This window comes from Schistocerca gregaria, unplaced genomic scaffold, assembly GCF_023897955.1.
Source record: "Schistocerca gregaria isolate iqSchGreg1 unplaced genomic scaffold, iqSchGreg1.2 ptg000418l, whole genome shotgun sequence".
NCBI lineage: Eukaryota > Metazoa > Arthropoda > Insecta > Orthoptera > Acrididae > Schistocerca > Schistocerca gregaria.
The window spans coordinates 1227671-1516028 of record NW_026061850.1 but is presented as its reverse complement, the minus strand read 5'-3'; positions in this window follow the sequence as shown (position 1 = coordinate 1516028).

The following is a 288358-nucleotide window of genomic DNA, read 5'->3' as shown; positions in this document are numbered from 1 at the left end:
CATATGAACACTTTTCACATTCTCCCGTTCAACGCAGCTGCTAGTCCTACTCTGGTGCAAAATCTTAAGGTCCTAGCTCATGTCCAAGGCAGTAAAGAAGGGTAAAAAGTCAATAATCGATAAATAAATCTTGGATTTTACTGCTTGTAACTGGCTGTTACATCAAGTTAGAAGCTTCTTCTGTGTTCTACTATGGTGCGGTTAGTTTCTCCGCATACCGCAGCACGCGACTTAGCTTTGCAGACGATAAATGTAACCGTCTCAGAGAGAAGAGCGGCCAATGTAATGATCCGGCTTTAAGTCGATACGATAATAAATGAAGAAAACGGACGGATTTCTCAGGTTTTTACTACATATGAACACTTTTCACATTCTCCCGTTCAACGCAGCTGCTAGTCCTCCTCTGGTGCAAAATCTTAAGGTCCTAGCTCATTTCCAAGGCACTAAAGAAGGGTAAAAAGTCAATAATCGATAAATAAATCTTGGATTTTACTGCTTCTAACTGGCTGTTACATCAAGTTAGAAGCTTCTTCTGTGTTCTACTATGGTGCGTTTAGTTTCTCCGCATACCGCAGCACGCGACATAGCTTTGCAGACGATAAATGTAACCGTCTCAGAGAGAAGAGCGGCCAATGTAACGATCTGGCTTTAAGTCGATTCGATAATAAATGAAGAAAACGGACGGATTTCTCAGGTTTTTACTACATATGAACACTTTTCACATTCTCCCGTTCAACGCAGCTGCTAGTCCTCCTCTGGTGCAAAATCTTAAGGTCCTAGCTCATGTCCAAGGCACCAAATAAGGGTAAAAAGTCAATAATCGATAACTAAATCTTGGATTGTCCTGCTTCTAACTGGCTATTACATCAAGTTAGAAGCTTCTTCTGTGTTCTACTATGGTGCGGTTAGTTTCTCCGCATACCGCAGCACGCGACATAGCTTTGCAGACGATAAATGTATCCGTCTCAGAGAGAAGAGCGGCCAATGTAACGATCTGGCTTTAAGTCGATTCGATAATAAATGAAGAAAACGGACGGATTTCTCAGGTTTTTACTACATATGAACACTTTTCACATTCTCCCGTTCAACGCAGCTGCTAGTCCTCCTCTGGTGCAAAATCTTAAGGTCCTAGCTCATGTCCAAGGCACCAAATAAGGGTAAAAAGTCAATAATCGATAACTAAATCTTGGATTGTACTGCATCTAACTGGTTATAACATCAACTTAGAAGCACCTTCAGTGTTCTACTATTTTGCTTTTAGTGTCTCTGCATACCGCAGCACGCGACATAGCTTTGCAGACGATAAATGTAACCGTTTCAGAGAGAAGAGCGGCCAATATAACGATATGGCTTTAAGTCGATTCGATAATAAATGAAGAAAACGGACGGATTTCTCAGGTTTTTACTACATATGAACACTTTTCACATTCTCCCGTTCAACGCAGTTGCTAGTCCTCCTCTGGTGCAAAATCTTAAGGTCCTAGCTCATGTCCAAGGCACCAAATAAGGGTAAAAAGTCAATAATCGATAAATAAATCCTGGATTGTACTGCTTCTAACTGGCTATTACATCAAGTTAGAAGCTTCTTCTGTGTTCTACTATGGTGCGGTTAGTTTCTCCGCATACCGCAGCACGCGACATAGCTTTGCAGACTATAAATGTAACCGTCTCAGAGAGAAGAGCTGCCAATGTAACGATCTGGCTTTAAGTCGATTCGATAATAAATGAAGAAAATGAACGGATTTCTCAGGTTTTTACTACATATGAACACTTTTCACATTCTCCCGTTCAACGCAGCTGGTAGTCCTCCTCTGGTGCAAAATCTTGGGGTCCTAGCTCATGTCCAAGGCACCAAATAAGGGTAAAAAGTCAATAATTGATAACTAAATCTTGGATTGTACTGCTTCTAACTGGCTAATACATCAAGTTAGAAGCTTCTTCTGTGTTCTACTATGGTGCGGTTAGTTTCTCCGCATACCGCAGCACGCGACTTAGCTTTGCAGACGATAAATGTAACAGTATCAGAGAGAAGAGCGGCCAATGTAACGATCTGGCTTTAAGTCGATTCGATAATAAATGAAGAAAACGGACGGATTTCTCAGGTTTTTACTACATATGAACACTTTTCACATTCTCCCGTTCAACGCAGCTGCTAGTCCTACTCTGGTGCAAAATCTTAAGGTCCTAGCTCATGTCCAAGGCAGTAAAGAAGGGTAAAAAGTCAAAAATCGATAAATAAATCTTGGATTTTACTGCTTGTAACTGGCTGTTACATCAAGTTAGAAGCTTCTTCTGTGTTCTACTATGGTGCGTTTAGTTTCTGCGCATACCGCAGCACGCGACATAGCTTTGCAGACGATAAATGTAACCGTCTCAGAGAGAAGAGCGGCCAATGTAACGATCTGGCTTTAAGTCGATTCGATAATAAATGAAGAAAATGAACGGATTTCTCAGGTTTTTACTACATATGAACACTTTTCACATTCTCCCGTTCAACGCAGCTGCTAGTCCTCCTCTGGTGCAAAATCTTGGGGTCCTAGCTCATGTCCAAGGCACCAAATAAGGGTAAAAAGTCAATAATCGATAACTAAATCTTGGATTGTACTGCTTCTAACTGGCTAATACATCAAGTTAGAAGCTTCTTCTGTGTTCTACTATGGTGCGGTTAGTTTCTCCGCATACCGCAGCGCGCGACATAGCTTTGCAGACGATAAATGTAACCGTCTCAGAGAGAAGAGCGGCCAATGTAACGATCTGGCTTTAAGTCGATTCGATAATAAATGAAGAAAACGGACGGATTTCTCAGTTTTTTACTACATATGAACACTTTTCACATTCTTCCGTTCAACGCAGCTGCTAGTCCTCCTCTGGTGCAAAATCTTAAGGTCCTAGCTCATGTCCAAGGCACTAAAGAAGGGTAAAAAGTCAATAATCGATATATAAATCTTGGATTGTACTGCTTCTAACTGGCTATTACATCAAGTTAGAAGCTTCTTCTGTGTTCTACTATTGTGCGGTTAGTTTCTCCGCATACCGCAGCACGCGACATAGCTTTGCAGACTATAAATGTAACCGTCTCTGAGAGAAGAGCGGCCAATGTAACGATCTGGCTTTAAGTCGATTCGATAATAAATGAAGAAAACGGACGGATTTTTCAGGTTTTTACTACATATGAACACTTTGCACATTCTCCCGTTCAACGCAGCTGCTAGTCCTCCTTTGGTGCAAAATCTTAAGGTCCTAGCTCATGTCCAAGGCACAAAATAAGGGTAAAAAGTCAATAATCGATAACTAAATCTTGGATTGTACTGCTTCTAACTGGTTATAACATCAACTTAGAAGCATCTTCAGTGTTCTACTATATTGCTTTTAGTGTCTCTGCATACCGCAGCACGCGACATAGCTTTGCAGACGATAAATGAAACCGTTTCAGAGAGAAGAGCGGCCAATATAACGATATGGCTTTAAGTCGATTCGATAATAAATGAAGAAAACGGACGGATTTCACAGGTTTTTACTACATATGAACACTTTTCACATTCTCCCGTTCAACGCAGCTGCTAGTCCTCCTCTGGTGCAAAATCTTAAGGTCCTAGCTCATGTCCAAGGCACCAAATAAGGGTAAAAAGTCAATAATCGATAAATAAATCCTGGATTGTACTGCTTCTAACTGGCTATTACATCAAGTTAGAAGCTTCTTCTGTGTTCTACTATGGTGCTGTTAGTTTCTCCGCATACCGCAGCACGCGACTTAGCTTTGCAGACGATAAATGTAACCGTCTCAGAGAGAAGAGCGGCCAATGTAACGATCTGGCTTTAAGTCGATTCGATAATAAATGAAGAAAACGGACGGATTTCTCAGGTTTTTACTACATATGAACACTTTTCACATTCTCCCGTTCAACGCAGTTGCTAGTCCTCCTCTGGTGCAAAATCTTAAGGTCCTAGCTCATGTCCAAGGCACCAAATAAGGGTAAAAAGTCAATAATCGATAAATAAATCCTGGATTGTACTGCTTCTAACTGGCTATTACATCAAGTTAGAAGCTTCTTCTGTGTTCTACTATGGTGCGGTTAGTTTCTCCGCATACCGCAGCACGCGACTTAGCTTTGCAGACGATAAATGTAACCGTCTCAGAGAGAAGAGCGGCCAATGTAACGATCTGGCTTTAAGTCGATACGATAATAAATGAAGAAAACGGACGGATTTCTCAGGTTTTTACTACATATGAACACTTTTCACATTCTCCCGTTCAACGCAGCTGCTAGTCCTCCTCTGGTGCAAAATCTTAAGGTCCTAGCTCATGTCCAAGGCACCAAATAAGGGTAAAAAGTCAATAATCGATAACTAAATCTTGGATTGTACTGCTTCTAACTGGATATTACATAAAGTTAGAAGCTTCTTCTGTGTTCTACTATGGTGCGGTTAGTTTCTCCGCATACCGCAGCACGCGACATAGCTTTGCAGACTATAAATGTAACCGTCTCAGAGAGAAGAGCTGCCAATGTAACGATCTGGCTTTAAGTCGATTCGATAATAAATGAAGAAAACGGACGGATTTCTCAGGTTTTTACTACATATGAACACTTTTCACATTCTCCCGTTCAACGCAGCTGCTAGTCCTACTCTGGTGCAAAATCTTAAGGTCCTAGCTCATGTCCAAGGCAGTAAAGAAGGGTAAAAAGTCAATAATCGATAAATAAATCTTGGATTTTACTGCTTGTAACTGGCTGTTACATCAAGTTAGAAGCTTCTTCTGTGTTCTACTATGGTGCGTTTGGTTTCTGCGCATACCGCAGCACGCGACATAGCTTTGCAGACGATAAATGTAACCGTCTCAGAGAGAAGAGCGGCCAATGTAACGATCTGGCTTTAAGTCGATTCGATAATAAATGAAGAAAATGAACGGATTTCTCAGGTTTTTACTACATATGAACACTTTTCACATTCTCCCGTTCAACGCAGCTGCTAGTCCTCCTCTGGTGCAAAATCTTGGGGTCCTAGCTCATGTCCAAGGCACCAAATAAGGGTAAAAAGTCAATAATCGATAACTAAATCTTGGATTGTACTGCTTCTAACTGGCTAATACATCAAGTTAGAAGCTTCTTCTGTGTTCTACTATGGTGCGGTTAGTTTCTCCGCATACCGCAGCTCGCGACTTAGCTTTGCAGACGATAAATGTAACAGTATCAGAGAGAAGAGCGGCCAATGTAACGATCTGGCTTTAAGTCGATTCGATAATAAATGAAGAAAACGGACGGATTTCTCAGGTTTTTACTACATATGAACACTTTTCACATTCTCCCGTTCAACGCAGCTGCTAGTCCTACTCTGGTGCAAAATCTTAAGGTCCTAGCTCATGTCCAAGGCAGTAAAGAAGGGTAAAAAGTCAATAATCGATAAATAAATCTTGGATTTTACTGCTTGTAACTGGCTGTTACATCAAGTTAGAAGCTTCTTCTGTGTTCTACTATGGTGCGGTTAGTTTCTCCGCATACCGCAGCACGCGACATAGCTTTGCAGACGATAAATGTAACCGTCTCAGAGAGAAGAGCGGCCAATGTAATGATCCGGCTTTAAGTCGATACGATAATAAATGAAGAAAACGGACGGATTTCTCAGGTTTTTACTACATATGAACACTTTTCACATTCTCCCGTTCAACGCAGCTGCTAGTCCTCCTCTGGTGCAAAATCTTAAGGTCCTAGCTCATTTCCAAGGCACTAAAGAAGGGTAAAAAGTCAATAATCGATAAATAAATCTTGGATTTTACTGCTTCTAACTGGCTGTTACATCAAGTTAGAAGCTTCTTCTGTGTTCTACTATGGTGCGTTTAGTTTCTCCGCATACCGCAGCACGCGACATAGCTTTGCAGACGATAAATGTAACCGTCTCAGAGAGAAGAGCGGCCAATGTAACGATCTGGCTTTAAGTCGATTCGATAATAAATGAAGAAAACGGACGGATTTCTCAGGTTTTTACTACATATGAACACTTTTCACATTCTCCCGTTCAACGCAGCTGCTAGTCGTCCTCTGGTGCAAAATCTTAAGGTCCTAGCTCATGTCCAAGGCACCAAATAAGGGTAAAAAGTCAATAATCGATAACTAAATCTTGGATTGTCCTGCTTCTAACTGGCTATTACATCAAGTTAGAAGCTTCTTCTGTGTTCTACTATGGTGCGGTTAGTTTCTCCGCATACCGCAGCACGCGACATAGCTTTGCAGACGATAAATGTATCCGTCTCAGAGAGAAGAGCGGCCAATGTAACGATCTGGCTTTAAGTCGATTCGATAATAAATGAAGAAAACGGACGGATTTCTCAGGTTTTTACTACATATGAACACTTTTCACATTCTCCCGTTCAACGCAGCTGCTAGTCCTCCTCTGGTGCAAAATCTTAAGGTCCTACCTCATGTCCAAGGCACTAAAGAAAGGTAAAAAGTCAATAATCGATAAATAAATCTTGGATTGTACTGCTTCTAACTGGCTATTACAACAAGTTAGAAGCTTCTTCTGTGTTCTACTATTGTGCGGTTAGTTTCTCCGCTTACCGCAGCACGCGACATAGCTTTGCAGACTATAAATGTAACCGTCTCAGGGAGAAGAGCGGCCAATGTAACTATCTGGCTTTAAGTCGATTCGATAATAAATGAAGAAAACGGACGGATTTCTCAGGTTTTTACTACATATGAACACTTTTCACATTCTCCCGTTCAACGCAGCTGCTAGTCCTCCTTTGGTGCAAAATTTTAAGGTCCTAGCTCATGTCCAAGGCACCAAATAAGGGTAAAAAGTCAATAATCGATAACTAAATCTTGGATTGTACTGCATCTAACTGGTTATAACATCAACTTAGAAGCACCTTCAGTGTTCTACTATTTTGCTTTTAGTGTCTCTGCATACCGCAGCACGCGACATAGCTTTGCAGACGATAAATGTAACCGTTTCAGAGAGAAGAGCGGCCAATATAACGATATGGCTTTAAGTCGATTCGATAATAAATGAAGAAAACGGACGGATTTCTCAGGTTTTTACTACATATGAACACTTTTCACATTCTCCCGTTCAACGCAGTTGCTAGTCCTCCTCTGGTGCAAAATCTTAAGGTCCTAGCTCATGTCCAAGGCACCAAATAAGGGTAAAAAGTCAATAATCGATAAATAAATCCTGGATTGTACTGCTTCTAACTGGCTATTACATCAAGTTAGAAGCTTCTTCTGTGTTCTACTATGGTGCGGTTAGTTTCTCCGCATACCGCAGCACGCGACTTAGCTTTGCAGACGATAAATGTAACCGTCTCAGAGAGAAGAGCGGCCAATGTAACGATCTGGCTTTAAGTCGATACGATAATAAATGAAGAAAACGGACGGATTTCTCAGGTTTTTACTACATATGAACACTTTTCACATTCTCCCGTTCAACGCAGCTGCTAGTCCTCCTCTGGTGCAAAATCTTAAGGTCCTAGCTCATGTCCAAGGCACCAAATAAGGGTAAAAAGTCAATAATCGATAACTAAATCTTGGATTGTACTGCTTCTAACTGGATATTACATAAAGTTAGAAGCTTCTTCTGTGTTCTACTATGGTGCGGTTAGTTTCTCCGCATACCGCAGCACGCGACATAGCTTTGCAGACTATAAATGTAACCGTCTCAGAGAGAAGAGCTGCCAATGTAACGATCTGGCTTTAAGTCGATTCGATAATAAATGAAGAAAATGGACGGATTTCTCAGGTTTTTACTACATATGAACACTTTTCACATTCTCCCGTTCAACGCAGCTGGTAGTCCTCCTCTGGTGCAAAATCTTGGGGTCCTAGCTCATGTCCAAGGCACCAAATAAGGGTAAAAAGTCAATAATCGATAACTAAATCTTGGATTGTACTGCTTCTAACTGGCTAATACATCAAGTTAGAAGCTTCTTCTGTGTTCTACTATGGTGCGGTTAGTTTCTCCGCATACCGCAGCACGCGACTTAGCTTTGCAGACGATAAATGTAACAGTATCAGAGAGAAGAGCGGCCAATGTAACGATCTGGCTTTAAGTCGATTCGATAATAAATGAAGAAAACGGACGGATTTCTCAGGTTTTTACTACATATGAACACTTTTCACATTCTCCCGTTCAACGCAGCTGCTAGTCCTACTCTGGTGCAAAATCTTAAGGTCCTAGCTCATGTCCAAGGCAGTAAAGAAGGGTAAAAAGTCAAAAATCGATAAATAAATCTTGGATTTTACTGCTTGTAACTGGCTGTTACATCAAGTTAGAAGCTTCTTCTGTGTTCTACTATGGTGCGTTTAGTTTCTGCGCATACCGCAGCACGCGACATAGCTTTGCAGACGATAAATGTAACCGTCTCAGAGAGAAGAGCGGCCAATGTAACGATCTGGCTTTAAGTCGATTCGATAATAAATGAAGAAAATGAACGGATTTCTCAGGTTTTTACTACATATGAACACTTTTCACATTCTCCCGTTCAACGCAGCTGCTAGTCCTCCTCTGGTGCAAAATCTTGGGGTCCTAGCTCATGTCCAAGGCACCAAATAAGGGTAAAAAGTCAATAATCGATAACTAAATCTTGGATTGTACTGCTTCTAACTGGCTAATACATCAAGTTAGAAGCTTCTTCTGTGTTCTACTATGGTGCGGTTAGTTTCTCCGCATACCGCAGCACGCGACTTAGCTTTGCAGACGATAAATGTAACAGTATCAGAGAGAAGAGCGGCCAATGTAACGATCTGGCTTTAAGTCGATTCGATAATAAATGAAGAAAACGGACGGATTTCTCAGGTTTTTACTACATATGAACACTTTTCACATTCTCCCGTTCAACGCAGCTGCTAGTCCTACTCTGGTGCAAAATCTTAAGGTCCTAGCTCATGTCCAAGGCAGTAAAGAAGGGAAAAAGTCAATAATCGATAAATAAATCTTGGATTTTACTGCTTGTAACTGGCTGTTACATCAAGTTAGAAGCTTCTTCTGTGTTCTACTATGGTGCGGTTGGTTTCTCCGCATACCGCAGCACGCGACTTAGCTTTGCAGACGATAAATGTAACCGTCTCAGAGAGAAGAGCGGCCAATGTAACGATCTGGCTTTAAGTCGATACGATAATAAATGAAGAAAACGGACGGATTTCTCAGGTTTTTACTACATATGAACACTTTTCACATTCTCCCGTTCAACGCAGCTGCTAGTCCTCCTCTGGTGCAAAATCTTAAGGTCCTAGCTCATTTTCAAGGCACTAAAGAAGGGTAAAAAGTCAATAATCGATAAATAAATCTTGGATTTTACTGCTTCTAACTGGCTGTTACATCAAGTTAGAAGCTTCTTCTGTGTTCTACTATGGTGCGTTTAGTTTCTCCGCATACCGCAGCACGCGACATAGCTTTGCAGACGATAAATGTAACCGTCTCAGAGAGAAGAGCGGCCAATGTAACGATCTGGCTTTAAGTCGATTCGATAATAAATGAAGAAAACGGACGGATTTCTCAGGTTTTTACTACATATGAACACTTTTCACATTCTCCCGTTCAACGCAGCTGCTAGTCCTCCTCTGGTGCAAAATCTTAAGGTCCTAGCTCATGTCCAAGGCACCAAATAAGGGTAAAAAGTCAATAATCGATAACTAAATCTTGGATTGTACTGCTTCTAACTGGCTATTACATCAAGTTAGAAGCTTCTTCTGTGTTCTACTATGGTGCGGTTAGTTTCTCCGCATACCGCAGCACGCGACATAGCTTTGCAGACGATAAATGTATCCGTCTCAGAGAGAAGAGCGGCCAATGTAACGATCTGGCTTTAAGTCGATTCGATAATAAATGAAGAAAACGGACGGATTTCTCAGGTTTTTACTACATATGAACACTTTTCACATTCCCCCCGTTTAACGCAGCTGCTAGTCCTCCTCTGGTGCAAAATCTTAAGGTCCTACCTCATGTCCAAGGCACTAAAGAAAGGTAAAAAGTCAATAATCGATAAATAAATCTTGGATTGTACTGCTTCTAACTGGCTATTACATCAAGTTAGAAGCTTCTTCTGTGTTCTACTATTGTGCGGTTAGTTTCTCCGCTTACCGCAGCACGCAACATAGCTTTGCAGACTATAAATGTAACCGTCTCAGGGAGAAGAGCGGCCAATGTAAGTATCTGGCTTTAAGTCGATTCGATAATAAATGAAGAAAACGGACGGATTTCTCAGGTTTTTACTACATATGAACACTTTTCACATTCTCCCGTTCAACGCAGCTGCTAGTCCTCCTTTGGTGCAAAATTTTAAGGTCCTAGCTCATGTCCAAGGCACCAAATAAGGGTAAAAAGTCAATAATCGATAACTAAATCTTGGATTGTACTGCATCTAACTGGTTATAACATCAACTTAGAAGCACCTTCAGTGTTCTACTATTTTGCTTTTAGTGTCTCTGCATACCGCAGCACGCGACATAGCTTTGCAGACGATAAATGTAACCGTTTCAGAGAGAAGAGCGGCCAATATAACGATATGGCTTTAAGTCGATTCGATAATAACTGAAGAAAACAGACGGATTTCTCAGGTTTTTACTACATATGAACACTTTTCACATTCTCCCGTTCAACGCAGCTGCTAGTCCTCCTCTGGTGCAAAATCTTGGGGTCCTAGCTCATGTCCAAGGCACCAAATAAGGGTAAAAAGTCAATAATCGATAACTAAATTTTGGATTGTACTGCTTCTAACTGGCTAATACATCAAGTTAGAAGCTTCTTCTGTGTTCTACTATGGTGCGGTTAGTTTCTCCGCATACCGCAGCACGCGACATAGCTTTGCAGACGATAAATGTAACAGTATCAGAGAGAAGAGCGGCCAATGTAACGATCTGGCTTTAAGTCGATTCGATAATAAATGAAGAAAACGGACGGATTTCTCAGGTTTTTACTACATATGAACACTTTTCACATTCTCCCGTTCAACGCAGCTGCTAGTCCTCCTCTGGTGCAAAATCTTAAGGTCCTAGCTCATGTCCAAGGCAGTAAAGAAGGGTAAAAAGTCAATAATCGATAAATAAATCTTGGATTTTACTGCTTGTAACTGGCTGTTACATCAAGTTAGAAGCTTCTGCTGTGTTCTACTATGGTGCGTTTAGTTTTTGCGCATACCGCAGCACGCGACATAGCTTTGCAGACGATAAATGTAACCGTCTCAGAGAGAAGAGCGGCCAATGTAACGATCTGGCTTTAAGTCGATTCGATAATAAATGAAGAAAACGGACGGATGTCTCAGGTTTTTGCTACATATGAACACTTTTCACATTCTCCCGTTCAACGCAGCTGCTAGTCCTCCTCTGGTGCAAAATCTTAAGGTCCTAGCTCATGTCCAAGGCACTAAAGAAGGGTAAAAAGTCAATAATCGATAAATAAATCTTGGATTGTACTGCTTCTAACTGGCTATTACATCAAGTTAGAAGCTTCTTCTGTGTTCTACTATGGTGCGGTTAGTTTCTCCGCATACCGCAGCACGCGACATAGCTTTGCAGACGATAAATGTAACCGTCTCAGAGAGAAGAGCGGCCAATGTAACGATCTGGCTTTAAGTCGATTCGATAATAAATGAAGAAAACGGACGGATTTCTCAGTTTTTTACTACATATGAACACTTTTCACATTCTTCCGTTCAACGCAGCTGCTAGTCCTCCTCTGGTGCAAAATCTTAAGGTCCTACCTCATGTCCAAGGCACTAAAGAAGGGTAAAAAGTCAATAATCGATAAATAAATCTTGGATTGTACTGCTTCTAACTGGCTATTACATCAAGTTAGAAGCTTCTTCTGTGTTCTACTATTGTGCGGTTAGTTTCTCCGCATACCGCAGCACGCGACATAGCTTTGCAGACTATAAATGTAACCGTCTCAGAGAGAAGAGCGGCCAATGTAACGATCTGGCTTTAAGTCGATTCGATAATAAATGAAGAAAACGGACGGATTTCTCAGGTTTTTACTACATATGAACACTTTGCACATTCTCCCGTTCAACGCAGCTGCTAGTCCTCCTTTGGTGCAAAATCTTAAGGTCCTACCTCATGTCCAAGGCACTAAAGGAGGGTAAAAAGTCAATAATCGATAACTAAATCTTGGATTGTACTGCTTCTAACTGGTTATAACATCAACTTAGAAGCATCTTCAGTGTTCTACTATTTTGCTTTTAGTGTCTCTGCATACCGCAGCACGCGACATAGCTTTGCAGACGATAAATGAAACCGTTTCAGAGAGAAGAGCGGCCAATATAACGATATGGCTTTAAGTCGATTCGATAATAAATGAAGAAAACGGACGGATTTCACAGGTTTTTACTACATATGAACACTTTTCACATTCTCCCGTTCAACGCAGCTGCTAGTCCTCCTCTGGTGCAAAATCTTAAGGTCCTAGCTCATGTCCAAGGCACCAAATAAGGGTAAAAAGTCAATAATCGATAAATAAATCCTGGATTGTACTGCTTCTAACTGGCTATTACATCAAGTTAGAAGCTTCTTCTGTGTTCTACTATGGTGCGGTTAGTTTCTCCGCATACCGCAGCACGCGACTTAGCTTTGCAGACGATAAATGTAACCGTCTCAGAGAGAAGAGCGGCCAATGTAACGATCTGGCTTTAAGTCGATTCGATAATAAATGAAGAAAACGGACGGATTTCTCAGGTTTTTACTACATATGAACACTTTTCACATTCTCCCGTTCAACGCAGTTGCTAGTCCTCCTCTGGTGCAAAATCTTAAGGTCCTAGCTCATGTCCAAGGCACCAAATAAGGGTAAAAAGTCAATAATCGATAAATAAATCCTGGATTGTACTGCTTCTAACTGGCTATTACATCAAGTTAGAAGCTTCTTCTGTGTTCTACTATGGTGCGGTTAGTTTCTCCGCATACCGCAGCACGCGACTTAGCTTTGCAGACGATAAATGTAACAGTATCAGAGAGAAGAGCGGCCAATGTAACGATCTGGCTTTAAGTCGATTCGATAATAAATGAAGAAAACGGACGGATTTCTCAGGTTTTTACTACATATGAACACTTTTCACATTCTCCCGTTCAACGCAGCTGCTAGTCCTCCTCTGGTGCAAAATCTTAAGGTCCTAGCTCATGTCCAAGGCAGTAAAGAAGGGTAAAAAGTCAATAATCGATAAATAAATCTTGGATTTTACTGCTTGTAACTGGCTGTTACATCAAGTTAGAAGCTTCTTCTGTGTTCTACTATGGTGCGTTTAGTTTCGGCGCATACCGCAGCACGCGACATAGCTTTGCAGACGATAAATGTAACCGTCTCAGAGAGAAGAGCGGCCAATGTAACGATCTGGCTTTAAGTCGATTCGATAATAAATGAAGAAAATGGACGGATTTCTCAGGTTTTTACTACATATGAACACTTTTCACATTCTCCCGTTCAACGCAGCTGCTAGTCCTCCTCTGTTGCAAAATCTTGGGGTCCTAGCTCATGTCCAAGGCACCAAATAAGGGTAAAAAGTCAATAATCGATAACTAAATCTTGGATTGTACTGCTTCTAACTGGCTAATACATCAAGTTAGAAGCTTCTTCTGTGTTCTACTATGATGCGGTTAGTTTCTGCGCATACCGCAGCACGCGACATAGCTTTGCAGACGATAAATGTAACCGTCTCAGAGAGAAGAGCGGCCAATGTAACGATCTGGCTTTAAGTCGATTCGATAATAAATGAAGAAAACGGACGGATTTCTCAGGTTTTTGCTACATATGAACACTTTTCACATTCTCCCGTTCAACGCAGCTGCTAGTCCTCCTCTGGTGCAAAATCTTAAGGTCCTAGCTCATGTCCAAGGCACTAAAGAAGGGTAAAAAGTCAATAATCGATAAATAAATCTTGGATTGTACTGCTTCTAACTGGCTATTACATCAAGTTAGAAGCTTCTTCTGTGTTCTACTATGGTGCGGTTAGTTTCTCCGCATACCGCAGCACGCGACATAGCTTTGCAGACGATAAATGTAACCGTCTCAGAGAGAAGAGCGGCCAATGTAACGATCTGGCATTAAGTCGATTCGATAATAAATGAAGAAAACGGACGGATTTCTCAGTTTTTTACTACATATGAACACTTTTCACATTCTTCCGTTCAACGCAGCTGCTAGTCCTCCTCTGGTGCAAAATCTTAAGGTCCTACCTCATGTCCAAGGCACTAAAGAAGGGTAAAAAGTCAATAATCGATAAATAAATCTTGGATTGTACTGCTTCTAACTGGCTATTACATCAAGTTGGAAGCTTCTTCTGTGTTCTACTATTGTGCGGTTAGTTTCTCCGCATACCGCAGCACGCGACATAGCTTTGCATACTATAAATGTAACCGTCTCAGAGAGAAGAGCGGCCAATGTAACGATCTGGCTTTAAGTCGATTCGATAATAAATGAAGAAAACGGACGGATTTCTCAGGTTTTTACTACATATGAACACTTTTCACATTCTCCCGTTCAACGCAGCTGCTAGTCCTCCTCTGGTGCAAAATCTTAAGGTCCTAGCTCATGTCCAAGACACCAAATAAGGGTAAAAAGTCAATAATCGATAACTAAATCTTGGATTGTACTGGTTCTAACTGGCTATTACATCAAGTTAGAAGCTTCTTCTGTGTTCTACTATGGTGCTTTACTTTCTCCGCATACCGCAGCACGCGACATAGCTTTGCAGACGATAAATGTAACCGTCTCAGAGAGAAGAGCGGCCAATGTAACGATCTGGCTTTAAGTCGATTCGATAATAAATGACGAAAACAAACGGATTTCTCAGGTTTTTACTACATATGAACACTTTTCACATTCTCCCGTTCAACGCAGCTGCTAGTCCTCCTCTGGTGCCAAATCTTAAGGTCCTAGCTCATGTCCAAAGCACCAAATAAGGGTAAAAAGTCAATAATCGATAACTAAATCTTGGATTGTACTGCTTCTAACTGGCTATAACATCAACTTAGAAGCATCTTCTGTGTTCTACTATTTTGCTTTTACTGTCTCTGTATACCGCAGCACGCGACATAGCTTTGGAGGCGGTAAAAGTAACCGTTTCAGGGAGAACAGCGGCCAATGTAACGATCTGGCTTTAAGTCGATTCGATAATAAATGAAGAAAACGGACAGATATCTCAGTTTTTTACTACATATGAACACTTTTCACATTCTCCCGTTCAACGCAGCTGCTAGTCCTCCTCCGGTGCAAAACCTTAAGGTCCTAGCTCATGTCCAAGGCACCAAATAAGGGTACAAAGTCAATAATCGATAATTAAATCTTTGATTGTACTGCTTCTAACTGGCTATTACATCAAGTTAGAAGCATCTTCTGTGTTCTACTACTTTGGTTTTAGTGTCTCTGCATACCGCAGCACGCGACATAGATTTGCAGACGATAAATGTAATCGTTTCAGAGAGAAGAGCGGCCAATGTAACGATCTGGCTTTAAGTCGATTCGATAATAAATGAAGAAAACGGACGGATTTCTCAGGTTTTTACTACATATGAACACTTTTCACATTCTCCCGTTCAACGCAGCTGCTAGTCCTACTCTGGTGCAAAATCTTAAGGTCCTAGCTCATGTCCAAGGCAGTAAAGAAGGGTAAAAAGTCAATAATCGATAAATAAATCTTGGATTTTACTGCTTGTAACTGGCTGTTACATCAAGTTAGAAGCTTCTTCTGTGTTCTACTATGGTGCGTTTAGTTTCTGCGCATACCGCAGCACGCGACATAGCTTTGCAGACGATAAATGTAACCGTCTCAGAGAGAAGAGCGGCCAATGTAACGATCTGGATTTAAGTCGATTCGATAATAAATGAAGAAAACGGACGGATTTCTCAGGTTTTTACTACATATGAACACTTTTCACATTCTCCCGTTCAACGCAGCTGCTAGTCCTCCTCTGGTGCAAAATCTTAAGGTCCTAGCTCATGTCCAAAGCACCAAATAAGGGTAAAAAGTCAATAATCGATAACTAAATCTTGGATTGTACTGCTTCTAACTGGATATTACATAAAGTTAGAAGCTTCTTCTGTGTTCTACTATGGTGCGGTTAGTTTCTCCGCATACCGCAGCACGCGACATAGCTTTGCAGACTATAAATGTAACCGTCTCAGAGAGAAGAGCGGCCAATGTAACGATCTGGCTTTAAGTCGATTCGATAATAAATGAAGAAAATGGACGGATTTCTCAGGTTTTTACTACATATGAACACTTTTCACATTCTCCCGTTCAACGCAGCTGCTAGTCCTCCTCAGGTGCAAAATCTTGGGGTCCTAGCTCATGTCCAAGGCACCAAATAAGGGTAAAAAGTCAATAATCGATAACTAAATCTTGGATTGTACTGCTTCTAACTGGCTAATACATCAAGTTAGAAGCTTCTTCTGTGTTCTACTATGGTGCGGTTAGTTTCTCCGCATACCGCAGCACGCGACTTAGCTTTGCAGACGATAAATGTAACAGTATCAGAGAGAAGAGCGGCCAATGTAACGATCTGGCTTTAAGTCGATTCGATAATAAATGAAGAAAACGGACGGATTTCTCAGGTTTTTACTACATATGAACACTTTTCACATTCTCCCGTTCAACGCAGCTGCTAGTCCTCCTCTGGTGCAAAATCTTAAGGTCCTAGCTCATGTCCAAGGCAGTAAAGAAGGGTAAAAAGTCAATAATCGATAAATAAATCTTGGATTTTACTGCTTGTAACTGGCTGTTACATCAAGTTAGAAGCTTCTTCTGTGTTCTACTATGGTGCGTTTAGTTTCGGCGCATACCGCAGCACGCGACATAGCTTTGCAGACGATAAATGTAACCGTCTCAGAGAGAAGAGCGGCCAATGTAACGATCTGGCTTTAAGTCGATTCGATAATAAATGAAGAAAATGGACGGATTTCTCAGGTTTTTACTACATATGAACACTTTTCACATTCTCCCGTTCAACGCAGCTGCTAGTCCTCCTCTGGTGCAAAATCTTGGGGTCCTAGCTCATGTCCAAGGCACCAAATAAGGGTAAAAAGTCAATAATCGATAACTAAATCTTGGATTGTACTGGTTCTAACTGGCTATTACATCAAGTTAGAAGCTTCTTCTGTGTTCTACTATGGTGCTTTACTTTCTCCGCATACCGCAGCACGCGACATAGCTTTGCAGACGATAAATGTAACCGTCTCAGAGAGAAGAGCGGCCAATGTAACGATCTGGCTTTAAGTCGATTCGATAATAAATGAAGAAAACAAACGGATTTCTCAGGTTTTTACTACATATGAACACTTTTCACATTCTCCCGTTCAACGCAGCTGCTAGTCCTCCTCTGGTGCAAAATCTTAAGGTCCTAGCTCATGTCCAAAGCACCAAATAAGGGTAAAAAGTCAATAATCGATAACTAAATCTTGGATTGTACTGCTTCTAACTGGCTATAACATCAACTTAGAAGCATCTTCTGTGTTCTACTATTTTGCTTTTACTGTCTCTGTATACCGCAGCACGCGACATAGCTTTGGAGGCGGTAAAAGTAACCGTTTCAGGGAGAACAGCGGCCAATGTAACGATCTGGCTTTAAGTCGATTCGATAATAAATGAAGAAAACGGACAGATATCTCAGTTTTTTACTACTTATGAACACTTTTCACATTCTCCCGTTCAACGCAGCTGCTAGTCCTCCTCTGGTGCAAAATCTTAAGGTCCTAGCTCATGTCCAAAGCACCAAATAAGGGTAAAAAGTCAATAATCGATAACTAAATCTTGGATTGTACTGCTTCTAACTGGCTATAACATCAACTTAGAAGCATCTTCTGTGTTCTACTATTTTGCTTTTACTGTCTCTGTATACCGCAGCACGCGACATAGCTTTGGAGGCGGTAAAAGTAACCGTTTCAGGGAGAACAGCGGCCAATGTAACGATCTGGCTTTAAGTCGATTCGATAATAAATGAAGAAAACGGACGGATTTCTCAGGTTTTTGCTACATTTGAACACTTTTCACATTCTCCCGTTCAACGCAGCTGCTAGTCCTCCTCTGGTGCAAAATCTTAAGGTCCTAGCTCATGTCCAAGGCACTAAAGAAGGGTAAAAAGTCAATAATCGATAAATAAATCTGGGATTGTACTGCTTCTAACTGGCTATTACATCAAGTTAGAAGCTTCTTCTGTGTTCTACTATGGTGCGGTTAGTTTCTCCGCATACCGCAGCACGCGACATAGCTTTGCAGACGATAAATGTAACCGTCTCAGAGAGAAGAGCGGCCAATGTAACGATCTGGCTTTAAGTCGATTCGATAATAAATGAAGAAAACGGACGGATTTCTCAGTTTTTTACTACATATGAACACTTTTCACATTCTTCCGTTCAACGCAGCTGCTAGTCCTCCTCTGGTGCAAAATCTTAAGGTCCTACCTCATGTCCAAGGCACTAAAGAAGGGTAAAAAGTCAATAATCGATAAATAAATCTTGGATTGTACTGCTTCTAACTGGCTATTACATCAAGTTAGAAGCTTCTTCTGTGTTCTACTATTGTGCGGTTAGTTTCTCCGCATACCGCAGCACGCGACATAGCTTTGCAGACTATAAATGTAACCGTCTCAGAGAGAAGAGCGGCCAATGTAACGATCTGGCTTTAAGTCGATTCGATAATAAATGAAGAAAACGGACGGATTTCTCAGGTTTTTACTACATATGAACACTTTTCACATTCTCCCGTTCAACGCAGCTGCTAGTCCTCCTCTGGTGCAAAATCTTAAGGTCCTAGCTCATGTCCAAGGCACCAAATAAGGGTAAAAAGTCAATAATCGATAACTAAATCTTGGATTGTACTGGTTCTAACTGGCTATTACATCAAGTTAGAAGCTTCTTCTGTGTTCTACTATGGTGCTTTACTTTCTCCGCATACCGCAGCACGCGACATAGCTTTGCAGACGATAAATGTAACCGTCTCAGAGAGAAGAGCGGCCAATGTAACGATCTGGCTTTAAGTCGATTCGATAATAAATGAAGAAAACAAACGGATTTCTCAGGTTTTTACTACATATGAACACTTTTCACATTCTCCCGTTCAACGCAGCTGCTAGTCCTCCTCTGGTGCAAAATCTTAAGGTCCTAGCTCATGTCCAAAGCACCAAATAAGGGTAAAAAGTCAATAATCGATAACTAAATCTTGGATTGTACTGCTTCTAACTGGCTATAACATCAACTTAGAAGCATCTTCTGTGTTCTACTATTTTGCTTTTACTGTCTCTGTATACCGCAGCACGCGACATAGCTTTGGAGGCGGTAAAAGTAACCGTTTCAGGGAGAACAGCGGCCAATGTAACGATCTGGCTTTAAGTCGATTCGATAATAAATGAAGAAAACGGACAGATATCTCAGTTTTTTACTACTTATGAACACTTTTCACATTCTCCCGTTCAACGCAGCTGCTAGTCCTCCTCCGGTGCAAAACCTTAAGGTCCTAGCTCATGTCCAAGGCACCAAATAAGGGTAAAAAGTCAATAATCGATAACTTAAATCTTGGATTGTACTGGTTCTAACTGGCTATTACATCAACTTAGAAGCATCTTCTGTGTTCTACTACTTTGGTTTTAGTGTCTCTGCATACCGCAGCACGCGACATAGATTTGCAGACGATAAATGTAACCGTTTCAGAGAGAAGAGTGGCCAATGTAACGATATGGCTTTAAGTCGATTCGATAATAAATGAAGAAAACGGACGGATTTCTCAGGTTTTTACTACATATGAACACTTTTCACATTCTCCCGTTCAACGCAGCTGCTAGTCCTCCTCTGGTGCAAAATCTTAAGGTCCTAGCTCATGTCCAAGGCACTAAAGAAGTGTAAAAAGTCAATAATCGGTAAATAAATCTTGGATTGTACTGCTTCTAACTGGCTATAACATCAACTTAGAAGCTTCTTCTGTGTTCTACTATGGTGCGGTTAGTTTCTCCGCATACCGCAGCACGCGACATAGCTTTGCAGATGATAAATGTAACCGTCTCAGAGAGAAGAGCGGCCAATGTAACGATCTGGCTTTAAGTCGATTCGATAATAAATGAAGAAAACGGACGGATTTCTCATGTTTTTACTACATATGAACACTTTTCACATTATCCCGTTCAACGCAGCTGCTAGTCCTCCTCTGGTGCAAAATCTTAAGGTCCTAGCTCATGTCCAAGGCACTAAAGAAGGGTAAAAAGTCAAAAATCGATATATAAATCTTGAATTGTACTGCTTCTAACTGGCTATTACATCAAGTTAGAAGCTTCTTCTGTGTTCTACTATGGTGCTTTACTTTCTCCGCATACCGCAGCACGCGACATAGCTTTGCAGACGATAAATGTAACCGTCTCAGAGAGAAGAGCGGCCAATGTAACGATCTGGCTTTAAGTCGATTCGATAATAAATGACGAAAACAAACGGATTTCTCAGGTTTTTACTACATATGAACACTTTTCACATTCTCCCGTTCAACGCAGCTGCTAGTCCTCCTCTGGTGCAAAATCTTAAGGTCCTAGCTCATGTCCAAAGCACCAAATAAGGATAAAAAGTCAATAATCGATAACTAAATCTTGGATTGTACTGCTTCTAACTGGCTATAACATCAACTTAGAAGCATCTTCTGTGTTCTACTATTTTGCTTTTACTGTCTCTGTATACCGCAGCACGCGACATAGCTTTGGAGGCGGTAAAAGTAACCGTTTCAGGGAGAACAGCGGCCAATGTAACGATCTGGCTTTAAGTCGATTCGATAATAAATGAAGAAAACGGACAGATATCTCAGTTTTTTACTACATATGAACACTTTTCACATTCTCCCGTTCAACGCAGCTGCTAGTCCTCCTCCGGTGCAAAACCTTAAGGTCCTAGCTCATGTCCAAGGCACCAAATAAGGGTACAAAGTCAATAATCGATAATTAAATCTTTGATTGTACTGCTTCTAACTGGCTATTACATCAAGTTAGAAGCATCTTCTGTGTTCTACTACTTTGGTTTTAGTGTCTCTGCATACCGCAGCACGCGACATAGATTTGCAGACGATAAATGTAATCGTTTCAGAGAGAAGAGCGGCCAATGTAACGATCTGGCTTTAAGTCGATTCGATAATAAATGAAGAAAACGGACGGATTTCTCAGGTTTTTACTACATATGAACACTTTTCACATTCTCCCGTTCAACGCAGCTGCTAGTCCTACTCTGGTGCAAAATCTTAAGGTCCTAGCTCATGTCCAAGGCAGTAAAGAAGGGTAAAAAGTCAATAATCGATAAATAAATCTTGGATTTTACTGCTTGTAACTGGCTGTTACATCAAGTTAGAAGCTTCTTCTGTGTTCTACTATGGTGCGTTTAGTTTCTGCGCATACCGCAGCACGCGACATAGCTTTGCAGACGATAAATGTAACCGTCTCAGAGAGAAGAGCGGCCAATGTAACGATTTGGATTTAAGTCGATTCGATAATAAATGAAGAAAACGGACGGATTTCTCAGGTTTTTACTACATATGAACACTTTTCACATTCTCCCGTTCAACGCAGCTGCTAGTCCTCCTCTGGTGCAAAATCTTAAGGTCCTAGCTCATGTCCAAAGCACCAAATAAGGGTAAAAAGTCAATAATCGATAACTAAATCTTGGATTGTACTGCTTCTAACTGGATATTACATAAAGTTAGAAGCTTCTTCTGTGTTCTACTATGGTGCGGTTAGTTTCTCCGCATACCGCAGCACGCGACATAGCTTTGCAGACTATAAATGTAACCGTCTCAGAGAGAAGAGCGGCCAATGTAACGATCTGGCTTTAAGTCGATTCGATAATAAATGAAGAAAATGGACGGATTTCTCAGGTTTTTACTACATATGAACACTTTTCACATTCTCCCGTTCAACGCAGCTGCTAGTCCTCCTCAGGTGCAAAATCTTGGGGTCCTAGCTCATGTCCAAGGCACCAAATAAGGGTAAAAAGTCAATAATCGATAACTAAATCTTGGATTGTACTGCTTCTAACTGGCTAATACATCAAGTTAGAAGCTTCTTCTGTGTTCTACTATGGTGCGGTTAGTTTCTCCGCATACCGCAGCACGCGACTTAGCTTTGCAGACGATAAATGTAACAGTATCAGAGAGAAGAGCGGCCAATGTAACGATCTGGCTTTAAGTCGATTCGATAATAAATGAAGAAAACGGACGGATTTCTCAGGTTTTTACTACATATGAACACTTTTCACATTCTCCCGTTCAACGCAGCTGCTAGTCCTCCTCTGGTGCAAAATCTTAAGGTCCTAGCTCATGTCCAAGGCAGTAAAGAAGGGTAAAAAGTCAATAATCGATAAATAAATCTTGGATTTTACTGCTTGTAACTGGCTGTTACATCAAGTTAGAAGCTTCTTCTGTGTTCTACTATGGTGCGTTTAGTTTCGGCGCATACCGCAGCACGCGACATAGCTTTGCAGACGATAAATGTAACCGTCTCAGAGAGAAGAGCGGCCAATGTAACGATCTGGCTTTAAGTCGATTCGATAATAAATGAAGAAAATGGACGGATTTCTCAGGTTTTTACTACATATGAACACTTTTCACATTCTCCCGTTCAACGCAGCTGCTAGTCCTCCTCTGGTGCAAAATCTTGGGGTCCTAGCTCATGTCCAAGGCACCAAATAAGGGTAAAAAGTCAATAATCGATAACTAAATCTTGGATTGTACTGGTTCTAACTGGCTATTACATCAAGTTAGAAGCTTCTTCTGTGTTCTACTATGGTGCTTTACTTTCTCCGCATACCGCAGCACGCGACATAGCTTTGCAGACGATAAATGTAACCGTCTCAGAGAGAAGAGCGGCCAATGTAACGATCTGGCTTTAAGTCGATTCGATAATAAATGAAGAAAACAAACGGATTTCTCAGGTTTTTACTACATATGAACACTTTTCACATTCTCCCGTTCAACGCAGCTGCTAGTCCTCCTCTGGTGCAAAATCTTAAGGTCCTAGCTCATGTCCAAAGCACCAAATAAGGGTAAAAAGTCAATAATCGATAACTAAATCTTGGATTGTACTGCTTCTAACTGGCTATAACATCAACTTAGAAGCATCTTCTGTGTTCTACTATTTTGCTTTTACTGTCTCTGTATACCGCAGCACGCGACATAGCTTTGGAGGCAGTAAAAGTAACCGTTTCAGGGAGAACAGCGGCCAATGTAACGATCTGGCTTTAAGTCGATTCGATAATAAATGAAGAAAACGGACAGATATCTCAGTTTTTTACTACTTATGAACACTTTTCACATTCTCCCGTTCAACGCAGCTGCTAGTCCTCCTCTGGTGCAAAATCTTACGGTCCTAGCTCATGTCCAAAGCACCAAATAAGGGTAAAAAGTCAATAATCGATAACTAAATCTTGGATTGTACTGCTTCTAACTGGCTATAACATCAACTTAGAAGCATCTTCTGTGTTCTACTATTTTGCTTTTACTGTCTCTGTATACCGCAGCACGCGACATAGCTTTGGAGGCGGTAAAAGTAACCGTTTCAGGGAGAACAGCGGCCAATGTAACGATCTGGCTTTAAGTCGATTCGATAATAAATGAAGAAAACGGACGGATTTCTCAGGTTTTTGCTACATTTGAACACTTTTCACATTCTCCCGTTCAACGCAGCTGCTAGTCCTCCTCTGGTGCAAAATCTTAAGGTCCTACCTCATGTCCAAGGCACTAAAGAAGGGTAAAAAGTCAATAATCGATAAATAAATCTTGGATTGTACTGCTTCTAACTGGCTATTACATCAAGTTAGAAGCTTCTTCTGTGTTCTACTATTGTGCGGTTAGTTTCTCCGCATACCGCAGCACGCGACATAGCTTTGCAGACTATAAATGTAACCGTCTCAGAGAGAAGAGCGGCCAATGTAACGATCTGGCTTTAAGTCGATTCGATAATAAATGAAGAAAACGGACGGATTTCTCAGGTTTTTACTACATATGAACACTTTTCACATTCTCCCGTTCAACGCAGCTGCTAGTCCTCCTCTGGTGCAAAATCTTAAGGTCCTAGCTCATGTCCAAGGCACCAAATAAGGGTAAAAAGTCAATAATCGATAACTAAATCTTGGATTGTACTGGTTCTAACTGGCTATTACATCAAGTTAGAAGCTTCTTCTGTGTTCTACTATGGTGCTTTACTTTCTCCGCATACCGCAGCACGCGACATAGCTTTGCAGACGATAAATGTAACCGTCTCAGAGAGAAGAGCGGCCAATGTAACGATCTGGCTTTAAGTCGATTCGATAATAAATGAAGAAAACAAACGGATTTCTCAGGTTTTTACTACATATGAACACTTTTCACATTCTCCCGTTCAACGCAGCTGCTAGTCCTTCTCTGGTGCAAAATCTTAAGGTCCTAGCTCATGTCCAAAGCACCAAATAAGGGTAAAAAGTCAATAATCGATAACTAAATCTTGGATTGTACTGCTTCTAACTGGCTATAACATCAACTTAGAAGCATCTTCTGTGTTCTACTATTTTGCTTTTACTGTCTCTGTATACCGCAGCACGCGACATAGCTTTGGAGGCGGTAAAAGTAACCGTTTCAGGGAGAACAGCGGCCAATGTAACGATCTGGCTTTAAGTCGATTCGATAATAAATGAAGAAAACGGACAGATATCTCAGTTTTTTACTACTTATGAACACTTTTCACATTCTCCCGTTCAACGCAGCTGCTAGTCCTCCTCCGGTGCAAAACCTTAAGGTCCTAGCTCATGTCCAAGGCACCAAATAAGGGTAAAAAGTCAATAATCGATAACTTAAATCTTGGATTGTACTGGTTCTAACTGGCTATTACATCAACTTAGAAGCATCTTCTGTGTTCTACTACTTTGGTTTTAGTGTCTCTGCATACCGCAGCACGCGACATAGATTTGCAGACGATAAATGTAACCGTTTCAGAGAGAAGAGTGGCCAATGTAACGATATGGCTTTAAGTCGATTCGATAATAAATGAAGAAAACGGACGGATTTCTCAGGTTTTTACTACATATGAACACTTTTCACATTCTCCCGTTCAACGCAGCTGCTAGTCCTCCTCTGGTGCAAAATCTTAAGGTCCTAGCTCATGTCCAAGGCACTAAAGAAGTGTAAAAAGTCAATAATCGGTAAATAAATCTTGGATTGTACTGCTTCTAACTGGCTATAACATCAACTTAGAAGCTTCTTCTGTGTTCTACTATGGTGCGGTTAGTTTCTCCGCATACCGCAGCACGCGACATAGCTTTGCAGATGATAAATGTAACCGTCTCAGAGAGAAGAGCGGCCAATGTAACGATCTGGCTTTAAGTCGATTCGATAATAAATGAAGAAAACGGACGGATTTCTCATGTTTTTACTACATATGAACACTTTTCACATTATCCCGTTCAACGCAGCTGCTAGTCCTCCTCTGGTGCAAAATCTTAAGGTCCTAGCTCATGTCCAAGGCACTAAAGAAGGGTAAAAAGTCAAAAATCGATATATAAATCTTGAATTGTACTGCTTCTAACTGGCTATTACATCAAGTTAGAAGCTTCTTCTGTGTTCTACTATGGTGCGGTTACTTTCTCCGCATACCGCAGCACGCGACATAGCTTTGCAGACGATAAATGTAACCGTCTCAGAGAGAAGAGCGGCCAATGTAACGATCTGGCTTTAAGTCGATTCGATAATAAATGAAGAAAACGGACGGATTTCTCAGGTTTTTAGTACATATGAACACTTTTCACATTCTCCCGTTCAACGCAGCTGCTAGTCCTCCTCTGGTGCAAGATCTTAAGGTCCTAGCTCATGTCCAAGGCACTAAAGAAGGGTAAAATGTCAATAATCGATAAATACATCATGGATTGTACTGCTTCTAACTGGCTATTACATCAAGTTAGAAGCTTCTTCTGTGTTCTACTATGGTGCGGTTAGTTTCTCCGCATACCGCAGCACGCGACATAGCTTTGCAGACGATAAATGTAACCGTATCAGAGAGAAGAGCGGCCAATGTAACGATCTGGCTTTAAGTCGATTCGATAATAAATGAAGAAAACGGACGGATTTCTCAGGTTTTTACTACATATGAACACTTTTCACAATCTCCCGTTCAACGCAGCTGCTAGTCCTACTCTGGTGAAAAATCTCAAGGTCCTAGCTCATGTCCAAGGCACTAAAGAAGGGTAAAAAGTCAATAATCGATAAATATATCTTGGATTGTACTGCTTCTAACTGGCTATAACATCAACTTAGAAGCATCTTCTGTGTTCTACTATTTTGCTTTTAGTGTCTCTGCATACCGCAGCACGCGACATAGCTTTGGAGGCGGTAAATGTAACCGTTTCAGAGAGAAGAGCGGCCAATGTAACGATCTGGCTTTAAGTCGATTCGATAATAAATGAAGAAAACGGACAGATATCTCAGTTTTTTACTACATATGAACACTTTTCACATTCTCCCGTTCAACGCAGCTGCTAGTCCTCCTCTGGTGCAAAATCTTAAGGTCCTAGCTCATGTCCAAGGCACCAAATAAGGGTAAAAAGTCAATAATCGATAATTAAATCTTGGATTGTACTGCTTCTAACTGGCTATTACATCAAGTTAGAAGCTTCTTCTGTGTTCTACTATGGTGCGGTTAGTTTCTCCGCATACCGCAGCATGCGACATAGCTTTGCAGACGATAAATGTAACCGTATCAGAGAGAAGAGCGGCCAATGTAACGATCTGGCTTTAAGTCGATTCGATAATAACTGAAGAAAACGGACGGATTTCTCAGGTTTTTACTACATATGAACACTTTTCACATCCTCCCGTTCAACGCAGCTGCTAGTCCTCCTCTGGTGCAAAATCTTAAGGTCCTAGCTCATGTCCAAGGCACTAAAGAAGGGTAAAAAGTCAATAATCGATAAATAAATCTTGGATTTTACTGCTTCTAACTGGCTGTTACATCAAGTTAGAAGCTTCTTCTGTGTTCTACTATGGTGCGTTTAGTTTCTCCGCATACCGCAGCACGCGACATAGCTTTGCAGACGATAAATGTAACCGTCTCAGAGAGAAGAGAGGCCAATGTAACGATCTGGCTTTAAGTCGATTCGATAATAAATGAAGAAAACGGACGGATTTCTCAGGTTTTTACTACATATGAACACTTTTCACATTCTCCCGTTCAACGCAGCTGCTAGTCCTCCTCTGGTGCAAAATCTTAAGGTCCTAGCTCATGTCCAAGGCACTAAAGAAGGGTAAAAAGTCAATAATCGATAAATAAATCTTGGATTGTACTGCTTCTAACTGGCTATTACATCAAGTTAGAAGCTTCTTCTGTGTTCTACTATGGTGCGGTTAGTTTCTCCGCATACCGCAGCACGCGACATAGCTTTGCAGACGATAAATGTAACCGTCTCAGAGCGAAGAGCGGCCAATGTAACGATCTGGCTTTAAGTCGATTCGATAATAAATGAAGAAAACGGACGGATTTCTCAGGTTTTTACTACATATGAACACTTTTCACATTCTCCCGTTCAACGCAGCTGCTAGTCCTCCTCTGGTGCAAAATCTTAAGGTCCTAGCTCATGTCCAAGGCACCAAATAAGGGTAAAAAGTCAATAATCAATAACTAAATCTTGGACTGTACGGCTTCTAACTGGCTATTACATCAAGTTAGAAGCTTCTTCTGTGTTCTACTATGGTGCGGTTAGTTTCTCCGCATACCGCAGCACGCGCCATAGCTTTGCAGACGATAAATGTAACCGTCTCAGAGAGAAGAGCGGCCAATGTAACGATGTGGCTTTAAGTCGATTCGATAATAAATGAAGAAAACGGACGGATTTCTCAGGTTTTTGCTACTTATGAACACTTTTCACATTCTCCCGTTCAACGCAGCTGCTAGTCCTCCTCTGGTGCAAAATCTTAAGGTCCCAGCTCATGTCCAAGGCACCAAATAAGGGTAAAAAGTCAATAATCGATAACTAAATCTTGGATTTTACTGCTTCTAACTGGCTATTACATCAAGTTAGAAGCTTCTTCTGTGTTCTACTATGGTGCGGTTAGTTTCTCCGCATACCGCAGCACGCGACATAGCTTTGCAGACGATAAATGTAACCGTCTCAGAGAGAAGAGCGGCCAGTGTAACGATCTGGCTTTAAGTCGATTCGATAATAAATGAAGAAAACGGACGGATTTCTCAGGTTTTTACTACATATGAACACTTTTCACATTCTCCCGTTCAACGCAGCTGCTAGTCCTCCTCTGGTGCAAAATCTTAAGGTCCTAGCTCATGTCCAAGGCACTAAAGAAGGGTAAAAAGTCAATAATCGATAAATAAACCCTGGATTGTACTACTTCTAACTGGCTATTACATCAAGTTAGAAGCTTCTTCTGTGTTCTACTATGGTGCGGTTAGTCTCTCCGCATACCGCAGCACGCGACATAGCTTTGCAGACGATAAATGTAACCGTCTCAGAGAGAAGAGCGGCCAATGTAACGATCTGACTTTAAGTCGTTTCGATAATAAATGAAGAAAACGGACGGATTTCTCAGGTTTTTACTACATATGAACACTTTTCACATTCTCCCGTTCAACGCAGCTGCTAGTCCTCCTCTGGTGCAAAAGCTTAAGGTCCTAGCTCATGTCCAAGGCACCAAATAAGGGTAAAAAGTCAATAATCGATAACTAAATCTTGGATTGTACTGGTTCTAACTGGCTATTACATCAAGTTAGAAGCTTCTTCTGCGTTCTACTATGGTGCGGTTACTTTCTCCGCATACCGCAGCACGCGACATAGCTTTGCAGACGATAAATGTAACCGTCTCAGAGAGATGAGCGGCCAATGTAACGATCTGGCTTTAAGTCGATTCGATAATAAATGAAGAAAACAAACGGATTTCTCAGGTTTTTACTACATATGAACACTTTTCACATTCTCCCGTTCAACGCAGCTGCTAGTCCTCCTCTGGTGCAAAATCTTAAGGTCCTAGCTCATGTCCAAAGCACCAAATAAGGGTAAAAAGTCAATAATCGATAACTAAATCTTGGATTGTACTGCTTCTAACTGGCTATAACATCAAGTTAGAAGCATCTTCTGTGATCTACTATTTTGCTTTTACTGTCTCTGTATACCGCAGCACGCGACATAGCTTTGGAGGCGGTAAAAGTAACCGTTTCAGGGAGAACAGCGGCCAATGTAACGATCTGGCTTTAAGTCGATTCGATAATAAATGAAGAAAACGGACAGATATCTCAGTTTTTTACTACATATGAACACTTTTCACACTCTCCCGTTCAACGCAGCTGCTAGTCCTCCTCCGGTGCAAAACCTTAAGGTCCTAGCTCATGTCCAAGGCACCAAATAAGGGTACAAAGTCAATAATCGATAATTAAATCTTTGATTGTACTGCTTCTAACTGGCTATTACATCAAGTTAGAAGCTTCTTCTGTGTTCTACTGTGGTGCGGTTAGTTTCTCCGCATACCGCAGCACGCGCCATAGCTTTGCAGACGATAAATGTAACCGTCTCAGAGAGAAGAGCGGCCAATGTAACGATCTGGCTTTATGTCGATTCGATAATAAATGAAGAAAACGGACGGATTTCTCAGGTTTTTACTACATATGAACACTTTTCACATTCTCCCGTTCAACGCAGCTGCTAGTCCTCCTCTGGTGCAAAATCTTAAGGTCCTAGCTCATGTCCAAGGCACCAAATAAGGGTAAAAAGTCAATAATCGATAACTTAAATCTTGGATTGTACTGGTTCTAACTGGCTATTACATCAACTTAGAAGCATCTTCTGTGTTCTACTACTTTGGTTTTAGTGTCTCTGCATACCGCAGCACGCGACATAGATTTGCAGACGATAAATGTAATCGTTTCAGAGAGAAGAGCGGCCAATGTAACGATCTGGCTTTAAGTCGATTCGATAATAAATGAAGAAAACGGACGGATTTCTCAGGTTTTTACTACATATGAACACTTTTCACATTCTCCCGTTCAACGCAGCTGCTAGTCCTACTCTGGTGCAAAATCTTAAGGTCCTAGCTCATGTCCAAGGCAGTAAAGAAGGGTAAAAAGTCAATAATCGATAAATAAATCTTGGATTTTACTGCTTGTAACTGGCTGTTACATCAAGTTAGAAGCTTCTTCTGTGTTCTACTATGGTGCGTTTAGTTTCTGCGCATACCGCAGCACGCGACATAGCTTTGCAGACGATAAATGTAACCGTCTCAGAGAGAAGAGCGGCCAATGTAACGATCTGGCTTTAAGTCGATTCGATAATAAATGAAGAAAATGGACGGATTTCTCAGGTTTTTACTACATATGAACACTTTTCACATTCTCCCGTTCAACGCAGCTGCTAGTCCTCCTCTGGTGCAAAATCTTGGGGTCCTAGCTCATGTCCAAGGCACCAAATAAGGGTAAAAAGTCAATAATCGATAACTAAATCTTGGATTGTACTGCTTCTAACTGGCTAATACATCAAGTTAGAAGCATCTTCTGTGTTCTACTATGGTGCGGTTAGTTTCTCCGCATACCGCAGCACGCGACTTAGCTTTGCAGACGATAAATGTAACAGTATCAGAGAGAAGAGCGGCCAATGTAACGATCTGGCTTTAAGTCGATTCGATAATAAATGAAGAAAACGGACGGATTTCTCAGGTTTTTACTACATATGAACACTTTTCACATTCTCCCGTTCAACGCAGCTGCTAGTCCTACTCTGGTGCAAAATCTTAAGGTCCTAGCTCATGTCCAAGGCAGTAAAGAAGGGTAAAAAGTCAATAATCGATAAATAAATCTTGGATTTTACTGCTTGTAACTGGCTGTTACATCAAGTTAGAAGCTTCTTCTGTATTCTACTATGGTGCGTTTAGTTTCTGCGCATACCGCAGCACGCGACATAGCTTTGCAGACGATAAATGTAACCGTCTCAGAGAGAAGAGCTGCCAATGTAACGATCTGGCTTTAAGTCGATTCGATAATAAATGAAGAAAACGGACGGATTTCTCAGGTTTTTGCTACATATGAACACTTTTCACATTCTCCCGTTCAACGCAGCTGCTAGTCCTCCTCTGGTGCAAAATCTTAAGGTCCTAGCTCATGTCCAAGGCACTAAAGAAGGGTAAAAAGTCAATAATCGATAAATAAATCTGGGATTGTACTGCTTCTAACTGGCTATTACATCAAGTTAGAAGCTTCTTCTGTGTTCTACTATGGTGCGGTTAGTTTCTCCGCATACCGCAGCACGCGACATAGCTTTGCAGACGATAAATGTAACCGTCTCAGAGAGAAGAGCGGCCAATGTAACGATCTGGCTTTAAGTCGATTCGATAATAAATGAAGAAAACGGACGGATTTCTCAGTTTTTTACTACATATGAACACTTTTCACATTCTTCCGTTCAACGCAGCTGCTAGTCCTCCTCTGGTGCAAAATCTTAAGGTCCTACCTCATGTCCAAGGCACTAAAGAAGGGTAAAAAGTCAATAATCGATAAATAAATCTTGGATTGTACTGCTTCTAACTGGCTATTACATCAAGTTAGAAGCTTCTTCTGTGTTCTACTATTGTGCGGTTAGTTTCTCCGCATACCGCAGCACGCGACATAGCTTTGCAGACTATAAATGTAACCGTCTCAGAGAGAAGAGCGGCCAATGTAACGATCTGGCTTTAAGTCGATTCGATAATAAATGAAGAAAACGGACGGATTTCTCAGGTTTTTACTACATATGAACACTTTTCACATTCTCCCGTTCAACGCAGCTGCTAGTCCTACTCTGGTGCAAAATCTTAAGGTCCTAGCTCATGTCCAAGGCAGTAAAGAAGGGTAAAAAGTCAATAATCGATAAATAAATCTTGGATTTTACTGCTTGTAACTGGCTGTTACATCAAGTTAGAAGCTTCTTCTGTGTTCTACTATGGTGCGTTTAGTTTCTGCGCATACCGCAGCACGCGACATAGCTTTGCAGACGATAAATGTAACCGTCTCAGAGAGAAGAGCGGCCAATGTAACGATCTGGCTTTAAGTCGATTCGATAATAAATGAAGAAAATGGACGGATTTCTCAGGTTTTTACTACATATGAACACTTTTCACATTCTCCCGTTCAACGCAGCTGCTAGTCCTCCTCTGGTGCAAAATCTTGGGGTCCTAGCTCATGTCCAAGGCACCAAATAAGGGTAAAAAGTCAATAATCGATAACTAAATCTTGGATTGTACTGCTTCTAACTGGCTAATACATCAAGTTAGAAGCTTCTTCTGTGTTCTACTATGGTGCGGTTAGTTTCTCCGCATACCGCAGCACGCGACTTAGCTTTGCAGACGATAAATGTAACAGTATCAGAGAGAAGAGCGGCCAATGTAACGATCTGGCTTTAAGTCGATTCGATAATAAATGAAGAAAACGGACGGATTTCTCAGGTTTTTACTACATATGAACACTTTTCACATTCTCCCGTTCAACGCAGCTGCTAGTCCTACTCTGGTGCAAAATCTTAAGGTCCTAGCTCATGTCCAAGGCAGTAAAGAAGGGTAAAAAGTCAATAATCGATAAATAAATCTTGGATTTTACTGCTTGTAACTGGCTGTTACATCAAGTTAGAAGCTTCTTCTGTATTCTACTATGGTGCGTTTAGTTTCTGCGCATACCGCAGCACGCGACATAGCTTTGCAGACGATAAATGTAACCGTCTCAGAGAGAAGAGCTGCCAATGTAACGATCAGGCTTTAAGTCGATTCGATAATAAATGAAGAAAACGGACGGATTTCTCAGGTTTTTGCTACATATGAACACTTTTCACATTCTCCCGTTCAACGCAGCTGCTAGTCCTCCTCTGGTGCAAAATCTTAAGGTCCTAGCTCATGTCCAAGGCACTAAAGAAGGGTAAAAAGTCAATAATCGATAAATAAATCTGGGATTGTACTGCTTCTAACTGGCTATTACATCAAGTTAGAAGCTTCTTCTGTGTTCTACTATGGTGCGGTTAGTTTCTCCGCATACCGCAGCACGCGACATAGCTTTGCAGACGATAAATGTAACCGTCTCAGAGAGAAGAGCGGCCAATGTAACGATCTGGCTTTAAGTCGATTCGATAATAAATGAAGAAAACGGACGGATTTCTCAGTTTTTTACTACATATGAACACTTTTCACATTCTCCCGTTCAACGCAGCTGCTAGTCCTCCTCTGGTGCAAAATCTTAAGGTCCTACCTCATGTCCAAGGCACTAAAGAAGGGTAAAAAGTCAATAATCGATAAATAAATCTTGGATTGTACTGCTTCTAACTGGCTATTACATCAAGTTAGAAGCTTCTTCTGTGTTCTACTATTGTGCGGTTAGTTTCTCCGCATACCGCAGCACGCGACATAGCTTTGCAGACTATAAATGTAACCGTCTCAGAGAGAAGAGCGGCCAATGTAACGATCTGGCTTTAAGTCGATTCGATAATAAATGAAGAAAACGGACGGATTTCTCAGGTTTTTACTACATATGAACACTTTTCACATTCTCCCGTTCAACGCAGCTGCTAGTCCTCCTCTGGTGCAAAATCTTAAGGTCCTAGCTCATGTCCAAGGCACCAAATAAGGGTAAAAAGTCAATAATCGATAACTAAATCTTGGATTGTACTGGTTCTAACTGGCTATTACATCAAGTTAGAAGCTTCTTCTGTGTTCTACTATGGTGCTTTACTTTCTCCGCATACCGCAGCACGCGACATAGCTTTGCAGACGATAAATGTAACCGTCTCAGAGAGAAGAGCGGCCAATGTAACGATCTGGCTTTAAGTCGATTCGATAATAAATGAAGAAAACGGACGGATTTCTCAGGTTTTTACTACATATGAACACTTTTCACATTCTCCCGTTCAACGCAGCTGCTAGTCCTACTCTGGTGCAAAATCTTAAGGTCCTAGCTCATGTCCAAGGCAGTAAAGAAGGGTAAAAAGTCAATAATCGATAAATAAATCTTGGATTTTACTGCTTGTAACTGGCTGTTACATCAAGTTAGAAGCTTCTTCTGTGTTCTACTATGGTGCGTTTAGTTTCTGCGCATACCGCAGCACGCGACATAGCTTTGCAGACGATAAATGTAACCGTCTCAGAGAGAAGAGCTGCCAATGTAACGATCTGGCTTTAAGTCGATTCGATAATAAATGAAGAAAACGGACGGATTTCTCAGGTTTTTGCTACATATGAACACTTTTCACATTCTCCCGTTCAACGCAGCTGCTAGTCCTCCTCTGGTGCAAAATCTTAAGGTCCTAGCTCATGTCCAAGGCACTAAAGAAGGGTAAAAAGTCAATAATCGATAAATAAATCTGGGATTGTACTGCTTCTAACTGGCTATTACATCAAGTTAGAAGCTTCTTCTGTGTTCTACTATGGTGCGGTTAGTTTCTCCGCATACCGCAGCACGCGACATAGCTTTGCAGACGATAAATGTAACCGTCTCAGAGAGAAGAGCGGCCAATGTAACGATCTGGCTTTAAGTCGATTCGATAATAAATGAAGAAAACGGACGGATTTCTCAGTTTTTTACTACATGTGAACACTTTTCACATTCTTCCGTTCAACGCAGCTGCTAGTCCTCCTCTGGTGCAAAATCTTAAGGTCCTACCTCATGTCCAAGGCACTAAAGAAGGGTAAAAAGTCAATAATCGATAAATAAATCTTGGATTGTACTGCTTCTAACTGGCTATTACATCAAGTTAGAAGCTTCTTCTGTGTTCTACTATTGTACGGTTAGTTTCTCCGCATACCGCAGCACGCGACATAGCTTTGCAGACTATAAATGTAACCGTCTCAGAGAGAAGAGCGGCCAATGTAACGATCTGGCTTTAAGTCGATTCGATAATAAATGAAGAAAACGGACGGATTTCTCAGGTTTTTACTACATATGAACACTTTTCACATTCTCCCGTTCAACGCAGCTGCTAGTCCTCCTCTGGTGCAAAATCTTAAGGTCCTAGCTCATGTCCAAGGCACCAAATAAGGGTAAAAAGTCAATAATCGATAACTAAATCTTGGATTGTACTGGTTCTAACTGGCTATTACATCAAGTTAGAAGCTTCTTCTGTGTTCTACTATGGTGCTTTACTTTCTCCGCATACCGCAGCACGCGACATAGCTTTGCAGACGATAAATGTAACCGTCTCAGAGAGAAGAGCGGCCAATGTAACGATCTGGCTTTAAGTCGATTCGATAATAAATGAAGAAAACAAACGGATTTCTCAGGTTTTTACTACATATGAACACTTTTCACATTCTCCCGTTCAACGCAGCTGCTAGTCCTCCTCTGGTGCAAAATCTTAAGGTCCTAGCTCATGTCCAAAGCACCAAATAAGGGTAAAAAGTCAATAATCGATAACGAAATCTTGGATTGTACTGCTTCTAACTGGCTATAACATCAACTTAGAAGCATCTTCTGTGTTCTACTATTTTGCTTTTACTGTCTCTGTATACCGCAGCACGCGACATAGCTTTGGAGGCGGTAAAAGTAACCGTTTCAGGGAGAACAGCGGCCTATGTAACGATCTGGCTTTAAGTCGATTCGATAATAAATGAAGAAAACGGACAGATATCTCAGTTTTTTACTACTTATGAACACTTTTCACATTCTCCCGTTCAACGCAGCTGCTAGTCCTCCTCCGGTGCAAAACCTTAAGGTCCTAGCTCATGTCCAAGGCACCAAATAAGGGTAAAAAGTCAATAATCGATAACTTAAATCTTGGATTGTACTGGTTCTAACTGGCTATTACATCAACTTAGAAGCATCTTCTGTGTTCTACTACTTTGGTTTTAGTGTCTCTGCATACCGCAGCACGCGACATAGATTTGCAGACGATAAATGTAACCGTTTCAGAGAGAAGAGCGGCCAATGTAACGATATGGCTTTAAGTCGATTCGATAATAAATGAAGAAAACGGACGGATTTCTCAGGTTTTTACTACATATGAACACTTTTCACATTCTCCCGTTCAGCGCAGCTGCTAGTCCTCCTCTGGTGCAAAATCTTAAGGTCGTAGCTCATGTCCAAGGCACTAAAGAAGTGTAAAAAGTCAATAATCGGTAAATAAATCTTCGATTGTACTGCTTCTAACTGGCTATAACATCAACTTAGAAGCTTCTTCTGTGTTCTACTATGGTGCGGTTAGTTTCTCCGCATACCGCAGCACGCGACATAGCTTTGCAGACGATAAATGTAACCGTCTCAGAGAGAAGAGCGGCCAATGTAACGATCTGGCTTTAAGTCGATTCGATAATAAATGAAGAAAACGGACGGATTTCTCAGGTTTTTAGTACATATGAACACTTTTCACATTCTCCCGTTCAACGCAGCTGCTAGTCCTCCTCTGGTGCAAGATCTTAAGGTCCTAGCTCATGTCCAAGGCACTAAAGAAGGGTAAAATGTCAATAATCGATAAATACATCATGGATTGTACTGCTTCTAACTGGCTATTACATCAAGATAGAAGCTTCTTTTGTGTTCTACTATGGTGCGGTTAGTTTCTCCGCATACCGCAGCACGCGACTTAGCTTTGCAGACGATAAATGTAACCGTCTCAGAGAGAAGAGCGGCCAATGTAACGATCTGGCTTTAAGTCGATTCGATAATAAATGAAGAAAACGGACGGATTTCTCAGGTTTTTGCTACATATGAACACTTTTCACATTCTCCCGTTCAACGCAGCTGCTAGTCCTCCTCTGGTGCAAAATCTTAAGGTCCTAGCTCATGTCCAAGGCACTAAAGAAGGGTAAAAAGTCAATAATCGATAAATAAATCTGGGATTGTACTGCTTCTAACTGGCTATTACATCAAGTTAGAAGCTTCTTCTGTGTTCTACTATGGTGCGGTTAGTTTCTCCGCATACCGCAGCACGCGACATAGCTTTGCAGACGATAAATGTACCCGTCTCAGAGAGAAGAGCGGCCAATGTAACGATCTGGCTTTAAGTCGATTCGATAATAAATGAAGAAAACGGACGGATTTCTCAGGTTTTTACTACATATGAACACTTTTCACATTCTCCCGTTCAACGCAGCTGCTAGTCCTACTCTGGTGCAAAATCTTAAGGTCCTAGCTCATGTCCAAGGCAGTAAAGAAGGGTAAAAAGTCAATAATCGATAAATAAATCTTGGATTTTACTGCTTGTAACTGGCTGTTACATCAAGTTAGAAGCTTCTTCTGTGTTCTACTATGGTGCGTTTAGTTTCTGCGCATACCGCAGCACGCGACATAGCTTTGCAGACGATAAATGTAACCGTCTCAGAGAGAAGAGCGGCCAATGTAACGATCTGGCTTTAAGTCGATTCGATAATAAATGAAGAAAACAAACGGATTGCTCAGGTTTTTACTACATATGAACACTTTTCACATTCTCCCGTTCAACGCAGCTGCTAGTCCTCCTCTGGTGCAAAATCTTAAGGTCCTAGCTCATGTCCAAAGCACCAAATAAGGGTAAAAAGTCAATAATCGATAACTAAATCTTGGATTGTACTGCTTCTAACTGGCTATAACATCAACTTAGAAGCATCTTCTGTGTTCTACTATTTTGCTTTTACTGTCTCTGTATACCGCAGCACGCGACATAGCTTTGGAGGCGGTAAAAGTAACCGTTTCAGGGAGAACAGCGGCCAATGTAACGATCTGGCTTTAAGTCGATTCGATAATAAATGAAGAAAACGGACAGATATCTCAGTTTTTTACTACTTATGAACACTTTTCACATTCTCCCGTTCAACGCAGCTGCTAGTCCTCCTCCGGTGCAAAACCTTAAGGTCCTAGCTCATGTCCAAGGCACCAAATAAGGGTAAAAAGTCAATAATCGATAACTTAAATCTTGGATTGTACTGGTTCTAACTGGCTATTACATCAACTTAGAAGCATCTTCTGTGTTCTACTACTTTGGTTTTAGTGTCTCTGCATACCGCAGCACGCGACATAGATTTGCAGACGATAAATGTAACCGTTTCAGAGAGAAGAGCGGCCAATGTAACGATATGGCTTTAAGTCGATTCGATAATAAATGAAGAAAACGGACGGATTTCTCAGGTTTTTACTACATATGAACACTTTTCACATTCTCCCGTTCAACGCAGCTGCTAGTCCTCCTCTGGTGCAAAATCTTAAGGTCCTAGCTCATGTCCAAGGCACTAAAGAAGTGTAAAAAGTCAATAATCGGTAAATAAATCTTCGATTGTACTGCTTCTAACTGGCTATAACATCAACTTAGAAGCTTCTTCTGTGTTCTACTATGGTGCGGTTAGTTTCTCCGCATACCGCAGCACGCGACATAGCTTTGCAGATGATAAATGTAACCGTCTCAGAGAGAAGAGCGGCCAATGTAACGATCTGGCTTTAAGTCGATTCGATAATAAATGAAGAAAACGGACGGATTTCTCATGTTTTTACTACATATGAACACTTTTCACATTATCCCGTTCAACGCAGCTGCTAGTCCTCCTCTGGTGCAAAATCTTAAGGTCCTAGCTCATGTCCAAGGCACTAAAGAAGGGTAAAAAGTCAATAATCGATATATAAATCTTGAATTGTACTGCTTCTAACTGGCTATTACATCAAGTTAGAAGCTTCTTCTGTGTTCTGCTATGGTGCGGTTACTTTCTCCGCATACCGCAGCACGCGACATAGCTTTGCAGACGATAAATGTAACCGTTTCAGAGAGAAGAGCGGCCAATGTAACGATCTGGCTTTAAGTCGATTCGATAATAAATGAAGAAAACGGACGGATTTCTCAGGTTTTTAGTACATATGAACACTTTTCACATTCTCCCGTTCAACGCAGCTGCTAGTCCTCCTCTGGTGCAAGATCTTAAGGTCCTAGCTCATGTCCAAGGCACTAAAGAAGGGTAAAATGTCAATAATCGATAAATACATCATGGATTGTACTGCTTCTAACTGGCTATTACATCAAGTTAGAAGCTTCTTCTGTGTTCTACTATGGTGCGGTTAGTTTCTCCGCATACCGCAGCACGCGACTTAGCTTTGCAGACGATAAATGTAACCGTCTCAGAGAGAAGAGCGGCCAATGTAACGATCTGGCTTTAAGTCGATTCGATAATAAATGAAGAAAACGGACGGATTTCTCAGGTTTTTGCTACATATGAACACTTTTCACATTCTCCCGTTCAACGCAGCTGCTAGTCCTCCTCTGGTGCAAAATCTTAAGGTCCTAGCTCATGTCCAAGGCACTAAAGAAGGGTAAAAAGTCAATAATCGATAAATAAATCTGGGATTGTACTGCTTCTAACTGGCTATTACATCAAGTTAGAAGCTTCTTCTGTGTTCTACTATGGTGCGGTTAGTTTCTCCGCATACCGCAGCACGCGACATAGCTTTGCAGACGATAAATGTAACCGTCTCAGAGAGAAGAGCGGCCAATGTAACGATCTGGCTTTAAGTCGATTCGATAATAAATGAAGAAAACGGACGGATTTCTCAGTTTTTTACTACATATGAACACTTTTCACATTCTTCCGTTCAACGCAGCTGCTAGTCCTCCTCTGGTGCAAAATCTTAAGGTCCTACCTCATGTCCAAGGCACTAAAGAAGGGTAAAAAGTCAATAATCGATAAATAAATCTTGGATTGTACTGCTTCTAACTGGCTATTACATCAAGTTAGAAGCTTCTTCTGTGTTCTACTATTGTGCGGTTAGTTTCTCCGCATACCGCAGCACGCGACATAGCTTTGCAGACTATAAATGTAACTGTCTCAGAGAGAAGAGCGGCCAATGTAACGATCTGGCTTTAAGTCGATTCGATAATAAATGAAGAAAACGGACGGATTTCTCAGGTTTTTACTACATATGAACACTTTTCACATTCTCCCGTTCAACGCAGCTGCTAGTCCTCCTCTGGTGCAAAATCTTAAGGTCCTAGCTCATGTCCAAGGCACCAAATAAGGGTAAAAAGTCAATAATCGATAACTAAATCTTGGATTGTACTGGTTCTAACTGGCTATTACATCAAGTTAGAAGCTTCTTCTGTGTTCTACTATGGTGCTTTACTTTCTCCGCATACCGCAGCACGCGACATAGCTTTGCAGACGATAAATGTAACCGTCTCAGAGAGAAGAGCGGCCAATGTAACGATCTGGCTTTAAGTCGATTCGATAATAAATGAAGAAAACAAACGGATTTCTCAGGTTTTTACTACATATGAACACTTTTCACATTCTCCCATTCAACGCAGCTGCTAGTCCTCCTCTGGTGCAAAATCTTAAGGTCCTAGCTCATGTCCAAAGCACCAAATAAGGGTAAAAAGTCAATAATCGATAACTAAATCTTGGATTGTACTGCTTCTAACTGGCTATAACATCAACTTAGAAGCATCTTCTGTGTTCTACTATTTTGCTTTTACTGTCTCTGTATACCGCAGCACGCGACATAGCTTTGGAGGCGGTAAAAGTAACCGTTTCAGGGAGAACAGCGGCCAATGTAACGATATGGCTTTAAGTCGATTCGATAATAAATGAAGAAAACGGACAGATATCTCAGTTTTTTACTACTTATGAACACTTTTCACATTCTCCCGTTCAACGCAGCTGCTAGTCCTCCTCCGGTGCAAAACCTTAAGGTCCTAGCTCATGTCCAAGGCACCAAATAAGGGTAAAAAGTCAATAATCGATAACTTAATTCTTGGATTGTACTGGTTCTAACTGGCTATTACATCAACTTAGAAGCATCTTCTGTGTTCTACTACTTTGGTTTTAGTGTCTCTGCATACCGCAGCACGCGACATAGATTTGCAGACGATAAATGTAACCGTCTCAGAGAGAAGAGCGGCCAATGTAACGATCTGGCTTTAAGTCGATTCGATAATAAATGAAGAAAACGGACGGATTTCTCAGGTTTTTACTACATATGAACACTTTTCACATTCTCCCGTTCAACGCAGCTGCTAGTCCTCCTCTGGTGCAAGATCTTAAGGTCCTAGCTCATGTCCAAGGCACTAAAGAAGGGTAAAATGTCAATAATCGATAAATACATCATGGATTGTACTGCTTCTAACTGGCTATTACATCAAGTTAGAAGCTTCTTCTGTGTTCTACTATGGTGCGGTTAGTTTCTCCGCATACCGCAGCACGCGACATAGCTTTGCAGACGATAAATGTAACCGTATCAGAGAGAAGAGCGGCCAATGTAACGATCTGGCTTTAAGTCGATTCGATAATAAATGAAGAAAACGGACGGATTTCTCAGGTTTTTACTACATATGAACACTTTTCACATTCTCCCGTTCAACGCAGCTGCTAGTCCTACTCTGGTGCAAAATCTCAAGGTCCTAGCTCATGTCCAAGGCACTAAAGAAGGGTAAAAAGTCAATAATCGATAAATATATCTTGGATTGTACTGCTTCTAACTGGCTATAACATCAACTTAGAAGCATCTTCTGTGTTCTACTATTTTGCTTTTAGTGTCTCTGCATACCGCAGCACGCGACATAGCTTTGGAGGCGGTAAATGTAACCGTTTCAGAGAGAAGAGCGGCCAATGTAACGATCTGGCTTTAAGTCGATTCGATAATAAATGAAGAAAACGGACAGATATCTCAGTTTTTTACTACATATGAACACTTTTCACATTCTCCCGTTCAACGCAGCTGCTAGTCCTCCTCTGGTGCAAAATCTTAAGGTCCTAGCTCATGTCCAAGGCACCAAATAAGGGTAAAAAGTGAATAATCGATAATTAAATCTTGGATTGTACTGCTTCTAACTGGCTATTACATCAAGTTAGAAGCTTCTTCTGTGTTCTACTATGGTGCGGTTAGTTTCTCCGCATACCGCAGCACGCGACATAGCTTTGCAGACGATAAATGTAACCGTATCAGAGAGAAGAGCGGCCAATGTAACGATCTGGCTTTAAGTCGATTCGATAATAACTGAAGAAAACGGACGGATTTCTCAGGTTTTTACTACATATGAACACTTTTCACATTCTCCCGTTCAACGCAGCTGCTAGTCCTCCTCTGGTGCAAAATCTTAAGGTCCTAGCTCACGTCCAAGGCACTAAAGAAGGGTAAAAAGTCAATAATCGATAAATAAATCTTAAATTTTACTGCTTCTAACTGGCTGTTACATCAAGTTAGAAGCTTCTTCTGTGTTCTACTATGGTGCGTTTAGTTTCTCCGCATACCGCAGCACGCGACATAGCTTTGCAGACGATAAATGTAACCGTCTCAGAGAGAAGAGAGGCCAATGTAACGATCTGGCTTTAAGTCGATTCGATAGTAAATGAAGAAAACGGACGGATTTCTCAGGTTTTTACTACATATGAACACTTTTCACATTCTCCCGTTCAACGCAGCTGCTAGTCCTCCTGTGGTGCAAAATCTTAAGGTCCTAGCTCATGTCCAAGGCACTAAAGAAGGGTAAAAAGTCAATAATCGATAAATAAATCTTGGATTGTACTGCTTCTAACTGGCTATTACATCAAGTTAGAAGCTTCTTCTGTGTTCTACTATGGTGCGCTTACTTTCTCCGCATACCGCAGCACGCGACATAGCTTTGCAGACGATAAATGTAACCGTCTCAGAGCGAAGAGCGGCCAATGTAACGATCTGGCTTTAAGTCGATTCGATAATAAATGAAGAAAACGGACGGATTTCTCAGGTTTTTACTACATATGAACACTTTTCACATTCTCCCGTTCAACGCAGCTGCTAGTCCTCCTCTGGTGCAAAATCTTAAGGTCCTAGCTCATGTCCAAGGCACCAAATAAGGGTAAAAAGTCAATAATCAATAACTAAATCTTGGACTGTACGGCTTCTAACTGGCTATTACATCAAGTTAGAAGCTTCTTCTGTGTTCTACTATGGTGCGGTTAGTTTCTCCGCATACCGCAGCACGCGCCATAGCTTTGCAGACGATAAATGTAACCGTCTCAGAGAGAAGAGCGGCCAATGTAACGATGTGGCTTTAAGTCGATTCGATAATAAATGAAGAAAACGGACGGATTTCTCAGGTTTTTGCTACTTATGAACACTTTTCACATTCTCCCGTTCAACGCAGCTGCTAGTCCTCCTCTGGTGCAAAATCTTAAGGTCCCAGCTCATGTCCAAGGCACCAAATAAGGGTAAAAAGTCAATAATCGATAACTAAATCTTGGATTTTACTGCTTCTAACTGGCTATTACATCAGGTTAGAAGCTTCTTCTGTGTTCTACTATGGTGCGGTTAGTTTCTCCGCATACCGCAGCACGCGACATAGCTTTGCAGACGATAAATGTAACCGTCTCAGAGAGAAGAGCGGCCAGTGTAACGATCTGGCTTGAAGTCGATTCGATAATAAATGAAGAAAACGGACGGATTTCTCAGGTTTTTACTACATATGAACACTTTTCACATTCTCCCGTTCAACGCAGCTGCTAGTCCTCCTCTGGTGCAAAATCTTAAGGTCCTAGCTCATGTCCAAGGCACTAAAGAATGGTAAAAAGTCAATAATCGATAAATAAATCCTGGATTGTACTGCTTCTAACTGGCTATAACATCAACTTAGAAGCTTCTTCTGTGTTCTACTATGGTGCGGTTACTTTCTCCGCATACCGCAGCAGGCGACATAGCTTTGCAGACGATAAATGTAACCGTCTCAGAGAGAAGAGCGGCCAATGTAACGATCTGGCTTTAAGTCGATTCGATAATAAATGAAGAAAACGGACGGATTTCTCAGGTTTTTAGTACATATGAACACTTTTCACATTCTCCCGTTCAACGCAGCTGCTAGTCCTCCTCTGGTGCAAGATCTTAAGGTCCTAGCTCATGTCCAAGGCACTAAAGAAGGGTAAAATGTCAATAATCGATAAATACATCATGGATTGTACTGCTTCTAACTGGCTATTACATCAAGTTAGAAGCTTCTTCTGTGTTCTACTATGGTGCGGTTAGTTTCTCCGCATACCGCAGCACGCGACATAGCTTTGCCGACGATAAATGTAACAGTATCAGAGAGAAGAGCGGCCAATGTAACGATCTGGCTTTAAGTCGATTCGATAATAAATGAAGAAAACGGACGGATTTCTCAGGTTTTTACTACATATGAACACTTTTCACATTCTCCCGTTCAACGCAGCTGCTAGTCCTACTCTGGTGCAAAATCTCAAGGTCCTAGCTCATGTCCAAGGCACTAAAGAAGGGTAAATAGTCAATAATCGATAAATATATCTTGGATTGTACTGCTTCTAACTGGCTATAACATCAACTTAGAAGCATCTTCTGTGTTCTACTATTTTGCTTTTAGTGTCTCTGCATACCGCAGCACGCGACATAGCTTTGGAGGCGGTAAATGTAACCGTTTCAGAGAGAAGAGCGGCCAATGTAACGATCTGGCTTTAAGTCGATTCGATAATAAATGAAGAAAACGGACAGATATCTCAGTTTTTTACTACATATGAACACTTTTCACATTCTCCCGTTCAACGCAGCTGCTAGTCCTCCTCTGGTGCAAAATCTTAAGGTCCTAGCTCATGTCCAAGGCACCAAATAAGGGTAAAAAGTGAATAATCGATAATTAAATCTTGGATTGTACTGCTTCTAACTGGCTATTACATCAAGTTAGAAGCTTCTTCTGTGTTCTACTATGGTGCGGTCAGTTTCTCCGCATACCGCAGCACGCGACATAGCTTTGCAGACGATAAATGTAACCGTATCAGAGAGAAGAGCGGCCAATGTAACGATCTGGCTTTAAGTCGATTCGATAATAACTGAAGAAAACGGACGGATTTCTCAGGTTTTTACTACATATGAACACTTTTCACATTCTCCCGTTCAACGCAGCTGCTAGTCCTCCTCTGGTGCAAAATCTTAAGGTCCTAGCTCATGTCCAAGGCACTAAAGAAGGGTAAAAAGTCAATAATCGATAAATAAATCTTGGATTTTACTGCTTCTAACTGGCTGTTACATCAAGTTAGAAGCTTCTTCTGTGTTCTACTATGGTGCGTTTAGTTTCTCCGCATACCGCAGCACGCGACATAGCTTTGCAGACGATAAATGTAACCGTCTCAGAGAGAAGAGAGGCCAATGTAACGATCTGGCTTTAAGTCGATTCGATAATAAATGAAGAAAACGGACGGATTTCTCAGGTTTTTACTACATATGAACACTTTTCACATTCTCCCGTTCAACGCAGCTGCTAGTCCTCCTGTGGTGCAAAATCTTAAGGTCCTAGCTCATGTCCAAGGCACTAAAGAAGGGTAAAAAGTCAATAATCAATAACTAAATCTTGGACTGTACGGCTTCTAACTGGCTATTACATCAAGTTAGAAGCTTCTTCTGTGTTCTACTATGGTGCGGTTAGTTTCTCCGCATACCGCAGCACGCGACATAGCTTTGCAGACGATAAATGTAACCGTCTCAGAGAGAAGAGCGGCCAATGTAACGATGTGGCTTTAAGTCGATTCGATAATAAATGAAGAAAACGGACGGATTTCTCAGGTTTTTGCTACTTATGAACACTTTTCACATTCTCCCGTTCAACGCAGCTGCTAGTCCTCCTCTGGTGCAAAATCTTAAGGTCCCAGCTCATGTCCAAGGCACCAAATAAGGGTAAAAAGTCAATAATCGATAACTAAATCTTGGATTTTACTGCTTCTAACTGGCTATTACATCAGGTTAGAAGCTTCTTCTGTGTTCTACTATGGTGCGGTTAGTTTCTCCGCATACCGCAGCACGCGACATAGCTTTGCAGACGATAAATGTAACCGTCTCAGAGAGAAGAGCGGCCAGTGTAACGATCTGGCTTTAAGTCGATTCGATAATAAATGAAGAAAACGGACGGATTTCTCAGGTTTTTACTACATATGAACACTTTTCACATTCTCCCGTTCAACGCAGCTGCTAGTCCTCCTCTGGTGCAAAATCTTAAGGTCCTAGCTCATGTCCAAGGCACTAAAGAATGGTAAAAAGTCAATAATCGATAAATAAATCCTGGATTGTACTGCTTCTAACTGGCTATTACATCAAGTTAGAAGCTTCTTCTGTGTTCTACTATGGTGCGGTTAGTTTCTCCGCATACCGCAGCACGCGACATAGCTTTGCAGACGATAAATGTAACCGTCTCAGAGAGAAGAGCGGCCAGTGTAACGATCTGGCTTTAAGTCGATTCGATAATAAATGAAGAAAACGGACGGATTTCTCAGGTTTTTACTACATATGAACACTTTTCACATTCTCCCGTTCAACGCAGCTGCTAGTCCTCCTCTGGTGCAAAATCTTAAGGTCCTAGCTCATGTCCAAGGCACTAAAGAAGGGTAAAAAGTCAATAATCGATAAATAAATCCTGGATTGTACTGCTTCTAACTGGCTATTACATCAAGTTAGAAGCTTCTTCTGTGTTCTACTATGGTGCGGTTAGTCTCTCCGCATACCGCAGCACGCGACATAGCTTTGCAGACGATAAATGTAACCGTCTCAGAGAGAAGAGCGGCCAATGTAACGATCTGACTTTAAGTCGTTTCGATAATAAATGAAGAAAACGGACGGATTTCTCAGGTTTTTACTACATATGAACACTTTTCACATTCTCCCGTTCAACGCAGCTGCTAGTCCTCCTCTGGTGCAAAAGCTTAAGGTCCTAGCTCATGTCCAAGGCACTAAAGAAGGGTAAAAAGTCAATAATCGATAAATAAATCCTGGATTGTACTGCTTCTAACTATCTATTACATCAAGATAGAAGCTTCTTCTGTGTTCTACTATGGTGCGGTTAGTTTCTCCGCATACCGCAGCACGCGACATAGCTTTGCAGACGATAAATGTAACCGTCTCAGAGAGAAGAGCGGCCAATGTAACGATCTGGCTTTAAGTCGATTCGATAATAAATGAAGAAAACGGACGGATTTCTCAGGTTTTTACTACATATGAACACTTTTCACATTCTCCCGTTCAACGCAGCTGCTAGTCCTCCTCTGGTGCAAAATCTTAAGGTCCTAGCTCATGCCCAAGGAACTAAAGAAGGGTAAAAAGTCAATAATCGATAAATAAATCCTGGTTTGTACTGCTTCTAACTGGCTATTACATCAAGTTAGAAGTTTCTTCTGTGTTCTACTATGGTGCGGTTAGTTTCTCCGCATACCGCAGCACGCGACTTAGCTTTGCAGACGATAAATGTAACCGTCTCAGAGAGAAGAGCGGCCAATGTAACGATCTGGCTTTAAGTCGATTCGATAATAAATGAAGAAAACGGACGGATTTCTCAGGTTTTTACTACATATGAACACTTTTCACATTCTCCCGTTCAACGCAGCTGCTAGTCCTCCTCTGGTGCAAAATCGTAAGGTCCTACCTCATGTCCAAGGCACCAAATAAGGGTAAAAATTCAATAATCGATAACTAAATCTTGGATTGTACTGGTTCTAACTGGCTATTACATCAACTTAGAAGCATCTTCTGTGTTCTACTACTTTGGTTTTAGTGTCTCTGCATACCGCAGCACGCGACATAGCTTTGCAGACGATAAATGTAACCGTCTCAGAGAGAAGAGCGGCCAATGTAACGATCTGGCTTTAAGTCGATTCGATAATAAATGAAGAAAACGGACGGATTTCTCAGGTTTTTACTGCATATGAACACTTTTCACATTCTCCCGTTCAACGCAGATGCTAGTCCTCCTCTGGTGCAAAATCTTAAGGTCCTACCTCATGTCCAAGGCACTAAAGAAGGGTAAAAAGTCAATAATCGGTAAATAAATCCTGGATTGTACTGCTTCTAACTGGCTATTACATCAAGTTAGAAGCTTCTTCTGTGTTCTACTATGGTGCGGTTAGTTTCTCCGCATACCGCAGCACGCGACATAGCTTTGCAGACTATAAATGTAACCGTCTCAGACAGAAGAGCGGCCAATGTAACGATCTTGCTTTAAGTCGATTCGATAATAAATGAAGAAAACGGACGGATTTCTCAGGTTTTTACTACATATGAACACTTTTCACATTCTCCCGTTCAACGCAGCTGCTAGTCCTCCTCTGGTGCAAAATCTTAAGGTCCTAGCTCATGTCCAAGGCACCAAATAAGGGTAAAAAGTCAATAAACGATAACTAAATCTTGGATTGTACTGCATCTAACTGGCTATAACATCAACTTAGAAGCATCTGCTGTGTTCTACTATTTTGCTTTTAGTGTCTCTGCATACCGCAGCAAGCGACATGGCTTTGCAGACGATAAATGTAACCGTTTCAGAGAGAAGAGCGGCCAATATAACGATATGGCTTTAAGTCGATTCGATAATAACTGAAGAAAACGGACGGATTTCTCAGGTTTTTACTACATATGAACACTTTTCACATTCTCCCGTTCAACGCAGCTGCTAGTCCTCCTCTGGTGCCAAATCTTAAGGTCCTAGCTCATGTCCAAGGCACTAAAGAAGGGTAAAAAGTCAATAATCGATAAATAAATCATGGATTGTACTGCTTCTAACTTTCTATTACATCAAGTTAGAAGCTTCTTCTGTGTTCTACTATAGTGCGGTTAGTTTCTCCGCATACCGCAGCACGCGACATAGCTTTGCAGACGATAAATGTAACTGTCTCAGAGAGAAAAGCGGCCAATGTAACGATCTGGCTTTAAGTCGATTCGATAATAAATGAAGAAAACGGACGGATTTCTCAGGTTTTTACTACATATGAACACTTTTCACATTCTCCCGTTCAACGCAGCTGCTAGTCCTCCTCTGGTGCTAAATCTTAAGGTCCTAGCTCATGTCCAAGGCACCAAATAAGGGTAAAAAGTCAATAATCGATAACTAAATCTTGGATTGTACTGCTTCTAACTGGCTATAACATCAACTTAGAAGCATCTTCTGTGTTCTACTATTTTGCTTTTAGTGTCTCTGCATACCGCAGCACGCGACATAGCTTTGCAGACGATAAATGTAACCGTTTCAGAGAGAAGAGCGGCCAATGTAACGATCTGGCTTTAAGTCGATTCGATAATAACTGAAGAAAACGGACGGATTTCTCAGGTTTTTACCACATATGAACACTTTTCACATTCTCCCGTTCAACGCAGCTGCTAGTCCTCCTCTGGTGCAAAATCTTAAGGTCCTAGCTCATGTCCAAGGCACCAAATAAGGGTAAAAAGTTAATAATCGATAACAAAATCTTGGATTGTACTGCTTCTAACTGGCTATTACATCAAGTTAGAAGCTTCTTCTGTGTTCTACTATGGTGCGGTTAGTTTCTCCGCATACCGCAGCACGCGACATAGCTTTGCAGACGATAAATGTAACCGTCTCAGAGAGAAGAGCGGCCAATGTAACGATCTGGCTTTAAGTCGATTCGATAATAAATGAAGAAAACGGACGGATTTCTCAGGTTTTTACTACATATGAACACTTTTCACATTCTCCCGTTCAACGCAGCTGCTAGTCCTCCTCTGGTGCAAAATCTTAAGGTCCTAGCTCATGTCCAAGGCACTAATGAAGGGTAAAAAGTCAATAATCGATAAATAAATCTTGGATTTTACTGCTTCTAACTGGCTATTACATCAAGTTAGAAGCTTCTTCTGTGTTCTACTATGGTGCGTTTAGTTTCTCCGCATACCGCAGCACGCGACATAGCTTTTCAGACGATAAATGTAACCGTCTCAGAGAGAGGAGCGGCCAATGTAACGATCTGGCTTTAAGTCGATTCGATAATAAATGAAGAAAACGGACGGATTTCTCAGGTTTTTACTACATATGAACACTTTTCACATTCTCCCGTTCAACCCAGCTGCTAGTCCTCCTCTGGTGCAAAATCTTAAGGTCCCAGCTCATGTCCAAGGCACTAAAGAAGGGTAAAACGTCAATAATCGATAAATAAATCTTGGATTGTACTGCTTCTAACTGGCTATTACATCAAGTTAGAAGCTTCTTCTGTGTTCTACTATGGTGCGGTTAGTTTCTCCGCATACCGCAGCACGCGACATAGCTTTGCAGACTATAAATGTAACCGTCTCAGACAGAAGAGCGGCCAATGTAACGATCTTGCTTTAAGTCGATTCGATAATAAATGAAGAAAACGGACGGATTTCTCAGGTTTTTACTACATATGAACACTTTTCACATTCTCCCGTTCAACGCAGCTGCTAGTCCTCCTCTGGTGCTAAATCTTAAGGTCCTAGCTCATGTCCAAGGCACCAAATAAGGGTAAAAAGTCAATAATCGATAACTAAATCTTGGATTGTACTGCTTCTAACTGGCTATAACATCAACTTAGAAGCATCTTCTGTGTTCTACTATTTTGCTTTTAGTGTCTCTGCATACCGCAGCACGCGACATAGCTTTGCAGACGATAAATGTAACCGTTTCAGAGAGAAGAGCGGCCAATGTAACGATCTGGCTTTAAGTCGATTCGATAATAACTGAAGAAAACGGACGGATTTCTCAGGTTTTTACCACATATGAACACTTTTCACATTCTCCCGTTCAACGCAGCTGCTAGTCCTCCTCTGGTGCAAAATCTTAAGGTCCTAGCTCATGTCCAAGGCACCAAATAAGGGTAAAAAGTTAATAATCGATAACAAAATCTTGGATTGTACTGCTTCTAACTGGCTATTACATCAAGTTAGAAGCTTCTTCTGTGTTCTACTATGGTGCGGTTAGTTTCTCCGCATACCGCAGCACGCGACATAGCTTTGCAGACGATAAATGTAACCGTCTCAGAGAGAAGAGCGGCCAATGTAACGATCTGGCTTTAAGTCGATTCGATAATAAATGAAGAAAACGGACGGATTTCTCAGGTTTTTACTACATATGAACACTTTTCACATTCTCCCGTTCAACGCAGCTGCTAGTCCTCCTCTGGTGCAAAATCTTAAGGTCCTAGCTCATGTCCAAGGCACTAATGAAGGGTAAAAAGTCAATAATCGATAAATAAATCTTGGATTTTACTGCTTCTAACTGGCTATTACATCAAGTTAGAAGCTTCTTCTGTGTTCTACTATGGTGCGTTTAGTTTCTCCGCATACCGCAGCACGCGACATAGCTTTTCAGACGATAAATGTAACCGTCTCAGAGAGAGGAGCGGCCAATGTAACGATCTGGCTTTAAGTCGATTCGATAATAAATGAAGAAAACGGACGGATTTCTCAGGTTTTTACTACATATGAACACTTTTCACATTCTCCCGTTCAACCCAGCTGCTAGTCCTCCTCTGGTGCAAAATCTTAAGGTCCCAGCTCATGTCCAAGGCACTAAAGAAGGGTAAAACGTCAATAATCGATAAATAAATCTTGGATTGTACTGCTTCTAACTGGCTATTACATCAAGTTAGAAGCTTCTTCTGTGTTCTACTATGGTGCGGTTAGTTTCTCCGCATACCGCAGCACGCGACATAGCTTTGCAGACGATAAATGTAACCGTCTCAGAGGGAAGAGCGGCCAATGTAACGATCTGGCTTTAAGTCGATTCGATAATAAATGAAGAAAACGGACGGATTTCTCAGGTTTTTACTACATATGAACACTTTTCACATTCTCCCGTTCAACGCAGCTGCTAGTCCTCCTCTGGTGCAAAATCTTAAGGTCCTAGCTCATGTCCAAGGCACTAAAGAAAGGTAAAAAGTCAATAATCGATAAATAAATCTTGGATTGTACTTCTTCTAACTGGCTATAACATCAAGTAAGAAGCATCTTCTGTGTTCTACTATTTTGCTTTTAGTGTCTCTGCATACCGCAGCACGCGACATAGCTTTGCAGACGATAAATGTAACCGTTTCAGAGAGAAGAGCGGCCAATGTAACGATGTGGCTTTAAGTCGATTCGATAGTAAATGAAGAAAACGGACGGATTTCTCAGGTTTTTACTACATATGAACACTTTTCACATTCTCCCGTTCAACGCAGCTGCTAGTCCTCCTCTGTTGCAAAATCTTAAGGTCCTAGCTCATGTCCAAGGCACTAAAGAAGGGTAAAAAGTCAATAATCGATAAATAAATCCTGGATTGTACTGCTTCTAACTGGCTATTACATCAAGTTAGAAGCTTCTTCTGTGTTCTACTATGGTGCGGTTAGTTTCTCCGCATACCGCAGCACGCGACTTAGCTTTGCAGACAATAAATGTAACCGTCTCAGAGAGAAGAGCGGCCAATGTAACGATCTGGCTTTAAGTCGATTCGATAATAAATGAAGAAAACGGACGTATTTCTCAGGTTTTTACTACATATGAACACTTTTCACATTCTCCCGTTCAACGCAGCTGCTAGTCCTCCTCTGGTGCAAAATCTTAAGGTCCTAGCTCATGTCCAAGGCACCAAATAAGGGTAAAAAGTCAATAAACGATAACTAAATCTTGGATTGTACTGCATCTAACTGGCTATAACATTAACTTAGAAGCATCTTCTGTGTTCTACTATTTTGCTTTTAGTGTCTCTGCATACCGCAGCACGCGACATAGCTTTGCAGACGATAAATGTAACCGTTTCAGAGAGAAGAGCGGCCAATATAACGATATGGCTTTAAGTCGATTCGATAATAACTGAAGAAAACGGACGGATTTCTCAGGTTTTTACTACATATGAACACTTTTCACATTCTCCCGTTCAACGCAGCTGCTAGTCCTCCTCTGGTGCAAAATCTTAAGGTCCTAGCTCATGTCCAAGGCACTAAAGAAGGGTAAAAAGTCAATAATCGATAAATAAATCATGGATTGTACTGCTTCTAACTTTCTATTACATCAAGTTAGAAGCTTCTTCTGTGTTCTACTATAGTGCGGTTAGTTTCTCCGCATACCGCAGCACGCGACATAGCTTTGCAGACGATAAATGTAACTGTCTCAGAGAGAAAAGCGGCCAATGTAACGATCTGGCTTTAAGTCGATTCGATAATAAATGAAGAAAACGGACGGATTTCTCAGGTTTTTACTACATATGAACACTTTTCACATTCTCCCGTTCAACGCAGCTGCTAGTCCTCCTCTGGTGCAAAATCTTAAGGTCCTAGCTCATGTCCAAGGCACCAAATAAGGGTAAAAAGTCAATAATCGATAACTAAATCTTGGATTGTACTGCTTCTAACTGGCTATAACATCAACTTAGAAGCATCTTCTGTGTTTTACTATTTTGCTTTTAGTGTCTCTGCATACCGCAGCACGCGACATAGCTTTGCAGACGATAAATGTAACCGTTTCAGAGAGAAGAGCGGCCAATGTAACGATCTGGCTTTAAGTCGATTCGATAATAACTGAAGAAAACGGACGGATTTCTCAGGTTTTTACCACATATGAACACTTTTCACATTCTCCCGTTCAACGCAGCTGCTAGTCCTCCTCTGGTGCAAAATCTTAAGGTCCTAGCTCATGTCCAAGGCACCAAATAAGGGTAAAAAGTTAATAATCGATAACAAAATCTTGGATTGTACTGCTTCTAACTGGCTATTACATCAAGTTAGAAGCTTCTTCTGTGTTCTACTATGGTGCGGTTAGTTTCTCCGCATACCGCAGCACGCGACATAGCTTTGCAGACGATAAATGTAACCGTCTCAGAGAGAAGAGCGGCCATTGTAACGATCTGGCTTTAAGTCGATTCGATAATAAATGAAGAAAACGGACGGATTTCTCAGATTTTTACTACATATGAACACTTTTCACATTCTCCCGTTCAACGCAGCTGCTAGTCCTCCTCTGGTGCAAAATCTTAAGGTCCTAGCTCATGTCCAAGGCACTAATGAAGGGTAAAAAGTCAATAATCGATAAATAAATCTTGGATTTTACTGCTTCTAACTGGCTATTACATCAAGTTAGAAGCTTCTTCTGTGTTCTACTATGGTGCGTTTAGTTTCTCCGCATACCGCAGCTCGCGACATAGCTTTTCAGACGATAAATGTAACCGTCTCAGAGAGAGGAGCGGCCAATGTAACGATCTGGCTTGAAGTCGATTCGATAATAAATGAAGAAAACGGACGGATTTCTCAGGTTTTTACTACATATGAACACTTTTCACATTCTCCCGTTCAACGCAGCTGCTAGTCCTCCTCTGGTGCAAAATCTTAAGGTCCCAGCTCATGTCCAAGGCACTAAAGAAGGGTAAAACGTCAAAAATCGATAAATAAATCTTGGATTGTACTGCTTCTAACTGGCTATTACATCAAGTTAGAAGCTTCTTCTGTGTTCTACTATGGTGCGGTTAGTTTCTCCGCATACCGCAGCACGCGACATAGCTTTGCAGACGATAAATGTAACCGTCTCAGAGAGAAGAGCGGCCAATGTAACGATCTGGCTTTAAGTCGATTCGATAGTAAATGAAGAAAACGGAAGGATTTCTCAGGTTTTTACTACATATGAACACTTTTCACATTCTCCCGTTCAACGCAGCTGCTAGTCCTCCTCCGGTGAAAATTTTTAGGTCCTAGCTCATGTCCAAGGCACCAAATAAGGGTAAAAAGTCAATAATCGATAACTAAATCTTGGATTGTACTGCTTCTAACTGGCTATTACATCAAGTTAGAAGCTTCTTCTGTGTTCTACTATGGTGCTGTTAGTTTCTCCGCATACCGCAGCACGCGACATAGCTTTGCAGACGATAAATGTAACCGTCTCAGAGAGAAGAGCGGCCAATGTAACGATCTGGCTTTAAGTCGATTCGATAATAAATGAAGAAAACGGACGGATTTCTCAGGTTTTTACTACATATGAACACTTTTCACATTCTCCCGTTCAACGCAGCTCCTAGTCCTCCTCTGGTGCAAAATCTTAAGGTCCTAGCTCATGTCCAAGGCACTAATGAAGGGTAAAAAGTCAATAATCGATAAATAAATCACGGATTGTACTGCTTCTAAATGGCTATTACATCAAGTTAGAAGCTTCTTCTGTGTTCTACTATGGTGCTGTTAGTTTCTCCGCATACCGCAGCACGCGACATAGCTTTGCAGACTATAAATGTAACCGTCTCAGAGAGAAGAGCGGCCAATGTAACGATCTGGCTTTATGTCGATTCGCTAATAAATGAAGAAAACGGACGGATTTCTCAGGTTTTTACTACATATGAACACTTTTCACATTCTCCCGTTCAACGCAGCTGCTAGTCCTCCTCTGGTGCAAAATCTTAAGGTCCTAGCTCATGTCCAAGGCACCAAATAAGGGTAAAAAGTCAATAATCGATAAGTAAAACCTGGATTGTACTGCTTCTGACTGGCAATAACATCAACTTAGAAGCATCTTCTGTGTTCTACTATTTTGCTTTTAGTGTCTCTGCATACCGCAGCACGCGACATAGCTTTGCAGACGATAAATGTAACCGTTTCAGAGAGAAGAGCGGCCAATGTAACGATATGGCTTTAAGTCGATTCGATAATAACTGAAGAAAACGGACGGATTTCTCAGGTTTTTACCACATATGAACACTTTTCACATTCTCCCGTTCAACGCAGCTGCTAGTCCTCCTCTGGTGCAAAATCTTAAGGTCCTAGCTCATGTCCAAGGCACCAAATAAGGGTAAAAAGTTAATAATCGATAACAAAATCTTGGATTGTACTGCTTCTAACTGGCTATTACATCAAGTTAGAAGCTTCTTCTGTGTTCTACTATGGTGCGGTTAGTTTCTCCGCATACCGCAGCACGCGACATAGCTTTGCAGACGATAAATGTAACCGTCTCAGAGAGAAGAGCGGCCATTGTAACGATCTGGCTTTAAGTCGATTCGATAATAAATGAAGAAAACGGACGGATTTCTCAGATTTTTACTACATATGAACACTTTTCACATTCTCCCGTTCAACGCAGCTGCTAGTCCTCCTCTGGTGCAAAATCTTAAGGTCCTAGCTCATGTCCAAGGCACTAATGAAGGGTAAAAAGTCAATAATCGATAAATAAATCTTGGATTTTACTGCTTCTAACTGGCTATTACATCAAGTTAGAAGCTTCTTCTGTGTTCTACTATGGTGCGTTTAGTTTCTCCGCATACCGCAGCTCGCGACATAGCTTTTCAGACGATAAATGTAACCGTCTCAGAGAGAGGAGCGGCCAATGTAACGATCTGGCTTTAAGTCGATTCGATAATAAATGAAGAAAACGGACGGATTTCTCAGGTTTTTACTACATATGAACACTTTTCACATTCTCCCGTTCAACGCAGCTGCTAGTCCTCCTCTGGTGCAAAATCTTAAGGTCCCAGCTCATGTCCAAGGCACTAAAGAAGGGTAAAACGTCAAAAATCGATAAATAAATCTTGGATTGTACTGCTTCTAACTGGCTATTACATCAAGTTAGAAGCTTCTTCTGTGTTCTACTATGGTGCGGTTAGTTTCTCCGCATACCGCAGCACGCGACATAGCTTTGCAGACGATAAATGTAACCGTCTCAGAGAGAAGAGCGGCCAATGTAACGATCTGGCTTTAAGTCGATTCGATAGTAAATGAAGAAAACGGAAGGATTTCTCAGGTTTTTACTACATATGAACACTTTTCACATTCTCCCGTTCAACGCAGCTGCTAGTCCTCCTCTGGTGAAAATTTTTAGGTCCTAGCTCATGTCCAAGGCACCAAATAAGGGTAAAAAGTCAATAATCGATAACTAAATCTTGGATTGTACTGCTTCTAACTGGCTATTACATCAAGTTAGAAGCTTCTTCTGTGTTCTACTATGGTGCTGTTAGTTTCTCCGCATACCGCAGCACGCGACATAGCTTTGCAGACGATAAATGTAACCGTCTCAGAGAGAAGAGCGGCCATTGTAACGATCTGGCTTTAAGTCGATTCGATAATAAATGAAGAAAACGGACGGATTTCTCAGGTTTTTACTACATATGAACACTTTTCACATTCTCCCGTTCAACGCAGCTGCTAGTCCTCCTCTGGTGCAAAATCTTAAGGTCCCAGCTCATGTCCAAGGCACTAAAGAAGGGTAAAACGTCAAAAATCGATAAATAAATCTTGGATTGTACTGCTTCTAACTGGCTATTACATCAAGTTAGAAGCTTCTTCTGTGTTCTACTATGGTGCGGTTAGTTTCTCCGCATACCGCAGCACGCGACATAGCTTTGCAGACGATAAATGTAACCGTCTCAGAGAGAAGAGCGGCCAATGTAACGATCTGGCTTTAAGTCGATTCGATAGTAAATGAAGAAAACGGAAGGATTTCTCAGGTTTTTACTACATATGAACACTTTTCACATTCTCCCGTTCAACGCAGCTGCTAGTCCTCCTCTGGTGAAAATTTTTAGGTCCTAGCTCATGTCCAAGGCACCAAATAAGGGTAAAAAGTCAATAATCGATAACTAAATCTTGGATTGTACTGCTTCTAACTGGCTATTACATCAAGTTAGAAGCTTCTTCTGTGTTCTACTATGGTGCTGTTAGTTTCTCCGCATACCGCAGCACGCGACATAGCTTTGCAGACGATAAATGTAACCGTCTCAGAGAGAAGAGCGGCCAATGTAACGATCTGGCTTTAAGTCGATTCGATAATAAATGAAGAAAACGGACGGATTTCTCAGGTTTTTACTACATATGAACACTTTTCACATTCTCCCGTTCAACGCAGCTCCTAGTCCTCCTCTGGTGCAAAATCTTAAGGTCCTAGCTCATGTCCAAGGCACTAATGAAGGGTAAAAAGTCAATAATCGATAAATAAATCACGGATTGTACTGCTTCTAAATGGCTATTACATCAAGTTAGAAGCTTCTTCTGTGTTCTACTATGGTGCTGTTAGTTTCTCCGCATACCGCAGCACGCGACATAGCTTTGCAGACTATAAATGTAACCGTCTCAGAGAGAAGAGCGGCCAATGTAACGATCTGGCTTTATGTCGATTCGCTAATAAATGAAGAAAACGGACGGATTTCTCAGGTTTTTACTACATATGAACACTTTTCACATTCTCCCGTTCAACGCAGCTGCTAGTCCTCCTCTGGTGCAAAATCTTAAGGTCCTAGCTCATGTCCAAGGCACCAAATAAGGGTAAAAAGTCAATAATCGATAAGTAAAACCTGGATTGTACTGCTTCTGACTGGCAATAACATCAACTTAGAAGCATCTTCTGTGTTCTACTATTTTGCTTTTAGTGTCTCTGCATACCGCAGCACGCGACATAGCTTTGCAGACGATAAATGTAACCGTTTCAGAGAGAAGAGCGGCCAATGTAACGATATGGCTTTAAGTCGATTCGATAATAACTGAAGAAAACGGACGGATTTCTCAGGTTTTTACCACATATGAACACTTTTCACATTCTCCCGTTCAACGCAGCTGCTAGTCCTCCTCTGGTGCAAAATCTTAAGGTCCTAGCTCATGTCCAAGGCACCAAATAAGGGTAAAAAGTTAATAATCGATAACAAAATCTTGGATTGTACTGCTTCTAACTGGCTATTACATCAAGTTAGAAGCTTCTTCTGTGTTCTACTATGGTGCGGTTAGTTTCTCCGCATACCGCAGCACGCGACATAGCTTTGCAGACGATAAATGTAACCGTCTCAGAGAGAAGAGCGGCCATTGTAACGATCTGGCTTTAAGTCGATTCGATAATAAATGAAGAAAACGGACGGATTTCTCAGGTTTTTACTACATATGAACACTTTTCACATTCTCCCGTTCAACGCAGCTGCTAGTCCTCCTCTGGTGAAAATTTTTAGGTCCTAGCTCATGTCCAAGGCACCAAATAAGGGTAAAAAGTCAATAATCGATAACTAAATCTTGGATTGTACTGCTTCTAACTGGCTATTACATCAAGTTAGAAGCTTCTTCTGTGTTCTACTATGGTGCTGTTAGTTTCTCCGCATACCGCAGCACGCGACATAGCTTTGCAGACGATAAATGTAACCGTCTCAGAGAGAAGAGCGGCCAATGTAACGATCTGGCTTTAAGTCGATTCGATAATAAATGAAGAAAACGGACGGATTTCTCAGGTTTTTACTACATATGAACACTTTTCACATTCTCCCGTTCAACGCAGCTCCTAGTCCTCCTCTGGTGCAAAATCTTAAGGTCCTAGCTCATGTCCAAGGCACTAATGAAGGGTAAAAAGTCAATAATCGATAAATAAATCACGGATTGTACTGCTTCTAAATGGCTATTACATCAAGTTAGAAGCTTCTTCTGTGTTCTACTATGGTGCTGTTAGTTTCTCCGCATACCGCAGCACGCGACATAGCTTTGCAGACTATAAATGTAACCGTCTCAGAGAGAAGAGCGGCCAATGTAACGATCTGGCTTTAAGCCGATTCGCTAATAAATGAAGAAAACGGACGGATTTCTCAGGTTTTTACTACATATGAACACTTTTCACATTCTCCCGTTCAACGCAGCTGCTAGTCCTCCTCTGGTGCAAAATCTTAAGGTCCTAGCTCATGTCCAAGGCACCAAATAAGGGTAAAAAGTCAATAATCGATAAGTAAAACCTGGATTGTACTGCTTCTGACTGGCAATAACATCAACTTAGAAGCATCTTCTGTGTTCTACTATTTTGCTTTTAGTGTCTCTGCATACCGCAGCACGCGACATAGCTTTGCAGACGATAAATGTAACCGTTTCAGAGAGAAGAGCGGCCAATGTAACGATATGGCTTTAAGTCGATTCGATAATAACTGAAGAAAACGGACGGATTTCTCAGGTTTTTACTACATATGAACACTTTTCGCATTCTCCCGTTCAACGCAGCTGCTAGTCCTCCTCTGGTGCAAAATCTTAAGGTCCTACCTGGTGTCCAAGGCACTAAAGAAAGGTAAAAAGTCAATAATCGATAAATAAATCTTGGATTGTACTTCTTCTAACTGGCTATAACATCAAGTAAGAAGCATCTTCTGTGTTCTACTATTTTGCTTTTAGTGTCTCTGCATACCGCAGCACGCGACATAGCTTTGCAGACGATAAATGTAACCGTCTCAGAGAGAAGAGCGGCCAATGTAACGATGTGGCTTTAAGTCGATTCGATAATAAATGAAGAAAACGGACGGATTTCTCAGGTTTTTACTACATATGAACACTTTTCACATTCTCCCGTTCAACGCAGCTGCTAGTCCTCCTCTGTTGCAAAATCTTAAGGTCCTAGCTCATGTCCAAGGCACTAAAGAAGGGTAAAAAGTCAATAATCGATAAATAAATCCTGGATTGTACTGCTTCTAACTGGCTATTACATCAAGTTAGAAGCTTCTTCTGTGTTCTACTATGGTGCGGTTAGTTTCTCCGCATACCGCAGCACGCGACTTAGCTTTGCAGACAATAAATGTAACCGTCTCAGAGAGAAGAGCGGCCAATGTAACGATCTGGCTTTAAGTCGATTCGATAATAAATGAAGAAAACGGACGGATTTCTCAGGTTTTTACTACATATGAACACTTTTCACATTCTCCCGTTCAACGCAGCTGCTAGTCCTCCTCTGGTGCAAAATCTTAAGGTCCTAGCTCATGTCCAAGGCACCAAATAAGGGTAAATAGTCAATAATCGATAAATAAATCTTGGATTGTACTGCTTCTAACTGGCTATTACATCAAGTTAGAAGCTTCTTCTGTGTTCTACTATGGTGCGGTTAGTTTCTCCGCATACCGCAGCACGCGACATAGCTTTGCAGACGATAAATGTACCCGTCTCAGAGAGAAGAGCGGCCAATGTAACGATCTGGCTTTAAGTCGATTCGATAGTAAATGAAGAAAACGGACGGATTTCTCAGTTTTTTACTACATATGAACACTTTTCACATTCTCCCGTTCAACGCAGCTGCTAGTCCTCCTCTGGTGCAAAATCTTAAGGTCCTAGCTCATGTCCAAGGCACTAAAGAAGGGTAAAAAGTCAATAATCGATAAATAAATCATGGATTGTACTGCTTCTAACTGTCTATTACATCAAGTTAGAAGCTTCTTCTGTGTTCTACTATGGTGCGGTTAGTTTCTCCGCATACCGCAGCACGCGACTTAGCTTTGCAGACGATAAATGTAACCGTCTCAGAGAGAAGAGCGGCCAATGTAACGATCTGGCTTTAAGTCGATTCGATAATAAATGAAGAAAACGGACGGATTTCTCAGTTTTTTACTACATATGAACACTTTTCACATTCTCCCGTTCAACGCAGCTGCTAGTCCTCCTCTGGTGCAAAATCTTAAGGTCCTAGCTCATGTCCAAGGCACCAAATAAGGGTAAAAAGTCAATAATCGATAACTAAATCTTGGATTGTACTGCTTCTAACTGGCTATTACATCAAGTTAGAAGCTTCTTCTGTGTTCTACTATTTTGCTTTTAGTGTCTCTGCATACCGCAGCACGCGACATAGCTTTGGAGGCGGTAAATGTAACCGTTTCAGAGAGAAGAGCGGCCAATGTAACGATCTGGCTTTAAGTCGATTCGATAATAAATGAAGAAAACGGACAGATTTCTCAGTTTTTTACTACATATGAACACTTTTCACATTCTCCCGTTCAACGCAGCTGCTAGTCCTCCTCTGGTGCAAAATCTTAAGGTCCTAGCTCATGTCCAAGGCACTAAAGAAGTGTAAAAAGTCAATAATCGGTAAATAAATCTTGGATTGTACTGCTTCTAACTGGCTATAACATCAACTTAGAAGCATCTTCTGTGTTCTACTATTTTGCTTTTAGTGTCTCTGCATACCGCAGCACGCGACATAGCTTTGCAGACGATAAATGTAACCGTTTCAGAGAGAAGAGCGGCCAATGTAACGATATGGCTTTAAGTCGATTCGATAATAAATGCAGAAAACGGACGGATATCTCAGGTTTTTACTACATATGACCATTTTTCACATTCTCCCGTTCAACGCAGCTGCTAGTCCTCCTCTGGTGCAAAATCTTAAGGTCCTAGCTCATGTCCAAGGCACTAAAGAAGGGTAAAAAGTCAATAATCGATAGCTAAATCTTGGATTGTACTGCTTCTAACTGGCTATTACATCAAGTTAGAAGCTTCTTCTGTGTTCTGCTATGGTGCGGTTAGTTTCTCCGCATACCGCAGCACGCGACATAGCTTTGCAGACGATAAATGTAACCGTCTCAGAGAGAAGAGCGGCCAATGTAACGATTTGGCTTTAAGTCGATTCGATAATAAATGAAGAAAACGGACGGATTTCTCAGGTTTTTACTACATATGAACACTTTTCACATTCTCCCGTTCAACGCAGCTGCTAGTCCTGCTCTGCTGCAAAATCTTAAGGTCCTAGCTCATTTCCAAGGCACCAAATAAGGGTAAAAAGTCAATAATCGATAACTAAGTCTTGGATTGTACTGCTTCTAACTGGCTATTACATCAACTTAGAAGCATCTTCTGTGTTCTACTATTTTGCTTTTAGTGTCTCCGCATACCGCAGCACGCGACATAGCTTTGCAGACGATAAATGTAACCGTTTCAGAGAGAAGAGCGGCCAATGTAACGATCTGGCTTTAAGTCGATTCGATAATAAATGAAGAAAACGGACAGATTTCTCAGTTTTTTACTACATATGAACACTTTTCACATTCTCCCGTTCAACGCAGCTGCTAGTCCTCCTCTGGTGCAAAATCTTAAGGTCCTAGCTCATGTCCAAGGCACTAGAGAAGTGTAAAAAGTCAATAATCGGTAAATAAATCTTGGATTGTACTGCTTCTAACTGGCTATAACATCAACTTAGAAGCATCTTCTGTGTTCTACTATTTTGCTTTTAGTGTCTCTGCATACCGCAGCACGCGACATAGCTTTGCAGACGATAAATGTAACCGTTTCAGAGAGAAGAGCGGCCAATGTAACGATATGGCTTTAAGTCGATTCGATAATAAATGCAGAAAACGGACGGATATCTCAGGTTTTTACTACATATGACCATTTTTCACATTCTCCCGTTCAACGCAGCTGCTAGTCCTCCTCTGGTGCAAAATCTTAAGGTCCTAGCTCATGTCCAAGGCACTAAAGAAGGGTAAAAATTCAATAATCGATAGCTAAATCTTGGATTGTACTGCTTCTAACTGGCTATTACATCAAGTTAGAAGCTTCTTCTGTGTTCTGCTATGGTGCGGTTAGTTTCTCCGCATACCGCAGCACGCGACATAGCTTTGCAGACGATAAATGTAACCGTCTCAGAGAGAAGAGCGGCCAATGTAACGATCTGGCTTTAAGTCGATTCGATAATAAATGAAGAAAACGGACGGATTTCTCAGGTTTTTACTACATATGAACACTTTTCACATTCTCCCGTTCAACGCAGCTGCTAGTCCTGCTCTGCTGCAAAATCTTAAGGTCCTAGCTCATTTCCAAGGCACCAAATAAGGGTAAAAAGTCAATAATCGATAACTAAATCTTGGATTGTACTGCTTCTAACTGGCTATTACATCAACTTAGAAGCATCTTCTGTGTTCTACTATTTTGCTTTTAGTGTCTCCGCATACCGCAGCACGCGACTTAGCTTTGCAGACGATAAATGTAGCCGTCTCAGAGAGAAGAGCGGCCAATGTAACGATCTGGCTTTAAGTCGATTCGATAATAAATGAAGAAAACGGACGGATTTCTCAGGTTTTTACTACATATGAACACTTTTCACATTCTCCCGTTCAACGCAGCTGCTAGTCCTCCTCTGGTGCAAAATCTTAAGGTCCCAGCTCATGTCCAAGGCACCAAATAAGGGTAAAAAGTCAATAATCGATAACTAAATCTTGGATTGTACTGCTTCTAACTGGCTATTACATCAAGTTAGAAGCTTCTTCTGTGTTCTACTATGGTGCGGTTAGTTTCTCCGCATACCGCAGCATGCGAAATAGCTTTGCAGACGATAAATGTAACCGTCTCAGAGAGAAGAGCGGCCGATGTAACGATCTGGCTTTAAGTCGATTCGATAATAAATGAAGAAAACGGACGGATTTCTCAGGTTTTTACTACATATGAACACTTTTCACATTCTCCCGTTCAACGCAGCTGCTAGTCCTCCTTACATGCAAAATCTTAAGGTCCTAGTTCATGTCCAAGGCACTAAACAAGGGTAAAAAGTCAATAATCGATAAATAAATCTTGGATTGTACTGCTTCTAACTGGTTATTACATCAAGTTAGAAGCTTCTTCTGTGTTCTACTATGGTGCGGTTAGTTTCCCCACATACCGCAGCACGCGACATAGCTTTGCAGACGATAAATGTAATCGTCTCAGAGAGAAGAGCGGCCAATGTAACGATCTGGCTTTAAGTCGATTCGATAATAAATGAAGAAAACGGACGGATTTCTCAGGTTTTTACTACATATGAACACTTTTCACATTCTCCCGTTCAACGCAGCTGCTAGTCCTCCTCTGGTGCAAAATCGTAAGGTCCTAGCTCATGTCCAAGGCACTATAGAAGGGTAAAAAGTCAATAATCGATAAATAAATCTTGGATTGTACTGCTTCTAACTGGCTATTACATCAAGTTAGAAGCTTCTTCTGTGTTCTACTATGGTGCGGTTAGTTTCAACCGCATACCGCAGCACGCGACATATCTTTGCAGACGATAAATGTAACCGTTTCAGAGAGAAGAGCGGCCAATGTAACGATATGGCCTTAAGTCGATTCGATATTAAATGAAGAAAACGGACGGATTTCTCAGGTTTTTACTACATATGAACACTTTCCACATTCTCCCGTTCAACGCAGCTGCTAGTCCTCCTCTGGTGCAAAATCTTAAGGTCCTAGCTCATGCCCAAGGCACTAAAGAAGGGTAAAAAGTCAATAATCGATAATTAAATCTTGGATTGTACTGCTTCTAACTGGCTATTTCATCAAGTTAGAAGCTTCTTCTGTGTTCTACTATGGTGCGGTTAGTTTCTCTGCATACCGCAGCACGCGAGATAGCTTTGCAGACGATAAATGTAACCGTCTCAGAGAGTAGAGCGGCCTATGTAACGATCTGGCTTTAAGTCGATTCGATAATAAATGAAGAAAACGGACGGATTTCTCAGTTTTTTACTACATATGAACACTTTTCACATTCTCCCGTTCAACGCAGCTGCTAGTCCTCCTCTGGTGCAAAATCTTAAGGTCCTAGCTCATGTCCAAGGCACTAAAGATGGGTAAAAAGTCAATAATCGATAAATAAATCTTGGATTGTACTGCTTCTAACTGGCTATTACATCAAGTTAGAAGCTTCTTCTGTGTTCTACTATGGTGCGGTTAGTTTCTCCGCATACCGCAGCACGCGACATAGCTTTGCAGACGATAAATGTAACCGTCTCAGAGAGAAGAACGGCCAATGTAACGATCTGGCTTTAAGTCGATTCAATAATAAATGAAGAAAACGGACGGATTTCTCAGGTTTTTACTACATATGAAGACTTTTCACATTCTCCCGTTCAACGCAGCTGCTAGTCCTCCTCTGGTGCAAAATCTTAAGGTCCTAGCTCATGTCCAAGGCACTAAAGAAGGGTAAAAAGTCAATAATCGATAACTAAATCGTGGATTGTACTGCTTCTAACTGGCTATTACATAAAGTTAGAAGCTTCTTCTGTGTTCTACTATGGTGCGGTTAGTTTCTCCGCATACCGCTGCACGCGACATAGCTTTGCAGACTATAAATGTAACCGTTTCAGAGAGAAGAGCGGCCAATGTAACGATCTGGCTTTAAGACGATTCGATAATAAATGAAGAAAATGGACGGATTTCTCAGGTTTTTACTACATATGAACACTTTTCACATTCTCCCGTTCAACGCAGCTGCTAGTCCTCCTCTGGTGCAAAATCGTAAGGTCCTAGCTCATGTCCAAGGCACTAAAGAAGGGTAAAAAGTCAATAATCGATAAATAAATCTTGGATTGTACAGCTTCTAACTGGCTATTACATCAAGTTAGAAGCTTCTTCTGTGTTCTACTATGGTGCGGTTAGTTTCTCCGCATACCGCAGCACGCGACATAGCTTTGCAGACGATAAATGAAACCGTTTCAGAGAGAAGAGCGGCCAATGTAACGATATGGCTTTAAGTCGATTCGATAATAAATGAAGAAAACGGTCGGATTTCTCAGTTTTTTACTACATATGAACACTTTTCACATTCTCCCGTTCAACGCAGCTGCTAGTCCTCCTCTGGTGCAAAATCTTAAGGTCCTAGCTCATGTCCAAGGCGCTAAAGAAGGGTAAAAAGTCAATAATCGATAAATTAATCTTGGATTGTACTGCTTCTAACTGGCTATTACATCAAGTTAGAAGCTTCTTCTGTGTTCTACTATGGTGCGGTAAGTTTGTCCGCATACCGCAGCACGCGACATAGCTTTGCAGACGATAAATGTAACCGTCTCAGAGAGAAGAACGGCCAATGTAACCATCTGGCTCTATGTCGATTCGATAATAAATGAAGAAAACGGACGGATTTCTCAGGTTTTTACTACGTATGAACACTTTTCACATTCTCCCGTTCAACGCAGCTGCTAGTCCTCCTCTGGTGCAAAATCTTAAGGTCCTAGCTCATGTCCAAGGCACTAAAGAAGGGTAAAAAGTCAATAATCGATAAATAAATCTTGGATTGTACTGCTTCTAACTGGCTATTACATCAAGTTAGAAGCTTCTTCTGTGTTCTACTATGGTGCGGTTAGTTTCTCCGCATACCGCAGCACGCGACATAGCTTTGCAGACGATAAATGTAACCGTTTCAGAGAGAAGAGCGGCCAATGTAACGATCTGGCTTTAAGTCGATTCTTTAATAATTGAAGAAAACGGACGGATTTGTCAGGTTTTTGCTGCATATGAACACTTTTCACATTCTCCCGTTCAACGCAGCTGCTAGTCCTCCACTGGTGCAAAATCTTAAGGTCCTAGCTCATGTCCAAGGCACTAAAGAAGGGTAAAAAGTCAATAATCGATAAATAAATCTTGGATTGTACTGCTTCTAACTGGCTATTACATCAAGTTAGAAGCTTCTTCTGTGTTCTACTATGGTGCGGTTAGTTTCTCCGCATACCGCAGCACGCGACATAGCTTTGCAGACGATAAATGTAAACGTTTCAGAGAGAAGAGCAGCTATGTAACGATATGGCTTTAAGTCGATTCGATAATAAATGAAGAAAACGGACGGATTTCTCAGTTTTTTACTACATATGAACACTTTTCACATTCTCCCGTTCAACGCAGCTGCTAGTCCTCCTCTGGTGCAAAATCTTAAGGTCCTAGCTCATGTCCAAGGCACTAAAGAAGGGTAAAAAGTCAATAATCGATAAATAAATCTTGGATTCTACTGCTTCTAACTGGCTATAACATCAACTTAGAAGCATCTTCTGTGTTCTACTATTTTGCTTTTAGTGTCCCTGCATACCGCAGCACGCGACATAGCTTTGCAGACGATAAATGTAACCGTTCCAGAGAGAAGAGCGGCCAATGTAACGATATGGCTTTAAGTCGATTCGATAATAAATGAAGAAAACGGACGGATTTCTCAGTTTTTTACTACATATGAACACTTTTCACATTCTCCCGTTCAACGCAGCTACTAGTCCTCCTCTGGTACAAAATCTTAAGGTCCTAGTTCATGTCCAAGGCACTAAAGAAGGGAAAATAGTCAATAATCGATAAATAAATCTTGGATTGTACTGCTTCTAACTGGCTATAACATCAACTTAGAAGCATCTTCTGTGTTCTACTATTTTGCTTTTAGTGTCTCTGCATACCGCAGCACGCGACATAGCTTTGCAGACGATAAATGTAACCGTTTCAGAGAGAAGAGCGGCCAATGTAACGATATGGCTTTAAGTCGATTCGATAATAAATGAAGAAAACGGAGGGATTTCTCAGTTTTTTACTACATACGAACACTTTTCACATTCTCCCGTTCAACGCAGCTGCTAGTCCTCCTCTGGTGCAAAATCGTAAGGTCCTAGCCCATGTCCAAGGCACTAAAGAAGGGTAAAAAGTCAATAATCGATAAATAAATCTTGGATTGTACTGCTTCTAACTGGCTATTACATCAAGTTAGAAGCTTCTTCTGTGTTCTACTATGGTGCGGTTAGTTTCTCCGCATACCGCAGCACATGACATAGCTTTGCAGACGATAAATGTAACCGTTTCAGAGAGAAGAGCGGCCAATGAAACGATATGGCTTTAAGTCGATTCGATAATAAATGAAGAAAACGGACGGATTTCTCAGGTGTTTACTACATATGAACACTTTTCACATTCTCCCGTTCAACGCAGCTGCTAGTCCTCCTCTGGTGCAAAATCTTAAGGTTCTAGCTCATGTCCAAGGCACTAAAGAAGGGTAAAAAGTCAATAACCGATAAATAAATCTTGGATTGTACTGCTTCTAACTGGCTATTACATCAAGTTAGAAGCTTCTTCTGTGTTCTACTATGGTGCGGTTAGTTTCTCCGCATACCGCAGCACGTGACATAGCTTTGCAGACGATAAATGTAACCGTTTCAGAGAGAAGAGCGGCCAATGTAACGATCTGGCTTTAAGTCGATTCGATAATAAATGAAGAAAACGGACGGATTTCTCAGGTTTTTACTACATATGAACACTTTTCACATTCTCCCGTTCAACGCAGCTGCTAGTCCTCCTCTGGTGCAAAGTGTTAAGGTCCTACCTCATGTCCTAGGCACTAAAGAAAGGTAAAAAGTCAGTAATCGATAAATAAATCATGGATTGTACTGCTTCTAACTGGCTATTACATCAAGTTAGAAGCTTCTTCTGTGTTCTACTATGGTGCGGTTAGTTTCTCCGCATACCGCAGCACGCGACATAGCTTTGCAGACTATAAATGTAACCGTTTCAGAGAGAAGAGCGGCCAATGTAACGATCTGGCTTTAAGTCGATTCGATAATAAATGAAGAAAATGGACGGATTTCTCAGGTTTTTACTACATATGAACACTTTTCACATTCTCCCGTTCAACGCAGCTGCTAGTCCTCCTCTGGTGCAAAATCGTAAGGTCCTAGCTCATGTCCAAGGCACTAAAGAAGGGTAAAAAGTCAATAATCGATAAATAAATCTTGGATTGTACAGCTTCTAACTGGCTATTACATCAAGTTAGAAGCTTCTTCTGTGTTCTACTATTTTGCGGTTAGTTTCTCCGCATACCGCAGCACGCGACATAGCTTTGCAGACGATAAATGAAACCGTTTCAGAGAGAAGAGCGGCCAATGTAACGATATGGCTTTAAGTCGATTCGATAATAAATGAAGAAAACGGTCGGATTTCTCAGTTTTTTACTACATATGAACACTTTTCACATTCTCCCGTTCAACGCAGCTGCTAGTCCTCCTCTGGTGCAAAATCTTAAGGTCCTAGCTCATGTCCAAAGCACTAAAGAAGGGTAAAAAGTCAAAAATCGATAAATTAATCTTGGATTGTACTGCTTCTAACTGGCTATTACATCAAGTTAGAAGCTTCTTCTGTGTTCTACTATGGTGCGGTAAGTTTGTCCGCATACCGCAGCACGCGACATAGCTTTGCAGACGATAAATGTAACCGTCTCAGAGAGAAGAACGGCCAATGTAACCATCTGGCTCTATGTCGATTCGATAATAAATGAAGAAAACGGACGGATTTCTCAGGTTTTTACTACGTATGAACACTTTTCACATTCTCCCGTTCAACGCAGCTGCTAGTCCTCCTCTGGTGCAAAATCTTAAGGTCCTAGCTCATGTCCAAGGCACTAAAGAAGGGTAAAAAGTCAATAATCGATAAATAAATCTTGGATTGTACTGCTTCTAACTGGCTATTACATCAAGTTAGAAGCTTCTTCTGTGTTCTACTATGGTGCGGTTAGTTTCTCCGCATACCGCAGCACGCGACATAGCTTTGCAGACGATAAATGTAACCGTTTCAGAGAGAAGAGCGGCCAATGTAACGATCTGGCTTTAAGTCGATTCTTTAATAAATGAAGAAAACGGACGGATTTCTCAGGTTTTTGCTACATATGAACACTTTTCACATTCTCCCGTTCAACGCAGCTGCTAGTCCTCCTCTGGTGCAAAATCTTAAGGTCCTAGCTCATGTCCAAGGCACTAAACAAGGGTAAAAAGTCAATAATCGATAAATAAATCTTGGATTGTACTGCTTCTAACTGGCTATTACATCAAGTTAGAAGCTTCTTCTGTGTTCTACTATGGTGCGGTTAGTTTCTCCGCATACCGCAGCACGCGACATAGCTTTGCAGACGATAAATGTAAACGTTTCAGAGAGAAGAGCAGCTATGTAACGATATGGCTTTAAGTCGATTCGATAATAAATGAAGAAAACGGACGGATTTCTCAGTTTTTTACTACATATGAACACTTTTCACATTCTCCCGTTCAACGCAGCTGCTAGTCCTCCTCTGGTGCAAAATCTTAAGGTCCTAGCTCATGTCCAAGGCACTAAAGATGGGTAAAAAGTCAATAATCGATAAATAAATCTTGGATTGTACTGCTTCTAACTGGCTATTACATCAAGTTAGAAGCTTCTTCTGTGTTCTACTATGGTGCGGTTAGTTTCTCCGCATACCGCAGCACGCGACATAGCTTTGCAGACGATAAATGTAACCGTCTCAGAGAGAAGAACGGCCAATGTAACGATCTGGCTTTAAGTCGATTCAATAATAAATGAAGAAAACGGACGGATTTCTCAGGTTTTTACTACATATGAAGACTTTTCACATTCTCCCGTTCAACGCAGCTGCTAGTCCTCCTCTGGTGCAAAATCTTAAGGTCCTAGCTCATGTCCAAGGCACTAAAGAAGGGTAAAAAGTCAATAATCGATAACTAAATCGTGGATTGTACTGCTTCTAACTGGCTATTACATAAAGTTAGAAGCTTCTTCTGTGTTCTACTATGGTGCGGTTAGTTTCTCCGCATACCGCTGCACGCGACATAGCTTTGCAGACTATAAATGTAACCGTTTCAGAGAGAAGAGCGGCCAATGTAACGATCTGGCTTTAAGACGATTCGATAATAAATGAAGAAAATGGACGGATTTCTCAGGTTTTTACTACATATGAACACTTTTCACATTCTCCCGTTCAACGCAGCTGCTAGTCCTCCTCTGGTGCAAAATCGTAAGGTCCTAGCTCATGTCCAAGGCACTAAAGAAGGGTAAAAAGTCAATAATCGATAAATAAATCTTGGATTGTACAGCTTCTAACTGGCTATTACATCAAGTTAGAAGCTTCTTCTGTGTTCTACTATGGTGCGGTTAGTTTCTCCGCATACCGCAGCACGCGACATAGCTTTGCAGACGATAAATGAAACCGTTTCAGAGAGAAGAGCGGCCAATGTAACGATATGGCTTTAAGTCGATTCGATAATAAATGAAGAAAACGGTCGGATTTCTCAGTTTTTTACTACATATGAACACTTTTCACATTCTACCGTTCAACGCAGCTGCTAGTCCTCCTCTGGTGCAAAATCTTAAGGTCCTAGCTCATGTCCAAGGCGCTAAAGAAGGGTAAAAAGTCAATAATCGATAAATTAATCTTGGATTGTACTGCTTCTAACTGGCTATTACATCAAGTTAGAAGCTTCTTCTGTGTTCTACTATGGTGCGGTAAGTTTGTCCGCATACCGCAGCACGCGACATAGCTTTGCAGACGATAAATGTAACCGTCTCAGAGAGAAGAACGGCCAATGTAACCATCTGGCTCTATGTCGATTCGATAATAAATGAAGAAAACGGACGGATTTCTCAGGTTTTTACTACGTATGAACACTTTTCACATTCTCCCGTTCAACGCAGCTGCTAGTCCTCCTCTGGTGCAAAATCTTAAGGTCCTAGCTCATGTCCAAGGCACTAAAGAAGGGTAAAAAGTCAATAATCGATAAATAAATCTTGGATTGTACTGCTTCTAACTGGCTATTACATCAAGTTAGAAGCTTCTTCTGTGTTCTACTATGGTGCGGTTAGTTTCTCCGCATACCGCAGCACGCGACATAGCTTTGCAGACGATAAATGTAACCGTTTCAGAGAGAAGAGCGGCCAATGTAACGATCTGGCTTTAAGTCGATTCTTTAATAAATGAAGAAAACGGACGGATTTGTCAGGTTTTTGCTACATATGAACACTTTTCACATTCTCCCGTTCAACGCAGCTGCTAGTCCTCCACTGGTGCAAAATCTTAAGGTCCTAGCTCATGTCCAAGGCACTAAAGAAGGGTAAAAAGTCAATAATCGATAAATAAATCTTGGATTGTACTGCTTCTAACTGGCTATTACATCAAGTTAGAAGCTTCTTCTGTGTTCTACTATGGTGCGGTTAGTTTCTCCGCATACCGCAGCACGCGACATAGCTTTGCAGACGATAAATGTAAACGTTTCAGAGAGAAGAGCAGCTATGTAACGATATGGCTTTAAGTCGATTCGATAATAAATGAAGAAAACGGACGGATTTCTCAGTTTTTTACTACATATGAACACTTTTCACATTCTCCCGTTCAACGCAGCTGCTAGTCCTCCTCTGGTGCAAAATCTTAAGGTCCTAGCTCATGTCCAAGGCACTAAAGAAGGGTAAAAAGTCAATAATCGATAAATAAATCTTGGATTCTACTGCTTCTAACTGGCTATAACATCAACTTAGAAGCATCTTCTGTGTTCTACTATTTTGCTTTTAGTGTCCCTGCATACCGCAGCACGCGACATAGCTTTGCAGACGATAAATGTAACCGTTCCAGAGAGAAGAGCGGCCAATGTAACGATATGGCTTTAAGTCGATTCGATAATAAATGAAGAAAACGGACGGATTTCTCAGTTTTTTACTACATATGAACACTTTTCACATTCTCCCGTTCAACGCAGCTACTAGTCCTCCTCTGGTACAAAATCTTAAGGTCCTAGTTCATGTCCAAGGCACTAAAGAAGGGAAAATAGTCAATAATCGATAAATAAATCTTGGATTGTACTGCTTCTAACTGGCTATAACATCAACTTAGAAGCATCTTCTGTGTTCTACTATTTTGCTTTTAGTGTCTCTGCATACCGCAGCACGCGACATAGCTTTGCAGACGATAAATGTAACCGTTTCAGAGAGAAGAGCGGCCAATGTAACGATATGGCTTTAAGTCGATTCGATAATAAATGAAGAAAACGGAGGGATTTCTCAGTTTTTTACTACATACGAACACTTTTCACATTCTCCCGTTCAACGCAGCTGCTAGTCCTCCTCTGGTGCAAAATCGTAAGGTCCTAGCCCATGTCCAAGGCACTAAAGAAGGGTAAAAAGTCAATAATCGATAAATAAATCTTGGATTGTACTGCTTCTAACTGGCTATTACATCAAGTTAGAAGCTTCTTCTGTGTTCTACTATGGTGCGGTTAGTTTCTCCGCATACCGCAGCACATGACATAGCTTTGCAGACGATAAATGTAACCGTTTCAGAGAGAAGAGCGGCCAATGAAACGATATGGCTTTAAGTCGATTCGATAATAAATGAAGAAAACGGACGGATTTCTCAGGTGTTTACTACATATGAACACTTTTCACATTCTCCCGTTCAACGCAGCTGCTAGTCCTCCTCTGGTGCAAAATCTTAAGGTTCTAGCTCATGTCCAAGGCACTAAAGAAGGGTAAAAAGTCAATAACCGATAAATAAATCTTGGATTGTACTGCTTCTAACTGGCTATTACATCAAGTTAGAAGCTTCTTCTGTGTTCTACTATGGTGCGGTTAGTTTCTCCGCATACCGCAGCACGTGACATAGCTTTGCAGACGATAAATGTAACCGTTTCAGAGAGAAGAGCGGCCAATGTAACGATCTGGCTTTAAGTCGATTCGATAATAAATGAAGAAAACGGACGGATTTCTCAGGTTTTTACTACATATGAACACTTTTCACATTCTCCCGTTCAACGCAGCTGCTAGTCCTCCTCTGGTGCAAAGTGTTAAGGTCCTACCTCATGTCCTAGGCACTAAAGAAAGGTAAAAAGTCAGTAATCGATAAATAAATCATGGATTGTACTGCTTCTAACTGGCTATTACATCAAGTTAGAAGCTTCTTCTGTGTTCTACTATGGTGCGGTTAGTTTCTCCGCATACCGCAGCACGCGACATAGCTTTGCAGACTATAAATGTAACCGTTTCAGAGAGAAGAGCGGCCAATGTAACGATCTGGCTTTAAGTCGATTCGATAATAAATGAAGAAAATGGACGGATTTCTCAGGTTTTTACTACATATGAACACTTTTCACATTCTCCCGTTCAACGCAGCTGCTAGTCCTCCTCTGGTGCAAAATCGTAAGGTCCTAGCTCATGTCCAAGGCACTAAAGAAGGGTAAAAAGTCAATAATCGATAAATAAATCTTGGATTGTACAGCTTCTAACTGGCTATTACATCAAGTTAGAAGCTTCTTCTGTGTTCTACTATGGTGCGGTTAGTTTCTCCGCATACCGCAGCACGCGACATAGCTTTGCAGACGATAAATGAAACCGTTTCAGAGAGAAGAGCGGCCAATGTAACGATATGGCTTTAAGTCGATTCGATAATAAATGAAGAAAACGGTCGGATTTCTCAGTTTTTTACTACATATGAACACTTTTCACATTCTCCCGTTCAACGCAGCTGCTAGTCCTCCTCTGGTGCAAAATCTTAAGGTCCTAGCTCATGTCCAAGGCACTAAAGAAGGGTAAAAAGTCAAAAATCGATAAATTAATCTTGGATTGTACTGCTTCTAACTGGCTATTACATCAAGTTAGAAGCTTCTTCTGTGTTCTACTATGGTGCGGTAAGTTTGTCCGCATACCGCAGCACGCGACATAGCTTTGCAGACGATAAATGTAACCGTCTCAGAGAGAAGAACGGCCAATGTAACCATCTGGCTCTATGTCGATTCGATAATAAATGAAGAAAACGGACGGATTTCTCAGGTTTTTACTACGTATGAACACTTTTCACATTCTCCCGTTCAACGCAGCTGCTAGTCCTCCTCTGGTGCAAAATCTTAAGGTCCTAGCTCATGTCCAAGGCACTAAAGAAGGGTAAAAAGTCAATAATCGATAAATAAATCTTGGATTGTACTGCTTCTAACTGGCTATTACATCAAGTTAGAAGCTTCTTCTGTGTTCTACTATGGTGCGGTTAGTTTCTCCGCATACCGCAGCACGCGACATAGCTTTGCAGACGATAAATGTAACCGTTTCAGAGAGAAGAGCGGCCAATGTAACGATCTGGCTTTAAGTCGATTCTTTAATAAATGAAGAAAACGGACGGATTTCTCAGGTTTTTGCTACATATGAACACTTTTCACATTCTCCCGTTCAACGCAGCTGCTAGTCCTCCTCTGGTGCAAAATCTTAAGGTCCTAGCTCATGTCCAAGGCACTAAACAAGGGTAAAAAGTCAATAATCGATAAATAAATCTTGGATTGTACTGCTTCTAACTGGCTATTACATCAAGTTAGAAGCTTCTTCTGTGTTCTACTATGGTGCGGTTAGTTTCTCCGCATACCGCAGCACGCGACATAGCTTTGCAGACGATAAATGTAAACGTTTCAGAGAGAAGAGCAGCTATGTAACGATATGGCTTTAAGTCGATTCGATAATAAATGAAGAAAACGGACGGATTTCTCAGTTTTTTACTACATATAAACACTTTTCACATTCTCCCGTTCAACGCAGCTGCTAGTCCTCCTCTGGTGCAAAATCTTAAGGTCCTAGCTCATGTCCAAGGCACTAAAGAAGGGTAAAAAGTCAATAATCGATAAATAAATCTTGGATTCTACTGCTTCTAACTGGCTATAACATCAACTTAGAAGCATCTTCTGTGTTCTACTATTTTGCTTTTAGTGTCCCTGCATACCGCAGCACGCGACATAGCTTTGCAGACGATAAATGTAACCGTTCCAGAGAGAAGAGCGGCCAATGTAACGATATGGCTTTAAGTCGATTCGATAATAAATGAAGAAAACGGACGGATTTCTCAGTTTTTTACTACATATGAACACTTTTCACATTCTCCCGTTCAACGCAGCTACTAGTCCTCCTCTGGTACAAAATCTTAAGGTCCTAGTTCATGTCCAAGGCACTAATGAAGGGAAAATAGTCAATAATCGATAAATAAATCTTGGATTGTACTGCTTCTAACTGGCTATTACATCAAGATAGAAGCTTCTTCTGTGTTCTACTATGGTGCGGTAAGTTTGTCCGCATACCGCAGCACGCGACATAGCTTTGCAGACGATAAATGTAACCGTCTCAGAGAGAAGAACGGCCAATGTAACCATCTGGCTCTATGTCGATTCGATAATAAATGAAGAAAACGGACGGATTTCTCAGGTTTTTACTACGTATGAACACTTTTCACATTCTCCCGTTCAACGCAGCTGCTAGTCCTCCTCTGGTGCAAAATCTTAAGGTCCTAGCTCATGTCCAAGGCACTAAAGAAGGGTAAAAAGTCAATAATCGATAAATAAATCTTGGATTGTACTGCTTCTAACTGGCTATTACATCAAGTTAGAAGCTTCTTCTGTGTTCTACTATGGTGCGGTTAGTTTCTCCGCATACCGCAGCACGCGACATAGCTTTGCAGACGATAAATGTAACCGTTTCAGAGAGAAGAGCGGCCAATGTAACGATCTGGCTTTAAGTCGATTCTTTAATAAATGAAGAAAACGGACGGATTTCTCAGGTTTTTGCTACATATGACCACTTTTCACATTCTCCCGTTCAACGCAGCTGCTAGTCCTCCTCTGGTGCAAAATCTTAAGGTCCTAGCTCATGTCCAAGGCACTAAAGAAGGGTAAAGAGTCAATAATCGATAAATAAATCTTGGATTGTACTGCTTCTAACTGGCTATTACATCAAGTTAGAAGCTTCTTCTGTGTTCTACTATGGTGCGGTTAGTTTCTCCGCATACCGCAGCACGCGACATAGCTTTGCAGACGATAAATGTAAACGTTTCAGAGAGAAGAGCAGCTATGTAACGATATGGCTTTAAGTCGATTCGATAATAAATGAAGAAAACGGACGGATTTCTCAGTTTTTTACTACATATGAACACTTTTCACATTCTCCCGTTCAACGCAGCTGCTAGTCCTCCTCTGGTGCAAAATCTTAAGGTCCTAGCTCATGTCCAAGGCACTAAAGAAGGGTAAAAAGTCAATAATCGATAAATAAATCTTGGATTCTACTGCTTCTAACTGGCTATAACATCAACTTAGAAGCATCTTCTGTGTTCTACTATTTTGCTTTTAGTGTCCCTGCATACCGCAGCACGCGACATAGCTTTGCAGACGATAAATGTAACCGTTCCAGAGAGAAGAGCGGCCAATGTAACGATATGGCTTTAAGTCGATTCGATAATAAATGAAGAAAACGGACGGATTTCTCAGTTTTTTACTACATATGAACACTTTTCACATTCTCCCGTTCAACGCAGCTACTAGTCCTCCTCTGGTACAAAATCTTAAGGTCCTAGTTCATGTCCAAGGCACTAAAGAAGGGAAAATAGTCAATAATCGATAAATAAATCTTGGATTGTACTGCTTCTAACTGGCTATAACATCAACTTAGAAGCATCTTCTGTGTTCTACTATTTTGCTTTTAGTGTCTCTGCATACCGCAGCACGCGACATAGCTTTGCAGACGATAAATGTAACCGTTTCAGAGAGAAGAGCGGCCAATGTAACGATCTGGCTTTAAGTCGATTCGATAATAAATGAAGAAAACGGACGGATTTCTCAGGTGTTTACTACATATGAACACTTTTCACATTCTCCCGTTCAACGCAGCTGCTAGTCCTCCTCTGGTGCAAAATCTTAAGGTTCTAGCTCATGTCCAAGGCACTAAAGAAGGGTAAAAAGTCAATAACCGATAAATAAATCTTGGATTGTACTGCTTCTAACTGGCTATTACATCAAGTTAGAAGCTTCTTCTGTGTTCTACTATGGTGCGGTTAGTTTCTCCGCATACCGCAGCACGCGACATAGCTTTGCAGACGATAAATGTAACCGTTTCAGAGAGAAGAGCGGCCAATGTAACGATCTGGCTTTAAGTCGATTCGATAATAAATGATGAAAACGGACGGATTTCTCAGGTTTTTACTACATATGAACACTTTTCACATTCTCCCGTTCAACGCAGCTGCTAGTCCTCCTCTGGTGCAAAGTGTTAAGGTCCTACCTCATGTCCTAGGCACTAAAGAAAGGTAAAAATTCAGTAATCGATAAATAAATCTTGGATTGTACTGCTTCTAACTGGCTATTACATCAAGTTAGAAGCTTCTTCTGTGTTCTACTATGGTGCGGTTAGTTTCTCCGCATACCGCAGCACGCGACATAGCTTTGCAGACTATAAATGTAACCGTTTCAGAGAGAAGAGCGGCCAATGTAACGATCTGGCTTTAAGTCGATTCGATAATAAATGAAGAAAATGGACGGATTTCTCAGGTTTTTACTACATATGAACACTTTTCACATTCTCCCGTTCAACGCAGCTGCTAGTCCTCCTCTGGTGCAAAATCGTAAGGTCCTAGCTCATGTCCAAGGCACTAAAGAAGGGTAAAAAGTCAATAATCGATAAATAAATCTTGGATTGTACTGCTTCTAACTGGCTATTACATCAAGTTAGAAGCTTCTTCTGTGTTCTACTATGGTGCGGTAAGTTTGTCCGCATACCGCAGCACGCGACATAGCTTTGCAGACGATAAATGTAACCGTCTCAGAGAGAAGAACGGCCAATGTAACCATCTGGCTCTATGTCGATTCGATAATAAATGAAGAAAACGGACGGATTTCTCAGGTTTTTACTACGTATGAACACTTTTCACATTCTCCCGTTCAACGCAGCTGCTAGTCCTCCTCTGGTGCAAAATCTTAAGGTCCTAGCTCATGTCCAAGGCACTAAAGAAGGGTAAAAAGTCAATAATCGATAAATAAATCTTGGATTGTACTGCTTCTAACTGGCTATTACATCAAGTTAGAAGCTTCTTCTGTGTTCTACTATGGTGCGGTTAGTTTCTCCGCATACCGCAGCACGCGACATAGCTTTGCAGACGATAAATGCAACCGTTTCAGAGAGAAGGGCGGCCAATGTAACGATCTGGCTTTAAGTCGATTCTTTAATAAATGAAGAAAACGGACGGATTTCTCAGGTTTTTGCTACATATGAACACTTTTCACATTCTCCCGTTCAACGCAGCTGCTAGTCCTCCTCTGGTGCAAAATCTTAAGGTCCTAGCTCATGTCCAAGGCACTAAACAAGGGTAAAAAGTCAATAATCGATAAATAAATCTTGGATTGTACTGCTTCTAACTGGCTATTACATCAAGCTAGAAGCTTCTTCTGTGTTCTACTATGGTGCGGTTAGTTTCTCCGCATACCGCAGCACGCGACATAGCTTTGCAGACGATAAATGTAAACGTTTCAGAGAGAAGAGCAGCTATGTAACGATAGGGCTTTAAGTCGATTCGATAATAAATGAAGAAAACGGACGGATTTCTCAGTTTTTTACTACATATGAACACTTTTCACATTCTCCCGTTCAACGCAGCTGCTAGTCCTCCTCTGGTGCAAAATCTTAAGGTCCTAGCTCATGTCCAAGGCACTAAAGAAGGGTAAAAAGTCAATAATCGATAAATAAATCTTGGATTCTACTGCTTCTAACTGGCTATAACATCAACTTAGAAGCATCTTCTGTGTTCTACTATTTTGCTTTTAGTGTCCCTGCATACCGCAGCACGCGACATAGCTTTGCAGACGATAAATGTAACCGTTCCAGAGAGAAGAGCGGCCAATATAACGATATGGCTTTAAGTCGATTCGATAATAAATGAAGAAAACGGACGGATTTCTCAGTTTTTTACTACATATGAACACTTTTCACATTCTCCCGTTCAACGCAGCTACTAGTCCTCCTCTGGTACAAAATCTTAAGGTCCTAGTTCATGTCCAAGGCACTAAAGAAGGGAAAATAGTCAATAATCGATAAATAAATCTTGGATTGTACTGCTTCTAACTGGCTATTACATCAAGATAGAAGCTTCTTCTGTGTTCTACTATGGTGCGGTAAGTTTGTCCGCATACCACAGCACGCGACATAGCTTTGCAGACGATAAATGTAACCGTCTCAGAGAGAAGAACGGCCAATGTAACCATCTGGCTCTATGTCGATTCGATAATAAATGAAGAAAACGGACGGATTTCTCAGGTTTTTACTACGTATGAACACTTTTCACATTCTCCCGTTCAACGCAGCTGCTAGTCCTCCTCTGGTGCAAAATCTTAAGGTCCTAGCTCATGTCCAAGGCACTAAAGAAGGGTAAAAAGTCAATAATCGATAAATAAATCTTGGATTGTACTGCTTCTAACTGGCTATTACATCAAGTTAGAAGCTTCTTCTGTGTTCTACTATGGTGCGGTTAGTTTCTCCGCATTCCGCAGCACGCGACATAGCTTTGCAGACGATAAATGTAACCGTTTCAGAGAGAAGAGCGGCCAATGTAACGATCTGGCTTTAAGTCGATTCTTTAATAAATGAAGAAAACGGACGGATTTCTCAGGTTTTTGCTACATATGAACACTTTTCACATTCTCCCGTTCAACGCAGCTGCTAGTCCTCCTCTGGTGCAAAATCTTAAGGTCCTAGCTCATGTCCAAGGCACTAAAGAAGGGTAAAAAGTCAATAATCGATAAATAAATCTTGGATTGTACTGCTTCTAACTGGCTATTACATCAAGTTAGACGCTTCTTCTGTGTTCTACTATGGTGCGGTTAGTTTCTCCGCATACCGCAGCACGCGACATAGCTTTGCAGACGATAAATGTAAACGTTTCAGAGAGAAGAGCAGCTATGTAACGATATGGCTTTAAGTCGATTCGATAAAAAATGAAGAAAACGGACGGATTTCTCAGTTTTTTACTACATATGAACACTTTTCACATTCTCCCGTTCAATGCAGCTGCTAGTCCTCCTCTGGTGCAAAATCTTAAGGTCCTAGCTCATGTCCAAGGCACTAAAGAAGGGTAAAAAGTCAATAATCGATAAATAAATCTTGGATTCTACTGCTTCTAACTGGCTATAACATCAACTTAGAAGCATCTTCTGTGTTCTACTATTTTGCTTTTAGTGTCCCTGCATACCGCAGCACGCGACATAGCTTTGCAGACGATAAATGTAACCGTTCCAGAGAGAAGAGCGGCCAATGTAACGATATGGCTTTAAGTCGATTCGATAATAAATGAAGAAAACGGACGGATTTCTCAGTTTTTTACTACATATGAACACTTTTCACATTCTCCCGTTCAACGCAGCTACTAGTCCTCCTCTGGTACAAAATCGTAAGGTCCTAGTTCATGTCCAAGGCACTAAAGAAGGGAAAATAGTCAATAATCGATAAATAAATCTTGGATTGTACTGCTTCTAACTGGCTATAACATCAACTTAGAAGCATCTTCTGTGTTCTACTATTTTGCTTTTAGTGTCTCTGCATACCGCAGCACGCGACATAGCTTTGCAGACGATAAATGTAACCGTTTCAGAGAGAAGAGCGGCCAATGTAACGATATGGCTTTAAGTCGATTCGATAATAAATGAAGAAAACGGACGGATTTCTCAGTTTTTTACTACATACGAACACTTTTCACATTCTCCCGTTCAACGCAGCTGCTAGTCCTCCTCTGGTGCAAAATCGTAAGGTCCTAGCCCATGTCCAAGGCACTAAAGAAGGGTAAAGAGTCAATAATCGATAAATAAATCTTGGATTGTACTGCTTCTAACTGGCTATTACATCAAGTTAGAAGCTTCTTCTGTGTTCTACTATGGTGCGGTTAGTTTCTCCGCATACCGCAGCACGTGACATAGCTTTGCAGACGATAAATGTAACCGTTTCAGAGAGAAGAGCGGCCAATGAAACGATATGGCTTTAAGTCGATTCGATAATAAATGAAGAAAACGGACGGATTTCTCAGGTGTTTACTACATATGAACACTTTTCACATTCTCCCGTTCAACGCAGCTGCTAGTCCTCCTCTGGTGCAAAATCTTAAGGTTCTAGCTCATGTCCAAGGCACTAAAGAAGGGTAAAAAGTCAATAACCGATAAATAAATCTTGGATTGTACTGCTTCTAACTGGCTATTACATCAAGTTAGAAGCTTCTTCTGTGTTCTACTATGGTGCGGTTAGTTTCTCCGCATACCGCAGCACGCGACATAGCTTTGCAGACGATAAATGTAACCGTTTCAGAGAGAAGAGCGGCCAATGTAACGATCTGGCTTTAAGTCGATTCGATAATAAATGAAGAAAACGGACGGATTTCTCAGGTTTTTACTACATATGAACACTTTTCACATTCTCCCGTTCAACGCAGCTGCTAGTCCTCCTCTGGTGCAAAGTGTTAAGGTCCTACCTCATGTCCTAGGCACTAAAGAAAGGTAAAAAGTCAGTAATCGATAAATAAATCTTGGATTGTACTGCTTCTAACTGGCTATTACATCAAGTTAGAAGCTTCTTCTGTGTTCTACTATGGTGCGGTTAGTTTCTCCGCATACCGCAGCACGCGACATAGCTTTGTAGACGATAAATGTAACCGTCTCAGAGAGAAGAACGGCCAATGTAACGATCTGGCTTTAAGTCGATTCGATAATAAATGAAGAAAACGGACGGATTTCTCAGGTTTTTACTACATATGAACACTTTTCACATTCTCCCGTTCAACGCAGCTGCTAGTCCTCCTCTGGTGCAAAATCTTAAGGTCCTAGCTCATGTCCAAGGCACTAAAGAAGGGTAAAAAGTCAATAATCGATAAATAAATCTTGGATTGTACTGCTTCTAACTGGCTATTACATCAAGTTAGAAGCTTCTTCTGTGTTCTACTATGGTGCGGTTAGTTTCTCCGCATACCGCAGCACGCGACATAGCTTTGCAGACGATAAATGTAACCGTTTCAGAGAGAAGAGCGGCCAATGTAACGATCTGGCTTTAAGTCGATTCGATAAAAAATGAAGAAAACGGACGGATTTCTCAGTTTTTTAGTACATATGAACACTTTTCACATTCTCCCGTTCAACGCAGCTGCTAGTCCTGCTCTGCTGCAAAATCTTAAGGTCCTAGCTCATTTCCAAGGCACCAAATAAGGGTAAAAAGTCAATAATCGATAACTAAATCTTGGATTGTACTGCTTCTAACTGGCTATTACATCAACTTAGAAGCATCTTCTGTGTTCTACTATTTTGCTTTTAGTGTCTCCGCATACCGCAGCACGCGACTTAGCTTTGCAGACGATAAATGTAGCCGTCTCAGAGAGAAGAGCGGCCAATGTAACGATCTGGCTTTAAGTCGATTCGATAATAAATGAAGAAAACGGACGGATTTCTCAGGTTTTTACTACATATGAACACTTTTCACATTCTCCCGTTCAACGCAGCTGCTAGTCCTCCTCTGGTGCAAAATCTTAAGGTCCTAGCTCATGTCCAAGGCACCAAATAAGGGTAAAAAGTCAATAATCGATAACTAAATCTTGGATTGTACTGCTTCTAACTGGCTATTACATCAAGTTAGAAGCTTCTTCTGTGTTCTACTATGGTGCGGTTAGTTTCTCCGCATACCGCAGCATGCGAAATAGCTTTGCAGACGATAAATGTAACCGTCTCAGAGAGAAGAGCGGCCGATGTAACGATCTGGCTTTAAGTCGATTCGATAATAAATGAAGAAAACGGACGGATTTCTCAGGTTTTTACTACATATGAACACTTTTCACATTCTCCCGTTCAACGCAGCTGCTAGTCCTCCTCTGGTGCAAAATCTTAAGGTCCTAGCTCATGTCCAAGGCACTAAAGAAGGGTAAAAAGTCAATAATCGATAAATAAATCTTGGATTGTACTGCTTCTAACTGGCTATTACATCATGTTAGAAGCTTCTTCTGTGTTCTACTATGGTGCGGTTAGTTTCAACCGCATACCGCAGCACGCGACATAGCTTTGCAGACGATAAATGTAACCGTTTCAGAGAGAAGAGCGGCCAATGTAACGATATGGCTTTAAGTCGATTCGATAATAAATGAAGAAAACGGACGGATTTCTCAGGTTTTTACTACATATGAACACTTTCCACATTCTCCCGTTCAACGCAGCTGCTAGTCCTCCTTTGGTGCAAAATCTTAAGGTCCTAGCTCATGTCCAAGGCACTAAAGAAGGGTAAAAAGTCAATAATCGATAACTAAATCTTGGATTGTACTGCTTCTAACTGGCTATTTCATCAAGTTAGAAGCTTCTTCTGTGTTCTACTATGGTGCGGTTAGTTTCTCTGCATACTGCAGCACGCGACATAGCTTTGCAGACGATAAATGTAACCGTCTCAGAGAGAAGAGCGGCCTATGTAACGATCTGGCTTTAAGTCGATTCGATAATAAATGAAGAAAACGGACGGATTTCTCAGTTTTTTACTACATATGAACACTTTTCACATTCTCCCGTTCAACGCAGCTGCTAGTCCTCCTCTGGTGCAAAATCTTAAGGTCCTAGCTCATGTCCAAGGCACTAAAGAAGGGTAAAAAGTCAATAATCGATAAATAAATCTTGGATTGTACTGCTTCTAACTGGCTATTACATCAAGTTAGAAGCTTCTTCTGTGTTCTACTATGGTGCGGTTAGTTTCTCCGCATACCGCAGCACGCGACATAGCTTTGCAGACGATAAATGTAACCGTCTCAGAGAGAAGAACGGCCAATGTAACGATCTGGCTTTAAGTCGATTCAATAATAAATGAAGAAAACGGACGGATTTCTCAGGTTTTTACTACATATGAAGACTTTTCACATTCTCCCGTTCAACGCAGCTGCTAGTCCTCCTCTGGTGCAAAATCTTAAGGTCCTAGCTCATGTCCAAGGCACTAAAGAAGGGTAAAAAGTCAATAATCGATAAATAAATCTTGGATTGTACTGCTTCTAACTGGCTATAACATCAACTTAGAAGCATCTTCTGTGTTCTACTATTTTGCTTTTAGTGACTCTGCATACCGCAGCACGCGACATAGCTTTGCAGACGATAAATGTAACCGTTTCAGAGAGAAGAGCGGCCAATGTAACGATCTGGCTTTAAGTCGATTCGATAATAAATGAAGAAAATGGACGGATTTCTCAGGTTTTTACTACATATGAACACTTTTCACATTCTCCCGTTCAACGCAGCTGCTAGTCCTCCTCTGGTGCAAAATCGTAAGGTCCTATCTCATGTCCAAGGCACTAAAGAAGGGTAAAAAGTCAATAATCGATAAATTAATCTTGGATTGTACTGCTTCTAACAGGCTATTACATCAAGTTAGAAGCTTCTTCTGTGTTCTACTATGGTGCGGTAAGTTTGTCCGCATACCGCAGCATGCGAAATAGCTTTGCAGACGATAAATGTAACCGTCTCAGAGAGAAGAGCGGCCGATGTAACGATCTGGCTTTAAGTCGATTCGATAATAAATGAAGAAAACGGACGGATTTCTCAGGTTTTTACTACATATGAACACTTTTCACATTCTCCCGTTCAACGCAGCTGCTAGTCCTCCTCTGGTGCAAAATCTTAAGGTCCTAGCTCATGTCCAAGGCACCAAAGAAGGGTAAAAAGTCAATAATCGATAAATAAATCTTGGATTGTACTGCTTCTAACTGGCTATTACATCATGTTAGAAGCTTCTTCTGTGTTCTACTATGGTGCGGTTAGTTTCAACCGCATACCGCAGCACGCGACATAGCTTTGCAGACGATAAATGTAACCGTTTCAGAGAGAAGAGCGGCCAATGTAACGATATGGCTTTAAGTCGATTCGATAATAAATGAAGAAAACGGACGGATTTCTCAGGTTTTTACTACATATGAACACTTTCCACATTCTCCCGTTCAACGCAGCTGCTAGTCCTCCTCTGGTGCAAAATCTTAAGGTCCTAGCTCATGTCCAAGGCACTAAAGAAGGGTAAAAAGTCAATAATCGATAACTAAATCTTGGATTGTACTGCTTCTAACTGGCTATTTCATCAAGTTAGAAGCTTCTTCTGTGTTCTACTATGGTGCGGTTAGTTTCTCTGCATACCGCAGCACGCGACATAGCTTTGCAGACGATAAATGTAACCGTCTCAGAGAGAAGAGCGGCCTATGTAACGATCTGGCTTTAAGTCGATTCGATAATAAATGAAGAAAACGGACGGATTTCTCAGTTTTTTACTACATATGAACACTTTTCACATTCTCCCGTTCAACGCAGCTGCTAGTCCTCCTCTGGTGCAAAATCTTAAGGTCCTAGCTCATGTCCAAGGCACTAAAGAAGGGTAAAAAGTCAATAATCGATAAATAAATCTTGGATTGTACTGCTTCTAACTGGCTATTACATCAAGTTAGAAGCTTCTTCTGTGTTCTACTATGGTGCGGTTAGTTTCTCCGCATACCGCAGCACGCGACATAGCTTTGCAGACGATAAATGTAACCGTCTCAGAGAGAAGAACGGCCAATGTAACGATCTGGCTTTAAGTCGATTCAATAATAAATGAAGAAAACGGACGGATTTCTCAGGTTTTTACTACATATGAAGACTTTTCACATTCTCCCGTTCAACGCAGCTGCTAGTCCTCCTCTGGTGCAAAATCTTAAGGTCCTAGCTCATGTCCAAGGCACTAAAGAAGGGTAAAAAGTCAATAATCGATAAATAAATCTTGGATTGTACTGCTTCTAACTGGCTATAACATCAACTTAGAAGCATCTTCTGTGTTCTACTATTTTGCTTTTAGTGACTCTGCATACCGCAGCACGCGACATAGCTTTGCAGACGATAAATGTAACCGTTTCAGAGAGAAGAGCGGCCAATGTAACGATCTGGCTTTAAGTCGATTCGATAATAAATGAAGAAAATGGACGGATTTCTCAGGTTTTTACTACATATGAACACTTTTCACATTCTCCCGTTCAACGCAGCTGCTAGTCCTCCTCTGGTGCAAAATCGTAAGGTCCTATCTCATGTCCAAGGCACTAAAGAAGGGTAAAAAGTCAATAATCGATAAATTAATCTTGGATTGTACTGCTTCTAACAGGCTATTACATCAAGTTAGAAGCTTCTTCTGTGTTCTACTATGGTGCGGTAAGTTTGTCCGCATACCGCAGCACGCGACATAGCTTTGCAGACGATAAATGTAACCGTCTCAGAGAGAAGAACGGCCAATGTAACCATCTGGCTCTATGTCGATTCGATAATAAATGAAGAAAACGGACGGATTTCTCAGGTTTTTACCACGTATGAACACTTTTCACATTCTCCCGTTCAACGCAGCTGCTAGTCCTCCTCTGGTGCAAAATCTTAAGGTCCTAGCTCATGTCCAAGGCACTAAAGAAGGGTAAAAAGTCAATAATCGATAAATAAATCTTGGATTGTACTGCTTCTAACTGGCTATTACATCAAGTTAGAAGCTTCTTCTGTGTTCTACTATGGTGCGCTTAGTTTCTCCGCATACCGCAGCACGCGACATAGCTTTGCAGACGATAAATGTAACCGTTTCAGAGAGAAGAGCGGCCAATGTAACAATCTGGCTTTAAGTCGATTCTTTAATAAATGAAGAAAACGGACGGATTTCTCAGGTTTTTGCTACATATGAACACTTTTCACATTCTCCCGTTCAACGCAGCTGCTAGTCCTCCTCTGGTGCAAAATCTTAAGGTCCTACCTCATGTCCAAGGCACTAAAGAAGGGTAAAAAGTCAATAATCGATAAATAAATCTTGGATTGTACTGCTTCTAACTGGCTATTACATCAAGTTAGAAGCTTCTTCTGTGTTCTACTATGGTGCGGTTAGTTTCTCCGCATACCGCAGCACGCGACATAGCTTTGCAGACGATAAATGTAAACGTTTCAGAGAGAAGAGCGGCCAATGTAACGATATGGCTTTAAGTCGATTCGATAATAAATGAAGAAAACGGACGGATTTCTCAGTTTTTTACTACATATGAACACTTTTCACATTCTCCCGTTCAACGCAGCTGCTAGTCCTCCTCTGGTGCAAAATCTTAAGGTCCTAGCTCATGTCCAAGGCACTAAAGAAGGGTAAAAAGTCAATAATCGATAAATAAATCTTGGATTCTACTGCTTCTAACTGGCTATAACATCAACTTAGAAGCATCTTCTGTGTTCTACTATTTTGCTTTTAGTGTCCCTGCATACCGCAGCACGCGACATAGCTTTGCAGACGATAAATGTAACCGTTCCAGAGAGAAGAGCGGCCAATGTAACGATATGGCTTTAAGTCGATTCGATAATAAATGAAGAAAACGGACGGATTTCTCAGTTTTTTACTACATATGAACACTTTTCACATTCTCCCGTTCAACGCAGCTACTAGTCCTCCTCTGGTACAAAATCTTAAGGTCCTAGTTCATGTCCAAGGCACTAAAGAAGGGAAAATAGTCAATAATCGATAAATAAATCTTGGATTGTACTGCTTCTAACTGGCTATAACATCAACTTAGAAGCATCTTCTGTGTTCTACTATTTTGCTTTTAGTGTCTCTGCATACCGCAGCACGCGACATAGCTTTGCAGACGATAAATGTAACCGTTTCAGAGAGAAGAGCGGCCAATGTAACGATATGGCTTTAAGTCGATTCGATAATAAATGAAGAAAACGGACGGATTTCTCAGTTTTTTACTACATACGAACACTTTTCACATTCTCCCGTTCAACGCAGCTGCTAGTCCTCCTCTGGTGCAAAATCGTAAGGTCCTAGCCCATGTCCAAGGCACTAAAGAAGGGTAAAAAGTCAATAATCGATAAATAAATCTTGGATTGTACTGCTTCTAACTGGCTATTACATAAAGTTAGAAGCTTCTTCTGTGTTCTACTATGGTGCGGTTAGTTTCTCCGCATACCGCAGCACGTGACATAGCTTTGCAGACGATAAATGTAACCGTTTCAGAGAGAAGAGCGGCCAATGAAACGATATGGCTTTAAGTCGATTCGATAATAAATGAAGAAAACGGACGGATTTCTCAGGTGTTTACTACATATGAACACTTTTCACATTCTCCCGTTCAACGCAGCTGCTAGTCCTCCTCTGGTGCTAAATCTTAAGGTCCTAGCTCATGTCCAAGGCACCAAATAAGGGTAAAAAGTCAATAATCGATAACTAAATCTTGGATTGTACTGCTTCTAACTGGCTATAACATCAACTTAGAAGCATCTTCTGTGTTCTACTATTTTGCTTTTAGTGTCTCTGCATACCGCAGCACGCGACATAGCTTTGCAGACGATAAATGTAACCGTTTCAGAGAGAAGAGCGGCCAATGTAACGATCTGGCTTTAAGTCGATTCGATAATAAATGAAGAAAACGGACGGATTTCTCAGGTTTTTACTACATATGAACACTTTTCACATTCTCCCGTTCAACGCAGCTGCTAGTCCTCCTCTGGTGCAAAGTGTTAAGGTCCTACCTCATGTCCTAGGCACTAAAGAAAGGTAAAAAGTCAGTAATCGATAAATAAATCTTGGATTGTACTGCTTCTAACTGGCTATTAAATCAAGTTAGAAGCTTCTTCTGTGTTCTACTATGGTGCGGTTAGTTTCTCCGCATACCGCAGCACGCGACATAGCTTTGTAGACGATAAATGTAACCGTCTCAGAGAGAAGAACGGCCAATGTAACGATCTGGCTTTAAGTCGATTCGATAATAAATGAATAAAACGGACGGATTTCTCAGGTTTTTACTACATATGAACACTTTTCACATTCTCCCGTTCAACGCAGCTGATAGTCCTCCTCTGGTGCAAAATCTTAAGGTCCTAGCTCATGTCCAAGGCACTAAAGAAGGGTAAAAAGTCAATAATCGATAAATTAATCTTGGATTGTACTGCTTCTAACTGGCTATTACATCAAGTTAGAAGCTTCTTCTGTGTTCTACTATGGTGCGGTTAGTTTCTCCGCGTACCGCAGCACGCGACATAGCTTTGCAGACGATAAATGTAACCGTTTCAGAGAGAAGAGCGGCCTATGTAACGATCTGGCTTTAAGTCGATTCGATAATAAATGAAGAAAACGGACGGATTTCTCAGTTTTTTATTACATATGAACACTTTTCACATTCTCCAGTTCAACGCAGCTGCTAGTCCTCCTCTGGTGCAAAATCTTAAGGTCCTAGCTCATGTCCAAGGCACTAAGGAAGGGTAAAAAGTCAATAATCGATAAATAAATCTTGGATTGTACAGCTTCTAACTGGCTATTACATCAAGTTAGAAGCTTCTTCTGTGTTCTACTATGGTGCGGTTAGTTTCTCCGCATACCGCAGCACGCGACATAGCTTTGCAGACGATAAATGAAACCGTTTCAGAGAGAAGAGCGGCAAATGTAACGATATGGCTTTAAGTCGATTCGATAATAAATGAAGAAAACGGACGGATTTCTAAGGTTTTTACTACATATGAACACTTTTCACATTCTCCCGTTCAACGCAGCTGCTAGTCCTCCTCTGGTGCAAAATCTTAAGGTCCTAGCTCATGTCCAAGGCACTAAAGAAGGGTAAAAAGTCAATAATCGACAAACAAATCTTGGATTGTACTGCTTCTAACTGGCTATTACATCAAGTTAGAAGCTTCTTCTGTGTTCTACTATGGTGCGGTTAGTTTCTCCGCATACCGCAGCACGCGACATAGCTTTGCAGACGATAAATGTAACCGTTTCAGAGAGAAGAACGGCCAATGTAACCATCTGGCTTTAAGAAGATTCGATAATAAATGAAGAAAACGAACGGATTTCTCAGGTTTTTACTACATATGAAGACTTTTCACATTCTCCCGTTCAACGCAGCTGCTAGTCCTCCTCTGGTGCAAAATCTTAAGGTCCTACCTCATGTCAACGCACTAAAGAAGGGTAAAAAGTCAATAATCGATAAATTTATCTTGGATTGTACTGCTTCTAACTGGCTATTACATCAAGTTAGAAGCTTCTTCTGTGTTCTACTATGGGGCGGTTAGTTTCCTCGCATACCGCAGGATGCGACATAGCTTTGCAGACGATAAATGTAACCGTTTCAGAGAGAAGAGCGGCCAATGTAACGATATGGCTTTAAGTCGATTCGATAATAAATGAAGAAAACGGACGGATTTCTCAGTTTTTTACTACATACGAACACTTTTCACATTCTCCCGTTCAACGCAGCTGCTAGTCCTCCTCTGGTGCAAAATCGTAAGGTCCTAGCCCATGTCGAAGGCACTAAAGAAGGGTAAAAAGTCAATAATCGATAAATAAATCTTGGATTGTACTGCTTCTAACTGGCTATTACATCAAGTTAGAAGCTTCTTCTGTGTTCTACTATGGTGCGGTTAGTTTCTCCGCATACCGCAGCACGTGACATAGCTTTGCAGACGATAAATGTAACCGTTTCAGAGAGAAGAGCGGCCAATGAAACGATATGGCTTTAAGTCGATTCGATAATAAATGAAGAAAACGGACGGATTTCTCAGGTGTTTACTACATATGAACACTTTTCACATTCTCCCGTTCAACGCAGCTGCTAGTCCTCCTCTTGTGCAAAATCTTAAGGTTCTAGCTCATGTCCAAGGCACTAAAGAAGGGTAAAAAGTCAAAAACCGATATATAAATCTTGGATTGTACTGCTTCTAACTGGCTATTACATCAAGTTAGAAGCTTCTTCTGTGTTCTACTATGGTGCGGTTAGTTTCTCCGCATACCGCAGCACGCGACATAGCTTTGCAGACGATAAATGTAACCGTTTCAGAGAGAAGAGCGGCCTATGTAACGATCTGGCTTTAAGTCGATTCGATAATAAATGAAGAAAACGGACGGATTTCTCAGGTTTTTACTACATATGAACACTTTTCACATTCTCCCGTTCAACGCAGCTGCTAGTCCTCCTCTGGTGCAAAGTGTTAAGGTCCTACCTCATGTCCTAGGCACTAAAGAAAGGTAAAAAGTCAGTAATCGATAAATAAATCTTGGATTGTACTGCTTCTAACTGGCTATTACATCAAGTTAGAAGCTTCTTCTGTGTTCTACTATGGTGCGGTTAGTTTCTCCGCATACCGCAGCACGCGACATAGCTTTGTAGACGATAAATGTAACCGTCTCAGAGAGAAGAACGGCCAATGTAACGATCTGGCTTTAAGTCGATTCGATAATAAATGAAGAAAACGGACGGATTTCTCAGGTTTTTACTACATATGAACACTTTTCACATTCTCCCGTTCAACGCAGCTGATAGTCCTCCTCTGGTGCAAAATCTTAAGGTCCTAGCTCATGTCCAAGGCACTAAAGAAGGGTAAAAAGTCAATAATCGATAAATTAATCTTGGATTGTACTGCTTCTAACTGGCTATTACATCAAGTTAGAAGCTTCTTCTGTGTTCTACTATGGTGCGGTTAGTTTCTCCGCATACCGCAGCACGCGACATAGCTTTGCAGACGATAAATGTAACCGTTTCAGAGAGAAGAGCGGCCAATGTAACGATCTGGCTTTAAGTCGATTCGATAATAAATGAAGAAAACGGACGGATTTCTCAGTTTTTTAGTACATATGAACACTTTTCACATTCTCCAGTTCAACGCAGCTGCTAGTCCTCCTCTGGTGCAAAATCTTAAGGTCCTAGCTCATGTCCAAGGCACTAAGGAAGGGTAAAAAGTCAATAATCGATAAATAAATCTTGGATTGTACAGCTTCTAACTGGCTATTACATCAAGTTAGAAGCTTCTTCTGTGTTCTACTATGGTGCGGTTAGTTTCTCCGCATACCGCAGCACGCGACATAGCTTTGCAGACGATAAATGAAACCGTTTCAGAGAGAAGAGCGGCAAATGTAACGATATGGCTTTAAGTCGATTCGATAATAAATGAAGAAAACGGACGGATTTCTAAGGTTTTTACTACATATGAACACTTTTCACATTCTCCCGTTCAACGCAGCTGCTAGTCCTCCTCTGGTGCAAAATCTTAAGGTCCTAGCTCATGTCCAAGGCACTAAAGAAGGGTAAAAAGTCAATAATCGACAAACAAATCTTGGATTGTACTGCTTCTAACTGGCTATTACATCAAGTTAGAAGCTTCTTCTGTATTCTACTATGGTGCGGTTAGTTTCTCCGCATACCGCAGCACGCGACATAGCTTTGCAGACGATAAATGTAACCGTTTCAGAGAGAAGAACAGCCAATGTAACCATCTGGCTTTAAGTCGATTCGATAATAAATGAAGAAAACGAACGGATTTCTCAGGTTTTTACTACATATGAAGACTTTTCACATTCTCCCGTTCAACGCAGCTGCTAGTCCTCCTCTGGTGCAAAATCTTAAGGTCCTACCTCATGTCAACGCACTAAAGAAGGGTAAAAAGTCAATAATCGATAAATTTATCTTGGATTGTACTGCTTCTAACTGGCTATTACATCAAGTTAGAAGCTTCTTCAGTGTTCTACTATGGGGCGGTTAGTTTCCTCGCATACCGCAGCATGCGACATAGCTTTGCAGACGATAAATGTAACCGTTGCAGAGAGAAGAGCGGCCAATGTAACGATATGGCTTTAAGTCGATTCGATAATAAATGAAGAAAACGCACGGATTTCTCAGGTTTTTACTACATATGAACACTTTTCACATTCTCCCGTTCAACGCAGCTGCTAGTCCTCCTCTGGTACAAAATCTTAAGGTCCTAGTTCATGTCCAAGGCACTAAAGAAGGGAAAATAGTCAATAATCGATAAATAAATCTTGGATTGTACTGCTTCTAACTGGCTATAACATCAACTTAGAAGCATCTTCTGTGTTCTACTATTTTGCTTTTAGTGTCTCTGCATACCGCAGCACACGACATAGCTTTGCAGACGATAAATGTAACCGTTTCAGAGAGAAGAGCGGCCAATGTAACGATATGGCTTTAAGTCGATTCGATAATAAATGAAGAAAACGGACGGATTTCTCAGTTTTTTACTACATACGAACACTTTTCACGTTCTCCCGTTCAACGCAGCTGCTAGTCCTCCTCTGGTGCAAAATCGTAAGGTCCTAGCCCATGTCCAAGGCACTAAAGAAGGGTAAAGAGTCAATAATCGATAAATAAATCTTGGATTGTACTGCTTCTAACTGGCTATTACATCAAGTTAGAAGCTTCTTCTGTGTTCTACTATGGTGCGGTTAGTTTCTTCGCATACCGCAGCACGTGACATAGCTTTGCAGACGATAAATGTAACCGTTTCAGAGAGAAGAGCGGCCAATGAAACGATATGGCTTTAAGTCGATTCGATAATAAATGAAGAAAACGGACGGATTTCTCAGTTTTTTACTACATATGAACACTTTTCACATTCTCCCGTTCAACGCAGCTGCTAGTCCTCCTCTGGTGCAAAACCTTAAGGTTCTAGCTCATGTCCAAGGCACTAAAGAAGGGTAAAATGTCAATAACCGATAAATAAATCTTGGATTGTACTGCTTCTAACTGGCTATTACATCAAGTTAGAAGCTTCTTCTGTGTTCTACTATGGTGCGGTTAGTTTCTCCGCATACCGCAGCACGCGACATAGCTTTGCAGACGATAAATGTAACCGTTTCAGAGAGAAGAGCGGCCAATGTAACGATCTGGCTTTAAGTCGATTCGATAATAAATGAAGAAAACGGACGGATTTCTCAGGTTTTTACTACATATGAACACTTTTCACATTCTCCCGTTCAACGCAGCTGCTAGTCCTCCTCTGGTGCAAAATCTTAAGGTCCTAGCTCATGTCCAAGGCACTAAAGAAGGGTAAAAAGTCAATAATCGATAAATAAATCTTGGATTGTACTGCTTCTAACTGGCTATTACATCAAGTTAGAAGCTTCTTCTGTGTTCTACTATGGTGCGGTTAGTTTCTCCGCATACCGCAGCACGCGACATAGCTTTGCAGACGATAAATGTAACCGTTTCAGAGAGAAGAGCGGCCAATGTAACGATATGGCTTTAAGTCGAATCGATAATAAATGAAGAAAACGGACGGATTTCTCAGTTTTTTACTACATATGAACACTTTTCACATTCTCCCGTTCAACGCAGCTGCTAGTCCTCCTCTGGTGCAAAATCTTAAGGTCCTAGCTCATGTCCAAGGCACTAAGGAAGGGTAAAAAGTCAATAATCGATAAATAAATCTTGGATTGTACAGCTTCTAACTGGCTATTACATCAAGTTAGAAGCTTCTTCTGTGTTCTACTATGGTGCGGTTAGTTTCTCCGCATACCGCAGCACGCGACATAGCTTTGCAGACGATAAATGAAACCGTTTCAGAGAGAAGAGCGGCAAATGTAACGATATGGCTTTAAGTCTATTCGATAATAAATGAAGAAAACGGTCGGATTTCTCAGGTTTTTACTACATATGAACACTTTTCACATTCTCCCGTTCAACGCAGCTGCTAGTCCTGCTCTGCTGCAAAATCTTAAGGTCCTAGCTCATTTCCAAGGCACCAAATAAGGGTAAAAAGTCAATAATCGGTAAATAAATCTTGGATTGTACTGCTTCTAACTGGCTATTACATCAAGTTAGAAGCTTCTTCTGTGTTCTACTATGGGGCGGTTAGTTTCCTCGCATACCGCAGCATGCGACATAGCTTTGCAGACGATAAATGTAACCGTTGCAGAGAGAAGAGCGGCCAATGTAACGATATGGCTTTAAGTCGATTCGATAATAAATGAAGAAAACGGACGGATTTCTCAGGTTTTTACTACATATGAACACTTTTCACATTCTCCCGTTCAACGCAGCTGCTAGTCCTCCTGTGGTGCAAAATCTTAAGGTCCTAGCTCATGTCCAAGGCATTAAAGAAGGGTAAAAAGTCAATAATCGATAAATAAATCTTGGATTGTACTGATTCTAACTGGCTCTAACATCAACTTAGAAGCATCTTCTGTGTTCTACTATTTTGCTTTTAGTGTCTCTGCATACCGCAGCACGCGACATAGCTTTGCAGACGATAAATGTAACCGTTTCAGAGAGAAGAGCGGCCAATGTAACGATATGGCTTTAAGTCGAATCGATAATAAATGAAGAAAACGGACGGATTTCTCAGTTTTTTACTACATATGAACACTTTTCACATTCTCCCGTTCAACGCAGCTGCTAGTCCTCCTCTGGTGCAAAATCTTAAGGTCCTACCTCATGTCCAAGGCACTAAAGAGGGGAAAAAAATAATCGGTAAATAAATCTTGGATTGTACTGCTTCTAACTGGCTATAACATCAACTTAGAAGAATCTTCTGTATTCTACTATTTTGCTTTTAGTGTCTCTGCATACCGCAGCACGCGACATAGCTTTGCAGACGATAAATGTAACCGTTTCAGAGAGAAGAGCGGCCAATGTAACGATATGGCTTTAAGTCGATTCGATAATAAATGAAGAAAACGGACGGATTTCTCAGTTTTTTACTACATATGAACACTTTTCACATTCTCCCGTTCAACGCAGCTGCTAGTCCTCCTCTGGTGCAAAATCTTAAGGTCCTTGCTCATGTCCAAGGCACTAAAGAAGGGTAAAAAGTCAATAATCGATAAATAAATCATGGATTGTACTGCTTCTAACTGGCTATTACATCAAGTTAGAAGCTTCTTCTGTGTTCTTCTATGGTGCGGTTAGTTTCTCCGCATACCGCAGCACGCGACATAGCTTTGCAGACGATAAAAGTAACCGTTTCAGAGAGAAGAGCGTCCAATGTAACGATATGGATTTAAGTCGATTCGATAATAAATGAAGAAAACGGACGGATTTATCAGTTTTTTCCTACATATGAACACTTTTCACATTCTCCCGTTCAACGCAGCTGCTAGTCCTCCTCTGGTGCAAAATCGTAAGGTCCTAGCTCATGTCCAAGGCACTAAAGAAGGGTAAAAAGTCAATAATCGATAAATAAATCTTGGATTGTACTGCTTCTAACTGGCTATTACATCAAGTTAGAAGCTTCTTCTGTGTTCTACTATGGTGCGGTTAGTTTCTCCGCATACCGCAGCACGCGACATAGCTTTGCAGACGATAAATGTAACCGTTTCAGAGAGAAGAGCGGCCAATGCACCGATATGGCTTTAAGTCGATTCGATAATAAATGAAGAAAACGGACAGATTTCTCAGTTTTTTACTACATATGAACACTTTTCACATTCTCCCGTTCAACGCAGCTGCTAGTCCTCCTCTGGTGCAAAACCTTAAGGTTCTAGCTCATGTCCAAGGCACTAAAGAAGGGTAAAAAGTCAATAATCGATAAATAAATCTTGGATTGTACAGCTTCTAACTGGCTATTACATCAAGTTAGAAGCTTCTTCTGTGTTCTACTATGGTGCGGTTAGTTTCTCCGCATACCGCAGCACGCGACATAGCTTTGCAGACGATAAATGAAACCGTTTCAGAGAGAAGAGCGGCAAATGTAACGATATGGCTTTAAGTCTATTCGATAATAAATGAAGAAAACGGTCGGATTTCTCAGGTTTTTACTACATATGAACACTTTTCACATTCTCCCGTTCAACGCAGCTGCTAGTCCTCCTCTGGTGCAAAATCTTAAGGTCCTAGCTCATGTCCAACGCACTAAAGAAGGGTAAAAAGTCAATAATCGGTAAATAAATCTTGGATTGTACTGCTTCTAACTGGCTATTACATCAAGTTAGAAGCTTCTTCTGTGTTCTACTATGGGGCGGTTAGTTTCCTCGCATACCGCAGCATGCGACATAGCTTTGCAGACGATAAATGTAACCGTTTCAGAGAGAAGAGCGGCCAATGTAACGATATGGCTTTAAGTCGATTCGATAATAAATGAAGAAAACGGACGGATTTCTCAGGTTTTTACTACATATGAACACTTTTCACATTCTCCCGTTCAACGCAGCTGCTAGTCCTCCTGTGGTGCAAAATCTTAAGGTCCTAGCTCATGTCCAAGGCATTAAAGAAGGGTAAAAAGTCAATAATCGATAAATAAATCTTGGATTGTACTGATTCTAACTGGCTATAACATCAACTTAGAAGCATCTTCTGTGTTCTACTATTTTGCTTTTAGTGTCTCTGCATACCGCAGCACGCGACATAGCTTTGCAGACGATAAATGTAACCGTTTCAGAGAGAAGAGCGGCCAATGTAACGATATGGCTTTAAGTCGAATCGATAATAAATGAAGAAAACGGACGGATTTCTCAGTTTTTTACTACATATGAACACTTTTCACATTCTCCCGTTCAACGCAGCTGCTAGTCCTCCTCTGGTGCAAAATCTTAAGGTCCTACCTCATGTCCAAGGCACTAAAGAGGGGAAAAAAATAATCGGTAAATAAATCTTGGATTGTACTGCTTCTAACTGGCTATAACATCAACTTAGAAGAATCTTCTGTATTCTACTATTTTGCTTTTAGTGTCTCTGCATACCGCAGCACGCGACATAGCTTTGCAGACGATAAATGTAACCGTTTCAGAGAGAAGAGCGGCCAATGTAACGATATGGCTTTAAGTCGATTCGATAATAAATGAAGAAAACGGTCGGATTTCTCAGGTTTTTACTACATATGAACACTTTTCACATTCTCCAGTTCAACGCAGCTGCTAGTCCTCCTCTGGTGCAAAATCTTAAGGTCCTAGCTCATGTCCAAGGCACTAAGGAAGGGTAAAAAGTCAATAATCGATAAATAAATCTTGGATTGTACAGCTTCTAACTGGCTATTACATCAAGTTAGAAGCTTCTTCTGTGTTCTACTATGGTGCGGTTAGTTTCTCCGCATACCGCAGCACGCGACATAGCTTTGCAGACGATAAATGAAACCGTTTCAGAGAGAAGAGCGGCAAATGTAACGATATGGCTTTAAGTCGATTCGATAATAAATGAAGAAAACGGACGGATTTCTAAGGTTTTTACTACATATGAACACTTTTCACATTCTCCCGTTCAACGCAGCTGCTAGTCCTCCTCTGGTGCAAAATCTTAAGGTCCTAGCTCATGTCCAAGGCACTAAAGAAGGGTAAAAAGTCAATAATCGACAAACAAATCTTGGATTGTACTGCTTCTAACTGGCTATTACATCAAGTTAGAAGCTTCTTCTGTATTCTACTATGGTGCGGTTAGTTTCTCCGCATACCGCAGCACGCGACATAGCTTTGCAGACGATAAATGTAACCGTTTCAGAGAGAAGAACAGCCAATGTAACCATCTGGCTTTAAGTCGATTCGATAATAAATGAAGAAAACGAACGGATTTCTCAGGTTTTTACTACATATGAAGACTTTTCACATTCTCCCGTTCAACGCAGCTGCTAGTCCTCCTCTGGTGCAAAATCTTAAGGTCCTACCTCATGTCAACGCACTAAAGAAGGGTAAAAAGTCAATAATCGATAAATTTATCTTGGATTGTACTGCTTCTAACTGGCTATTACATCAAGTTAGAAGCTTCTTCAGTGTTCTACTATGGGGCGGTTAGTTTCCTCGCATACCGCAGCATGCGACATAGCTTTGCAGACGATAAATGTAACCGTTGCAGAGAGAAGAGCGGCCAATGTAACGATATGGCTTTAAGTCGATTCGATAATAAATGAAGAAAACGCACGGATTTCTCAGGTTTTTACTACATATGAACACTTTTCACATTCTCCCGTTCAACGCAGCTGCTAGTCCTCCTCTGGTACAAAATCTTAAGGTCCTAGTTCATGTCCAAGGCACTAAAGAAGGGAAAATAGTCAATAATCGATAAATAAATCTTGGATTGTACTGCTTCTAACTGGCTATAACATCAACTTAGAAGCATCTTCTGTGTTCTACTATTTTGCTTTTAGTGTCTCTGCATACCGCAGCACACGACATAGCTTTGCAGACGATAAATGTAACCGTTTCAGAGAGAAGAGCGGCCAATGTAACGATATGGCTTTAAGTCGATTCGATAATAAATGAAGAAAACGGACGGATTTCTCAGTTTTTTACTACATACGAACACTTTTCACGTTCTCCCGTTCAACGCAGCTGCTAGTCCTCCTCTGGTGCAAAATCGTAAGGTCCTAGCCCATGTCCAAGGCACTAAAGAAGGGTAAAGAGTCAATAATCGATAAATAAATCTTGGATTGTACTGCTTCTAACTGGCTATTACATCAAGTTAGAAGCTTCTTCTGTGTTCTACTATGGTGCGGTTAGTTTCTTCGCATACCGCAGCACGTGACATAGCTTTGCAGACGATAAATGTAACCGTTTCAGAGAGAAGAGCGGCCAATGAAACGATATGGCTTTAAGTCGATTCGATAATAAATGAAGAAAACGGACGGATTTCTCAGTTTTTTACTACATATGAACACTTTTCACATTCTCCCGTTCAACGCAGCTGCTAGTCCTCCTCTGGTGCAAAACCTTAAGGTTCTAGCTCATGTCCAAGGCACTAAAGAAGGGTAAAATGTCAATAACCGATAAATAAATCTTGGATTGTACTGCTTCTAACTGGCTATTACATCAAGTTAGAAGCTTCTTCTGTGTTCTACTATGGTGCGGTTAGTTTCTCCGCATACCGCAGCACGCGACATAGCTTTGCAGACGATAAATGTAACCGTTTCAGAGAGAAGAGCGGCCAATGTAACGATCTGGCTTTAAGTCGATTCGATAATAAATGAAGAAAACGGACGGATTTCTCAGGTTTTTACTACATATGAACACTTTTCACATTCTCCCGTTCAACGCAGCTGCTAGTCCTCCTGTGGTGCAAAATCTTAAGGTCCTAGCTCATGTCCAAGGCACTAAAGAAGGGTAAAAAGTCAATAATCGATAAATAAATCTTGGATTGTACTGCTTCTAACTGGCTATTACATCAAGTTAGAAGCTTCTTCTGTGTTCTACTATGGTGCGGTTAGTTTCTCCGCATACCGCAGCACGCGACATAGCTTTGCAGACGATAAATGTAACCGTTTCAGAGAGAAGAGCGGCCAATGTAACGATATGGCTTTAAGTCGAATCGATAATAAATGAAGAAAACGGACGGATTTCTCAGTTTTTTACTACATATGAACACTTTTCACATTCTCCCGTTCAACGCAGCTGCTAGTCCTCCTCTGGTGCAAAATCTTAAGGTCCTAGCTCATGTCCAAGGCACTAAGGAAGGGTAAAAAGTCAATAATCGATAAATAAATCTTGGATTGTACAGCTTCTAACTGGCTATTACATCAAGTTAGAAGCTTCTTCTGTGTTCTACTATGGTGCGGTTAGTTTCTCCGCATACCGCAGCACGCGACATAGCTTTGCAGACGATAAATGAAACCGTTTCAGAGAGAAGAGCGGCAAATGTAACGATATGGCTTTAAGTCTATTCGATAATAAATGAAGAAAACGGTCGGATTTCTCAGGTTTTTACTACATATGAACACTTTTCACATTCTCCCGTTCAACGCAGCTGCTAGTCCTGCTCTGCTGCAAAATCTTAAGGTCCTAGCTCATTTCCAAGGCATTAAAGAAGGGTAAAAAGTCAATAATCGATAAATAAATCTTGGATTGTACTGATTCTAACTGGCTCTAACATCAACTTAGAAGCATCTTCTGTGTTCTACTATTTTGCTTTTAGTGTCTCTGCATACCGCAGCACGCGACATAGCTTTGCAGACGATAAATGTAACCGTTTCAGAGAGAAGAGCGGCCAATGTAACGATATGGCTTTAAGTCGAATCGATAATAAATGAAGAAAACGGACGGATTTCTCAGTTTTTTACTACATATGAACACTTTTCACATTCTCCCGTTCAACGCAGCTGCTAGTCCTCCTCTGGTGCAAAATCTTAAGGTCCTACCTCATGTCCAAGGCACTAAAGAGGGGAAAAAAATAATCGGTAAATAAATCTTGGATTGTACTGCTTCTAACTGGCTATAACATCAACTTAGAAGAATCTTCTGTATTCTACTATTTTGCTTTTAGTGTCTCTGCATACCGCAGCACGCGACATAGCTTTGCAGACGATAAATGTAACCGTTTCAGAGAGAAGAGCGGCCAATGTAACGATATGGCTTTAAGTCGATTCGATAATAAATGAAGAAAACGGACGGATTTCTCAGTTTTTTACTACATATGAACACTTTTCACATTCTCCCGTTCAACGCAGCTGCTAGTCCTCCTCTGGTGCAAAATCTTAAGGTCCTTGCTCATGTCCAAGGCACTAAAGAAGGGTAAAAAGTCAATAATCGATAAATAAATCATGGATTGTACTGCTTCTAACTGGCTATTACATCAAGTTAGAAGCTTCTTCTGTGTTCTTCTATGGTGCGGTTAGTTTCTCCGCATACCGCAGCACGCGACATAGCTTTGCAGACGATAAAAGTAACCGTTTCAGAGAGAAGAGCGTCCAATGTAACGATATGGATTTAAGTCGATTCGATAATAAATGAAGAAAACGGACGGATTTATCAGTTTTTTCCTACATATGAACACTTTTCACATTCTCCCGTTCAACGCAGCTGCTAGTCCTCCTCTGGTGCAAAATCGTAAGGTCCTAGCTCATGTCCAAGGCACTAAAGAAGGGTAAAAAGTCAATAATCGATAAATAAATCTTGGATTGTACTGCTTCTAAATGGCTATTACATCAAGTTAGAAGCTTCTTCTGTGTTCTACTATGGTGCGGTTAGTTTCTCCGCATACCGCAGCACGCGACATAGCTTTGCAGACGATAAATGTAACCGTTTCAGAGAGAAGAGCGGCCAATGCACCGATATGGCTTTAAGTCGATTCGATAATAAATGAAGAAAACGGACAGATTTCTCAGTTTTTTACTACATATGAACACTTTTCACATTCTCCCGTTCAACGCAGCTGCTAGTCCTCCTCTGGTGCAAAACCTTAAGGTTCTAGCTCATGTCCAAGGCACTAAAGAAGGGTAAAAAGTCAATAATCGATAAATAAATCTTGGATTGTACAGCTTCTAACTGGCTATTACATCAAGTTAGAAGCTTCTTCTGTGTTCTACTATGGTGCGGTTAGTTTCTCCGCATACCGCAGCACGCGACATAGCTTTGCAGACGATAAATGAAACCGTTTCAGAGAGAAGAGCGGCAAATGTAACGATATGGCTTTAAGTCTATTCGATAATAAATGAAGAAAACGGTCGGATTTCTCAGGTTTTTACTACATATGAACACTTTTCACATTCTCCCGTTCAACGCAGCTGCTAGTCCTCCTCTGGTGCAAAATCTTAAGGTCCTAGCTCATGTCCAACGCACTAAAGAAGGGTAAAAAGTCAATAATCGGTAAATAAATCTTGGATTGTACTGCTTCTAACTGGCTATTACATCAAGTTAGAAGCTTCTTCTGTGTTCTACTATGGGGCGGTTAGTTTCCTCGCATACCGCAGCATGCGACATAGCTTTGCAGACGATAAATGTAACCGTTTCAGAGAGAAGAGCGGCCAATGTAACGATATGGCTTTAAGTCGATTCGATAATAAATGAAGAAAACGGACGGATTTCTCAGGTTTTTACTACATATGAACACTTTTCACATTCTCCCGTTCAACGCAGCTGCTAGTCCTCCTGTGGTGCAAAATCTTAAGGTCCTAGCTCATGTCCAAGGCATTAAAGAAGGGTAAAAAGTCAATAATCGATAAATAAATCTTGGATTGTACTGATTCTAACTGGCTATAACATCAACTTAGAAGCATCTTCTGTGTTCTACTATTTTGCTTTTAGTGTCTCTGCATACCGCAGCACGCGACATAGCTTTGCAGACGATAAATGTAACCGTTTCAGAGAGAAGAGCGGCCAATGTAACGATATGGCTTTAAGTCGAATCGATAATAAATGAAGAAAACGGACGGATTTCTCAGTTTTTTACTACATATGAACACTTTTCACATTCTCCCGTTCAACGCAGCTGCTAGTCCTCCTCTGGTGCAAAATCTTAAGGTCCTACCTCATGTCCAAGGCACTAAAGAGGGGAAAAAAATAATCGGTAAATAAATCTTGGATTGTACTGCTTCTAACTGGCTATAACATCAACTTAGAAGAATCTTCTGTATTCTACTATTTTGCTTTTAGTGTCTCTGCATACCGCAGCACGCGACATAGCTTTGCAGACGATAAATGTAACCGTTTCAGAGAGAAGAGCGGCCAATGTAACGATATGGCTTTAAGTCGATTCGATAATAAATGAAGAAAACGGACGGATTTCTCAGTTTTTTACTACATATGAACACTTTTCACATTCTCCCGTTCAACGCAGCTGCTAGTCCTCCTCTGGTGCAAAATCTTAAGGTCCTTGCTCATGTCCAAGGCACTAAAGAAGGGTAAAAAGTCAATAATCGATAAATAAATCATGGATTGTACTGCTTCTAACTGGCTATTACATCAAGTTAGAAGCTTCTTCTGTGTTCTTCTATGGTGCGGTTAGTTTCTCCGCATACCGCAGCACGCGACATAGCTTTGCAGACGATAATAGTAACCGTTTCAGAGAGAAGAGCGTCCAATGTAACGATATGGATTTAAGTCGATTCGATAATAAATGAAGAAAACGGACGGATTTATCAGTTTTTTCCTACATATAAACACTTTTCACATTCTCCCGTTCAACGCAGCTGCTAGTCCTCCTCTGGTGCAAAATCGTAAGGTCCTAGCTCATGTCCAAGGCACTAAAGAAGGGTAAAAAGTCAATAATCGATAAATAAATCTTGGATTGTACTGCTTCTAAATGGCTATTACATCAAGTTAGAAGCTTCTTCTGTGTTCTACTATGGTGCGGTTAGTTTCTCCGCATACCGCAGCACGCGACATAGCTTTGCAGACGATAAATGTAACCGTTTCAGAGAGAAGAGCGGCCAATGCACCGATATGGCTTTAAGTCGATTCGATAATAAATGAAGAAAACGGACAGATTTCTCAGTTTTTTACTACATATGAACACTTTTCACATTCTCCCGTTCAACGCAGCTGCTAGTCCTCCTCTGGTGCAAAATCTTAAGGTCCTTGCTCATGTCCAAGGCACTAAAGAAGGGTAAAAAGTCAATAATCGATAAATAAATCATGGATTGTACTGCTTCTAACTGGCTATTACATCAAGTTAGAAGCTTCTTCTGTGTTCTACTATGGTGCGGTTAGTTTCTCCGCATACCGCAGCACGCGACATAGCTTTGCAGACGATAAATGTAACCGTTTCAGAGAGAAGAGCGGCCAATGTAACGATATGGCTTTAAGTCGATTCGATAATAAATGAAGAAAACGGACGGATTTCTCAGGTTTTTACTACATATGAACACTTTTCACATTCTCCTGTTCAACGCAGCTGCTAGTCCTCCTATGGTGCAAAATCCTAAGGTCCTAGCTCATGTCCAAGGCACTAAAGAAGGGTAAAAAGTCAATAATCGATGAATAAATCTTGGATTGTACTACTTCTAACTGGCTATAACATCAACTTAGAAGCATCTTCTGTGTTCTACTATTTTGCTTTTAGTGTTTCTGCATACCGTAGCACGCGACATAGCTTTGCGGACGATAAATGTAACCGTTTCAGAGAGAAGAGCGGCCAATGTAACGATATGGCTTTAAGTCGATTCGATAATAAATGAAGAAAACAGACGGATTTCTCAGTTTTTTACTACATATGAACACTTTTCACATTCTCCCGTTCAACGCAGCTGCTAGTCCTCCTCTGGTACAACATCTTAAGGTCCTAGCTCATGTCCAAGGCACTAAAGAAGGGTAAAAAGTCAATAATCGATAAATAAATCTTGGATTCTACTGCTTCTAACTGGCTATTACATCAAGTTAGAAGCTTCTTCTGTGTTCTACTATGGTGCGGTTAGTTTCTCCGCATGCCGCAGCACGCGACATAGCTTTGGAGACGATAAATGTAACCGTCTCAGAGAGAAAAGCGGCCAATGTAACGATATGGCTTTAAGTCGATTCGATAATAAATGATGAAAACGGACGGATTTCTCAGGTTTTTACTACATCTGAACACTTTTCACATTCTCCCGTTCAACGCAGCTGCTAGTCCTCCTCTGGTGCAAAATCTTAAGGTCCTAGCTCACGCCCAAGGCACTAAACAAGGGTAGAAAGTCAATAATCGATAACTAAATCTTGGATTTTACTGCTTCTAACTGGCTATTACATCAAGTTAGAAGCTTCTTCTGTGTTCTACCATGGTGCGGTTAGTTTCACCGCATACCGCAGCACGCGACATAGCTTTGCAGACAATAAATGTAACCGTCTCAGAGAGAAGAGCGGCCAATGTAACGATATGGCTTTAAGTCGATTCGATAATAAATGTAGAAAACGGACGGATTTCTCAGGTTTTTACTACATATGAACACTTTTTACATTCTCCCGATCAACGCAGCTGCTAGTCCTCCTCTGGTGCAAAATCTTAAGGTCCTAGCTCATGTCCAAGGCACTAAGGAAGGGTAAAAAGTCAATAATCGATAAATAAATCTTGGATTGTACTTCTTCTAACTGGCTATTACATCAAGTTAGAAGCTTCTTCTGTGTTCTACTATGGTGCGGTTAGTTTCTCCGCATACCGCAGCACGCGACATAGCTTTGCAGACGATAAATGTAGCCGTCTCAGAGAGAAGAGCGGCCAATGTAACGATCTGGCTTTAAGTCGATTCGATAATAAATGAAGAAAACGGACGGATTTCTCAGGTTTTTACTACATATGAACACTTTTCACATTCTCCCGTTCAACGCAGCTGCTAGTCCTCCTCTGGTGCAAAATCGTAAGGTCCTAGCTCATGTCCAAGGCACCAAATAAGGGTAAAAAGTCAATAATCGATAACTAAATCTTGGATTGTACTGCTTCTAACTGGCTATTACATCAAGTTAGAAGCTTCTTCTGTGTTCTACTATGGTGCGGTTAGTTTCTCCGCATACCGCAGCACGCGAAATAGCTTTGCAGACGATAAATGTAACCGTCTCAGAGAGAAGAGCGGCCGATGTAACGATCTGGCTTTAAGTCGATTCGATAATAAATGAAGAAAACGGACGGATTTCTCAGACTTTTACTACATATGAACACTTTTCACATTCTCCCGTTCAACGCAGCTGCTAGTCCTCCTGTGGTGCAAAATCTTAAGGTCCTAGCTCATGTCCAAGGCACTAAAGAAGGGTAAAAAGTCAATAACCGATAAATAAATCTTGGATTGTACTGCTTCTAACTGGCTATAACATCAACTTAGAAGCATCTTCTGAGTTCTACTATTTTGCTTTTAGTGTCTCTGCATACCGCAGCACGCGACATAGTTTTGCAGACGATAAATGTAACCGTTTCAGAGAGAAGAGCGGCCAATGGAACGATATGGCTTTAAGTCGATTCGATAATAAATGAAGAAAACGGACGGATTTCTCAATTTTTTACTACATATGAACACTTTTCACATTCTCCCGTTCAACGCAGCTGCTAGTCCTCCTCTGGTGCAAAATCTTAACGTCCTACCTCATGACCAAGGCACTAAAGAGGGGAAAAAAATAATCGATAAATAAATCTTGGATTGTACTGCTTCTAACTGGCTATAACATCAACTTAGAAGCATCTTCTGTGTTCTACTATTTTGCTTTTAGTGTCTCTGCATACCGCAGCACACGACATAGCTTTGCAGACGATAAATGTAACCGTTTCAGAGAGAAGAGCGGGTAAATGTAACGATATGGCTTTAAGTCGATTCGATAATAAATGAAGAAAACGGACGGATTTCTCAGGTTTTTACTACATATGAACACTTTTCACATTCTCCCGTTCAACGCAGCTGCTAGTCCTCCTCTGGTACAACATCTTAAGGTCCAAGCTCATGTCCAAGGCACTAAACAAGGGTAAAAAGTCAATAATCGATAAATAAATCTTAGATTCTACTCCTTCTAACTGGCTATTACATCAAGTTAGAAGTTTCTTCTGTGTTCTACTATGGTGCGGTTAGTTTCTCCGCATACCGCAGCACGCGACATAGCTTTGCAGACGATAAATGTAACCGTCTCAGAGAGAAAAGCGGCCAATGTAACGATATGGCTTTATGTCGATTCGATAATAAATGAAGAAAACGGACGGATTTCTCAGGTTTTTACTACATATGAACACTTTTCACATTCTCCTGTTCAACGCAGCTGCTAGTCCTCCTCTGGTGCAAAATCCTAAGGTCCTAGCTCATGTCCAAGGCACTAAAGAAGGGTAAAAAGTCAATAATCGATAAATAAATCATGGATTGTACTGCTTCTAACTGGCTATTACATCAAGTTAGAAGCTTCTTCTGTGTTCTACTATGGTGCGGTTAGTTTCTCCGCATACCGCAGCACGCGACATAGCTTTGCAGACGATAAATGTAACCGTTTCAGAGAGAAGAGCGGCCAATGCAACGATATGGCTTTAAGTCGATTCGATAATAAATGAAGAAAACGGACGGATTTCTCAGTTTTTTACTACATATGAACACTTTTCACATTCTCCCGTTCAACGCAGCTGCTAGTCCTCCTCTGGTCCAAATTGTAAGGTCCTAGCTCATGTCCAAGGCACTAAAGAAGGGTAAAAAGTCAATAATCGATAAATAAATCTTGGATTGTACTGCTTCTAACTGGCTATTACATCAAGTTAGAAGCTTCTTCTGTGTTCTACTATGGTGCGGTTAGTTTCTCCGCATACCGCAGCACGCGAGATAGCTTTGCAGACGATAAATGTAACCGTTTCAGAGAGAAGAGCGGCCAATGCAACGATATGGCTTTAAGTCGATTCGATAATAAATGAAGAAAACGGACGGATTTCTCAGGTTTTTACTACATATGAACACTTTTCACATTCTCCCGTTCAACGCAGCTGCTAGTCCTCCTCTGGTGCAAAATCGTAAGGACCTAGCTCATGTCCAAGGCACCAAATAAGGGTAAAAAGTCAATAATCGATAACTAAATCTTGGATTGTACTGCTTCTAACTGGCTATTACATCAAGTTAGAAGCTTCTTCTGTGTTCTACTATGGTGCGGTTAGTTTCTCCGCATACCGCAGCACGCGAAATAGCTTTGCAGACGATAAATGTAACCGTCTCAGAGAGAAGAGCGGCCGATGTAACGATCTGGCTTTAAGTCGATTCGATAATAAATGAAGAAAACGGACGGATTTCTCAGACTTTTACTACATATGAACACTTTTCACATTCTCCCGTTCAACGCAGCTGCTAGTCCTCCTGTGGTGCAAAATCTTAAGGTCCTAGCTCATGTCCAAGGCACTAAAGAAGGGTAAAAAGTCAATAACCGATAAATAAATCTTGGATTGTACTGCTTCTAACTGGCTATAACATCAACTTAGAAGCATCTTCTGAGTTCTACTATTTTGCTTTTAGTGTCTCTGCATACCGCAGCACGCGACATAGTATTGCAGACGATAAATGTAACCGTTTCAGAGAGAAGAGCGGCCAATGGAACGATATGGCTTTAAGTCGATTCCATAATAAATGAAGAAAACGGACGGATTTCTCAATTTTTTACTACATATGAACACTTTTCACATTCTCCCGTTCAACGCAGCTGCTAGTCCTCCTCTGGTGCAAAATCTTAACGTCCTACCTCATGACCAAGGCACTAAAGAGGGGAAAAAAATAATCGATAAATAAATCTTGGATTGTACTGCTTCTAACTGGCTATAACATCAACTTAGAAGCATCTTCTGTGTTCTACTATTTTGCTTTTAGTGTCTCTGCATACCGCAGCACACGACATAGCTTTGCAGACGATAAATGTAACCGTTTCAGAGAGAAGAGCGGGTAAATGTAACGATATGGCTTTAAGTCGATTCGATAATAAATGAAGAAAACGGACGGATTTCTCAGGTTTTTACTACATATGAACACTTTTCACATTCTCCCCGTTCAACGCAGCTGCTAGTCCTCCTCTGGTACAACATCTTAAGGTCCAAGCTCATGTCCAAGGCACTAAACAAGGGTAAAAAGTCAATAATCGATAAATAAATCTTGGATTCTACTGCTTCTAACTGGCTATTACATCAAGTTAGAAGTTTCTTCTGTGTTCTACTATGGTGCGGTTAGTTTCTCCGCATACCGCAGCACGCGACATAGCTTTGCAGACGATAAATGTAACCGTCTCAGAGAGAAAACCGGCCAATGTAACGATATGGCTTTATGTCGATTCGATAATAAATGAAGAAAACGGACGGATTTCTCAGGTTTTTACTACATATGAACACTTTTCACATTCTCCTGTTCAACGCAGCTGCTAGTCCTCCTCTGGTGCAAAATCCTAAGGTCCTAGCTCATGTCCAAGGCACTAAAGAAGGGTAAAAAGTCAATAATCGATAAATAAATCATGGATTGTACTGCTTCTAACTGGCTATTACATCAAGTTAGAAGCTTCTTCTGTGTTCTACTATGGTGCGGTTAGTTTCTCCGCATACCGCAGCACGCGACATAGCTTTGCAGACGATAAATGTAACCGTTTCAGAGAGAAGAGCGGCCAATGCAACGATATGGCTTTAAGTCGATTCGATAATAAATGAAGAAAACGGACGGATTTCTCAGTTTTTTACTACATATGAACACTTTTCACATTCTCCCGTTCAACGCAGCTGCTAGTCCTCCTCTGGTCCAAATTGTAAGGTCCTAGCTCATGTCCAAGGGACTAAAGAAGGGTAAAAAGTCAATAACCGATAAATAAATCTTGGATTGTACTGCTTCTAACTGGCTATAACATCAACTTAGAAGCATCTTCTGAGTTCTACTATTTTGCTATTAGTGTCTCTGCATACCGCAGCACGCGACATAGTTTTGCAGACGATAAATGTAACCGTTTCAGAGAGAAGAGCGGCCAATGGAACGATATGGCTTTAAGTCGATTCGATATTAAATGAAGAAAACGGACGGATTTCTCAATTTTTTACTACATATGAACACTTTTCACATTCTCCCGTTCAACGCAGCTGCTAGTCCTCCTCTGGTGCAAAATCTTAACGTCCTACCTCATGACCAAGGCACTAAAGAGGGGAAAAAAATAATCGATAAATAAATCTTGGATTGTACTGCTTCTAACTGGCTATAACATCAACTTAGAAGCATCTTCTGTGTTCTACTATTTTGCTTTTAGTGTCTCTGCATACCGCAGCACACGACATAGCTTTGCAGACGATAAATGTAACCGTTTCAGAGAGAAGAGCGGGTAAATGTAACGATATGGCTTTAAGTCGATTCGATAATAAATGAAGAAAACGGACGGATTTCTCAGGTTTTTACTACATATGAACACTTTTCACATTCTCCCGTTCAACGCAGCTGCTAGTCCTCCTCTGGTACAACATCTTAAGGTCCAAGCTCATGTCCAAGGCACTAAACAAGGGTAAAAAGTCAATAATCGATAAATAAATCTTGGATTGTACTGCTTCTAACTGGCTATTACATCAAGTTAGAAGCTTCTTCTGTGTTCTACTATGGTGCGGTTAGTTTCTCCGCACACCGCAGCACGCGACATAGCTTTGCAGACGATTAATGTAACCGTTTCAGAGAGAAGAGCGGCCAATGTAACGATCTGGCTTTAAGTCGATTCGATAATAAATGAAGAAAACGGACGGATTTCTCAGGTTTTTACTACATATGAACACTTTTCACATTCTCCCGTTCAACGCAGCTTCTAGTCCTCCTCTGGTGCAAAATCTTAAGGTCCTTGCTCATGTCCAAGGCACTAAAGAAGGGTAAAAAGTCAATAATCGATAAATAAATCATGGATTGTACTGCTTCTAACTGGCTATTACATCAAGTTAGAAGCTTCTTCTGTGTTCTACTATGGTGCGGTTAGTTTCTCCGCATACCGCAGCACGCGACATAGCTTTGCAGACGATAAATGTAACCGTTTCAGAGAGTAGAGCGGCGAATGTAACGATATGGCTTTAAGTCGATTCGATAATAAATGAAGAAAACGGACGGATTTCTCAGGTTTTTACTACATATGAACACTTTTCACATTCTCCCGTTCAACGCAGCTGCTAGTCCTCCTCTGGTGCAAAATCTTAAGGTCCTAGCTCATGCCCAAGGAACTAAAGAAGGGTTAATAATCAATAATCGATAACTAAATCTTGGATTGTACTGCTTCTAACTGGCTATTACATCTACTTAGAAGCTTCTTCTGTGTTCTACTATGGTGCGGTTAGTTTCTCCGCATACCGCAGCACGCGACATAGCTTTTCAGACGATAAATGTAACTGTTTCAGAGAGAAGAGCGGCCAATGTAACGATATGGCTTTAAGTCGATTCGATAATAAATGAAGAAAACGGACGGATTTCTCAGTTTTTTACTACATATGAACACTTTTCACATTCTCCCGTTCAACGCAGCTGCTAGTCCTCCTCTGGTGCAAAATCGTAAGGTCCTAGCTCATGTCCAAGGTACTAAAGAAGGGTAAAAAGTCAATAATCGATAAATAAATCTTGGATTGTACTGCTTCTAACTGGCTATTACATCAAGTTAGAAGCTTCTTCTGTGTTCTACTATGGTGCGGTTAGTTTCTCCGCATACCGCAGCACGCGACATAGCTTTTCAGACGATAAATGTAACTGTTTCAGAGAGAAGAGCGGCCAATGTAACGATATGGCTTTAAGTCGATTCGATAATAAATGAAGAAAACGTACGGATTTCTCAGTTTTTTACTACATATGAACACTTTTCACATTCTCCCGTTCAACGCAGCTGCTAGTCCTCCTCTAGTGCAAAATCTTAAGGTCCTACCTCATGTCCAAGGCACTAAAGAGGGGAAAAAAATATTCGATAAATAAATGTTGGATTGTACTGCTTCTAACTGGCTATAACATCAACTTAGAAGCATCTTCTGTGTTCTACTATTTTGCTTTTAGTGTCTCTGCATACCGCAGCACACGACATAGCTTTGCAGACGATAAATGTAACCGTTTCAGAGAGAAGAGCGGCCAATGTAACGATATGGCTTTAAGTCGATTCGATAATAAATGAAGAAAACGGACGGATTTCTCAGTTTTTTACTACATATGAACACTTTTCACATTCTCCCGTTCAACGCAGCTGCTAGTCCTCCTCTGGTGCAAAATCGTAAGGTCCTAGCTCATGTCCAAGGTACTAAAGAAGGGTAAAAAGTCAATAATCGATAAATAAATCTTGGATTGTACTGCTTCTAACTGGCTATTACATCAAGTTAGAAGCTTCTTCTGTGTTCTACTATGGTGCGGTTAGTTTCTCCGCATACCGCAGCACGCGACATAGCTTTGCAGACGATAAATGTAACCGTTTCAGAGAGAAGAGCGGCGAATGTAACGATATGGCTTTAAGTCGATTCGATAATAAATGAAGAAAACGGACGGATTTCTCAGGTTTTTACTACATATGAACACTTTTCACATTCTCCCGTTCAACGCAGCTTCTAGTCCTCCTCTGGTGCAAAATCCTAAGGTCCTAGCTCATGTCCAAGGCACTAAAGAAGGGTAAAAAGTCAATAATCGATGAATAAATCTTGGATTGTACTGCTTCTAACTGGCTATAACATCAACTTAGAAGCATCTTCTGTGTTCTAATATTTTGCTTTTAGTGTTTCTGCATACCGTAGCACGCGACATAGCTTTGCAGACGATAAATGTAACCGTTTCAGAGAGAAGAGCGGCCAATGTAACGATATGGCTTTAAGTCGATTCGATAATAAATGAAGAAAACGGACGGATTTCTCAGGTTTTTACTACATATGAACACTTTTCACATTCTCCCGTTCAACGCAGCTGCTAGTCCTCCTCTGGTACAACATCTTAAGGTCCTAGCTCATGTCCAAGGCACTAAAGAAGGGTAAAAAGTCAATAATCGATAAATAAATCTTGGATTCTACTGCTTCTAACTGGCTATTACATCAAGTTAGAAGCTTCTTCTGTGTTCTGCTATGGTGCGGTTAGTTTCTCCGCATGCCGCAGCACGCGACATAGCTTTGCAGACGATAAATGTAACCGTCTCAGAGAGAAAAGCGGCCAATGTAACGATATGGCTTTAAGTCGATTCGATAATAAATGAAGAAAACGGATGGATTTCTCAAGTTTTTACTACATATGAACACTTTTCACATTCTCCCGTTCAACGCAGCTGCTAGTCCTCCTCTGGTGCAAAATCTTAAGGTCCTTGCTCATGTCCAAGGCACTAAAGAAGGGTAAAAAGTCAATAATCGATAAATAAATCATGGATTGTACTGCTTCTAACTGGCTATTACATCAAGTTAGAAGCTTCTTCTGTGTTCTACTATGGTGCGGTTAGTTTCTCCGCATACCGCAGCACGCGACATAGCTTTGCAGACGATAAATGTAACCGTTTCAGAGAGAAGAGCGGCCAATGTAACGATATGGCTTCAAGTCGATTCGATAATAAATGAAGAAAACGGACGGATTTCTCAGGTTTTTACTACATATGAACACTTTTCACATTCTCCCGTTCAACGCAGCTGCTAGTCCTCCTCTGGTGCAAAATCTTAAGGTCCTTGCTCATATCCAAGGCACTAAAGAAGGGTAAAAAGTCAATAATCGATAAATAAATCATGGATTGTACTGCTTCTAACTGGCTATTACATCAAGTTAGAAGCTTCTTCTGTGTTCTACTATGGTGCGGTTAGTTTCTCCGCATACCGCAGCACGCGACATAGCTTTGCAGACGATAAATGTAACTGTTTCAGAGAGAAGAGCGGCCAATGTAACGATATGGCTTTAAGTCGATTCGATAATAAATGAAGAAAACGGACGGATTTCTCAGTTTTTTACTACATATGAACACTTTTCACATTCTCCCGTTCAACGCAGCTGCTAGTCCTCCTCTGGTGCAAAATCGTAAGGTCCTAGCTCATGTCCAAGGTACTAAAGAAGGGTAAAAAGTCAATAATCGATAAATAAATCTTGGATTGTACTGCTTCTAACTGGCTATTACATCAAGTTAGAAGCTTCTTCTGTGTTCTACTATGGTGCGGTTAGTTTCTCCGCATACCGCAGCACGCGACATAGCTTTTCAGACGATAAATGTAACTGTTTCAGAGAGAAGAGCGGCCAATGTAACGATATGGCTTTAAGTCGATTCGATAATAAATGAAGAAAACGTACGGATTTCTCAGTTTTTTACTACATATGAACACTTTTCACATTCTCCCGTTCAACGCAGCTGCTAGTCCTCCTCTAGTGCAAAATCTTAAGGTCCTACCTCATGTCCAAGGCACTAAAGAGGGGAAAAAAATATTCGATAAATAAATGTTGGATTGTACTGCTTCTAACTGGCTATAACATCAACTTAGAAGCATCTTCTGTGTTCTACTATTTTGCTTTTAGTGTCTCTGCATACCGCAGCACACGACATAGCTTTGCAGACGATAAATGTAACCGTTTCAGAGAGAAGAGCGGCCAATGTAACGATATGGCTTTAAGTCGATTCGATAATAAATGAAGAAAACGGACGGATTTCTCAGTTTTTTACTACATATGAACACTTTTCACATTCTCCCGTTCAACGCAGCTGCTAGTCCTCCTCTGGTGCAAAATCGTAAGGTCCTAGCTCATGTCCAAGGTACTAAAGAAGGGTAAAAAGTCAATAATCGATAAATAAATCTTGGATTGTACTGCTTCTAACTGGCTATTACATCAAGTTAGAAGCTTCTTCTGTGTTCTACTATGGTGCGGTTAGTTTCTCCGCATACCGCAGCACGCGACATAGCTTTGCAGACGATAAATGTAACCGTTTCAGAGAGAAGAGCGGCGAATGTAACGATATGGCTTTAAGTCGATTCGATAATAAATGAAGAAAACGGACGGATTTCTCAGGTTTTTACTACATATGAACACTTTTCACATTCTCCCGTTCAACGCAGCTTCTAGTCCTCCTCTGGTGCAAAATCCTAAGGTCCTAGCTCATGTCCAAGGCACTAAAGAAGGGTAAAAAGTCAATAATCGATGAATAAATCTTGGATTGTACTGCTTCTAACTGGCTATAACATCAACTTAGAAGCATCTTCTGTGTTCTAATATTTTGCTTTTAGTGTTTCTGCATACCGTAGCACGCGACATAGCTTTGCAGACGATAAATGTAACCGTTTCAGAGAGAAGAGCGGCCAATGTAACGATATGGCTTTAAGTCGATTCGATAATAAATGAAGAAAACGGACGGATTTCTCAGGTTTTTACTACATATGAACACTTTTCACATTCTCCCGTTCAACGCAGCTGCTAGTCCTCCTCTGGTACAACATCTTAAGGTCCTAGCTCATGTCCAAGGCACTAAAGAAGGGTAAAAAGTCAATAATCGATAAATAAATCTTGGATTCTACTGCTTCTAACTGGCTATTACATCAAGTTAGAAGCTTCTTCTGTGTTCTGCTATGGTGCGGTTAGTTTCTCCGCATGCCGCAGCACGCGACATAGCTTTGCAGACGATAAATGTAACCGTCTCAGAGAGAAAAGCGGCCAATGTAACGATATGGCTTTAAGTCGATTCGATAATAAATGAAGAAAACGGATGGATTTCTCAAGTTTTTACTACATATGAACACTTTTCACATTCTCCCGTTCAACGCAGCTGCTAGTCCTCCTCTGGTGCAAAATCTTAAGGTCCTTGCTCATGTCCAAGGCACTAAAGAAGGGTAAAAAGTCAATAATCGATAAATAAATCATGGATTGTACTGCTTCTAACTGGCTATTACATCAAGTTAGAAGCTTCTTCTGTGTTCTACTATGGTGCGGTTAGTTTCTCCGCATACCGCAGCACGCGACATAGCTTTGCAGACGATAAATGTAACCGTTTCAGAGAGAAGAGCGGCCAATGTAACGATATGGCTTCAAGTCGATTCGATAATAAATGTAGAAAACGGACGGATTTCTCAGGTTTTTACTACATATGAACACTTTTCACATTCTCCCGTTCAACGCAGCTGCTAGTCCTCCTCTGGTGCAAAATCTTAAGGTCCTTGCTCATATCCAAGGCACTAAAGAAGGGTAAAAAGTCAATAATCGATAAATAAATCATGGATTGTACTGCTTCTAACTGGCTATTACATCAAGTTAGAAGCTTCTTCTGTGTTCTACTATGGTGCGGTTAGTTTCTCCGCATACCGCAGCACGCGACATAGCTTTGCAGACGATAAATGTAACCGTTTCAGAGAGAAGAGCGGCCAATGCAACGATATGGCTTTAAGTCGATTCGATAATAAATGAAGAAAACGGACGGATTTCTCAGACTTTTACTACATATGAACACTTTTCACATTCTCCTGTTCAACGCAGCTGCTAGTCCTCCTCTGGTGCAAAATCGTATGGTCCTAGCTCATGTCCAAGGCACTAAAGAAGGGTAAAAAGTCAATAATCGATGAATAAATCTTGGATTGTACTGCTTCTAACTGGCTATAACATCAACTTAGAAGCATCTTCTGTGTTCTACTATTTTGCTTTTAGTGTTTCTGCATACCGCAGCACGCGAGATAGCTTTGCAGACGATAAATGTAACCGTTTCAGAGAGAAGAGCGGCCAATGTAACGATATGGCTTTAAGTCGATTCGATAATAAATGAAGAAAACGGACGGATTTCTCAGTTTTTTACTACATATGAACACTTTTCACATTCTCCCGTTCAACGCAGCTGCTAGTCCTCCTCTGGTGCAAAATCTTAAGGTCCTAGCTCATGTCCAAGGCACTAAAGAAGGGTAAAAAGTCAATTATCGATAAATAAATCTTGGATTGTACTGCTTCTAACTGGCTATTACATCAAGTTAGAAGCTTCTTCTGTGTTCTACTATGGTGCGGTTAGTTTCTCCGCATACCGCAGCACGCGACATAGCTTTGCAGACGATAAATGTAACCGTCTCAGAGAGAAAAGCGGCCAATATAACGATATGGCTTTAAGTCGATTCGATAATAAATGAAGAAAACGGACGGATTTCTCAGGTTTTTGCTACATATGAACACTTTTCAGATTCTCCCGTTCAACGCAGCTGCTAGTCCTCTCTGGTGCAAAATCTTAAGGTCCTAGCTCATGTCCAAGGCACTAAAGAATGGTAAAAGGTCAATAATCGATAACTAAATCTTGGATTGTACTGCTTCTAACTGGCTATTACATCAAGTTAGAAGCTTCTTCTGTGTTCTACCATGGTGCGGTTAGTTTCTCCGCATACCGCAGCACGCGACATAGCTTTGCAGACAATAAATGTAACCGTCTCAGAGAGAAGAGCGGCCAATGTAACGTTATGGCTTTAAGTCGATTCGATAATAAATGAAGAAAACGGACGGATTTCTCAGTTTTTTACTAGATATGAACACTTTTCACATTCTCCCGTTTAACGCAGCTGCTAGACCTCCTCTGGTGCAAAATCTTAAGGTCCTAGCTCATGTCCAAGGCACTAAAGAAGGGTAAAAAGTCAATAATCGATAAATAAATCTTGGATTCTACTGCTTCTAACTGGCTATTACATCAAGTTAGAAGCTTCTTCTGTGTTCTACTATGGTGCGGTTAGTTTCTCCGCATGCTGCAGCACGCGACATAGCTTTGCAGACGATAAATGTAACCGTCTCAGAGAGAAAAGCGGCCAATGTAACGATATGGCTTTAAGTCGATTCGATAATAAATGAAGAAAACGGACGGATTTCTCAGGTTTTTACTACATATGAACACTTTTCACATTCTCCCGTTCAACGCAGCTGCTAGTCCTCCTCTGGTGCCAAATCTTAAGGTCCTTGCTCATGTCCAAGGCACTAAAGAAGGGTAAAAATTCAATAATCGATAAATAAATCATGGATTGTACTGCTTCTAACTGGCTATTACATCAAGTTAGAAGCTTCTTCTGTGTTCTACTATGGTGCGGTTAGTTTCTCCGCATACCGCAGCACGCGACATAGCTTTGCAGACGATAAATGTAACCGATTCAGAGAGAAGAGCGGCCAATGCAACGATATGGCTTTAAGTCGATTCGATAATAAATGAAGAAAACGGACGGATTTCTCAGGTTTTTACTACATATGAACACTTTTCACATTCTCCTGTTCAACGCAGCTGCTAGTCCTCCTCTGGTGCAAAATCCTAAGGTCCTAGCTCATGTCCAAGGCACTAAAGAAGGGTAAAAAGTCAATAATCGATGAATAAATCTTGGATTGTACTGCTTCTAACTGGCTATTACATCAAGTTAGAAGCTTCTTCTGTGTTCTACTATGGTGCGGTTAGTTTCTCCGCATACCGCAGCACGCGACATAGCTTTTCAGACGATAAATGTAACTGTTTCAGAGAGAAGAGCGGCCAATGTAACGATATGGCTTTAAGTCGATTCGATAATAAATGAAGAAAACGTACGGATTTCTCAGTTTTTTACTACATATGAACACTTTTCACATTCTCCCGTTCAACGCAGCTGCTAGTCCTCCTCTAGTGCAAAATCTTAAGGTCCTACCTCATGTCCAAGGCACTAAAGAGGGGAAAAAAATATTCGATAAATAACTGTTGGATTGTACTGCTTCTAACTGGCTATAACATCAACTTAGAAGCATCTTCTGTGTTCTACTATTTTGCTTTTAGTGTCTCTGCATACCGCAGCACACGACATAGCTTTGCAGACGATAAATGTAACCGTTTCAGAGAGAAGAGCGGCCAATGTAACGATATGGCTTTAAGTCGATTCGATAATAAATGAAGAAAACGGACGGATTTCTCAGTTTTTTACTACATATGAACACTTTTCACATTCTCCCGTTCAACGCAGCTGCTAGTCCTCCTCTGGTGCAAAATCTTAAGGTCCTACCTCATGTCCAAGGCACTAAAGAAGGGAAAATAATAATCGATAAATAAATCTGGGATTGTACTGCTTCTAACTGGCTATAACATCAACTTAGAAGCATCTTCTGTGTTCTACTATTTTGCTTTTAGTGTCTCTGCATACCGCAGCACGCGACACAGCTTTGCAGACGATAAATGTAACCGTTTCAGAGAGAAGAGCGGCCAATGTAACGATATGGCTTTAAGTCGATTCGATAATAAATGAAGAAAACGTACGGATTTCTCAGTTTTTTACTACATATGAACACTTTTCACATTCTCCCGTTCAACGCAGCTGCTAGTCCTCCTCTGGTCCAAATTGTAAGGTCCTAGCTCATGTCCAAGGCACTAAAGAAGGGTAAAAAGTCAATAATCGATGAATAAATCTTGGATTGTACTGCTTCTAACTGGCTATAACATCAACTTAGAAGCATCTTCTGTGTTCTAATATTTTGCTTTTAGTGTTTCTGCATACCGTAGCACGCGACATAGCTTTGCAGACGATAAATGTAACCGTTTCAGAGAGAAGAGCGGCCAATGTAACGATATGGCTTTAAGTCGATTCGATAATAAATGAAGAAAACGGACGGATTTCTCAGGCTTTTACTACATATGAACACTTTTCACATTCTCCCGTTCAACGCAGCTGCTAGTCCTCCTCTGGTACAACATCTTAAGGTCCTAGCTCATGTCCAAGGCACTAAAGAAGGGTAAAAAGTCAATAATCGATAAATAAATCTTGGATTCTACTGCTTCTAACTGGCTATTACATCAAGTTAGAAGCTTCTTCTGTGTTCTACTATGGTGCGGTTAGTTTCTCCGCATGCCGCAGCACGCGACATAGCTTTGCAGACGATAAATGTAACCGTCTCAGAGAGAAAAGCGGCCAATGTAACGATATGGCTTTAAGTCGATTCGATAATAAATGAAGAAAACGGACGGATTTCTCAGGTTTTTACTACATATGAACACTTTTCACATTCTCCCGTTCAACGCAGCTGCTAGTCCTCCTCTGGTGCAAAATCTTAAGGTCCTTGCTCATGTCCAAGGCACTAAAGAAGGGTAAAAAGTCAATAATCGATAAATAAATCATGGATTGTACTGCTTCTAACTGGCTATTACATCAAGTTAGAAGCTTCTTCTGTGTTCTACTATGGTGCGGTTAGTTTCTCCGCATACCGCAGCACGCGACATAGCTTTGCAGACGATAAATGTAACCGTTTCAGAGAGAAGAGCGGCCAATGTAACGATATGGCTTCAAGTCGATTCGATAATAAATGAAGAAAACGGACGGATTTCTCAGGTTTTTGCTACATATGAACACTTTTCACATTCTCCCGTTCAACGCAGCTGCTAGTCCTCCCTGGTGCAAAATCTTAAGGTCCTAGCTCATGTCCAAGGCACTAAAGAATGGTAAAAGGTCAATAATCGATAACTAAATCTTGGATTGTACTGCTTCTAACTGGCTATTACATCAAGTTAGAAGCTTCTTCTGTGTTTTACTATGGTGCGGTTAGTTTCTCCGCATACCGCAGCACGCGACATAGCTTTGCAGACGATAAATGTAACCGTCTCAGAGAGAATAGCGGACAATGAAACGATATGGCTTTAAGTCGATTCGATAATAAATGAAGAAAACGGACGGATTTCTCAGTTTTTTACTACATATGAACACTTTTCACATTCTCCCGTTCAACGCAGCTGCTAGTCCTCCTCTGGTGCAAAATCTTAAGGTCCTAGCTCACGCCCAAGGCACTAAAAAAGGGTAAAAAGTCAATAATCGATAACTAAATCTTGGATTGTACTGCTTCTAACTGGCTATTACATCAAGTTAGAAGCTTCTTCTGTGTTCTACCATGGTGCGGTTAGTTTCTCCGCATACCGCAGCACGCGACATAGCTTTGCAGACAATAAATGTAACTGTCTCAGAGAGAAGAGCGGCCAATGTAACGTTATGGCTTTAAGTCGATTCGATAATAAATGAAGAAAACGGACGGATTTCTCAGTTTTTTACTAGATATGAACACTTTTCACATTCTCCCGTTCAACGCAGCTGCTAGTCCTCCTCTGGTGCAAAATCTTAAGGTCCTAGCTCATGTCCAAGGCACTAAAGAAGGGTAAAAAGTCAATAATCGATAAATAAATCTTGGATTGTACTGCTTCTAACTGGCTATTACATCAAGTTAGAAGCTTCTTCTGTGTTCTACTATGGTGCGGTTAGTTTCTCCGCATACCGCAGCACGCGACATAGCTTTGCAGAAGATAAATGTAACCGTTTCAGAGAGAAGAGCGGCCAATGTAACGATATGGCTTTAAGTCGATTCGATAATAAATGAAGAAAACGGACGGATTTCTCAAGTTTTTACTACATATGAACACTTTTCACATTCTCCCGTTCAACGCAGCTGCTAGTCCTCCTCTGGTGCAAAATCTTAAGGTCCTTGCTCATTTCCAAGGCACTAAAGAAGGGTAAAAATTCAATAATCGATAAATAAATCATGGATTGTACTGCTTCTAACTGGCTATTACATCAAGTTAGAAGCTTCTTCTGTGTTCTACTATGGTGCGGTTAGTTTCTCCGCATACCGCAGCACGCGACATAGCTTTGCAGACGATAAATGTAACCGATTCAGAGAGAAGAGCGGCCAATGCAACGATATGGCTTTAAGTCGATTCGATAATAAATGAAGAAAACGGACGGATTTCTCAGGTTTTTACTACATATGAACACTTTTCACATTCTCCTGTTCAACGCAGCTGCTAGTCCTCCTCTGGTGCAAAATCCTAAGGTCCTAGCTCATGTCCAAGGCACTAAAGAAGGGTAAAAAGTCAATAATCGATGAATAAATCTTGGATTGTACTGCTTCTAACTGGCTATAACATCAACTTAGAAGCATCTTCTGTGTTCTACTATTTTGCTTTTAGTGTTTCTGCATACCGTAGCACGCGACATAGCTTTGCACACGATAAATGTAACCGTTTCAGAGAGAAGAGCGGCCAATGTAACGATATGGCTTTAAGTCGATTCGATAATAAATGAAGAAAACGGACGGATTTCTCAGTTTTTTACTACATATGAACACTTTTCACATTCTCCCGTTCAACGCAGCTGCTAGTCCTCCTCTGGTGCAAAATCTTAAGGTCCTAGCTCATGTCCAAGGCACTAAAGAAGGGTAAAAGGTCAATAATCGATGAATAAATCTTGGATTCTACTGCTTCTAACTGGCTATTACATCAAGTTAGAAGCTTCTTCTGTGTTCTACTATGGTGCGGTTAGTTTCTCCGCATACCGCAGCACGCGACATAGCTTTGCAGACGATAAATGTAACCGTCTCAGAGAGAAGAGCGGCCAATGTAACGATATGGCTTTAAGTCGATTCGATAATAAATGAAGAAAACGGACGGATTTCTCAGTTTTTTACTACTAATGAACACTTTTCACATTCTCCCGTTCAACGCAGCTGCTAGTCCTCATCTGGTGCAAAATCTTAAGGTCCTAGCTCATGTCCAAGGCACTAAAGAAGGGTAAAAAGTCAATAATCTATGAATAAATCTTGGATTGTACTGCTTCTAACTGGCTATAACATCAACTTAGAAGCATCTTCTGTGTTCTACTATTTTGCTTTTAGTGTTTCTGCATACCGTAGCACGCGACATAGCTTTGCACACGATAAATGTAACCGTTTCAGAGAGAAGAGCGGCCAATGTAACGATATGGCTTTAAGTCGATTCGATAATAAATGAAGAAAACGGACGGATTTCTCAGTTTTTTACTTCATATTAACACTTTTCACATTCTCCCGTTCAATGCAGCTGCTAGTCCTCCTCTGGTGCAAAATCTTAAGGTCCTAGCTCATGTCCAAGGCACTAAAGAAGGGTAAAAAGTCAATAATCGATGAATAAATCTTGGATTGTACTGCTTCTAACTGGCTATTACATCAAGTTAGAAGCTTCTTCTGTGTTCTACTATGGTGCGGTTAGTTTCTCCGCATACCGCAGCACGCGACATAGCTTTGCAGACGATAAATGTAACCGTCTCAGAGAGAAAAGCGTCCAATGTAACGATATGGCTTTAAGTCGATTCGATAATAAATGAAGAAAACGGACGGATTTCTCAGGTTTTTACTACATATGAACACTTTTCACATTCTCCCGTTCAACGCAGCTGCTAGTCCTCCTCTGGTGCAAAATCTTAAGGTCCTAGCTCATGTCCAATGCACTAAAGAAGGGTAAAAGGTTAATAATCGATAACTAAATCTTGGATTCTACTGCTTCTAACTGGCTATTACATCAAGTTAGAAGCTTCTTCTGTGTTCTACTATGGTGCGGTTAGTTTCTCCGCATACCGCAGCACGCGACATAGCTTTGCAGACGATAAATGTAACCGTCTCAGAGAGAAGAGCGGCCAATGTAACGATATGGCTTTAAGTCGATTCGATAATAAATGAAGAAAACGGACGGATTTCGCAGGTTTTTACTACATATGAACACTTTTCACATTATCCCGTTCAACGCAGCTGCTAGTCCTCCTCTGGTGCAAAATCTTAAGGTCCTAGCTCATGTCCAAGGCAGTAAAGAAGGGTAAAAGGTCAATAATCGATAACTAAATCTTGGATTGTACTGCTTCTAACTGGCTATTACATCAAGTTAGAAGCTTCTTCTGTGTTCTACCATGGTGCGGTTAGTTTCTCCGCATACCGCAGCACGCGACATAGCTTTGCAGACAATAAATGTAACCGTCTCAGAGAGAAGAGCGGCCAATGTAACGATATGGCTTTAAGTCGATTCGATAATAAATGAAGAAAACGGACGGATTTCTCAGTTTTTTACTATATATGAACACTTTTCACATTCTCCCGTTCAACGCAGCTGCTAGTCCTCCTCTGGTACAACATCTTAAGGTCCTAGCTCATGTCCAAGGCACTAAAGAAGGGTAAAAAGTCAATAATCGATAAATAAATCTTCGATTGTACTGCTTCTAACTGGCTATTACATCAAGTTAGAAGCTTCTTCTGTGTTCTACTATGGTGCGGTTAGTTTCTCCGCATACCGCAGCACGCGACATAGCTTTGCAGACGATAAATGTAACAGTCTCAGAGAGAAAAGCGGCCAATGTAACGATATGGCTTTAAGTCGATTCGATAATAAATGAAGAAAACGGACGGATTTCTCAGGTTTTTACTACATATGAACACTTTTCACATTCTCCCGTTCAACGCAGCTGCTAGTCCTCCTCTGGTGCAAAATCTTAAGGTCCTTGCTCATGTCCAAGGCACTAAAGAAGGTTAAAAAGTCAATAATCGATAAATATATCATGGATTGTACTGCTTCTAACTGGCTATTACATCAAGTTAGAAGCTTCTTCTGTGTTCTACTATGGTGCGGTTAGTTTCTCCGCATACCGCAGCTCGCGACATAGCTTTTCAGACGATAAATGTAACTGTTTCAGAGAGAAGAGCGGCCAATGTAACGATATGGCTTTAAGTCGATTCGATAATAAATGAAGTAAACCGACGGATTTTCAGTTTTTTACTACATATGAACACTTTTCACATTCTCCCGTTCAACGCAGCTGCTAGTCCTCCTCTGGTACAACATCTTAAGGTCCTAGCTCATGTCCAAGGCACTAAAGAAGGGTAAAAAGTCAATAATCGATAACTAAATCTTGGATTGTACTGCTTCTAACTGGCTATTACATCAAGTTAGAAGCTTCTTCTGTGTTCTACTATGGTGCGGTTAGTTTCTCCGCATACCGCAGCACGCGACATAGCTTTGCAGACGATAAATGTAACAGTCTCAGAGAGAAAAGCGGCCAATGTAACGATATGGCTTTAAGTCGATTCGATAATAAATGAAGAAAACGGACGGATTTCTCAGGTTTTTACTACATATGAACACTTTTCACATTCTCCCGTTCAACGCAGCTGCTAGTCCTCCTCTGGTGCAAAATCTTAAGGTCCTTGCTCATGTCCAAGGCACTAAAGAAGGTTAAAAAGTCAATAATCGATAAATATATCATGGATTGTACTGCTTCTAACTGGCTATTACATCAAGTTAGAAGCTTCTTCTGTGTTCTACTATGGTGCGGTTAGTTTCTCCGCATACCGCAGCACGCGACATAGCTTTGCAGACGATAAATGTAACCGTTTCAGAGAGAAGAGTGGCCAATGTAACGATATGGCTTTAAGTCGATTCGATAATAAATGAAGAAAACGGACGGATTTCTCAGGTTTTTACTACATATGAACACTTTTCACATTCTCCCGTTCAACGCAGCTGCTAGTCCTCCTCTGGTGCAAAATCTTAAGGTCCTTGCTCATGTCCAAGGCACTAAAGAAGGGTAAAAAGTCAATAATCGGTAAATAAATCATGGATTGTACTGCTTCTAACTGGCTATTACATCAAGTTAGAAGCTGCTTCTGTGTTCTACTATGGTGCGGTTAGTTTCTCCGCATACCGCAGCACGCGACATAGCTTTTCAGACGATAAATGTAACTGTTTCAGAGAGAAGAGCGGCCAATGTAACGATATGGCTTTAAGTCGATTCGATAATAAATGAAGTAAACGGACGGATTTCTCAGTTTTTTACTACATATGAACACTTTTCACATTCTCCCGTTCAACGCAGCTGCTAGTCCTCCTCTGGTGCAAAATCGTAAGGTCCTAGCTCATGTCCAAGGCACTAAAGAAGGGTAAAAAGTCAATAATCGATAAATTAATCTTGGATTGTACTGCTTCTAACTGGCTATTACATCAAGTTAGAAGCTTCTTCTGTGTTCTACTATGGTGCGGTTAGTTTCTCCGCATACCGCAGCACGCGACATAGCTTTGCAGACGATAAATGTAACCGTCTCAGAGAGAAGAGCGGCCAATGTAACGATATGGCTTTAAGTCGATTCGATAATAAATGAAGAAAACGGACGGATTTCTCAGGTTTTTACTACATATGAACACTTTTCACATTATCCCGTTCAACGCAGCTGCTAGTCCTTCTCTGGTGAAAAATCTTAAGGTCCTAGCTCATGTCCAAGGCACTAAAGAAGGGTAAAAGGTCAATAATCGATAACTAAATCTTGGATTGTACTGCTTCTAACTGGCTATTACATCAAGTTAAAGGCTTCTTCTGTGTTCCACTATGGTGCGGTTAGTTTCTCCGCATACCGCAGCACGCGACATAGCTTTGCAGACGATAAATGTAACCGTCTCAGAGAGAAGAGCGGCCAATGTAACGATATGGCTTTAAGTCGATTCGATAATAAATGAAGAAAACGGACGGATTTCTCAGTTTTTTACTACATATGAACACTTTTCACATTATCCCGTTCAACGCAGCTGCTAGTCCTCCTCTGGTGCAAAATCTTAAGGTCCTAGCTCATGTCCAAGGCACTAAAGAAGGGTAAAAGGTCAATAATCGATAACTAAATCTTGGATTGTACTGCTTCTAACTGGCTATTACATCAAGTTAGAAGCTTCTTCTGTGTTCTACCATGGTGCGGTTAGTTTCTCCGCATACCGCAGCACGCGACATAGCTTTGCAGACAATAAATGTAACCGTCTCAGAGAGAAGAGCGGCCAATGTAACGATATGGCTTTAAGTCGATTCGATAATAAATGAAGAAAACGGACGGATTTCTCAGTTTTTTACTACATATGAACACTTTTTACATTCTCCCGTTCAACGCAGCTGCTAGTCCTCCTCTGGTACAACATCTTAAGGTCCTAGCTCATGTCCAAGGCACTAAAGAAGGGTAAAAAGTCAATAATCGATAAATAAATCATGGATTCTACTGCTTCTAACTGGCTATTACATCAAGTTAGAAGCTTCTTCTGTGTTCTACTATGGTGCGGTTAGTTTCTCCGCATACCGCAGCACGCGACATAGCTTTGCAGACGATAAATGTAACAGTCTCAGAGAGAAAAGCGGCCAATGTAACGATATGGCTTTAAGTCGATTCGATAATAAATGAAGAAAACGGACGGATTTCTCAGGTTTTTACTACATATGAACACTTTTCACATTCTCCCGTTCAACGCAGCTGCTAGTCCTCCTCTGGTGCAAAATCTTAAGGTCCTTGCTCATGTCCAAGGCACTAAAGAAGGTTAAAAAGTCAATAATCGATAAATATATCATGGATTGTACTGCTTCTAACTGGCTATTACATCAAGTTAGAAGCTTCTTCTGTGTTCTACTATGGTGCGGTTAGTTTCTCCGCATACCGCAGCACGCGACATAGCTTTGCAGACGATAAATGTAACCGTTTCAGAGAGAAGAGCGGCCAATGTAACGATATGGCTTTAAGTCGATTCGATAATAAATGAAGAAAACGGACGGATTTCTCAGGTTTTTACTACATATGAACACTTTTCACATTCTCCCGTTCAACGCAGCTGCTAGTCCTCCTCTGGTGCAAAATCTTAAGGTCGTAGCTCATGTCCAAGGCACTAAAGAAGGTTAAAAAGTCAATAATCGATAAATATATCATGGATTGTACTGCTTCTTACTGGCTATTACATCAAGTTAGAAGCTTCTTCTGTGTTCTACTATGGTGCGGTTAGTTTCTCCGCATACCGCAGCACGCGACATAGCTTTGCAGACGATAAATGTAACCGTTTCAGAGAGAAGAGCGGCCAATGTAACGATATGGCTTTAAGTCGATTCGATAATAAATGAAGAAAACGGACGGATTTCTCAGGTTTTTACTACATATGAACACTTTTCACATTCTCCCGTTCAACGCAGCTGCTAGTCCTCCTCTGGTGCAAAATCTTAAGGTCCTTGCTCATGTCCAAGGCACTAAAGAAGGGTAAAAAGTCAATAATCGGTAAATAAATCATGGATTGTACTGCTTCTAACTGGCTATTACATCAAGTTAGAAGCTTCTTCTGTGTTCTACTATGGTGCGGTTAGTTTCTCCGCATACCGCAGCACGCGACATAGCTTTGCACACGATAAATGTAACCGTTTCAGAGAGAAGAGCGGCCAATGTAACGATATGGCTTTAAGTCGATTCGATAATAAATGAAGTAAACGGACGGATTTCTCAGTTTTTTACTACATATGAACACTTTTCACATTCTCCCGTTCAACGCAGCTGCTAGTCCTCCTCTGGTGCAAAATCGTAAGGTCCTAGCTCATGTCCAAGGCACTAAAGAAGGGTAAAAAGTCAATAATCGATAAATTAATCTTGGATTGTACTGCTTCTAACTGGCTATTACATCAAGTTAGAAGCTTCTTCTGTGTTCTACTATGGTGCGGTTAGTTTCTCCGCATACCGCAGCACGCGACATAGCTTTGCAGACGATAAATGTAACAGTCTCAGAGAGAAGAGCGGCCAATGTAACGATATGGCTTTAAGTCGATTCGATAATAAATGAAGAAAACGGACGGATTTCTCAGGTTTTTACTACATATGAACACTTTTCACATTATCACGTTCAACGCAGCTGCTAGTCCTCCTCTGGTGAAAAATCTTAAGGTCCTAGCTCATGTCCAAGGCACTAAAGAAGGGTAAAAGGTCAATAATCGATAACTAAATCTTGGATTGTACTGCTTCTAACTGGCTATTACATCAAGTTAAAGGCTTCTTCTGTGTTCCACTATGGTGCGGTTAGTTTCTCCGCATACCGCAGCATGCGACATAGCTTTGCAGACGATAAATGTAACCGTCTCAGAGAGAAGAGCGGCCAATGTAACGATATGGCTTTAAGTCGATTCGATAATAAATGAAGAAAACGGACGGATTTCTCAGTTTTTTACTACATATGAACACTTTTCACATTCTCCCGTTCAACGCAGCTGCTAGTCCTCCTCTGGTGCAAAATCTTAAGGCCCTAGCTCATGCCCAAGGCACTAAAGAAGGGTAAAAAGTCAATAATCGATAACTAAATCTTGGATTGTACTGCTTCTAACTGGCTATTACATCAAGTTAGAAGCTTCTTCTGTGTTCTACTATGGTGCGGTTAGTTTCTCCGCATACCGCAGCACGCGACATAGCTTTGCAGACGATAAATGTAACCGTTTCAGAGAGAAGAGCGGCCAATGTAACGATCTGGCTTTAAGTCGATTCGATAATAAATGAAGAAAACGGACGGATTTTTCAGGTTTTTACTACATATGAACACTTTTCACATTCTCCCGTTCAACGCAGCTGCTAGTCCTCCTCTGGTGCAAAATCTTAAGGTCCTTGCTCATCTCCAAGGCACTAAAGAAGGGTAAAAAGTCAATAATCGATAAATAAATCATGGATTGTACTGCTTCTAACTGGCTATTACATCAAGTTAGAAGCTTCTTCTGTGTTCTACTATGGTGCGGTTAGTTTCTCCGCATACCGCAGCACGCGACATAGCTTTGCAGACGATAAATGTAACCGTCTCAGAGAGAATAGCGGACAATGAAACGATATGGCTTTAAGTCGATTCGATAATAAATGAAGAAAACGGACGGATTTTTCAGGTTTTTACTACATATGAACACTTTTCACATTCTCCTGTTCAACGCAGCTGCTAGTCCTCCTCTGGTGCAAAATCCTAAGGTCCTAGCTCATGTCCAAGGCACTAAAGAAGGGTAAAAAGTCAATAATCGATGAATAAATCTTGGATTGTACTGCTTCTAACTGGCTATAACATCAACTTAGAAGCATCTTCTGTGTTCTAATATTTTGCTTTTTGTGTTTCTGCATACCGTAGCACGCGACATAGCTTTCCACACGATAAATGTAACCGTTTCAGAGAGAAGAGCGGCCAATGTAACGATATGGCTTTAAGTCGATTCGATAATAAATGAAGAAAACGGACGGATTTCTCAGTTTTTTACTACATATGAACACTTTTCACGTTCTCCCGTTCAACGCAGGAGCTAGTCCTCCTCTGGTGCAAGATCTTAAGGTCCTAGCTCATGTCCAAGGCACTAAAGAAGGGTAAAAGGTCAATAATCGATAACTAAATCTTGGATTGTACTGCTTCTAACTGGCTATTACATCAAGTTAGAAGCTTCTTCTGTGTTCTACTATGGTGCGGTTAGTTTCTCCGCATACCGCAGCACGCGACATAGCTTTGCAGACGATAAATGTAACCGTCTCAGAGAGAATAGCGGACAATGAAACGATATGGCTTTAAGTCGATTCGATAATAAATGAAGAAAATGGACGGATTTCTCAGTTTTTTACTACATATGAACACTTTTCACATTCTCCCGTTCAACGCAGCTGCTAGTCCTCCTCTGGTGCAAAATCTTAAGGTCCTAGCTCACGCCCAAGGCACTAAACAAGGGTAAAAAGTCAATAATCGATAACTAAATCTTGGATTGTACTGCTTCTAACTGGCTATTACATCTAGTTAGAAGCTTCTTCTGTGTTCTACCATGGTGCGGTTAGTTTCTCCGCATACCGCAGCACGCGACATAGCTTTGCAGACAATAAATGTAACCGTCTCAGAGAGAAGAGCGGCCAATGTAACGATATGGCTTTAAGTCGATTCGATAATAAATGAAGAAAACGGACGGATTTCTCAGTTTTTTACTACATATGAACACTTTTCACATTCTCCCGTTCAACGAAGCTGCTAGTCCTCCACTGGTGCAAAATCGTATGGTCCTAGCTCATGTCCAAGGCACTAAAGAAGGGTAAAAAGTCAATAATCGATAAATAAATCTTGGATTGTACTGCTTCTAACTGGCTATTACATCAAGTTAGAAGCTTCTTCTGTGTTCTACTATGGTGCGGTTAGTTTCTCCGCATACCGCAGCACGCGACATAGCTTTGCAGACGATAAATGTAACCGTCTCAGAGAGAAAAGCGGCCAATGTAACGATTTGGCTTTAAGTCGATTCGATAATAAATGAAGAAAACGGACGGATTTCTCAGGTTTTTACTACATATGAACACTTTTCACATTCTCCCGTTCAACGCAGGGGCTAGTCCTCCTCTGGTGCAAAATCTTAAGGTCCTAGCTCATGTCCAAGGCACTAAAGAAGGGTAAAAGGTCAATAATCGATAACTAAATCTTGGATTGTACTGCTTCTAACTGGCTATTACATCAAGTTAGAAGCTTCTTCTGTGTTCTACTATGGTGCGGTTAGTTTCTCCGCATACCGCAGCACGCGACATAGCTTTGCAGACGATAAATGTAACCGTTTCAGAGAGAAGAGTGGCCAATGTAACGATATGGCTTTAAGTCGATTCGATAATAAATGAAGAAAATGGACGGATTTCTCAGTTTTTTACTACATATGAACACTTTTCACATTCTCCCGTTCAACGCAGCTGCTAGTCCTCCTCTGGTGCAAAATCTTAAGGTCCTAGCTCACGCCCAAGGCACTAAACAAGGGTAAAATGTCAATAATCGATAACTAAATCTTGGATTGTACTGCTTCTAACTGGCTATTACATCAAGTTAGAAGCTTCTTCTGTGTTCTACCATGGTGCGGTTAGTTTCTCCGCATACCGCAGCACGCGACATAGCTTTGCAGACAATAAATGTAACCGTCTCAGAGAGAAGAGCGGCCAATGTAACGATATGGCTTTAAGTCGATTCGATAATAAATGAAGATAACGGACGGATTTCTCAGTTTTTTACTACATATGAACACTTTTCACATTCTCCCATTCAACGCAGCTGCTAGTCCTCCTCTGGTGCAAAATCTTAAGGTCCTAGCTCATGCCCAAGGAGCTAAAGAAGGGTTAAAAGTCAATAATCGATAACTAAATCTTGGATTGTACTGCTTCTAACTGGCTATTACATCAAGTTAGAAGCTTCTTCTGTGTTCTACTATGGTGCGGTTAGTTTCTCCGCATACCGCAGCACGCGACATAGCTTTTCAGACGATAAATGTAACTGTTTCAGAGAGAAGAGCGGCCAATGTAACGATATAGCTTTAAGTCGATTCGATAATAAATGAAGAAAACGGACAGATTTCTCAGTTTTTTACTACATATGAACACTTTTCACATTCTCCCGTTCAACGCAGCTGCTAGTCCTCCTCTGGTGCAAAATCGTATGGTCCTAGCTCATGTCCAAGGCACTAAAGAAGGGTAAAAAGTCAATAATCGATAAATAAATCTTGGATTGTACTGCTTCTAACTGGCTATTACATCAAGTTAGAAGCTTCTTCTGTGTTCTACTATGGTGCGGTTAGTTTTTCCGCATACCGCAGCACGCGACATAGCTTTGCAGACGATAAATGTAACCGTATCAGAGAGAAGAGCGGCCAATGTAACGATCTGGCTTTAAGTCGATTCGATAATAACTGAAGAAAACGGACGGATTTCTCAGGTTTTTACTACATATGAACACTTTTCACATTCTCCCGTTCAACACAGCTGCTAGTCCTCCTCTGGTGCAAAAGCTTAAGGTCCTACCTCATGTCCAAGGCACTAAAAAAAGGTAAAAAGTCAATAATCGATAAATAAATCTTGGATTGTACTGCTTCTAACTGGCTATTACATCAAGTTAGAAGCTTCTTCTGTGTTCTACTATGGTGCGGTTAGTTTCTCCGCATACCGCAGCACGCGACATAGCTTTGCAGACGATAAATGTAACCGTTTCAGAGAGAAGAGCGGCCAATGAAACGATATGGCTTTAAGTCGATTCGATAATGAATGAAGAAAACGGACGGATTTCTCAGTTTTTTACTACATATGAACACTTTTCACATTCTCCCGTTCAACGCAGCTGCTAGTCCTCCTCTGGTGCAAAATCGTATGGTCCTAGCTCATGTCCAAGGCACTAAAGAAGGGTAAAAAGTCAATAATCGATAAATAAATCTTGGATTGTACTGTTTCTAACTGGCTATTACATCAAGTTAGAAGCTTCTTCTGTGTTCTACTATGGTGCGGTTAGTTTTTCCGCATACCGCAGCACGCGACATAGCTTTGCAGACGATAAATGTAACCGTCTCAGAGAGAAGAGCGGCCAATGTAACGATATGGCTTTAAGTCGATTCGATAATAAATGAAGAAAACGGACGGATTTCTCAGGTTTTTACTACATATGAACACTTTTCACATTCTAGCGTTCAACGCAGCTGCTAGTCCTCCTCTGGTGCAAAAGCTTAAGGTCCTACCTCATGTCCAAGGCACTAAAAAAAGGTAAAAAGTCAATAATCGATAACTAAATCTTGGATTGTACTGCTTCTAACTGGCTATTACATCAAGTTAGAAGCTTCTTCTGTGTTCTACTATGGTGCGGTTAGTTTCTCCGCATACCGCAGCACGCGACATAGCTTTGCAGACGATAAATGTAACCGTCGCAGAGAGAATAGCGGACAATGAAACGATATGGCTTTAAGTCGATTCGATAATAAATGAAGAAAACGGACGGATTTCTCAGTTTTTTACTACATATGAACACTTTTCACATTCTCCCGTTCAACGCAGCTGCTAGTCCTCCTCTGGTGCAAAATCTTAAGGTCCTAGCTCACGCCCAAGGCACTAAACAAGGGTAAAAAGTCAATAATCGATAACTAAATCTTGGATTGTACTGCTTCTAACTGGCTATTACAGCAAGTTAGAAGCTTCTTCTGTGTTCTACCATGGTGCGGTTAGTTTCTCCGCATACCGCAGCACGCGACATAGCTTTGCAGACAATAAATGTAACCGTCTCAGAGAGAAGAGCGGCCAATGTAACGATATGGCTTTAAGTCGATTCGATAATAAATGAAGATAACGGACGGATTTCTCAGTTTTTTACTACATATGAACACTTTTCACATTCTCCCATTCAACGCAGCTGCTAGTCCTCCTCTGGTGCAAAATCTTAAGGTCCTAGCTCATGCCCAAGGAACTAAAGAAGGGTTAAAAGTCAATAATCGATAACTAAATCTTGGATTGTACTGCTTCTAACTGGCTATTACATCAAGTTAGAAGCTTCTTCTGTGTTCTACTATGGTGCGGTTAGTTTCTCCGCATACCGCAGCACGCGACATAGCTTTTCAGACGATAAATGTAACTGTTTCAGAGAGAAGAGCGGCCAATGTAACGATATAGCTTTAAGTCGATTCGATAATAAATGAAGAAAACGGACAGATTTCTCAGTTTTTTACTACATATGAACACTTTTCACATTCTCCCGTTCAACGCAGCTGCTAGTCCTCCTCTGGTGCAAAATCGTATGGTCCTAGCTCATGTCCAAGTCACTAAAGAAGGGTAAAAAGTCAATAATCGATAAATAAATCTTGGATTGTACTGCTTCTAACTGGCTATTACATCAAGTTAGAAGCTTCTTCTGTGTTCTACTATGGTGCGGTTAGTTTTTCCGCATACCGCAGCACGCGACATAGCTTTGCAGACGATAAATGTAACCGTATCAGAGAGAAGAGCGGCCAATGTAACGATCTGGCTTTAAGTCGATTCGATAATAACTGAAGAAAACGGACGGATTTCTCAGGTTTTTACTACATATGAACACTTTTCACATTCTCCCGTTCAACACAGCTGCTAGTCCTCCTCTGGTGCAAAAGCTTAAGGTCCTACCTCATGTCCAAGGCACTAAAAAACGGTAAAAAGTCAATAATCGATAAATAAATCTTGGATCGTACTGCTTCTAACTGGCTATTACATCAAGTTAGAAGCTTCTTCTGTGTTCTACTATGGTGCGGTTAGTTTCTCCGCATACCGCAGCACGCGACATAGCTTTGCAGACGATAAATGTAACCGTTTCAGAGAGAAGAGCGGCCAATGTAACGATATGGCTTTAAGTCGATTCGATAATGAATGAAGAAAACGGACGGATTTCTCAGTTTTTTACTACATATGAACACTTTTCACATTCTCCCGTTCAACGCAGCTGCTAGTCCTCCTCTGGTGCAAAATCGTATGGTCCTAGCTCATGTCCAAGGCACTAAAGAAGGGTAAAAAGTCAATAATCGATAAATAAATCTTGGATTGTACTGTTTCTAACTGGCTATTACATCAAGTTAGAAGCTTCTTCTGTGTTCTACTATGGTGCGGTTAGTTTTTCCGCATACCGCAGCACGCGACATAGCTTTGCAGACGATAAATGTAACCGTCTCAGAGAGAAGAGCGGCCAATGTAACGATATGGCTTTAAGTCGATTCGATAATAAATGAAGAAAACGGACGGATTTCTCAGGTTTTTACTACATATGAACACTTTTCACATTCTAGCGTTCAACGCAGCCTCTAGTCCTCCTCTGGTGCAAAAGCTTAAGGTCCTACCTCATGTCCAAGGCACTAAAAAAAGGTAAAAAGTCAATAATCGATAACTAAATCTTGGATTGTACTGCTTCTAACTGGCTATTACATCAAGTTAGAAGCTTCTTCTGTGTTCTACTATGGTGCGGTTAGTTTCTCCGCATACCGCAGCACGCGACATAGCTTTTCAGACGATAAATGTAACCGTCTCAGAGAGAAGAGCGGCCAATGAAACGATATGGCTTTAAGTCGATTCGATAATAAATGAAGAAAACGGACGGATTTCTCAGTTTTTTACTACATATGAACACATTTCACATTCTCCCGTTCAACGCAGCTGCTAGTCCTCCTCTGGTCCAAAATCTTAAGGTCCTAGCTCATGCCCAAGGCACTAAAGAAGGGTAAAAAGTCAATAATCGATAACTAAATCTTGGATTGTACTGCTTCTAACTGGCTATTACATCAAGTTAGAAGCTTCTTCTGTGTTCTACTATGGTGCGGTTAGTTTCTCCGCATACCGCAGCACGCGACATAGCTTTGCAGACGATAAATGTAACCGTTTCAGAGAGAAGAGCGGCCAATGTAACGATATGGCTTTAAGTCGATTCAATAATAAATGAAGAAAACGGACGGATTTCTCATGTTTTTATTACATATGAACACTTTTCACATTCTCCCGTTCAACGCAGCTGCTAGTCTTCCTCTGGTGCAAAATCTTAAGGTCCTAGCTCATTCCAAGGCACTAAACAAGGGTAAAAAGTCAATAATCGATAAATAAATCTTGGATTCTACTGCTTCTACTTGGCTATTACATCAAGTTAGAAGCTTCTTATGTGTTCTACTATGGTGCGGTTAGTTTCTCCGCATACCGCAGCACGCGACATAGCTTTGCAGACGATAAATATAACCGTTTCAGAGAGAAGAGCGGCCAATGTAACGATATGGCTTTAAGTCAATTCGATAATAAATGAAGAAAACGGACGGATTTCTCAGTTTTTTACTACATATGAACACTTTTCACATTCTCCTGTTCAACGCAGCTGCTAGTCCTCCTCAGGTGCAAAATCTTAAGGTCCTAGCTCATGTCCAAGGCACTAAACAAGGGTAAAAAGTCAATAATCGATAAATAAATCTTGGATTGTACTGCTTCTAACTGGCTATTACATCAAGTTAGAAGCTTCTTCTGTGTTCTACTATGGTGCGGTTAGTTTCTCCGCATACCGCAGCACGCGACATAGCTTTGCAGACGATAAATGTAACCGTTGTAGAGAGAAGAGCGGCCAATGTAACGATATGGCTTTAAGTCGATTCGATAATAAATGAAGAAAACGGACGGATTTCTCAGGTTTTTACTACATATGAACACTTTTCACATTCTCCCGTTCAACGCAGGGGCTAGTCTCCTCTGGTGCAAAATCTTAAGGTCCTACCTCATGTCCAAGGCACTAAAGAAGGGTAAAAAGTCAATAATCGATAAATAAATCTTGGATTGTACTGCTTCTAACTGGCTATTACATCAAGTTAGAAGCTTCTTCTGTGTTCTACTATGGTGCGGTTAGTTTCTCCGCATACCGCAGCACGCGACATAGCTTTGCAGACGATAAATGTAACCGTCTCAGAGAGAAGAGCGGCCAATGAAACGATATGGCTTTAAGTCGATTCGATAATAAATGAAGAAAACGGAAGGATTTCTCAGTTTTTTAGTACATATGAACACTTTTCACATTCTCCCGTTCAACGCAGCTGCTAGTCCTCCTCTGGTGCAAAATCGTATGGTCCTAGCTCATGTCCAAGTCACTAAAGAAGGGTAAAAAGTCAATAATCGATAAATAAATCTTGGATTGTACTGCTTCTAACTGGCTATTACATCAAGTTAGAAGCTTCTTCTGTGTTCTACTATGGTGCGGTTAGTTTTTCCGCATACCGCAGCACGCGACATAGCTTTGCAGACGATAAATGTAACCGTATCAGAGAGAAGAGCGGCCAATGTAACGATCTGGCTTTAAGTCGATTCGATAATAACTGAAGAAAACGGACGGATTTCTCAGGTTTTTACTACATATGAACACTTTTCACATTCTCCCGTTCAACACAGCTGCTAGTCCTCCTCTGGTGCAAAAGCTTAAGGTCCTACCTCATGTCCAAGGCACTAAAAAACGGTAAAAAGTCAATAATCGATAAATAAATCTTGGATCGTACTGCTTCTAACTGGCTATTACATCAAGTTAGAAGCTTCTTCTGTGTTCTACTATGGTGCGGTTAGTTTCTCCGCATACCGCAGCACGCGACATAGCTTTGCAGACGATAAATGTAACCGTTTCAGAGAGAAGAGCGGCCAATGTAACGATATGGCTTTAAGTCGATTCGATAATGAATGAAGAAAACGGACGGATTTCTCAGTTTTTTACTACATATGAACACTTTTCACATTCTCCCGTTCAACGCAGCTGCTAGTCCTCCTCTGGTGCAAAATCGTATGGTCCTAGCTCATGTCCAAGGCACTAAAGAAGGGTAAAAAGTCAATAATCGATAAATAAATCTTGGATTGTACTGTTTCTAACTGGCTATTACATCAAGTTAGAAGCTTCTTCTGTGTTCTACTATGGTGCGGTTAGTTTTTCCGCATACCGCAGCACGCGACATAGCTTTGCAGACGATAAATGTAACCGTCTCAGAGAGAAGAGCGGCCAATGTAACGATATGGCTTTAAGTCGATTCGATAATAAATGAAGAAAACGGACGGATTTCTCAGGTTTTTACTACATATGAACACTTTTCACATTCTAGCGTTCAACGCAGCCTCTAGTCCTCCTCTGGTGCAAAAGCTTAAGGTCCTACCTCATGTCCAAGGCACTAAAAAAAGGTAAAAAGTCAATAATCGATAACTAAATCTTGGATTGTACTGCTTCTAACTGGCTATTACATCAAGTTAGAAGCTTCTTCTGTGTTCTACTATGGTGCGGTTAGTTTCTCCGCATACCGCAGCACGCGACATAGCTTTTCAGACGATAAATGTAACCGTCTCAGAGAGAAGAGCGGCCAATGAAACGATATGGCTTTAAGTCGATTCGATAATAAATGAAGAAAACGGACGGATTTCTCAGTTTTTTACTACATATGAACACATTTCACATTCTCCCGTTCAACGCAGCTGCTAGTCCTCCTCTGGTCCAAAATCTTAAGGTCCTAGCTCATGCCCAAGGCACTAAAGAAGGGTAAAAAGTCAATAATCGATAACTAAATCTTGGATTGTACTGCTTCTAACTGGCTATTACATCAAGTTAGAAGCTTCTTCTGTGTTCTACTATGGTGCGGTTAGTTTCTCCGCATACCGCAGCACGCGACATAGCTTTGCAGACGATAAATGTAACCGTTTCAGAGAGAAGAGCGGCCAATGTAACGATATGGCTTTAAGTCGATTCAATAATAAATGAAGAAAACGGACGGATTTCTCATGTTTTTATTACATATGAACACTTTTCACATTCTCCCGTTCAACGCAGCTGCTAGTCTTCCTCTGGTGCAAAATCTTAAGGTCCTAGCTCATTCCAAGGCACTAAACAAGGGTAAAAAGTCAATAATCGATAAATAAATCTTGGATTCTACTGCTTCTACTTGGCTATTACATCAAGTTAGAAGCTTCTTATGTGTTCTACTATGGTGCGGTTAGTTTCTCCGCATACCGCAGCACGCGACATAGCTTTGCAGACGATAAATATAACCGTTTCAGAGAGAAGAGCGGCCAATGTAACGATATGGCTTTAAGTCAATTCGATAATAAATGAAGAAAACGGACGGATTTCTCAGTTTTTTACTACATATGAACACTTTTCACATTCTCCTGTTCAACGCAGCTGCTAGTCCTCCTCAGGTGCAAAATCTTAAGGTCCTAGCTCATGTCCAAGGCACTAAACAAGGGTAAAAAGTCAATAATCGATAAATAAATCTTGGATTGTACTGCTTCTAACTGGCTATTACATCAAGTTAGAAGCTTCTTCTGTGTTCTACTATGGTGCGGTTAGTTTCTCCGCATACCGCAGCACGCGACATAGCTTTGCAGACGATAAATGTAACCGTTGTAGAGAGAAGAGCGGCCAATGTAACGATATGGCTTTAAGTCGATTCGATAATAAATGAAGAAAACGGACGGATTTCTCAGGTTTTTACTACATATGAACACTTTTCACATTCTCCCGTTCAACGCAGGGGCTAGTCTCCTCTGGTGCAAAATCTTAAGGTCCTACCTCATGTCCAAGGCACTAAAGAAGGGTAAAAAGTCAATAATCGATAAATAAATCTTGGATTGTACTGCTTCTAACTAGCTATTACATCAAGTTAGAAGCTTCTTCTGTGTTCTACTATGGTGCGGTTAGTTTCTCCGCATACCGCAGCACGCGACATAGCTTTGCAGACGATAAATGTAACCGTCTCAGAGAGAAGAGCGGCCAATGAAACGATATGGCTTTAAGTCGATTCGATAATAAATGAAGAAAACGGAAGGATTTCTCAGTTTTTTAGTACATATGAACACTTTTCACATTCTCCCGTTCAACGCAGCTGCTAGTCCTCCTCTGGTGCAAAATCTTAAGGTCCTAGCTCACGCCCAAGGCACTAAACAGGGGTAAAAAGTCAATATCGATAACTAAATCTTGGATTGTACTGCTTCTAACTGGCTATTACATCAAGTTAGAAGCTTCTTCTGTGTTCTACTATGGTGCGGTTAGTTTCTCCGCATACCGCAGCACGCGACATAGCTTTGCAGAAAATAAATGTAACCGTCTCAGAGAGAAGAGCGGCCAATGTAACGATATGGCTTTAAGTCGATTCGATAATAAATGAAGAAAACGGACGGATTTCTCAGGTTTTTACTACATATGAACACTTTTCACATTCTCCCGTTCAACGCAGCTGCTAGTCCTCCTCTGGTGCAAAAGCTTAAGGTCCTACCTCATGTCCAAGGCACTAAAAAAAGGTAAAAAGTCAATAATCGATAACTAAATCTTGGATTGTACTGCTTCTAACTGGCTATTACATCAAGTTAGAAGCTTCTTCTGTGTTCTACTATGGTGCGGTTAGTTTCTCCGCATACCGCAGCACGCGACATAGCTTTGCAGACGATAAATGTAACCGTTGTAGAGAGAAGAGCGGCCAATGTAACGATATGGCTTTAAGTCGATTCGATAATAAATGAAGAAACCGGACGGATTTCTCAGGTTTTTACTACATATGAACACTTTTCACATTCTCCCGTTCAACGCAGGGGCTAGTCTCCTCTGGTGCAAAATCTTAAGGTCCTAGCTCACGCCCAAGGCACTAAACAGGGGTAAAAAGTCAATATCGATAACTAAATCTTGGATTGTACTGCTTCTAACTGGCTATTACATCAAGTTAGAAGCTTCTTCTGTGTTCTACTATGGTGCGGTTAGTTTCTCCGCATACCGCAGCACGCGACATAGCTTTTCAGACGATAAATGTAACTGTTTCAGAGAGAAGAGCGGCCAATGTAACGATATGGCTTTAAGTCGATTCGATAATAAATGAAGTAAACGGACGGATTTCTCAGTTTTTTACTACATATAAACACTTTTCACATTCTCCCGTTCAACGCAGCTGCTAGTCCTCCTCTGGTGCAAAATCGTAAGGTCCTAGCTCATGTCCAAGGCACTAAAGAAGGGTAAAAAGTCAATACTCGATAAATAAATCTTGGATTGTACTGCTTCTAACTGGCTATTACATCAAGTTAGAAGCTTCTTCTGTGTTCTACTATGGTGCGGTTAGTTTCTCCGCATACCGCAGCACGCGACATAGCTTTGCAGACGATAAATGTAACCGTCTCAGAGAGAAGAGCGGACAATGAAACGATATGGCTTTAAGTCGATTCGATAATAAATGAAGAAAACGGACGGATTTCTCAGTTTTTTACTACATATGAACACTTTTCACATTCTCCCGTTCAACGCAGCTGCTAGTCCTCCTCTGGTACAACATCTTAAGGTCCTAGCTCATGTCCAAGGCACTAAACAAGGGTAAAAAGTCAATAATCGATAAATAAATCTTGGATTCTACTGCTTCTAACTGGCTATTACATCAAGTTAGAAGCTTCTTCTGTGTTCTACTATGGTGCGGTTAGTTTCTCCGCATGCCGCAGCACGCGACATAGCTTTGCAGACAATAAATGTAACAGTCTCAGAGAGAAAAGCGGCCAATGTAACGATATGGCTTTAAGTCGATTCGATAATAAATGAAGAAAACGGACGGATTTCTCAGGTTTTTACTACATATGAAAACTTTTCACATTCTCCCGTTCAACGCAGCTGCTAGTCCTCCACTGGTGCAAAATCTTAAGGTCCTTGCTCATGTCCAAGGCACTAAAGAAGGGTAAAAAGTCAATAATCGATAAATAAATCATGGATTGTACTGCTTCTAACTGGCTATTACATCAAGTTAGAAGCTTCTTCTGTGTTCTACTATGGTGCGGTTAGTTTCTCCGCATACCGCAGCACGCGACATAGCTTTGCAGACGATAAATGTAACCGTTTCAGAGAGAAGAGCGGCCAATGTAACGATATGGCTTTAAGTCGATTCGATAATAAATGAAGAAAACGGACGGATTTCTCAGGTTTTTACTACATATGAACACTTTTCACATTCTCCCGTTCAACGCAGCTGCTAGTCCTCCTCTGGTGCAAAATCTTAAGGTCCATGCTCATGTCCAAGGCACTAAACAAGGGTAAAAAGTCAATAATCGATAAATAAATCTTGGATTGTACTGCTTCTAACTGGCTATTACATCAAGTTAGAAGCTTCTTCTGTGTTCTACCATGGTGCGGTTAGTTTCTCCGCATACCGCAGCACGCGACATAGCTTTGCAGAAAATAAATGTAACCGTCTCAGAGAGAAGAGCGGCCAATGTAACGATATGGCTTTAAGTCGATTCGATAATAAATGAAGAAAACGGACGGATTTCTCAGGTTTTTACTACATATGAACACTTTTCACATTCTCCCGTTCAACGCAGCTGCTAGTCCTCCTGTGGTGCAAAAGCTTAAGGTCCTACCTCATGTCCAAAGCACTAAAAAAAGGTAAAAAGTCAATAATCGATAACTAAATCTTGGATTGTACTGCTTCTAACTGGCTATTACATCAAGTTAGAAGCTTCTTCTGTGTTCTACTATGGTGCGGTTAGTTTCTCCGCATACCGCAGCACGCGACATAGCTTTTCAGACGATAAATGTAACCGTCTCAGAGAGAAGAGCGGCCAATGAAACGATATGGCTTTAAGTCGTTTCGATAATAAATGAAGAAAACGGACGGATTTCTCAGTTTTTTACTACATATGAACACATTTCACATTCTCCCGTTCAACGCAGCTGCTAGTCCTCCTCTGGTCCAAAATCTTAAGGTCCTAGCTCATGCCCAAGGCACTAAAGAAGGGTAAAAAGTCAATAATCGATAACTAAATCTTGGATTGTACTGCTTCTAACTGGCTATTACATCAAGTTAGAAGCTTCTTCTGTGTTCTACTATGGTGCGGTTAGTTTCTCCGCATACCGCAGCACGCGACATAGCTTTGCAGACGATAAATGTAACCGTTTCAGAGAGAAGAGCGGCCAATGTAACGATATGGCTTTAAGTCGATTCAATAATAAATGAAGAAAACGGACGGATTTCTCATGTTTTTACTACATATGAACACTTTTCACATTCTCCCGTTCAACGCAGCTGCTAGTCTTCCTCTGGTGCAAAATCTTAAGGTCCTAGCTCATTCCAAGGCACTAAACAAGGGTAAAAAGTCAATAATCGATAAATAAATCTTGGATTCTACTGCTTCTACTTGGCTATTACATCAAGTTAGAAGCTTCTTATGTGTTCTACTATGGTGCGGTTAGTTTCTCCGCATACCGCAGCACGCGACATAGCTTTGCAGACGATAAATATAACCGTTTCAGAGAGAAGAGCGGCCAATGTAACGATATGGCTTTAAGTCAATTCGATAATAAATGAAGAAAACGGACGGATTTCTCAGTTTTTTACTACATATGAACACTTTTCACATTCTCCTGTTCAACGCAGCTGCTAGTCCTCCTCAGGTGCAAAATCTTAAGGTCCTAGCTCATGTCCAAGGCACTAAAGAAGGGTAAAAAGTCAATAATCGATAAATAAATCTTGGATTGTACTGCTTCTAACTGGCTATTACATTAAGTTAGAAGCTTCTTCTGTGTTCTACTATGGTGCGGTTAGTTTCTCCGCATACCGCAGCACGCGACATAGCTTTGCAGACGATAAATGTAACCGTTGTAGAGAGAAGAGCGGCCAATGTAACGATATGGCTTTAAGTCGATTCGATAATAAATGAAGAAACCGGACGGATTTCTCAGGTTTTTACTACATATGAACACTTTTCACATTCTCCCGTTCAACGCAGGGGCTAGTCTCCTCTGGTGCAAAATCTTAAGGTCCTACCTCATGTCCAAGGCACTAAAGAAGGGTAAAAAGTCAATAATCGATAAATAAATCTTGGATTGTACTGCTTCTAACTGGCTATTACATCAAGTTAGAAGCTTCTTCTGTGTTCTACTATGGTGCGGTTAGTTTCTCCGCATACCGCAGCACGCGACATAGCTTTGCAGACGATAAATGTAACCGCCTCAGAGAGAAGAGCGGCCAATGAAACGATATGGCTTTAAGTCGATTCGATAATAAATGAAGAAAACGGAAGGATTTCTCAGTTTTTTAGTACATATGAACACTTTTCACATTCTCCCGTTCAACGCAGCTGCTAGTCCTCCTCTGGTGCAAAATCTTAAGGTAATAGCTCACGCCCAAGGCACTAAACAGGGGTAAAAAGTCAATATCGATAACTAAATCTTGGATTGTACTGCTTCTAACTGGCTATTACATCAAGTTAGAAGCTTCTTCTGTGTTCTACTATGGTGCGGTTAGTTTCTCCGCATACCGCAGCACGCGACATAGCTTTTCAGACGATAAATGTAACTGTTTCAGAGAGAAGAGCGGCCAATGTAACGATATGGCTTTAAGTCGATTCGATAATAAATGAAGTAAACGGACGGATTTCTCAGTTTTTTACTACATATGAACACTTTTCACATTCTCCCGTTCAACGCAGCTGCTAGTCCTCCTCTGGTGCAAAATCGTAAGGTCCTAGCTCATGTCCAAGGCACTAAAGAAGGGTAAAAAGTCAATACTCGATAAATAAATCTTGGATTGTACTGCTTCTAACTGGCTATTACATCAAGTTAGAAGCTTCTTCTGTGTTCTACTATGGTGCGGTTAGTTTCTCCGCATACCGCAGCACGCGACATAGCTTTGCAGACGATAAATGTAACCGTCTCAGAGAGAAGAGCGGACAATGAAACGATATGGCTTTAAGTCGATTCGATAATAAATGAAGAAAACGGACGGATTTCTCAGTTTTTTACTACATATGAACACTTTTCACATTCTCCCGTTCAACGCAGCTGCTAGTCCTCCTCTGGTACAACATCTTAAGGTCCTAGCTCATGTCCAAGGCACTAAACAAGGGTAAAAAGTCAATAATCGATAAATAAATCTTGGATTCTACTTCTTCTAACTGGCTATTACATCAAGTTAGAAGCTTCTTCTGTGTTCTACTATGGTGCGGTTAGTTTCTCCGCATGCCGCAGCACGCGACATAGCTTTGCAGACAATAAATGTAACAGTCTCAGAGAGAAAAGCGGCCAATGTAACGATATGGCTTTAAGTCGATTCGATAATAAATGAAGAAAACGGACGGATTTCTCAGGTTTTTACTACATATGAAAACTTTTCACATTCTCCCGTTCAACGCAGCTGCTAGTCCTCCACTGGTGCAAAATCTTAAGGTCCTTGCTCATGTCCAAGGCACTAAAGAAGGGTAAAAAGTCAATAATCGATAAATAAATCATGGATTGTACTGCTTCTAACTGGCTATTACATCAAGTTAGAAGCTTCTTCTGTGTTCTACTATGGTGCGGTTAGTTTCTCCGCATACCGCAGCACGCGACATAGCTTTGCAGACGATAAATGTAACCGTTTCAGAGAGAAGAGCGGCCAATGTAACGATATGGCTTTAAGTCGATTCGATAATAAATGAAGAAAACGGACGGATTTCTCAGGTTTTTACTACATATGAACACTTTTCACATTCTCCCGTTCAACGCAGCTGCTAGTCCTCCTCTGGTGCAAAATCTTAAGGTCCATGCTCATGTCCAAGGCACTAAACAAGGGTAAAAAGTCAATAATCGATAACTAAATCTTGGATTGTACTGCTTCTAACTGGCTATTACATCAAGTTAGAAGCTTCTTCTGTGTTCTACCATGGTGCGGTTAGTTTCTCCGCATACCGCAGCACGCGACATAGCTTTGCAGACAATAAATGTAACCGTCTCAGAGAGAAGAGCGGCCAATGTAACGATATGGCTTTAAGTCGATTCGATAATAAATGAAGAAAACGGACGGATTTCTCAGTTTTTTACTACATATGAACACTTTTCACATTCTCCCGTTCAACGCAGCTGCTAGTCCTCCTCTGGTGCAAAATCTTAAGGTCCTAGCTCATGCCCAAGGAACTAAAGAAGGGTTAAAAGTCAATAATCGATAACTAAATCTTGGATTGTACTGCTTCTAACTGGCTATTACATCAAGTTAGAAGCTTCTTCTGTGTTCTACTATGGTGCGGTTAGTTTCTCCGCATACCGCAGCACGCGACATAGCTTTTCAGACGATAAATGTAACTGTTTCAGAGAGAAGAGCGGCCAATGTAACGATATGGCTTTAAGTCGATTCGATAATAAATGAAGAAAACGGACGGATTTCTCAGTTTTTTACTACATATGAACACTTTTCACATTCTCCCGTTCAACGCAGCTGCTAGTCCTCGTCTGGTGCATAATCTTAAGGTCCTAGCTCATGTCCAAGGCGCTAAACAAGGGTAAAAAGTCAATAATCGATAAATAAATCTTGGATTGTACTGCTTCTAACTGGCTATTACATCAAGTTAGAAGCTTCTTCTGTGTTCTACTATGGTGCGGTTAGTTTCTCCGCATACCGCAGCACGCGAGATAGCTTTGCAGACGATAAATGTAAATGTTTCAGAGAGAAGAGCGGCCAATGTAACGATATGGCTTTAAGTCGATTCGATAATAAATGAAGAAAACGGACGGATTTCTCAGTTTTTTACTACATATGAACACTTTTCACATTCTCCCGTTCAACGCAGCTGCTAGTCCTCCTCTGGTGCAAAATCGTATGGTCCTAGCTCATGTCCAAGGCACTAAAGAAGGGTAAAAAGTCAATAATCGATAAATAAATCTTGGATTGTACTGCTTCTAACTGGCTATTACATCAAGTTAGAAGCTTCTTCTGTGTTCTACTATGGTGCGGTTAGTTTCTCCGCATACCGCAGCACGCGACATAGCTTTTCAGACGATAAATGTAACCGTCTCAGAGAGAAGAGCGGCCAATGAAACGATATGGCTTTAAGTCGATTCGATAATAAATGAAGAAAACGGACGGATTTCTCAGTTTTTTACTACATATGAACACTTTTCACATTCTCCCGTTCAACGCAGCTGCTAGTCCTCCTCTGGTCCAAAATCTTAAGGTCCTAGCTCATGCCCAAGGCACTAAAGAAGGGTAAAAAGTCAATAATCGATAACTAAATCTTGGATTGTACTGCTTCTAACTGGGTATTACATCAAGTTAGAAGCTTCTTCTGTGTTCTACTATGGTGCGGTTAGTTTCTCCGCATACCGCAGCACGCGACATAGCTTTGCAGACGATAAATGTAACCGTTTCAGAGAGAAGAGCGGCCAATGTAACGATATGGCTTTAAGTCGATTCAATAATAAATGAAGAAAACGGACGGATTTCTCAGGTTTTTACTACATATGAACACTTTTCACATTCTCCCGTTCAACGCAGCTGCTAGTCTTCCTCTGGTGCAAAATCTTAAGGTCCTAGCTCATTCCAAGGCACTAAAGAAGGGTAAAAAGTCAATAATCGATAAATAAATCTTGGATTCTACTGCTTCTACTTGGCTATTACATCAAGTTAGAAGCTTCTTCTGTGTTCTACTATGGTGCGGTTAGTTTCTCCGCATACCGCAGCACGCGACATAGCTTTGCAGACGATAAATGTAACCGTCTCAGTGAGAAGAGCGGCCAAAGTAACGATATGGCTTTAAGTCGATTCGATGATAAATGAAGAAAACGGACGGATTTCTCAGTTTTTTACTACATATGAACACTTTTCACTTTCTCCTGTTCAACGCAGCTGCTAGTCCTCCTCAGGTGCAAAATCTTAAGGTCCTAGCTCATGCCCAAGGCACTAAAGAAGGGTAAAAAGTCAATAATCGATAACTAAATCTTGGATTGTACTGCTTCTAACTGGCTACTACATCAAGTTAGAAGCTTTTTCTGTGTTCTACTATGGTGCGGTTAGTTTCTCCGCATACCGCAGCACGCGACATAGCTTTGCAGACGATAAATATAACCGTTTCAGAGAGAAGAGCGGCCAATGTAACGATATGGCTTTAAGTCGATTCGATGATAAATGAAGAAAACGGACGGATTTCTCAGTTTTTTACTACATATGAACACTTTTCACATTCTCCTGTTCAACGCAGCTGCTAGTCCTCCTCAGGTGCAAAATCTTAAGGTCCTAGCTCATGTCCAAGGCACTAAAGAAGGGTAAAAAGTCAATAATCGATAAATAAATCTTGGATTCTACTGCTTCTAACTGGCTATAACATCAACTTAGAAGCATCTTCTGTGTTCTACTATTTTGCTTTTAGTGTGTCTGCATACCGTAGCACGCGACATAGCTTTGCAGACGATAAATATAACCGTTTCAGAGAGAAGAGCGGCCAATGTAACGATATGGCTTTAAGTCGATTCGATGATAAATGAAGAAAACTTACGGATTTGTCAGTTTTTTAGTACATATGAACACTTTTCACATTCTCCCGTTCAACGCAGCTGCTAGTCCTCCTCTGGTGCAAAATCTTAAGGTCCTAGCTCATGCCCAAGGAACTAAAGAAGGGTTAAAAGTCAATAATCGATAACTAAATCTTGGATTGTACTGCTTCTAACTGGCTATTACATCAAGTTAGAAGCTTCTTCTGTGTTCTACTATGGTGCGGTTAGTTTCTCCGCATACCGCAGCACGCGACATAGCTTTGCAGACGATAAATGTAACCGTTTTAGAGAGACGAGCGGCCAATGTAACGATATGGCTTTAAGTCGATTCGATAATAAATTAAGAAAACGGACGGATTTCTCAGGTTTTTACTACATATGAACACTTTTCACATTCTCCCGTTCAACGCAGCTGCTAGTCCTCCTCTGGTGCAAAATCTTAAGGTCCTAGCTCATGCCCAATGCACTAAAGAAGGGTAAAAAGTCAATAATCGATAAATAAATCTTGGATTGTACTGCTTCTAACTGGCTATTACAACAAGTTAGAAGCTTCTTCTGTGTTCTACTATGGTGCGGTTAGTTTCTCCGCATACCGCAGCACGCGAGATAGCTTTGCAGACGATAAATGTAACCGTCTCAGAGAGAAGAGCGGCCAATGTAACGATCTGGCTTTAAGTCGATTCGATAATAAATGAAGAAAACGGACGGATTTCTCAGGTTTTTACTACATATGAACACTTTTCACATTCTCCCGTTCAACGCAGCTGCTAGTCCTCCTCTGGTGCAAAATCTTAAGGTCCATGCTCATGTCCAAGGCACTAAACAAGGGTAAAAAGTCAATAATCGATAACTAAATCTTGGATTGTACTGCTTCTAACTGGCTATTACATCAAGTTAGAAGCTTCTTCTGTGTTCTACCATGGTGCGGTTAGTTTCTCCGCATACCGCAGCACGCGACATAGCTTTGCAGACAATAAATGTAACCGTCTCAGAGAGAAGAGCGGCCAATGTAACGATATGGCTTTAAGTCGATTCGATAATAAATGAAGAAAACGGACGGATTTCTCAGGTTTTTACTACATATGAACACTTTTCACATTCTCCCGTTCAACGCAGCTACTAGTCCTCCTCTGGTGCAAAATCTTAAGGTCCTACCTCATGTCCAAGGCACTAAAAAAAGGTAAAAAGTCAATAATCGATAAATAAATCTTGGATTGTACTGCTTCTAACTGGCTATTACATCAAGTTAGAAGCTTCTTCTGTGTTCTACTATGGTGCGGTTAGTTTCTCCGTATACCGCAGCACGCGACATAGCTTTTCAGACGATAAATGTAACCGTCTCAGAGAGAAGAGCGGCCAATGAAACGATATGGCTTTAAGTCGATTCGATAATAAATGAAGAAAACGGACGGATTTCTCAGGTTTTTACTACATATGAACACTTTTCACATTCTCCCGTTCAACGCAGCTGCTAGTCCTCCTCTGGTCCAAAATCTTAAGGTCCTAGCTCATGCCCAAGGCACTAAAGAAGGGTAAAAAGTCAATAATCGATAACTAAATCTTGGATTGTACTGCTTCTAACTGGGTATTACATCAAGTTAGAAGCTTCTTCTGTGTTCTACTATGGTGCGGTTAGTTTCTCCGCATACCGCAGCACGCGACATAGCTTTGCAGACGATAAATGTAACCGTTTCAGAGAGAAGAGCGGCCAATGTAACGATATGGCTTTAAGTCGATTCAATAATAAATGAAGAAAACGGACGGATTTCTCAGGTTTTTACTACATATGAACACTTTTCACATTCTCCCGTTCAACGCAGCTGCTAGTCTTCCTCTGGTGCAAAATCTTAAGGTCCTAGCTCATTCCAAGGCACTAAAGAAGGGTAAAAAGTCAATAATCGATAAATAAATCTTGGATTCTACTGCTTCTACTTGGCTATTACATCAAGTTAGAAGCTTCTTCTGTGTTCTACTATGGTGTGGTTAGTTTCTCCGCATACCGCAGCACGCGACATAGCTTTGCAGACGATAAATGTAACCGTCTCAGAGAGAAGAGCGGCCAAAGTAACGATATGGCTTTATGTCGATTCGATGATAAATGAAGAAAACGGACGGATTTCTCAGTTTTTTACTACATATGAACACTTTTCACTTTCTCCTGTTCAACGCAGCTGCTAGTCCTCCTCAGGTGCAAAATCTTAAGGTCCTAGCTCATGCCCAAGGCACTAAAGAAGGGTTAAAAGTCAATAATCGATAACTAAATCTTGGATTGTACTGCTTCTAACTGGCTATTACATCAAGTTAGAAGCTTCTTCTGTGTTCTACTATGGTGCGGTTAGTTTCTCCGCATACCGCAGCACGCGACATAGCTTTGCAGACGATAAATGTAACCGTTTTAGAGAGACGAGCGGCCAATGTAACGATATGGCTTTAAGTCGATTCGATAATAAATGAAGAAAACGGACGGATTTCTCAGGTTTTTACTACATATGAACACTTTTCACATTCTCCCGTTCAACGCAGCTGCTAGTCCTCCTCAGGTGCAAAATCTTAAGGTCCTAGCTCATGCCCAATGCACTAAAGAAGGGTACAAAGTCAATAATCGATAAATAAATCTTGGATTGTACTGCTTCTAACTGGCTATTACAACAAGTTAGAAGCTTCTTCTGTGTTCTACTATGGTGCGGTTAGTTTCTCCGCATACCGCAGCACGCGAGATAGCTTTGCAGACGATAAATGTAACCGTCTCAGAGAGAAGAGCGGCCAATGTAACGATATGGCTTTAAGTCGATTCGATAATAAATGAAGAAAACGGACGGATTTCTCAGGTTTTTACTACATATGAACACTTTTCACATTCTCCCGTTCAAGGCAGCTGCTAGTCCTCCTCTGGTGCAAAATCTTAAGATCCTTGCTCATGTCCAAGGCACTAAAGAAGGGTAAAAAGTCAATAATCGATAAATAAATCATGGATTGTACTGCTTCTAACTGGCTATTACATCAAGTTAGAACCTTCTTCTGTGTTCTACTATGGTGCGGTTAGTTTCTCCGCATACCGCAGCACGCGACATAGCTTTGCAGACGATAAATGTAACCGTTTCAGAGAGAAGAGCGGCCAATGTAACGATATGGCTTTAAGTCGATTCGATAATAAATGAAGAAAACGGACGGATTTCTCAGGTTTTTACTACATATGAACACTTTTCACATTCTCCCGTTGAACGCAGCTGCTAGTCCTCCTCTGGTGCAAAATCTTAAGGTCCTAGCTCATGTCCAAGGCACTAAAGAAGGGTAAAAAGTCAATAATCGATAAATAAATCTTGGATTCTACTGCTTCTAACTGGCTATTACATCAAGTTAGAAGCTTCTTCTGTGATCTACTATGGTGCGGTTAGTTTCTCCGCATGCCGCAGCACGCGACATAGCTTTGCAGACGATAAATGTAACAGTCTCAGAGAGAAAAGCGGCCAATGTAACGATATGGCTTTAAGTCGATTCGATAATAAATGAAGAAAACGGACGGATTTCTCAGGTTTTTACTACATATGAACACTTTTCACATTCTCCCGTTCAACGCAGCTGCTAGTCCTCCTCTGGTGCAAAATCTTAAGGTCCTAGCTCACGCCCAAGGCACTAAACAGGGGTAAAAAGTCAATAATCGATAACTAAATCATGGATTGTACTGCTTCTAACTGGCTATTACATCAAGTTAGAAGCTTCTTCTGTGTTCTACTATGGTGTGGTTAGTTTCTCCGCATACCGCAGCACGCGACATAGCTTTGCAGACGATAAATGTAACCGTCTCAGAGAGAAGAGCGGCCAATGTAACGATATGGCTTTAAGTCGATTCGATAATAAATGAAGAAAACGGACGGATTTCTCAGGTTTTTACTACATATGAACACTTTTCACATTCTCCCGTTCAACGCAGCTGCTAGTCCTCCTCTGGTGCAAAATCTTAAGATCCTTGCTCATGTCCAAGGCACTAAAGAAGGGTAAAAAGTCAATAATCGATAAATAAATCATGGATTGTACTGCTTCTAACTGGCTATTACATCAAGTTAGAAGCTTCTTCTGTGTTCTACTATGGTGCGGTTAGTTTCTCCGCATACCGCAGCACGCGACATAGCTTTGCAGACAATAAATGTAACCGTCTCAGAGAGAAGAGCGGCCAATGTAACGATATGGCTTTAAGTCGATTCGATAATAAATGAAGAAAACGGACGGATTTCTCAGGTTTTTACTACATATGAACACTTTTCACATTCTCCCGTTCAACGCAGCTGCTAGTCCTCCTCTGGTACAACATCTTAAGGTCCTAGCTCATGTCCAAGGCACTAAAGAAGGGTCAAAAGTCAATAATCGATAAATAAATCTTGGATTCTACTGCTTCTAACTGGCTATTACATCAAGTTAGAAGCTTCTTCTGTGTTCTACTATGGTGCGGTTAGTTTCTCCGCATGCCGCAGCACGCGACTTAGCTTTGCAGACGATAAATGTAACAGTCTCAGAGAGAAAAGCGGCCAATGGCTTTAAGTCGATTCGATAATAAATGAAGAAAACGGACGGATTTCTCAGGTTTTTACTACATATGAACACTTTTCACATTCTCCCGTTCAACGCAGCTGCTAGTCCTCCTCTGGTGCAAAATCTTAAGGTCCTAGCTCATGCCCAATGCACTAAAGAATGGTAAAAAGTCAATAATCGATAAATAAATCTTGGATTGTACTGCTTCTAACTGGCTATTACAACAAGTTAGAAGCTTCTTCTGTGTTCTACTATGGTGCGGTTAGTTTCTCCGCATACCGCAGCACGCGACATAGCTTTGCAGACGATAAATGTAACCGTCTCAGAGAGAAGAGCGGCCAATGTAACGATCTGGCTTTAAGTCGATTCGATAATAAATGAAGAAAACGGACGGATTTCTCAGTTTTTTACTACATATGAACACTTTTCACATTCTCCCGTTCAACGCAGGGGCTAGTCTCCTCTGGTGCAAAATCTTAAGGTCCTAGCTCATGTCCAAGGCACTAAAGAAGGGTAAAAAGTCAATAATCGATAAATAAATCTTGGATTGTACTGCTTCTAACTGGCTATTACAACAAGTTAGAAGCTTCTTCTGTGTTCTACTATGGTACGGTTAGTTTCTCCGCATACCGCAGCACGCGAGATAGCTTTGCAGACGATAAATGTAACCGTCTCAGAGAGAAGAGCGGCCAATGTAAAGATCTGGCTTTAAGTCGATTCGATAATAAATGAAGAAAACGGACGGATTTCTCAGTTTTTTAGTACATATGAACACTTTTCACATTCTCCCGTTCAACGCAGCTGCTAGTCCTCCTCTGGTGCAAAATCTTAAGGTCCTAGTTCATGCCCAAGGAACTAAAGAAGGGTTAAAAGTCAATAATCGATAACTAAATCTTGGATTGTACTGCTTCTAACTGGCTATTACATCAAGTTAGAAGCTTCTTCTGTGTTCTACTATGGTGCGGTTAGTTTCTCCGCATACCGCAGCACGCGACATAGCTTTGCAGACGATAAATGTAACCGTCTCAGAGAGAAGAGCGGCCAATGTAACGATATGGCTTTAAGTCGATTCGATAATAAATGAAGAAAACGGACGGATTTCTCAGGTTTTTACTACATATGAACACTTTTCACATTCTCCCGTTCAACGCAGCTGCTAGTCCTCCTCTGGTACAACATCTTAAGGTCCTAGCTCATGTCCAAGGCACTAAACAAGGGTAAAAAGTCAATAATCGATAAATAAATCTTGGATTCTACTGCTTCTAACTGGCTATTACAACAAGTTAGAAGCTTCTTCTGTGTTCTACTATGGTGCGGTTAGTTTCTCCGCATGCCGCAGCACGCGACTTAGCTTTGCAGACGATCAATGTAACAGTCTCAGAGAGAAAAGCGGCCAATGTAACGATATGGCTTTAAGTCGATTCGATAATAAATGAAGAAAACGGACGGATGTCTCAGGTTTTTACTACATATGAACACTTTTCACATTCTCTCGTTCAACGCAGCTGCTAGTCCTCCTCTGGTGCAAAATCTTAAGATCCTTGCTCATGTCCAAGGCACTAAAGAAGGGTAAAAAGTCAATAATCGATAAATAAATCATGGATTGTACTGCTTCTAACTGGCTATTACATCAAGTTAGAAGCTTCTTCTGTGTTCTACTATGGTGCGGTTAGTTTCTCCGCATACCGCAGCACGCGACATAGCTTTGCAGACGATAAATGTAACCGTTTCAGAGAGAAGAGCGGCCAATGTAACGATACGGCTTTAAGTCGATTCGATAATAAATGAAGAAAACGGACGGATTTCTCAGGTTTTTACTACATATGAACACTTTTCACATTCTCCCGTTCAACGCAGCTGCTAGTCCTCCTCTGGTGCAAAATCTTAAGGTCCTAGCTCATGTCCAAGGCACTAAAGAAGGGTAAAAAGTCAATAATAGATAAATAAATCTTGGATTGTACTGCTTCTAACTGGCTATTACATCAAGTTAGAAGCTTCTTCTGTGTTCTACTATGGTGCGGTTAGTTTCTCCGCATACCGCAGAACGCGACATAGCTTTGCAGACGATAAATGTAACCGTCTCAGAGAGAAGAGCGGACAATGAAACGATATGGCTTTAAGTCGATTCTATAATAAATGAAGAAAACGGACGGATTTCTCAGTTTTTTAGTACATATGAACACTTTTCACATTCTCCCGTTCAACGCAGCTGCTAGTCCTCCTCTGGTGCAAAATCTTAAGGTCCTAGCTCACGCCCAAGGCACTAAACAGGGGTAAAAAGTCAATAATCGATAACTAAATCTTGGATTGTACTGCTTCTAACTGGCTATTACATCAAGTTAGAAGCTTCTTCTGTGTTCTACCATGGTGCGGTTAGTTTCTCCGCATACCGCAGCACGCGACATAGCTTTGCAGACAATAAATGTAACCGTCTCAGAGAGAAGAGCGGCCAATGTAACGATATGGCTTTAAGTCGATTCGATAATAAATGAAGAAAACGGACGGATTTCTCAGTTTTTTACTACATATGAACACTTTTCACATTCTCCCGTTCAACGCAGGGGCTAGTCTCCTCTCGTGCAAAATCTTAAGGTCCTACCTCATGTCCAAGGCACTAAAGAAGGGTAAAAAGTCAATAATCGATAAATAAATCTTGGGTTGTACTGCTTCTAACTGGCTATTACATCAAGTTAGAAGCTTCTTCTGTGTTCTACTATGGTGTGGTTAGTTTCTCCGCATACCGCTGCACGCGACATAGCTTTGCAGACGATAAATGTAACCGTCTCAGAGAGAAGAGCGGCCAATGTAACGATATGGCTTTAAGTCGATTCGATAATAAATGAAGAAAACGGACGGATTTCTCAGGATTTTACTACATATGAACACTTTTCACATTCTCCCGTTCAACGCAGCTGCTAGTCCTCCTCTGGTGCAAAATCTTAAGATCCTTGCTCATGTCCAAGGCACTAAAGAAGGGTAAAATGTCAATAATCGATAAATAAATCATGGATTGTACTGCTTCTAACTGGCTATTACATCAAGTTAGAACCTTCTTCTGTGTTCTACTATGGTGCGGTTAGTTTCTCCGCATACCGCAGCACGCGACATAGCTTTGCAGACGATAAATGTAACCGTTTCAGAGAGAAGAGCGGCCAATGTAACGATATGGCTTTAAGTCGATTCGATAATAAATGAAGAAAACGGACGGATTTCTCAGGTTTTTACTACATATGAACACTTTTCACATTCTCCCGTTGAACGCAGCTGCTAGTCCTCTCCTCTGGTGAAAAATCTTAAGGTCCTAGCTCATGTCCAAGGCACTAAAGAAGGGTAAAAAGTCAATAATCGATAAATAAATCTTGGATTCTACTGCTTCTAACTGGCTATTACATCAAGTTAGAAGCTTCTTCTGTGTTCTACTATGGTGCGGTTAGTTTCTCCGCATACCGCAGCACGCGACATAGCTTTGCAGACGATAAATGTAACCGTCTCAGAGAGAAGAGCGGACAAGATATGGCTTTAAGTCGATTCGATAATAAATGAAGAAAACGGACGGATTTCTCAGTTTTTTAGTACATATGAACACTTTTCACATTCTCCCGTTCAACGCAGCTGCTAGTCCTCCTATGGTGCAAAATCTTAAGGTCCTAGCTCACGCCCAAGGCACTAAACAGGGGTAAAAAGTCAATAATCGATAACTAAATCTTGGATTGTACTGCTTCTAACTGGCTATTACATCAAGTTAGAAGCTTCTTCTGTGTTCTACCATGGTGCGGTTAGTTTCTCCGCATACCGCAGCACGCGACATAGCTTTGCAGACAATAAATGTAACCGTCTCAGAGAGAAGAGCGGCCAATGTAACGATATGGCTTTAAGTCGATTCGATAATAAATGAAGAAAACGGACGGATTTCTCAGTTTTTTACTACATATGAACACTTTTCACATTCTCCCGTTCAACGCAGCTGCTAGTCCTCCTCTGGTACAACATCTTAAGGTCCTAGCTCATGTCCAAGGCACTAAAGAAGGGTAAAAAGTCAATAATCGATAAATAAATCTTGGATTCTACTGCTTCTAACTGGCTATTACATTAAGTTAGAAGCTTCTTCTGTGTTCTACTATGGTGCGGTTAGTTTCTCCGCATGCCGCAGCACGCGACATAGCTTTGCAGACGATAAATGTAACAGTCTCAGAGAGAAAAGCGGCCAATGTAACGATATGGCTTTAAGTCGATTCGATAATAAATGAAGAAAACGGACGGATTTCTCAGGTTTTTACTACATATGAACACTTTTCACATTCTCCCGTTCAACGCAGCTGCTAGTCCTCCTCTGGTGCAAAATCTTAAGGTCCTAGCTCAAGCCCAAGGCACTAAACAGGGGTAAAAAGTCAATAATCGATAACTAAATCGTGGATTGTACTGCTTCTAACTGGCTATTACATCAAGTTAGAAGCTTCTTCTGTGTTCTACTATGGTGTGGTTAGTTTCTCCGCATACTGCAGCACGCGACATAGCTTTGCAGACAATAAATGTAACCGTCTCAGAGAGAAGAGCGGCCAATGTAACGATATGGCTTTAAGTCGATTCGATAATAAATGAAGAAAACGGACGGATTTCTCAGGTTTTTACTACATATGAACACTTTTCACATTCTCCCGTTGAACGCAGCTGCTAGTCCTCCTCTGGTGCAAAATCTTAAGGTCCTAGCTCATGTCCAAGGCACTAAAGAAGGGTAAAAAGTCAATAATAGATAAATAAATCTTGGATTGTACTGCTTCTAACTGGCTATTACATCAAGTTAGAAGCTTCTTCTGTGTTCTACTATGGTGCGGTTAGTTTCTCCGCATACCGCAGCACGCGACATAGCTTTGCAGACGATAAATGTAACCGTCTCAGAGAGAAGTGCGGACAATGAAACGATATGGCTTTAAGTCGATTCTATAATAAATGAAGAAAACGGACGGATTTCTCAGTTTTTTAGTACATATGAACACTTTTCACATTCTCCCGTTCAACGCAGCTGCTAGTCCTCCTCTGGTGCAAAATCTTAAGGTCCTAGCTCACGCCCAAGGCACTAAACAGGGGTAAAAAGTCAATAATCGATAACTAAATCTTGGATTGTACTGCTTCTAACTGGCTATTACATCAAGTTAGAAGCTTCTTCTGTGTTCTACCATGGTGCGGTTAGTTTCTCCGCATACCGCAGCACGCGACATAGCTTTGCAGACAATAAATGTAACCGTCTCAGAGAGAAGAGCGGCCAATGTAACGATATGGCTTTAAGTTGATTCGATAATAAATGAAGAAAACGGACGGATTTCTCAGTTTTTTACTACATATGAACACTTTTCACATTCTCCCGTTCAACGCAGCTGCTAGTCCTCCTCTGGTACAACATCTTAAGGTCCTAGCTCATGTCCAAGGCACTAAAGAAGGGTAAGAAGTCAATAATCGATAAATAAATCTTGGATTCTACTGCTTCTAACTGGCTATTACTTCAAGTTAGAAGCTTCTTCTGTGTTCTACTATGGTGCGGTTAGTTTCTCCGCATGCCGCAGCACGCGACATAGCTTTGCAGACGATGAATGTAACAGTCTCAGAGAGAAAAGCGGCCAATGTAACGATATAGCTTTAAGTCGATTCGATAATAAATGAAGAAAACGGACGGATTTCTCAGGTTTTTACTACATATGAACACTTTTCACATTCTCCCGTTCAACGCAGCTGCTAGTCCTCCTCTGGTGCAAAATCTTAAGGTCCTTGCTCATGTCCAAGGCACTAAAGAAGGGTAAAAAGTCAATAATCGATAACTAAATCATGGATTGTATTGCTTCTAACTGGCTATTACATCAAGTTAGAAGCTTCTTCTGTGTTCTACTATGGTGCGGTTAGTTTCTCCGCATACCGCAGCATGCGACATAGCTTTTCAGACGATAAATGTAACTGTTTCAGAGAGAAGAGCGGCCAATGTAACGATATGACTTTAAGTCGATTCGATAATAAATGAAGTAAACGGACGGATTTCTCAGTTTTTTACTACATATGAACACTTTTCACATTCTCCCGTTCAACGCAGCTGCTAGTCCTCCTCTGGTGCAAAATCGTAAGGTCCTAGCTCATGTCCAAGGCACTAAAGAGGGGTAAAAAGTCAATAATCGATAAATAAATCTTGGATTGTACTGCTTCTAACTGGCTATTACATCAAGTTAGAAGCTTCTTCTGTGTTCTACTATGGTGCGGTTAGTTTCTCCGCATACCGCAGCACGCGACATAGCTTTGCAGACGATAAATGTAACCGTCTCAGAGAGAAGAGCGGCCAATGTAACGATATGGCTTTAAGTCGATTCGATAATAAATGAAGAAAACGGACGGATTTCTCAGGTTTTTACTACATATGAACACTTTTCACATTCTCCCGTTCAACGCAGCTGCTAGTCCTCCTCTGGTGCAAAATCTTAAGGTCCTAGCTCATGTCCAAGGCACTAAAGAAGGGTATAAAGTCAATAATCGATAGATAAATCTTGGATTGTACTGCTTCTAACTGGCTATAACATCAACTTAGAAGCATCTTCTGTGTTCTACTATTTTGCTTTTAGTGTCTTTGCATACCGCAGCACGCGACATAGCTTTGCAGACGATAAATGTAACCGTTTCAGAGAGAAGAGCGGCCAATGTAACGATATGGCTTTAAGTCGATTCGATAATAAATGAAGAAAACGGACGGATTTCTCAGGTTTTTACTACATATGAACACTTTTCACATTCTCCCGTTCAACGCAGCTGCTAGTCCTCCTCTGGTGCAAAATCTTAAGGTCCTAGCTCATGCCCAAGGCACTAGAGAAGGGTAAAAAGTCAATAATCGATAACTAAATCTTGGATTGTACTGCTTCTAACTGGCTATTACATCAAGTTAGAAGCTTCTTCTGTGTTCTACTATGGTGCGGTTAGTTTCTCCGCATACCGCAGCACGCGACATAGCTTTGCAGACGATAAATGTAACCGTTTCAGAGAGAAGAGCGGCCAATGTAACGATCTGGCTTTAAGTCGATTCGATAATAAATGAAGAAAACGGACGGATTTTTCAGGTTTTTACTACATATGAACACTTTTCACATTCTCCCGTTCAACGCAGCTGCTAGTCCTCCTCTGGTGCAAAATCTTAAGGTCCTTGCTCATCTCCAAGGCACTAAAGAAGGGTAAAAAGTCAATAATCGATAAATAAATCATGGATTGTACTGCTTCTAACTGGCTATTACATCAAGTTAGAAGCTTCTTCTGTGTTCTACTATGGTGCGGTTAGTTTCTCCGCATACCGCAGCACGCGACATAGCTTTGCAGACGATAAATGTAACCGTTTCAGAGAGAAGAGCTGCCAATGTAACGATATGGCTTTAAGTCGATTCGATAATAAATGAAGAAAACGGACGGATTTCTCAGGTTTTTACTACATATGAACACTTTTCACATTCTCCTGTTCAACGCAGCTGCTAGTCCTCCTCTGGTGCAAAATCCTAAGGTCCTAGCTCATGTCCACGGCACTAAAGAAGGGTAAAAGTCAATAATCGATGAATAAATCTTGGATTGTACTGCTTCTAACTGGCTATAACATCAACTTAGAAGCATCTTCTGTGTTCTACTATTTTGCTTTTAGTGTTTCTGCATACCGTAGCACGCGACATAGCTTTGCAGACGATAAATGTAACCGTTTCAGAGAGAAGAGCGGCCAATGTAACGACATGACTTTAAGTCGATTCGATAATAAATGAAGAAAACGGACGGATTTCTCAGTTTTTTACTACATATGAACACTTTTCACATTCTCCCGTTCAACGCAGCTGCTAGTCCTCCTCTGGTACAACATCTTAAGGTCCTAGCTCATGTCCAAGGCACTAAAGAAGGGTAAAAAGTCAATAATTGATAAATAAAGCTTGGATTCTACTGCTTCTAACTGGCTATTACATCAAGTTAGAAGCTTCTTCTGTGTTCTACTATGGTGCGGTTAGTTTCTCCGCATACCGCAGCACGCGACATAGCTTTGCAGACGATAAATGTAACCGTCTCAGAGAGTAGAGCGGCCAATGTAACGATACGGCTTTAAGTCGATCCGATAATAAATGAAGAAAACGGACGGATTTCTCATGTTTTTACTACATATGAACACTTTTCACATTCTCCCGTTCAACGCAGGGGCTAGTCTCCTCTGGTGCAAAATCTTAAGGTCCTACCTCATGTCCAAGGCACTAAAGAAGGGTAAAAAGTCAATAATCGATAAATAAATCTTGGATTGTACTGCTTCTAACTGGCTATTACATCAAGTTAGAAGCTTCTTCTGTGTTCTACTATGGTGTGGTTAGTTTCTCCGCATACCGCAGCACGCGACATAGCTTTGTAGACGATAAATGTAACCGTCTCAGAGAGAAGAGCGGCCAATGTAACGATATGGCTTTAAGTCGATTCGATAATAAATGAAGAAAACGGACGGATGTCTCAGGTTTTTACTACATATGAACACTTTTCACATTCTCCCGTTCAACGCAGCTGCTAGTCCTCCTCTGGTGCAAAATCTTAAGATCCTTGCTCATGTCCAAGGCACTAAAGAAGGGTAAAAAGTCAATAATCGATAAATAAATCATGGGTTGTACTGCTTCTAACTGGCTATTACATCAAGTTAGAAGCTTCTTCTGTGTTCTACTATGGTGCGGTTAGTTTCTCCGCATACCGCAGCACGCGACATAGCTTTGCAGACAATAAATGTAACCGTCTCAGAGAGAAGAGCGGCCAATGTAACGATATGGCTTTAAGTCGATTCGATAATAAATGAAGAAAACGGACGGATTTCTCAGTTTTTTAGTACATATGAACACTTTTCACATTCTCCCGTTCAACGCAGCTGCTAGTCCTCCTCTGGTACAACATCTTAAGGTCCTAGCTCATGTCCAAGGCACTAAAGAAGGGTGAAAAGTCAATAATCGATAAATAAATCTTGGATTCTACTGCTTCTATCTGGCTATTACATCAAGTTAGAAGCTTCTTCTGTGTTCTACTATGGTGCGGTTAGTTTCTCCGCATGCCGCAGCACGCGACATAGCTTTGCAGACGATAAATGTAACAGTCTCAGAGAGAAAAGCGGCCAATGTAACGATATGGCTTTAAGTCGATTCGATAATAAATGAAGAAAACGGACGGATTTCTCAGGTTTTTACTACATATGAACACTTTTCACATTCTCCCGTTCAACGCAGCTGCTAGTCCTCCTCTGGTGCAAAATCTTAAGATCCTTGCTCATGTCCAAGGCACTAAAGAAGGGTAAAAAGTCAATAATCGATAAATAAATCATGGATTGTACTGCTTCTAACTGGCTATTACATCAAGTTAGAAGCTTCTTCTGTGTTCTACTATGGTGCGGTTAGTTTCTCCGCATACCGCAGCACGCGACATAGCTTTGCAGACGATAAATGTAACCGTTTCAGAGGGAAGAGCGGCCAATGTAACGATATGGCTTTAAGTCGATTCGATAATAAATGAAGAAAACGGGCGGATTTCTCAGGTTTTTACTACATATGAACACTTTTCACATTCTCCCGTTGAACGCAGCTGCTAGTCCTCCTCTGGTGCAAAATCTTAAGGTCCTAGCTCATGTCCAAGGCACTAAAGAAGGGTAAAAAGTCAATAATCGATAAATAAATCATGGATTGTACTGCTTCTAACTGGCTATTACATCAAGTTAGAAGCTTCTTCTGTGTTCTACTATGGTGCGGTTAGTTTCTCCGCATACCGCAGCACGCGACATAGCTTTTCAGACGATAAATGTAACTGTTTCAGAGAGAAGAGCGGCCAATGTAACGATATGACTTTAAGTCGATTCGATAATAAATGAAGTAAACGGACGGATTTCTCAGTTTTTACTACATATGAACACTTTTCACATTCTCCCGTTCAACGCAGCTGCTAGTCCTCCTCTGGTGCAAAATCGTAAGGTCCTAGCTCATGTCCAAGGCACTAAAGAAGGGTAAAAAGTCAATAATCGATAAATAAATCTTGGATTGTACTGCTTCTAACTGGCTATTACATCAAGTTAGAAGCTTCTTCTGTGTTCTACTATGGTGCGGTTAGTTTCTCCGCATACCGCAGCACGCGACATAGCTTTGCAGACGATAAATGTAACCGTCTCAGAGAGAAGAGCGGACAATGAAACGATATGGCTTTAAGTCGATTCGATAATAAATGAAGAAAACGGACGGATTTCTCAGTTTTTTAGTACATATGAACACTTTTCACATTCTCCCGTTCAACGCAGCTGCTAGTCCTCCTCTGGTGCAAAATCTTAAGGTCCTAGCTCACGCCCAAGGCACTAAACAAGGGTAAAAAGTCAATAATCGATAACTAAATCTTGGATTGTACTGCTTCTAACTGGCTATTACATCAAGTTAGAAGCATCTTCTGTGTTCTACCATGGTGCGGTTAGTTTCTCCGCATACCGCAGCACGCGACATAGCTTTGCAGACAATAAATGTAACCGTCTCAGAGAGAAGAGCGGCCAATGTAACGATATGGCTTTAAGTCGATTCGATAATAAATGAAGAAAACGGACGGATTTCACAGTTTTTTACTACATATGAACACTTTTCACATTCTCCCGTTCAACGCAGCTGCTAGTCCTCCTCTGGTACAACATCTTAAGGTCCTAGCTCATGTCCAAGGCACTAAAGAAGGGTAAAAAGTCAATAATCGATAAATAAATCTTGGATTCTACTGCTTCTAACTGGCTGTTACATCAAGTTAGAAGCTTCTTCTGTGTTCTACTATGGTGCGGTTAGTTTCTCCGCATGCCGCAAAACGCGACATAGCTTTGCAGACGATAAATGTAACAGTCTCAGAGAGAAAAGCGGCCAATGTAACGATATGGCTTTAAGTCGATTCGATAATAAATGAAGAAAACGGACGGATTTCTCAGGTTTTTACTACATATGAACACTTTTCACATTCTGCCGTTCAACGCAGCTGCTGGTCCTCCTCTGGTGCAAAATCTTAAGGTCCTTGCTCATGTCCAAGGCACTAAAAAAGGGTAAAAAGTCAATAATCGATAAATAAATCATGGATTGTACTGCTTCTAACTGGCTATTACATCAAGTTAGAAGCTTCTTCTGTGTTCTACTATGGTGCGGTTAGTTTCTCCGCGTACCGCAGCACGCGACATAGCTTTGCAGACGATAAATGTAACCGTTTCAGAGAGAAAAGCGGCCAATGTAACGATATGACTTTAAGTCGATTCGATAATAAATGAAGAAAACGGACGGATTTCTCAGGTTTTTACTACATATGAACACTTTTCACATTCTCCCGTTCAACGCAGCTGCTAGTCCTCCTCTGGTACAACATCTTAAGGTCCTAGCTTATGTCCAAGGCACTAAAGAAGGGTAAAAAGTCAATAATCGATAAATAAATCTTGGATTCTACTGCTTCTAACTGGCTATTACATCAAGTTAGAAGCTTCTTCTGTGTTCTACTATGGTGAGGTTAGTTTCTCCGCATACCGCAGCACGCGACATAGCTTTGCAGACGATAAATGTAACCGTCTCAGAGAGTAGAGCGGCCAATGTAACGATACGGCTTTAAGTCGATCCGATAATAAATGAAGAAAACGGACGGATTTCTCATGTTTTTACTACATATGAACACTTTTCACATTCTCCCGTTCAACGCAGGGGCTAGTCTCCTCTGGTGCAAAATCTTAAGGTCCTACCTCATGTCCAAGGCACTAAAGAAGGGTAAAAAGTCAATAATCGATAAATAAATCTTGGATTGTACTGCTTCTAACTGGCTATTACATCAAGTTAGAAGCTTCTTCTGTGTTCTACTATGGTGTGGTTAGTTTCTCCGCATGCCGCAGCACGCGACATAGCTTTGCAGACGATAAATGTAACCGTCTCAGAGAGAAGAGCGGCCAATGTAACGATATGGCTTTAAGTCGATTCGATAATAAATGAAGAAAACGGACGGATTTCTCAGGTTTTTACTACATATGAACACTTTTCACATTCTCCCGTTCAACGCAGCTGCTAGTCCTCCTCTGGTGCAAAATCTTAAGATCCTTGCTCATGTCCAAGGCACTAAAGAAGGGTAAAAAGTCAATAATCGATAAATAAATCATGGGTTGTACTGCTTCTAACTGGCTATTACATCAAGTTAGAAGCTTCTTCTGTGTTCTACTATGGTGCGGTTAGTTTCTCCGCATACCGCAGCACGCGACATAGCTTTGCAGACAATAAATGTAACCGTCTCAGAGAGAAGAGCGGCCAATGTAACGATATGGCTTTAAGTCGATTCGATAATAAATGAAGAAAACGGACGGATTTCTCAGTTTTTTACTACATATGAACACTTTTCACATTCTCCCGTTCAACGCAGCTGCTAGTCCTCCTCTGGTACAACATCTTAAGGTCCTAGCTCATGTCCAAGGCACTAAAGAAGGGTGAAAAGTCAATAATCGATAAATAAATCTTGGATTCTACTGCTTCTAACTGGCTATTACATCAAGTTAGAAGCTTCCTCTGTGTTCTACTATGGTGCGGTTAGTTTCTCCGCATGCCGCAGCACGCGACATAGCTTTGCAGACGATAAATGTAACAGTCTCAGAGAGAAAAGCATCCAATGTAACGATATGGCTTTAAGTCGATTCGATAATAAATGAAGAAAACGGACGGATTTCTCAGGTTTTTACTACATATGAACACTTTTCACATTCTCCCGTTCAACGCAGCTGCTAGTCCTCCTCTGGTGCAAAATCTTAAGATCCTTGCTCATGTCCAAGGCACTAAAGAAGGGTAAAAAGTCAATAATCGATAAATAAATCATGGGTTGTACTGCTTCTAACTGGCTATTACATCAAGTTAGAAGCTTCTTCTGTGTTCTACTATGGTGCGGTTAGTTTCTCCGCATACCGCAGCACGCGACATAGCTTTGCAGACAATAAATGTAACCGTCTCAGAGAGAAGAGCGGCCAATGTAACGATATGGCTTTAAGTCGATTCGATAATAAATGAAGAAAACGGACGGATTTCTCAGTTTTTTACTACATATGAACACTTTTCACATTCTCCCGTTCAACGCAGCTGCTAGTCCTCCTCTGGTGCAAAATCGTAAGGTCCTAGCTCATGTCCAAGGCACTAAAGAAGGGTAAAAAGTCAATAATCGATAAATAAATCTTGGATTGTACTGCTTCTAACTGGCTATTACATCAAGTTAGAAGCTTCTTCTGTGTTCTACTATGGTGCGGTTAGTTTCTCCGCATACCGCAGCACGCGACATAGCTTTGCAGACGATAAATGTAACCGTCTCAGAGAGAAGAGCGGACAATGAAATGATATGGCTTTAAGTCGATTCGATAATAAATGAAGAAAACGGACGGATTTCTCAGTTTTTTAGTACATATGAACACTTTTCACATTCTCCCGTTCAACGCAGCTGCTAGTCCTCCTCTGGTGCAAAATCTTAAGGTCATAGCTCACGCCCAAGGCACTAAACAAGGGTAAAAAGTCAATAATCGATAACTAAATCTTGGATTGTACTGCTTCTAACTGGCTATTACATCAAGTTAGAAGCTTCTTCTGTGTTCTACCATGGTGCGGTTAGTTTCTCCGCATACCGCAGCACGCGACATAGCTTTGCAGACAATAAATGTAACCGTCTCAGAGAGAAGAGCGGCCAATGTAACGATATGGCTTTAAGTCGATTCGATAATAAATGAAGAAAACGGACGGATTTCACAGTTTTTTACTACATATGAACACTTTTCACATTCTCCCGTTCAACGCAGCTGCTAGTCCTCCTCTGGTACAACATCTTAAGGTCCTAGCTCATGTCCAAAGCACTAAAGAAGGGTAAAAAGTCAATAATCGATAAATAAATCTTGGATTCTACTGCTTCTAACTGGCTATTACATCAAGTTAGAAGCTTCTTCTGTGTTCTACTATGGTGCGGTTAGTTTCTCCGCATGCCGCAGCACGCGACATAGCTTTGCAGACGATAAATGTAACAGTCTCAGAGAGAAGAGCGGCCAATGTAACGATATGGCTTTAAATCGATTCGATAATAAATGAAGAAAACGGACGGATGTCCCAGGTTTTTACTACATAGGAACACTTTTCACATTCTCCCGTTCAACGCAGCTGCTAGTCCTCCTCTGGTGCAAAATCTTAAGGTCCTTGCTCATGTCCAAGGCACTAAAGAAGGGTAAAAAGTCAATAATCGATAAATAAATCATGGATTGTACTGCTTCTAACTGGCTATTACATCAAGTTAGAAGCTTCTTCTCTGTTCTACTATGGTGCGGTTAGTTTCTGCACATACCGCAGCACGCGACATAGCTTTGCAGACGATAAATGTAACCGTTTCAGAGAGAAGAGCGGCCAATGTAACGATATGGCTTTAAGTCGATTCGATAATAAATGAAGAAAACGGACGGATTTCTCAGGTTTTTACTACATATGAACACTTTAACATTCTCCCGTTCAACGCAGCTGCTAGTCCTCCTCTGGTGCAAAATCTTAAGGTCCTTGCTCATGTCCAAGGCACTGAAGAAGGGTAAAAAGTCAATAATCGATAACTAAATCTTGGATTGTACTGCTTCTAACTGGCTATTACATCAAGTTAGAACCTTCTTCTGTGTTCTACTATGGTGCGGTTAGTTTCTCCGCATACCGCAGCACGCGACATAGCTTTTCAGACGATAAATAAAACTGTTTCAGAGAGAAGAGCGGCCAATGTAACGATATGGCTTTAAGTCGATTCGATAATAAATGAAGTAAACGGACGGATTTCTCATGTTTTTACTACATATGAACACTTTTCACATTCTCCCGTTCAACGCAGCTGCTAGTCCTCCTCAGGTGCAAAATCGTAAGGTCCTAGCTCATGTCCAAGGCACTAAAGAGGGGTAAAAAGTCAATAATCGATAAATAAATCTTGGATTGTACTGCTTCTAACTGGCTATTACATCAAGTTAGAAGCTTCTTCTGTGTTCTACTATGGTGCGGTTAGTTTCTCCGCATACCGCAGCACGCGACATAGCTTTGCAGACGATAAATGTAACCGTCTCAGAGAGAAGAGCGGCCAATGTAACGATATGGCTTTAAGTCGATTCGATAATAAATGAAGAAAACGGACGGATTTCTCAGGTTTTTACTACATATGAACACTTTTCACATTCTCCCGTTCAACGCAGCTGCTAGTCCTCCTGTGGTGCAAAATCTTAAGGTCCTAGCTCATGTCCAAGGCACTAAAGAAGGGTATAAAGTCAATAATCGATAAATAAATCTTGGATTGTACTGCTTCTAACTGGCTATAACATCAACTTAGAAGCATCTTCTGTGTTCTACTATTTTGCTTTTAGTGTCTCTGCATACCGCAGCACGCGACATAGCTTTGCAGACGATAAATGTAACCGTTTCAGAGAGAAGAGCGGCCAATGTAACGATATGGCTTTAAGTCGATTCGATAATAAATGAAGAAAACGGACGGATTTCTCAGGTTTTTACTACATATGAACACTTTTCACATTCTCCCGTTCAACGCAGCTGCTAGTCCTCCTCTGGTGCAAAATCTTAAGGTCCTAGCTCATGTCCAAGGCACTAAAGAAGGGTAAAAGGTCAATAATCGATAACTAAATCTTGGATTGTACTGCTTCTAACTGGCTATTACATCAAGTTAGAAGCTTCTTCTGTGTTCTACTATGGTGCGGTTAGTTTCTGCGCATACCGCAGCACGCGACATAGCTTTGCAGACGATAAATGTAACCGTCTCAGAGAGAAGAGCGGCCAATGTAACGATATGGCTTTAAGTCGATTCGATAATAAATGAAGAAAACGGACGGATTTCTCAGTTTTTTACTACATATGAACACTTTTCACATTCTCCCGTTCAACGCAGTTGCTAGTCCTCCTCTGGTGCAAAATCTTAAGGTCCTAGCTCATGCCCAAGGCACTAAAGAAGGGTAAAAAGTCAATAATCGATAACTAAATCTTGGATTGTACTGCTTCTAACTGGCTATTACATCAAGTTAGAAGCTTCTTCTGTGTTCTACTATGGTGCGGTTAGTTTCTCCGCATACCGCAGCACGCGACATAGCTTTGCAGACGATAAATGTAACCGTTTCAGAGAGAAGAGCGGCCAATGTAACGATCTGGCTTTAAGTCGATTCGATAATAAATGAAGAAAACGGACGGATTTCTCAGTTTTTTACTACATATGAACACTTTTCACATTCTCCCGTTCAACGCAGCTGCTAGTCCTCCTCTGGTGCAAAATCTTAAGGTCCTAGCTCATGCCCAAGGAACTAAAGAAGGGTTAAAAGTCAATAATCGATAATTAAATCTTGGATTGTACTGCTTCTAACTGGCTATTACATCAAGTTAGAAGCTTCTTCTGTGTTCTACTATGGTGCGGTTAGTTTTTCCGCATACCGCAGCACGCGACATAGCTTTGCAGACGATAAATGTAACCGTCTCAGAGAGAAGAGCGGCCAATGTAACGATATGGCTTTAAGTCGATTCGATAATAAATGAAGAAAACGGACGGATTTCTCAGTTTTTTACTACATATGAACACTTTTGACATTCTCCCCTTCAACGCAGCTGCTAGTCCTCCTCTGGTGCAAAATCTTAAGGTCCTAGCTCATGTCCAAGGCACTAAACAAGGGTAAAAAGTCAACAATCGATAAATAAATCTTGGATTGTACTGCTTCTAACTGGCTATTACATCAAGTTAGAAGCTTCTTCTGTGTTCTACTATGGTGCGGTTAGTTTCTCCGCATACCGCAGCACGCGACATAGCTTTGCAGACGATAAATGTAACCGTTTCAGAGAGAAGAGCGGCCAATGTAACGATATGGCTTTAAGTCGATTCGATAATAAATGAAGAAAACGGACGGATTTCTCAGTTTTTTACTACATATGAACACTTTTCACATTCTCCCGTTCAACGCAGCTGCTAGTATTCCTCTGGTGCAAAATCGTATGGTCCTAGCTCATGTCCAAGGCACTAAAGAAGGGTAAAAAGTCAATCATCGATAACTAAATCTTGGATTCTACTGCTTCTAACTGGCTATTACATCAAGTTAGAAGCTTCTTCTGTGTTCTACTATGGTGCGGTTAGTTTTTCCGCATACCGCAGCACGCGACATAGCTTTGCAGACGATAAATGTAACCGTCTCAGAGAGAAGAGCGGCCAATGTAACGATATGGCTTTAAGTCGATTCGATAATAAATGAAGAATACGGACGGATTTCTCAGGTTTTTACTACATATGAACACTTTTCACATTCTCCCGTTCAACGCAGCTGCTAGTCCTCCTCTGGTGCAAAATCTTAAGGTCCTACCTCATGTCCAAGGCACTAAAAAAAGGTAAAAAGTCAATAATCGATAAATAAATCTTGGATTGTACTGCTTCTAACTGGCTATTACATCAAGTTAGAAGCTTCTTCTGTGTTCTACTATGGTACGGTTAGTTTCTCCGCATACCGCAGCACGCGACATAGCTTTGCAGACGATAAATGTAACCGTCTCAGAGAGAAGAGCGGCCAATGTAACGATATGGCTTTAAGTCGATTCGATAATAAATGAAGAAAACGGACGGATTTCTCAGTTTTTTACTACATATGAACACTTTTCACATTCTCCTGTTCACCGCAGCTGCTAGTCCTCCTCAGGTGCAAAATCTTAAGGTCCTGGCTCATGCCCAAGGCACTAAAGAAGGGTAAAAAGTCAATAATCGATCACTAAATCTTGGATTGTACTGCTTCTAACTGGCTATTACATCAAGTTAGAAGCTTCTTCTGTGTTCTACTATGGTGCGGTTAGTTTCTCCGCATACCGCAGCACGCGACATAGCTTTGCAGACGATAAATATAACCGTTTCAGAGAGAAGAGCGGCCAATGTAACGATATGGCTTTAAGTCGATTCGATAATAAATGAAGAAAACGGACGGATTTCTCAGTTTTTTACTACATATGAACACTTTTCACATTCTCCTCTTCAACGCAGCTGGTAGTCCTCCTCAGGTGCAAAATCTTAAGGTCCTAGCTCATGTCCAAGGCACTAAAGAAGTGTAAAAAGTCAATAATCGATAAATAAATCTTGGATTGTACTGCTTCTAACTGGCTATAACATCAACTTAGAAGCATCTTCTGTGTTCTACTATTTTGCTTTTAGTGTGTCTGCATACCGTAGCACGCGACATAGCTTTGCAGACGATAAATGTAACCGTTTCAGAGAGAAGAGCGGCCAATGTAACGATATGGCTTTAAGTCGATTCGATAATAAATGAAGAAAACGGACGGATTTCTCAGTTTTTTAGTACATATGAACACTTTTCACATTCTCCCGTTCAACGCAGCTGCTAGTCCTCCTCTGGTGCAAAATCTTAAGGTCCTAGCTCATGCCCAAGGAACTAAAGAAGGGTTAAAAGTCAATAATCGATAACTAAATCTTGGATTGTACTGCTTCTAACTGGCTATTACATCAAGTTAGAAGCTTCTTCTGTGTTCTACTATGGTGCGGTTAGTTTCTCCGCATACCGCAGCACGCGACATAGCTTTGCAGACGATAAATGTAACCGTTTTAGAGAGAAGAGCGGCCAATGTAACGATATGGCTTTAAGTCGATTCGATAATAAATGAAGAAAACGGACGGATTTCTCAGGTTTTTACTACATATGAACACTTTTCACATTCTCCCGTTCAACGCAGCTGCTAGTCCTCCTCTGGTGCAAAATCTTAAGGTCCTAGCTCATGCCCAAGGCACTAAAGAAGGGTAAAAAGTCAATAATCGATAAATAAATCTTGGATTGTACTGCTTCTAACTGGCTATTACATCAAGTTAGAAGCTTCTTCTGTGTTCTACTATGGTGCGGCTAGTTTCTCCGCATACCGCAGCACGCGAGATAGCTTTGCAGACGATAAATGTAACCGTCTCAGAGAGAAGAGCGGACAATGTAACGATCTGGCTTTAAGTCGATTCGATAATAAATGAAGAAAACGGACGGATTTCTCAGGTTTTTACTACATATGAACACTTTTCACATTCTCCCGTTCAACGCAGGGGCTAGTCTCCTCTGGTGCAAAATCTTAAGGTCCTACCTCATGTCCAAGGCACTAAAAAAAGGTAAAAAGTCAATAATCGATAAATAAATCTTGGATTGTACTGCTTCTAACTGGCTATTACATCAAGTTAGAAGCTTCTTCTGTGTTCTACTATGGTGCGGTTAGTTTCTCCGCATACCGCAGCACGCGACATAGCTTTGCAGACGATAAATGTAACCGTCTCAGAGAGAAGAGCGGCCAATGAAACGATATGGCTTTAAGTCGATTCGATAATAAATGAAGAAAACGGAAGGATTTCTCAGTTTTTTAGTACATATGAACACTTTTCACATTCTCCCGTTCAACGCAGCTGCTAGTCCTCCTCTGGTGCAAAATCTTAAGGTCCTAGCTCATGCCCAAGGCACTAAAGAAGGGTCAAAAGTCAATAATCGATAACTACATCTTGGATTGTACTGCTTCTAACTGGCTATTACATCAAGTTAGAAGCTTTTTCTTTGTTCTACTATGGTGCGGTTAGTTTCTCCGCATACCGCAGCACGCGAGATAGCTTTGCAGACGATAAATGTAACCGTCTCAGAGAGAAGAGCGGCCAATGTAACGATCTGGCTTTAAGTCGATTCGATAATAAATGAAGAAAACGGACGGATTTCTCAGGTTATTACTACATATGAACACATTTCACATTCTCCCGTTCAACGCAGGGGCTAGTCCTCCTCTGGTGCAAAATCTTAAGGTCCTAGCTCATGTGAAAGGCACTAAAGAAGGGTAAAAAGTCAATAATCGATAACTAAATCTTGGATGGTACTGCTTCTAACTGGCTATTTCATCAAGTTAGAAGCTTCTTCTGTGTTCTACTATGGTGCGGTTAGTTTCTCCGCATACCGCAGCAGGCGACATAGCTTTGCAGACGATAAATGTAACCGTCTCAGAGAGAAGAGCGGCCAACGTAACGATATGGCTTTAAGTCGATTCGATAATAAATGAAGAAAACGGACGGATTTCTCAGGTTTTTACTACATATGAATACTTTTCACATTCTCCCGTTCAACGCAGCTGCTAGTCCTCCTCTGGTGCAAAATCTTAAGGTCCTAGCTCATGCCCAAGGCACTAAACAAGGGTAAAAAGTCAATAATCGATAACTAAATCTTGGATTGTACTGCTTCTAACTGGCTATTACATCAAGTTAGAAGCTTCTTCTGTGTTCTACCATGGTGCGATTAGTTTCTCCGCATACCGCAGCACGCGACATAGCTTTGCAGACAATAAATTTAACCCTCTCAGAGAGAAGCGCGGCCAATGTAACGATATGGCTTTATGTCGACTCGATAATAAATGAAGAAAACGGACGGATTTCTCAGTTTTTACTACATATGAATACATTTCACATTCTCCAGTTCAACGCAGCTGCTAGTCCTCCTCTGGTGCAAAATCTTAAGGTCCTAGCTCATGCCCAAGGCACTAATGAAGGGTAAAAAGTCAATAATCGAAAACTAAATCTTGGATTGTACTGCTTCTAACTGGCTATTACATCAAGTTAGAAGCTTCTTCTGTGTTCTACTATGGTGCGGTTACTTTCTACGCATACCGCAGCACGCGACATAGCTTTGCAGACGATAAATGTAACCGTCTCAGAGAGAAGAGCGGCCAATGTAACGATATGGCTTTAAGTCGATTCGATAATAAATGAAGAAAACGGGCGGATTTCTCAGGTTTTTACTACATATGAACACTTTTCACATTCTCCCGTTCAACGGAGCTGCTAGTCCTCCTCTGGTGCAAAATCGTAAGGTCCTAGCTCATGTCCAAGGCACTAACGAAGGGTAAAAAGTCAATAATCGATAAATAAATCTTGGATTGTACTGCTTCTAACTGGCTATTACATCAAGTTAGAAGCTTCTTCTGTGTTCTACTATGGTGCGGTTAGTTTCTCCGCATACCGCAGCACGCGACATAGCTTTGCAGACGATAAATGTAACCGTTTCAGAGAGAAGAGCTGCGTAGTAACGATATGGCTTTAAGTCGATTCGATAATAAATGAGGAAAACGGACGGATTTCTCAGGTTTTTACTACATATGAACACTTTTCACATTCTCCCGTTCAACGCAGCTGCTAGTCCTCCTCTGGTGCAAAATCTTAAGGTCCTAGCTCATGCCCAAGGCACTAAAGAAGGGTAAAATGTCAATAATCGATAACTAAATCTTGGATTGTACTGCTTCTAACTGGCTATTTCATCAAGTTAGAAGCTTCTTCTGTGTTCTACTATGGTGCGGTTAGTTTCTCCTCATACCGCAGCACGCGAGATAGCTTTGCAGACAATAAATGTAACCGTCTCAGAGAGAAGAGCGGCCAATGTAACGATATGGCTTTAAGTCGATTCGATAATAAATGAAGAAAACGGACGGATTTCTCAGTTTTTTACTACATATGAACACTTTTCACATTCTCCCGTTCAACGCAGCTGCTAGTCCTCCTCTGGTGCAAAATCTTAAGGTCCTAGCTCATGCCCAAGGAACTAAAGAAGGGTTAAAAGTCAATAATCGATAACTAAATCTTGGATTGTACTGCTTCTAACTGGCTATTACATCAAGTTAGAAGCTTCTTCTGTGTTCTACTATGGTGCGGTTGGTTTCTCCGCATACCGCAGCACGCGACATAGCTTTGCAGACAATAAATGTAACCGTCTCAGAGAGAAGAGCGGCCAATGTAACGATCTGGCTTTAAGTCGATTCGATAATAAATGAAGAAAACGGACGGATTTCTCAGTTTTTTGCTACATATGAACACTTCTCACATTCTCCCGTTCAACGCAGCTGCTAGTCCTCCTCTGGTGCAAAATCGTAAGGTCCTAGCTCATGCCCAAGGAATTAAAGAAGGGTTAAAAGTCAATAATCGATAACTAAATCTTGGATTGTACTGCTTCTAACTGGCTATTACATCAAGTTAGAAGCTTCTTCTGTGTTCTACTATGGTGCGGTTAGTTTCTCCGCATACCGCAGCACGCGACATAGCTTTGCAGACGATAAATGTAACCGTTTCAGAGAGAAGAGCGGCCAATGTAACGATATGCCTTTAAGTCGATTCGATAATAAATGAAGAAAACGGACGGATTTCTCAGTTTTTTACTACATATGATCACATTTCACATTCTCCCGTTCAACGCTGCTGCTAGTCCTCCTCTGGTCCAAAATCTTAAGGTCCTAGCTCATGCCCAAGGCACTAAACAAGGGTAAAAAGTCAATAATCGATAACTAAATCTTGGATTGTACTGCTTCTAACTGGCTATTACATCAAGTTAGAAGCTTCTTCTGTGTTCTACCATGGTGCGATTAGTTTCTCCGCATACCGCAGCACGCGACATAGCTTTGCAGACAATAAATTTAACCCTCTCAGAGAGAAGAGCGGCCAATGTAACGATATGGCTTTATGTCGACTCGATAATAAATGAAGAAAACGGACGGATTTCTCAGTTTTTACTACATATGAATACATTTCACATTCTCCAGTTCAACGCAGCTGCTAGTCCTCCTCTGGTGCAAAATCTTAAGGTCCTAGCTCATGCCCAAGGCACTAATGAAGGGTAAAAAGTCAATAATCGATAACTAAATCTTGGATTGTACTGCTTCTAACTGGCTATTACATCAAGTTAGAAGCTTCTTCTGTGTTCTACTATGGTGCGGTTACTTTCTACGCATACCGCAGCACGCGACATAGCTTTACAGACGATAAATGTAACCGTTTCAGAGAGAAGAGCTGCGAAGTAACGATATGGCTTTAAGTCGATTCGACAATAAATGAGGAAAACGGACGGATTTCTCTGGTTTTTACTACATATGAACACTTTTCACATTCTCCCGTTCAACGCAGCTGCTAGTCCTCCTCTGGTGCAAAATCTTAAGGTCCTAGCTCATGCCCAAGGCACTAAAGAAGGGTAAAAAGTCAATAATCGATAACTAAATCTTGGATTGTACTGCTTCTAACTGGCTATTTCATCAAGTTAGAAGCTTCTTCTGTGTTCTACTATGGTGCGGTTAGTTTCTCCGCATACCGCAGCACGCGAGATAGCTTTGCAGACAATAAATGTAACCGTCTCAGAGAGAAGAGCGGCCAATGTAACGATATGGCTTTAAGTCGATTCGATAATAAATGAAGAAAACGGACGGATTTCTCAGTTTTTTACTACATATGAACACTTTTCACATTCTCCCGTTCAACGCAGCTGCTAGTCCTCCTCTGGTGCAAAATCTTAAGGTCCTAGCTCATGCCCAAGGAACTAAAGAAGGGTTAAAAGTCAATAATCGATAACTAAATCTTGGATTGTACTGCTTCTAACTGGCTATTACATCAAGTTAGAAGCTTCTTCTGTGTTCTACTATGGTGCGGTTGGTTTCTCCGCATACCGCAGCACGCGACATAGCTTTGCAGACAATAAATGTAACCGTCTCAGAGAGAAGAGCGGCCAATGTAACGATCTGGCTTTAAGTCGATTCGATAATAAATGAAGAAAACGGACGGATTTCTCAGTTTTTTGCTACATATGAACACTTCTCACATTCTCCCGTTCAACGCAGCTGCTAGTCCTCCTCTGGTGCAAAATCGTAAGGTCCTAGCTCATGCCCAAGGAATTAAAGAAGGGTTAAAAGTCAATAATCGATAACTAAATCTTGGATTGTACTGCTTCTAACTGGCTATTACATCAAGTTAGAAGCTTCTTCTGTGTTCTACTATGGTGCGGTTAGTTTCTCCTCATACCGCAGCACGCGACATAGCTTTGCAGACGATAAATGTAACCGTTTCAGAGAGAAGAGCGGCCAATGTAACGATATGCCTTTGATTCGATAATAAATGAAGAAAACGGACGGATTTCTCAGTTTTTTACTACATATGATCACATTTCACATTCTCCCGTTCAACGCTGCTGCTAGTCCTCCTCTGGTCCAAAATCTTAAGGTCCTAGCTCATGTCCAAGGCACCAAAGAAGGGTAAAAAGTGAATAACCGAGAACTAAAAGTTGATTTTGTACTGCTTCTTTCTGGCTATAACATCAACTTAGAAGCATCTTCTGTGTTCTACTATTTTGCTTTTAGTGTCTCTGCATACCACAGCACGCGACATAGCATTGCAGACGATAAATGTAACCGTTTCAGAGAGAAGAGCGGCCAATGTAACGATATGGCTTTAAGTCGATTCGATACTAAATGAAGAAAACGGACGGATTTCTCAGTTTTTTACTACATATGATCACTTTTCACATTCTCTCGTTCAACGCAGCCGCTAGTCCTCCTCTGGTCCAAATTCTTAAGGTCCTAGCTCATGCCCAAGGCTCTAAAGAAGGGTAAAAAGTCAATAATCGATAACTAAATCTTGGATTGTACTGCTTCTAACTGGCTATTACATCAAGTTAGAAGCTTCTTCTATGTTCTACTATGGTGCGGTTAGTTTCTTCGCATACCGCAGCACGCGACATAGCTTTGCAGACGATAAATGTAAACGTTTCAGAGAGAAAAGCGGCTAAATTAACGATATGGCTTTAAGTCGATTCGATAATAAATGAAGAAAACGGACGGATTTCTCAGGTTTTTACTACATATGAACACTTTTCACATTCTCCCGTTCAACGCAGCTGCTAGTCCTCCTCTGGTAAAAAATCTTAAGGTCCTAGCTCATGTCCAAGGCACAAAAGAAGGGTAAAAGGTCAATAATCGATAACAAAATCTTGGATTGTACTGCTTCTAACTGGCTATTACATCAAGTTAGAAGCTTCTTCTGTGTTCTACTATGGTGCGGTTAGTTTCTCCGCATACCACAGCACGCGACATAGCTTTGCAGACGATAAATGTAACCGTCTCAGAGAGAAGAGCGGACAATGAAACGATATGGCTTTAAGTCGATTCGATAATAAATGAAGAAAACGGACGGATTTCTCAGTTTTTTACTACATATGAACACTTTTCACATTCTCCCATTCAACGCAGCTGCTAGTCCTCCTCTGGTGCAAAATCTTAAGGTCCTAGCTCATGCCCAAGGCACTAAAGAAGGATAAAAAGTCAATAATCGATAACTAAATCTTGGATTGTACTGCTTCTAACTGGCTATTACAACAAGTTAGAAGCTTCTTCTGTGTTCTACTATGGTGCGGTTAGTTTCTCCGCATACCGCAGCACGCGACATAGCTTTGCAGACGATAAATGTAACCGTTTCAGAGAGAAGTGCGGCCAATGTAACGATCTGGCTTTAAGTCGATTCGATAATAAATGAAGAAAACGGACGGATTTCTCAGGTTTTTACTACATATGAACACTTTTCACATTCTCCCGTTCAACGCAGGGGCTAGTCCTCCTCTGGTGCAAAATCTTAAGGTCCTAGCTCATGTGAAAGGCACTAAAGAAGGGTAAAAAGTCAATAATCGATAACTAAATCTTGGATTGTACTGCTTCTAACTGGCTATTACATCAAGTTAGAAGCTTCTTCTGTGTTCTACTATGGTGCGGTTAGTTTCTCCGCATACCGCAGCACGCGAGATAGCTTTGCAGACGATAAATGTAACCGTCTCAGAGAGAAGAGCGGCCAATGTAACGATCTGGCTTTAAGTCGATTCGATAATAAATGAAGAAAACGGACGGATTTCTCAGGTTTTTACTACATATGAACACTTTTCACATTCTCCCGTGCAACGCTACTGCTAGTCCTCCTCTCATGCAAAATCTTGGGGTCCTAGCTCATGCCCAAGGCACCAAAGAAGGGTAAAAAGTGAATAACCGAGAACTAAAAGTTGATTTGTACTGCTTCTTACTGGCTATAACATCAACTTAGAAGCATCTTCTGTGTTCTACTATTTTGCTTTTAGTGTCTCTGCATACCACAGCACGCGACATAGCTTTGCAGACGATAAATGTAACCGTTTCAGAGAGAAGAGCGGCCAGTGTAACGATATGGCTTTAAGTCGATTCGATAATAAATGAAGAAAACGGACGGATTTCTCAGTTTTTTACTACATATGAACACTTTTCACATTCTCCCGTTCAACGCAGCTAATAGTCCTCCTCTGGTCCAAAATCTTAAGTTCCTAGCTCATGCCCAAGGCACTAAAGAAAGGTAAAAAGTCAATAATCGATAACTAAATCTTGGATTCTACTGCTTCTAACTGGCTATTACATCAAGTTAGAAGCTTCTTCTTTGTTCTACTATGGTGCGGTTAGTTTCTCCGCATACCGCAGCACGCGACATAGCTTTGCAGACGATAAATGTAACCGTCTCAGAGAGAAGAGCGGCCAATGTAACGATATGGCTTTAAATCGATTCGATAATAAATGAAGAAAACGGACGGATGTCCCAGGTTTTTACTACATAGGAACACTTTTCACATTCTCCCGTTCAACGCAGCTGCTAGTCCTCCTCTGGTGCAAAATCTTAAGGGCCTAGCTCATGTCCAAGGCGCTAAAGAAGGGCAAAAAGTAAATAATCGATAACTTAATCTTGGATTGTACTGCTTCTATCTGGCTATTACATCAAGTTAGAAGCTTCTTCTGTGTTCTACTATGGTGCGGGTAGTTTCACCGCATACCGCAGCACGCGACATAGCTTTGCAGACGATAAATGTAACCGTCTCAGAGAGAAGAGCGGCCAATGTAACGATCTGGCTTTAAGTCGATTCGATAATAAATGAAGAAAACGGACGGATTTCTCAGGTTTTTACAACATATGAACACTTTTCACATTCTCCCGTGCAACGCAGCTGCTAGTCCTCCTCTCATGCAAAATCTTAAGGTCCTAGCTCATGCCCAAAGCACCAAAGAAGGGTAAAAAGTGAATAACCGAGAACTAAAAGTTGATTTTGTACTGCTTCTTTCTGGCTATAACATCAACTTAGAAGCATCTTCTGTGTTCTACTATTTTGCTTTTAGTGTCTCTGCATACCACAGCACGCGACATAGCATTGCAGACGATAAATGTAACCGTTTCAGAGAGAAGAGCGGCCAATGTAACGATATGGCTTTAAGTCGATTCGATAATAAATGAAGAAAACGGACGGATTTCTCAGTTTTTTACTACATATGATCGCTTTTCACATTCTCCCGTTCAACGCAGCCGCTAGTCCTCCTCTGGTCCAAATTCTTAAGGTCCTAGCTCATGCCCAAGGCACTAAAGAAGGGTAAAAAGTCAATAATCGATAACTAAATCTTGGATTGTACTGCTTCTAACTGGCTATTACATCAAGTTAGAAGCTTCTTCTGTGTTCTACTATGGTGCGGTTAGTTTCTCCGCATACCGCAGCACGCGACATAGCTTTGCAGACGATAAATGTAAACGTTTCAGAGAGAAAAGCGGCTGAATTAACGATATGGCTTTAAGTCGATTCGATAATAAATGAAGAAAACGGACGGATTTCTCAGGTTTTTACTACATATGAACACTTTTCACATTCTCCCGTTCAACGCAGCTGCTAGTCCTCCTCTGGTAAAAAATCTTAAGGTCCTAGCTCATGTCCAAGGCACAAAAGAAGGGTAAAAGGTCAATAATCGATAACTAAATCTTGAATTGTACTGCTTCTAACTGGCTATTACATCAAGTTAGAAGCTTCTTCTGTGTTCTACTATGGTGCGGTTAGTTTCTCCGTATACCGCAGCACGCGACATAGCTTTGCAGACGATAAATGTAACCGTCTCAGAGAGAAGAGCGGACAATGAAACGATATGGCTTTAAGTCGATTCGATAATAAATGAAGAAAACGGACGGATTTCTCAGTTTTTTACTACATATGAACACTTTTCACATTCACCCGTTCAACGCAGCTGCTAGTCCTCCTCTGGTGCAAAATCTTAAGGTCCTAGCTCATGCCCAAGGCACTAAAGAAGGGTAAAAAGTCAATAATCGATAACTAAATCTTGGATTGTACTGCTTCTAACTGGGTATTACAACAAGTTAGAAGCTTTTTCTGTGTTCTACTATGGTGCGGTTAGTTTCTCCGCATACCGCAGCACGCAAGATAGCTTTGCAGACGATAAATGTAACCGTTTCAGAGAGAAGAGCGGCCAATGTAACGATCTGGCTTTAAGTCGATTCGATAATAAATGAAGAAAACGGACGGATTTCTCAGGTTTTTACTACATATGAACACTTTTCACATTCTCCCGTTCAACGCAGGGGCTAGTCCTCCTCTGGTGCAAAATCTTAAGGTCCTAGCTCATGTGAAAGGCACTAAAGAAGGGTAAAAAGTCAATAATCGATAACTAAATCTTGGATTGTACTGCTTCTAACTGGCTATTACATCAAGTTAGAAGCTTCTTCTGTGTTCTACTATGGTGCGGTTAGTTTCTCCGCATACCGCAGCACGCGAGATAGCTTTGCAGACGATAAATGTAACCGTCTCAGAGAGAAGAGCGGCCAATGTAACGATCTGGCTTTAAGTCGATTCGATAATAAATGAAGAAAACGGACGGATTTCTCAGGTTTTTACTACATATGAACACTTTTCACATTCTCCCGTGCTACGCAGCTGCTAGTCCTCCTCTCATGCAAAATCGTAGGGTCCTAGCTCATGCCCAAGGCACCAAAGAAGGGTAAAAAGTGAATAACCGAGAACTAAAAGTTGATTTGTACTGCTTCTTACTGGCTATAACATCAACTTAGAAGCATCTTCTGTGTTCTACTATTTTGCTTTTTGTGTCTCTGCATACCACAGCACGCGACATAGCTTTGCAGACGATAAATGTAACCGTTTCAGAGAGAAGAGCGGCCAATGTAACGATATGGCTTTAAGTCGATTCGATAATAAATGAAGAAAACGGACGGATTTCTCAGTTTTTTACTACATATGAACACTTTTCACATTCTCCCGTTCAACGCAGCTGATAGTCCTCCTCTGGTCCAAAATCTTAAGTTCCTAGCTCATGCCCAAGGCACTAAAGAAAGGTAAAAAGTCAATAATCGATAACTAAATCTTGGATTGTACTGCTTCTAACTGGCTATTACATCAAGTTAGAAGCTTCTTCTGTGTTCTACTATGGTGCGGTTAGTTTCTCCGCATACCGCAGCACGCGACATAGCTTTGCAGACGATAAATGTAAACGTTTCAGAGAGAAAAGCGGCTGAATTAACGATATGGCTTTAAGTCGATTCGATAATAAATGAAGAAAACGGACGGATTTCTCAGGTTTTTACTACATATGAACACTTTTCACATTCTCCCGTTCAACGCAGCTGCTAGTCCTCCTCTGGTAAAAAATCTTAAGGTCCTAGCTCATGTCCAAGGCACAAAAGAAGGGTAAAAGGTCAATAATCGATAACTAAATCTTGAATTGTACTGCTTCTAACTGGCTATTACATCAAGTTAGAAGCTTCTTCTGTGTTCTACTATGGTGCGGTTAGTTTCTCCGCATACCGCAGCACGCGAGATAGCTTTGCAGACGATAAATGTAACCGTTTCAGAGAGAAGAGCGGCCAGTGTAACGATATGGCTTTAAGTCGATTCGATAATAAATGAAGAAAACGGACGGATTTCTCAGTTTTTTACTACATATGAACACTTTTCACATTCTCCCGTTCAACGCAGCTAATAGTCCTCCTCTGGTCCAAAATCTTAAGTTCCTAGCTCATGCCCAAGGCACTAAAGAAAGGTAAAAAGTCAATAATCGATAACTAAATCTTGGATTCTACTGCTTCTAACTGGCTATTACATCAAGTTAGAAGCTTCTTCTTTGTTCTACTATGGTGCGGTTAGTTTCTCCGCATACCGCAGCACGCGACATAGCTTTGCAGACGATAAATGTAACCGTCTCAGAGAGAAGAGCGGCCAATGTAACGATATGGCTTTAAATCGATTCGATAATAAATGAAGAAAACGGACGGATGTCCCAGGTTTTTACTACATAGGAACACTTTTCACATTCTCCCGTTCAACGCAGCTGCTAGTCCTCCTCTGGTGCAAAATCTTAAGGGCCTAGCTCATGTCCAAGGCGCTAAAGAAGGGCAAAAAGTAAATAATCGATAACTTAATCTTGGATTGTACTGCTTCTATCTGGCTATTACATCAAGTTAGAAGCTTCTTCTGTCTTCTACTATGGTGCGGTTCGTTTCTCCGCATACCGCAGCACGCGACATAGCTTTGCAGACGATAAATGTAACCGTCTCAGAGAGAAGAGCGGCCAATGTAACGATCTGGCTTTAAGTCGATTCGATAATAAATGAAGAAAACGGACGGATTTCTCAGGTTTTTACAACATATGAACACTTTTCACATTCTCCCGTGCAACGCAGCTGCTAGTCCTCCTCTCATGCAAAATCTTAAGGTCCTAGCTCATGCCCAAAGCACCAAAGAAGGGTAAAAAGTGAATAACCGAGAACTAAAAGTTGATTTTGTACTGCTTCTTTCTGGCTATAACATCAACTTAGAAGCATCTTCTGTGTTCTACTATTTTGCTTTTAGTGTCTCTGCATACCACAGCACGCGACATAGCATTGCAGACGATAAATGTAACCGTTTCAGAGAGAAGAGCGGCCAATGTAACGATATGGCTTTAAGTCGATTCGATAATAAATGAAGAAAACGGACGGATTTCTCAGTTTTTTACTACATATGATCGCTTTTCACATTCTCCCGTTCAACGCAGCCGCTAGTCCTCCTCTGGTCCAAATTCTTAAGGTCCTAGCTCATGCCCAAGGCACTAAAGAAGGGTAAAAAGTCAATAATCGATAACTAAATCTTGGATTGTACTGCTTCTAACTGGCTATTACATCAAGTTAGAAGCTTCTTCTGTGTTCTACTATGGTGCGGTTAGTTTCTCCGCATACCGCAGCACGCGACATAGCTTTGCAGACGATAAATGTAAACGTTTCAGAGAGAAAAGCGGCTGAATTAACGATATGGCTTTAAGTCGATTCGATAATAAATGAAGAAAACGGACGGATTTCTCAGGTTTTTACTACATATGAACACTTTTCACATTCTCCCGTTCAACGCAGCTGCTAGTCCTCCTCTGGTAAAAAATCTTAAGGTCCTAGCTCATGTCCAAGGCACAAAAGAAGGGTAAAAGGTCAATAATCGATAACTAAATCTTGAATTGTACTGCTTCTAACTGGCTATTACATCAAGTTAGAAGCTTCTTCTGTGTTCTACTATGGTGCGGTTAGTTTCTCCGTATACCGCAGCACGCGACATAGCTTTGCAGACGATAAATGTAACCGTCTCAGAGAGAAGAGCGGACAATGAAACGATATGGCTTTAAGTCGATTCGATAATAAATGAAGAAAACGGACGGATTTCTCAGTTTTTTACTACATATGAACACTTTTCACATTCACCCGTTCAACGCAGCTGCTAGTCCTCCTCTGGTGCAAAATCTTAAGGTCCTAGCTCATGCCCAAGGCACTAAAGAAGGGTAAAAAGTCAATAATCGATAACTAAATCTTGGATTGTACTGCTTCTAACTGGGTATTACAACAAGTTAGAAGCTTTTTCTGTGTTCTACTATGGTGCGGTTAGTTTCTCCGCATACCGCAGCACGCAAGATAGCTTTGCAGACGATAAATGTAACCGTTTCAGAGAGAAGAGCGGCCAATGTAACGATCTGGCTTTAAGTCGATTCGATAATAAATGAAGAAAACGGACGGATTTCTCAGGTTTTTACTACATATGAACACTTTTCACATTCTCCCGTTCAACGCAGGGGCTAGTCCTCCTCTGGTGCAAAATCTTAAGGTCCTAGCTCATGTGAAAGGCACTAAAGAAGGGTAAAAAGTCAATAATCGATAACTAAATCTTGGATTGTACTGCTTCTAACTGGCTATTACATCAAGTTAGAAGCTTCTTCTGTGTTCTACTATGGTGCGGTTTGTTTCTCTGCATACCGCAGCACGCGACATAGCTTTGCAGACGATAAATGTAACCGTCTCAGAGTGAATAGCGGCCAATGAAACGATATGGCTTTAAGTCGATTCGATAATAAATGAGGAAAACGGACGGATTTCTCAGGTTGTTACTACATATGAACACTTTTCATTTTCTCCCGTTCAACGCAGCTGCTAGTCCTCCTCTGGTGCAAAATCTTAAGGTCCTAGCTCATGCCCAAGGCTTTAAACAAGGGTAAAAAGTCAATAATCGATAACTAAATCTTGGATTGTACTGCTTCTAACTGGCTATTTCATCAAGTTAGAAGCTTCTTCTGTGTTCTACTATGGTGCGGTTAGTTTCTCCGCATACCGCAGCACGCGAGATAGCTTTGCAGACGATAAATGTAACCGTCTCAGAGAGAAGAGCGGCCAATGTAACGATCTGGCTTTAAGTCGATTCGATAATAAATGAAGAAAACGGACGGATTTCTCAGGGTTTTACTACATATGAACACTTTTCACATTCTCCCGTGCTACGCAGCTGCTAGTCCTCCTCTCATGCAAAATCGTAGGGTCCTAGCTCATGCCCAAGGCACCAAAGAAGGGTAAAAAGTGAATAACCGAGAACTAAAAGTTGATTTGTACTGCTTCTTACTGGCTATAACATCAACTTAGAAGCATCTTCTGTGTTCTACTATTTTGCTTTTTGTGTCTCTGCATACCACAGCACGCGACATAGCTTTGCAGACGATAAATGTAACCGTTTCAGAGAGAAGAGCGGCCAATGTAACGATATGGCTTTAAGTCGATTCGATAATAAATGAAGAAAACGGACGGATTTCTCAGTTTTTTACTACATATGAACACTTTTCACATTCTCCCGTTCAACGCAGCTGATAGTCCTCCTCTGGTCCAAAATCTTAAGTTCCTAGCTCATGCCCAAGGCACTAAAGAAAGGTAAAAAGTCAATAATCGATAACTAAATCTTGGATTGTACTGCTTCTAACTGGCTATTACATCAAGTTAGAAGCTTCTTCTGTGTTCTACTATGGTGCGGTTAGTTTCTCCGCATACCGCAGCACGCGACATAGCTTTGCAGACGATAAATGTAAACGTTTCAGAGAGAAAAGCGGCTGAATTAACGATATGGCTTTAAGTCGATTCGATAATAAATGAAGAAAACGGACGGATTTCTCAGGTTTTTACTACATATGAACACTTTTCACATTCTCCCGTTCAACGCAGCTGCTAGTCCTCCTCTGGTAAAAAATCTTAAGGTCCTAGCTCATGTCCAAGGCACAAAAGAAGGGTAAAAGGTCAATAATCGATAACTAAATCTTGAATTGTACTGCTTCTAACTGGCTATTACATCAAGTTAGAAGCTTCTTCTGTGTTCTACTATGGTGCGGTTAGTTTCTCCGTATACCGCAGCACGCGACATAGCTTTGCAGACGATAAATGTAACCGTCTCAGAGAGAAGAGCGGACAATGAAACGATATGGCTTTAAGTCGATTCGATAATAAATGAAGAAAACGGACGGATTTCTCAGTTTTTTACTACATATGAACACTTTTCACATTCACCCGTTCAACGCAGCTGCTAGTCCTCCTCTGGTGCAAAATCTTAAGGTCCTAGCTCATGCCCAAGGCACTAAAGAAGGGTAAAAAGTCAATAATCGATAACTAAATCTTGGATTGTACTGCTTCTAACTGGGTATTACAACAAGTTAGAAGCTTTTTCTGTGTTCTACTATGGTGCGGTTAGTTTCTCCGCATACCGCAGCACGCAAGATAGCTTTGCAGACGATAAATGTAACCGTTTCAGAGAGAAGAGCGGCCATTGTAACGATCTGGCTTTAAGTCGATTCGATAATAAATGAAGAAAACGGACGGATTTCTCAGGTTTTTACTACATATGAACACTTTTCACATTCTCCCGTTCAACGCAGGGGCTAGTCCTCCTCTGGTGCAAAATCTTAAGGTCCTAGCTCATGTGAAAGGCACTAAAGAAGGGTAAAAAGTCAATAATCGATAACTAAATCTTGGATTGTACTGCTTCTAACTGGCTATTACATCAAGTTAGAAGCTTCTTCTGTGTTCTACTATGGTGCGGTTTGTTTCTCTGCATACCGCAGCACGCGACATAGCTTTGCAGACGATAAATGTAACCGTCTCAGAGTGAATAGCGGCCAATGAAACGATATGGCTTTAAGTCGATTCGATAATAAATGAGGAAAACGGACGGATTTCTCAGGTTGTTACTACATATGAACACTTTTCATTTTCTCCCGTTCAACGCAGCTGCTAGTCCTCCTCTGGTGCAAAATCTTAAGGTCCTAGCTCATGCCCAAGGCTTTAAACAAGGGTAAAAAGTCAATAATCGATAACTAAATCTTGGATTGTACTGCTTCTAACTGGCTATTTCATCAAGTTAGAAGCTTCTTCTGTGTTCTACTATGGTGCGGTTAGTTTCTCCGCATACCGCAGCACGCGAGATAGCTTTGCAGACGATAAATGTAACCGTCTCAGAGAGAAGAGCGGCCAATGTAACGATCTGGCTTTAAGTCGATTCGATAATAAATGAAGAAAACGGACGGATTTCTCAGGTTTTTACTACATATGAACACTTTTCACATTCTCCCGTGCTACGCAGCTGCTAGTCCTCCTCTCATGCAAAATCGTAGGGTCCTAGCTCATGCCCAAGGCACCAAAGAAGGGTAAAAAGTGAATAACCGAGAACTAAAAGTTGATTTGTACTGCTTCTTACTGGCTATAACATCAACTTAGAAGCATCTTCTGTGTTCTACTATTTTGCTTTTTGTGTCTCTGCATACCACAGCACGCGACATAGCTTTGCAGACGATAAATGTAACCGTTTCAGAGAGAAGAGCGGCCAATGTAACGATATGGCTTTAAGTCGATTCGATAATAAATGAAGAAAACGGACGGATTTCTCAGTTTTTTACTACATATGAACACTTTTCACATTCTCCCGTTCAACGCAGCTGATAGTCCTCCTCTGGTCCAAAATCTTAAGTTCCTAGCTCATGCCCAAGGCACTAAAGAAAGGTAAAAAGTCAATAATCGATAACTAAATCTTTGATTGTACTGCTTCTAACTGGCTATTTCATCAAGTTAGAAGCTTCTTCTGTGTTCTACTATGGTGCGGTTAGTTTCTCCGCATACCGCAGCACGCGACATAGTTTTGCAGACGATAAATGTAACCGTCTCAGAGAGAAGAGCGGCCAACGTAACGATATGGCTTTAAGTCGATTCGATAATAAATGAAGAAAACGGACGGATTTCTCAGGTTTTTACTACATATGAACACTTTTCACATTCTCCCGTTCAACGCAGCTGCTAGTCCTCCTCTGGTGCAAAATCTTAAGGTCCTAGCTCATGTCCAAGGCACTAAAGAAGGGTAAAAGGTCAATAATCGATAAATAAATCTTGGATTGTACTGCTTCTAACTGGCTATTACATCAAGTTAGAAGCTTCTTCTGTGTTCTACTATGGTGCCGTTAGTTTCTCCGCATACCGCAGCACGCGACATAGCTTTGCAGACGATAAATGTAACCGTCTCAGAGAGAAGAGCGGCCAATGTAACGATATGGCTTTAAATCGATTCGATAATAAATGAAGAAAACGGACGGATGTCCCAGGTTTTTACTACATAGGAACACTTTTCACATTCTCCCGTTCAACGCAGCTGCTAGTCCTCCTCTGGTGCAAAATCTTAAGGGCCTAGCTCATGTCCAAGGCACTAAAGAAGGGCAAAAAGTAAATAATCGATAACTTAATCTTGGATTGTACTGCTTCTATCTGGCTATTACATCAAGTTAGAAGCTTCTTCTGTGTTCTACTATGGTGCGGTTAGTTTCACCGCATACCGCAGCACGCGAGATAGCTTTGCAGACGATAAATGTAACCGTCTCAGAGAGAAGAGCGGCCAATGTAACGATCTGGCTTTAAGTCGATTCGATAATAAATGAAGAAAACGGACGGATTTCTCAGGTTTTTACTACATATGAACACTTTTCACATTCTCCCGTGCAACGCAGCTGCTAGTCCTCCTCTCATGCAAAATCTTAAGGTTCTAGCTCATGCCCAAGGCACCAAAGAAGGGTAAGAAGTGAATAACCGAGAACTAAAAGTTGATTTTGTACTGCTTCTTTCTGGCTATAACATCAACTTAGAAGCATCTTCTGTGTTCTACTATTTTGCTTTTAGTGTCTCTGCATACCACAGCACGCGACATAGCTTTGCAGACGATAAATGTAACCGTTTCAGAGAGAAGAGCGGCCAATGTAACGATATGGCTTTAAGTCGATTCGATAATAAATGAAGAAAACGGACGGATTTCTCAGTTTTTTACTACATATGATCACTTTTCACATTCTCCCGTTCAACGCAGCCGCTAGTCCTCCTCTGGTCCAAATTCTTAAGGTCCTAGCTCATGCCCAAGGCACTAAAGAAGGGTAAAAAGTCAATAATCGATAACTAAATCTTGGATTGTACTGCTTCTAACTGGCTATTACATCAAGTTAGAAGCTTCTTCTGTGTTCTACTATGGTGCGGTTAGTTTCTCCGCATACCGCAGCACGCGACATAGCTTTGCAGACGATAAATGTAAACGTTTCAGAGAGAAAAGCGGCTAAATTAACGATATGGCTTTAAGTCGATTCGATAATAAATGAAGAAAACGGACGGATTTCTCAGGTTTTTACTACATATGAACACTTTTCACATTCTCCCGTTCAACGCAGGGGCTAGTCCTCCTCTGGTGCAAAATCTTAAGGTCCTAGCTCATGTCCAAGGCTCTAAAGAAGGGTAAAAAGTCAATAATCGATAACTAAATCTTTTATTGTACTGCTTCTAACTGGCTATTACATCAAGTTAGAAGCTTCTTCTGTGTTCTACTATGGTGCGGTTAGTTTCTCCGCATACCGCAGAACGGGACATAGCTTTGCAGACGATAAATGTAACCGTCTCAGAGAGAAAAGCGGCCAATAAAACGATCTGGCTTTAAGTCGATTCGATAATAAATGAAGAAAACGGACGGATTTCTCAGTTTTTTACTACATATGAACACTTTTCACATTCTCCCGTTCAACGCAGCTGCTAGTCCTCCTCTGGTGCAAAATCTTAAGGTCCTAGCTCATGCCCAAGGCACTAAACAAGGGTAAAAAGTCAATAATCGATAACTAAATCTTGGATTGTACTGCTTCTAACTGGCTATTACATCAAGTTAGAAGCTCCTTCTGTGTTCTACCATGGTGCGGTTAGTTTCTCCGCATACCGCAGCACGCGACATAGCTTTGCAGACAATAAATGTAACCGTCTCAGAGAGAAGAGCGGCCAATGTAACGATCTGGCTTTAAGTCGATTCGATAATAAAAGAAGAAAACGGACGGATTTCTCAGTTTTTTACTACATATGAACACTTTTCACATTCTCCCGTTCAACGCAGCTGCTAGTCCTCCTCTGGTGCAAAATCTTAAGGTCCTGGCTCATGCCCAAGGCACCAAAGAAGGGTAAAAAGTCAATAATCGATAACTAAATCTTGGATTGTACTGCTTCTAACTGGCTATTACATCAAGTTAGAAGCTTCTTCTGTGTTCTACTATGGTGCGCTTAGTTTCTCCGCATACCGCAGCACGCGAGATAGCTTTGCAGACGATAATTGCAACCGTCTCAGAGAGAAAAGCGGCCAATGTAACGATATGGCTTTAAGTCGATTCGGTAATAAATGAAGAAAACGGACGGATTTCTCAGGTTTTTACTACATATGAACACTTTTCACATTCTCCCGTTCAACGCAGCTGCTAGTCCTCCTCTGGTGCAAAATCTTAAGGTCCTAGCTCATGTCCAAGGCACTAAAGAAGGGTAAAAAGTCAATAATCGATAACTAAATCTTGGATTGTACTGCTTCTAACTGGCTATTACATCAAGTTAGAAGCTTCTTCTGTGTTCTACTATGGTGCGGTTAGTTTCTCCGCATACCGCAGCACGCGACATAGCTTTGCAGACGATAAATGTAACCGTCTCAGAGAGAAGAGCGGCCAATGAAACGATATGGCTTTAAGTCGATTCGATAATAAATGAAGAAAACGGACGGATTTCTCAGTTTTTTACTACATATGAACACTTTTCACATTCTCCCGTTCAACGCAGCTTCTAGTCCTCCTCTGGTGCAAAATCTTAAGGTCCTAGCTCATGCCCAAGGCACTAAACAAGGGTAAAAAGTCAATAATCGATAACTAAATCTTGGATTGTACTGCTTCTAACTGGCTATTACATCAAGTTAGAAGCTTCTTCTGTGTTCTACCATGGTGCGGTTAGTTTCTCCGCATACCGCAGCACGCGACATAGCTTTGCAGACGATAAATGTAACCGTTTCAGAGAGAAGAGCGGCCAATGTAACGATATGGCTTTAAGTCGATTCGATAATAAATGAAGAAAACGGACGGATTTCTCAGTTTTTTACTACATATGAACACTTTTCACATTCTCCCGTTCAACGCAGCTGCTAGTCCTCCTCTGGTGCAAAATCTTAAGGTCGTAGCTCATGTCCAAGGCACTAAAGAAGGGTAAAAAGTCAATAATCGATAAATAAATCTTGGATTGTACTGCTTCTAACTGGCTATTACATCAAGTTAGAAGCTTCTTCTGTGTTCTACCATGGTGCGGTTAGTTTCTCCGCATACCGCAGCACGCGACATAGCTTTGCAGACGATAAATGTAACCGTTTCAGAGAGAAGAGCGGCCAATGAAACGATATGGCTTTAAGTCGATTCGATAATAAATGAAGAAAACGGACGGATTTCTCAGTTTTTTACTACATATGAACACTTTTCACATTCTCCCGTTCAACGCAGCTGCTAGTCCTCCTCTGGTGCAAAATCTTAAGGTCCTAGCTCATGTCCAAGGCACTAAAGAAGGGTAAAAAGTCAATAATCGATAAATATATCATGGATTGTACTGCTTCTAACTGGCTATAACATCAACTTAGAAGCATCTTCTGTGTTCTACTATTTTGCTTTTAGTGTCTCTGCATACCGCAGCACGCGACATAGCTTTGCAGACGATAAATGTAACCGTTTCAGAGAGAAGAGCGGCCAATGTAACGATATGGCTTTAAGTCGATTCGATAATAAATGAAGAAAACGGACGGATTTCTCAGGTTTTTACTACATATGAACACTTTTCACATTCTCCCGTTCAAAGCAGCTGCTAGTCCTCCTCTGGTGCAAAATCTTAAGGTCCTAGCTCGTGCCCAAGGCACTAAAGATGGATAAAAAGTCAATAATCGATAACTAAATCTTGGATTGTACTGCTTCTAACTGGCTGTTTCATCATGTTAGAAGCTTCTTCTGTGTTCTACTATGGTGCGGTTAGTTTCTCCGCATACCGCAGCACGCGAGATAGCTTTGCAGACGATAAATGTAACCGCCTCAGAGAGAAGAGCGGCCAATGTAACGATCTGGCTTTAAGTCGATTCGATAATAAATGAAGAAAACGGACGGATTTCTCAGGTCTTTACTACATATGAACACTTTTCACATTCTCCCGTGCAACGCAGCTGCTAGTCCTCCTCTCATGCAAAATCTTAGGGTCCTAGCTCATGCCCAAGGCACCAAAGAAGGGTAAAAAGTGAATAACCGAGAACTAAAAGTTGAATTGTACTGCTTCTTACTGGCTATAACATCAACTTAGAAGCATCTTCTGTGTTCTACTATTTTGCTTTTAGTGTCTCTGCATACCACAGCACGCGACATAGCTTTGCAGACGATAAATGTAACCGTTTCAGAGAGAAGAGCGGCCAATGTAACGATATGGCTTTAAGTCGATTCGATAATAAATGAAGAAAACGGGCGGATTTCTCAGTTTTTTACTACATATGAACACTTTTCACATTCTCCCGTTCAACGCAGCTGCTAGTCCTCCTCTGGTCCAAAATCGTAAGGTCCTTGCTCATGCCCAAGACACTAAAGAAGGGTAAAAAGTCAATAATCGATAACTAAATCCTGGATTGTACTGCTTCTAACTGGCTATTACATCAAGTTAGAAGCTTCTTCTGTGTTCTACTATGGTGCGGTTAGTGTCTCCGCATACCGCAGCACGCGACATAGCTTTGCAGACGATAAATGTAACCGTTTCAGAGAGAAGAGCGGCCAATGTAACGATATGGCTTTAAGTCGATTCGATAATAAATGAAGAAAACGGACGGATTTCTCAGGTTTTTACTACATATGAACACTTTTCACATTCTCCCGTTCAACGCAGCTGCTAGTCCTCCTCTGGTGCAAAATCTTAAGGTCCTAGCTCATGCCCAAGGAACTAAACAAGGGTAAAAAGTCAATAATCGATAACTAAATCTTGGATTGTACTGCTTCTAACTGGCTATTACATCAAGTTAGAAGCTTCTTCTGTGTTCTACTATGGTGCGGTTAGTTTCTCCGCATACCGCAGCACGAGACATAGCTTTGCAGACAATAAATGTAACCGTCTCAGAGAGAAGAGCGGCCAATGTAACGATCTGGCTTTAAGTCGATTCGATAATAAAAGAAGAAAACGGACGGATTTCTCAGTTTTTTACTACATATGAACACTTTTCACATTCTCCCGTTCAACGCAGCTACTAGTCCACCTCTGGTGCAAAATCTTAAGGTCCTAGCTCATGCCCAAGGCACTAAAGAAGGGTAAAAAGTCAATAATCGATAACTAAATCTTGGATTGTACTGCTTCTAACTGGCTATTACATCAAGTTAGAAGCTTCTTCTGTGTTCTACTATGGTGCGCTTAGTTTCTCCGCATACCGAAGCACGCGAGATAGCTTTGCAGACGATAAATGTAACCGTCTTAGAGAGAAAAGCGGCCAATGTAACGATCTGGCTTTAAGTCGATTCGATAATAAATGAAGAAAACGGACGGATTTCTCAGGTTTTTACTACATATGAACACTTTTCACATTCTCCCGTTCAACGCATTGGCTAGTCCTCCTCTGGTGCAAAATCTTAAGGTCCTAGCTCATGTCCAAGGCACTAAAGAAGGGTAAAAAGTCAATAATCGATAACTAAATCTTGGATTGTACTGCTTGTAACTGGCTATTATATCAAGATAGAAGCTTCTTCTGTGTTCTACCATGGTGCGGTTAGTTTCTCCGCATACCGCAGCACGCGACATAGCTTTGCAGACGATAAATGTAACCGTTTCAGAGAGAAGAGCGGCCAATGTAACGATATGGCTTTAAGTCGATTCGATAATAAATGAAGAAAACGGACGGATTTCTCAGGTTTTTACTACATATGAACACTTTTCACATTCTCCCGTTCAACGCAGCTGCTAGTCCTCCTCTGGTGCAAAATCTTAAGGTCCTAGCTCATGCCCAAGGCACTAAAGAAGGGTAAAAAGTCAATAATCGATAGCTAAATCTTGGATTGTACTGCTTCTAACTGGCTATTACATCAAGTTAGAAGCTTCTTCTGTGTTCTACTATGGTGCGCTTAGTTTCTCCGCATACCGCAGCACGCGACATAGCTTTGCAGACGATAAATGTAACCGTTTCAGAGAGAAGAGCGGCCAATGAAACGATATGGCTTTAAGTCGATTCGATAATAAATGAAGAAAACGGACGGATTTCTCAGTTTTTTACTACATATGAACACTTTTCACATTCTCCCGTTCAACGCAGCTGCTAGTCCTCCTCTGGTGCAAAATCTTAAGGTCCTAGCTCATGTCCAAGGCACTAAAGAAGGGTAAAAAGTCAATAATCGATAAATATATCATGGATTGTACTGCTTCTAACTGGCTATAACATCAACTTAGAAGCATCTTCTGTGTTCTACTATTTTGCTTTTAGTGTCTCTGCATACCGCAGCACGCGACATAGCTTTGCAGACGATAAATGTAACCGTTTCAGAGAGAAGAGCGGCCAATGTAACGATATGGCTTTAAGTCGATTCGATAATAAATGAAGAAAACGGACGGATTTCTCAGGTTTTTACTACATATGAACACTTTTCACATTCTCCCGTTCAAAGCAGCTGCTAGTCCTCCTCTGGTGCAAAATCTTAAGGTCCTAGCTCGTGCCCAAGGCACTAAAGATGGATAAAAAGTCAATAATCGATAACTAAATCTTGGATTGTACTGCTTCTAACTGGCTGTTTCATCATGTTAGAAGCTTCTTCTGTGTTCTACTATGGTGCGGTTAGTTTCTCCGCATACCGCAGCACGCGAGATAGCTTTGCAGACGATAAATGTAACCGCCTCAGAGAGAAGAGCGGCCAATGTAACGATCTGGCTTTAAGTCGATTCGATAATAAATGAAGAAAACGGACGGATTTCTCAGGTCTTTACTACATATGAACACTTTTCACATTCTCCCGTGCAACGCAGCTGCTAGTCCTCCTCTCATGCAAAATCTTAGGGTCCTAGCTCATGCCCAAGGCACCAAAGAAGGGTAAAAAGTGAATAACCGAGAACTAAAAGTTGAATTGTACTGCTTCTTACTGGCTATAACATCAACTTAGAAGCATCTTCTGTGTTCTACTATTTTGCTTTTAGTGTCTCTGCATACCACAGCACGCGACATAGCTTTGCAGACGATAAATGTAACCGTTTCAGAGAGAAGAGCGGCCAATGTAACGATATGGCTTTAAGTCGATTCGATAATAAATGAAGAAAACGGGCGGATTTCTCAGTTTTTTACTACATATGAACACTTTTCACATTCTCCCGTTCAACGCAGCTGCTAGTCCTCCTCTGGTCCAAAATCGTAAGGTCCTTGCTCATGCCCAAGACACTAAAGAAGGGTAAAAAGTCAATAATCGATAACTAAATCCTGGATTGTACTGCTTCTAACTGGCTATTACATCAAGTTAGAAGCTTCTTCTGTGTTCTACTATGGTGCGGTTAGTGTCTCCGCATACCGCAGCACGCGACATAGCTTTGCAGACGATAAATGTAACCGTTTCAGAGAGAAGAGCGGCCAATGTAACGATATGGCTTTAAGTCGATTCGATAATAAATGAAGAAAACGGACGGATTTCTCAGGTTTTTACTACATATGAACACTTTTCACATTCTCCCGTTCAACGCAGCTGCTAGTCCTCCTCTGGTGCAAAATCTTAAGGTCCTAGCTCATGCCCAAGGAACTAAACAAGGGTAAAAAGTCAATAATCGATAACTAAATCTTGGATTGTACTGCTTCTAACTGGCTATTACATCAAGTTAGAAGCTTCTTCTGTGTTCTACTATGGTGCGGTTAGTTTCTCCGCATACCGCAGCACGAGACATAGCTTTGCAGACAATAAATGTAACCGTCTCAGAGAGAAGAGCGGCCAATGTAACGATCTGGCTTTAAGTCGATTCGATAATAAAAGAAGAAAACGGACGGATTTCTCAGTTTTTTACTACATATGAACACTTTTCACATTCTCCCGTTCAACGCAGCTACTAGTCCACCTCTGGTGCAAAATCTTAAGGTCCTAGCTCATGCCCAAGGCACTAAAGAAGGGTAAAAAGTCAATAATCGATAACTAAATCTTGGATTGTACTGCTTCTAACTGGCTATTACATCAAGTTAGAAGCTTCTTCTGTGTTCTACTATGGTGCGCTTAGTTTCTCCGCATACCGAAGCACGCGAGATAGCTTTGCAGACGATAAATGTAACCGTCTTAGAGAGAAAAGCGGCCAATGTAACGATCTGGCTTTAAGTCGATTCGATAATAAATGAAGAAAACGGACGGATTTCTCAGGTTTTTACTACATATGAACACTTTTCACATTCTCCCGTTCAACGCATTGGCTAGTCCTCCTCTGGTGCAAAATCTTAAGGTCCTAGCTCATGTCCAAGGCACTAAAGAAGGGTAAAAAGTCAATAATCGATAACTAAATCTTGGATTGTACTGCTTGTAACTGGCTATTATATCAAGATAGAAGCTTCTTCTGTGTTCTACCATGGTGCGGTTAGTTTCTCCGCATACCGCAGCACGCGACATAGCTTTGCAGACGATAAATGTAACCGTTTCAGAGAGAAGAGCGGCCAATGTAACGATATGGCTTTAAGTCGATTCGATAATAAATGAAGAAAACGGACGGATTTCTCAGGTTTTTACTACATATGAACACTTTTCACATTCTCCCGTTCAACGCAGCTGCTAGTCCTCCTCTGGTGCAAAATCTTAAGGTCCTAGCTCATGCCCAAGGCACTAAAGAAGGGTAAAAAGTCAATAATCGATAGCTAAATCTTGGATTGTACTGCTTCTAACTGGCTATTACATCAAGTTAGAAGCTTCTTCTGTGTTCTACTATGGTGCGCTTAGTTTCTCCGCATACCGCAGCACGCGACATAGCTTTGCAGACGATAAATGTAACCGTCTCAGAGAGAAGAGCGGCCAATGTAACGATATGGCTTTAAGTCGATTCGATAATAAATGAAGAAAACGGACGGATTTCTCAGGTTTTTACTACATATGAACACTTTTCACATTCTCCCGTTCAACGCAGCTGCTAGTCCTCCTCTGGTGCAAAATCTTAAGGTCCTAGCTCATGTCCAAGGCACTAAACAAGGGTAAAAAGTCAATAATCGATAACTAAATCTTGGATTGTACTTTTTCTAACTGGCTATTACATCAAGTTAGAAGCTTCTTCTGTGTTCTACCATGGTGCGGATAGTTTCTCCGCATACCGCAGCACGCGACATAGCTTTGCAGACGATAAATGTAACCGTTTCAGAGAGAAGAGCGGCCAATGTAACGATATGGCTTTAAGTCGATTCGATAATAAATGAAGAAAACGGACGGATTTCTCAGTTTTTTACTACATATGAACACTTTTCACATTCTCCCGTTCAACGCAGCTGCTAGTCCTCCTCTGGTGCAAAATCTTAAGGTCGTAGCTCATGTCCAAGGCACTAAAGAAGGGTAAAAAGTCAATAATCGATAAATAAATCTTGGATTGTACTGCTTCTAACTGGCTATTACATCAAGTTAGAAGCTTCTTCTGTGTTCTACCATGGTGCGGTTAGTTTCTCCGCATACCGCAGCACGCGACATAGCTTTGCAGACGATAAATGTAACCGTTTCAGAGAGAAGAGCGGCCAATGAAACGATATGGCTTTAAGTCGATTCGATAATAAATGAAGAAAACGGACGGATTTCTCAGTTTTTTACTACATATGAACACTTTTCACATTCTCCCGTTCAACGCAGCTGCTAGTCCTCCTCTGGTGCAAAATCTTAAGGTCCTAGCTCATGTCCAAGGCACTAAAGAAGGGTAAAAAGTCAATAATCGATAAATATATCATGGATTGTACTGCTTCTAACTGGCTATAACATCAACTTAGAAGCATCTTCTGTGTTCTACTATTTTGCTTTTAGTGTCTCTGCATACCGCAGCACGCGACATAGCTTTGCAGACGATAAATGTAACCGTTTCAGAGAGAAGAGCGGCCAATGTAACGATATGGCTTTAAGTCGATTCGATAATAAATGAAGAAAACGGACGGATTTCTCAGGTTTTTACTACATATGAACACTTTTCACATTCTCCCGTTCAAAGCAGCTGCTAGTCCTCCTCTGGTGCAAAATCTTAAGGTCCTAGCTCGTGCCCAAGGCACTAAAGATGGATAAAAAGTCAATAATCGATAACTAAATCTTGGATTGTACTGCTTCTAACTGGCTGTTTCATCATGTTAGAAGCTTCTTCTGTGTTCTACTATGGTGCGGTTAGTTTCTCCGCATACCGCAGCACGCGAGATAGCTTTGCAGACGATAAATGTAACCGCCTCAGAGAGAAGAGCGGCCAATGTAACGATCTGGCTTTAAGTCGATTCGATAATAAATGAAGAAAACGGACGGATTTCTCAGGTCTTTACTACATATGAACACTTTTCACATTCTCCCGTGCAACGCAGCTGCTAGTCCTCCTCTCATGCAAAATCTTAGGGTCCTAGCTCATGCCCAAGGCACCAAAGAAGGGTAAAAAGTGAATAACCGAGAACTAAAAGTTGAATTGTACTGCTTCTTACTGGCTATAACATCAACTTAGAAGCATCTTCTGTGTTCTACTATTTTGCTTTTAGTGTCTCTGCATACCACAGCACGCGACATAGCTTTGCAGACGATAAATGTAACCGTTTCAGAGAGAAGAGCGGCCAATGTAACGATATGGCTTTAAGTCGATTCGATAATAAATGAAGAAAACGGGCGGATTTCTCAGTTTTTTACTACATATGAACACTTTTCACATTCTCCCGTTCAACGCAGCTGCTAGTCCTCCTCTGGTCCAAAATCGTAAGGTCCTTGCTCATGCCCAAGACACTAAAGAAGGGTAAAAAGTCAATAATCGATAACTAAATCCTGGATTGTACTGCTTCTAACTGGCTATTACATCAAGTTAGAAGCTTCTTCTGTGTTCTACTATGGTGCGGTTAGTGTCTCCGCATACCGCAGCACGCGACATAGCTTTGCAGACGATAAATGTAACCGTTTCAGAGAGAAGAGCGGCCAATGTAACGATATGGCTTTAAGTCGATTCGATAATAAATGAAGAAAACGGACGGATTTCTCAGGTTTTTACTACATATGAACACTTTTCACATTCTCCCGTTCAACGCAGCTGCTAGTCCTCCTCTGGTGCAAAATCTTAAGGTCCTAGCTCATGCCCAAGGAACTAAACAAGGGTAAAAAGTCAATAATCGATAACTAAATCTTGGATTGTACTGCTTCTAACTGGCTATTACATCAAGTTAGAAGCTTCTTCTGTGTTCTACTATGGTGCGGTTAGTTTCTCCGCATACCGCAGCACGAGACATAGCTTTGCAGACAATAAATGTAACCGTCTCAGAGAGAAGAGCGGCCAATGTAACGATCTGGCTTTAAGTCGATTCGATAATAAAAGAAGAAAACGGACGGATTTCTCAGTTTTTTACTACATATGAACACTTTTCACATTCTCCCGTTCAACGCAGCTACTAGTCCACCTCTGGTGCAAAATCTTAAGGTCCTAGCTCATGCCCAAGGCACTAAAGAAGGGTAAAAAGTCAATAATCGATAACTAAATCTTGGATTGTACTGCTTCTAACTGGCTATTACATCAAGTTAGAAGCTTCTTCTGTGTTCTACTATGGTGCGCTTAGTTTCTCCGCATACCGAAGCACGCGAGATAGCTTTGCAGACGATAAATGTAACCGTCTTAGAGAGAAAAGCGGCCAATGTAACGATCTGGCTTTAAGTCGATTCGATAATAAATGAAGAAAACGGACGGATTTCTCAGGTTTTTACTACATATGAACACTTTTCACATTCTCCCGTTCAACGCATTGGCTAGTCCTCCTCTGGTGCAAAATCTTAAGGTCCTAGCTCATGTCCAAGGCACTAAAGAAGGGTAAAAAGTCAATAATCGATAACTAAATCTTGGATTGTACTGCTTGTAACTGGCTATTATATCAAGATAGAAGCTTCTTCTGTGTTCTACCATGGTGCGGTTAGTTTCTCCGCATACCGCAGCACGCGACATAGCTTTGCAGACGATAAATGTAACCGTTTCAGAGAGAAGAGCGGCCAATGTAACGATATGGCTTTAAGTCGATTCGATAATAAATGAAGAAAACGGACGGATTTCTCAGGTTTTTACTACATATGAACACTTTTCACATTCTCCCGTTCAACGCAGCTGCTAGTCCTCCTCTGGTGCAAAATCTTAAGGTCCTAGCTCATGCCCAAGGCACTAAAGAAGGGTAAAAAGTCAATAATCGATAGCTAAATCTTGGATTGTACTGCTTCTAACTGGCTATTACATCAAGTTAGAAGCTTCTTCTGTGTTCTACTATGGTGCGCTTAGTTTCTCCGCATACCGCAGCACGCGACATAGCTTTGCAGACGATAAATGTAACCGTCTCAGAGAGAAGAGCGGCCAATGTAACGATATGGCTTTAAGTCGATTCGATAATAAATGAAGAAAACGGACGGATTTCTCAGTTTTTTACTACATATGAACACTTTTCACATTCTCCCGTTCAACGCAGCTGCTAGTCCTCCTCTGGTGCAAAATCTTAAGGTCGTAGCTCATGTCCAAGGCACTAAAGAAGGGTAAAAAGTCAATAATCGATAAATAAATCTTGGATTGTACTGCTTCTAACTGGCTATATCATCAACTTAGAAGCATCTTCTGTGTTCTACTATGGTGCAGCACGCGACATAGCTTTGCAGACAATAAATGTAACCGTCTCAGAGAGAAGAGCGGCCAATGTAACGATATGGCTTTAAGTCGATTCGATAATAAATGAAGAAAACGGACGGATTTCTCAGTTTTTTACTACATATGAACACTTTTCACATTCTCCCGTTCAACGCAGCTGCTAGTCCTCCTCTGGTGCAAAATCTTAAGGTCGTAGCTCATGTCCAAGGCACTAAAGAAGGGTAAAAAGTCAATAATCGATAAATAAATCTTGGATTGTACTGCTTCTAACTGGCTATATCATCAACTTAGAAGCATCTTCTGTGTTCTACTATGGTGCAGCACGCGACATAGCTTTGCAGACAATAAATGTAACCGTCTCAGAGAGAAGAGCGGCCAATGTAACGATATGGCTTTAAGTCGATTCGATAATAAATGAAGAAAACGGACGGATTTCTCAGTTTTTTACTACATATGAACACTTTTCACATTCTCCCGTTCAACGCAGCTGCTAGTCCTCCTCTGGTGCAAAATCTTAAGGTCCTAGCTCATGCCCAAGGAACTAAACAAGGGTAAAAAGTCAATAATCGATAACTAAATCTTGGATTGTACTGCTTCTTACTGGCTATAACATCAACTTAGAAGCATCTTCTGTGTTCTACTATTTTGCTTTTAGTGTCTCTGCATACCACAGCACGCGACATAGCTTTGCAGACGATAAATGTAACCGTTTCAGAGAGAAGAGCGGCCAATGTAACGATATGGCTTTAAGTCGATTCGATAATAAATGAAGAAAACGGACGGATTTCTCAGTTTTTTACTACATATGAACACTTTTCACATTCTCCCGTTCAACGCAGCTGCTAGTCCTCCTCTGGTGCAAAATCTTAAGGTCGTAGCTCATGTCCAAGGCACTAAAGAAGGGTAAAAAGTCAATAATCGATAAATAAATCTTGGATTGTACTGCTTCTAACTGGCTATATCATCAACTTAGAAGCATCTTCTGTGTTCTACTATGGTGCGGTTAGTTTCTCCGCATACCGCAGCACGCGACATAGCTTTGCAGACGATAAATGTAACCGTTTCAGAGAGAAGAGCGGCCAATGTAACGATATGGCTTTAAGTCGATTCGATAATAAATGAAGAAAACGGGCGGATTTCTCAGTTTTTTACTACATATGAACACTTTTCACATTCTCCCGTTCAACGCAGCTGCTAGTCCTCCTCTGGTCCAAAATCGTAAGGTCCTTGCTCATGCCCAAGGCACTAAAGAAGGGTAAAAAGTCAATAATCGATAACTAAATCCTGGATTGTACTGCTTCTAACTGGCTATTACATCAAGTTAGAAGCTTCTTCTGTGTTCTACTATGGTGCGGTTAGTTTCTCCGCCTACCGCAGCACGCGACATAGCTTTGCAGGCAATAAATGTAACCGTCTCAGAGAGAAGAGCGGCCAATGTAACGATATGGCTTTAAGTCGATTCGATAATAAATGAAGAAAACGGACGGATTTCTCAGTTTTTTACTACATATGAACACTTTTCACATTCTCCCGTTCAACGCAGCTGCTAGTCCTCCTCTGGTGCAAAATCTTAAGGTCCTAGCTCATGCCCAAGGAACTAAACAAGGGTAAAAAGTCAATAATCGATAACTAAATCTTGGATTGTACTGCTTCTTACTGGCTATAACATCAACTTAGAAGCATCTTCTGTGTTCTACTATTTTGCTTTTAGTGTCTCTGCATACCACAGCACGCGACATAGCTTTGCAGACGATAAATGTAACCGTTTCAGAGAGAAGAGCGGCCAATGTAACGATATGGCTTTAAGTCGATTCGATAATAAATGAAGAAAACGGACGGATTTCTCAGGTTTTTACTACATATGAACACTTTTCACATTCTCCCGTTCAACGCAGCTGCTATTCCTCCTCTGGTGCAAAATCTTAAGGTCCTAGCTCATGCCCAAGGCACTAAAGAAGGGTAAAAAGTCAATAATCGAAAACTAAATCTTGGATTGTACTGCTTCTAACTGGCTATTACATCAAGTTAGAAGCTTCTTCTGTGTTCTACTATGGTGCGGTTAGTTTCTCCGCATACCGCAGCACGCGAGATAGCTTTGCAGACGATAAATGTAACCGTCTCAGAGAGAAAAGCGGCCGATGTAACGATCTGGCTTTAAGTCGATTCGATAATAAATGAAGAAAACGGACGGATTTCTCAGGTTTTTACTACATATGAACACTTTTCACATTCTCCCGTTCAACGCAGGGGCTAGTCCTCCTCTGCTGCAAAATCTTAAGGTCCTAGCTCATGTCCAAGGCACTAAAGTAGGGTAAAAAGTCAATAATCGATAACTAAATCTTGGACTGTACTGCTTCTAACTGGCTATTACATCAAGTTAGAAGCTTCTTCTGTCTTCTACTATGGTGCGGTTAGTTTCTCCGCATACCGCAGCACGCGACATAGCTTTGCAGACGATAAATGTAACCGTCTCAGAGAGAAGAGCGGCCAATGAAACGATATGGCTTTAAGTCGATTCGATAATAAATGAAGAAAACGGACGGATTTCTCAGTTTTTTACTACATATGAACACTTTTCACATTCTCCCGTTCAACGCAGCTGCTAGTCCTCCTCTGGTGCAAAATCTTAAGGTCCTAGCTCATGCCCAAGGCACTAAACAAGGGTAAAAAGTCAATAATCAATAACTAAATCTTGGATTGTACTGCTTCTAACTGGCTATTACATCAAGTTAGAAGCTTCTTCTGTGTTCTACTATGGTGCGGTTAGTTTCTCCGCATACCGCAGCACGCGACATAGCTTTGCAGACGATAAATGTAACCGTCTCAGAGAGAAGAGCGGCCAATGTAACGATATGGCTTTAAGTCGAATCGATAATAAATGAAGAAAACGGACGGATTTCTCAGTTTTTTACTACATATGAACACTTTTCACATTCTCCCGTTCAACGCAGCTGCTAGTCCTCCTCTGGTGCAAAATCTTAAGATCCTAGCTCATGCCCAAGGCACTAAAGAAGGGTAAAAAGTCAATAATCGATAACTAATTCTTGGATTGTACTGCTTCTAACTGGCTATTACATCAAGTTAGAAGCTTCTTCTGTGTTCTACTATGGAGCGTTTAGTTTCTCCGCATACCGCAGCACGCGACATAGCTTTGCAGACGATAAATGTTACCGTCTCAGACAGAAGAGCGGCCAATGTAACGATATGGCTTTAAGTCGATTCGATAATAAATGAAGAAAACGGACGGATTTCTCAGGTTTTTACTACATATGAACACTTTTCACATTCTCCCGTTCCACGCAGCTGCTAGTCCTCCCCGGGTGCAAAATCTTAAGGTCCTAGCTCATGTCAAAGGCACTAAAGAAGGGTAAAAAGTCAATAATCGATAACTAAATCTTGGATTGTACTGCTTCTAACTTGCTATTACATCAAGTTAGAAGCTTCTTCTGTGTTCTACTATGGTGCGGTTCGTTTCTCCGCATACCGCAGCACGCGACATAGCTTTGCAGACGATAAATGTAACCGTTTCAGAGAGAAAAGCGGCCAATGTAACGATATGGCTTTAAGTCGATTCGATAATAAATGAAGAAAACGGACGGATTTCTCAGTTTTTTACTACATATGAACACTTTTCACATTCTCCCGTTCAACGCAGCTGCTAGTCCTCCTCTGGTGCAAAATCTCAAGGTCCTAGCTCATTCCCAAGGCACTAAAGAAGGGTAAAAAGTCAATAATCGATAACTAAGTCTTCGATTGTACTGCTTCTAACTGGCTATTACATCAAGTTAGAAGCTTCTTCTGTGTTCTACTATGGTGCGGTTAGTTTCTCCGCATACCGCAGCACGCGACATAGCTTTGCAGACGATAAATGTAACCGTTTCAGAAAGAAGAGCGGCCAATGTAACGATATGGCTTTAAGTCGATTCGATAATAAATGAAGAAAGCGGACGGATTTCTCAGTTTTTTACTACTTATGAACACTTTTCACATTCTCCCGTTCAACGCAGCTGCTAGTCCTCCTCTGGTCCAAAATCTTAAGGTCCTAGCTCATGCCCAAGGCACTAAAGAAGGGTAAAAAGTCAATAATCGATAACTAAATCTTGGATTGTACTGCTTCTAACTGGCTATTACATCAAGTTAGAAGCTTCTTCCGTGTTCTACTACGGTGCGGTTAGTTTCTCCACATACCGCAGCACGCGACATAGCTTTGCAGACGATAAATGTAACCGTCTCAGAGAGAAGAGCGGCCAATGTAACGATATGGCTTTAAGTCGATTCGATAATAAATGAAGAAAACGGACGGATTTCTCAGTTTTTTACTACATATGAACACTTTTCACATTCTCTCGTTCAACGCAGCTGCTAGTGCTCCTCTGGTCCAAAATCTTAAGGTCCTAGCTCGTGCCCAAGGCACTAAAGAAGGGTAAAAAGTCAATAATCGATAACTAAATCTTGGATTGTACTGCTTCTAACAGGCTATTACATCAAGTTAGAAGCTTCTTCTGTGTTCTACTATGGTGCGGTTAGTTTCTCCGCATACCGCAGCACGCGACATAGCTTTGCAGACGATAAATGTAACTGTCTCAGAGAGAAGAGCGGCCAATGTAACGATATGGCTTTAAGTCGAATCGATAATAAATGAAGAAAACGGACGGATTTCTCAGTTTTTTACTACATATGAACACTTTTCACATTCTCCCGTTCAACGCAGCTGCTAGTCCTCCTCTGGTGCAAAATCTTAAGGTCCTAGCTCATGTCCAAGGCACTAAAGAAGGGTAAAAAGTCAATAATCGATAACTAAATCTTGGATTGTACTGCTTCTAACTGGCTATTACATCAAGTTAGAAGCTTCTTCTGTGTTCTACTATGGTGCGGTTCGTTTCTCCGCATACCGCAGCACGCGACATAGCTTTGCAGACGATAAATGTAACCGTCTCAGAGAGAAAAGCGGCCAATTTAACGATATGGCTTTAAGTCGATTCGATAATAAATGAAGAAAACGGACGGATTTCTCAGTTTTTTACTACATATGAACACTTTTCACATTCTCCCGTTCAACGCAGCTGCTAGTCCTCCTCTGGTGCAAAATCTTAAGGTCCTAGCTCATGCCCAAGGCACTAAAGAAGGGTAAAAAGTCAATAATCGATAACTAAATCTTGGATTGTACTGCTTCTAACTGGCTATTACATCAAGTTAGAAGCTTCTTCTGTGTTCTACTATGGTGCGGTTAGTTTCTCCGCATACCGCAGCACGCGACATAGCTTTGCAGACGATAAATGTAACCGTTTCAGAGAGAAGAGCGGCCAATGTAACGATATGGCTTTAAGTCGATTCGATAATAAATGAAGAAAACGGACGGACTTCTCAGTTTTTTACTACATATGAACACTTTTCACATTCTCCGGTTCAACGCAGCTGCTAGTCCTCCTCTGGTCCAAAATCTTAAGGTCCTAGCTCATGCCCAAGGCACTAAAGAAGGGTAAAAAGTCAATAATCGATAACTAAATCTTGGATTGTACTGCTTCTAACTGGCTATTACTACAAGTTAGAAGCTTCTTCTGTCTTCTACTATGATGCGGTTCGTTTCTCCGCATACCGCTGCACGCGACATAGCTTTGCAGACGATAAATGTAACCGTCTCAGAGAGAAGAGCGGCCAATGTAACGATATGGCTTTAAGTCGATTCGATAATAAATGAAGAAAACGGACGGATTTCTCAGTTTTTTACTACATATGAACACTTTTCACATTCTCCCGTTCAACGCCGCTGCTAGTCCTCCTCTGGTGCAAAATCTTAAGGTCCTAGGTCATGTCCAAGGCAGTGAAGAAGGGTAAAAAGTCAATAATCGATAACTAAATCTTGGATTGTACTGCTTCTAACTGGCTATTACATCAAGTTAGAAGCTTCTTCTGTGTTCTACTATGGTGCGGTTAGTTTCTCCGCATACCGCAGCACGCGACATACCTTTGCAGACGATAAATGTAACCGTTTCAGAGAGAAGAGCGGCCAATGTAACGATATGGCTTTAAGTCGATTCGATAATAAATGAAGAAAACGGACGGATTTCTCAGTTTTTTACTACATATGAACACTTTTCACATTCTCCCGTTCAGCGCAGCTGCTAGTCCTCCTCTGGTCCAAAATCTTAAGGTCCTAGCTCATGCCCAAGGCACTAAACAAGGGTAAAAAGTCAATAATCGATAACTAAATCTTGGATTGTACTGCTTCTAACAGGCTATTACATCAAGTTAGAAGCTTCTTCTGTGTTCTACTATGGTGCGGTTAGTTTCTCCGCATACCGCAGCACGCGACATAGCTTTGCAGACGATAAATGTAACCGTCTCAGAGAGAAGAGCGGCCAATGTAACGATATGGCTTTAAGTCGAATCGATAATGAATGAAGAAAACGGACGGATTTCTCAGGTTTTTACTACATATGAACACTTTTCACATTCTCCCGTTCAACGCAGCTGCTAGTCCTCCTCTGGTGCAAAATCTTAAGATCCTAGCTCATGCCCAAGGCACTAAAGAAGGGTAAAAAGTCAATAATCGATAACTAATTCTTGGATTGTACTGCTTCTAACTGGCTATTACATCAAGTTAGAAGCTTCTTCTGTGTTCTACTATGGAGCGTTTAGTTTCTCCGCATACCGCAGCACGCGACATAGCTTTGCAGACGATAAATGTTACCGTCTCAGAGAGAAGAGCGGCCAATGTAACGATATGGCTTTAAGTCGATTCGATAATAAATGAAGAAAACGGACGGATTTCTCAGGTTTTTACTACATATGAACACTTTTCACATTCTCCCGTTCAACGCAGCTGCTAGTCCTCCTCGGGTGCAAAATCTTAAGGTCCTAGCTCATGTCCAAGGCACTAAAGAAGGGTAGAAAGTCAATAATCGATAACTAAATCTTGGATTGTACTGCTTCTAACTGGCTATTACATCAAGTTAGAAGCTTCTTCTGTGTTCTACTATGGTGCGGTTCGTTTCTCCGCATACCGCAGCACGCGACATAGCTTTGCAGACGATAAATGTAAACGTTTCAGAGAGAAAAGCGGCCAATGTAACGATATGGCTTTAAGTCGATTCGATAATAAATGAAGAAAACGGACGGATTTCTCAGTTTTTTACTACATATGAACACTTTTCACATTCTCCCGTTCAACGCAGCTGCTAGTCCTCCTCTGGTACAACATCTTAAGGTCCTAGCTCATGTCCAAGGCACTAAAGAAGGGTAAAAAGTCAATAATCGATAACTAAATCTTGGATTCTACTGCTTCTAACTGGCTATTACATCAAGTTAGAAGCTTCTTCTGTCTTCTACTATGGTGCGGTTCGTTTCTCCGCATACCGCTGCAATCGACATAGCTTTGCAGACGATAAATGTAACCGTCTCAGAGAGAAGAGCGGCCAATGTAACGATATGGCTTTAAGTCGATTCGATAATAAATGAAGAAAACGGACGGATTTCTCAGTTTTTTACTACATATGAACACTTTTCACATTCTCCCGTTCAACGCCGCTGCTAGTCCTCCTCTGGTGCTAAATCTTAAGGTCCTAGGTCATGTCCAAGGCACTAAAGAAGGGTAAAAAGTCAATAATCGATAACTAAATCTTGGATTGTACTGCTTCTAACTGGCTATTACATCAAGTTAGAAGCTTCTTCTGTGTTATACTATGGTGCGGTTAGTTTCTCCTCATACCGCAGCACGCGACATAGCTTTGCAGACGATAAATGTAACCGTTTCAGAAAGAAGAGCGGCCAATGTAACGATATGGCTTTAAGTCGATTCGATAATAAATGAAGAAAGCGGACGGATTTCTCAGTTTTTTACTACATATGAACACTTTTCACATTCTCCCGTTCAACGCAGCTGCTAGTCCTCCTCTGGTCCAAAATCTTAAGGTCCTAGCTCATGCCCAAGGCACTAAAGAAGGGTAAAAAGTCAATAATCGATAACTAAATCTTGGATTGTACTGCTTCTAACTGGCTATTACATCAAGTTAGAAGCTTCTTCCGTGTTCTACTACGGTGCGGTTAGTTTCTCCACATACCGCAGCACGCGACATAGCTTTGCAGACGATAAATGTAACCGTCTCAGAGAGAAGAGCGGCCAATGTAACGATATGGCTTTAAGTCGATTCGATAATAAATGAAGAAAACGGACGGATTTCTCAGTTTTTTACTACATATGAACACTTTTCACATTCTCTCGTTCAACGCAGCTGCTAGTCCTCCTCTGGTCCAAAATCTTAAGGTCCTAGCTCGTGCCCAAGGCACTAAAGAAGGGTAAAAAGTCAATAATCGATAACTAAATCTTGGATTGTACTGCTTCTAACAGGCTATTACATCAAGTTAGAAGCTTCTTCTGTGTTCTACTATGGTGCGGTTAGTTTCTCCGCATACCGCAGCACGCGACATAGCTTTGCAGACGATAAATGTAACTGTCTCAGAGAGAAGAGCGGCCAATGTAACGATATGGCTTTAAGTCGAATCGATAATAAATGAAGAAAACGGACTGATTTCTCAGTTTTTTACTACATATGAACACTTTTCACATTTCCCGTTCAACGCAGCTGCTAGTCCTCCTCTGGTGCAAAATCTTAAGATCCCAGCTCATGCCCAAGGCACTAAAGAAGGGTAAAAAGTCAATAATCGATAACTAATTCTTGGATTGTACTGCTTCTAACTGGCTATTACATCAAGTTAGAAGCTTCTTCTGTGTTCTACTATGGAGCGTTTAGTTTCTCCGCATACCGCAGCACGCGACATAGCTTTGCAGACGATAAATGTTACCGTCTCAGAGAGAAGAGCGGCCAATGTAACGATATGGCTTTAAGTCGATTCGATAATAAATGAAGAAAACGGACGGATTTCTCAGGTTTTTACTACATATGAACACTTTTCACATTCTCCCGTTCAACGCAGCTGCTAGTCCTCCTCGGGTGCAAAATCTTAAGGTCCTAGCTCATGTCCAAGGCACTAAAGAAGGGTAAAAAGTCAATAATCGATAACTAAATCTTGGATTGTACTGCTTCTAACTGGCTATTACATCAAGTTAGAAGCTTCTTCTGTGTTCTACTATGGTGCGGTTCGTTTCTCCGCATACCGCAGCACGCGACATAGCTTTGCAGACGATAAATGTAACCGTTTCAGAGAGAAAAGCGGCCAATTTAACGATATGGCTTTAAGTCGATTCGATAATAAATGAAGAAAACGGACGGATTTCTCAGTTTTTTACTACATATGAACACTTTTCACATTCTCCCGTTCAACGCAGCTGCTAGTCCTCCTCTGGTGCAAAATCTTAAGGTCCTAGCTCATGCCCAAGGCACTAAAGAAGGGTAAAAAGTCAATAATCGATAACTAAATCTTGGATTGTACTGCTTCTAACTGGCTATTACATCAAGTTAGAAGCTTCTTCTGTGTTCTACTATGGTGCGGTTAGTTTCTCCGCATACCGCAGCACGCGACATAGCTTTGCAGACGATAAATGTAACCGTTTCAGCGAGAAGAGCGCCCAATGTAACGATATGGCTTTAAGTCGATTCGATAATTAATGAAGAAAACGGACGGACTTCTCAGTTTTTTACTACATATGAACACTTTTCACATTCTCCGGTTCAACGCAGCTGCTAGTCCTCCTCTGGTCCAAAATATTAAGGTCCTAGCTCATGCCCAAGGCACTAAAGAAGGGTAAAAAGTCAATAATCGATAACTAAATCCTGGATTGTACTGCTTCTAACTGGCTATTACATCAAGTTAGAAGCTTCTTCTGTCTTCTACTATGGTGCGGTTCGTTTCTCCGCATACCGCTGCACGCGACATAGCTTTGCAGACGATAAATGTAACCGTCTCAGAGAGAAGAGCGGCCAATGTAACGATATGGCTTTAAGTCGATTCGATAATAAATGAAGAAAACGGACGGATTTCTCAGTTTTTTACTACATATGAACACTTTTCACATTCTCCCGTTCAACGCCGCTGCTAGTCCTCCTCTGGTGCAAAATCTTAAGGTCCTAGGTCATGTCCAAGGCAGTAAAGAAGGGTAAAAAGTCAATAATCGATAACTAAATCTTGGATTGTACTGCTTCTAACTGGCTATTACATCAAGTTAGAAGCTTCTTCTGTGTTCTACTATGGTGCGGTTAGTTTCTCCGAATACCGCAGCACGCGACATACCTTTGCAGACGATAAATGTAACCGTTTCAGAGAGAAGAGCGGCCAATGTAACGATATGGCTTTAAGTCGATTCGATAATAAATGAAGAAAACGGACGGATTTCTCAGTTTTTTACTACATATGAACACTTTTCACATTCTCTCGTTCAACGCAGCTGCTAGTGCTCCTCTGGTCCAAAATCTTAAGGTCCTAGCTCGTGCCCAAGGCACTAAAGAAGGGTAAAAAGTCAATAATCGATAACTAAATCTTGGATTGTACTGCTTCTAACAGGCTATTACATCAAGTTAGAAGCTTCTTCTGTGTTCTACTATGGTGCGGTTAGTTTCTCCGCATACCGCAGCACGCGACATAGCTTTGCAGACGATAAATGTAACTGTCTCAGAGAGAAGAGCGGCCAATGTAACGATATGGCTTTAAGTCGAATCGATAATAAATGAAGAAAACGGACGGATTTCTCAGTTTTTTACTACATATGAACACTTTTCACATTCTCCCGTTCAACGCAGCTGCTAGTCCTCCTCTGGTGCAAAATCTTAAGGTCCTAGCTCATGTCCAAGGCACTAAAGAAGGGTAAAAAGTCAATAATCGATAACTAAATCTTGGATTGTACTGCTTCTAACTGGCTATTACATCAAGTTAGAAGCTTCTTCTGTGTTCTACTATGGTGCGGTTCGTTTCTCCGCATACCGCAGCACGCGACATAGCTTTGCAGACGATAAATGTAACCGTCTCAGAGAGAAAAGCGGCCAATTTAACGATATGGCTTTAAGTCGATTCGATAATAAATGAAGAAAACGGACGGATTTCTCAGTTTTTTACTACATATGAACACTTTTCACATTCTCCCGTTCAACGCAGCTGCTAGTCCTCCTCTGGTGCAAAATCTTAAGGTCCTAGCTCATGCCCAAGGCACTAAAGAAGGGTAAAAAGTCAATAATCGATAACTAAATCTTGGATTGTACTGCTTCTAACTGGCTATTACATCAAGTTAGAAGCTTCTTCTGTGTTCTACTATGGTGCGGTTAGTTTCTCCGCATACCGCAGCACGCGACATAGCTTTGCAGACGATAAATGTAACCGTTTCAGAGAGAAGAGCGGCCAATGTAACGATATGGCTTTAAGTCGATTCGATAATAAATGAAGAAAACGGACGGACTTCTCAGTTTTTTACTACATATGAACACTTTTCACATTCTCCGGTTCAACGCAGCTGCTAGTCCTCCTCTGGTCCAAAATCTTAAGGTCCTAGCTCATGCCCAAGGCACTAAAGAAGGGTAAAAAGTCAATAATCGATAACTAAATCTTGGATTGTACTGCTTCTAACTGGCTATTACATCAAGTTAGAAGCTTCTTCTGTCTTCTACTATGATGCGGTTCGTTTCTCCGCATACCGCTGCACGCGACATAGCTTTGCAGACGATAAATGTAACCGTCTCAGAGAGAAGAGCGGCCAATGTAACGATATGGCTTTAAGTCGATTCGATAATAAATGAAGAAAACGGACGGATTTCTCAGTTTTTTACTACATATGAACACTTTTCACATTCTCCCGTTCAACGCCGCTGCTAGTCCTCCTCTGGTGCAAAATCTTAAGGTCCTAGGTCATGTCCAAGGCAGTGAAGAAGGGTAAAAAGTCAATAATCGATAACTAAATCTTGGATTGTACTGCTTCTAACTGGCTATTACATCAAGTTAGAAGCTTCTTCTGTGTTCTACTATGGTGCGGTTAGTTTCTCCGCATACCGCAGCACGCGACATACCTTTGCAGACGATAAATGTAACTGTTTCAGAGAGAAGAGCGGCCAATGTAACGATATGGCTTTAAGTCGATTCGATAATAAATGAAGAAAACGGACGGATTTCTCAGTTTTTTACTACATATGAACACTTTTCACATTCTCCCGTTCAGCGCAGCTGCTAGTCCTCCTCTGGTCCAAAATCTTAAGGTCCTAGCTCATGCCCAAGGCACTAAACAAGGGTAAAAAGTCAATAATCGATAACTAAATCTTGGATTGTACTGCTTCTAACAGGCTATTACATCAAGTTAGAAGCTTCTTCTGTGTTCTACTATGGTGCGGTTAGTTTCTCCGCATACCGCAGCACGCGACATAGCTTTGCAGACGATAAATGTAACCGTCTCAGAGAGAAGAGCGGCCAATGTAACGATATGGCTTTAAGTCGAATCGATAATGAATGAAGAAAACGGACGGATTTCTCAGGTTTTTACTACATATGAACACTTTTCACATTCTCCCGTTCAACGCAGCTGCTAGTCCTCCTCTGGTGCAAAATCTTAAGATCCTAGCTCATGCCCAAGGCACTAAAGAAGGGTAAAAAGTCAATAATCGATAACTAATTCTTGGATTGTACTGCTTCTAACTGGCTATTACATCAAGTTAGAAGCTTCTTCTGTGTTCTACTATGGAGCGTTTAGTTTCTCCGCATACCGCAGCACGCGACATAGCTTTGCAGACGATAAATGTTACCGTCTCAGAGAGAAGAGCGGCCAATGTAACGATATGGCTTTAAGTCGATTCGATAATAAATGAAGAAAACGGACGGATTTCTCAGGTTTTTACTACATATGAACACTTTTCACATTCTCCCGTTCAACGCAGCTGCTAGTCCTCCTCGGGTGCAAAATCTTAAGGTCCTAGCTCATGTCCAAGGCACTAAAGAAGGGTAGAAAGTCAATAATCGATAACTAAATCTTGGATTGTACTGCTTCTAACTGGCTATTACATCAAGTTAGAAGCTTCTTCTGTGTTCTACTATGGTGCGGTTCGTTTCTCCGCATACCGCAGCACGCGACATAGCTTTGCAGACGATAAATGTAAACGTTTCAGAGAGAAAAGCGGCCAATGTAACGATATGGCTTTAAGTCGATTCGATAATAAATGAAGAAAACGGACGGATTTCTCAGTTTTTTACTACATATGAACACTTTTCACATTCTCCCGTTCAACGCAGCTGCTAGTCCTCCTCTGGTACAACATCTTAAGGTCCTAGCTCATGTCCAAGGCACTAAAGAAGGGTAAAAAGTCAATAATCGATAACTAAATCTTGGATTCTACTGCTTCTAACTGGCTATTACATCAAGTTAGAAGCTTCTTCTGTCTTCTACTATGGTGCGGTTCGTTTCTCCGCATACCGCTGCAATCGACATAGCTTTGCAGACGATAAATGTAACCGTCTCAGAGAGAAGAGCGGCCAATGTAACGATATGGCTTTAAGTCGATTCGATAATAAATGAAGAAAACGGACGGATTTCTCAGTTTTTTACTACATATGAACACTTTTCACATTCTCCCGTTCAACGCCGCTGCTAGTCCTCCTCTGGTGCTAAATCTTAAGGTCCTAGGTCATGTCCAAGGCACTAAAGAAGGGTAAAAAGTCAATAATCGATAACTAAATCTTGGATTGTACTGCTTCTAACTGGCTATTACATCAAGTTAGAAGCTTCTTCTGTGTTATACTATGGTGCGGTTAGTTTCTCCTCATACCGCAGCACGCGACATAGCTTTGCAGACGATAAATGTAACCGTTTCAGAAAGAAGAGCGGCCAATGTAACGATATGGCTTTAAGTCGATTCGATAATAAATGAAGAAAGCGGACGGATTTCTCAGTTTTTTACTACATATGAACACTTTTCACATTCTCCCGTTCAACGCAGCTGCTAGTCCTCCTCTGGTCCAAAATCTTAAGGTCCTAGCTCATGCCCAAGGCACTAAAGAAGGGTAAAAAGTCAATAATCGATAACTAAATCTTGGATTGTACTGCTTCTAACTGGCTATTACATCAAGTTAGAAGCTTCTTCCGTGTTCTACTACGGTGCGGTTAGTTTCTCCACATACCGCAGCACGCGACATAGCTTTGCAGACGATAAATGTAACCGTCTCAGAGAGAAGAGCGGCCAATGTAACGATATGGCTTTAAGTCGATTCGATAATAAATGAAGAAAACGGACGGATTTCTCAGTTTTTTACTACATATGAACACTTTTCACATTCTCTCGTTCAACGCAGCTGCTAGTCCTCCTCTGGTCCAAAATCTTAAGGTCCTAGCTCGTGCCCAAGGCACTAAAGAAGGGTAAAAAGTCAATAATCGATAACTAAATCTTGGATTGTACTGCTTCTAACAGGCTATTACATCAAGTTAGAAGCTTCTTCTGTGTTCTACTATGGTGCGGTTAGTTTCTCCGCATACCGCAGCACGCGACATAGCTTTGCAGACGATAAATGTAACTGTCTCAGAGAGAAGAGCGGCCAATGTAACGATATGGCTTTAAGTCGAATCGATAATAAATGAAGAAAACGGACTGATTTCTCAGTTTTTTACTACATATGAACACTTTTCACATTTCCCGTTCAACGCAGCTGCTAGTCCTCCTCTGGTGCAAAATCTTAAGATCCCAGCTCATGCCCAAGGCACTAAAGAAGGGTAAAAAGTCAATAATCGATAACTAATTCTTGGATTGTACTGCTTCTAACTGGCTATTACATCAAGTTAGAAGCTTCTTCTGTGTTCTACTATGGAGCGTTTAGTTTCTCCGCATACCGCAGCACGCGACATAGCTTTGCAGACGATAAATGTTACCGTCTCAGAGAGAAGAGCGGCCAATGTAACGATATGGCTTTAAGTCGATTCGATAATAAATGAAGAAAACGGACGGATTTCTCAGGTTTTTACTACATATGAACACTTTTCACATTCTCCCGTTCAACGCAGCTGCTAGTCCTCCTCGGGTGCAAAATCTTAAGGTCCTAGCTCATGTCCAAGGCACTAAAGAAGGGTAAAAAGTCAATAATCGATAACTAAATCTTGGATTGTACTGCTTCTAACTGGCTATTACATCAAGTTAGAAGCTTCTTCTGTGTTCTACTATGGTGCGGTTCGTTTCTCCGCATACCGCAGCACGCGACATAGCTTTGCAGACGATAAATGTAACCGTTTCAGAGAGAAAAGCGGCCAATTTAACGATATGGCTTTAAGTCGATTCGATAATAAATGAAGAAAACGGACGGATTTCTCAGTTTTTTACTACATATGAACACTTTTCACATTCTCCCGTTCAACGCAGCTGCTAGTCCTCCTCTGGTGCAAAATCTTAAGGTCCTAGCTCATGCCCAAGGCACTAAAGAAGGGTAAAAAGTCAATAATCGATAACTAAATCTTGGATTGTACTGCTTCTAACTGGCTATTACATCAAGTTAGAAGCTTCTTCTGTGTTCTACTATGGTGCGGTTAGTTTCTCCGCATACCGCAGCACGCGACATAGCTTTGCAGACGATAAATGTAACCGTTTCAGCGAGAAGAGCGCCCAATGTAACGATATGGCTTTAAGTCGATTCGATAATTAATGAAGAAAACGGACGGACTTCTCAGTTTTTTACTACATATGAACACTTTTCACATTCTCCGGTTCAACGCAGCTGCTAGTCCTCCTCTGGTCCAAAATATTAAGGTCCTAGCTCATGCCCAAGGCACTAAAGAAGGGTAAAAAGTCAATAATCGATAACTAAATCCTGGATTGTACTGCTTCTAACTGGCTATTACATCAAGTTAGAAGCTTCTTCTGTCTTCTACTATGGTGCGGTTCGTTTCTCCGCATACCGCTGCACGCGACATAGCTTTGCAGACGATAAATGTAACCGTCTCAGAGAGAAGAGCGGCCAATGTAACGATATGGCTTTAAGTCGATTCGATAATAAATGAAGAAAACGGACGGATTTCTCAGTTTTTTACTACATATGAACACTTTTCACATTCTCCCGTTCAACGCCGCTGCTAGTCCTCCTCTGGTGCAAAATCTTAAGGTCCTAGGTCATGTCCAAGGCAGTAAAGAAGGGTAAAAAGTCAATAATCGATAACTAAATCTTGGATTGTACTGCTTCTAACTGGCTATTACATCAAGTTAGAAGCTTCTTCTGTGTTCTACTATGGTGCGGTTAGTTTCTCCGAATACCGCAGCACGCGACATACCTTTGCAGACGATAAATGTAACCGTTTCAGAGAGAAGAGCGGCCAATGTAACGATATGGCTTTAAGTCGATTCGATAATAAATGAAGAAAACGGACGGATTTCTCAGTTTTTTACTACATATGAACACTTTTCACATTCTCCCGTTCAACGCAACTGCTAGTCTTCCTCTGGTCCAAAATCTTAAGGTCCTAGCTCATGCCCAAGGCACTAAAGAAGGGTAAAAAGTCAATAATCGATAACTAAATCTTGGATTGTACTGCTTCTAACAGGCTATTACATCAAGTTAGAAGCTTCTTCTGTGTTCTACTATGGTGCGGTTAGTTTCTCCGCATACCGCAGCACGCGACATAGCTTTGCAGACGATAAATGTAACCGTCTCAGAGAGAAGAGCGGCCAATGTAACGATATGGCTTTAAGTCGAATCGATAATGAATGAAGAAAACGGACGGATTTCTCAGTTTTTTACTACATATGAACACTTCTCACATTCTCCCGTTCAACGCAGCTGCTAGTCCTCCTCTGGTGCAAAATCTTAAGATCCTAGCTCATGCCCAAGGCACTAAAGAAGGGTAAAAAGTCAATAATCGATAACTAATTCTTGGATTGTACTGCTTCTAACTGGCTATTACATCAAGTTAGAAGCTTCTTCTGTGTTCTACTATGGAGCGTTTAGTTTCTCCGCATACCGCAGCACGCGACATAGCGTTGCAGACGATAAATGTTACCGTCTCAGAGAGAAGAGCGGCCAATGTAACGATATGGCTTTAAGTCGATTCGATAATAAATGATGAAAACGGACGGATTTCTCAGGTTTTTACTACATATGAACACTTTTCACATTCTCCCGTTCAACGCAGCTGCTAGTCCTCCTCGGGTGCAAAATCTTAAGGTCCTAGCGCATGTCCAAGGCACTAAAGAAGGGTAAAAAGTCCATAATCGATAACTAAATCTTGGATTGTACTGCTTCTAACTGGCTATTACATCAAGTTAGAAGCTTCTTCTGTCTTCTACTATGGTGCGGTTCGTTTCTCCGCATACCGCAGCACGCGACATAGCTTTGCAGACGATAAATGTAACCGTTTCAGAGAGAAAAGCGGCCAATGTAACGATATGGCTTTAAGTCGATTCGATAATAAATGAAGAAAACGGACGGATTTCTCAGTTTTTTACTACATATGAACACTTTTCACATTCACCCGTTCAACGCAGGTGCTAGTCCTCCTCTGGTGCAAAATCTTAAGGTCCTAGCTCATGCCCAAGGCACTAAAGAAGGGTAAAAAGTCAATAATCGATAACTAAATCTTGGATTGTACTGCTTCTAACTGGCCATTACATCAAGTTAGAAGCTTCTTCTGTGTTCTACTATGGTGCGGTTACTTTCTCCGCATACCGCAGCACGCGACATAGCTTTGCAGACGATAAATGTAACCGTTTCAGAGAGAAGAGCGGCCAATGTAACGATATGGCTTTAAGTCGATTCGATAATAAATGAAGAAAACGGACGGATTTCTCAGTTTTTTACTACATATGAACACTTTTCACATTCTCCCGTTCAACGCCGCTGCTAGTCCTCCTCTGGTGCAAAATCTTAAGGTCCTAGGTCATGTCCAAGGCAGTAAAGAAGGGTAAAAAGTCAATAATCGATAACTAAATCTTGGATTGTACTGCTTCTAACTGGCTATTACATCAAGTTAGAAGCTTCTTCTGTGTTCTACTATGGTGCGGTTAGTTTCTCCGCATACCGCAGCACGCGACATACCTTTGCAGACGATAAATGTAACCGTTTCAGAGAGAAGAGCGGCCAATGTAACGATATGGCTTTAAGTCGATTCGATAATAAATGAAGAAAACGGACGGATTTCTCAGTTTTTTACTACATATGAACACTTTTCACATTCTCCCGTTCAACGCAGCTGCTAGTCTTCCTCTGGTCCAAAATCTTAAGGTCCTAGCTCATGCCCAAGGCACTAAAGAAGGGTAAAAAGTCAATAATCGATAACTAAATCTTGGATTGTACTGCTTCTAACAGGCTATTACATCAAGTTAGAAGCTTCTTCTGTGTTCTACTATGGTGCGGTTAGTTTCTCCGCATACCGCAGCACGCGACATAGCTTTGCAGACGATAAATGTAACCGTCTCAGAGAGAAGAGCGGCCAATGTAACGATATGGCTTTAAGTCGAATCTATAATAAATGAAGAAAACGGACGGATTTCTCAGTTTTTTACTACATATGAACACTTCTCACATTCTCCCGTTCAACGCAGCTGCTAGTCCTCCTCTGGTGCAAAATCTTAAGATCCTAGCTCATGCCCAAGGCACTAAAGAAGGGTAAAAAGTCAATAATCGATAACTAAATCTTGGATTGTACTGCTTCTAACTGGCTATTACATCAAGTTAGAAGCTTCTTCTGTGTTCTACTATGGAGCGTTTAGTTTCTCCGCATACCGCAGCACGCGACATAGCTTTGCAGACGATAAATGTTACCGTCTCAGAGAAAAGAGCGGCCAATGTAACGATATGGCTTTAAGTCGATTCGATAATAAATGAAGAAAACGGACGGATTTCTGTTTTTTACTACATATGAACACTTTTCACATTCTCCCGTTCAACGCCGCTGCTAGTCCTCCTCTGGTGCAAAATCTTAAGGTCCTAGGTCATGTCCAAGGCAGTAAAGAAGGGTAAAAAGTCAATAATCGATAACTAAATCTTGGATTGTACTGCTTCTAACTGGCTATTACATCAAGTTAGAAGCTTCTTCTGTGTTCTACTATGGTGCGGTTAGTTTCTCCGAATACCGCAGCACGCGACATACCTTTGCAGACGATAAATGTAACCGTTTCAGAGAGAAGAGCGGCCAATGTAACGATATGGCTTTAAGTCGATTCGATGATAAATGAAGAAAACGGACGGATTTCTCAGTTTTTTACTACATATGAACACTTTTCACATTCTCCCGTTCAACGCAACTGCTAGTCTTCCTCTGGTCCAAAATCTTAAGGTCCTAGCTCATGCCCAAGGCACTAAAGAAGGGTAAAAAGTCAATAATCGATAACTAAATCTTGGATTGTACTGCTTCTAACAGGCTATTACATCAAGTTAGAAGCTTCTTCTGTGTTCTACTATGGTGCGGTTAGTTTCTCCGCATACCGCAGCACGCGACATAGCTTTGCAGACGATAAATGTAACCGTCTCAGAGAGAAGAGCGGCCAATGTAACGATATGGCTTTAAGTCGAATCGATAATGAATGAAGAAAACGGACGGATTTCTCAGTTTTTTACTACATATGAACACTTCTCACATTCTCCCGTTCAACGCAGCTGCTAGTCCTCCTCTGGTGCAAAATCTTAAGATCCTAACTCATGCCCAAGGCACTAAAGAAGGGTAAAAAGTCAATAATCGATAACTAATTCTTGGATTGTACTGCTTCTAACTGGCTATTACATCAAGTTAGAAGCTTCTTCTGTGTTCTACTATGGAGCGTTTAGTTTCTCCGCATACCGCAGCACGCGACATAGCTTTGCAGACGATAAATGTTACCGTCTCAGAGAGAAGAGCGGCCAATGTAACGATATGGCTTTAAGTCGATTCGATAATAAATGATGAAAACGGACGGATTTCTCAGGTTTTTACTACATATGAACACTTTTCACATTCTCCCGTTCAACGCAGCTGCTAGTCCTCCTCGGGTGCAAAATCTTAAGGTCCTAGCGCATGTCCAAGGCACTAAAGAAGGGTAAAAAGTCCATAATCGATAACTAAATCTTGGATTGTACTGCTTCTAACTGGCTATTACATCAAGTTAGAAGCTTCTTCTGTGTTCTACTATGGTGCGGTTCGTTTCTCCGCATACCGCAGCACGCGACATAGCTTTGCAGACGATAAATGTAACCGTTTCAGAGAGAAAAGCGGCCAATGTAACGATATGGCTTTAAGTCGATTCGCTAATAAATGAAGAAAACGGACGGATTTCTCAGTTTTTTACTACATATGAACACTTTTCACATTCACCCGTTCAACGCAGCTGCTAGTCCTCCTCTTGTGCAAAATCTTAAGGTCCTAGCTCATGCCCAAGGCACTAAAGAAGGGTAAAAAGTCAATAATCGATAACTAAATCTTGGATTGTACTGCTTCTAACTGGCCATTACATCAAGTTAGAAGCTTCTTCTGTGTTCTACTATGGTGCGGTTACTTTCTCCGCATACCGCAGCACGCGACATAGCTTTGCAGACGATAAATGTAACCGTTTCAGAGAGAAGAGCGGCCAATGTAACGATATGGCTTTAAGTCGATTCGATAATAAATGAAGAAAACGGACGGATTTCTCAGTTTTTTACTACATATGAACACTTTTCACATTCTCCCGTTCAACGCCGCTGCTAGTCCTCCTCTGGTGCAAAATCTTAAGGTCCTAGGTCATGTCCAAGGCAGTAAAGAAGGGTAAAAAGTCAATAATCGATAACTAAATCTTGGATTGTACTGCTTCTAACTGGCTATTACATCAAGTTAGAAGCTTCTTCTGTGTTCTACTATGGTGCGGTTAGTTTCTCCGCATACCGCAGCACGCGACATACCTTTGCAGACGATAAATGTAACCGTTTCAGAGAGAAGAGCGGCCAATGTAACGATATGGCTTTAAGTCGATTCGATAATAAATGAAGAAAACGGACGGATTTCTCAGTTTTTTACTACATATGAACACTTTTCACATTCTCCCGTTCAACGCAGCTGCTAGTCTTCCTCTGGTCCAAAATCTTAAGGTCCTAGCTCATGCCCAAGGCACTAAAGAAGGGTAAAAAGTCAATAATCGATAACTAAATCTTGGATTGTACTGCTTCTAACAGGCTATTACATCAAGTTAGAAGCTTCTTCTGTGTTCTACTATGGTGCGGTTAGTTTCTCCGCATACCGCAGCACGCGACATAGCTTTGCAGACGATAAATGTAACCGTCTCAGAGAGAAGAGCGGCCAATGTAACGATATGGCTTTAAGTCGAATCGATAATAAATGAAGAAAACGGACGGATTTCTCAGTTTTTTACTACATATGAACACTTCTCACATTCTCCCGTTCAACGCAGCTGCTAGTCCTCCTCTGGTGCAAAATCTTAAGATCCTAGCTCATGCCCAAGGCACTAAAGAAGGGTAAAAAGTCAATAATCGATAACTAATTCTTGGATTGTACTGCTTCTAACTGGCTATTACATCAAGTTAGAAGCTTCTTCTGTGTTCTACTATGGAGCGTTTAGTTTCTCCGCATACCGCAGCACGCGACATAGCTTTGCAGACGATAAATGTTACCGTCTCAGAGAGAAGAGCGGCCAATGTAACGATATGGCTTTAAGTCGATTCGATAATAAATGAAGAAAACGGAAGGATTTCTCAGGTTTTTACTACATATGAACACTTTTCACATTCTCCCGTTCAACGCAGCTGCTAGTCCTCCTCGGGTGCAAAATCTTAAGGTCCTAGCGCATGTCCAAGGCACTAAAGAAGGGTAAAAAGTCAATAATCCATAACTAAATCTTGGATTGTACTGCTTCTAACTGGCTATTACATCAAGTTAGAAGCTTCTTCTGTGTTCTACTATGGTGCGGTTCGTTTCTCCGCCTACCGCAGCACGCGACATAGCTTTGCAGACGATAAATGTAACCGTTTCAGAGAGAAAAGCGGCCAATGTAACGATATGGCTTTAAGTCGATTCGATAATAAATGAAGAAAACGGACGGATTTCTCAGTTTTTTACTACATATGAACACTTTTCACATTCTCCCGTTCAACGCAGCTGCTAGTCCTCCTCTGGTGCAAAATCTTAAGGTCCTAGCTCATGCCCAAGGCACTAAAGAAGGGTAAAAAGTCAATAATCGATAACTAAATCTTGGATTGTACTGCTTCTAACTGGCCATTACATCAAGTTAGAAGCTTCTTCTGTGTTCTACTATGGTGCGGTTAGTTTCTCCGCATACCGCAGCACGCGACATAGCTTTGCAGACGATAAATGTAACCGTTTCAGAGAGAAGAGCAGCCAATGTAACGATATGGCTTTAAGTCGATTCGATAATAAATGAAGAAAACGGACGGACTTCTCAGTTTTTTACTACATATGAACACTTTTCACATTCTCCGGTTCAACGCAGCTGCTAGTCCTCCTCTGGTCCAAAATCTTAAGGTCCTAGCTCATGCCCAAGGCACTAAAGAAGGGTAAAAAGTCAATAATCGATAACTAAATCTTGGATTGTACTGCTTCTAACTGGCTATTACATCAAGTTAGAAGCTTCTTCTGTGTTCTACTATGGTGCGGTTAGTTTCTCCGCATACCGCAGCACGCGACATACCTTTGCAGACGATAAATGTAACCGTTTCAGAGAGAAGAGCGGCCAATGTAACGATATGGCTTTAAGTCGATTCGATAATAAATGAAGAAAACGGACGGATTTCTCAGTTTTTTACTACATATGAACACTTTTCACATTCTCCCGTTCAACGCAGCTGCTAGTCCTCCTCTGGTCCAAAATCTTAAGGTCCTAGCTCGTGCCCAAGGCACTAAAGAAGGGTAAAAAGTCAATAATCGATAACTAAATCTTGGATTGTACTGCTTCTAACAGGCTATTACATCAAGTTAGAAGCTTCTTCTGTGTTCTACTATGGTGCGGTTAGTTTCTCCGCATACCGCAGCACGCGACATAGCTTTGCAGACGATAAATGTAACCGTCTCAGAGAGAAGAGCGGCCAATGTAACGATATGGCTTTAAGTCGAATCGATAATGAATGAAGAAAACGGACGGATTTCTCAGTTTTTTACTACATATGAACACTTTTCACATTCTCCCGTTCAACGCAGCTGCTAGTCCTCCTCTGGTGCAAAATCTTAAGATCCTAGCTCATGCCCAAGGCACTAAAGAAGGGTAAAAAGTCAATAATCGATAACTAATTCTTGGATTGTACTGCTTCTAACTGGCTATTACATCAAGTTAGAAGCTTCTTCTGTGTTCTACTATGGAGCGTTTAGTTTCTCCACATACCGCAGCACGCGACATAGCTTTGCAGACGATAAATGTTACCGTCTCAGAGAGAAGAGCGGCCAATGTAACGATATGGCTTTAAGTCGATTCGATAATAAATGAAGAAAACGGACGGATTTCTCAGGTTTTTACTACATATGAACACTTTTCACATTCTCCCGTTCAACGCAGCTGCTAGTCCTCCTCGGGTGCAAAATCTTAAGGTCCTAGCTCATGTCCAAGTCACTAAAGAAGGGTAAAAAGTCAATAATCGATAACTAAATCTTGGATTGTACTGCTTCTAACTGGCTATTACATCAAGTTAGAAGCTTCTTCTGTGTCCTACTATGGTGCGGTTCGTTTCTCCGCATACCGCAGCACGCGACATAGCTTTGCAGACGATAAATGTAACCGTTTCAGAGAGAAAAGCGGCCAATGTAACGATATGGCTTTAAGTCGATTCGATAATAAATGAAGAAAACGGACGGATTTCTCAGTTTTTTACTATATATGAACACTTTTCAGATTCTCCCGTTCAACGCAGCTGCTAGTCCTCCTCTGGTGCAAAATCTTAAGGTCCTAGCTCATGCCCAAGGCACTAAAGAAGGGTAAAAAGTCAATAATCGATAACTAAATCTTGGATTGTACTGCTTCTAACTGGCCATTACATCAAGTTAGAAGCTTCTTCTGTGTTCTACTATGGTGCGGTTAGTTTCTCCGCATACCGCAGCACGCGACATAGCTTTGCAGACGATAAATGTAACCGTTTCAGAGAGAAGAGCGGCCAATGTAACAATATGGCTTTAAGTCGATTCGATAATAAATGAAGAAAACGGACGGACTTCTCAGTTTTTTACTACATATGAACACTTTTCACATTCTCCGGTTCAACGCAGCTGCTAGTCCTCCTCTGGTCCAAAATCTTAAGGTCCTAGCTCATGCCCAAGGCACTAAAGAAGGGTAAGAAGTCAATAATCGATAACTAAATCTTCGATTGTACTGCTTCTAACTGGCTATTACATCAAGTTAGAAGCTTCTTCTGTCTTCTACTATGGTGCGGTTCGTTTCTCCGCATACCGCAGCACGCGACATAGCTTTGCAGACGATAAATGTAACCGTTTCAGAGAGAAGAGCGGCCAATGTAACGATATGGCTTTAAGTCGATTCGATAATAAATGAAGAAAACGGACGGATTTCTCAGTTTTTTACTACATATGAACACTTTTCACATTCTCCCGTTCAACGCCGCTGCTAGTCCTCCTCTGGTGCTAAACCTTAAGGTCCTAGGTCATGTCCAAGGCAGTAAAGAAGGGTAAAAAGTCAATAATCGATAACTAAATCTTGGATTGTACTGCTTCTAACTGGCTATTACATCAAGTTAGAAGCTTCTTCTGTGTTCTACTATGGTGCGGTTAGTTTCTCCGCATACCGCAGCACGCGACATAGCTTTGCAGACGATAAATGTAACCGTTTCAGAGAGAAGAGCGGCCAATGTAACGATATGGCTTTAAGTCGATTCGATAATAAATGAAGAAAACGGACGGATGTCTCAGGTTTATACTACATATGAACACTTTTCACATTCTCCCGTTCAACGCAGCTGCTAGTCCTCCTCGGGTGCAAAATCTTAACACGCGATCTAGTGTCCAAGGCACTAAAGAAGGGTAAAAAGTCAATAATCGATAACTAATTCTTGGATTGTACTGCTTCTAACTGGCTATTACATCAAGTTAGAAGCTTCTTCTGTGTTCTACTATGGTGCGGTTCGTTTCTCCGCATACCGCAGCACGTGAGATTGCTTTGCAGACGAAAAAATGTAACCGTCTCAGAGAGAAGAGCGGCCAATGTAACGATCTGGCTTTAAGTCGATTCGATAATAAATGAAGAAAACGGACGGATTTCTCAGTTTTTTACTACATATGAACACTTTTCACATTCTCCCGTTCAACGCAGCTGCTAGTCCTCCTCTGGTGCAAAATCTTAAGGTCCTAGCTCATGCCCAAGGCACTAAAGAAGGGTAAAAAGTCAATAATCGATAACTAAATCTTGGATTGTACTGCTTCTAACTGGCTATTACATCAAGTTAGAAGCTTCTTCTGTCTTCTACTATGGTGCGGTTAGTTTCTCCGCATACCGCAGCACGCGACATAGCTTTGCAGACGATAAATGAAACCGTCTCAGAGAGAAGAGCGGCCAATGTAACGATATGGCTTTAAGTCGATTCGATAATAAATGAAGAAAAGGGACGGATTTCTCAGTTTTTTACTACATATGAACACTTTTCACATTCTCCCCGTTCAACGCAGCTGCTTGTCCTCCTCTCATGCAAAATCTTAGGGTCCTAGCTCATGAACAAGGCACCAAAGAAGGGTAAAAAGTGAATAACCGAGAGCTAAAAGTTGAATTGTACTGCTTCTTACTGGCTATAACATCAACTTAGAAGCATCGTCTGTGTTCTACTATTTTGCTTTTAGTGTCTCTGCATACCGCAGCACGCGACATAGCTTTGCAGACGATAAATGTAACCGTTTCAGAGAGAAGAGCGGCCAATGTAACGATATGGCTTTAAGTCGATTCGATAATAAATGAAGAAAACGGACGGATTTCTCAGGTTTTTACTACATATGAACACTTTTCACATTCTCCGGATCAACGCAGCTGCTAGTCCTCCTCTGGTGCAAAATCTTAAGGTCCTAGCTAATGCCCAAGGCACTAAAGAAGGGTAAAAAGTCAATAATCGATAACTAAATCTTGGATTGTACTGCTTCTAACTGGCTATTACATCAAGTTAGAAGCTTCTTCTGTGTTCTACTATGGTGCGGTTAGTTTCTCCGCATACCGCAGCACGCGACATAGCTTTGCAGACAATAAATGTAACCGTCTCAGAGAGAAGAGCGGCCAATGTAACGATATGGCTTTAAGTCGATTCGATAATAAATGAAGAAAACGGACGGATTTCTCAGGTTTTTACTACATATGAACACTTTTCACATTCTGCCGTTCAACGCAGCTGCTAGTCCTCCTCTCATGCAAAATCTTAGGGTCCTAGCTCATGCCCAAGGCACCAAAGAAGGGTAAAAAGTGAATAACCGAGAACTAAAAGTTGAATTGTACTGCTTCTTACTGGCTATAACATCAGCTTAGAAGCATCTTCTGTGTTCTACTATTTTGCTTGTAGTGTCTCTGCATACCGCAGCACGCGACATAGCTTTGCAGACGATAAATGTAACCGTTTCAGAGAGAAGAGCGGCCAATGTAACGATATGGCTTTACGTCGATTCGATAATAAATGAAGAAAACGGACGGATTTCTCAGTTTTTTACTACATATGAACACTTTTCACATTCTCCCGTTCAACGCAGCTGCTAGTCCTCCTCTGGTCCAAAATCTTAAGGTCCTAGCTCATGCCCAAGGCACTAAGGAAGGGTAAAAGGTCAATAATCGATAACTAAATCTTGGATTGTACTGCTTCTAACTGGCTATTACATCAAGTTAGAAACTTCTTCTGTGTTCTACTATGGTGCGGTTAGTTTCTCCGCATACCGCAGCACGCGACATAGCTTTGCAGACAATAAATGTAACCGTCTCAGAGAGAAAAGCGGCCAATGTAACGATATGGCTTTAAGTCGATTCGATAATAAATGAAGAAAACGGACGGATTTCTCAGTTTTTTACTACATATGAACACTTTTCACATTCTCCCGTTCAACGCAGCTGCTAGTCCTCCTCTGGTGCAAAATCTTAAGGTCCTAGCTCATGCCCAAGGCACTAAAGAAGGGTAAAAAGTCAATAATCGATAACTAAATCTTGGATTGTACTGCTTCTAACTGGCTATTACATCAAGTTAGAAACTTCTTCTGTGTTCTACTATGGTGCGGTTAGTTTCTCCGCATACCGCAGCATGCGACATAGCATTGCAGACGATAAATGTAACCGTTTCAGAGAGAAGAGCGGCCAATGTAACGATATGGCTATAAGTCGATTCGATAATAAATGAAGACAACGGACGGATTTCTCAGGTTTTTACTACATATGAACACTTTTCACATTCTCCCGTTCAACGCAGCTGCTAGTCCTCCTCTGGTGCAAAATCTTAAGGTCCTAGCTCATGCCCAAGACACTAAAGAAGGGTAAAAAGTCAATAATCGATAACTAAATCTTGGATTGTACTGCTTCTAACTGGCTATTTCATCAAGTTAGAAGCTTCTTCTGTGTTCTACTATGGTGCGGTTAGTTTCTACGCATACCGCAGCACGCGAGATAGCTTTGCAGACGATAAATGTAACCGTCTCAGAGAGAAGAGCGGCCAATGTAACGATCTGGCTTTAAGTTGATTCGATAATAAATGAAGAAAACGGACGGATTTCTCAGGTTTTTTCTACATATGAACACTTTTCACATTCTCCCGTTCAACGCAGCTGCTAGTACTCCTCTCATGCAAAATCTTAGGGTCCTAGCTCATGCCCAAGGCACCAAAGAAGGGTAAAAAGTGAATAACCGAGAACTAAAAGTTGAATTGTACTGCTACTTACTGGCTATAACATCAACTTAGAAGCATCTTCTGTGTTCTACTATTTTGCTTTTAGTGTCTCTGCATACCACAGAAGGCGACATAGCTTTGCAGACGATAAATGTAACCGTTTCAGAGAGAAGAGCGGCCAATGTAACGATATGGCTTTAAGTCGATTCGATAATAAATGAAGAAAACGGACCGATTTCTCAGGTTTTTACTACATATGAACACTTTTCACATTCTCCCGTTCAACGCAGCTGCTAGTCCTCCTCTGGTGCAAAATCTTAAGGTCCTAGCTCGTGCCCAAGGCACTAAAGAAGGGTAAAAAATCAATAATCGATAACTAAATCTTGGATTGTACTGCTTCTAACTGGCTATTACATCAAGTTAGAAGCTTCTTCTGTGTTCTACTATGGTGCGGTTAGTTTCTACGCATACCGCAGCACGCGAGATAGCTTTGCAGACGATAAATGTAACCGTCTCAGAGAGAAGAGCGGCCAATGTAACGATCTGGCTTTAAGTCGATTCGATAATAAATGAAGAAAACGTACGGATTTCTCAGGTTTTTTCTACATATGAACACTTTTCACATTCTCCCGTGCAACGCAGCTGCTAGTCCTCCTCTCATGCAAACTCTTAGGGTCCTAGCTCATGCCCAAGGCACCAAAGAAGGGTAAAAAGTGAATAACCGAGAACTAAAAGTTGAATTGTACTGCTTCTTACTGGCTATAACATCAACTTAGAAGCATCTTCTGTGTTCTACTGTTTTGCTTTTAGTGTCTCTGCATACCGCAGCACGCGACATAGCTTTGCACCCGATAAATGTAACCGTTTCAGAGAGAAGAGCGGCCAATGTAACGATATGGCTTTAAGTCGATTCGATAATAAATGAAGAAAACGGACGGATTTCTCAGTTTTTTACTACATATGAACACTTTTCACATTCTCCCGGTCAACGCAGCTGCTAGTCCTCCTCTGGTGCAAAATCTTAAGGTCCTAGCTCATGTCCAAGGCACCAAATAAGGGTAAAAAGTCAATAATCGATAACTAAATCTTAGATTGTACTGCTTCTAACTGGCTATTACATCAAGTTAGAAGCTCCTTCTGTGTTCTACTATGGTGCGGTTAGTTTCTCCGCATACCGCAGCACGCGACATAGCTTTGCAGACGATAAATGTAACCGTCTCATAGAGAAGAGCGGCCAATGTAACGATCTGGCTTTAAGTCGATTCGATAATAAATGAAGAAAACGGACGGATTTCTCAGTTTTTTACTACATATGAACACTTTTCACATTCTCCCGTTCAACGCAGCTGCTAGTCCTCCTCTGGTGCAAAATCTGAAGGTCCTACCTCATGTCCAAGGCACTAAAGAAGGGTAAAAAGGCAATAATCGATAACTAAATCTTGGATTGTACTGCTTCTAACTGGCTATGACATCAAGATAGAAGCTTCTTCTGTGTTCTACTATGGTGCGGTTAGTTTCACCGCATACCGCAGCACGCGACATAGCTTTGCAGACAATAAATGTAACCGTCTCAGAGAGAAGAGCGGCCAATGTAACGATATGGCTTTAAGTCGATTCGATAATAAATGAAGACAACGGACGGATTTCTCAGGTTTTTACTACATATGAACACTTTTCACATTCTCCCGTTCAACGCAGCTGCTAGTCCTCCTCTCATGCAAAATCTTAGGGTCCTAGCTCACGCCCAAGGCGCCAAAGAAGGGTAAAAAGTGAATAACCGAGAACTAAAAGTTGAATTGTACTGCTTCTTACTGGCTATAACATCAACTTAGAAGCATCTTCTGTGTTCTACTATTTTGCTTGTAGTGTCTCTGCATACCGCAGCACGCGACATAGCTTTGCAGACGATAAATGTAACCGTTTCAGAGAGAAGAGCGGCCAATGTAACGATATGGCTTTAAGTCGATTCGATAATAAATGAAGAAAACGGACGGATTTCTCAGTTTTTTACTACATATAAACACTTTTCACATTCTCCCGTTCAACGCAGCTGCTAGTCCTCCTCTGGTCCAAAATCTTAAGGTCCTAGCTCATGCCCAAGGCACTAAAGAAGGGTAAAAGGTCAAAATCGATAACTAAATCTTGGATTGTACTGCTTCTAACTGGCTATTACATCAAGTTAGAAACTTCTTCTGTGTTCTACTATGGTGCGGTTAGTTTCTCCGCATACCGCAGCACGCGACATAGCTTTGCAGACAATAAATGTAACCGTCTCAGAGAGAAGAGCGGCCAATGTAACGATCTGGCTTTAAGTCGATTCGATAATAAATGAAGAAAACGGACGGATTTCTCAGTTTTTTACTACATATGAACACTTTTCACATTCTCCCGTTCAACGCAGCTGCTAGTCCTCCTCTGGTGCAAAATCTGAAGGTCCTACCTCATGTCCAAGGCACTAAAGAAGGGTAAAAAGTCAATAATCGATAACTAAATCTTGGATTGTACTGCTTCTAACTGGCTATGACATCAAGATAGAAGCTTCTTCTGTGTTCTACTATGGTGCGGTTAGTTTCACCGCATACCGCAGCACGCGACATAGCTTTGCAGACAATAAATGTAACCGTCTCAGAGAGAAGAGCGGCCAATGTAACGATATGGCTTTAAGTCGATTCGATAATAAATGAAGACAACGGACGGATTTCTCAGGTTTTTAATACATATGAACACTTTTCACATTCTCCCGTTCAACGCAGCTGCTAGTCCTCCTCTCATGCAAAATCTTAGGGTCCTAGCTCATGCCCAAGGCACCAAAGAAGGGTAAAAAGTGAATAACCGAGAACTAAAAGTTGAATTGTACTGCTTCTTACTGGCTATAACATCAACTTAGAAGCATCTTCTGTGTTCTACTATTTTGCTTGTAGTGTATCTGCATACCGCAGCACGCGACATAGCTTTGCAGACGATAAATGTAACCGTTTCAGAGAGAAGAGCGGCCAATTTAACGATATGGCTTTAAGTCGATTCGATAATAAATGAAGAAAACGGACGGATTTCTCAGTTTTTTACTACATATGAACACTTTTCACATTCTCCCGGTCAACGCAGCTGCTAGTCCTCCTCTGGTGCAAAATCTTAAGGTCCTAGCTCATGTCCAAGGCACCAAATAAGGGTAAAAAGTCAATAATCGATAACTAAATCTTAGATTGTACTGCTTCTAACTGGCTATTACATCAAGTTAGAAGCTTCTTCTGTGTTCTACTATGGTGCGCTTAGTTTCTCCGCATACCGCAGCACGCGACATAGCTTTGCAGACGATAAATGTAACCGTCTCAGAGAGAAGAGCGGCCAATGTAACGATCTGGCTTTAAGTCGATTCGATAATAAATGAAGAAAACGGACGGATTTCTCAGTTTTTTACTACATATGAACACTTTTCACATTCTCCCGTTCAACGCAGCTGCTAGTCCTCCTCTGGTGCAAAATCTGAAGGTCCTACCTCATGTCCAAGGCACTAAAGAAGGGTAAAAAGTCAATAATCGATAACTAAATCTTGGATTGTACTGCTTCTAACTGGCTATGACATCAAGATACAAGCTTCTTCTGTGTTCTACTATGGTGCGGTTAGTTTCTCCGCATTCCGCAGACGCGACATAGCTTTGCAGACGATAAATGTAACCGTCTCAGAGAGAAGAGCGGTCAATGTAACGATCTGGCTTTAAGTCGATTCGATAATAAATGAAGAAAACGGACGGATTTCTCAGGTTTTCACTACATATGAACACTTTTCACATTCTCCCGTCCAACGCAGCTGCTAGTCCTCCTCTCATGCAAAATCTTAGGGTCCTAGCTCATGCCCAAGGCACCAAAGAAGGGTTAAAAGAGAATAATCGAGGACTAAAAGTTGAATTGTACTGCTTCTTACTGGCTATAACATCAACTTAGAAGCATCTTCTGTGTTCTACCTTTTTTGCTTTTAGTGTCTCTGCATACCGCAGCACGCGACATAGCTTTGCAGACGATAAATGTAACCGTCTCAGAGAGAAGAGCGGCCAATGTAACGATCTGGTTTTAAGTCGATTCGAAAATAAATGAAGAAAACGGACGGATTTCTCAGGTTTTTACTACATATGAACACTTTTCACATTCTCCCGTTCAACGCAGCTGCTAGTCCTCCTCTGGTGCAAAATCTGAAGGTCCTACCTCATGTCCAAGGCACTAAAGAAGGGTAAAAAGTCAATAATCGATAACTAAATCTTAGATTGTACTGCTTCTAACTGGCTATTACATCAAGTTAGAAGCTCCTTCTGTGTTCTACTATGGTGCGGTTAGTTTCTCCGCATACCGCAGCACGCGACATAGCTTTGCAGACGATAAATGTAACCGTCTCATAGAGAAGAGCGGCCAATGTAACGATCTGGCTTTAAGTCGATTCGATAATAAATGAAGAAAACGGACGGATTTCTCAGTTTTTTACTACATATGAACACTTTTCACATTCTCCCGTTCAACGCAGCTGCTAGTCCTCCTCTGGTGCAAAATCTGAAGGTCCTACCTCATGTCCAAGGCACTAAAGAAGGGTAAAAAGGCAATAATCGATAACTAAATCTTGGATTGTACTGCTTCTAACTGGCTATGACATCAAGATAGAAGCTTCTTCTGTGTTCTACTATGGTGCGGTTAGTTTCACCGCATACCGCAGCACGCGACATAGCTTTGCAGACAATAAATGTAACCGTCTCAGAGAGAAGAGCGGCCAATGTAACGATATGGCTTTAAGTCGATTCGATAATAAATGAAGACAACGGACGGATTTCTCAGGTTTTTACTACATATGAACACTTTTCACATTCTCCCGTTCAACGCAGCTGCTAGTCCTCCTCTCATGCAAAATCTTAGGGTCCTAGCTCACGCCCAAGGCGCCAAAGAAGGGTAAAAAGTGAATAACCGAGAACTAAAAGTTGAATTGTACTGCTTCTTACTGGCTATAACATCAACTTAGAAGCATCTTCTGTGTTCTACTATTTTGCTTGTAGTGTCTCTGCATACCGCAGCACGCGACATAGCTTTGCAGACGATAAATGTAACCGTTTCAGAGAGAAGAGCGGCCAATGTAACGATATGGCTTTAAGTCGATTCGATAATAAATGAAGAAAACGGACGGATTTCTCAGTTTTTTACTACATATAAACACTTTTCACATTCTCCCGTTCAACGCAGCTGCTAGTCCTCCTCTGGTCCAAAATCTTAAGGTCCTAGCTCATGCCCAAGGCACTAAAGAAGGGTAAAAGGTCAAAATCGATAACTAAATCTTGGATTGTACTGCTTCTAACTGGCTATTACATCAAGTTAGAAACTTCTTCTGTGTTCTACTATGGTGCGGTTAGTTTCTCCGCATACCGCAGCACGCGACATAGCTTTGCAGACAATAAATGTAACCGTCTCAGAGAGAAGAGCGGCCAATGTAACGATCTGGCTTTAAGTCGATTCGATAATAAATGAAGAAAACGGACGGATTTCTCAGTTTTTTACTACATATGAACACTTTTCACATTCTCCCGTTCAACGCAGCTGCTAGTCCTCCTCTGGTGCAAAATCTGAAGGTCCTACCTCATGTCCAAGGCACTAAAGAAGGGTAAAAAGTCAATAATCGATAACTAAATCTTGGATTGTACTGCTTCTAACTGGCTATGACATCAAGATAGAAGCTTCTTCTGTGTTCTAGTATGGTGCGGTTAGTTTCACCGCATACCGCAGCACGCGACATAGCTTTGCAGACAATAAATGTAACCGTCTCAGAGAGAAGAGCGGCCAATGTAACGATATGGCTTTAAGTCGATTCGATAATAAATGAAGACAACGGACGGATTTCTCAGGTTTTTAATACATATGAACACTTTTCACATTCTCCCGTTCAACGCAGCTGCTAGTCCTCCTCTCATGCAAAATCTTAGGGTCCTAGCTCATGCCCAAGGCACCAAAGAAGGGTAAAAAGTGAATAACCGAGAACTAAAAGTTGAATTGTACTGCTTCTTACTGGCTATAACATCAACTTAGAAGCATCTTCTGTGTTCTACTATTTTGCTTGTAGTGTATCTGCATACCGCAGCACGCGACATAGCTTTGCAGACGATAAATGTAACCGTTTCAGAGAGAAGAGCGGCCAATTTAACGATATGGCTTTAAGTCGATTCGATAATAAATGAAGAAAACGGACGGATTTCTCAGTTTTTTACTACATATGAACACTTTTCACATTCTCCCGGTCAACGCAGCTGCTAGTCCTCCTCTGGTGCAAAATCTTAAGGTCCTAGCTCATGTCCAAGGCACCAAATAAGGGTAAAAAGTCAATAATCGATAACTAAATCTAGGATTGTACTGCTTCTAACTGGCTATTACATCAAGTTAGAAGCTCCTTCTGTGTTCTACTATGGTGCGCTTAGTTTCTCCGCATACCGCAGCACGCGACATAGCTTTGCAGACGATAAATGTAACCGTCTCAGAGAGAAGAGCGGCCAATGTAACGATCTGGCTTTAAGTCGATTCGATAATAAATGAAGAAAACGGACGGATTTCTCAGTTTTTTACTACATATGAACACTTTTCACATTCTCCCGTTCAACGCAGCTGCTAGTCCTCCTCTGGTGCAAAATCTGAAGGTCCTACCTCATGTCCAAGGCACTAAAGAAGGGTAAAAAGTCAATAATCGATAACTAAATCTTGGATTGTACTGCTTCTAACTGGCTATGACATCAAGATACAAGCTTCTTCTGTGTTCTACTATGGTGCGGTTAGTTTCTCCGCATTCCGCAGACGCGACATAGCTTTGCAGACGATAAATGTAACCGTCTCAGAGAGAAGAGCGGTCAATGTAACGATCTGGCTTTAAGTCGATTCGATAATAAATGAAGAAAACGGACGGATTTCTCAGGTTTTCACTACATATGAACACTTTTCACATTCTCCCGTCCAACGCAGCTGCTAGTCCTCCTCTCATGCAAAATCTTAGGGTCCTAGCTCATGCCCAAGGCACCAAAGAAGGGTTAAAAGAGAATAATCGAGGACTAAAAGTTGAATTGTACTGCTTCTTACTGGCTATAACATCAACTTAGAAGCATCTTCTGTGTTCTACCTTTTTTGCTTTTAGTGTCTCTGCATACCGCAGCACGCGACATAGCTTTGCAGACGATAAATGTAACCGTCTCAGAGAGAAGAGCGGCCAATGTAACGATCTGGTTTTAAGTCGATTCGAAAATAAATGAAGAAAACGGACGGATTTCTCAGGTTTTTACTACATATGAACACTTTTCACATTCTCCCGTTCAACGCAGCTGCTAGTCCTCCTCTGGTGCAAAATCTGAAGGTCCTACCTCATGTCCAAGGCACTAAAGAAGGGTAAAAAGTCAATAATCGATAACTAAATCTTGGATTGTACTGCTTCTAACTGGCTATTTCATCAAGTTAGAAGCTTCTTCTGTGTTCCACTATGGTGAGTTAGTTTCTCCGCATACCGCAGCAAGCGACATAGCTTTGCAGACGATAAATGTAACCGTTTCAGAGAGAAGAGCGGCCAATGTAACGATACGGCTTTAAGTCGATTCGATAATAAATGAAGAAAACGGACGGATTTCTCAGTTTTTTACTACATATGAACACTTTTCACATTCTCCCGTTCAACGCAGCTGCGAGTCCTCCTCTGGTGCAAAATCGTAAGGTCCTAGCTCATGCCCAAGGCACTAAAGAAGGGTAAAAAGTCAATAATCGATAACTAAATCTTCGATTGTACTGCTTCTAACTTGCTATTTCATCAAGTTAGAAACTTCTTCTGTGTTCTACTATGGTGCGGTTAGTTTCTCCGCATACCGCAGCACGCGACATAGCTTTGCAGACGATAAATGTAACCGTTTCAGAGAGAAGAGCGGCCAATGTAACGATATGGCTTTAAGTCGATTCGATAATAAATGAAGACAACGGACGGATTTCTCAGGTTTTTACTACATATGAACACTTTTCACATTCTCCCGTTCAACGCAGCTGCTAGTCCTCCTCTGGTGCAAAATCTTAAGGTCCTAGCTCATGCCCAAGGCACTAAAGAAGGGTAAAAAGTCAATAATCGATAACTAAATCTTGGATTGTACAGCTTCTAACTGGCTATTTCATCAAGTTAGAAGCTTCTTCTGTGTTCTACTATGGTGCGGTTAGTTTCTACGCATACCGCAGCACGCGAGATAGCTTTGCAGACGATAAATGTAACCGTCTCAGAGAGAAGAGCGGCCAATGTAACGATCTGGCTTTAAGTCGATTCGATAATAAATGAAGAAAACGGACGGATTTCTCAGGTTTTTTCTACATATGAACACTTTTCACATTCTCCCGTGCAACGCAGCTGCTAGTCCTCCTCTCATGCAAAATCTTAGGGTCCTAGCTCATGCCCAAGGCACCAAAGAAGGGTAAAAAGTGAATAACCGAGAACTAAAAGTTGAATTGTACTGCTTCTTACTGGCTATAACATCAACTTAGAAGCATCTTCTGTGTTCTACTATTTTGCTTTTAGTGTCTCTGCATACCGCAGCACGCGACATAGCTTTGCACCCGATAAATGTAACCGTTTCAGAGAGAAGAGCGTCCAATGTAACGATATGGCTTTAAGTCGATTCGATAATAAATGAAGAAATCGGACGGATTTCTCAGGTTTTTACTACATATGAACACTTTTCACATTCTCCCGTTCAACGCAGCTGCTAGTCCTCCTCGGGTGCAAAATCTTAAGGTCCTAGCTCATGCCCAAGGCACTAAAGAAGGGTAAAAAGTCAATAATCGATAACTAAATCTTGGATTGTACTGCTTCTAACTGGCTATTTCATCAAGTTAGAAGCTTCTTCTGTGTTCTACTATGGTGCGGTTAGTTTCTCCGCATACCGCAGCACGCGACATAGCTTTACAGACAATAAATGTAACCGTCTCAGAGAGAAGAGCGGCCAATGTAACGATATGGCTTTAAGTCGATTCGATAATAAATGAAGAAAACGGACGGATTTCTCAGGTTTTTACTACATATGAACACTTTTCACATTCTCCCGTGCAACGCAGCTCCTAGTCCTCCTCTCATGCAAAATCTTAGGGTCCTAGCTCATGCCCAAGGCACCAAAGAAGGGTAAAAAGTGAATAACCGAGAACTAAAAGTTGAATTGTACTGCTTCTTACTGGCTATAACATCAACTTAGAAGCATCTTCTGTGTTCTACTATTTTGCTTTTAGTGTCTCTGCATACCGCAGCACCCGACATAGCTTTGCAGACGATAAATGTAACCGTTTCAGAGAGAAGAGCGGACAATGTAACGATATAGCTTTAAGTCGATTCGATAATAAATGAAGAAAACGGACGGATTTCTCAGTTTTTTACAACATATGAACACTTTTCACATTCTCCCGTTCAACGCAGTTGCTAGTCCTCCTCTAGTGCAAAATCTTAAGGTCCTAGCTCATGTCCAAGGCACCAAATAAGGGTAAAAAGTCAATAATCGATAACTAAATCTTAGATTGTACTGCTTCTAACTGGCTATTACATCAAGTTAGAAGCTCCTTCTGTGTTCTACTATGGTGCGGTTAGTTTCTCCGCATACCGCAGCACGCGACATAGCTTTGCAGACGATAAATGTAACCGTCTCATAGAGAAGAGCGGCCAATGTAACGATATGGCTTTAAGTCGATTCGATAATAAATGAAGAAAACGGACGGATTTCTCAGTTTTTTACTACATATGAACACTTTTCACATTCTCCCGTTCAACACAGCTGCTAGTCCTCCTCTGGTGCAAAATCTTAAGGTCCTAGCTCATGCCCAAGGCACTAAAGAAGGGTAAAAAGTCAATAACCGATAACTAAATCTTGGATTGTACTGCTTCTAACTGGCTATTACAAGTTAGAAGCTTCTTCTGTGTTCTACTATGGTGCGGTTAGTTTCTCCACATACCGCAGCACGCGACATAGCTTTGCAGACGATAAATGTAACAGTTTCAGAGAGAAGAGTGGCCAATGTAACGATATGGCTTTAAGTCGATTCGATAATAAATGAAGAAAACGGACGGATTTCTCAGGTTTTTACTACATATGAACACTTTTCACATTCTCCCGTTCAACGCAGCTGCTAGTCCCCTCTGGTGCAAAATCTTAAGGTCCTAGCTCATGCCCAAGGCACTAAAGAAGGGTAAAAAGTCAATAATCGATAACTAAATCTTGTATTGTACTGCTTCTAACTGGCTATGACATCAAGATAGAAGCTTCTTCTGTGTTCTACTATGGTGCGGTTAGTTTCTCCGCATACCGCAGACGCGACATAGCTTTGCAGACGATAAATGTAACCGTCTCAGAGAGAAGAGCGGTCAATGTAACGATCTGGCTTTAAGTCGATTCGATAATAAATGAAGAAAACGGACGGATTTCTCAGGTTTTCACTACATATGAACACTTTTCACATTCTCCCGTGCAACGCAGCTGCTAGTCCTCCTCTCATGCAAAATCTTAGGGTCCTAGCTCATGCCCAAGGCACCAAAGAAGGGTTAAAAGAGAATAATCGAGAACTAAAAGTTGAATTGTACTGCTTCTTACTGGCTATAACACTAACTTAGAAGCATCTTCTGTAATCTACCTTTATTGCTTTTAGTGTCTCTGCATACCGCAGCACGCGACATAGCTTTGCAGACGATAAATGTAACCGTCTCAGAGAGAAGAGCGGCCAATGTAACGATCTGGTTTTAAGTCGATTCGATAATAAATGAAGAAAACGGACGGATTTCTCAGGTTTTTACTACATATGAACACTTTTCACAGTCTCCCGTTCAACGCAGCTGCTAGTCCTCCTCTGGTGCAAAATCGTAAGGTCCTAGCTCATGCCCAAGGCACTAAAGAAGGGTAAAAAGTCAATAATCGATAACTAAATCTTGGATTGTACTGCTTCTACCTATCTATTACATCAAGTTAGAAGCTTCTTCTGTGTTCTACTATGGTGCGGTTAGTTTCTCCACATACCGCAGCACGCGACATAGCTTTCCAGACGATAAATGTAACCGTTTCAGAGAGAAGAGCGGCCAATGTAACGATACGGCTTTAAGTCGATTCGATAATAAATGAAGAAAACGGACGGATTTCTCAGGTTTTTACTACATATGAACACTTTTCACATTCTCCCGTTCAACGCAGCTGCTAGTCCTCCTCTGGTGCAAAATCGTAAGGTCCTAGCTCATGCCCAAGGCACTAAAGAAGGGTAAAAAGTCAATAATCGATAACTAAATCTTGGATTGTACTGCTTCTAACTGGCTATTTCATCAAGTTAGAAGCTTCTTCTGTGTTCCACTATGGTGAGTTAGTTTCTCCGCATACCGCAGCAAGCGACATAGCTTTGCAGACGATAAATGTAACCGTTTCAGAGAGAAGAGCGGCCAATGTAACGATACGGCTTTAAGTCGATTCGATAATAAATGAAGAAAACGGACGGATTTCTCAGTTTTTTCCTACATATGAACACTTTTCACATTCTCCCGTTCAACGCAGCTGCTAGTCCTCCTCTGGTGCAAAATCGTAAGGTCCTAGCTCATACCCAAGGCACTAAAGAAGGGTAAAAAGTCAATAATCGATAACTAAATCTTGGATTGTACTGCTTCTAACTTGCTATTTCATCAAGTTAGAAGCTTCTTCTGTGTTCTACTATGGTGCGGTTAGTTTCTCCGCATACCGCAGCACACGAGATAGCTTTGCAGACGATAAATGTAACCGTCTCAGAGAGAAGAGCGGCCAATGTAACGATCTGGCTTTAAGTCGATTCGATAATACATGAAGAAAACGGACGGATTTCTCAGGTTTTTCCTACATATGAACACTTTTCACATTCTCCCGTGCAACGCAGCTGCTAGTCCCCTCTGGTGCAAAATCTTAAGGTCCTAGCTCATGCCCAAGGCACTAAAGAAGGGTAAAAAGTCAATAATCGATAACTAAATCTTGTATTGTACTGCTTCTAACTGGCTATGACATCAAGATAGAAGCTTCTTCTGTGTTCTCCTATGGTGCGGTTAGTTTCTCCGCATACCGCAGACGCGACATAGCTTTGCAGACGATAAATGTAACCGTCTCAGAGAGAAGAGCGGTCAATGTAACGATCTGGCTTTAAGTCGATTCGATAATAAATGAAGAAAACGGGCGGATTTCTCAGGTTTTCACTACATATGAACACTTTTCACATTCTCCCGTGCAACGCAGCTGCTAGTCCTCCTCTGATGCAAAATCTTAGGGTCCTAGCTCATGCCCAAGGCACCAAAGAAGGGTTAAAAGAGAATAATCGAGAACTAAAAGTTGAATTGTACTGCTTCTTACTGGCTATAACACTAACTTAGAAGCATCTTCTGTAATCTACCTATTTTGCTTTTAGTGTCTCTGCATACCGCAGCACGCGACATAGCTTTGCAGACGATAAATGTAACCGTCTCAGAGAGAAGAGCGGCCAATGTAACGATCTGGTTTTAAGTCGATTCGATAATAAATGAAGAAAACGGACGGATTTCTCAGGTTTTTACTACATATGAACACTTTTCACATTCTCCCGTTCAACGCAGCTGCTAGTCCTCCTCTGGTGCAAAATCGTAAGGTCCTAGCTCATGCCCAAGGCACTAAAGAAGGGTAAAAAGTCAATAATCGATAACTAAATCTTGGATTCTACTGCTTCTACCTATCTATTACATCAAGTTAGAAGCTTCTTCTGTGTTCTACTATGGTGCGGTTAGTTTCTCCGCATACCGCAGCACGCGTCATAGCTTTGCAGACGATAAATGTAACCGTTTCAGAGAGAAGAGCGGCCAATGTAACGATACGGCTTTAAGTCGATTCGATAATAAATGAAGAAATCGGACGGATTTCTCAGGTTTTTACTACATATGAACACTTTTCACATTCTCCCGTTCAACGCAGCTGCTAGTCCTCCTCGGGTGCAAAATCTTAAGGTCCTAGCTCATGCCCAAGGCACTAAAGAAGGGTAAAAAGTCAATAATCGATAACTAAATCTTGGATTGTACTGCTTCTAACTGGCTATTTCATCAAGTTAGAAGCTTGTTCTGTGTTCTACTATGGTGCGGTTAGTTTCTCCGCATACCGCAGCACGCGACATAGCTTTACAGACAATAAATGTAACCGTCTCAGAGAGAAGAGCGGCCAATGTAACGATATGGCTTTAAGTCGATTCGATAATAAATGAAGAAAACGGACGGATTTCTCAGGTTTTTACTACATATGAACACTTTTCACATTCTCCCGTGCAACGCAGCTCCTAGTCCTCCTCTCATGCAAAATCTTAGGGTCCTAGCTCATGCCCAAGGCACCAAAGAAGGGTAAAAAGTGAATAACCGAGAACTAAAAGTTGAATTGTACTGCTTCTTACTGGCTATAACATCAACTTAGAAGCATCTTCTGTGTTCTACTATTTTGCTTTTAGTGTCTCTGCATACCGCAGCACCCGACATAGCTTTGCAGACGATAAATGTAACCGTTTCAGAGAGAAGAGCGGACAATGTAACGATATGGCTTTAAGTCGATTCGATAATAAATGAAGAAAACGGACGGATTTCTCAGTTTTTTACTACATATGAACACTTTTCACATTCTCCCGTTCAACGCAGCTGCGAGTCCTCCTCTGGTGCAAAATCGTAAGGTCCTAGCTCATGCCCAAGGCACTAAAGAAGGGTAAAAAGTCAATAATCGATAACTAAATCTTCGATTGTACTGCTTCTAACTTGCTATTTCATCAAGTTAGAAACTTCTTCTGTGTTCTACTATGGTGCGGTTAGTTTCTCCGCATACCGCAGCACGCGACATAGCTTTGCAGACGATAAATGTAACCGTTTCAGAGAGAAGAGCGGCCAATGTCACGATATGGCTTCAAGTCGATTCGATAATAAATGAAGACAACGGACGGATTTCTCAGGTTTTTACTACATATGAACACTTTTCACATTCTCCCGTTCAACGCAGCTGCTAGTCCTCCTCTGGTGCAAAATCTTAAGGTCCTAGCTCATGCCCAAGGCACTAAAGAAGGGTAAAAAGTCAATAATCGATAACTAAATCTTGGATTGTACAGCTTCTAACTGGCTATTTCATCAAGTTAGAAGCTTCTTCTGTGTTCTACTATGGTGCGGTTAGTTCCTACGCATACCGCAGCACGCGAGATAGCTTTGCAGACGATAAATGTAACCGTCTCAGAGAGAAGAGCGGCCAATGTAACGATCTGGCTTTAAGTCGATTCGATAATAAATGAAGAAAACGGACGGATTTCTCAGGTTTTTTCTACATATGAACACTTTTCACATTCTCCCGTGCAACGCAGCTGCTAGTCCTCCTCTCATGCAAAATCTTAGGGTCCTAGCTCATGCCCAAGGCACCAAAGAAGGGTAAAAAGTGAATAACCGAGAACTAAAAGTTGAATTGTACTGCTTCTTACTGGCTATAACATCAACTTAGAAGCATCTTCTGTGTTCTACTATTTTGCTTTTAGTGTCTCTGCATACCGCAGCACGCGACATAGCTTTGCACCCGACAAATGTAACCGTTTCAGAGAGAAGAGCGTCCAATGTAACGATATGGCTTTAAGTCGATTCGATAATAAATGAAGAAATCGGACGGATTTCTCAGGTTTTTACTACATATGAACACTTTTCACATTCTCCCGTTCAACGCAGCTGCTAGTCCTCCTCGGGTGCAAAATCTTAAGGTCCTAGCTCATGCCCAAGGCACTAAAGAAGGGTAAAAAGTCAATAATCGATAACTAAATCTTGGATTGTACTGCTTCTAACTGGCTATTTCATCAAGTTAGAAGCTTCTTCTGTGTTCTACTATGGTGCGGTTAGTTTCTCCGCATACCGCAGCACGCGACATAGCTTTACAGACAATAAATGTAACCGTCTCAGAGAGAAGAGCGGCCAATGTAACGATCTGGCTTTAAGTCGATTCGATAATAAATGAAGAAAACGGACGGATTTCTCAGGTTTTTACTACATATGAAAACTTTTCACATTCTCCCGTGCAACGCAGATCCTAGTCCTCCTCTCATGCAAAATCTTAGGGTCCTAGCTCATGCCCAAGGCACCAAAGAAGGGTAAAAAGTGAATAACCGAGAACTAAAAGTTGAATTTTACTGCTTCTTACTGGCTATAACATCAACTTAGAAGCATCTTCTGTGTTCTACTATTTTGCTTTTAGTGTCTCTGCATACCGCAGCACCCGACATAGCTTTGCAGACGATAAATGTAACCGTTTCAGAGAGAAGAGCGGACAATGTAACGATATGGCTTTAAGTCGATTCGATAATAAATGAAGAAAACGGACGGATTTCTCAGTTTTTTACAACATATGAACACTTTTCACATTCTCCCGTTCAACGCAGTTGCTAGTCCTCCTCTGGTGCAAAATCTTAAGGTCCTAGCTCATGTCCAAGGCACCAAATAAGGGTAAAAAGTCAATAATCGATAACTAAATCTTAGATTGTACTGCTTCTAACTGGCTATTACATCAAGTTAGAAGCTCCTTCTGTGTTCTACTATGGTGCGGTTAGTTTCTCCGCATACCGCAGCACGCGACATAGCTTTGCAGACGATAAATGTAACCGTCTCATAGAGAAGAGCGGCCAATGTAACGATCTGGCTTTAAGTCGATTCGATAATAAATGAAGAAAACGGACGGATTTCTCAGTTTTTTACTACATATGAACACTTTTCACATTCTCCCGTTCAACGCAGCTGCTAGTCCTCCTCTGGTGCAAAATCTGAAGGTCCTACCTCATGTCCAAGGCACTAAAGAAGGGTAAAAAGTCAATAATCGATAACTAAATCTTGGATTGTACTGCTTCTAACTGGCTATGACATCAAGATAGAAGCATCTTCTGTGTTCTACTATTTTGCTTTTAGTGTCTCTGCATACCGCAGCACCCGACATAGCTTTGCAGACGATAAATGTAACCGTTTCAGAGAGAAGAGCGGACAATGTAACGATATGGCTTTAAGTCGATTCGATAATAAATGAAGAAAACGGACGGCTTTCTCAGTTTTTTACTACATATGAACACTTTTCACATTCTCCCGTTCAACGCAGCTGCTAGTCCTCCTCTGGTGCAAAATCTTAAGGTCCTAGCTCATGCCCAAGGCACTAAAGAAGGGTAAAAAGTCAATAACCGATAACTAAATCTTGGATTGTACTGCTTCTAACTGGCTATTACAAGTTAGAAGCTTCTTCTGTGTTCTACTATGGTGCGGTTAGTTTCTCCACATACCGCAGCACGCGACATAGCTTTGCAGACGATAAATGTAACCGCTTCAGAGAGAAGAGTGGCCAATGTAACGATATGGCTTTAAGTCGATTCGATAATAAATGAAGAAAACGGACGGATTTCTCAGGTTTTTCCTACATATGAACACTTTTCACATTCTCCCGTTCAACGCAGCTGCTAGTCCCCTCTGGTGCAAAATCTTAAGGTCCTAGCTCATGCCCAAGGCACTAAAGAAGGGTAAAAAGTCAATAATCGATAACTAAATCTTGTATTGTACTGCTTCTAACTGGCTATGACATCAAGATAGAAGCTTCTTCTGTGTTCTACTATGGTGCGGTTAGTTTCTCCGCATACCGCAGACGCGACATAGCTTTGCAGACGATAAATGTAACCGTCTCAGAGAGAAGAGCGGTCAATGTAACGATCTGGCTTTAAGTCGATTCGATAATAAATGAAGAAAACGGACGGATTTCTCAGGTTTTCACTACATATGAACACTTTTCACATTCTCCCGTGCAACGCAGCTGCTAGTCCTCCTCTCATGCAAAATCTTAGGGTCCTAGCTCATGCCCAAGGCACCAAAGAAGGGTTAAAAGAGAATAATCGAGAACTAAAAGTTGAATTGTACTGCTTCTTACTGGCTATAACACTAACTTAGAAGCATCTTCTGTAATCTACCTTTTTTGCTTTTAGTGTCTCTGCATACCGCAGCACGCGACATAGCTTTGCAGACGATAAATGTAACCGTCTCAGAGAGAAGAGCGGCCAATGTAACGATCTGGTTTTAAGTCGATTCGATAATAAATGAAGAAAACGGACGGATTTCTCAGGTTTTTACTACATATGAACACTTTTCACATTCTCCCGTTCAACGCAGCTGCTAGTCCTCCTCTGGTGCAAAATCGTAAGGTCCTAGCCCATGCCCAAGGCACTAAAGAAGGGTAAAAAGTCAATAATCGATAACTAAATCTTGGATTGTACTGCTTCTACCTATCTATTACATCAAGTTAGAAGCTTCTTCTGTGTTCTACTATGGTGCGGTTAGTTTCTCCGCATACCGCAGCACGCGACATAGCTTTGCAGACGATAAATGTAACCGTTTCAGAGAGAAGAGCGGCCAATGTAACGATACGGCTTTAAGTCGATTCGATAATAAATGAAGAAAACGGACGGATTTCTCAGGTTTTTACTACATATGAACACTTTTCACATTCTCCCGTTCAACGCAGCTGCTAGTCCTCCTCTGGTGCAAAATCTTAAGGTCCTAGCTCATGCCCAAGGCACTAAAGAAGGGTAAAAAGTCAATAATCGATAACTAAATCTTGGATTGTACTGCTTCTAACTGGCTATTTCATCAAGTTAGAAGCTTCTTCTGTGTTCCACTATGGTGAGTTAGTTTCTCCGCATACCGCAGCAAGCGACATAGCTTTGCAGACGATAAATGTAACCGTTTCAGAGAGAAGAGCGGCCAATGTAACGATACGGCTTTAAGTCGATTCGATAATAAATGAAGAAAACGGACGGATTTCTCAGTTTTTTACTACATATGAACACTTTTCACATTCTCCCGTTCAACGCAGCTGCTAGTCCTCCTCTGGTGCAAAATCGTAAGGTCCTAGCTCATGCCCAAGGCACTAAAGAAGGGTAAAAAGTCAATAATCGATAACTAAATCTTGGATTGTACTGCTTCTAACTTGCTATTTCATCAAGTTAGAAGCTTCTTCTGTGTTCTACTATGGTGCGGTTAGTTTCTCCGCATACCGCAGCACACGAGATAGCTTTGCAGACGATAAATGTAACCGTCTCAGAGAGAAGAGCGGCCAATGTAACGATCTGGCTTTAAGTCGATCCAATAATACATGAAGAAAACGGACGGATTTCTCAGGTTTTTCCTACATATGAACACTTTTCACATTCTCCCGTGCAACGCATCTGCTAGTCCTCCTCTCATGCAAAATCTTAGGGTCCTAGCTCATGCCCAAGGCACCAAAGAAGGGTAAAAAGTGAATAACCGAGAACTAAAAGTTGAATTGTACTGCTTCTTACTGGCTATAACATCAACTTAGAAGCATCTTCTGTGTTCTACTATTTTGCTTTTAGTGTCTCTACATACCGCAGCACGCGACATAGCTTTGCAGACGATAAATGTAACCGTTTCAGAGAGAAGAGCGTCCAATGTAACGATATGGCTTTAAGTCGATTCGATAATAAATGAAGAAAACGGAAGGATTTCTCAGTTTTTTACTACATATGAACACTTTTCACATTCTCCCGTTCAACGCAGCTGCTAGTCCTCCTCTGGTGCAAAATCGTAAGGTCCTAGCTCATGCCCAAGGCACTAAAGAAGGGTAAAAAGTCAATAATCGATAACTAAATCTTGGATTCTACTGCTTCTACCTATCTATTACATCAAGTTAGAAGCTTCTTCTGTGTTCTACTATGGTGCGGTTAGTTTCTCCGCATACCGCAGCACGCGTCATAGCTTTGCAGACGATAAATGTAACCGTTTCAGAGAGAAGAGCGGCCAATGTAACGATACGGCTTTAAGTCGATTCGATAATAAATGAAGAAATCGGACGGATTTCTCAGGTTTTTACTACATATGAACACTTTTCACATTCTCCCGTTCAACGCAGCTGCTAGTCCTCCTCGGGTGCAAAATCTTAAGGTCCTAGCTCATGCCCAAGGCACTAAAGAAGGGTAAAAAGTCAATAATCGATAACTAAATCTTGGATTGTACTGCTTCTAACTGGCTATTTCATCAAGTTAGAAGCTTGTTCTGTGTTCTACTATGGTGCGGTTAGTTTCTCCGCATACCGCAGCACGCGACATAGCTTTACAGACAATAAATGTAACCGTCTCAGAGAGAAGAGCGGCCAATGTAACGATATGGCTTTAAGTCGATTCGATAATAAATGAAGAAAACGGACGGATTTCTCAGGTTTTTACTACATATGAACACTTTTCACATTCTCCCGTGCAACGCAGCTCCTAGTCCTCCTCTCATGCAAAATCTTAGGGTCCTAGCTCATGCCCAAGGCACCAAAGAAGGGTAAAAAGTGAATAACCGAGAACTAAAAGTTGAATTGTACTGCTTCTTACTGGCTATAACATCAACTTAGAAGCATCTTCTGTGTTCTACTATTTTGCTTTTAGTGTCTCTGCATACCGCAGCACCCGACATAGCTTTGCAGACGATAAATGTAACCGTTTCAGAGAGAAGAGCGGACAATGTAACGATATGGCTTTAAGTCGATTCGATAATAAATGAAGAAAACGGACGGATTTCTCAGTTTTTTACTACATATGAACACTTTTCACATTCTCCCGTTCAACGCAGCTGCGTGTCCTCCTCTGGTGCAAAATCGTAAGGTCCTAGCTCATGCCCAAGGCACTAAAGAAGGGTAAAAAGTCAATAATCGATAACTAAATCTTCGATTGTACTGCTTCTAACTTGCTATTTCATCAAGTTAGAAACTTCTTCTGTGTTCTACTATGGTGCGGTTAGTTTCTCCGCATACCGCAGCACGCGACATAGCTTTGCAGACGATAAATGTAACCGTTTCAGAGAGAAGAGCGGCCAATGTCACGATATGGCTTCAAGTCGATTCGATAATAAATGAAGACAACGGACGGATTTCTCAGGTTTTTACTACATATGAACACTTTTCACATTCTCCCGTTCAACGCAGCTGCTAGTCCTCCTCTGGTGCAAAATCTTAAGGTCCTAGCTCATGCCCAAGGCACTAAAGAAGGGTAAAAAGTCAATAATCGATAACTAAATCTTGGATTGTACAGCTTCTAACTGGCTATTTCATCAAGTTAGAAGCTTCTTCTGTGTTCTACTATGGTGCGGTTAGTTTCTACGCATACCGCAGCACGCGAGATAGCTTTGCAGACGATAAATGTAACCGTCTCAGAGAGAAGAGCGGCCAATGTAACGATCTGGCTTTAAGTCGATTCGATAATAAATGAAGAAAACGGACGGATTTCTCAGGTTTTTTCTACATATGAACACTTTTCACATTCTCCCGTGCAACGCAGCTGCTAGTCCTCCTCTCATGCAAAATCTTAGGGTCCTAGCTCATGCCCAAGGCACCAAAGAAGGGTAAAAAGTGAATAACCGAGAACTAAAAGTTGAATTGTACTGCTTCTTACTGGCTATAACATCAACTTAGAAGCATCTTCTGTGTTCTACTATTTTGCTTTTAGTGTCTCTGCATACCGCAGCACGCGACATAGCTTTGCACCCGACAAATGTAACCGTTTCAGAGAGAAGAGCGTCCAATGTAACGATATGGCTTTAAGTCGATTCGATAATAAATGAAGAAATCGGACGGATTTCTCAGGTTTTTACTACATATGAACACTTTTCACATTCTCCCGTTCAACGCAGCTGCTAGTCCTCCTCGGGTGCAAAATCTTAAGGTCCTAGCTCATGCCCAAGGCACTAAAGAAGGGTAAAAAGTCAATAATCGATAACTAAATCTTGGATTGTACTGCTTCTAACTGGCTATTTCATCAAGTTAGAAGCTTCTTCTGTGTTCTACTATGGTGCGGTTAGTTTCTCCGCATACCGCAGCACGCGACATAGCTTTACAGACAATAAATGTAACCGTCTCAGAGAGAAGAGCGGCCAATGTAACGATCTGGCTTTAAGTCGATTCGATAATAAATGAAGAAAACGGACGGATTTCTCAGGTTTTTACTACATATGAAAACTTTTCACATTCTCCCGTGCAACGCAGATCCTAGTCCTCCTCTCATGCAAAATCTTAGGGTCCTAGCTCATGCCCAAGGCACCAAAGAAGGGTAAAAAGTGAATAACCGAGAACTAAAAGTTGAATTTTACTGCTTCTTACTGGCTATAACATCAACTTAGAAGCATCTTCTGTGTTCTACTATTTTGCTTTTAGTGTCTCTGCATACCGCAGCACCCGACATAGCTTTGCAGACGATAAATGTAACCGTTTCAGAGAGAAGAGCGGACAATGTAACGATATGGCTTTAAGTCGATTCGATAATAAATGAAGAAAACGGACGGATTTCTCAGTTTTTTACAACATATGAACACTTTTCACATTCTCCCGTTCAACGCAGTTGCTAGTCCTCCTCTGGTGCAAAATCTTAAGGTCCTAGCTCATGTCCAAGGCACCAAATAAGGGTAAAAAGTCAATAATCGATAACTAAATCTTAGATTGTACTGCTTCTAACTGGCTATTACATCAAGTTAGAAGCTCCTTCTGTGTTCTACTATGGTGCGGTTAGTTTCTCCGCATACCGCAGCACGCGACATAGCTTTGCAGACGATAAATGTAACCGTCTCATAGAGAAGAGCGGCCAATGTAACGATCTGGCTTTAAGTCGATTCGATAATAAATGAAGAAAACGGACGGATTTCTCAGTTTTTTACTACATATGAACACTTTTCACATTCTCCCGTTCAACGCAGCTGCTAGTCCTCCTCTGGTGCAAAATCTGAAGGTCCTACCTCATGTCCAAGGCACTAAAGAAGGGTAAAAAGTCAATAATCGATAACTAAATCTTGGATTGTACTGCTTCTAACTGGCTATGACATCAAGATAGAAGCATCTTCTGTGTTCTACTATTTTGCTTTTAGTGTCTCTGCATACCGCAGCACCCGACATAGCTTTGCAGACGATAAATGTAACCGTTTCAGAGAGAAGAGCGGACAATGTAACGATATGGCTTTAAGTCGATTCGATAATAAATGAAGAAAACGGACGGCTTTCTCAGTTTTTTACTACATATGAACACTTTTCACATTCTCCCGTTCAACGCAGCTGCTAGTCCTCCTCTGGTGCAAAATCTTAAGGTCCTAGCTCATGCCCAAGGCACTAAAGAAGGGTAAAAAGTCAATAACCGATAACTAAATCTTGGATTGTACTGCTTCTAACTGGCTATTACAAGTTAGAAGCTTCTTCTGTGTTCTACTATGGTGCGGTTAGTTTCTCCACATACCGCAGCACGCGACATAGCTTTGCAGACGATAAATGTAACCGCTTCAGAGAGAAGAGTGGCCAATGTAACGATATGGCTTTAAGTCGATTCGATAATAAATGAAGAAAACGGACGGATTTCTCAGGTTTTTCCTACATATGAACACTTTTCACATTCTCCCGTTCAACGCAGCTGCTAGTCCCCTCTGGTGCAAAATCTTAAGGTCCTAGCTCATGCCCAAGGCACTAAAGAAGGGTAAAAAGTCAATAATCGATAACTAAATCTTGTATTGTACTGCTTCTAACTGGCTATGACATCAAGATAGAAGCTTCTTCTGTGTTCTACTATGGTGCGGTTAGTTTCTCCGCATACCGCAGACGCGACATAGCTTTGCAGACGATAAATGTAACCGTCTCAGAGAGAAGAGCGGTCAATGTAACGATCTGGCTTTAAGTCGATTCGATAATAAATGAAGAAAACGGACGGATTTCTCAGGTTTTCACTACATATGAACACTTTTCACATTCTCCCGTGCAACGCAGCTGCTAGTCCTCCTCTCATGCAAAATCTTAGGGTCCTAGCTCATGCCCAAGGCACCAAAGAAGGGTTAAAAGAGAATAATCGAGAACTAAAAGTTGAATTGTACTGCTTCTTACTGGCTATAACACTAACTTAGAAGCATCTTCTGTAATCTACCTTTTTTGCTTTTAGTGTCTCTGCATACCGCAGCACGCGACATAGCTTTGCAGACGATAAATGTAACCGTCTCAGAGAGAAGAGCGGCCAATGTAACGATCTGGTTTTAAGTCGATTCGATAATAAATGAAGAAAACGGACGGATTTCTCAGGTTTTTACTACATATGAACACTTTTCACATTCTCCCGTTCAACGCAGCTGCTAGTCCTCCTCTGGTGCAAAATCGTAAGGTCCTAGCCCATGCCCAAGGCACTAAAGAAGGGTAAAAAGTCAATAATCGATAACTAAATCTTGGATTGTACTGCTTCTACCTATCTATTACATCAAGTTAGAAGCTTCTTCTGTGTTCTACTATGGTGCGGTTAGTTTCTCCGCATACCGCAGCACGCGACATAGCTTTGCAGACGATAAATGTAACCGTTTCAGAGAGAAGAGCGGCCAATGTAACGATACGGCTTTAAGTCGATTCGATAATAAATGAAGAAAACGGACGGATTTCTCAGGTTTTTACTACATATGAACACTTTTCACATTCTCCCGTTCAACGCAGCTGCTAGTCCTCCTCTGGTGCAAAATCTTAAGGTCCTAGCTCATGCCCAAGGCACTAAAGAAGGGTAAAAAGTCAATAATCGATAACTAAATCTTGGATTGTACTGCTTCTAACTGGCTATTTCATCAAGTTAGAAGCTTCTTCTGTGTTCCACTATGGTGAGTTAGTTTCTCCGCATACCGCAGCAAGCGACATAGCTTTGCAGACGATAAATGTAACCGTTTCAGAGAGAAGAGCGGCCAATGTAACGATACGGCTTTAAGTCGATTCGATAATAAATGAAGAAAACGGACGGATTTCTCAGTTTTTTACTACATATGAACACTTTTCACATTCTCCCGTTCAACGCAGCTGCTAGTCCTCCTCTGGTGCAAAATCGTAAGGTCCTAGCTCATGCCCAAGGCACTAAAGAAGGGTAAAAAGTCAATAATCGATAACTAAATCTTGGATTGTACTGCTTCTAACTTGCTATTTCATCAAGTTAGAAGCTTCTTCTGTGTTCTACTATGGTGCGGTTAGTTTCTCCGCATACCGCAGCACACGAGATAGCTTTGCAGACGATAAATGTAACCGTCTCAGAGAGAAGAGCGGCCAATGTAACGATCTGGCTTTAAGTCGATCCAATAATACATGAAGAAAACGGACGGATTTCTCAGGTTTTTCCTACATATGAACACTTTTCACATTCTCCCGTGCAACGCATCTGCTAGTCCTCCTCTCATGCAAAATCTTAGGGTCCTAGCTCATGCCCAAGGCACCAAAGAAGGGTAAAAAGTGAATAACCGAGAACTAAAAGTTGAATTGTACTGCTTCTTACTGGCTATAACATCAACTTAGAAGCATCTTCTGTGTTCTACTATTTTGCTTTTAGTGTCTCTACATACCGCAGCACGCGACATAGCTTTGCAGACGATAAATGTAACCGTTTCAGAGAGAAGAGCGTCCAATGTAACGATATGGCTTTAAGTCGATTCGATAATAAATGAAGAAAACGGAAGGATTTCTCAGTTTTTTACTACATATGAACACTTTTCACATTCTCCCGTTCAACGCAGCTGCTAGTCCTCCTCTGGTGCAAAATCGTAAGGTCCTAGCTCATGTCCAAGGCACCAAATAAGGGTAAAAAGTCAATAATCGATAACTAAATCTTGGATTGTACTGCTTCTAACTGGCTATTACAAGTTAGAAGCTTCTTCTGTGTTCTACTATGGTGCGGTTAGTTTCTCCACATACCGCAGCACGCGACATGGCTTTGCAGACGATAAATGTAACCGTCTCAGAGAGAAGAGCGGTCAATGTAACGATCTGGCTTTAAGTCGATTCGATAATAAATGAAGAAAACGGACGGATTTCTCAGGTTTTCACTACATATGAACACTTTTCACATTCTCCCGTGCAACGCAGCTGCTAGTCCTCCTCTCATGCAAAATCTTAGGGTCCTAGCTCATGCCCAAGGCACCAAAGAAGGGTTAAAAGAGAATAATCGAGAACTAAAAGTTGAATTGTACTGCTTCTTACTGGCTATAACATCAACTTAGAAGCATCTTCTGTGTTCTACCTTTTTTGCTTTTAGTGTCTCTGCATACCGCAGCACGCGACATAGCTTTGCAGACGATAAATGTAACCGTCTCAGAGAGAAGAGCGGCCAATGTAACGATCTGGTTTTAAGTCGATTCGATAATAAATGAAGAAAACGGACGGATTTCTCAGGTTTTTACTACATATGAACACTTTTCACATTCTCCCGTTCAACGCAGCTGCTAGTCCTCCTCTGGTGCAAAATCGTAAGGTCCTAGCTCATGCCCAAGGCACTAAAGAAGGGTAAAAAGTCAATAATCGATAACTAAATCTTGGATTGTACTGCTTCTAACTGGCTATTTCATCAAGTTAGAAGCTTCTTCTGTGTTCCACTATGGTGAGTTAGTTTCTCCGCATACCGCAGCAAGCGACATAGCTTTGCAGACGATAAATGTAACCGTTTCAGAGAGAAGAGCGGCCAATGTAACGATACGGCTTTAAGTCGATTCGATAATAAATGAAGAAAACGGACGGATTTCTCAGGTTTTTACTACATATGAACACTTTTCACATTCTCCCGTTCAACGCAGCTGCTAGTCCTCCTCTGGTGCAAAATCGTAAGGTCCTAGCTCATGCCCAAGGCACGAAAGAAGGGTTAAAAGTCAATAATCGATAACTAAATCTTGGATTGAACTGCTTCTAACTGGCTATAACATCAACTTAGAAGCATCTTCTGTGTTCTACTATTTTGCTTTTAGTGTCTCTGCATACCGCAGCACGCGACATAGCTTTGCAGACGATAAATGTAACCGTTTCAGAGAGAAGAGCGGCCAATGTAACGATCTGGCTTTAAGTCGATTCGATAATAACTGAAGAAATAGGACGGATTTCTCAGGTTTTTACCACATATGAACACTTTTCACATTCTCCCGTTCAACGCAGCTGCTAGTCCTCCTCTGGTGCAAAATCTTAAGGTCCTAGCTCATGTCCAAGGCACCAAATAAGGGTAAAAAGTTAATAATCGATAACTAAATCTTGGATTGTACTGCTTCTAATTGGCTATTACATCAAGTTAGAAGCTTCTTCTGTGTTCTACTATGGTGCGGTTAGTTTCTCCGCATACCGCAGCACGCGACATAGCTTTGCAGACGATAAATGTAACCGTCTCAGAGAGAAGAGCGGCCAATGTAACGATCTGGTTTTAAGTCGATTCGATAATAAATGAAGAAAACGGACGGATTTCTCAGGTTTTTACTCCATATGAACACTTTTCACATTCTCCCGTTCAACGCAGCTGCTAGTCCTCCTCTGGTGCAAAATCGTAAGGTCCTAGCTCATGCCCAAGGCACTAAAGAAGGGTAAAAAGTCAATAATCGATAACTAAATCTTGGATTGTACTGCTTCTACCTATCTATTACATCAAGTTAGAAGCTTCTTCTGTGTTCTACTATGGTGCGGTTAGTTTCTCCGCATACCGCAGTACGTGACATAGCTTTGCAGACGATAAATGTAACCGTTTCAGAGAGAAGAGCGGCCAATGTAACGATCTGGCTTTAAGTCGATTCGATAATAAATGAAGAAAACGGACGGATTTCTCAGGTTTTTACTACATATGAACACATTTCACATTCTCCCGTTCAACGCAGCTGCTAGTCCTCCTCTGGTGCAAAATCTTAAGGTCCTAGCTCATGCCCAAGGCACTAAAGAAGGGTAAAAAGTCAATAATCGATAACTAAATCTTGGATTGTACTGCTTCTAACTGGCTATTTCATCAAGTTAGAAGCTTCTTCTGTGTTCCACTATGGTGAGTTAGTTTCTCCGCATACCGCAGCAAGCGACATAGCTTTGCAGACGATAAATGTAACCGTTTCAGAGAGAAGAGCGGCCAATGTAACGATACGGCTTTAAGTCGATTCGATAATAAATGAAGAAAACGGTCGGATTTCTCAGTTTTTTACTACATATGAACACTTTTCACATTCTCCCGTTCAACGCAGCTGCTAGTCCTCCTCTGGTGCAAAATCGTAAGGTCCTAGCTCATGCCCAAGGCACTAAAGAAGGGTAAAAAGTCAATAATCGATAACTAAATCTTGGATTGTACTGCTTCTAACTTGCTATTTCATCAAGTTAGAAGCTTTTTCTGTGTTCTACTATGGTGCGGTTAGTTTCTCCGCATACCGCAGCACACGAGATAGCTTTGCAGACGATAAATGTAACCGTCTCAGAGAGAAGAGCGGCCAATGTGACGATCTGGCTTTAAGTCGATTCGATAATACATGAAGAAAACGGACGGATTTCTCAGGTTTTTCCTACATATGAACACTTTTCACATTGTCCCGTGCAACGCAGCTGCTAGTCCTCCTCTCATGCAAAATCTTAGGGTCCTAGCTCATGCCCAAGGCACCAAAGAAGGGTAAAAAGTGAATAACCGAGAACTAAAAGTTGAATTGTACTGCTTCTTACTGGCTATAACATCAACTTAGAAGCATCTTCTGTGTTCTACTATTTTGCTTTTAGTGTCTCTACATACCGCAGCACGCGACATAGCTTTGCAGACGATAAATGTAACCGTTTCAGAGAGAAGAGTGGCCAATGTAACGATATGGCTTTAAGTCGATTCGATAATAAATGAAGAAAACGGACGGATTTCTAAGTTTTTTACTACATATGAACACTTTTCACATTCTCCCGTTCAACGCAGCTGCTAGTCCTCCTCTGGTGCAAAATCTTATGGTCCTAGCTCATGCCCAAGGCACTAAAGAAGGGCAAAAAGTCAATAATCGATAACTAAATCTTGGATTGTACTGCTTCTAACTGGCTATGACATCAAGATAGAAGCTTCTTCTGTGTTCTACTATGGTGCGGTTAGTTTCTCCGCATACCGCAGACGCGACATAGCTTTGCAGACGATAAATGTAACCGTCTCAGAGAGAAGAGCGGTCAATGTAACGATCTGGCTTTAAGTCGATTCGATAATAAATGAAGAAAACGGACGAATTTCTCAGGTTTTCACTACATATGAACACTTTTCACATTCTCCCGTTCAACGCAGCTGCTAGTCCTCCTCTGGTGCAAATTCGTAAGGTCCTAGCTCATGCCCAAGGCACTAAAGAAGGGTAAGAAGTCAATAATCGATAACTAAATCTTGGATTGTACTGCTTCTAACTGGCTATTACATCAAGTTAGAAGCTTCTTCTGTGTTCTACTATGGTGCGGTTAGTTTCTCCGCATACCGCAGCACGCGACATAGCTTTGCAGACGATAAATGTAACCGTTTCAGAGAGAAGAGCGGCCAATGTAACGATACGGCTTTAAGTCGATTCGATAATAAATGAAGAAAACGGACGGATTTCTCAGGTTTTTACTACATATGAACACTTTTCACATTCTCCCGTTCAACGCAGCTGCTAGTCCTCCTCTGGTGCAAAATCGTAAGGTCCTAGCTCATGCCCAAGGCACTAAAGAAGGGTTAAAAGTCAATAATCGATAACTAAATCTTGGATTGTACTGCTTCTAACTGGCTATAACATCAACTTAGAAGCATCTTCTGTGTTCTACTATTTTGCTTTTAGTGTCTCTGCATACCGCAGCACGCGACATAGCTTTGCAGACGATAAATGTAACCGTTTCAGAGAGAAGAGCGGCCAATGTAACGATCTGGCTTTAAGTCGATTCGATAATAACTGAAGAAATAGGACGGATTTCTCAGGTTTTTACCACATATGAACACTTTTCACATTCTCCCGTTCAACGCAGCTGCTAGTCCTCCTCTGGTGCAAAATCTTAAGGTCCTAGCTCATGCCCAAGGCACCAAATAAGGGTAAAAAGTTAATAATCGATAACTAAATCTTGGATTGTACTGCTTCTAACTGGCTATTACATCAAGTTAGAAGCTTCTTCTGTGTTCTACTATGGTGCGGTTAGTTTCTCCGCATACCTCAGTACGCGACATAGCTTTGCAGACGATAAATGTAACCGTCTCAGAGAGAAGAGCGGCCAATGTAACGATCTGGCTTTAAGTCGATTCGATAATAAATGAAGAAAACGGACGGATTTCTCAGGTTTTTACTACATATGAACACTTTTCACATTCTCCCGTTCAACGCAGCTGCTAGTCCTCCTCTGGTGCAAAATCTTAAGGTCCTAGCTCATGTCCAAGGCACTAATGAAGGGTAAAAAGTCAATAATCGATAAATAAATCTTAGATTTTACTGCTTCTAACTGGCTATTACATCAAGTTAGAAGCTTCTTCTGTGTTCTACTATGGTGCGTTTAGTTTCTCCGCATACCGCAGCTCGCGACATAGCTTTGCAGACGATAAATGTAACCGTCTCAGAGAGAGGAGCGGCCAATGTAACGATCTGGCTTTAATTCGATTCGATAATAAATGAAGAACACGGAAGGATTTCTCAGTTATTTACTACATATGAACACTTTTCACATTCTCCCGTTCAACGCGACTGCTAGTCGTCCTCTCATGCAAAATCTTAAGGTCCTAGCTCATGTCCAAGGCACCAAATAAGGGAAAAAGTCAATAATCGATAACTAAATCTTCGATTGTATTGCTTCTAACTGGCTATTACAAGTTAGAAGCTTCTTCTGTGTTCTACTATGGTGCGGTTAGTTTCTCCACATACCGCAGCACGCGACATAGCTTTGCAGACGATAAATGTAACCGTTTCAGAGAGAAGAGTGGCCAATATAACGATATGGCTTTAAGTCGATTCGATAATAAATGAAGAAAACGGACGGATTTCTCAGGTTTTTACTACATATGAACACTTTTCACATTCTCCCGTTCAACGCAGCTGCTAGTCCTCCTCTGGTGCAAAATCTTAAGGTCCTAGCTCATGCCCAAGGCACTAAAGAAGGGTAAATAGTCAATAATCGATAACTAAATCTTGTATTGTACTGCTTCTAACTGGCTATGACATCAAGATAGAAGCTTCTTCTGTGTTCTACTATGGTGCGGTTAGTTTCTCCGCATACCGCAGACGCGACATCGCTTTGCAGACGATTAATGTAACCGTCTCAGAGAGAAGAGCGGTCAATGTAACGATCTGGCTTTAAGTCGATTCGACAATAAATGAAGAAAACGGACGGATTTCTCAGGTTTTTACTACATATGAACACTTTTCACATTCTCCCGTTCAACGCAGCTGCTAGTCCTCCTCTGGTGCAAAATCGTAAGGTCCTAGCTCATGCCCAAGGCACTAAAGAAGGGTAAAAAGTCAATAATCGATAACTAAATCTTGGATTGTACTGCTTCTAACTGGCTATAACATCAACTTAGAAGCATCTTCTGTGTTCTACTATTTTGCTTTTAGTGTCTCTGCATACCGCAGCACGTGACATAGCTTTGCAGACGATAAATGTAACCGTTTCAGAGAGAAGAGCGGCCAATGTAGCGATCTGGCTATAAGTCGATTAGATAATAACTGAAGAAAACGGACGGATTTCTCAGGTTTTTACCACATATGAACACTTTTCACATTCTCCCGTTCAACGCAGCTGCTAGTCCTCCTCTGGTGCAAAATCTTAAGGTCCTAGCTCATGTCCAAGGCACCAAATAAGGGTAAAAAGTTAATAATCGATAACTAAATCTTGGATTGTACTGCTTCTAACTGGCTATTACATCAAGTTAGAAGCTTCTTCTGTGTTCTACTATGGTGCGGTTAGTTTCTCCGCATACCGCAGCACGCGACATAGCTTTGCAGACGATAAATGTAACCGTCTCAGAGAGAAGAGCGGCTAATGTAACGATCTGGCTTTAAGTCGATTCGATAATAAATGAAGAAAACGGACGGATTTCTCAGGTTTTTACTACATATGAACACTTTTCACATTCTTCCGTTCAACGCAGCTGCTAGGCCTCCTCTGGTGCAAAATCGTAAGGCCCTAGCTCATGCCCAAGGCACTAAAGAAGGGTAAAAAGTCAATAATCGATAACTAAATCTTGGATTAAACTGCTTCTAACTGGCTATAACATCAACTTAGAAGCATCTTCTGTGTTCTACTATTTTGCTTTTAGTGTCTCTGCATACCGCAGCACGCGACATAGCTTTGCAGACGATAAATGTAACCGTTTCAGAGAGAAGAGCGGCCAATGTAACGATACGGCTTTAAGTCGATTCGATAATAAATGAAGACAACGGACGGATTTCTCAGGTTTTTACTACATATGAACACTTTTCACATTCTCCCGTTCAACGCAGCTGCTAGTCCTCCTCTGGTGCAAAATCGTAAGGTCCTAGCTCATGCCCAAGGCACTAAAGAAGGGTTAAAAGTCAATAATCGATAACTAAATCTTGGATTGTACTGCTCTGACTGGCTATAACATCAACTTAGAAGCATCTTCTGTGTTCTACTATTTTGCTTTTAGTGTCTCTGCATACCGCAGCACGCGACATAGCTTTGCAGACGATAAATGTAACCGTTTCAGAGAGAAGAGCGGCCCATGTAACGATCTGGCTTTAAGTCGATTCGATAATAACTGAAGAAAACGGACGGATTTCTCAGGTTTTTACCACATATGAACACTTTTCACATTCTCCCGTTCAACGCAGCTGCTAGTCCTCCTCTGGTGCAAAATCTTAAAGTCCTAGCTCATGTCCAAGGCACCAAATAAGGGTAAAAAGTTAATAATCGATAACTAAATCTTGGATTGTACTGCTTCTAACTGGCTATTACATCAAGTTAGAAGCTTCTTCTGTGTTCTACTATGGTGCGGTTAGTTTCTCCGCATACCGCAGCACGCGACATAGCTTTGCAGACGATAAATGTAACCGTCTCAGAGAGAAGAGCGGCCAATGTAACGATCTCGCTTTAAGTCGATTCGATAATAAATGAAGAAAACGGACGGATTTCTCAGGTTTTTACTACATATGATCACTTTTCACATTCTCCCGTTCAACGCAGCTGCCAGTCCTCCTCTGGTGCAAAATCTTAAGGTCCTAGCTCATGTCCAAGGCACTAATGAAGGGTAAAAAGTCAATAATCGATAAATAAATCTTGGATTTTACTGCTTCTAACTGGCTATTACATCAAATTAGAAGCTTCTTCTGTGTTCTACTATGGTGCGTTTAGTTTCTCCGCATACCGCAGCTCGCGACATAGCTTTGCAGACGATAAATGTAACCGTCTCAGAGAGAGGAGCGGCCAATGTAACGATCTGGCTTTAAGTCGATTCGATAATAAATGAAGAAAACGGACGTATTTCTCAGTTTTTTACTACATATGAACACTTTTCACGGTTAGTGTCTCCGCATACCACAGCACGCGACATATCTTTGCTGACGATAAATGTAACCGTTTCAGAGAGAAGAGCGGACAATATAACCATATGGCTTTAAGTCAATTCGATAACAAATGAAGAAAACGGACGGATTTTTCAGTTTTTTACTACATATGAACACTTTTCACATTCTCCCGTGCAACGCGGCTGCTAGTCCTCCTCTGGTGCAAAATCTTAAGGTCCTAGCTCATGCCCAAGGCACTAAAGAAGGGTTAAAAGTCAATAATCGATAACTAAATCTTGGATTGTACTGCTCTGACTGGCTATAACATCAACTTAGAAGCATCTTCTGTGTTCTACTATTTTGCTTTTAGTGTCTCTGCATACCGCAGCACGCGACATAGCTTTGCAGACGATAAATGTAACCGTTTCAGAGAGAAGAGCGGCCAATGTAACGATACGGCTTTAAGTCGATTCGATAATAAATGAAGACAACGGACGGATTTCTCAGGTTTTTACTACATATGAACACTTTTCACATTCTCCCGTTCAACGCAGCTGCTAGTCCTCCTCTGGTGCAAAATCGTAAGGTCCTAGCTCATGCCCAAGGCACTAAAGAAGGGTTAAAAGTCAATAATCGATAACTAAATCTTGGATTGTACTGCTCTGACTGGCTATAACATCAACTTAGAAGCATCTTCTGTGTTCTACTATTTTGCTTTTAGTGTCTCTGCATACCGCAGCACGCGACATAGCTTTGCAGACGATAAATGTAACCGTTTCAGAGAGAAGAGCGGCCCATGTAACGATCTGGCTTTAAGTTGATTCGATAATAACTGAATAAAACGGACGGATTTCTCAGGTTTTTACCACATATGAACACTTTTCACATTCTCCCGTTCAACGCAGCTGCTAGTCCTCCTCTGGTGCAAAATCTTAAAGTCCTAGCTCATGTCCAAGGCACCAAATAAGGGTAAAAAGTTAATAATCGATAACTAAATCTTGGATTGTACTGCTTCTAACTGGCTATTACATCAAGTTAGAAGCTTCTTCTGTGTTCTACTATGGTGCGGTTAGTTTCTCCGCATACCGCAGCACGCGACATAGCTTTGCAGACGATAAATGTAACCGTCTCAGAGAGAAGAGCGGCCAATGTAACGATCTCGCTTTAAGTCGATTCGATAATAAATGAAGAAAACGGACGGATTTCTCAGGTTTTTACTACATATGATCACTTTTCACATTCTCCCGTTCAACGTAGCTGCCAGTCCTCCTCTGGTGCAAAATCTTAAGGTCCTAGCTCATGTCCAAGGCGCTAATGAAGGGTAAAAAGTCAATAATCGATAAATAAATCTTGGATTTTACTGCTTCTAACTGGCTATTACATCAAATTAGAAGCTTCTTCTGTGTTCTACTATGGTGCGTTTAGTTTCTCCGCATACCGCAGCTCGCGACATAGCTTTGCAGACGATAAATGTAACCGTCTCAGAGAGAGGAGCGGCCAATGTAACGATCTGGCTTTAAGTCGATTCGATAATAAATGAAGAAAACGGACGTATTTCTCAGTTTTTTACTACATATGAACACTTTTCACGGTTAGTGTCTCCGCATACCACAGCACGCGACATATCTTTGCTGACGATAAATGTAACCGTTTCAGAGAGAAGAGCGGACAATATAACCATATGGCTTTAAGTCAATTCGATAACAAATGAAGAAAACGGACGGATTTTTCAGTTTTTTACTACATATGAACACTTTTCACATTCTCCCGTGCAACGCGGCTGCTAGTCCTCCTCTGGTGCAAAATCTTAAGGTCCTAGCTCATGTCCAAGGCACTAAAGAAGGGTAAATAGTCAATAATCGATAAATAAATCTTGGATTGTACTGCTTCTAACTGGCTATTACATCAAGTTAGAAGCTTCTTCTGTGTTCTACTATGGTGCGGTTAGTGTCTCCGCATACCACAGCACGCGACATAGCTTTGCTGACGATAAATGTAACCGTTTCAGAGAGAAGAGCGGCCAATGTAACGATATGGCTTTATGTCGATTCGATAACAAATGAAGAAAACGGACGGATTTTTCAGTTTTTTCTAAATATAAACACTTTTCACATTCTCCCGTTCAACGCAGCTGCTAGTCCTCCTCTGGTGCAAAATCTCAAGGTCCTAGCTCATGTCCAAGGCACTAAAGAAGGGTAAAAAGTCAATAATCGATAAATAAATCTTGGATTGTACTGCTTCTAACTGGCTATTACAGCCAGTTAGAAGCTTCTTCTGTATTCTACTATGGTGCGGTTAGTGTCTCCGCATACCACAGCACGCGACATACCTTTGCTGACGATAAATGTAACCGTTTCAGAGAGAAGAGCGGCCAATGTGACGATCTGGCTTTAAGTCGATTCGATAACAAATGAAGAAAACGGACGGATTTCTCAGTTTTTTCTAAATATAAACACTTTTCACATTCTCCCGTGGAACGCAGCTGCTAGTCCTCCTTTCATGCATTATCTTAAGGTCCTAGCTGATGTCCAAGGCACCAAAGAAGGGTAAAAAGTCAATAATCGATAATTAAAATTTGAATTGTACTACTTCTTACTGGCTTTTACATCAACTTAGAAGCTTCATCTGTGTTCTACTATGGTGCGTTTAGTGTCTCCACATACCACAGCACGCGACATAGCTTTGCAGACGATAAATGTAACCGTTTCAGGGAGAAAAGTGGCCAATATGACGATCTGGCTTTAAGTCGATTCGATAACAAATGACGAAAACGGACGGATTTCTCAGGTTTTTACTACATACGAACACTTTTCACATTCTCCCGTGCAACTACGGTGCTAGTCCTCGTTTCATGCAGAATCTTAAGGTCCTAGCTCATGTCCAAGGCACCAAAGCCAGCTAAAAAGTCAATAATCGATACCTAAAACTTGAATTGTACTACTTCTTACTGGCTATTACAACAACTTAGAAGATTCATCTGTGTTCTACTATGGTGCTTTTAGTGTCTCCGCATACCTCAGCACGCGACATAGCTTTGCAGACGATAAATGTAACCGTCTCAGAGAGAAGAGCGGCAAATGTAACGATATGGCTTTAAGTCGATTCGATAATAAATGAAGAAAACGGACGGATTCCTCAGTTTTTAACTACTTATGAACACTTTTCACATTCTCCCGTTCAACGCAGCTGCTAGTCCTCCTCTGGTGCAAAATCTTAAGGTCCTAGCTCATGTCCAAGGCACTAAAGAAGGGTAAAAAGTCAATAATCGAGATCTGAATCTTGGATTGTACTGCTTCTAACCGGCTATTACATCAAGTTAGAAGTTTCTTATTTGTTCTGCTATGGTGCGGTTAGTTTCTCCGCATACCGCAACACGCGACATAGCTTTGCAGACGATAAATGTAACCGTCTGAGAGAGAAGAGCAGCTATGTAACGATCTGGCTTTAAGTCGATTCGATAATAAATGAAGAAAACGGACGGATTTCTCAGTTTTTTACTACATATGAACACTTTTCACATTCTCCCGTTCAACGCAGCTGCTAGTCCTCCTCTGGTGCAAAATCTTAAGGTCCTAGCTCATGCCCAAGGCACTGAAGAAGGGTAAAAAGTCGATAATCGATAACTAAATCTTGGATTGTACTGCTTCTAACTGGCTACTACATCAAGTTAGAAGCTTCTTCTGTGTTCTACTATGGTGCGGTTAGTTTCTCCGCATACCGCAGCACGCGACATAGCTTTGCAGACGATAAATGTAACCGTCTCAGAGAGAAGAGCGGCCAATGTAACGTTATGGCTTTAAGTCGATTCGATAATAAATGAAGAAAACGGACGGATTTTTCAGTTTTTTACTATATATGAACACTTTTTACATTCTCCCGTTCAACGCATACCACAGCACGCGACATAGCTTTGCTGACGATAAATGTAACCGTTTCAGAGAGAAGAGCGGCCAATGTGACGATCTGGCTTTAAGTCGATTCGATAACAAATGAAGAAAACGGACGGATTTCTCAGTTTTTTCTAAATATAAACACTTTTCACATTCTCCCATGCAACGCAGCTGCTAGTCCTCCTTTCATGCAGAATCTTAAGGTCCTAGCTCATGTCCAAGGCACCAAAGAAGGGTAAAAAGTCAATAATCGATAATTAAAACTTGAATTGTACTACTTCTTACTGGCTTTTACATCAACTTAGAAGCTTCATCTGTGTTCTACTATGGTGCTTTTAGTGTCTCCACATACCACAGCACGCGACATAGCATTGCAGACGATAAATGTAACCGTTTCAGGGAGAAAAGTGGCCAATGTGACGATCTGGCTTTAAGTCGATTCGATAACAAATGACGAAAACGGACGGATTTCTCAGGTTTTTACTACATATGAACACTTTTCACATTCTCCCGTGCAACTGCGGTGCTAGTCCTCGTTTCATGCAGAATCTTAAGGTCCTAGCTCATGTCCAAGGCACCAAAGCCAGCTAAAAAGTCAATAATCGATACCTAAAACTTGAATTGTACTACTTCTTACTGGCTATTACAACAACTTAGAAGCTTCATCTGTGTTCTACTATGGTGCTTTTAGTGTCTCCGCATACCTCAGCACGCGACATAGCTTTGCAGACGATAAGTACAACCGTTTCAGTGAGAAGAGTGGCCAATGTAACGATCTGCCTTTAAGTCGATTCGATAATAAATGAAGAAAACGGACGGATTTCTCAGTTTTTTACTACATATGAACACTTTTCACATTCCCCGTTCAACGCAGCTGCTAGTCCTCCTCTGGTGCAAAATCTTAAGGTCCTAGCGCATGTCCAAGGCACTAAAGAAGGGTAAAAAGTCAATAATCGATAAATAAATCTTGGATTGTACTGCTTCTAACTGGCTATTACATCAAGATAGAAGCTTCTTCTGTGTTCTACTATGGTGCGGTTAGTTTCTCCGCATACCGCAGCACGCGACATAGCTTTGCAGACGATAAATGTAACCGTCTCAGAGAGAAGAGCGGCCAATGTAACTATATGGCTTTAAGTCGATTCGATAATAAATGAAGAAAACGGAGGGATTTCTCAGTTTTTTACTACATATGAACACTTTTCACATTCTCCCGTTCAACGCAGCTGCTAGGCCTCGTCTGGTGCAAAATCTTAAGGTCCTAGCTTATGTCCAAGGCACTAAAGAAGGGTAAAAAGTCAATAATCGATAACTAAACCTTGGATTGTACTGCTTCTAACTGGCTATTACATCAAGTTAGAAGCTTCTTCTGTGTTCTACTATGGTGCGGTTAGTTTCTCCGCATACCGCAGCACGCGACATAGCTTTGCAGACGATAAATGTAACCGCCTCAGAGAGAAGAGCGGCCAATGTAACGTTATGGCTTTAAGTCGATTCGATAATAAATGAAGAAAACGGACGGATTTCTCAGGTTTTTACTACATATGATCACTTTTCACATTCTCCCGTTCAACGCAGCTGCCAGTCCTCCTCTGGTGCAAAATCTTAAGGTCCTAGCTCATGTCCAAGGCACTAATGAAGGGTAAAAAGTCAATAATCGATAAATAAATCTTGGATTTTACTGCTTCTAACTGGCTATTACATCAAATTAGAAGCTTCTTCTGTGTTCTACTATGGTGCGTTTAGTTTCTCCGCATACCGCAGCTCGCGACATAGCTTTGCAGACGATAAATGTAACCGTCTCAGAGAGAGGAGCGGCCAATGTAACGATCTGGCTTTAAGTCGATTCGATAATAAATGAAGAAAACGGACGTATTTCTCAGTTTTTTACTACATATGAACACTTTTCACGGTTAGTGTCTCCGCATACCACAGCACGCGACATATCTTTGCTGACGATAAATGTAACCGTTTCAGAGAGAAGAGCGGACAATATAACCATATGGCTTTAAGTCAATTCGATAACAAATGAAGAAAACGGACGGATTTTTCAGTTTTTTACTACATATGAACACTTTTCACATTCTCCCGTGCAACGCGGCTGCTAGTCCTCCTCTGGTGCAAAATCTTAAGGTCCTAGCTCATGTCCAAGGCACTAAAGAAGGGTAAATAGTCAATAATCGATAAATAAATCTTGGATTGTACTGCTTCTAACTGGCTATTACATCAAGTTAGAAGCTTCTTCTGTGTTCTACTATGGTGCGGTTAGTGTCTCCGCATACCACAGCACGCGACATAGCTTTGCTGACGATAAATGTAACCGTTTCAGAGAGAAGAGCGGCCAATGTAACGATATGGCTTTATGTCGATTCGATAACAAATGAAGAAAACGGACGGATTTTTCAGTTTTTTCTAAATATAAACACTTTTCACATTCTCCCGTTCAACGCAGCTGCTAGTCCTCCTCTGGTGCAAAATCTCAAGGTCCTAGCTCATGTCCAAGGCACTAAAGAAGGGTAAAAAGTCAATAATCGATAAATAAATCTTGGATTGTACTGCTTCTAACTGGCTATTACAGCCAGTTAGAAGCTTCTTCTGTATTCTACTATGGTGCGGTTAGTGTCTCCGCATACCACAGCACGCGACATACCTTTGCTGACGATAAATGTAACCGTTTCAGAGAGAAGAGCGGCCAATGTGACGATCTGGCTTTAAGTCGATTCGATAACAAATGAAGAAAACGGACGGATTTCTCAGTTTTTTCTAAATATAAACACTTTTCACATTCTCCCGTGGAACGCAGCTGCTAGTCCTCCTTTCATGCATTATCTTAAGGTCCTAGCTGATGTCCAAGGCACCAAAGAAGGGTAAAAAGTCAATAATCGATAATTAAAATTTGAATTGTACTACTTCTTACTGGCTTTTACATCAACTTAGAAGCTTCATCTGTGTTCTACTATGGTGCGTTTAGTGTCTCCACATACCACAGCACGCGACATAGCTTTGCAGACGATAAATGTAACCGTTTCAGGGAGAAAAGTGGCCAATATGACGATCTGGCTTTAAGTCGATTCGATAACAAATGACGAAAACGGACGGATTTCTCAGGTTTTTACTACATACGAACACTTTTCACATTCTCCCGTGCAACTACGGTGCTAGTCCTCGTTTCATGCAGAATCTTAAGGTCCTAGCTCATGTCCAAGGCACCAAAGCCAGCTAAAAAGTCAATAATCGATACCTAAAACTTGAATTGTACTACTTCTTACTGGCTATTACAACAACTTAGAAGATTCATCTGTGTTCTACTATGGTGCTTTTAGTGTCTCCGCATACCTCAGCACGCGACATAGCTTTGCAGACGATAAATGTAACCGTCTCAGAGAGAAGAGCGGCAAATGTAACGATATGGCTTTAAGTCGATTCGATAATAAATGAAGAAAACGGACGGATTCCTCAGTTTTTAACTACTTATGAACACTTTTCACATTCTCCCGTTCAACGCAGCTGCTAGTCCTCCTCTGGTGCAAAATCTTAAGGTCCTAGCTCATGTCCAAGGCACTAAAGAAGGGTAAAAAGTCAATAATCGAGATCTGAATCTTGGATTGTACTGCTTCTAACCGGCTATTACATCAAGTTAGAAGTTTCTTATTTGTTCTGCTATGGTGCGGTTAGTTTCTCCGCATACCGCAACACGCGACATAGCTTTGCAGACGATAAATGTAACCGTCTGAGAGAGAAGAGCAGCTATGTAACGATCTGGCTTTAAGTCGATTCGATAATAAATGAAGAAAACGGACGGATTTCTCAGTTTTTTACTACATATGAACACTTTTCACATTCTCCCGTTCAACGCAGCTGCTAGTCCTCCTCTGGTGCAAAATCTTAAGGTCCTAGCTCATGCCCAAGGCACTGAAGAAGGGTAAAAAGTCGATAATCGATAACTAAATCTTGGATTGTACTGCTTCTAACTGGCTACTACATCAAGTTAGAAGCTTCTTCTGTGTTCTACTATGGTGCGGTTAGTTTCTCCGCATACCGCAGCACGCGACATAGCTTTGCAGACGATAAATGTAACCGTCTCAGAGAGAAGAGCGGCCAATGTAACGTTATGGCTTTAAGTCGATTCGATAATAAATGAAGAAAACGGACGGATTTTTCAGTTTTTTACTATATATGAACACTTTTTACATTCTCCCGTTCAACGCATACCACAGCACGCGACATAGCTTTGCTGACGATAAATGTAACCGTTTCAGAGAGAAGAGCGGCCAATGTGACGATCTGGCTTTAAGTCGATTCGATAACAAATGAAGAAAACGGACGGATTTCTCAGTTTTTTCTAAATATAAACACTTTTCACATTCTCCCATGCAACGCAGCTGCTAGTCCTCCTTTCATGCAGAATCTTAAGGTCCTAGCTCATGTCCAAGGCACCAAAGAAGGGTAAAAAGTCAATAATCGATAATTAAAACTTGAATTGTACTACTTCTTACTGGCTTTTACATCAACTTAGAAGCTTCATCTGTGTTCTACTATGGTGCTTTTAGTGTCTCCACATACCACAGCACGCGACATAGCATTGCAGACGATAAATGTAACCGTTTCAGGGAGAAAAGTGGCCAATGTGACGATCTGGCTTTAAGTCGATTCGATAACAAATGACGAAAACGGACGGATTTCTCAGGTTTTTACTACATATGAACACTTTTCACATTCTCCCGTGCAACTGCGGTGCTAGTCCTCGTTTCATGCAGAATCTTAAGGTCCTAGCTCTTGTCCAAGGCACCAAAGCCAGCTAAAAAGTCAATAATCGATACCTAAAACTTGAATTGTACTACTTCTTACTGGCTATTACAACAACTTAGAAGCTTCATCTGTGTTCTACTATGGTGCTTTTAGTGTCTCCGCATACCTCAGCACGCGACATAGCTTTGCAGACGATAAGTACAACCGTTTCAGTGAGAAGAGTGGCCAATGTAACGATCTGCCTTTAAGTCGATTCGATAATAAATGAAGAAAACGGACGGATTTCTCAGTTTTTTACTACATATGAACACTTTTCACATTCCCCGTTCAACGCAGCTGCTAGTCCTCCTCTGGTGCAAAATCTTAAGGTCCTAGCGCATGTCCAAGGCACTAAAGAAGGGTAAAAAGTCAATAATCGATAAATAAATCTTGGATTGTACTGCTTCTAACTGGCTATTACATCAAGATAGAAGCTTCTTCTGTGTTCTACTATGGTGCGGTTAGTTTCTCCGCATACCGCAGCACGCGACATAGCTTTGCAGACGATAAATGTAACCGTCTCAGAGAGAAGAGCGGCCAATGTAACTATATGGCTTTAAGTCGATTCGATAATAAATGAAGAAAACGGAGGGATTTCTCAGTTTTTTACTACATATGAACACTTTTCACATTCTCCCGTTCAACGCAGCTGCTAGGCCTCGTCTGGTGCAAAATCTTAAGGTCCTAGCTTATGTCCAAGGCACTAAAGAAGGGTAAAAAGTCAATAATCGATAACTAAACCTTGGATTGTACTGCTTCTAACTGGCTATTACATCAAGTTAGAAGCTTCTTCTGTGTTCTACTATGGTGCGGTTAGTTTCTCCGCATACCGCAGCACGCGACATAGCTTTGCAGACGATAAATGTAACCGCCTCAGAGAGAAGAGCGGCCAATGTAACGTTATGGCTTTAAGTCGATTCGATAATAAATGAAGAAAACGGACGGATTTCTCAGGTTTTTACTACATATGATCACTTTTCACATTCTCCCGTTCAACGCAGCTGCCAGTCCTCCTCTGGTGCAAAATCTTAAGGTCCTAGCTCATGTCCAAGGCACTAATGAAGGGTAAAAAGTCAATAATCGATAAATAAATCTTGGATTTTACTGCTTCTAACTGGCTATTACATCAAATTAGAAGCTTCTTCTGTGTTCTACTATGGTGCGTTTAGTTTCTCCGCATACCGCAGCTCGCGACATAGCTTTGCAGACGATAAATGTAACCGTCTCAGAGAGAGGAGCGGCCAATGTAACGATCTGGCTTTAAGTCGATTCGATAATAAATGAAGAAAACGGACGTATTTCTCAGTTTTTTACTACATATGAACACTTTTCACGGTTAGTGTCTCCGCATACCACAGCACGCGACATATCTTTGCTGACGATAAATGTAACCGTTTCAGAGAGAAGAGCGGACAATATAACCATATGGCTTTAAGTCAATTCGATAACAAATGAAGAAAACGGACGGATTTTTCAGTTTTTTACTACATATGAACACTTTTCACATTCTCCCGTGCAACGCGGCTGCTAGTCCTCCTCTGGTGCAAAATCTTAAGGTCCTAGCTCATGCCCAAGGCACTAAAGAAGGGTTAAAAGTCAATAATCGATAACTAAATCTTGGATTGTACTGCTCTGACTGGCTATAACATCAACTTAGAAGCATCTTCTGTGTTCTACTATTTTGCTTTTAGTGTCTCTGCATACCGCAGCACGCGACATAGCTTTGCAGACGATAAATGTAACCGTTTCAGAGAGAAGAGCGGCCAATGTAACGATACGGCTTTAAGTCGATTCGATAATAAATGAAGACAACGGACGGATTTCTCAGGTTTTTACTACATATGAACACTTTTCACATTCTCCCGTTCAACGCAGCTGCTAGTCCTCCTCTGGTGCAAAATCGTAAGGTCCTAGCTCATGCCCAAGGCACTAAAGAAGGGTTAAAAGTCAATAATCGATAACTAAATCTTGGATTGTACTGCTCTGACTGGCTATAACATCAACTTAGAAGCATCTTCTGTGTTCTACTATTTTGCTTTTAGTGTCTCTGCATACCGCAGTACGCGACATAGCTTTGCAGACGATAAATGTAACCGTTTCAGAGAGAAGAGCGGCCCATGTAACGATCTGGCTTTAAGTCGATTCGATAATAACTGAAGAAAACGGACGGATTTCTCAGGTTTTTACCACATATGAACACTTTTCACATTCTCCCGTTCAACGCAGCTGCTAGTCCTCCTCTGGTGCAAAATCTTAAAGTCCTAGCTCATGTCCAAGGCACCAAATAAGGGTAAAAAGTTAATAATCGATAACTAAATCTTGGATTGTACTGCTTCTAACTGGCTATTACATCAAGTTAGAAGCTTCTTCTGTGTTCTACTATGGTGCGGTTAGTTTCTCCGCATACCGCAGCACGCGACATAGCTTTGCAGACGATAAATGTAACCGTTTCAGAGAGAAGAGCGGCCAATGTAGCGATCTGGCTATAAGTCGATTAGATAATAACTGAAGAAAACGGACGGATTTCTCAGGTTTTTACCACATATGAACACTTTTCACATTCTCCCGTTCAACGCAGCTGCTAGTCCTCCTCTGGTGCAAAATCTTAAGGTCCTAGCTCATGTCCAAGGCACCAAATAAGGGTAAAAAGTTAATAATCGATAACTAAATCTTGGATTGTACTGCTTCTAACTGGCTATTACATCAAGTTAGAAGCTTCTTCTGTGTTCTACTATGGTGCGGTTAGTTTCTCCGCATACCGCAGCACGCGACATAGCTTTGCAGACGATAAATGTAACCGTCTCAGAGAGAAGAGCGGCCAATGTAACGATCTGGCTTTAAGTCGATTCGATAATAAATGAAGAAAACGGACGGATTTCTCAGGTTTTTACTACATATGAACACTTTTCACATTCTTCCGTTCAACGCAGCTGCTAGGCCTCCTCTGGTGCAAAATCGTAAGGTCCTAGCTCATGCCCAAGGCACTAAAGAAGGGTAAAAAGTCAATAATCGATAACTAAATCTTGGATTAAACAGCTTCTAACTGGCTATAACATCAACTTAGAAGCATCTTCTGTGTTCTACTATTTTGCTTTTAGTGTCTCTGCATACCGCAGCACGCGACATAGCTTTGCAGACGATAAATGTAACCGTTTCAGAGAGAAGAGCGGCCAATGTAACGATACGGCTTTAAGTCGATTCGATAACAAATGAAGACAACGGACGGATTTCTCAGGTTTTTACTACATATGAACACTTTTCACATTCTCCCGTTCAACGCAGCTGCTAGTCCTCCTCTGGTGCAAAATCGTAAGGTCCTAGCTCATGCCCAAGGCACTAAAGAAGGGTTAAAAGTCAATAATCGATAACTAAATCTTGGATTGTACTGCTCTGACTGGCTATAACATCAACTTAGAAGCATCTTCTGTGTTCTACTATTTTGCTTTTAGTGTCTCTGCATACCGCAGCACGCGACATAGCTTTGCAGACGATAAATGTAACCGTTTCAGAGAGAAGAGCGGCCCATGTAACGATCTGGCTTTAAGTCGATTCGATAATAACTGAAGAAAACGGACGGATTTCTCAGGTTTTTACCACATATGAACACTTTTCACATTCTCCCGTTCAACGCAGCTGCTAGTCCTCCTCTGGTGCAAAATCTTAAAGTCCTAGCTCATGTCCAAGGCACCAAATAAGGGTAAAAAGTTAATAATCGATAACTAAATCTTGGATTGTACTGCTTCTAACTGGCTATTACATCAAATTAGAAGCTTCTTCTGTGTTCTACTATGGTGCGGTTAGTTTCTCCGCATACCGCAGCACGCGACATAGCTTTGCAGACGATAAATGTAACCGTCTCAGAGAGAAGAGCGGCCAATGTAACGAACTCGCTGTAAGTCGATTCGATAATAAATGAAGAAAACGGACGGATTTCTCAGGTTTTTACTACATATGATCACTTTTCACATTCTCCCGTTCAACGTAGCTGCCAGTCCTCCTCTGGTGCAAAATCTTAAGGTCCTAGCTCATGTCCAAGGCGCTAATGAAGGGTAAAAAGTCAATAATCGATAAATAAATCTTGGATTTTACTGCTTCTAACTGGCTATTACATCAAATTAGAAGCTTCTTCTGTGTTCTACTATGGTGCGTTTAGTTTCTCCGCATACCGCAGCTCGCGACATAGCTTTGCAGACGATAAATCTAACCGTCTCAGAGAGAGGAGCGGCCAATGTAACGATCTGGCTTTAAGTCGATTCGATAATAAATGAAGAAAACGGACGTATTTCTCAGTTTTTTACTACATATGAACACTTTTCACGGTTAGTGTCTCCGCATACCACAGCACGCGACATATCTTTGCTGACGATAAATGTAACCGTTTCAGAGAGAAGAGCGGACAATATAACCATATGGCTTTAAGTCAATTCGATAACAAATGAAGAAAACGGACGGATTTTTCAGTTTTTTACTACATATGAACACTTTTCACATTCTCCCGTGCAACGCGGCTGCTAGTCCTCCTCTGGTGCAAAATCTTAAGGTCCTAGCTCATGTCCAAGGCACTAAAGAAGGGTAAATAGTCAATAATCGATAAATAAATCTTGGATTGTACTGCTTCTAACTGGCTATTACATCAAGTTAGAAGCTTCTTCTGTGTTCTACTATGGTGCGGTTAGTGTCTCCGCATACCACAGCACGCGACATAGCTTTGCTGACGATAAATGTAACCGTTTCAGGGAGAAGAGCGGCCAATGTAACGATATGGCTTTATGTCGATTCGATAACAAATGAAGAAAACGGACGGATTTTTCAGTTTTTTCTAAATATAAACACTTTTCACATTCTCCCGTTCAACGCAGCTGCTAGTCCTCCTCTGGTGCAAAATCTCAAGGTCCTAGCTCTTGTCCAAGGCACTAAAGAAGGGTAAAAAGTCAATAATCGATAAATAAATCTTGGATTGTACTGCTTCTAACTGGCTATTACAGCCAGTTAGAAGCTTCTTCTGTATTCTACTATGGTGCGGTTAGTGTCTCCGCATACCACAGCACGCGACATACCTTTGCTGACGATAAATGTAACCGTTTCAGAGAGAAGAGCGGCCAATGTGACGATCTGGCTTTAAGTCGATTCGATAACAAATGAAGAAAACGGACGGATTTCTCAGTTTTTTCTAAATATAAACACTTTTCACATTCTCCCGTGGAACGCAGCTGCTAGTCCTCCTTTCATGCATTATCTTAAGGTCCTAGCTGATGTCCAAGGCACCAAAGAAGGGTAAAAAGTCAATAATCGATAATTAAAATTTGAATTGTACTACTTCTTACTGGCTTTTACATCAACTTAGAAGCTTCATCTGTGTTCTACTATGGTGCGTTTAGTGTCTCCACATACCACAGCACGCGACATAGCTTTGCAGACGATAAATGTAACCGTTTCAGGGAGAAAAGTGGCCAATATGACGATCTGGCTTTAAGTCGATTCGATAACAAATGACGAAAACGGACGGATTTCTCAGGTTTTTACTACATACGAACACTTTTCACATTCTCCCGTGCAACTACGGTGCTAGTCCTCGTTTCATGCAGAATCTTAAGGTCCTAGCTCATGTCCAAGGCACCAAAGCCAGCTAAAAAGTCAATAATCGATACCTAAAACTTGAATTGTACTACTTCTTACTGGCTATTACAACAACTTAGAAGATTCATCTGTGTTCTACTATGGTGCTTTTAGTGTCTCCGCATACCTCAGCACGCGACATAGCTTTGCAGACGATAAATGTAACCGTCTCAGAGAGAAGAGCGGCAAATGTAACGATATGGCTTTAAGTCGATTCGATAATAAATGAAGAAAACGGACGGATTCCTCAGTTTTTAACTACTTATGAACACTTTTCACATTCTCCCGTTCAACGCAGCTGCTAGTCCTCCTCTGGTGCAAAATCTTAAGGTCCTAGCTCATGTCCAAGGCACTAAAGAAGGGTAAAAAGTCAATAATCGAGATCTGAATCTTGGATTGTACTGCTTCTAACCGGCTATTACATCAAGTTAGAAGTTTCTTATTTGTTCTGCTATGGTGCGGTTAGTTTCTCCGCATACCGCAACACGCGACATAGCTTTGCAGACGATAAATGTAACCGTCTGAGAGAGAAGAGCAGCTATGTAACGATCTGGCTTTAAGTCGATTCGATAATAAATGAAGAAAACGGACGGATTTCTCAGTTTTTTACTACATATGAACACTTTTCACATTCTCCCGTTCAACGCAGCTGCTAGTCCTCCTCTGGTGCAAAATCTTAAGGTCCTAGCTCATGCCCAAGGCACTGAAGAAGGGTAAAAAGTCGATAATCGATAACTAAATCTTGGATTGTACTGCTTCTAACTGGCTACTACATCAAGTTAGAAGCTTCTTCTGTGTTCTACTATGGTGCGGTTAGTTTCTCCGCATACCGCAGCACGCGACATAGCTTTGCAGACGATAAATGTAACCGTCTCAGAGAGAAGAGCGGCCAATGTAACGTTATGGCTTTAAGTCGATTCGATAATAAATGAAGAAAACGGACGGATTTTTCAGTTTTTTACTATATATGAACACTTTTTACATTCTCCCGTTCAACGCATACCACAGCACGCGACATAGCTTTGCTGACGATAAATGTAACCGTTTCAGAGAGAAGAGCGGCCAATGTGACGATCTGGCTTTAAGTCGATTCGATAACAAATGAAGAAAACGGACGGATTTCTCAGTTTTTTCTAAATATAAACACTTTTCACATTCTCCCATGCAACGCAGCTGCTAGTCCTCCTTTCATGCAGAATCTTAAGGTCCTAGCTCATGTCCAAGGCACCAAAGAAGGGTAAAAAGTCAATAATCGATAATTAAAACTTGAATTGTACTACTTCTTACTGGCTTTTACATCAACTTAGAAGCTTCATCTGTGTTCTACTATGGTGCTTTTAGTGTCTCCACATACCACAGCACGCGACATAGCATTGCAGACGATAAATGTAACCGTTTCAGGGAGAAAAGTGGCCAATGTGACGATCTGGCTTTAAGTCGATTCGATAACAAATGACGAAAACGGACGGATTTCTCAGGTTTTTACTACATATGAACACTTTTCACATTCTCCCGTGCAACTGCGGTGCTAGTCCTCGTTTCATGCAGAATCTTAAGGTCCTAGCTCATGTCCAAGGCACCAAAGCCAGCTAAAAAGTCAATAATCGATACCTAAAACTTGAATTGTACTACTTCTTACTGGCTATTACAACAACTTAGAAGCTTCATCTGTGTTCTACTATGGTGCTTTTAGTGTCTCCGCATACCTCAGCACGCGACATAGCTTTGCAGACGATAAGTACAACCGTTTCAGTGAGAAGAGTGGCCAATGTAACGATCTGCCTTTAAGTCGATTCGATAATAAATGAAGAAAACGGACGGATTTCTCAGTTTTTTACTACATATGAACACTTTTCACATTCCCCGTTCAACGCAGCTGCTAGTCCTCCTCTGGTGCAAAATCTTAAGGTCCTAGCGCATGTCCAAGGCACTAAAGAAGGGTAAAAAGTCAATAATCGATAAATAAATCTTGGATTGTACTGCTTCTAACTGGCTATTACATCAAGATAGAAGCTTCTTCTGTGTTCTACTATGGTGCGGTTAGTTTCTCCGCATACCGCAGCACGCGACATAGCTTTGCAGACGATAAATGTAACCGTCTCAGAGAGAAGAGCGGCCAATGTAACTATATGGCTTTACGTCGATTCGATAATAAATGAAGAAAACGGAGGGATTTCTCAGTTTTTTACTACATATGAACACTTTTCACATTCTCCCGTTCAACGCAGCTGCTAGGCCTCGTCTGGTGCAAAATCTTAAGGTCCTAGCTTATGTCCAAGGCACTAAAGAAGGGTAAAAAGTCAATAATCGATAACTAAACCTTGGATTGTACTGCTTCTAACTGGCTATTACATCAAGTTAGAAGCTTCTTCTGTGTTCTACTATGGTGCGGTTAGTTTCTCCGCATACCGCAGCACGCGACATAGCTTTGCAGACGATAAATGTAACCGCCTCAGAGAGAAGAGCGGCCAATGTAACGTTATGGCTTTAAGTCGATTCGATAATAAATGAAGAAAACGGACGGATTTCTCAGGTTTTTACTACATATGATCACTTTTCACATTCTCCCGTTCAACGCAGCTGCCAGTCCTCCTCTGGTGCAAAATCTTAAGGTCCTAGCTCATGTCCAAGGCACTAATGAAGGGTAAAAAGTCAATAATCGATAAATAAATCTTGGATTTTACTGCTTCTAACTGGCTATTACATCAAATTAGAAGCTTCTTCTGTGTTCTACTATGGTGCGTTTAGTTTCTCCGCATACCGCAGCTCGCGACATAGCTTTGCAGACGATAAATGTAACCGTCTCAGAGAGAGGAGCGGCCAATGTAACGATCTGGCTTTAAGTCGATTCGATAATAAATGAAGAAAACGGACGTATTTCTCAGTTTTTTACTACATATGAACACTTTTCACGGTTAGTGTCTCCGCATACCACAGCACGCGACATATCTTTGCTGACGATAAATGTAACCGTTTCAGAGAGAAGAGCGGACAATATAACCATATGGCTTTAAGTCAATTCGATAACAAATGAAGAAAACGGACGGATTTTTCAGTTTTTTACTACATATGAACACTTTTCACATTCTCCCGTGCAACGCGGCTGCTAGTCCTCCTCTGGTGCAAAATCTTAAGGTCCTAGCTCATGCCCAAGGCACTAAAGAAGGGTTAAAAGTCAATAATCGATAACTAAATCTTGGATTGTACTGCTCTGACTGGCTATAACATCAACTTAGAAGCATCTTCTGTGTTCTACTATTTTGCTTTTAGTGTCTCTGCATACCGCAGCACGCGACATAGCTTTGCAGACGATAAATGTAACCGTTTCAGAGAGAAGAGCGGCCAATGTAACGATACGGCTTTAAGTCGATTCGATAATAAATGAAGACAACGGACGGATTTCTCAGGTTTTTACTACATATGAACACTTTTCACATTCTCCCGTTCAACGCAGCTGCTAGTCCTCCTCTGGTGCAAAATCGTAAGGTCCTAGCTCATGCCCAAGGCACTAAAGAAGGGTTAAAAGTCAATAATCGATAACTAAATCTTGGATTGTACTGCTCTGACTGGCTATAACATCAACTTAGAAGCATCTTCTGTGTTCTACTATTTTGCTTTTAGTGTCTCTGCATACCGCAGCACGCGACATAGCTTTGCAGACGATAAATGTAACCGTTTCAGAGAGAAGAGCGGCCCATGTAACGATCTGGCTTTAAGTCGATTCGATAATAACTGAAGAAAACGGACGGATTTCTCAGGTTTTTACCACATATGAACACTTTTCACATTCTCCCGTTCAACGCAGCTGCTAGTCCTCCTCTGGTGCAAAATCTTAAAGTCCTAGCTCATGTCCAAGGCACCAAATAAGGGTAAAAAGTTAATAATCGATAACTAAATCTTGGATTGTACTGCTTCTAACTGGCTATTACATCAAGTTAGAAGCTTCTTCTGTGTTCTACTATGGTGCGGTTAGTTTCTCCGCATACCGCAGCACGCGACATAGCTTTGCAGACGATAAATGTAACCGTCTCAGAGAGAAGAGCGGCCAATGTAACGATCTCGCTTTAAGTCGATTCGATAATAAATGAAGAAAACGGACGGATTTCTCAGGTTTTTACTACATATGATCACTTTTCACATTCTCCCGTTCAACGTAGCTGCCAGTCCTCCTCTGGTGCAAAATCTTAAGGTCCTAGCTCATGTCCAAGGCGCTAATGAAGGGTAAAAAGTCAATAATCGATAAATAAATCTTGGATTTTACTGCTTCTAACTGGCTATTACATCAAATTAGAAGCTTCTTCTGTGTTCTACTATGGTGCGTTTAGTTTCTCCGCATACCGCAGCTCGCGACATAGCTTTGCAGACGATAAATGTAACCGTCTCAGAGAGAGGAGCGGCCAATGTAACGATCTGGCTTTAAGTCGATTCGATAATAAATGAAGAAAACGGACGTATTTCTCAGTTTTTTACTACATATGAACACTTTTCACGGTTAGTGTCTCCGCATACCACAGCACGCGACATATCTTTGCTGACGATAAATGTAACCGTTTCAGAGAGAAGAGCGGACAATATAACCATATGGCTTTAAGTCAATTCGATAACAAATGAAGAAAACGGACGGATTTTTCAGTTTTTTACTACATATGAACACTTTTCACATTCTCCCGTGCAACGCGGCTGCTAGTCCTCCTCTGGTGCAAAATCTTAAGGTCCTAGCTCATGTCCAAGGCACTAAAGAAGGGTAAATAGTCAATAATCGATAAATAAATCTTGGATTGTACTGCTTCTAACTGGCTATTACATCAAGTTAGAAGCTTCTTCTGTGTTCTACTATGGTGCGGTTAGTGTCTCCGCATACCACAGCACGCGACATAGCTTTGCTGACGATAAATGTAACCGTTTCAGAGAGAAGAGCGGCCAATGTAACGATATGGCTTTATGTCGATTCGATAACAAATGAAGAAAACGGACGGATTTTTCAGTTTTTTCTAAATATAAACACTTTTCACATTCTCCCGTTCAACGCAGCTGCTAGTCCTCCTCTGGTGCAAAATCTCAAGGTCCTAGCTCATGTCCAAGGCACTAAAGAAGGGTAAAAAGTCAATAATCGATAAATAAATCTTGGATTGTACTGCTTCTAACTGGCTATTACAGCCAGTTAGAAGCTTCTTCTGTATTCTACTATGGTGCGGTTAGTGTCTCCGCATACCACAGCACGCGACATACCTTTGCTGACGATAAATGTAACCGTTTCAGAGAGAAGAGCGGCCAATGTGACGATCTGGCTTTAAGTCGATTCGATAACAAATGAAGAAAACGGACGGATTTCTCAGTTTTTTCTAAATATAAACACTTTTCACATTCTCCCGTGGAACGCAGCTGCTAGTCCTCCTTTCATGCATTATCTTAAGGTCCTAGCTGATGTCCAAGGCACCAAAGAAGGGTAAAAAGTCAATAATCGATAATTAAAATTTGAATTGTACTACTTCTTACTGGCTTTTACATCAACTTAGAAGCTTCATCTGTGTTCTACTATGGTGCGTTTAGTGTCTCCACATACCACAGCACGCGACATAGCTTTGCAGACGATAAATGTAACCGTTTCAGGGAGAAAAGTGGCCAATATGACGATCTGGCTTTAAGTCGATTCGATAACAAATGACGAAAACGGACGGATTTCTCAGGTTTTTACTACATACGAACACTTTTCACATTCTCCCGTGCAACTACGGTGCTAGTCCTCGTTTCATGCAGAATCTTAAGGTCCTAGCTCATGTCCAAGGCACCAAAGCCAGCTAAAAAGTCAATAATCGATACCTAAAACTTGAATTGTACTACTTCTTACTGGCTATTACAACAACTTAGAAGATTCATCTGTGTTCTACTATGGTGCTTTTAGTGTCTCCGCGTACCTCAGCACGCGACATAGCTTTGCAGACGATAAATGTAACCGTCTCAGAGAGAAGAGCGGCAAATGTAACGATATGGCTTTAAGTCGATTCGATAATAAATGAAGAAAACGGACGGATTCCTCAGTTTTTAACTACTTATGAACACTTTTCACATTCTCCCGTTCAACGCAGCTGCTAGTCCTCCTCTGGTGCAAAATCTTAAGGTCCTAGCTCATGTCCAAGGCACTAAAGAAGGGTAAAAAGTCAATAATCGAGATCTGAATCTTGGATTGTACTGCTTCTAACCGGCTATTACATCAAGTTAGAAGTTTCTTATTTGTTCTGCTATGGTGCGGTTAGTTTCTCCGCATACCGCAACACGCGACATAGCTTTGCAGACGATAAATGTAACCGTCTGAGAGAGAAGAGCAGCTATGTAACGATCTGGCTTTAAGTCGATTCGATAATAAATGAAGAAAACGGACGGATTTCTCAGTTTTTTACTACATATGAACACTTTTCACATTCTCCCGTTCAACGCAGCTGCTAGTCCTCCTCTGGTGCAAAATCTTAAGGTCCTAGCTCATGCCCAAGGCACTGAAGAAGGGTAAAAAGTCGATAATCGATAACTAAATCTTGGATTGTACTGCTTCTAACTGGCTACTACATCAAGTTAGAAGCTTCTTCTGTGTTCTACTATGGTGCGGTTAGTTTCTCCGCATACCGCAGCACGCGACATAGCTTTGCAGACGATAAATGTAACCGTCTCAGAGAGAAGAGCGGCCAATGTAACGTTATGGCTTTAAGTCGATTCGATAATAAATGAAGAAAACGGACGGATTTTTCAGTTTTTTACTATATATGAACACTTTTTACATTCTCCCGTTCAACGCATACCACAGCACGCGACATAGCTTTGCTGACGATAAATGTAACCGTTTCAGAGAGAAGAGCGGCCAATGTGACGATCTGGCTTTAAGTCGATTCGATAACAAATGAAGAAAACGGACGGATTTCTCAGTTTTTTCTAAATATAAACACTTTTCACATTCTCCCATGCAACGCAGCTGCTAGTCCTCCTTTCATGCAGAATCTTAAGGTCCTAGCTCATGTCCAAGGCACCAAAGAAGGGTAAAAAGTCAATAATCGATAATTAAAACTTGAATTGTACTACTTCTTACTGGCTTTTACATCAACTTAGAAGCTTCATCTGTGTTCTACTATGGTGCTTTTAGTGTCTCCACATACCACAGCACGCGACATAGCATTGCAGACGATAAATGTAACCGTTTCAGGGAGAAAAGTGGCCAATGTGACGATCTGGCTTTAAGTCGATTCGATAACAAATGACGAAAACGGACGGATTTCTCAGGTTTTTACTACATATGAACACTTTTCACATTCTCCCGTGCAACTGCGGTGCTAGTCCTCGTTTCATGCAGAATCTTAAGGTCCTAGCTCATGTCCAAGGCACCAAAGCCAGCTAAAAAGTCAATAATCGATACCTAAAACTTGAATTGTACTACTTCTTACTGGCTATTACAACAACTTAGAAGCTTCATCTGTGTTCTACTATGGTGCTTTTAGTGTCTCCGCATACCTCAGCACGCGACATAGCTTTGCAGACGATAAGTACAACCGTTTCAGTGAGAAGAGTGGCCAATGTAACGATCTGCCTTTAAGTCGATTCGATAATAAATGAAGAAAACGGACGGATTTCTCAGTTTTTTACTACATATGAACACTTTTCACATTCCCCGTTCAACGCAGCTGCTAGTCCTCCTCTGGTGCAAAATCTTAAGGTCCTAGCGCATGTCCAAGGCACTAAAGAAGGGTAAAAAGTCAATAATCGATAAATAAATCTTGGATTGTACTGCTTCTAACTGGCTATTACATCAAGATAGAAGCTTCTTCTGTGTTCTACTATGGTGCGGTTAGTTTCTCCGCATACCGCAGCACGCGACATAGCTTTGCAGACGATAAATGTAACCGTCTCAGAGAGAAGAGCGGCCAATGTAACTATATGGCTTTAAGTCGATTCGATTATAAATGAAGAAAACGGAGGGATTTCTCAGTTTTTTACTACATATGAACACTTTTCACATTCTCCCGTTCAACGCAGCTGCTAGGCCTCGTCTGGTGCAAAATCTTAAGGTCCTAGCTTATGTCCAAGGCACTAAAGAAGGGTAAAAAGTCAATAATCGATAACTAAACCTTGGATTGTACTGCTTCTAACTGGCTATTACATCAAGTTAGAAGCTTCTTCTGTGTTCTACTATGGTGCGGTTAGTTTCTCCGCATACCGCAGCACGCGACATAGCTTTGCAGACGATAAATGTAACCGCCTCAGAGAGAAGAGCGGCCAATGTAACGTTATGGCTTTAAGTCGATTCGATAATAAATGAAGAAAACGGACGGATTTCTCAGTTTTTTACTATATATGAACACTTTTCACATTCTCCCGTTCAACGCAGCTGATAGTCCTCCTCTGGTGCAAAATCTTAAGGTCCTAGCTCATGTCCAAGGCACTAAAGAAGGGTAAAAAGTCAATAATCGATAACTAAATCTTGGATTGTACTGCTTCTAACTGGCTATTACATCAAGTTAGAAGCTTCTTCTGTGTTCTACTATGGTGCGCTTAGTTTCTCCGCATACCGCAGCACGCGACATAGCTTTGCAGACGATAAATGTAACCGTCTCAGAGAGAAGAGCGGACAATGTAACGATATGGCTTTAAATCGATTCGATAATAAATGAAGAAAACGGACGGATTTCTCAGTTTTTTACTACACATGAACACTTTTCACATTCTCCCGTTCAACGAAGCTGCTAGTCCTCCTCTGGTGCAAAATCTTAAGGTCCTAGCTCATGTCCAAGGCGCTAAAGAAGGGTAAAAAGTGAATAATCGAGAACTAAAAGTTGAATTGTACTGCTTCTTACTGGCTATAACGTCAACTTAGAAGCATCTTCTGTGTTCTATATTTTGCTTTTAGTGTCTCTGCATACCGCAGCACGCGACATAGCTTTGCAGACGATAAATGTAACCGTTTCAGGGAGAAAAGTGGCCAATGTGACGATCTGGCTTTAAGTCGATTCGATAACAAATGACGAAAACGGACAAATTTCTCAGGTTTTTACTACATATGAACACTTTTCACATTCGCCCGTGCAACTGCGGTGCTAGTCCTCGTTTCATGCAGAATATTAAGGTCCCAGCTCATGTCCAAGGCACCAAAGCCAGCTAAAAAGTCAATAATCGATACCTAAAACTTGAATTGTACTACTTCTTAATGGCTATTACAACAACTTAGAAGCTTCATCTGTGTTCTACTATGGTGCTTTTAGTGTCTCCGCATACCTCAGCACGCGACATAGCTTTGCAGACGATAAGTACAACCGTTTCAGTGAGAAGAGCGGCCAATGTAACGATCTGCCTTTAAGTCGATTCGATAATAAACGAAAAAAACGGACGGATTTCTCAGTTTTTTCTAAATATAAACACTTTTCACATTCTCCCATGCAACGCAGCTGCTAGTCCTCCTTTCATGCAGAATCTTAAGGTCCTAGCTCATGTCCAAGGCACCAAAGAAGGGTAAAAAGTCAATAATCGATAATTAAAACTTGAATTGTACTACTTCTTACTGGCTTTTACATCAACTTAGAAGCTTCATCTGTGTTCTACTATGGTGCTTTTAGTGTCTCCACATACCACAGCACGCGACATAGCATTGCAGACGATAAATGTAACCGTCTAAGACAGAAGAGCGGTCAATGTAACGATATGGCTTTAAGTCGATTCGATAATAAATGAAGAAAACGGACGGATTCCTCAGTTTTTTACTACGTATGAACACTTTTCACATTCTCCCGTTCAACGCAGCTGCTAGTCCTCCTCTGGTGCAAAATCTTAAGGTCCTAGCTCATGCCCAAGGCACTAAAGAAGGGTAAAAAGTCAATAATCGATAACTAAATCTTGGATTGTACTGCTTCTAACTGGCTATTACATCAAGTTAGAAGCTTCTTCTGTGTTCTACTATGGTGCGGTTAGTTTCTCCGCATACCGCAGCACGCGACATAGCTTTGCAGACGATAAATGTAACCGTCTCAGAGAGAAGAGCGGCCAATGTAACGATGTGGCTTTAAGTCGATTCGATAATAAATGAAGAAAACGGAGGGATTTCTCAGTTTTTTACTACATATGAACACTTTTCACATTCTCCCGTTCAACGCAGCTGCTAGGCCTCCTCTGGTGCAAAATCTTAAGGTCCTAGCTCATGTCCAAGGCACTAAAGAAGGGTAAAAAGTCAATAATCGATAACTAAACCTTGGATTGTACTGCTTCTAACTGGCTATTACATCAAGTTAGAAGCTTCTTCTGTGTTCTACTATGGTGCGGTTAGTTTCTCCGCATACCGCAGCACGCGACATAGCTTTGCAGACGATAAATGTAACCGCCTCAGAGAGAAGAGCGGCCAATGTAACGTTATGGCTTTAAGTCGATTCGATAATAAATGAAGAAAACGGACGGATTTCTCAGTTTTTTACTATATATGAACACTTTTCACATTCTCCCGTTCAACGCAGCTGCTAGTCCTCCTCTGGTGCAAAATCTTAAGGTCCTAGCTCATGTCCAAGGCACTAAAGAAGGGTAAAAAGTGAATAATCGAGAACTAAAAGTTGAATTGTACTGCTTCTTACTGGCTATAACGTCAACTTAGAAGCATCTTCTGTGTTCTATATTTTGCTTTTAGTGTCTCTGCATACCGCAGCACGCGACATAGCTTTGCAGACGATAAATGTAACCGTTTCAGGGAGAAAAGTGGCCAATGTGACGATCTGGCTTTAAGTCGATTCGATAACAAATGACGAAAACGGACAAATTTCTCAGGTTTTTACTACATATGAACACTTTTCACATTCGCCCGTGCAACTGCGGTGCTAGTCCTCGTTTCATGCAGAATATTAAGGTCCTAGCTCATGTCCAAGGCACCAAAGCCAGCTAAAAAGTCAATAATCGATACCTAAAACTTGAATTGTACTACTTCTTAATGGCTATTACAACAACTTAGAAACTTCATCTGTGTTCTACTATGGTGCTTTTAGTGTCTCCGCATACCTCAGCACGCGACATAGCTTTGCAGACGATAAGTACAACCGTTTCAGTGAGAAGAGCGGCCAATGTAACGATCTGCCTTTAAGTCGATTCGATAATAAACGAAAAAAACGGACGGATTTCTCAGTTTTTTACTACATATGAACACTTTTCACATTCCCCGTTCAACGCAGCTGCTAGTCCTCCTCTGGTGCAAAATCTTAAGGTCGTAGCGCATGTCCAAGGCACTAAAGAAGGGTAAAAAGTCAATAATCGATAAATAAATCTTGGATTGTACTGCTTCTAACTGGCTATTACATCAAGTTAGAAGCTTCTTCTGTCTTCTACTATGGTGCGCTTAGTTTCTCCGCATACCGCAGCTCGCGACATAGCTTTGCAGACGATAAATGTAACCGTCTCAGAGAGAAGAGCGGCCAATGTAACGATATGGCTTTAAGTCGATTCGATAATAAATGAAGAAAACGGACGGATTTCTCAGTATTTTACTACACATGAACACTTTTCACATTCTCCCGTTCAACACAGCTGCTAGTCCTCCTCTGGTGCAAATTCTTAAGGTCCTAGCTCATGTCCAAGGCACTAAAGAAGGGTAAAAAGTGAATAATCGAGAACTAAAAGTTGAATTGTACTGCTTCTTACTGGCTATAACATCAACTTAGAAGCATCTTCTGTGTTCTATATTTTGCTTTTAGTGTCTCTGCATACCGCAGCACGCGACATAGCTTTGCAGACGATAAGTACAACCGTTTCAGTGAGAAGAGCGGCCAATGTAACGATCTGCCTTTAAGTCGATTCGATAATAAATGAGGAAAACGGACGGATTTCTCAGTTTTTTACTACATATGAACACTTTTCACATTCCCCGTTCAACGCAGCTGCTAGTCCTCCTCTGGTGCAAAATCTTAAGGTCCTAGCGCATGTCCAAGGCACTAAAGAAGGGTAAAAAGTCATTAATCGATAAATAAATCTTGGATTGTACTGCTTCTAACTGGCTATTACATCAAGTTAGAAGCTTCTTCTGTGTTCTACTATGGTGCGTTTAGTGTCTCCGCATACCACAGCACGCGACATAGCTTTGCTGAGGATAAATGTAACCGTTTCAGAGAGAAGAGCGGCCAATGTAACGATATGACTTTAAGTCGATTCGATAACAATTGAAGAAAACATACGGATTTCTCAGTTTTTTACTACATATGAACACTTTTCACATTCTCCAGTTCAACACAGCTGCTAGTCCTCCTGTGGTGCAAAATCTTAGGTCCTAGCTCATGCCCAAGGCACTACAGAAGGGTAAAAAGTCAATAATCGATAACTAAATCTTTGATTGTACTGCTTCTAACTGGCTATTACATCAAGTTAGAAGCTTCTTCTGTGTTCTACTATGGTGCGGTTAGTTTCTCCGCATACCGCAGCACGCGACATAGCTTTGCAGACGATAAATGTAACCGTCTCAGAGAGAAGAGCGGCCAATGTAACGATATGGCTTTAAGTCGATTCGATAATAAATGAAGAAAACGGAGGGATTTCTCAGTATTTTACTACATATGAACACTTTTCACATTCTCCCGTTCAACGCAGCTGCTAGTCCTCCTCTGGTGCAAAATCTTAAGGTCCTAGCTCATGTCCAAGGCACTAAAGAAGGGTAAAAAGTCAATAATCGATAAATAAATCTTGGATTGTACTGCTTCTAACTGGCTATTACATCAAGTTAGAAGCTTCTTCTGTGTTCTACTATGGTGCGTTTAGTGTCTCCGCATACCACAGCACGCGACATAGTTTTGGTGACGATAAATGTAACCGTTTCAGAGAGAAGAGCGGCCAATGTGACGATCTGGCTTTAAGTCGATTCGATAATAAATGAAGAAAACGGACGGATTTCTCAGTTTTTTACTACATATGAACACTTTTCACATTCCCCGTTCAACGCAGCTGCTAGTCCTCCTCTGGTGCAAAATCTTAAGGTCCTAGCGCATGTCCAAGGCAGTAAAGAAGGGTAAAAAGTCAATAATCGATAAATAAATCTTGGATTGTACTGCTTCTAAC